The sequence below is a fragment of the Mytilus californianus genome, unplaced genomic scaffold (assembly GCF_021869535.1).
Source record: "Mytilus californianus isolate M0D057914Y unplaced genomic scaffold, xbMytCali1.0.p SCAF_10, whole genome shotgun sequence".
Classification (NCBI taxonomy): Eukaryota; Metazoa; Mollusca; class Bivalvia; order Mytilida; family Mytilidae; genus Mytilus; species Mytilus californianus.
Window position 1 is genome coordinate 68,023,824 of NW_026262582.1, and position 288,358 is coordinate 68,312,181.

At 32.8% G+C, this 288,358-nt stretch overlaps 4 protein-coding genes and 2 long non-coding RNA genes across 20 annotated transcripts; 4 read left to right on the plus strand and 2 right to left on the minus strand.

Annotated features, from left to right (window-relative positions):
* Positions 1-2,960: 2,960 nt before the first annotated feature.
* On the minus strand, positions 2,961-6,446 carry LOC127718974 (uncharacterized). The gene is made up of 2 exons (XM_052225048.1): positions 6,378-6,446; positions 2,961-5,058 (listed from the first exon to the last, which is right to left on the minus strand). The coding sequence occupies exon 2, from the start codon at positions 5,048-5,050 to the stop codon at positions 3,362-3,364; it is 1,689 nt and encodes a 562-aa protein (XP_052081008.1). The 5' UTR covers positions 5,051-5,058; positions 6,378-6,446; the 3' UTR covers positions 2,961-3,361.
* Positions 6,447-15,670: 9,224 nt separating this feature from the next.
* LOC127718404 (anion exchange protein 2-like) lies at positions 15,671-152,480 on the plus strand. Of its 8 annotated transcripts, none has more exons than XM_052224410.1 (27): positions 15,671-15,689; positions 53,823-53,942; positions 65,239-65,358; positions 96,279-96,337; positions 97,710-98,067; positions 98,737-98,942; positions 101,957-102,818; positions 106,500-106,547; positions 110,402-110,495; positions 111,134-111,321; positions 112,248-112,405; positions 113,723-113,903; positions 114,204-114,339; positions 122,142-122,216; positions 129,735-129,933; positions 130,412-130,711; positions 131,411-131,603; positions 133,088-133,300; positions 135,108-135,256; positions 136,012-136,206; positions 138,612-138,923; positions 140,471-140,563; positions 141,451-141,611; positions 143,738-143,991; positions 144,582-144,751; positions 146,245-146,418; positions 146,876-152,480. In XM_052224410.1, the coding sequence occupies exons 4-27, from the start codon at positions 96,302-96,304 to the stop codon at positions 146,954-146,956; spliced, it is 4,836 nt and encodes a 1,611-aa protein (XP_052080370.1). In that variant the 5' UTR covers positions 15,671-15,689; positions 53,823-53,942; positions 65,239-65,358; positions 96,279-96,301; the 3' UTR covers positions 146,957-152,480. The 8 variants fall into 8 exon arrangements, with proteins under 8 accessions (XP_052080370.1, XP_052080369.1, XP_052080368.1 ...); XM_052224409.1 differs by lacking the exon at positions 15,671-15,689 and adding an exon at positions 42,656-42,766; XM_052224408.1 differs by lacking the exon at positions 15,671-15,689 and adding an exon at positions 50,228-50,278.
* Positions 26,044-29,494, minus strand: LOC127718408 (uncharacterized). 2 transcript variants are annotated; one of them, XM_052224421.1, is made up of 2 exons: positions 29,433-29,494; positions 26,044-28,218 (listed from the first exon to the last, which is right to left on the minus strand). In XM_052224421.1, the coding sequence occupies exon 2, from the start codon at positions 28,208-28,210 to the stop codon at positions 26,528-26,530; it is 1,683 nt and encodes a 560-aa protein (XP_052080381.1). In that variant the 5' UTR covers positions 28,211-28,218; positions 29,433-29,494; the 3' UTR covers positions 26,044-26,527. The 2 variants fall into 2 exon arrangements, with proteins under 2 accessions (XP_052080381.1, XP_052080382.1); XM_052224422.1 differs by having other exon boundaries at positions 29,419-29,494.
* Positions 152,481-164,530: 12,050 nt separating the features above from the next.
* Positions 164,531-207,160, plus strand: LOC127718407 (spermatogenesis-associated serine-rich protein 2-like). Of its 7 annotated transcripts, none has more exons than XR_007989811.1 (16): positions 170,833-170,963; positions 181,563-181,648; positions 185,002-185,110; positions 188,027-188,185; positions 188,515-189,141; positions 191,254-191,334; positions 193,051-193,180; positions 193,664-193,722; positions 194,550-194,659; positions 196,508-196,588; positions 198,183-198,204; positions 199,327-199,443; positions 200,628-200,719; positions 201,688-201,736; positions 204,387-205,484; positions 205,535-207,160. XR_007989811.1 is itself a non-coding variant. In XM_052224420.1 (15 exons), exons 2-15 carry the CDS (start codon positions 181,607-181,609, stop codon positions 204,587-204,589), a joined length of 1,881 nt encoding a protein of 626 aa, XP_052080380.1. In that variant the 5' UTR covers positions 164,531-164,593; positions 181,563-181,606; the 3' UTR covers positions 204,590-207,160. The 7 variants fall into 7 exon arrangements, 5 of the variants coding, with proteins under 5 accessions (XP_052080380.1, XP_052080379.1, XP_052080378.1 ...); XR_007989812.1 differs by having other exon boundaries at positions 204,387-205,358; positions 205,459-207,160; XM_052224420.1 differs by lacking the exon at positions 170,833-170,963 and adding an exon at positions 164,531-164,593 and having other exon boundaries at positions 204,387-207,160.
* Positions 207,161-224,547: 17,387 nt separating this feature from the next.
* Positions 224,548-227,835, plus strand: LOC127718410 (uncharacterized). The gene is made up of 2 exons (XR_007989814.1): positions 224,548-224,962; positions 225,928-227,835. It is a non-coding gene; the product is annotated as an uncharacterized LOC127718410 (long non-coding RNA).
* A 2,808-nt stretch (positions 227,836-230,643) lies between these two features.
* Positions 230,644-240,346, plus strand: LOC127718409 (uncharacterized). The gene is made up of 3 exons (XR_007989813.1): positions 230,644-230,838; positions 237,366-237,573; positions 238,541-240,346. It is a non-coding gene; the product is annotated as an uncharacterized LOC127718409 (long non-coding RNA).
* Positions 240,347-288,358: the final 48,012 nt, after the last annotated feature.

A 288,358-nucleotide genomic window follows, 5' to 3' on the forward strand; every position in this document is an offset into this window, starting at 1 on the left:
GCATGTCGTAATTCAAAACAAAAAGTCATAAAAACCAAAAACCATTGATCCATTACGATCATATCAAAGTATTGTCTTGATGTGTATGAAATACTTGCCTCCGGACACAGGTATACATGTACCACAATTAAATACTCGGTGATTTACTGTCATTGTTTTATATGTTGTAAGTGAAAACAGAAACGTAGAACTAACAGATCATACTTTGGTCTACTCTCGGTTTATATAAATGCAAAACTGCTTCTTTTTAAGAGTTTCATAGAGCGTATCGCTGTGTGTTTGTTTATTCCACATAAGCTAGAGGTAATAGGCAGGGTTGAGATCTCACAAAACATGTTTAACCCTGCCGCAGTTTTCCGATTTCCAAAGTAAGAAAACTCTAGATTTCTTAGTCTTTAAATTTTGGTTCATTTATATGTTTCGGAGTTAAGTTTGGCAACTATTGCGCTTAACTAGATATAAGAAGATGTGGTATGAGTGCCAATGAGACAACTCTCCATCCAAGTCAAAATTTATAAAAGTAAACCATTATAGGTCAAAGTACGGTCTTCAACACGGAGCCTTGGCTCACACCGAACAGCAAGCTATAAAGGGCCCCCAAAATTACAAGTGTAAAACAAGAAAACCAACGGTCTAATCTATATAAAAACGAGAAACGAGAAACACTTATGAATCGCATCAACAAACGATAACTACTGAAAATCAGATTCCTGACTTAGGACAGATGCAAAAAATTGCAGCGGGTTTAAACGTTTCAATGGTACCAAACCTTCACCCTTATCTGAAACAATAGTGTAACATCACAACATAGAAAGACACACTATCAAATATCAATTGAAATGGCTTAACTCAATCAAAAGACATATTAACACCAGTGAACATACACTGAACACTTAAATTTGATCTATGATACAATGTAAATACAAAATAAATAAACTAAGGAAAGAATAATTAAAGTAACATGTTATACCGCTGTGAAATGTTAAACAATTTAAGAAAAACAATATGCTTGAACAAAAATATCAGTCATTTGCAATTACTTTAAACACAGGTAAATGAAAATAATTGTGTTATTAGGTATACGTGTACGCTTCAAATGGAGAAAGAAAATATTTTTACAAAATAAATTGTTTTGATGTTCATAGTACGAAGAAGTGAAAATGTATAGTAATACCAAACACTTATCAAAGCTGGTATATAGACCAGATATAACCCTGAATAAGTAAACATTAAATAACAAAAAAGAATTACAATTAGTATCAACAGGTCAAATAAACAAGAAAGTACGATTTGAGATTACTCGCAGTTACTGGCAACTTGTTAAAAGCCAAAAACAATTAATAATAAAAAATCATGCATCGAGACTAAAATCAACTAAAACACATCTCAGGGATTTAGTATTTTAACGTCATGGAAGTCAAAGAAAACTTGACTTGTGCAATGCCAAAAATAAATGTATCGACAGGCAGTAAGATAGGATAGTTAGGAGTTGACCTCTTTATAGATCAAAATGAACGTGGGTATGTCTTCATACATCCTGTTTGAAAGGATTCAAATTTAGTTATGTTTTAATTTGCTGATGACAAAATCGATATTAGTGCAAATGTAAACTATATTCAAAGATCTAATTACATCATTGGTAAGATAACCTTTACTAATTAGTCTGTTTATATGTTCGATGAGTTTACAAAGATCACATAGTGATTTCCGCGCTTTATGTACAATATTACCGTAAAATTTAGGATGTGAAATGGTTTTCTACAGGTGCAGCCAAATTTACTAATCAAATCTTTGTATCTATGAAAGAATTTAGTAAAAGTTTTACGTAATTTATGGTAACGAAATCACTGACCTGATAATTTACCAGTGATGCATTGATTACGTTCGTTAAAATCTATGACATCACTACACACACACACACAGGCATAACGAACGAGTTGAGATATATAAACACCGTATGATGGAGCCAAAGGAACATCGCCGTCTAAAAAAGAAAAATTAACAATAGGGAATGAAAAGTACATATTATTGTTTAGGCATCGTCTGAAGCCCGACTCCATGATCCATTTGTGGGCTCGGGCTGTTTTCTGCTCTTTGGTCGGGTTTTAGTCTCTTTGACACATTGCCCGTTTCCTGTCCATTAGTAACCTATAAGACATGTTACATTTCTTAACAGGAATTCAATGTTTTTGGTTTTGTTTCTTTACAAAAAATCAACATTTTTTTAATTATACTGTAAAGGAATGTCCATAGTTTTGATTTCAATGACTTTTTCGTACAATTGTAGAGAAAAGCAGTTTGAATAAAGTTTGCAGCATTAAGTTTTCTTGTCTGTTAAAAGGGCATTAGCTGTCAAATTCGTGTTCCCCGATTTGACTCACATTCTCATATTTGATTTATAACATACTAAAACGTATATCCAAATCATAAAAATTCTAAAATAAACAATTTACAATGCATTGGTTCGATAATATGTATCAGCATTTCGTGTGTATTTTAGTCTAGACACCATCTCATTAACTATCGAGGTGACCTCCGAAGACTCGAAAAATAGATATAAAATGATAGCGAACCCGTGCAATTGGATTTTTCTAGGTCTGTTTGATTTCATATTATAGGTTAAAAATATATGTTAATCATCGTTTTTACCTGTATAAAATGAGTTTTTATGGATCGAATCAGTCAATCAAATGAATTACCCTTGTTTCACTTTCAATATTGACATTCTTTTCCTTTTAATAACCGAACACACATAATTCATGCGTAACCCATCTCTAGCTAAGGGGTTAAATTGAAGGTCACATGAATACGGATTCAATGAGGTCGATTTATTCACTTGCAAGTGAATAATTCATCAGCGATGTTTCTTAGCTTATTTTGACAAATTGAACCAAATTGGCTGATAAAAGCGAATTATCATTTCACTATTTCACTTTCATTAATGATTGAACAAAAATATATATATTATTTGTTTTATATATCTCAAAGTAAACGCCCCTTTAAACAAGAAAAATAGCAGACTGTTCTCTGGTTGTTATCCATTTGTTTGAACTTTTGATTTTGCCATTTGATTAGGGACTTTCCGTAGTGAATTTTTCTTGGAGTTCGGTATTTTTGTTATTTTACTTTTCACGGGGACCTTCCTCTCTGGTATTGAATTGTGATTCCCTACATTTATAAAAGAGGTTTTCAAGTTAACGTAGTTTATTTACAAACAAATCTAAATAAATTGATCTGTCAGTCATTTTGGTTTCAATTCTTTTTACATAACACTGTAAAGAAAAGCAGTTACCAAGTAAATTGCAACATTCAGTTTATTGTTAATTGTTATTCATGTCCATTGTTTTGATTGCAAAAACTTTTAAGTAACATTGTAGAGAAAAGCAGTTTGCTTCAAATTTGCAACAAGGAGTTTTCTTTTCTCCTTATCAAAGAAAATAGCAGATGGGTCACAGAGACCATCCACCTTGGTCAGAATTTCTTTGTGATGTTTTCCATCTTTTGATATAAAGACTATATTTGACGAGTGTTCTCCTACAACATACACGTTTCCATCATTATCTACAGTGATGCCTCTTGGATGTTTCAAAACTGAATCCTCTTTAAAAGTCCAAACACGTAATCCATTAGGGCCACAGCAAACTACACTGTCAGCATAGAGGTCAGTGTAGTATATCTTATTTGCGAATACAGATACATAGGAAAACCAGGACAAATTACAACTGATCACGCTAGATGTATTATAGTCCAAAGTATTAACTTTGAAGATACCATTTTTTGCAACACAGACAAACAGCGAGTCGTAATCACATGCGATTCCAAATGAAAGTCCAGGAAGTTTGATAAACTTTATTTTACTTCGGTTCTTAATGTCTATTATATCAATACCGTTCCTCTTTGGTGACGTCCCAGTTGTAATAGCGACAGTTTTCTTATCAACAAATGTCATATCAAACCCATCACTAGATTCAAGCGACATGATAAAATTAAATGTGCCATTAGACGAAATTACATTTAAATTTTTCTTTTTGCAGTGATCAGTGAATAGAAATTCCCCTACTTCTGACATACAACAACCTCTTACTGTGTCTCCGTATGTTGCTATCTTATTCTGTAGAATCAAGTTCACTTCATTTATATTCTGTCTTTCCGTTTCTACTTGCAACTGTGCTTGCCTATTTGTAGCTATGATCAACTCAATGTTGCTAGTTCCAGTTTTAATTTCAACTGATCCAAAATTCTTTAAACTGTTCAAAATACTATGCACATCTGTGTCTACATTGCACACAAGGTCAACCTGCTCGAAACCTTTTGCCTCTATCAACGACTGCAAATATTGTTCATTTTCGTCAATTTTTATCTCAATTTCTCTCATTCCAATAAATGTTTGAAGATCGGATGCATATTCTTTGAAGGTTTTGAAATTCAACTGAAATTGCGTTATTATAGTTTCTTTTTCTTTGACCGACGATAAAACTTTCTGAATACTCTCTTTACATTGACACTCCTTCTCTTCAAGTTCTTTAATAATTTGTTTTTCAAGATTGTCTAAATGTTCTTTTATTTCAACTCTTATCTGCCGAATTTCTTTAATATGTTTTATTTTCATATCTTCAATTTTAGTCACATTAGCTTTCCGGTCCTCCTTAATTCTATGGATGTTTTGTAATAAGTCGTTCAGTCTTGATTCTATATCTAGAAATTGCCCAGAGGTCTTGACGTTATTGGTGACCTTTTCAAGAGAAGTGACGTTGCAGTTGCTATGATCATTGATGCATTGGAGACAAAGAGGTAACGCATGTGCATTGCAGTATATTTTATATTGTTCGTTGTGATAGTCGCATGATTGTTGTATGTCAGTTATGAATGACGGAAGAGATTTGTAACTGGAAATTGGAATGGGTTCGTGTCCTCGTGTGGCTTTCAGTAATTTATGATGCTCTTTGCACTCATCACAAACAGCTTCTTCACATTCCGGGCACCAGTGTTTGGATGGTCTCGTTAATTGTCGAAGGAAGCATATACCACATATACTTGTATTAGAGGCCATTGTGATCTCTGAAAAAAAATCAATTCAGAGATGTTAATCAATATCAATCTGGTTTTTTTTACAATTCCTGTGAATTTTAAAGCTCAACTTTATTGTTTTCTGCTTTTTTGAGGCTATCTTATTTGCTTTTGAATTATATTTATAATTTTTTATATGATATCTGTTTTAGAAAAATGTGGACGGCCTTGAAAATAGATATACCCTTTACGAGTAGTATTGACAATTTACTTCACATGTCATAAACAAAACAACATGTAACAAGAAAACATTGACGGTCTTAATTAATTATGAAATAGTCGAAATCTACTTAGGGATAAATAAACTGTTCAGCTGACTTCAAGATTTTTTCAAGATTTAATATAAAGCAACGGTCAGACACATATATGTGTAAAAAGAGGTAAATATACAATAATAAACATGAATTATAATACAATAAACAGCTAATAAAAAATATACAAAACATGTACATATCACAAAAAATTATTTAAAACACGTTTTAGAATACATCCAGATGTCACAATACAACTTACAACAACGAACCATTGACCGAACTGTTTAAGATGTTTTATAGAACCCGAACGGATTATATAATTTCGACTGATAGAATAAAAGTACACAGCCCTAACGGATGATTTCTTCATATTCAAATAAAACAACTCTAATTCAAATTTCAAGTTATGGAATCCTTCGAAGATAAATGACAACTCTTACTCATTGCTTACTTGACCTTGATTGCTTATTTCATTTCAGTTCGACATTAACACATTAGTAATCAACAACATTTATGTCCGATGAATATTAGCAGTGACCGATAGCAGTGTATTTCGATCACATAACTGACAATCATCTTTGTCTTGCAAAAATAATTGTTGTTAGTCTTTTAATCTACAAGCTTAAATTCAAACAATTACTGTAAAACTCAGACTTTCGTAATTAAATGTTGTATTACTGGAGATGTTCAGTATACTTTAACAATGTTTTCTACGATTGACCCACATAATGATAGTCTATGTACATGATGTATGAGAGATTTCATGATTATCAACTGTCGATATTTAAATTGAGGTGACAGTAGTTGTATGATGTTAAAACAAACATGAAAGAACGAGAATTTATAAGTATTGAAAACCAACATTAATCTTTTTGTCACAATATCAGTTCTTTTTTTTACTTCGTTCCATTTTAAATGCATGTTATGACCCGTTTTGAAATTAATTTTAGCTAGTAGCTAGTATTTTAGAATGATATTGCATATATATTGTAACAGATTTATCAACTAAAATAGCCACACCTAAATGAAATGTGATAGTAACAATTATAAGCTTGCCTTAATTTAGGAATTAAACAAAATCAATCAAATGTAATCACCCATTTTTCTAAACCAGGAAGAAAAAAGGTCACATGACAGCGAGATATATCTATCTTGTACGGACACCTGGCTTGTCAACTTACTGATATTTTAATTTGCTGTGTTAAAATAGTGTAATTTATGATTTACGTAAAGTTCGTTTGAGTTCTAGAAAAAAAATAATTATTAAAAATCTGTTGGTTTTTGTCAGTGGGATTTTCTTTGCAGCGTATATTTTTAAATTATACGAACTCACAATTACAATCACTGAATGTTGGCTCAAGTAAAAGTAGTCCGTTACGCGTATGGTCTGATGTGAAAATATCAACAATAAAATCATCATAGATACCAGGATTGAACTTTTGTACGTCAGAAACAAGTATATGAAAGATAATGGAGGTAATGAAATGACCGTATCAGCAACTGGTCAGGAGCACCTGAGATCACTCCTGGTTTTTGGTGGTGTTCGTAATGCTCAGTCTTTAGTTTCCTAAGTTGTGTTTTGTGTACTGTTATTTGTCTTTTTAGTCTTTTTCTTTTGTTGCCATGGCTTTGTCAATTGATCTTCGTCTTATGAGTTTGAATGTCCCTTTGGAATCTTTCACCTCTCTTGTTTAACTTACCATTCTATACAGTTAAATAATTCAATTATAAAAAGAGTTCATCCGGGGCAACCGTATATCATTTTAATTCCACGAAATGAAAGAATTTGCAAAAAATGCTCCTCTGGCTGTATTGAAGATGAAATACATTTTTCAACTTCATGTGAAAAATTAAACTCTGATAGATATGCTCTCTTTGACTCTGTTTGCCATAAAATGCCAAACTTTACTTTACTGGACAATCAGCAAAAATTCATATATTTATTGAGCTGTGAAGACAATCATGTACTTAATGCTGTTGGAAAATTTATTCAAGTCAATATGAGTTAGAAGTATTTATTTCTCATATAAATATATTATATACTTTGAAACAAGGGCTTTTTACAGTCTAATTGTATTGTAATTGTGTATTTAAATTCTATGTTTCTATGCTAATCAATGTTCTTTTTCCGTATACATGTATTCTCTATATGCCCCTTGTGGGCCCTTAATTGGTAATAAAATATATCTTATCTTATCTTATCTCTTTTAATTTCTATGGCATTCTAAAAATGAAGTGATTTTGTATGATTGCCAATGAGAAAACTATCCACCAGAATGATCAGAAAATATTTCTCCCTCTTTATAATATCACTTGTGAAATACAAATTTCCTAAAAAAAGTCATCTGACAGCGAGATTTATAGATTATAACATGCCCTTTTCCATATTGGCCCTGGTATCATCCCGAGACTCCCATATCAGCCCGAGGCTTTAGCCGAGGGCCGATATGGGTCGAGGGATGATACCAGGGCCAATATGGAAAAGACATGTTATAATCTATTTATCACATATTTAAGTTCTACGGAAAAGAGAAAAACGTTCAATTATAACTATTTGATAAACCACAACAGGTAAAATCTAAAAAGATTTTATCACATTTTCCATTAATTTTTAATATGAACTGCATACAAAATTATTGTAACATTCCCCTTATTTTTGAATATGGTAATACACAAAAGCGAGAATTTGGCATAACTTGGCCTAAATCGATAATAGTTGGTTGGACATTGTTACTAGTGGCCATTGTAGCATAATTCTCATAATTTTCAATACTAACACCGTCATTGTTCGCTATTGTCGTGAAGGACGCAATGACGTCACTTCATTTGGAACCGGGACACAATAACCAATAACCACTTGTTTGCACCGGGCAGCAATATGAGTAGGACAATTGTGCGGTTATTACATATGCACAACCAATGTTTTCGTAACAAATATGTGATAAATATTTATATTGTACGGAAACCTGGTGTGTCCACTAACTGATATTTTAGTTTTGTATGTAGACATTTTCAAAATATTCCACTGGATTTAAACCGGCATCTTTAGGGTCTTTTATGTTGTTTTTTTTTTTTAGTTTTTAGTTTTTATATTTAATTTGGGGGGTCTGTGACATGAGTGAATTAAATCTTTTGTTGGTAGATGCCCATTATATAAAGTTTTATTAAAGTAACCATTCATATAATTGTATAGACTTGGTCATTCTTATATATCCGATATATTGGTTTCGTTGGTTGATAAAAGTCTAACGTTTGATATTGTCAGTTTTTATTGACTTCCCTTTTTTGTATTTACCTTGGAGCTCGGTATTTTTGTTACACTTTTTTCTGAACTAGTGCGCAGAGCGTATAACGACATAAATCTAACAATAACAAGTGAAATCATTCATGCTAGTACTCAAATATGCTTTTTACAATGAAAAACTGGATAGTTGACTATACATTTACACCATAACGAGTAAGTATAAATTTGGAATGTACTCAAAATTTGTCACCAGGAGAACCTTCAGATGATATTGCTCGGAAATAGAAGTAAAAAAATATATATATCTTTACTTGACTGGTTGAGTTGCTGCGCATTCTTCAAATAATGCAACAAAATATTATCCGATCTTTGAGCCTCCCCATGGGGTTTTTGATTATGTGATTATTCGGCTGTTTTTATAGTGATTATTTGATTACCAGACCAAATATTTCATGATTATTTGATTATCTTGTTTAAAAAAATAATTAATGATTATGTGATTATATTGGCAAACAAATTGTGATTATGTGATTACTTGAACACCCCCATGAGGGGCCTCATCTTTATCTTTACTGTCCTGTTTATTTATTTACTAAGATAAGAATTCTGAAAAAAAAAAAATTTATTAATTAGGAGTTATATCAAATCCGAGAAACATCCAATTAGAAAATATGTTTATTTAGACCAGGACAAATGAAATTTTTTATGCTAAAACATTATTATATAGTCTGTATATAAGTACAATTTTCTATTTGAGACATGGACAAAAGATACAGATTAAGATATAATACGTTATATAGACTGTCTAAAAATATAGTCCAGATGACATATAAATATGACTTATCATATAGAGTTGTCCCTCTTTGTCTTATTCTATGTGTCCCTATATATTTGTTGTAACATGTAATGTTAATTGATTGATTTATTGTTAGCTGCTTAACGTCCAGTGGCAAATATTTCATGCATGTTCAGGACGATTGTAATATGTAATGTATGCTTTGATATTGAATAATTTAGCTTTTCAAGAATATTTTGTTAAGATTTGTATACTCTAAATTAAGGCCTTTTAATAAGAAATAGAGAATTTTGATTGAGTCTGATGAGGTCATCTGTGGGTGTTATTCGTCAGTTTCTCTTGAGAAGGCATTATCACCCAAGTGATCATTTAAAATATATTTCTGGGAGAGGAATTTGTAAAAGTGAAATTCACTTGTTTTCCAATCCTAATAAACTGTCATATTGTAATGTTTACGTTAATATTTTCAAAATAAAATATTGTTTACACTAAAATATATTTCCTCCATAAGGCATGTTTTATTTTGGGTTTTCTTTGGGAGGTTCTTTTTGCAATTTGTTTTTGCTTTTTTTGTCTAAGGATGTTGTCCCGCCACATCTGCACTTCATCTCTATTAGTTCACACAATATTTTTCGCACAACAGTCAGTACGTCACCCCTATATGTCTACAGGTTATTTGTAACCCACGTGTATATTGGAAATTTTTCCATATTAGTCCCTGCAGAGAACTACAGATCTGCACTTCATCCCTTTCAGTTCACGTGATATTTTTCGCAAAGTAGTCAGTACGTCACCCCTACAAGTCTACAGGTTATTTGTCACCCAGGAGTAAGACTGGCCTCAAAGTCATTTGATCACCGGTGGAGGGTTTTCTTTTTAATATCAATAACGTGGCCATTCGATATACATGTAACATATTACATCTATTAAAGCCATAGACATTGTGTTAATTTTGTTTTTTTTTTGCTGTGTGGCGCCGCTTTTGTATATCTTGGCTTTATCATTGGGTCGTATTTATGAGTGGACGAAGCCAGAGTACCCGGAGAGAACCACCGACATTGGACATCATAATTAACAAACCTTATCTGTTAAGATTAAATTGTATACACCTCACCTCACAACTTCAGAGTTGACAGGCTTGTTTCATTTTCGGTGCTTTGTGTCTATTGTTTTTATGTTTGTTGTTTTTGTGTCTCGTACCGATCTTTTGAGTTAAACCAATTTCTACTGTTTATTACAGTTTGTTCTTATGTTGTGCTGTTACACCACTGTCTCCGGTTATGGGAGTATTGAGCGCTCACAAACATGTTTAAGCCCGCCACATTCTCTGGTGCAGTGGTTCATAGAAATAAGAAGATGTGGAATGAGTGCCAACCAGACAACTCTCCATCCATGTCACAATGTGTAAAAAGAAAACAATTATAGATCATTCAAAGTACGGCCTTTCAACACGGAGCCTTGGCTCACACCGAACAGCAAGCTATAAAGGGCCACAACATGACTATAAAAACAATTCAAACAGGAAAACCATCGGTCTGATCTACATAAAAAACGAGAACCGAGAAACACTTAAGAACCACATCAACAAACGACAACCACTGAAACAGGTTCCCGACTTAGGACAGGTGCAAACAAATGCAGCGGGTTTAAACGTTTTAACAGGCGCCAACCTTCACCCTAATCTGAAATATATATATATATATATATATATTTGTTATAAATAAGGCCGTTAGGTTTTCACATTTTTTATGTCAAGGCCTTTTATAGCCGACTATACTGTATGGGGTTTTCTCATTGTCGAAGGTGGCATATAATTACTTAACACCACTTCATTTTATTTCTTGTGGATAGTTTTCTCATTGGCAATCATACCACATCTCCTTATTTGTATATCACTAATGTTAACATTCGATATAACAGACTGTGTCTATTAAAGCTGTACTGATTAATGTTGTTAATAAAAAGAATAATATGTGGTATGATAGCCAATAAGACAACTATCTCCAGAGACCACATGACATAGAAGTTTTCAACTATAGGTTACCGTACAGTCTTCAAGAATGAGAAAACCCATACCGCATAGTCATTTATAAAAGGCCCGAAATGACAAATGTTAAAAATTATTCAAATGGGAAAACTAACGGCTTGATTTATGTACAGAAATGAACGCAAATCACATATGATATACAACAGCAAACGACAACCAATGAAATACAGGCTCTTGACTTGGGACAGACACATACAGAATGTGGGGGTTAAACTAGTTTGTTTAGTACAACAATAATCAAACTATAAAGATCAGTTGAAAAGGTCTTAACTTATTAGATCGATACAAAGCAGAAAAACATCTAACAAAAACACAGATCGGACGTTACAAGGTATGTATACATCCCCACAACAAAAAAGACACTAAGTATAGATCTGAGAGTACTCGCAGTTACTGACAGCTAGTTCAAAGTCATTAACAACTAATAAAAAAAACATGCATCTAAGACTAAAATATCAATCAGTACACATCCAAAAATCAATGGATTTAGTGTAAAGACGACATTAACAGCCAGAGAAAAACATGACCTTGTGCAATGCAAAGATACAGTTATCGACATATTGTAGAGCCATGAAAAAGCATTTGGATATACAAATAATATTTAGTTTGATTTTAATTTACTGATAATAAAATAAATATTTATACCAATATATAAAAACAATTTTAAAAGATCTAATAACAGTGTTGAATCGGTTATTTTTTTAGAATAAGTTTATGTATGAATATCGACAAGTTTACCCGGATTGATTCTAAATTTCCAGGCTCGGAAAACAACATATCCGTAAAAATTAGGATGTGCTATCACGTTTGAAATATGTTTTGTTTCTTTATTTTTTGCTGTCAGTCTGTAGCGCCACTTTCCGATACCATGGTTATATTACGGAGGTCATGTAATGTTTTACAGGTTGAGGAAGACAGAGTAACCGGAGAGAACCACCGAACTTCGACAACATAACTGACAATCCGTGTCTATTACAATTAGGCACACCTTGCCTCACATCCCCGAAACTGACAGGCAAGTGTTAATCACAGTATATACACTGTTTAGACCACTCGGCCACCAAGGCCTCATACTTACGTGTAAATCACTGCCCAGACCACTCGGCCACTGAAGCCTCGATCATACTTACATGTAATTGTGTGTCAATGACTTCATTTAACTGCATGATTGGGATATTGATGAATTGGTGTTCAACGTCCAGTGGCAAATATAACAGTCATATCAGAAAATAACATGTTTATATGTGATATGAATATATGTACCCTACTTTGTACTAGACCGACACGCTAAGTCGAAATTTTCAACTTGTAATTTCACATTGTAACATTCTGCGGAAAGACATGTCATCGTGCTCATGTAACATAAATTATTGTCCCCCATGAAATATTGTCCGTCGGACAAAATTTCACATAAAATATTGTCCGCAGACACTATTTCATAACGAAATAGTGTCCTTGTCAATGAAATTTTTTCATCTCCTTCAGGACAATATTTCACTATAAAACTCTGACCATGACAATATTTCACTATGAAATTCTGTCCATGACAATATTTTGACAATGTTACCTATTATGTCTGTTTTGTTCGCGCATCGTTGTAAATATAATGGAATTTGATGCGACTGTCATACAAGTGAGAGGTTTAGCGCTATAAAACCAGGTTCAATCCAACATTTTCTACATTTGAAAATGCCTGTACCAAGTCAGGAATATGACAGTTGTTGTCCATTCGTTTGATGTGTTTCATCATTTGATTTTGCCATTTGATTAGGGACTTTCAGTTTTGAATTTTCCTCAGAGTTCAATATTTTTGTGATTTTACTTTTCACTATGAAATTCTGTCCATGACAATATTTCACTATGAAATTCTGTCCATGACAATATTTCACTGTGATATACTGTCCATGAAAATATTTCTTAATCCAATTATAACAAAGTTAAAAGCATTACAAACAACAGTGAATCAACGCCTGGTAAATCTAAGAATCCCTAAAGTGGATACCTCTAGTTAAAAAGTGTACACAATCATGAAGCATGCACATTTTTAGATTTATAACTGAAATTATTTTGTAAAGCAAGTATATTTTATATTTCAAACAAATATTTATATTAACATAATCTAGTTAAACATTTGCATAGTTATGGTTGTCTTTCTGATAATGTTTTACATCTAACCCCCTTGTTTTATTAATTTTGTATTTACATTGTGATATAGATCAAATTTATTCGTTCAGTGTATGTTCACTTGTTTTTGTTAATATGTCTTTTGATTGAGTTAAGCCATTTCAATTGATATTTTAGTGTGTGTCTTTTTTTTGTTGTGATGTTACACTGTTGTTACAGGTAGGGTAAAGGTTGGCGCCTATTAGAACGTTTAAACCCGCTGCATTTGTTTGCACCTGTCCTAAGTCAGAAACCTTATGTTCAGTGGTTGTCGTTTGTTGATGTGGTTCATACGTGTTTCTCGTTTCTCGTTTTTTATATAGATTAGACCTTGGGTTTTCCTGTTTGAATGGTTTTACACTAGTCATTTTGGGGCCCTTTATAGCTTGCTGTCCGGTGTGAGCCAATGCTGTGTGTTGAAGGCCGTACTTTGACCTCTTCGACCTATAATGGTTTACTTTTACAAATATTGACTTGAATGGAGAATTATCTCATTGGCACTCATACCACATCTTCCTATATCTATACAGATACTTTATAAATGGTTAAGAGATTAAAGAATTGTCTAACGTATGTTCCATTGTACTACATTTTGCTATATAAAAATAAGTAGTTTGCTGACAATCACTTATATATATATTCAAAATTGAATTTACAAATAATATTCGTAAATACTAGATTGATGAATCTTTTTTGGACGGCATTTTGGAGGTACAAGAGTAACTGGAATGTCCTTTTCTAATACCTCCCGTTCATGAGACAAAATTACATGACAATCTGTCTATTGAATATTGTCTCAATATGCACAGAATATAACCTCCTTTTAACAGAACAAACTTTCGTGGTATTCAACTATAAAATATTGTCTATATGAAGACAAAATCTGATAATGAAAATTTGTCCTTCTCTGGAAATTTTTTCAGAGATGAGGACAATATTTCATGATACATAGTCATGAAATATTCTCTTAGGGGATAATATTTCATAGGACAATATTTTGCTTTACACTCAACCGTCCCCTAACCTGGGATAGTACATGGTTTAACAGCAATAAAACAAAACTGAAAAAATCAGTTGGAATTGACTTGACTAATTAGAACGACACGTAAGAGATTGACACGAAGCAAAAAAAGGCAACTAGTATTAAGACAAAAGACACAATGTATCAATGTGAGAGTAGTCGCAGCTACTGAAAGCCAGTGCTGGCATGCAAATATGGAAATTCCGGCATTATTGAAAGATGTGAGCTTATAGAAACTATTTTACCATGGGCTCAAAGGTCACTATTTAATTTGAATTTTGATTTCAAATATTTCCTGAAAGAGGCGTTGAAAAATTACAGGTTACATAGACCGTTAATGAGGGTCTTGATAGGGGTACTTTATTTCTTTGTATACCTGAAACCCCAGTAAGTCAACTGCATGACATTTTTTTATTTAGTCTAAAATCAGAATAATCCATAATTACAACTCTTTGGTAAATAATTTACAAAATAATTTTATTTTAAGTAAATCAAAAGTTATACATGTTAAATAGATCTAAGTAATTAGCGCAAAGACACTAAAAAATATGTTAAACTCAGCTTGAAGCATGAAGTCTAAAATTCTGTATATCTTACTCCAACCTTCGACTTTGTATGACCTCTTTTATCATGCGTGTCAACCATTTTTTTTCCCTAAACATATTGTTGCCCACATTAACGAGGGTGTGGATTTAGATTTACAGAATAGGGACCAATGGGCAAAAATATAAAGAATAGAGAAAAAAGAACCAAAAAATAAAGAATAGAGATTAATGAGGTGATTAGATATAACGAATAGAAAATAATAAGCAAAAAGTATAAAGAATAGAGAGAAATGGCCTAAAAATTAAAAAAAATACAGAAATAAAGTACCCCCAATCTGAGACTACTATTACACATAGTAGTCTTATCCCCAATCCAGGCCCTGATTAACGGTCTATGTAACAAACAGTGCGAAACGCAACTACGAATAATTCCGCAATATTGTATGTACTTCCGGTTTCAGAATTTATGCACTTGTACAGATCTGTGTGGGATTAAATCGATACTTTTCACATTTTAACAACAAAATTTGCCAGATTAACCTTGTCAACCAGGTAAGCAGAGGTAAGCACAGTCTTTTGATGGCGAGGCCTCTCCTCGATTCAGGTTTATAAATAACAAGATGCAATGACCAATCGGTTTTGTCAAGGATTTGTATAGTAAGATCCTTGGTTTTGTATATATTTGTTGGCGCTTGTGTATGTGTGTGCGTAAATTCCTCCGAGAGCTGCGAGGGTGTACAATCCCTATAAGGATTAATGGAGATGTGTCACTAACTTATATATACAACCCTACACCACGAATGGCGAACGTAGATACAAGTGTCTTGTCTTGGGGAGGGATAAATCCTACTTCGTAAAGAATCACTCGGATTCAAACAAAAAATTCTCTGAAACTGACATTATCAAGATGCTTGATTTTTTGATTGACAACATATTTGTTACGTTTGGAGGACGTGTTTTTCAACAGACTGTCGGAATTCCAATGGGAACCAATTGTGCCCCTCTTCTTGCCGACTTGTTTCTTTATTATTATGAGGCTGACTTCATACAGGAACTTCTTAAGAAGAAAGATAAGAAGTTAGCAATATCCTTTTACTTTACGTTCCGCTATATAGATGATGTTCTCTCACTAAATAATACAAAATTTGGTGACTATGTTGAACGAATCTATCCCATCGAACAAGAGATAAAGGATACTACAGATACAGTTAAGTCTACCTCATATCTTGACTTACATCTAGAAACTGACAATGAGGGTCGGTTGAAGACAAAACTTTACGACAAAAGAGATGATTTCAGCTTCCCAATTGTGAACTTTCCATTTCTATGTAGCAACATTCCAGCAGCGCCTGCATACGGAGTATATATCTCCCAATTGATACGATATTCCCGGGTTTGTATTTCCTATCATGATTTCCTTGATAGAGGAATGTTGCTCACAAGGAAGCTATTAAACCAAGAGTACCAAATGGTGAAGTTGAAATCATTCCTTCGTAAATTTTACGGACACCATCACGAGTTGGTTGACCGTTATGGAATAACCGTTTCACAGATGATATCAGATATGTTCCTTATGTCGTAACTACATTACCCTTCCCTTTTCACGAATGTGACCTACCGAATTAGACTATTTACCGGATTTGTAATAACATAAGCAACACGACGGGTGCCACATGTGGAGCAGGATCTGCTTACCCTTCCGGAGCACCTGAGATCATCCCCAGTTTTTGGTGGGGTTCGTGTTGCTTAGTCTTTAGTTTTCTATGTTGTGTCATCTGTACTATTATTTGTCTGTTTGTCTTTTTATTTTTGGCCATGGCGTTGTCAGTTTGTTTTTTTTTTTATCTATGAGTTTGACTGTCCCTCTGGTATCTTTCGTCCCTCTTTTAAACCAACAAAGCAAGCAGCTATAATGTTTTATATTCCTAGTAAGGCAGTAAGTAATAGTGACATGATGAATCATAACAAAATACTTCCCTGTGTGAATTTTATATTATATACATATATATACATTTAAAAAATGTATGAAATTTTATTGGCCCTACCTATGAAAATAAAAGAAGTACTGCCAAGTTTTTTCTGAAACAAATGCGGAAGATTTGGCCAAAACTGTAAAGATCAAAGAGAAAAACAATAGATCAAAGGATAATTCTGCCAAATAAGCATGAAAATGTGTGAGTATAACGCTAATTGCGAGAGACTTGGCAGCCCTGTAACAGTGATACAACAAATATGTACAAATGTATATACATGTACATGTATAAGGGTCTGGATGGGGTTTACAGAAGGAAAGAGAAAAATAGGCAAAATGTGCAGAATAGAGGCCCCATAAAATAAAAAAAAAGAAAATTAGGCCATAAAAGTTATAAACAGAGAATAAAAAAAATGTGGTACTGATAACACTGGAAAATTTTCAAGGCCTTGCAAGCAGGATATTTTTTTGTTTTTTTTTGTTTTGTTTTGTGTGTATCAAATAGTGTTGCTATAGACTAAATATAGAACAAATATTTATTTACTTGACAACTGGTATTAAACTTAGGTGACTTTTGAATAACATAAAAAACTGGTGTTAATGTATTCTATCTTGATAGAAAATACTGGCGCTTGGTGCCGAGTTGTCCATTTAGGCAATCTAAACAACGGGGGAGTAAAATCCCTTTAAATCACTGTTATCTTTCTGATCAGTTAAGCACTTTGGCGATCTAGAAACCAAAGCGGGAAAAAAATTACCATAACATTGTATGCTTCTAAACAACAAAACTGAAATGTATATGAAAAAATATTTGTCAACAATGCTGGATCGGAACTAGACACGGCGGTTTTTTTTTTTTTTTTTTTTTTTTTTTTTCATTTAGTCCGGAAAAAACCGACCGGTGGTTTAAATTAAAGCCTGTCGGTTATGGGGAAACCAACAATAACTTTCCATAGCCTACAGAAATGGATGACCCCCATCAAGACCTTCATATATAGTGACACATTTTATTTATAATTGTCTAGCAAACTGCAAATTTAAAAGGGCAGATAAATTATGAAAAATTGCATTGTGAACGCTTTCATGTGTTCACTTCTTACCAGATTTTTATGAAACTCATATCATAGCTTTATATCAGCAATGTCTCGAATGTCTGACTCAGTGCGAAAATGAGTGCCAAGGAATTATTTTTTAAAGAGTTATGCCCCTTCAAAATATGGATTGTATTGGAAAATTGCATATTGTTAGCGCTGTCATGTGTACAATTCAAGGAAGATATAATTTTATTTGAATAACATTTTATAACATCATGCCGATCCTGGCAAATCATAGTAATAACAACATGTACATGTAGGAGAAAATAATTCTGGACGTCAATCAAAAGAGGAAACATTTTTTCGTGTTTGATATGATTATGCAAATACACCTGGAATAATAAAGTACTTTTGTACTTAAGTAAGTACATTTAGTACAGTTGTGAATGTAAAAGTGCATGTCTTTTTTTTTAGTAAGTTCAAATTTTATAATTTACTGATGAGTGATACAAAATGAGTCAACGTTGATCAGGTAGATTTCTTTTGATTGAGATGATAAGTTTGATTGAGCCCCATATAAGTAAGTTACATGTATATGTACATTTGTAAATTGGTGACAGATAATTAAAAAGATGGAAAAAAATATGCTAAGTCAGAAATGTTGAAAAGAACTGTGAAATGTTTTATAACCATAATGAATTCATGGAATTTGTAAAAAAAAGAACTGAAAAAGAATGTGAGGCTTCTGGAATTATAGCTATGTCATGCCCTCTAAAAGGGGAGATAATTCTCTCAAGATTGGTTCATAAACAGTGAAAGCAGTCATTCCCAGGGTTGCCAGACATTGGGCAAAGACAAGTAAAAATTGTTTTAATCCAGTTAATATGGTTAAGTGGTATGCATAACTGGACCAAATGACCAGTAAAATTTTTAGTTTTGTCCAAATCATATGTGTCTGGTCCAGTAAAGAAGAATGTTTTACTTGACCAAATGTCCAGTTGATTTCTCTTAGCCTCGGGAACCACTGTGAAAGAGTATTTAACTTCATATTTTATGTCTCACTTAGTTCAAAACTGAAAATTACTTGTATTTAGGGTTTCCTTCCATACCCTTTTTCCCTTTTTAAATATTTTTTTCATACCTCAAAATGCCTACCCATACGTTTTCTTCTGACAGCCCTTTTGGTAATGAAACATCATGAAATTTTTGGACTGTCCTTCAAAAAGAAAATGAGCACTAAGAACAGAATCATATTACCTACCCTATTATTCTAAATGACGAAACCCTAAAAACACATATTATTGTTTGGTACACAGCTGAATGTCTGTGCTTGGATGATAATTAAAGAGCCAGAGCTAAGTCGGACTTTGTAGAAATGTTGTCGAACTGTGATTTAATATCAGGTCCATGCTCTATTATTTTCATCAACTGTAACAAAGGAGGTGGTATGCTGTCATCGATATATTCAGAGACCGAGAATCCAGAAAATGTTGTCCTTTTAGCAGCGAATCATTTCGGCCGTCTTTGCCATATGCGTGGTGTCATTGTAATCACATACAATCGCGATAGATGGTCCTATTTCTTTTTCAAACATCAAAAGGACATCTCTGCCTTTTGTGTGTGCTTCAAGTTCTGGCATCTTCTACAAATGCTTGTCCTTCAGGCGCATAGAATGTACCTGTGCAGAAGAAGAACCAAGTTGTTTCAATCTTTCTTCGGATATGTTTATCAGGTTTGCTTATCGAAACACCACTGACACTTCAGAATTTCTTTGAGTTTCAAAGATGTATGTTGCCGGCTCAGCTAATGTAGGTTCTTTCATTATATTGTCCTCCTGAGTACTACTGCTTTCGGCATCTGTTTATCTCTTCTTTGCTCTCTATCTGTTGTATACAGCTGCTAGACCACAAGGATGATACTTTAATTCTAGTGCTATGACATCACCAATTCTTAATTTTGCCAACAGTTGTTTATCCGGTAGCACTGTTGCACAATCCAATAATCGTGGGTTCATTTTCATTGTCATTGGCTCTCTTAAAGCAGATTAAGGCGACTCCTTATCCCAAATGAAACATTTATGCACATTTTCAACGAGATCTGGTTGTTGGTCTTTCGAACGAGGAGTACTTTTAAAACGTTTAGGGGACTTACATTCACTGGAACTTCCAGATGGCATTGTTGACATATGGCGTTTCTGGGCTCTCTCAAGTTTAATATTGTTCATTGTGCTTTCAGTTCCCTCTCCGTCGTTTAATCGCCGAACATCTAGAGGGATAGGGAGTGCATTGACTTCATAAAAAGGAATCTTTTTTTCCAACATTTTATATTCTTCATCTGACGATTTCAGTAGGTCCGTTGTGTCTTCCTAACAGAAACTATATTTTGTCCAATCAGTTTCCCAACTATCTGTTAAGGAAGTTAACAAGCAAATTATTTTCGCCATTTCAAAAATCAACTACTATATAAAGTGATCAACAATGCTACGATAGAACAATAACGTTAATATAGTCTGAGTAAAATATCTGAACACTTCTGATATTCAGGCTGAGGGATTCTCCTTTTACTACCCGTATAACAAGCTAACTGCTCCCATCTATGACTAGATCTGTTGCTTACATCTTATTATAATTATATGCTTAGACCTTAGCAGGGGGTCACCACATTTCGAAATTTTACGACATATAATAAATATGTTTGGTTATCTCGTCTCAAGCGGATACCATACTAACTTGATTTATTTTCTTTCTTTCTTTGCTTTACTTAATTTTATTTCTTTTGTTTTTTTTTTTTTTTTATATGTTTACTAATTTGTACTTTTTAAGTATATGGTATAAACCTCCCTCTGTCTCATTAAAAGAAACTTAAAGATTATTTAAATCCTAGATGTTAACCTTGGTAGAACTATAAATGTGTAAATAGCACATAATTATAAATACTTGTCTTTAAATCCACAGCTCTCATCTGTATAAAAGACTATTAAATTTAGCACCCCATCATACTATGTACATATCTTTGTAAATATTTAAGTGTTAAACCTATATCCCAAGTGGGAGTGCTCCGATACATAACGGAGGATAATACCTGTACAGAACAGATGAGGTTTTTTACCCACCACATTTACATGTGCCTTTGCTTATTCAATATTGTCCATTCGTCATAACTATATCATTATGTTTGTTGTTTACATAATTAGGTATCAGTAACAGAACTTTGGTTTTCTATGTGCATGTTTGTAAAATTTTGTATAGATTCGCTACAGTTTAAAAATGTATTGAATTGAGACTTGCTTAATGTTGAAGAATTTATATTGCCCACTTAATGTCTGTTTGGTAATTTTTGTTCACAGGTTGCTGACGCAATTATCGAACCAGTACTTTGAAACGGCCGGGGATTGAACTGTTAACCTCCCTCACTCGATAACTAATCATCTTAACCATCAAAGCAACACAAACTTTCGAATTCTAAATCTAGTTGAAATGCATAACAGTAATGGACACGTTAAATTTTTTAGGCCGGGGCGTCATTGGTTTATTTTTTTTTTTTTTTTTGGTTTTTTTTTGGGGTTTTTTTTTTTTTTTTACCATTTTTTTGATGTGGTTATTATACTTTCATATATGGAGTGTCTCAACAATTCATTACCTTTGGGTTACTAATTGAAAATCAATTGTTGTAGAAATATAAATGTAGGGCAAATATGATTTAAAGGTCAGGTATATATTTTAATATATATCAGCAAAGTGCGAATTCGTGTTCATTGGTCGTCCTGGAATATTTGAGATCCGACGGTTACATTTTCTTGTAATTTCCCTCTATTTTTGACATAATTTCATCTAAAGGACAACAATGGAGCATATAGTATCCATTAAAACGTATTACACCACCTCATTCTTAATGTGCTTGTTCAAAGTCAGCAGAGTGTAAATTAGTGTGTTCTTCCTTTTTTGTTTGTCATATTATTTTCGTAAATTGTGCTAGCATATAACAAATAGTTCGTTTTTCCTCGTTTGAATTGTGTTACACTTTGTGACACTTTGCTTAGTCTTTAGTTTTCTATGTTTAGTCATCTGTATTATTGTTTGTCCGTTTGTCTTTTTTATTTTTGGCCATGGCGTTGTCAGTTTGTTTTCGATCTATGAGTTTGACTGTCCCTCTGGTATCTTTCGTCCCTCTTTTGTCTGGATTGGTTTTTTTTTTATAGCTTACTTTATCGTAAGCGGTTCACTTATTGTTGAAGGCTGTACGGTGACATATAGCTGCTCTCATCCACGCCATGTGTTATCTGGTGGGTAGTTGTCTAGTTTGCAAACATAACATATATGTAATATACACCAGTTTTTCAAGGATATTCACGTGCTCAAAAACTAATTCCTAATATAAATTCAACCGCCGTCAATCGAAATTCCCCTTCTAAATTTAGCACTTTTTACAATTGTGTCAAAGGTGGCAATGCTGCTGCAACCAGATTATTAAATTAAAATGCACGTGCATATCAACAAATATTCCCGTGCAATGCCAGAAAATGACTAACCTGATCTAGATTATCTTCTGATAATACTGTTTGGTCAACAGTGAACGGGTTAGCTTTTTCGCTTTCCTGTTCCTGTGACATTACATGAAAAACTCAAAGCCTCATTTATCTGGTTACTTGAACAAAGCAAAAGTGTGGTATACAATATACAAACAGGACGGGAATTATTTTAGACGAACACATCTATACCGCTTCCGAAAACCTAAGGAATTCAAAAGTATAATTTACCAACATTTAGGTAAACACAACTACACTGTTAATTATCGAACTGTCTTGGATTAAACGACTGCAGAAGGCATATCCCCTGGTCTAAATGACAATATATACTTGGACAAGGGAACATATCTAAAACTTCTTCAATTGACATCATGAATATTGATGATAAAAGGCAACGTAATAATAGGTCTCATGACAAATGTATCAATCGAAATCAACGAATTAAACATCGTATAAATTATACACTTGATGACTATCTATCTTTAAAAACAATGGTAGGCATCAATTATTACGTAAACTGGGTCAAATACCAATAAGTAAATTACATGATAATTTCAAGGAGTGTGACACAATCTCTTTCTTCAGCCCGTTCTATGAATATTCGCGTATAATTACAGCTTTTTGGCTGTTCCCGCGTATTGATAAACCTGAAGATCATAAACGGCACTTTCTGAAAATTAAATATATAAACAGAGGTATTGATTTTATCAACTTATCGAGTATATTTAATGACTCTACCATTCAAAACTTTATACCTCCCTATTTTGATAACACAGAACCACCTATTATTTCGTACACATACAAAAATCCAGCAGCAGTTCAATTTTTAATTTTACGTCAGTAACATCAGACGTCAATGTAGAAAATAAAAACTCTTCTAACTTGAAACTGTGAATCGTCGAATTCTAGATATGATCCCTATGGCCATGCTATTAAGGGGGGCCTCAATATCGTTCAAGACAGAGAGGTTAAAAACTTTTTGAAAAAAGGACCAAAAATTCGGATATCACATTTTGAAAATAATTCAGAAATAAATAAAAGAGTACATAATACGCCTATTTTTAAAATAAGAAATAAACTTCAAGAACTTTCAAAGCGGTTTGTGTTTTTACCGGCCGACAAGCCAACAAACAATGAACACGGACGCAATTCCGTGCGCTCCACAGAGAGTCATCTAGTAAACAAACATATCATAACCACTTCACAGCTAAAGGCCTCTTTTGAACATTTGAAGGTTCCTACTATGTATTGGTTACATAAACCACACAATAAACCAGTAAAATATCGTTTTATCTCGGCCTCTAGTAAGTGTTCTACAACTTATCTTTCAGTGCTTCTAACTAGTTCCTTAACTACTACCAAAGAACTTATCATTAAATTTTGTAATAAAATATATGAAAATAGTGGAATTAACTATTTTTGGAGTGTAAAAAATTCTTTGGATGTTTTAGATAAATTACGTGCTTTTTGGTGGTCCTTTTGATTCTGTTGACAGTTTTGACTTTTCAACTATTTACACTGCACTTCCACATAATCTTATCAAACAAAAGTTTTCCTATTTAATTAAATGGTCGTTTGGTAAATCTGAATGCAAATATATTTGCTGCAACTCATTTAAAGCCATCTTTTCTGATGAGAAAGGTAAATATGCTAGATAAACTTACTGGAGGTGTGATGAGATGATTGAAGCTGTTAATTTTCTCCTTGATAATATTTAAGTACGTTTCGGCAACAAAGTTTATCGACAGATTGTAGGTATTCTGATTAGTCTTGTGTGGTCGAAACGCGCGTCTTGCGTATTAAATTTTTAACCTGGTACCTTTTGTTAGCTATTATTCGTATGTTTCTCTGTCCTATATGTTGTCCCATTTATTTGTATTGTAGTCCTGTCATGTAATGTTGTCATTTTAATGTTATATTCAACATTGCCATAGAAGCGGGAGGTTTGGCTAGCCACAAAACCAGGTTCAACCCACCATTTTTTCTTAAAATGTACTGTATCAAGTCAGGAAAATGGCCATTGTTATATTATAGTTCGTTTCTGTGTGTGTTACATTTTAATGTTGTGTTTCTGTTGTGTCGTAGTTCTCCTCTTATATTTGATGTGTTTCCCTCAGTTTTAGTTTGTAACCCGGATTTGTTTTTTTCTCAATAGATTTATGAATTTCGAACAGCGGTATACTACTGTTGCCTTTATTTCCTATGGGCACTAATTGCGCCCCTTTAATAGAAGACTTGTTCTTGTACTGTTATGAATCACAATTTATGACCAAACTCAGTAAAGACCCGTCTAAATTGCATTTAATTGATAGATTCAATAACATTTACCGTTATCTTGATGATATTTTTCGTTAAATAATCAAGAACTGTCTAAATACACTGCCGAAATTTACCCAAAGGAACTTACTTTAAATAAATCAATTGTAAACGGTAATAATTGTCCTTTCCTAGATTTAAATATTTCAGTTTTACACGGGAAACTCCAGAATACAATTTACGACAAAAGGGACGATTTTTCGTTCCCTATTGTTAATTTTCCTTTTTTGGCTGGTGATGTTCCTTTGGCACCATCTTACGGTGTTTATATATCACAACTCGTTCGCTTTGCCCGTGTCTGTTGTTACGTTTTGGATTTTTATGAACGTAATCTATGTATTACTGGTAAATTATTAAGTCAGGGATTTCGTTACCACAAATTATTGAAAAACCTTTACTAAATTCCTCCATAGATATAAAGATTTGATTTTGAAGTTTGGTTGTACCTGTAGAAAACTTATTTCAAACAGGATAGCACATCCTCATTTTTACGGAGATGTTGTTTACCGTGCCCGGAAATTCATAAACGATCCTGGTAAACTTATCGATTCTTTAAATAGACTTATTCCAAAAGGTTACCAATTCAACGCTGTAATTAGATCTTTGAATATTGTTTTTATTGGTATTAATATTGATTTTGTTATCAGTAAATTAAAAGCAAACTAAATATTATTGTTATATACATATGCACATTCATGGCTCTACAATCTGTCGATACCTACATCTTGGCATTGCACAAAGTCGTGTTTTTCTTTGACTGTGTATGACGTCTTTACACTAAATCCATTGGATGTTGGATACGTACTGATTGATAATTTAGTCTTAGATGCATGATTTTTTCTTATTAGTTGTTATTGGTTTTGAACTAGCTGTCAGTAACTGCGAGTACTCTCAGATCTGTACTTAGAGTCTTTTTGATGTTGGGATGTACAAGTAACCGGCCACGTCTACTCTGTGTTTTTTTAGATGTATTTCTATTTGTATCCATCTGATGAGTTAAACTTTTTTCAACTGATTTTTTTTAAACTTTTATAACTTGAAAAATAATAATAATAGAAGTAGAAATTGTATGCATTTATTTTTTGTTATAACGAACCAAAGTATTGAGAAATGAGGGGGTGTCATTGTGTCTCTTATGAAGAGTTGTCTCATTGGCAATCATACCATATCTTCTTTTTTATATTGTTTAATTATATATATATATATATACATAAAATGGATTGTTTACTTTATTATACGATGTGTGTTTTGTTCATCGTTAAAGACGCCATACTGAACTATAGGTGCTTACACCCACGTAATTTAATATCTAAAGATATTGGTCCCATTACAATCATAACATGTCTCCTTAATTTGTAAACTATAATTTTGCAAACCTCATATAGAGAAATGTTAAACTTAGTCACTAGGTTTTTGATTTCTTGTGTTACTTGCATTCAATGAAAAGCAAATGAGTGACATCAATTGTTTAAAAGGCTATAAATACGTTTTTTAAACTTTGAATTTTACATATTTCCAAGACACCCCTGATTTTCAATAACTTTTACGCTATTTTGTAGAGAAAAGCAGTCTGGCTTCGGTTCGCAACAAGAAGTGTCCCGTTCTGTTTATCTAAGGAAATGGCAGATGGATGCAAAAGTTCATTCTTTCCGGTCAGAATTTCCTTGTGATATTTTCCATCGTTTGATAAGATGACTACATTCGACGAATTTTCTCCTACAACATACACGTTATCATCATTATCTACAGTGATGCCTCTCGGTAACTTCAATACTGAAGCATCTTTAAAATACCAAACACGTGATCCTTGAAAGTCACAACAAACTACACTTTGATCAAAGTTGTCAGTGTAGTATATTTTGTCGGCGAATACATAAACATATGAATACTTTGGCAACTTACAACTGATCACGTGAGAGGTAGTATATTCAAAAGTGTTTACTTTGTATATACCAAGTTCTGTTACACAGACAAACAGCGAGTCGCGATCACGTGTGATTCCATATGGAGGACCAGGAACATTGATGAACTTTATTTTACTTCGGTTCTCAATGTTAATAATATCAATTCCGTTCTTTGATGAATCTCCAGATGTAATAGCAACAGTTTTATCATCGACAAATGTTAAGTCATACCCATGACTAGGATCAAGTGACATGCTATATTTGAGGGTTTCATCTGACGCAATTACACCAAGCGAATGTTTAGTATGATAAGTGAACAGAAATTCCCCTTCCTTTGACATACAACAACCTCTAACAAAAATTCCGTTTGTTACTATCTTCTTCTGCAGAATTAACTTCACATCGTTTACAGTCTTTTTCGCTGCTGCTACTTGCAGTTGTGCTTGCTTATATTTCGCTCTGGTCAACTGAATATTATTAATGCGATTTTTTATTTCTATTGATCCGAAATTCTTTACATTTTTCATAATATTTTGTACACCTGTGTCTACCTTACAAACCAGGTCAAGCTGGTCGAAACTATGTGTTTCTATCAGCGTCCGCAGATATTGTTCATTTTCATTAACTTTCGACTCAATTTCTCTCATCCCAAGAAATGTTTGAAGATCGGATGCATATTGTTTGATGCTTTGGAAGTTGGCCATACATTGATTTATCATGGTTTCTTGTTCTTTCACTGACGATAAGACTCCCCGAATCATCTCTTTACATTGATACTCCTTCTTGTCAAGATCTTTTATAATTTGTCTCTCAAGATTGTCTAAATGTTTGTTTATTTCAACTCGTATCTTCTTAACTTCACTAACATGCTGCGTTTTCATGTCTTCAATGTCAGTCAGATTAGTCTTTCGGTCCTTCTTCATTCGATCGATGTTTTGTACCAGGTCGTCCAGCCTGGATTCCAGATCTAGAAAATGCCCAGACGTCTTAATATTACCGGAGGTATTCTCAAGAGTAGTGACGTTGCATTTACGGTGGTCATTTATGCATTTAAAACAAATAGGTAAAGCATGGTCAACGCAGTATTGTAGATATTGCTCATTGTGATAGATACATGATTGCTGTATGTTAGTTACAAATGAAGGAAGTGACTTGTAATTGAAAATTGGTATGGCTTCGTGACTTCGTGTGGCTTTCAGTACTTTATGATGGTCTGTACACTCATTACAAAGAGCTTCTTCGCATTCCGGGCACCAGTTGTCAGATGTTTTCGTTATCTGTCGAAGTGAACATATACCACATATACTTGTATTAGAGGCCATTGTGATCTCTGAAAAATATATAATATCAAAGATGTTAATCAATATCAATGTTTTTTACAATTCTTGTGAATTTTAAAGCTCCACTTTTCTGTTCATTTGAGGCTTATCTGATTTGCTTTTGAATTACATATATAATTTTTGGTATGATATTGTTTTAGCAAATTGTGGACGGCATTGAAAATAAATATATGAAATATTCGAAATCTACTTCGTAATAAGTTCGGCTACCTTCAAGATTTTTTCAAGATTTAATATAATGCAACGCTCAGACACATATATGTGAAACATGAGGTAAATATACAAAATAATAATAAACATTAATTATAATACAACAAACAGTTAATAAAAAAAATATATAAAACTATATACATATTACAATAAGTTATTTAAAACAAGGTTTGCAAAACATCCAGATGTCACAATACCACATACTGCAACGGATTATTGCCAGAATTGTTTAAGATGGTTAATAGAACACGAACGGATTATATGAATAAAAGTACACAGCACTAAAGGATGATTTCTTTATATTTAAATAAAACAACTCTAATTCAAATTTCAAGTTGTGGAATCCTTGGAAGATAAATGCCAACTCTTATTCATTGCTTATTTAGTCTCGATTGCTTATTTCATTTCAGTTCGACATTAAAACATTAATAATCAACAACATTTATATCCGATGAACAAATACCAGTGTTTTTCTATCACATAACTGACAATCATCTTTGTCTTGCAAAAATAATTGTTGTTAGTCTTTTGATTTACAAGCTTAAATTCAAACAATTACTGAATATAGTATTTTGTAAAAATTAGACTTTCATTATTAGATTTTATATTACTAGAGATGTTCAGTATACTTCAACAATGTTTTTCTACGATTGACCCACATAATGATACTCTATGTATGAGATTTCATGATTATCAACTGTCGATATTTTAACTGTGTTGACAGTAGCTATATTTGAATGATGTTAATAAAACTTGAAAGAAAAAGAATTTATAAGTATTGAAAACCAACATTAATCCTTTTGTCACAATATCAGTTCTTTTTACCATTTTCATTTTTCGTTCCATTTTAATGCATGTTTTGACCCGTTTTGAGTACGCTTGGAAATTAATTTTAGCTAGTATTTTCTAGAATGATAATGAATATACTGTAACAGATTTATCAACAAAAATAGCACACCTAAATCAAATATGATAGTAACAATTGTAAGCTTGCCTTAATTTAGGAATAAAACAAAATCAATCAAATGTAATCATCCATTTTTCTAAACCAGGAAGAAAAAAAGGTCACATGACAGCGAGATATATCTATCTTGTACGGACACCTGGTTTTTTACTGATATTTTAATATGCTGTGTTAAAATAGTGTAATTTATGATGTACGTAAAGTTCGTTTGAGTTCTAGGAATAAAATAATTATTAAAAATCAGTTGGGTTTTTTTCAATGGGATTTTCTTTGCAGCGTATATTTTTAAATTATACGAACTAACAACTATTTACTGAATTTTGGCTCAAGTAAAAGTAGTTCGTAGGGTCTGGTGTGAAATTATCAACAATAAACTCATCATAGATACCAGGATTGAATTTTTGTACGTCAGAAACAAGTAGATGAAAGATAATGGAGTGAATGAAATGACCGTATCAGCAACTGATCAGGAGCACCTGAGATCACTCCCGGTTTTTGTTGGGGTTCGTGTTGCTCAGTCTTTAATTTTCTATGATGTGTTTTGTGTATTGTTGTTTGTCTTTTTTGGTCTCTTTCTTTTTAGCCATGGCTTTGTCAATTCATCTTCGACTTATGAGTTTGAATGTCCCTTTGGTATCTTTCACCTCTCTTGTTCTATACAGTTAAATAATTCAAATATAAAAAGAGTTCATCCGGGTCAACCGTATATCATTTTAATTTCTATGACATTATGAAAAGAATGGAGAGATGTGTTATGATTGTCAATGAGAAAACTATCCACCAGAGTGATCAGAAAATATTTCTCCCTCTTTATAATATTACTTGTGAAATACAAATTTCCTCATTGAAAAATAACTGTCAAATTGTGTATTTGTTTTTTTTTTTTGTCTATCATATGGTTGACTATAATCTATTTCTTGCTGAAATAATGCTTTATATATTGTAATCAACTGTTAATATTCAAAACCCAAAACAAAGATTTTATAAGTGTTGAAATAAAATTAATCCTTATTTCAGAATATCGGCTCTGTTGACTTCATTCCATTTCTTTTTGACCCGTTTCCAGTACGCCTGGAGATTACATTTAGCTAGATGCTATAGAATGATATTTAATATTCTTAAGAAATTTACTCACAAAAGCACCACGTTTAAGAATTATATGTTAGTAAAAATTTGCAGCCTTACCTGAATGTAAAAATCAAATAAACAATCAAGTGTAATCATCCATCTTCTGAACTAGGAACAGAAAAAAAAAGGCATCTGACAGCGAGATATATTTATATTGTACGGAAACCTGGTGTGTCCACTAACTGATATTTTAGATTTATATGTAGACATTTTCAAAATCAAATTCCACTGGATATGAACCGGCATCTTTCGGGTCTTTTATGTTTTTAGTTTTTAGTTTTTTTTATTTAATTTGAGGGGTCTGTGAGTGAATTAAATCTTTAATTGGTAGATGCCCATTATATAAAGTTTTATTAAAGTAACCATTCATATAATTGTATAGACTTGGTCATTCTTATATATCTGATATATTGGTTCCGTTGGTTGATAAAAGTCTAACGTTTGATATTGTCAGTTTTTATGGACTTCCCTTTTTGTATTTACCTTGGAGTTCGGTATTTTTGTTACACTTTTTTCTGAACTAGTGCGCAGAACGTATAACGACATAAATCTAACGATAACTAGTAAAATCATTTATACTAGTACTCAAATATGCTTTTTACAATGAAAATCTAGATAGCTGACTATACATTTACACCATAACGTGTAAGTATAAATTTGGAACGTACTCAAAATTTGTCACCAGGAGAACGTTCAGAAGACATTGTTCGGAAATAGAAGTAAAAAAAATACATCTTTACTTAACTGGTTGCGTTGCTGCGCATTCTTCAAATAATGCAACAAAATATTATCCGATCTTTGAGCCTCCTCATGGGGTTTTTGATTATGTGATTATTTGGCCGTTTTTTATAGTGATTATTTGATTACCAGACCAAATATTTCATGATTATTTGATAGTCTAGGACTGTATTTTTGATTATTTGATTATCTTGTTTAAAAAAATAATTAATGATTATGTGATTATATTGGCAAAACAATTGTGATTATGTGATTACTTGAACACCCCCATGAGGGGCCTCATCTTTATCTTTACTGTCCTGTTTATTTATTTACTAAGATAAGAATTCTAAAAATATATTTATTATTTAAAAGTTATCAAATCCGAGAAACATCCAATTAGAAAATATGTTTATCTAGATCAGGACAAATGAAATTTTCTATGCTAAAACATTATTATATAGTCTGTATCTAAGTACAATTTTCTATTTGAGACAAAGCAAAAAGGTACAGATTAAGATGCAATACGTTATTTAGACTGTCTAAAAATATTGTACAGATGACATATAAATATGACTTATCATATAGAGTTGTCCCTCTTTGTCTTGTTCTATGTGTCCCTATATATTTGTTGTAACATGTAATGTTAATTGATTGATTTATTGTTAGCTGCTTAACGTCCAGTGGCAAATATTTCATGCATGTTCAGGACGATTGTAACATGTAATGTATGCTTTGATATTGAATAATTTAGCTTTTCAAGTATATTTTGTAATGATTCATATACTCTAAATCAAGGCCCTTTAATTAGAAATAAAGAATTTTGATTTAGTTTGATGAGGTCATCAGTTATTCGTCAGTTTCTCTTGAGAAGGTATTATCATCCAAGTGATCATTTAAAATATATTTCTGGGAGAGGAATTTGTAAAAGTGAAAATTCACTTGTTTTCCAATCCAAATAAAACTGTCATATTGTAATGTTTACGTTAATATTTTCAAAATAAAATATTGTTTACACTAAAATATATTTCCTCCATAAGGCATGTTTTATTTTGGGTTTTCTTTGGGAGGTTCTTTTTGCGATTTGTTTTTTGTTTTTGCATTTTTTGTCTCAAGATGTTGTCCCGCCACATCTGTACTTCATCTCTATTAGTTCACACAATATTTTTCGCACAACAGTCAGTACGTCACCCCTACAGGTCTACAGCTTATTTGTAACCCACTAGTATATTAGAAATTTATCCATATTAGTCCTTGCAGAGTACTACAGATCTGCACTTCATCCCTTTCAGTCCACGATATATTTTTCGCAAAGTAGTCAGTACGTCTCCCCTACAAGTCTAGCTACAGGTTATTTATCACCCAGGAGTAAGACTGGCCTCAAAGTCATTTGATCATCGGTGGAGGGTTTTCTTTTTAATATCAATAACGTGGCCATTCGATATACATGTAACATATTACATCTATTCAAACCATAGACATTGTGTTATTTTTTTTTTTTTTTTGCTGTGTGGCGCCGCTTTTGTATATCTTGGCTTTATCATTGGGTCGTATTTATGAGTGGACGAAGCCAGAGTACCCGGAGAGAACCACCGACATTGGGCAGCATAATTAACAAACCTTATCTGTTAAGATTAAAATGTTATACACCTCACCTCACAACTTCAGAGTTGACAGGCTTGTTTCATTTTCTGTGCTTTGTTTCTATTGTTTTTATGTTTTTTGTTTTTGTGTCTCGTACCGATCTTTTGATTTAAGCCAATTGCTACTGTTTATTACAGTTTGTTCTTATGTTGTGCTGTTACACCACTGTCTCCTGTTATGGGAGGATTGAGCGCTCACAAACATGTTTAACCCCTCCACATTCTCTAGTGGTTCATAGAAAAAAGAAGATGTGGTATGAGTGCCAATCAGACAACTCTCCATCCAAGTCACAATGTGTAAAAAGTAAACAATTATAGATCAAAGTACGGCCTTCAACACGGAGCCTTGGCTCACACCGAACAGTAAGTTATAAAGGGCCCCAAAATGACTAGTGTAAAACAATTCAAACAGGAAAACCAACGGTCTAAAATTGAGAATGGAAATGGGGAATGTGTCAAAGAGACAACAACCCCACCACAGAACAGACAACAGCAGAAGGCCACCAACAGGTCTTCAATGCAGCGAGAAATTCCCGCACCCGGAGGCGTCCTTCAGCTGGCCCCTAAACAAATATATATACTAGTTCAGTGATAATGAACGCCATACTAAACTCCAAATTGTACACAAGAAACTAAAATTAAAAATAATACAAGACTAACAAAGGCTAGAGGCTCCTGACTTGGGACAGGCGCAAAAATGCGGCGGGGTTAAACATGTTTATGAGATCTCAACCCTCCCCCTATACCTCTAGCCAATGTAGAAAAGTAAACGCATAACAATACGCACATTAAAATTCAGTTCAAGAGAAGTCCGAGTCTGATGTCAGAAGATGTAACCAAAGAAAATAAACAAAATGACAATAATACATAAATAACAACAGACTACTAGCAGTTAACTGACATGCCAGCTCCAGACTTCAATTAAACTGATTGAAAGATTATGTCTTCATCATATGAATATCAGGCACAATCCTTCCCGTTAGGGGTTTAGTATCATACCATCATAACATATATGAGAAGAACATAACCCGTGTCATGCCAACAACTGGTTTTTAAATAAATGTGTTTAGTGCCGATGCAAAGACCCTATAAGTGAATCAATATTAACGCCAAAATATGCAATCTTTAATGACCTGACAACAGTATCGTAACTATATCCCTTCTTAATAAGTCTATTTAAAGGTTTTGTTAGTTTCAGAGGTGAATACTGACATTTTTGTGCTTTATAAAGAATATTTCCATAAAAAATTGGATGTGAAATACCTGAACGTATAAGAAGTCTGCATGTTGAGCTATATTTACGAATGATGTCCTTATACCGATGATAAAATTTAGTAAATGTTTTGACTAGTTTGTGATATCGAAAACCCTGGTGTAATAATTTTTCAGTAATTCATAAATTTCTCTCGTTAAAATCTAAAACATTGTTACATACACGAGCGAATCGTACAAGTTGAGATATATAAACACCGTAAGATGGTGACAAGGGAACGTCACCATCTAAAAATGGATAATTAACGATAGGAAATGAAAAATCATCTCTTTTATCATATATTTTAGTATTAAGCTTTCCGTTAATGATATAGATATCAAGATCGAGGAAAGGGCAGTGGTCATTGTTAGTATTAGCTTTATTTAAAGTAAGTTCAACAGGATAAATTTCTTTAGTATACATACTGAAGTCGTCATTATTGAGAGCCAAAATATCATCCAAATATCTAAAAGTATTATTAAATTTGTGTATCAGATGTTGTTTCGATGGGTCTTTACTGATTTTTGTCATAAATTGTAACTCATAGCAATACAAAAAAAGGTCCGCAATAAGTGGTGCACAGTTAGTCCCCATTGGAATTCCGATAACCTGACGATATACGGAATCTCCAAAGCGAACAAAAATGTTATCTAGTAAAAATTCAAGGGCATATATAGTATCAAAGCATGTCCAATTGACATAGTTTTTTTGTTTATTGCTACTAAAAAATAACCTAAAAGAGTTTGAACATATATATTCACATTCTGACTTTTTAAATGCCCATTTAATTAGGTGTGTGAATTTTTTCTTAATGAGAATGTGAGGCAATGTGGTATATAGGGTAGAAAAATCAAAACTTTGAACAGATTCAAAATCACCAATATATGCATGCAATTTATCAAGTACTTCCAACGAGTTCTTGACACTCCAAAAGTAATTAATTCCACTATTTTCGAAGGCCTTATTTGAACAATTTATTATCAGGTTTTTGATTGTACCAAGTGTACTGGTAAGAAGAATAGACAATTTAGTAGTGGAACAATGGCTTGAAGACGAAATGAATCTAATCTATATAAAAAACGAGAAACGAGAAACACTTAAGAACCACATCAACAAACGACAACCACTGAAACAGGTTCCTGACTTAGGACAGGTGCAAACAAATGCAGCGGGTTTAAACGTTTTAACAGGCGCCAACCTTCACCCTAATCTGAAATATTAGTGTAACATTACAACATAGAAAGAAACATGTCTGTCATACTAGTATTTGTTTTTCGTAAATTGTTTTTTTATAAATAAGGCCGTTAGGTTTTCACATTTTTTATGTCAAGGCCTTTTATAGCCGACTATACGGTATGGGGTTTTCTCATTGTTGAAGGCCGTACGATGGCATATAATTACTTAACACCACTTCATTTTATCTCTTGTGGATAGTTTTCTCATTGGCAATCATACCACATCTCCTTATTTGTATATCACTTATGTTAACATTCAATATAACAGACTGTATCTATTAAAGCTATACTGTTAAATGTTGTTAATAAAAATAATAAGATGTGGTATGATAGCCAATAAGACAAGTCTCTCCAGAGACCACATGACATAGAAGATTACAACTATAGATCACCGTACAGTCTTCAAGAATGAGAAAAACCCATACCGCATAGTCATTTATAAAAGGCCCCGAAATGATAAATGTTAAATAATTCAAACGAGAAAACTAACGGCCTGATGTATGTATTAAACAATGAACGCAAAATAAATGTGATATACAGAAACAAACGACAACCAGTGAAATACAGGCTCAGGTACATACTGAAATACAGAAACTAGTTTATTCAGTACAACAACAAAAAAACTATAAAGATCAGCTGAAAAGGGCTTAACTTATCAGATCGATACAAAGCAGAAAAACATCTACCAACACAGATCGGACGTGACAAGGTATTTATACATCACCGCAACAAAAAAGAACTCGCCAAGGAATTTGTTTTTGTTCCGGTTGATAATGCTGCTAATAATATCATCATTGTTTGACGTAAATTTTACATTGAGGTTCTGCAAAAGGAAATCACGAATTCACCAACATTCCAACTGACTCCATTTTCGGAAAATGACATCTGTATCAAACATAAACTTTTAGCTACCTCTTTACAAGCAGAACCAAATACATTGAAAGTTCCAACTATGTACTTGCTTCCGAAGCTGCATAAAACACCTTACAAATATAGATTTATTTCGTCTTCAAGCCATTTTTCCACTACTAAACTGTCTATTTTACTAACTAGTACACTTGGTAAAATCAAAAACCTGGTAATAAATTGTTCAAATAAGGCCTTTGAAAATAGTGGAATCAATTACTTTTGGAGTGTCAAAAATTCGTTGGAAGTACTTGATAAATCGCATGCTTATATTGGTGATTTCGAATCTGTTCAAAGTTCTGATTTTTCTACCCTATATACCACTTTGCCTCATAATCTTATTAAGAAAAAATTCACACACCTAATTAAATGGTTATTTAAAAAGTCAGAATGCGAATATATATGTTCTAACTCTTTTAGGTCATTTTTTAGTAACAACAGACAAAAGAACTATGTCAATTGGACCTGATTTGATACGATAACTGTCCTTGAATTCTTACTAGATAACATTTTTATTCGCTATGGAGATTCCGTATATCGTCAAGTTATCGGAATTCCTATGGGGACTAACTGTGCACCACTTATTGCGGACCTGTTTCTGTATTGTTATGAGTTACAATTTATGACTAAAATCAGCAAAGACCCATCGAAACAACATCTGATACAAAAAATTAATAACACTTTTAGATATTTGGATGATATACTGGCTCTCAATAACGACGACTTCAGTATGTACACTAAAGAGATTTATCCTGCTGAACTGACTTTAAATAAAGCTAATACTAACAATGAACACTGCCCTTATCTATATCTTTAAAGGGAAGCTTAATACCAAAAGTTATGATAAAAGAGATGATTTTTCAATTCCTATTGTTAATTATCCATTTTTAGATGGTGACGTTCCCTTGTCACCATTTTATTGTGTTTATATATCTCAACTTGTTCGATTCGCTCGTGTATGTAACAACGTATTTGATTTTAACGAAAGAAACCTCTGTATTACTGAAAAATTATTACACCAGTGTTTTCGATATCACAAACTAGTCAAAACATTTACTAAATTTTATCATCGATACAAGGACATTATTCGTAAATATAAATAAACATACAGACATCTTATACGTTCAGGTATTCCACATCCAATCTTTAATGGTAATATTCTATACAAAGCACAAAAATGTCGACATTCACCTCAAAAGCTAACCATACTTTAAACAGACTTATTCAGAAGGGATATAGTTACGATACTGTTGTCAGGTCATTAAAGATGGCATATGTTGGTATTAATATTGATTCACTCATAGGGTCTTTGCATCGGAAATAAACACATTTATTCTAAAACCAGTTTTAGGCATGATACGGTTTTGTTCTTCTCATATATTTTATGATGGTATGATACTTAACCCCTAACGGGAGGGATAGTGCTTGATTTTCGTATGATTAAGACATAATTTTTCAATCAGCTTAACTGAGGTCTGAAGCTGGCATGCCAGTAACTGCTAGTAATCCTTTGTTAATGTATGTATCATTGTCATTTTGCTTAGTTTCTTTTGTTACCTAATCTGACATTAGACTCAGACTTCTTTTAAACTGATTTTTACTGTGCGTATTGCTGTGTGTTTGTTTATTCTACATTGGCTAGAGGTAAAGGGGGGGTTGAGATCTCACAAAACCCGCCGCATTTTTGCGCCTGTCCCAAGTCAGGAGCCTCTGGCCTTTGTTAGGCTTGTATGCTTTTTTAATTTTAGTTCATTTATATGTTTTGGAGTCTAGTGTGACGTCCATTTTCATTGAACTAGTACACATTTATGTTTAGGGGCCAGCTGAAGCCCGCCTCCGGGTGCGGGATTTTCTCGCTGTGTTGAAGACCCATTGGAGGCCTTCGGCTGTTTTCTGCTCTTTGGTCCGGTTGTTGTCTAGTTGACACATTCCCCATTTCCATTCTCATTTTTACTAAGTATAGATCTGAGAGTACTCGCAGTTACTGACAGCTAGTTCAAAGCCAATAACAACTAATAAAAAAACATGCATCTAAGACTAAAATATTAATCAGTACACATCCAACATTAAATGGATTTAGTGTAAAGACGTCATTAACAGCCAGAGAAAAACATGACCTTGTGCAATGCAAAGATACAGGTATCGACATATTCTAGAGCCATGAATATGCATATGGATATAAAAATAATATTTAGTTGATTTTAATTTACTGATAAAAAAAATCAACATTTATACCAATAAAAATTTAGTTTGATTTTAATTTATTGTTAATAAAATCAATTTTTATACCAACAAAAACAATACCCAAAGATCTAATTACAGTGTTGAATCGGTTACCTTTTAGAATAAGTTTATTTATGAGGATCGACAAGTTTACCAGGATCATTTCTAAATTTCCAGGCTCGGTAAACAACATATCCGTAAAAATTAGGATGTGCTATCCCGTTTGAAATAAGTTTTGTTTCTTTATTTGTTGCTTTCAGTCTGTAGCGCCACTTTCAGATACCATGGTTATATTACGGAGGTCATGTAATGTTTTCCAGGTTGAGGAAGCCAGAGTAACCGGAGAGAACTACCGAAATTCGACAGCATAACTGGCAATCTGTGTCTATTAAGGTTTCTTTCCCCAAAACTGACAGGCATATGTTAATCACTGTATATACACTGCTTAGACCACTAGGTCACCGAGGCCTCGATCATACTTACATGTAATTTTGGGTCAATGACTGCATATAACTGCATGATTGAGATATTGATGAATTGGTGTTTAGCGTCCAGTGGCAAATATAACTGTCATATAAGAAAAATAACATGTTTATGTGATATGAATATATGTAATAGAAAAACAACGGATATGGGGTATCCATCCATGACACAAAATCAGTACATGCACAGCAAAAAAAAAACAAAAAAAGCAAAGGAACAGCGCTTTTATTACTGTTCCCTACTTTGTACTAGACCGACACGCTAAGCCGAAATTTTCAACGTGTTATTTCACATTGTAACATTCGGAGGAAAGACATGTCATCGTACATGGCCACACTATTCTGAGTCTTGGTTGACTAGTCCCTGACTGGAGATTGACTATAAAATAAGAAGATGTGGTATGATTGCCAACTCTCCACAAGAGACCAAATGACACAGAAATTAACAACTATAAGTAATCGTACGGCCTTCAACAATGAACAAAGTCTTTGCTCCTACTACTAAGCGTATACACATGATTAACTGAGATGCAACAAATATCAATTCTCGAGTTTTTTTATTAGCCTGTCCGGTGATTTTCACATATAATGTGGTTGTCTTTCTTCAAAGTATAGTGGTTGCTATAAATTTAAGATTCGATCCATTTAGGTATAAACATTTATATTTTGATAATGCCGATAGGGTATTGGTGCCTGCAGGTGATCTTTTATACCTTTTTGAACATAGCATGTCGTAACTGACATAGCGATTCCGCTTGTGTCCACTTGTGTCCGAATGCATTCCTCTGATTTAAATTTTTATATTTTTTTCATAGAAATAGCACTTTGTCTAGTTGTGTTAGCAATCTTATTTTCATCTGTTTGTTGTTGTTATATATGATCATATATAAAAATAGCAACATTCTAATTTATTATCGCCGGTAGTCCACGTCTTTAATTTGATAAAGAAATAACACTGTTTCAACATTTGATAAATTGTTTTATATGCAACAAATGCATTGCCTCTACTTCTTGTCGCTTTTATTGTCTTGTTTTATTAATTTTATGTTTGGAATTAGTATTGTATAGAATTAAGGAGATGTATGCCAATGAGACAACTATCCACCAGAGACCATGCATATGACGTACATATAATCATTTATAGATCACAGTACGGCCTTCAACTATCAACAAAAAGTCTGGACAAAATGTAAAACAGTATACAAACAAGGTAAAATTCATATTAAATATTGTCCGCAGACACTATTTCATTATGAAATAGTGTGCTTGTCCATGAAATTTTGTCACTTCCTTCATGACAATATTTCACTATGAAATTCTGTCCATGCCAATATTTCACTATGAAATTCTGTCCATAGAAATAAGAAGATATGTCCAATACAATATTTCACTATGAAATTCTGTCCATAGAAATAAGAAGATATGTCCAATACAATATTTCATTATGAAATTCTGTCCATGACAATATTTCACTATGAAATTCTGTCCATAGAAATAAGAAGATATGTCCAATACAATATTTCACTATGAAATTCTGTCCATAGAAATAAGAAGATATGTCCAATACAATATTTCACTATGAAATTCTGTCCATGACAATATTTCACTGTGAAATTTTGTCTATGAAAATGTTCAAATTATTACAAAGTTAAAAACATTACAAACGACAGTGAACCAACACCTGGTAAATCTTAGAATCCCTAAAGTGGATACCTCGAGTTAAAAAGAGTACACAATCATGAAGCATGCACATTTCTAGATTTGTAACTGAAATTATTTTGTAAAGCAAGCATATATTTTATATTTCAAACAAGTAATCATATTAATTAGCATAAGCTAGTTCAAAATTTGCATAGATACTTTATAAATGGTTAATAGATTAAAAAATTGTCTAACGTATGTTCCATTGTACTACATTACACAATATACTGACAATCACTTATATATGTTCAAAATCGAGTTTACTAATAATATTCGTAAATACAAGATTGCAGATGAATCTTTTTGGGACGGTATTTTGGAGGTACAGCAGTAACTAGAATGTCCTTTTCTAATACCACCCGTTCATGAGACAAAATTTCATGACGATCTGTCTGTGAAATATTGTCTCAATACACACAAAATATAACCTCCCTTAAACAGAACAAACTTTCATGGTATTCATAATGGAAATTTGTCCTTCTCTTGACATTTTTTCATAGACGAGGACAATATTTCATGATACATAGTCATGAAATATTGTCTTGGGGGACAATATTTCATAGAACAATATTCTGCTTTACACTCAACCGTCCCCTAACCTGGGACAGTACATGCTTTAACAGCAATAAGACAAAACTGAAAAAATCAGTTAGAATTGACCTGACTCATTAGAACGACACGTATTAGATCGACACGAAGCAACTTGAAAAAAGGCAACTAACAATAAGACAAAAGACACAAGGTATCGATGTGAGAGTAGTCGCAGTTACTGAAAGCCAGTAATGGCATGCACATGTGGATATTCCGGTTTTATTGAAAGCTGTACGCTTATAAAAACGATTTTGCCAGGGGCTCAAAGGTCACTATTTAAATTGAATTTTGATTTCAAAGATTTCCAGAAAGAGGCGTTGAAAATTTTCACACAGGTGAGAGGTTTTATAATAGCTAGCAATAAAAACAGGTTTTATCCACCATTTTCTCAAGTTCGGACAATGGAATTGATGTCACGATATATCCACAGGCACTTGTTTGTGGAGAAATACCTATATATCTATATAGGTAAATCAAAATTAAAAGACAATTGCAGGCTATATATAGATATCTGGTATAGAATTGAGTTGGCATGTATACTTGAAACCTCCGTAAGTCCACTGCATGGCATTTTCTATTTTGATTTTATGAGGGGGGTCGGACCTTTATCGGGACTCCGGGATCGGGTGTTTTTAAGCTCGGAATTTCGGGATTGATCCTTTCGGGATCCGGGAATTCTTTTTTCGAATTTCGGGATGTCGGGATTTAAATTTCTTTAAATTCGGGACCTCAGGATTTCATGTTTTTAAGCCCGGGATTTCGGGATCAGGACCCCTCCGACCCCCCTCTTTTATAAATAGTGATTAAAAAAATCAGAATAATGCAGTATTACCCCTATTTGGTAAATAATTTACAAAATAATTTTATTTTAAGTAAATCAAAAGTTATAGGTAAATAGATCTAGTTGAATAATTAACTCAAAGACACTAAAAAATATGTTTTACTCAGCTTGAAGCATGAAGTCTAAAATTCTGTATATCTTACCCCAACCTTCGACCTTGTATGAACTCTTGTATCATGCGTGTCAACTATTTTGTGTTCCCAAAAACAAACATTATGTCCTGTGTCCTGTTTTCGGTGCAACATATATAATGTGTTGCCCATATTAACGAGGTGTGGATTTAGGTTTACAGAATAGAGAATAATTAATGGGCAAAAAATATAAAGAATAGAGAAAAATAGACCAAAAAAATAGAAAATAGAGAATAATGAGGTGCTTAAAGAATAGAGAATAATGGACAAAAAGTATAAAGAATAGAGAAAAAAGGCCTAAAAATTAAAAAATACAGAAATAAAGTACCCCCTATCCAGACCCTCATTAACGGTCTATGTAACAAACAGTGCGAAACGCAACTACGAATAATTCCGCAATATTGTTTGTACTTCCGGTTTCAGAATTTATGCACTTGTACTGATCTGTGTGGGATTAAATCGATATTTTTCACATTTTAACTACAAAATTTCCAAGATTAACCTTGTCAACCAGGTAAGCAACTACTTCAGACTCAGAAATAAGCAAAATATTTTGATGGCGGGGCCTCTGCTCATTTCAGTTATATAAATAACAAGATGCAATGACCAACGTCCGATCGGGTTTGTGTATTTGTTGGCGCTTGTTCAAATTTAGTTAGACTCAAACACAATAAAAGGAATTCTGCATGTGTCATTCTTGAATTAACAGTAGGAAGGGACGAAAGGAGAGGTACAAAATCTTAAATAATGAAATGGAAAAGAGTTATGCATTGCAGTGAACATGGTGAAATTTTTTTTCATTGCTATTTTTTTTTTGAGTCTTGGATATTGTATTGATGTAGACTAGCAAAAAAAAAGTGTGTTTATCTAAGACGCTATAGAGCATCGACTTGATTTTTTAAGGAAATGACTTAACAGAAATGAATAATCTAAAATTGATGTTTTAATTATTTTTTTCAATTTTTGTCAAACATCAACAGTTCATTTCAGTTTCTTGTCAACAACCTGATCAATTCCAATAATTTGATTCTTCAGGTAAATGTGTGCATTTTTATGAAATAACCTTTAAACCAACAAAGCAAGCAGCTATAATGTTTTATATTCCAGTAAGGCAGTAAGTAGTTAGTGGAGGATTGAACATGATGAATCATATCAAAATACTTCCCTGTGTGAATTTTATATCATCTACATTTAAAAAATGTAGTATGAAATTTTTATTGGCCCTGCTTATGAAAATAACAGTGATACAACAAATATGTACATATGAGGGTCTGGGTGGGGTTTGCAGAATAGAGAATAGAGAAAAAGGACCCAAAAAAAAGATAAACATGATAAACAGAGAATATTATTAATGGGGAACAAAAATACAGAGAATAGGGAATAGGCAAGAAATAAAGAAAAAAGAAAAAGGCAAAAAAAAAATGATAAACAGAGAATAATGGGGCACTGAAATACAGAGAATAGGGAATAACAGGCAAAAAATTAAGAATAGAGAATAATCGGCAAAAATTTGAAAAAAATAAAGAGTAGAGAATAAAAGGCAAAAAAATAAAAGAGTAGAGAATAAAAGACAAAAAAATAAAGAATAGAGAAAAATGTCCAATAAAATTAAAGAAATCAGAAATAGATGACCCCCATCAAGATCTTCATACATTTGTACATGTATATAGTGACAGATTTTATTTATTATTGTTTGGCAAACTGCCAATTTAATAAGCCTGATAAAAGATTCATTCCATTTTGTACATAATGTACAGGATGATGGGGACAAAACTGAACTTTTTTTCTCCAGGGGCCAACTGTGTCACTGCAATTTTTTTTTTCAGGGGCCCAACCAGTTTTTATACTACATGTATTACGTTGTACTTCAAATTTACCAATCAGTTTTGCTAATAAAGGTAATTCTATATGAAGCTTTTTTTTTTGTTCATTCCAAACTTGTACTAAAATTTATGCTTCATTTGTGTTTTAATGTGTTGTTTTTTCACAATACTGTACAGATGGAATATGAGAACAAGTTTCTTCAGACATTTTTCTAGAGGCCTAACACCTTATATTTACTACCTCCACATTTTGTCATTCACACCAAAAATTGCATGATACATGTATGTGTATGAACTATTGATAACACTGAAAAACAACTGAAATCCTAAATGGAATAGCTGTGTGGTTTAGTTGGGCATTGACAAAAGCTATGCATAATCGACAAAATATGTATCTTCAATAACAAAATATTAAATCTTTGAATTTATTTAGATCTAGATCCATTTCAAAAATAAATGACAACCTTTTCTTATTCTTGCATTGACATCAACAGACGTACATGTACATTTACATGTACAAAAATTCATTGTGACTGGGCACCGAAAAACAGCCCTTACAAGTGTAAGTGTTTACTTGGCAAACAGTTCGTACCATTAATATATAGTAATTTAACAAACGTGCTGTACATGTATATACTTAAAATGCAACAATGGGAATTTACAAAAATTGAATAATGGAGTTTTGTATAAATCAAATTTGTTTTTAATAACTTAAAATTTTTATTTTAAGTTTCACTTGGTTTTCAACATTTTCTCCTGCAGCCAAATACATCAAATTAGAATTATCTCCCCTTTTAATCTATAGCTGTTTACATTATTTCCAATTGTGTTACATAAGGGAGCTACCATTTGAATTTTATGGGGGGCTAGGATGAAATTTGAATAAAAGGCAGGACAGGAGTTTTCAGTAAAAAAAAGGCAGGAAGAGACACTTTGCAAAAAAAAAGGCAGGATGACAATTTATGTATAAATTAGTCAGGATAAACTAATAAAAAAAAAGGCAGGACCGAATAGAGTGAAAAATTAAAAAGGCAGGACAGAGATTACAACTTAAAAATAATGCAGGACAAAATTAGTCATCCTAGCCTCCCCATAAAAATCAAATGGTAGCTCCCTAACATAATTATCAATTAAAAACATAATTACCAATTAAAATACATTGGTCTGATAATTGTATTATATAATTTTGAATTGATAAATGTCAGTTTACTGATTAAATCCACAATTTTCTTCATAAGGCAATAAATACCAAGTCAGGAATATGACAGTTGTTTTTCATACGTTTGATGTGTTTAAGCTTTTGATTTAGCTATTTGATAAGGAACTTTCCATTTTGAGTTTTCCTTGGAGTTCGGTATTTTTGTTATTTTACTTTTTACCAAAAAAAGGTTTATAACAAATACACATGTATTGTCTTGTCTTGACGGAGTCAAAAAGGGAGACATAGGTATGCTGTTTCTGGCGGCAGCGGTGTCAACAATGTATTAGTTTGTGATTAGGTCTAGTTTATGGTGAACCACTAGTGGTAGGTCAATGATATTTGGTATGCAGTTGTATTAGAATTGGCACATCTCATTTCCATGGAGATTGTTTGACTTGCCCCCTCAGTCGTGGACTATTGACTTTGAAACTTTTGCTTAGTTTACATGTATTAGTTTGTGATAAGGTCAGTTTAAGTTGAACTGCTAATGTTAAGTCAGCATGGACAGTGATATTTGTTATGCAAATTTATTGGCATTTGCAAGTCTCGTTTCCATGCATATTATATAGCCCTACCCCCTCATCATGGTTCATTGACTTTGAAACTTTTACATAGTTTGCAATTAATGTTTGTGTTTAGGTTTGTTTAAAAGGAACGACTTATGATAAGTCAGTGGTATTTGGTATGCAGTTGTATTAGCATTGGCACATCTCATTTCCATGGAGATTGTTCAGCCATGTACCTTCAGTCATGGTTTATTGACTTTGAATATTTGCATAACTTACATGTTAAAGTATTGCTATTTTAATTTCAACATTTGCATTTATCAAAATTACAAAAAGGTGAGACATACATGTATCTCTGTGTTAACAGTTTATTTTTTAAATGAGGTTCATTCATTTTATTAGATTTGAAACTAGAAATGTATCTTGTGTTCAATTACAAGTATTATATATATATACATACCAATACCTTATGCAGTTGCAATTAAATTTGAATAGAGAATTACCAATATACATGTACGTATAGCTTTATGGCATTTGGCATTTTATTTTCATCATTTCTTAAAATAAAATAGTTTCAACTGACTTTCCATCTTTGAGACATAATTAATAATTTATAGAATAATTTCATGTTATGTAGATTAGATGATTAAGTGGCTCATAAGTAATTGATGAATACTACTGATAAAGTCACTGTGCAGAAGTGGATCCCAGAGGGTTGGAACCACCCTTTTTTTTGACGATCAATGCATTTGAATGGGGACATATAGTTGGGACCCCACCTTTATCCTGGGTTGGGAAACCCCCTTTTTAAAAATAGCTGGATCCGCCCCTGCTGTGTCCAGTACTTGTAGTTTCATCATGTACATGTATACAAGACCCAGTTGTAAGTTGGTAGGAGTTTGTAGTTGTACAAGTTTTCAATTGAAAGAGTTTACAGTGGCTTGTATGGTTCAAGATTGCAATCAAACAACACATGAACAAGATTGCAATCAAACAATACATGCAGAACAAGATCGCAATCAAACAACACATGAACAAGATTAATATTGCAATCAAACAACAAATAAACAAGATTGCAATCAAACAACACATGAACAAGATTGCAATCAAACAACACATGAACAAGATTAATATTGCAATCAAACAATACATGAACAAGATTGCAATCAAACAATACATGAACAAGATTGCAATCAAACAACACATTCAACAACAAGTTTGCAATCAACCGAGTTTACATCTGGTACAAGTTTACAATGTATGACTGTCTGTACATGTCATACCACAAATATTGACGTCTATTGAACAGGTTGGCTGTAATTCCAATATATCTACTGGTATGTCATGTACGTCAAGGAAGATATAATTTTCTTTGAATAACATTTTATAACATTGTGCCGATCCTGATAAATCATAGTCATAAACAACATGTACATGTAGGAGAAATTAATTCTGGACGTCAATCAAAAAAGGAAACAGTTTTTCCTGTTTGATATGATTATGCAAATACACCTGGAATAATAAATTACGTTTGTACTGAAGTAAGTACATTTAGTATACTTGTGAATGTAAAAGTGCATGAGTAAGTTTAAAATTTGTAATTTACTGATGGAGTGGTACAAAATGAGGCAATGTTAATCAGGTGGATTGCTTTTGTTTGATTTAGCCCTATCTAAGTAAGTTACATGTATATGTACATTTGTAAATTGGTGACAGATAATTGAAAAAGATGGAAAAAAAACATGCTAAGTCAGAAATGTTGAAAAGAACTGTGAAATGTTTTGTAACCATAATGATTTCATGGAATTTGTAAAAAATAATTTGAGGCTTCTTGAATTATAGCTATGCCATGCCCTCTTAAAGGGGAGATTATTCTCTCAAGATTGGTTCATAAACAGTGAAAGGTCGCCAGACATTGGGCAAAGACCAGTAAAAATAGGTTTGGTCCAGTTAATATGCTTAAGTGATATGCATAACTGGACCAAATGACCAATGAAATTTTTTATTTTGTCCAAATCATATATGTGTCTGGTCCAGTTAAGAAGAATGTTTTACTTGACCAAATGTCCAGTTTATTTCTCTTAGCCTCAGGAACCACTGAGAAAGAGTATTTAACCATATTTTCTCACTCACTTAGTTCAACACTTAAAATTACTTGTATTTAGGGGTTCCTTCCATACCCTTTTTCCATTTTTAAATATTTTTTCATACCTCAAAATGCCTACCCATACGTTTTCTTCTGACAGCCCTTTTGGTAAGGAAACTTCATGAAATTGCTGGACTGTCCTTCAAAAAGAAAATGAACTCTAAAAATAGAATCCTATTATAATTACTTACATAATATATACATTATATACATATTATTCTAAATGATGAAACACTAAAAACACATATTATTGTTTGGTACACATTTTGTAACAACACTGTACATGCTAAGGTCAGAAATCAAATGTTAGGCATGTTGTATACATGTAGGTCTCATAATATCAGAGGTCAAATGCATATTTTGGTGCAGGAACACATTTCATGTACACAAGTTGCACAATTTTAAGACTTTTCCTTGGGATTTATACGTGTACAGTATAAAGTAAAATAACAAAAATACCGAACTCCAAGTAAAATTCAAATCGGAAAGTCCCTAATCAAATATAGCAAAAATCAAAGCTCAAACACATTAAACGAATGGAAAACAACTGCCATATTCCTGACTTGGTACAGGAATTTCCTTATGTAGAAAATGGTGGATTACTAAACGCCTCACTTGTATGACTGTCACATAAAATTCCTTTATATTGATTTATATGTGTGAACAAAACAAACAGACATACATGTAATAGGTAAAAATGTCAAAAATATTCCATTCATATACACATGTAAGTTCCGTAAGTGTGCAATATTCTCTGGAGGCATTTTTTAACCAGCTTTTGTCAGAAATGAGTTTCAATTTTTTTAATTTTTTTTTACATCTGATGTAAGAGGGTCTTAATGAGGGTTTACAGAATAGAGAAATAGAGAAAAATGGACCCAAAAAATAAAGATCAGAGAATAATGGACAAAAAATATAAAGAATAGAGATAAATGGCCTGAAAAATAAAGAATATAGAAATGAAGGACCCCATCCAGACCCTCATGTAATGTAACTTGCCCTGAAAAGTGATTAAGGCTATATTACATCATTTTATCCATGTCAGAATGTTGGGAAAACTGTTACAGGGTTACGTTTCAAATCTCATTGTCAGAATGTTGGGAAAACTGTTACAGGGTTACCTTTCAAATCTCATTGTCAACTAAGAGAAAAATTATGAGTGGGAAATTCATTGTACAAAAAAGTTTCATGTTGATAATATTATATTTCTTTCCTTTTGGCAGTTTAATTATTCCTGGAAAATAAATGCATGACAATTTCTATCCAATTTTAATAGAGTTTATTTAATCTATCTGAAAAAAAGCCAGGACGAAAAAAATATAACACTATGTACTCTCAAGGTAAATTATAAATCATGAGAGATAATTTTTACAACACTAAATTAAAGTGTTGCAGTATTGGCACGCGATATCCCAATCCAAAATCTGTGGAGGGATGCAAACCCTCAAGGAGCAATTACACAAAAAATACAAACGGTGGGTACAAATGTACATGTAAGGATTTTGCTCTGTTGGAATCTTATCCAGATTTTACTTAAGAAATGTACTTAACAAAGTGTGATTGTTCCTTCAGGGAATCAGAATTTCAGATCCCTCCGAGGGGTATCTGGTGTGGTATTTTTAAATGAGGGGGAAAGCAGGGGTGAATTTTTTTTTTCTTTTTTCTTTAACGATCCCTTAATTGCATCTCAGGAGACTGGTCTTGAGTTGTTCATTTAGCTCTCATCAATAAAAAAGAGATCTATCTATATTGTTCCATACCTAGAGATAGGGTTGCACAATTTTACAGAAATATTTGAATAGATCTGTTGATATGGTCATGAAGTAATCTATGGTCAAGTAATTTATATAGATCTGTGGACAAAGTCAAGTAATTTAAATAGATCTGTGGACATGGTCAAGTAATTAATATAGATCTGTGGACATGGTCAAGTGATTTAAAAAGATCTGTAGGCATGGTCAAGTAATTTGATTAGATCTGTGGACATGGTCAAGTAATCTAAATAAATCTGTGGACAATATGTCACATGGTCCATTATTTTCTCAAAAGCAATATTTTGCATGCACCTACAAATAAATCAACAAAAGGTGTATAATACATAAATATATGCTAAGTACAAATGTTTAGCTACATATATTTTTGTGTTTAGATTTAAAAAATAAAACTTTACTTCTAAACATATCAATAAATAGATTATCATATCAAAGGAATTATTTACCGTAAGGTGCAATGCTTACTCAACCAAAAAATTATGAAAATAGTACTTCCGCATCTTTTGAAAATTTACATTTAAAGTTTTGTAATTGACGTAACACATACATTTACTGATATACTGAGAAAAAGAAGTTCTGTAAGTCTTATGTTTAAAAACAATGTACATGTACATTATGTAGACTATATAAATCTTGATTTTTTCTATCTTCGCTGGTTTAAGATTTCGAAACAAATTATGTTAAAAACATAAAATTCCCTAGTTGTTGAAATCTATTTTTAGTTTGTCAGCCCTTGTGGGTTACATTCATTTTCTGTAGTAAACGTTTGAGCTGCGTCGGATAGAAATTGACCTTATTCAAGTATACAGGAATCTGATGTTCAGTAGTTGTCGTTTGTTGATGTGGTTCATAAGTGTTTCTCTTTTTTTATATATAGATTAGACCGTTGGTTTTCCTGTTTGAATGGTTTTACACTAGTAATTTTTGGGGCCCTTAATAGCTTACTGTTCGGTGTGAGCCAATGCTTCGTCTTGAAGACCGTACTTTGACCTACAATGGTTTACTTTTATAAATTTTGACGTGGATGGAGAGTTGTCTCATTGGCACTCATTATACCACATCTTCTTATATCTATGTACATGTATAAGACTTTGATTGATTTTTGAATATTCAAATACAAATAAAAGTTGAATTATGGTCTGTTTTGTAGGCAAATATATCAACGCAATTTTCAAACAGTTACAGACTTTGTATATAGATTTTTTCAAGCTGAAATAAAAGAGAGACGAAAGATACCAAAGGGACATTCAAACTCATAAGTTAAAAATAAACTGACAACGCCATGGCTAAAAAAAGACCAACAGACAAACAACAGTACACAAAACACAACATAGAAAACTAAAGACTGAGCAACACAAACCCCACCGTAAATAAGTTAACAGATGCATTGATATTCTTTTGAATAAGGTCGATTTCTATCCTACGTCGCTCATTTATTATAAAACACTCCAGATTTACATATGTATGTTGGTCCTTGTTAAAATTTGCCAGTCAGAACTGACATGACTGATTATGATGGTATGAATTGCATCATCTCTGAAATTCAAATATATGTGTGTATGATTGGTTAAAAATGTACAACATTTTAGTTAAATGCGATAGCACTATGTTGAAATAATTATAACATACATTACTGGTGAAATAATAACACACTGGTGAAATTAATAGCACTATGGTGAAATAATAGCACTATGGTGAAATTAATAGCACTATGGTGAAATAATAACACACTGGTGAAATAATAACACACTGGTGAAATAATAACATACTGGTGAAATAATAACATACTGGTGAAATAATAACACACTGGTGAAATTAATGGCACTATAGTGAAAAAATAACACTATGGTGAAATAATAGCACTTTGGTGAAATACATGTAATATCACTATGGTGAAATGATAACCCTGCAACAATGCATTAGTCACATACATGTAAGAAAAAGGGCTGGGAGTTTTTTTTTGTAAAAATCACATGAATTTTCTTTGGATTACTACAGTCATTCCCAAGGTCCATCAGACATGTGGCAATGTCCAGTAATAGATGGTTTGGTCCAGTGAAATGTCATCAATTATTGGACCAAATGACCAGTGTAGATGTAAGAATTTTGTAATAATCATATCGTAAAAGACTGCTAAAAACACTGACTGGACCAGTAATGCATGAACAATTACTGGACCAAAAGACCACTGAGGTCCAAAAAACCTTCGGAACCTCTCTTACTATATTATCAATGATTATATTGTAAATAAATACTGTGCTGATCATATATCATCATTGGCGTGATTGCATGGTGAAAAATTGTAACTGCGACAACACAATGTGACATTGTTAAAAAGGCCTGGGAGACTATAGATGTAAAAATTATGTAAATTTCATTTAATTTACTTCATATATTTTATTGGGATAAAATAACATGTACATGTAAATAAAGGAAACATGATAAACAACATTGGCAGACTTAATAATGACGGGGAGATTTTTTTGTAATTTTCATTTGAATTGCTACCTGTTAGTCTGTATATAATATATTGCAAATAAATAATGTGCAGATGTAAATAAAAGGAAACATTCGAAGAGATAATCCTTTAAAATTGAGGACACCGTTTTATCAGTTGTTTACGAGGAATTTTGAATTAAAATCTTCTGTAAATATTGTCCAACATACAAACAACTTTTCATAAGTGTATTTATCATAAGGTTACTTTTATCATGTTCGACAAGGTCATTTGGGTCAATTTCAATTTCCAAATCAGATGATTTAAAAGGCAATAGGATTGGAAGACAATATTTGTTCTATGAAAGTTTGACGTAACAAGATCTAGAAGACTCGAAATCTTAGTGTCATAATATATTTACAAAGTATAGTAGTGAATTTGTTTTTGTGGTAATTTGTTTTTCTGTTGAACAGTTACGAATAGATCTATAAGTTTGACATAACAAGAAGATTTTATTCTATGTGCCATATCTACGAAATGCAGTAGTGAATTTGTCTATACCGTTATATACATGTTTGATGCTCTGTTTAACAGTAAGGACTAATTCTAGAAGGATTGATTTAACAAGAAGACTCGAAATCTTCGTGTCATATTTACAAAATATAGTAGTGAATTTGTTTATATGGTTATTTGATGTTCTGATTAACAGGTAAGACTGTTCTAAAATTTGGAGGTAACAAGATACAGGTTCTAAATATTATTATTATATGACTAAAAAATTTCTATTTTCTCATTGGTTTAAAGCATATGGTATCTTCTGTGATAAAACCCTATATTCACCACCTGAAAAAAAAGTGGGAGTTTAATATAAGATTTGGAACAGCCAACAGAAGTAATTTCTGATTGGTCTTTAATTAGGTTATTTGATTCTGTGCTTAACAGGTACGACTTTTCTAGTAGTTTGCTGGTAGTTTTACGTAATAAGAAGACTCAATCTTCGTGTAATATTTACAAAGTTTTGAAGTGAATTCTGATTGGTTTAAAATTGGGTTACTTGATTACCTGGTTCGCAGGTAAGACTGTGCTGTAGAAGGTTGAATTACAGTGTACCGGTACATGTATTTAAAAGTAAAAATGACTATAGTTGGTGGGTTTTTTTCGGGTTTAAATGCTGACAGTAAACCTTGTAGTCTTAAAAAAGATGAATAAGTCTGACAACCATGCATGAATATTCAATAAGCATGGATACTGTGCATATGCTGAATATGAAAAAAGGGCGTTCAAGTGATAGTATTGCCTTTATTTGACAGCAATGTTTATTAGAGATCTGTGACAAAAAGCAGTTTCAGAATCTAATGCATTATGGGTAATATTTTCAAAAAGTGTTCACCAAAATGTTATGATTGGCTAACAACATTCTTTACAGCAGAAATTCAACCAATGATATGATGTAATTTTTTATTTTTGGGGTATGCACAATGAATTACAAATTAATTATCCTGTAGTAGATTCTGAAACAGCATATTGTTTCATTCAGGTTGTTTTGAAGATTTCCCCAAAAGTTGCTAGTAAGGACATATGTATGTATATATGGTCATTGATTTTTTTGGATTTTTTAATATATATACAAATACATTGAAGTTTATAACAGTTGTCATTCCAATTCTGATTTTATATATTTTCAGAAGTGTGACTTTTGGATGACAGTTACTGCTCAGCAGATTTAAACAAAGGATATAATCTTAACAAGCAAAATATCTAGAAGATAAATAAAAGAGGCCAACTAAAGCAGAAAAAGTTCAAAGGTATATATATATACAACTTTAAATGTGAATATATATATATTTCACTAGAATTTGAATGTTTTTGTCTGCAAAATTTGCTTTATTAACATGATTAAAATAATTAAAAGCAAATTCAATTTCAGACCTCCACATTTTTTTTGTAGTTCCGTCTCAAGTTTTAGGTAATTAAACAATGGCAAGGCGTCTGAGCTTATTGTAGTGTACATTGTTGGAATGTCAATTTGTTTCTTTTGATGTACATGTACATGTATCGTCAAAATCTCAAAATTTTAAAAATCTTTCACTATTAACATTATATGTCCTCATGGAAATAACTTCAACATGTAAGTGTTATGTTGAAGTTACTGTAACTAGAAACGTTATCAAAATACTTGCATATATATATATATATCCCAAAATCTTTTAAAAAAATTTTTAAGACCTATAAAGATTGAAAAGTTTTAGAAATTTGTATGGCTATATATAGCTAGTTGGATTCACTATTATTTAAAGAAAATGGTATTGACTCTTACGTTTCATTTTGAATACAATTTGTTATGACCTCAAGTTTTGAAGGTCGTAGAAACAATGCATGTGATTTGGGTTTGAATTTTAACGGATATGAAAATTGTTTTAGCCATTATTTAAGCCTAAAAAAATATTTTCAAAATTATACATTGTAGAAGACGTGGAAGTCTTGAGATAAGCCTTCTTTAATTTGATTTTTAATTTTACCACGCCTTTACGGAGATGAATTCTGAACAGAGGCAACTTAATGGGGACTTTTTAACTTGGGAATTTCAATTACATCCAAATTGAATATGATTTCAAACTTGAGATAAAAAGGATCAAAATTACGATTTATCTCTAAGTGAATTTGGAGGTTAGTTGACAGTAGGACATTCATAAATTATGTTTGGAGGTCATTTACTGATATGAATTGCTTTGTAGTCAGTGCTTCAGTACTAAGATGTTTAGTAACATACCTTTCTTAAATTCTCTGTAACTCAGAAATTATTTTGAAACTAAGGTCCCAACTCGTTAGGGCAAAATTGACCTTAGACCGATTTGGCTATTCATTTTAGGTCCCTTTTGGTCATTTAGCTCTTCAAGTACTTAAGGGGGCCCTCAGTGGCCAGGTGGTCTAAGTAGTTACTACTGTAATCACTAGCCAGTCAACACTGAGGTTGTGAGTTAGAACCCCCCTCGTGTGGGTTCACTCGACTCCAATCTTAATTGACTAGGATTGTCAGTTTTCCTATCGAAGGTCAGTGGTTTTCTCCGGGCACTCCAGCTTCCTCCACCAATAAAACCTGGCCGCCACGAAATAGCTCAAAAGTGGTGCTTAAAAGTGGCGTTAAAACACCAAAAATCAAAATCAAATCAAGTACTGAAGTATCTATACATCCTTGCATTTTGGCTTTCAATTTTTTTGGTTTGAGCATTTCTAAATTCTGGATCATCGGCTAGGGACTTACAGAATAGAGAATATTGGGCGAAAAATATCAAGAATAAGAGAAAAACTGACCAAAAAATAAAGAATAGAGAATAATGGGGTGCTAAAATATAAAGAATGTAGAATATTCGGCAAAGAATATTAAAAAATAGAAAAATTGGCTGAAAAATTAAAGAGTACAGAAATGAAAAATCCCCTCCCTCCAGACCTTCCTGAAGGTAAATCTTCCACCAAATTCATAATGTGATATTTTCAGAGTGTAATAACATGTATAAAAAGAAGTGATATTATTGCATCATGTAGATATATATAAAGTGCTTATATATACACTCTGTTAAGCCCCCTTGCAACAACTCTTTGAGGATTGCATAGGTGGCCTGTTGTAAGGCTAAATATCTGTCCCTTCTAATATTTTGTAGTGTCTGTCCAAATTTCCTGCCCTTCATCCCAGTCGCCTCCTATTTCAGGACCTATACCTTTGTATGTATACTTAATTTGTTCTCGCAAATGACGTTTGCATATTTACACCTAACTTTTTAATAGCGCTTAATGAATTCAAAAAAGAATTGCACAACTGCAATATAATACTCAGCAGGGTTTAAAATCAGCTGTGATAATCAGCTGTTAAAAATTAACATTCATCATTTGTATGGAAAGAAACTTGAAGTAATTTGCAGTAATTTGCAGTAATTATTGTATTATTTAAAATAACTTAGAAATGTTTATATTAGATCAAAAGATGGTTCTTAATGGATGAGATTAAAAGTTTTTATTTTGTTTCCTCTACATCTTACATGAATGAAGATTTCCTCATTTCGATACATCTGGTTTATTTTGGCTGAAATGTTGATGTAAGAATTCTGTTCTTCAGAAAAACAAAATAGAATCTTGTAATTAGTAGGTGTACTTCCACATGTTCCAGATACAGTCAAACCGGCTATTAGGGGAAAACCTGTCTTATTCAGGTCAGCCTCTTATTGTCCTGCTATAGTAATACCTCAAATCAAGTGTCATCTCTCATATAAGGTCAAATAAAGGTCAGTTTTGAATTAACGTTTTTACCTCACGTTCTATTTAGTCTGATTAACAGTGGAACTGAACTGGCAATCCTGATGAAATAGTGTTTATATATGCATGTAGTTTCTTTGGCACAATTTTTACAAAATTGTTACGATTGGTTGATTAATTCTTGTTTAAAAAATCTTGCAAGAAATAAATACTTTTAAGTCATAACTTTTTAGTTGTAATTTTTTTTTTCTGAAAAATTTGCTTCACGTTTTTTTTTTCTGGCAGAGATCAAGTTTAAAAAGGTGTTACATGAACATGTATGTATAGTTATGCCTTTATCCAAGTGGCGGCCTCTTCTGGGGAAAATTGCAGACCCAAAGGCAGGGTCCTTAATTGAGATAATGTTGATTATGAATACAGCTGTATACCATTTATGCTGTTAATCTTTAATTTTTTTTTTATATATCACTTAACTTTTATCTAAATGAAAGTCATTAATATCTATTTTCAAAACAATTTTAAGGATGTTCACTGCTCTGTTTCAAAATAACAAGCTTTTTAAAAGACTAAAATAAATTGAAAATATATGAATAAAGGAACTAAAAAAAGCAGAAAAAATGAAGGGTCTGTGTGTTTGTTTCCAAGATAAAAGCCATTGAACATTTGGCTGGAAATGATTCTCTCTAGATTTTTCATGCATTTAACATTGGAACCTTTTTTCTTTCAAAAACTGTGAAAAAAATAACAAGGATTTGATAAGATTTTCAACTATGGCTTTTTAAACTATATGTTATAAAAATATGAAAAGAAAAGTAGGGGTTTGCGGGCAAAATGTTTGAATGGCATTACATGGATAAAACCAGAGGATTCTGAATATCTGGCAAAAATTCAAAAACAAGAGGCGCGAACGTCCTTAAGGAAAAGAAGTATTAATATTCAAGTAATCAATTTAAATGTTTATTGCTATATAACTTCAAACAATTAAGTTTGTGACAAAGTACAAAATAAGTATGCAGTATAACTGAAAATTCACATACATGTACACAATCTCTTAATTACCATGATTACTGTAAATAGTCCCCAGTGTTACTAACTCGAATAATTCAAGCCCTTCGTGTCCGATTTTCTCCCACACGAGGGCTTGAACTCCTTATGATCATTGGCCGCGTCGCCTGCTCTCTGTGAGAGAGAGCCAATCGGTGGCGATCAGGATAATGAGTCTGCGCAACTGTCTTGTAATTGTCTTACCAATCACGTGTGTTCAATTAACACAAATCCGATAATAATTAATTAACATCAATTAACATCAGTTTACATCATTTAACATCAATTAACATCCGGAACTCCTCCTTCTTTAGCTGCCAACTTAAATAAAAATTCCTGTATTGCATAGCGGTGTGAATTTTCCGGTTGACGGTCTTTATCGAGGAAGACGTTCAGGCGTTAATGTAGCCTTCGTAGATCAGCGGAATATAACGACTGAATTATTCGGGTTACAGTGTTACAGTTCAGTTCTAATGACTTTTTTAATGTAGGACTTCAATTTATTTACTTGTAATGGTGTTGATGTATTAAGCCATAAAAATCATCTTTTCTTCATCAGACAAATCTTGAAAAGAAAGCCAGGCTTCTCTCCAAATTATATCATCAATATCCTGGTTTGGTCTTTTACAGAAATGCTGAATGATATTTTAGATGATGAGGAACACTGTTTCCTTCATTGCCTAATCACCAGTAACATTAGAAATCTCCTTATATATGCAATTAAAAATAAATCCATTGTCCTAATTTTAACCATATTGACAAAAACGCTAAACTTAAAACTATTTTAGATCCAAATAAAGATTAATTGGGTTTATGTTGTGGGCTACATGTAGCAATCCATGGAGTTGCGAAAATTAGGTTCGCATTGGGCAATTATCTATATATACTTACATTGTATATATTATTAACTTGACTTGTTTAGACCTTTTTTCATGTGTTGTATGTTTCTTATGTACAGGTCATGTTTGCATTTTAACCATTGTCAGGGTTTTACTTTTTGCAATAAAGTATATATGAGGTTATGGATGGGGGTTTACAGAATAGAGAATAATGGGGAAAAAATATAAAGAATAGAGAAAAAAGGAGCAATAAAATAAAGAATAGAGAATAAATAGATGCTAAAATATAAAGAATAGAGAATAATGGGCAAAAAATATAAAGAATAGAGAAAAATGGGCAAAAAGTATAAAGAATAGAGAAAAATGGCCTAAAACATTAAAGAATACAGAAATAAAGGACACCCCCATCCAGACCATCATATATATGATTGTAAAAAATTTATCATGAATATTCCTGGTTATTGATTTAACAGAAATGCTGAATTTCATAATACAAGTACATGAATTAAACACATATTGATTATTTTTTTGATTTAATGCATTTACAATCAGTGTAAAAAATAGATTTTAGGAAAATAACGAAAATAACTTTGTTTTGTTAACTGGTATCTTGGCAAAGTGTCAGTTTAATGCAATATATCTTTTTACCTGATTTATTTGACTTAAGTTCATACCAATAAATTGTGCTTGGAGGATGTTGCTTAAAGTACACATGACCTTTGCTAATTCATCATTGCTATACATAAAAGCGAAACATTATACAATAAATTTTGTTTGTTTATTTGCGTAAAAATCCAAATCGGAAAGGGAATTTATTGCATAAGTTCTTAGTGACATCGCCAGTAAGGACCAAGGATTTCTTTTTGTCAAAATATCCAGAATTTTTAATTAATTTTCTGCAAAAAGGTTATAATAAGTGTAATAATGTCATTAAATGGAAATGCAGTGATATGTTTGACTAAAACACACAGATTTTGATTGGACTTTCAAAACAACTTTGTGCATATTTTGTGTCAAGAAGTACAAATAAAATTTGCATTTGACAAGGATATGTCGTGTTATTAAACAAAATACAAAAATACAATTAAGTGCAACAATTTATTTGTTTTGAATACCTATGCACACTGCAAGTCTGACCGGTGAGTAATGGTTTGGGGATTTTAGAATATATTTTTTATTGCTCCTAGCATGAATGTTTAAGCTGACATGCAATAAAATAATTCATAAAATTATATTTTATTTACATTTTGTCAACAAATAATATGCTTTCAAAGTTGCATGTATTTTTCGGTAAGGAATTTTTGTGGCATTTCCTATTTTTAAATTCCAGAAATATTTGATGTTAATTTCGGTAAATAAGTTGGACAGATTTTTAAACATTAGAATATCCTGACATTAAAATAGAAACAAGTGAAGTAGTTAAGTAGAAGTAAGTAAATTTTATTTAGTGTTGGCACATGTATGTACAATCAACTTTTTTATTTATTTATTTAATTATTTATACAAAAATGTGCAATGCAAAAATAATAAAATATCTAAACATCATATACCTCTACCAAAAGTAAAAAAAATATTTTTTTTAGTTGTTATTTAAGCTTTAAACTAGCTGTCAGTAACTGTGAGTACTCTCAGATCTGTACTTTGTGTCTTTTTTGTTGTTGGGATGTATAAATACCCTGCCACTTCTGGTCTGTGTTTGTGTTACTTATTTTTCTGCTTTGTATCGATCTGATGAGTTGAGCTCTTTTCAACTCATTTTTATACGCCGGTTTACGTCTGTCCGTCCTTCGTCCACATGTCGGACAATAACTCAAAAACGCTTTACCAATTTGCATGAAACCATGGTGAATTGTTTATATTTATTGATGTGAGCTCCCTTTCGTTTTTTATAAATTTTAGATTTTACGTTTCTGAGTTATGGGGGTTTTATTCATTAAAAAAGGGGGATTTTCCAGTTTTCTGACAATAACTCAAAAACACTTTCACCAATTTGCAAGAAAATTTGGTGAACTGTTTATATCTATTGATGTGAGCTCTCTTTCGTTTTTTACAAATTTTAGATTTTACGTTTCCGAGTTATGGGGGTTTTATTCATTAAAAAAGGGGGATTTCCAGTTTTCTGACAATAACTCAAAAACATTTTCACCAATTTGCAAGAAACTTTGGTGAATTGTTTATATCTATTGATGTGAGCTCCCTTTTGATTTTTTATAAATTTTAGATTTTATGTTTCCGAGTAATGGGGTTTTATTCATTAAAAAAGGGGGATTTTCCAGTTTTCGGACAATAACTCAAAAATGCTTTCAGCGGTTTTCATGAAACTTTGGTGAATTGTTTATATCTATTGACGTAAGCTCCCTTTCGATTTTTATAAATTTTAGATTTTACTTTACCGGGTTATGGGATTCTATTCATAGAAAGGGGTGATTTTCCAGTTTTCAGACAACATCTTTTTGGTGGGGTTGTGTTGCTTAGTCTTTAGTTTTCTATGTTGTGTCATCTGTACTATTATTTGTCTGTTTGTCTTTTTATTTTGGCCATGGCGTTGTCCGTTTGTTTTCGATCTGTGAGTTTGACTGTCCCTCTGGTAGCTTTCGTCCCTCTTTTTTAAGGTGCTTTGAGCAGTTTTCGTGAAACTTTGGTGACTGACCAGTTTATGTCTATTAAAAACCCTCCCTTTATTTTTTTAAAAATTTCTGATATAACATTGAGAAGTTATTGAACTTTATTCTTTGAGAACACAACGGGCATATTATGCGCTCCTGGCGCAACTCTTTATTATAGTTTGTTCATATGTTGTGATGTTACACCACTGTCCCAGGTTAGGGGGAGGGATAGGCACCCACAAATATGTTTAACTGTATGTGCCTGTCCGAAGTCAGATGCCTGTAATTCAGTGGTTGCTCAAGGCACAAGTATTTGAAGGTTCAAAAATCTAATTCAAAGGTTGAGTAGCTGATATTAAGCCAATAAAGACCAAAGGTATAGCTGAATTTGCACAAGGAATCAGAGCTACATTAATTAAATGTATGCATGAGTGAGATACATTCCTAAATTTAAAATCTGAAATTTAAATTAAAGCAATGGTCATCAAATTTGATTTTTTCTTCATTAATAAAATGGTCACATTAAACTTTTAAGATACTGATGTAAATTTAGAGTCTTTCAATCCTGGTATGAATGAAGAGTTTATTAATAATATAATGGTAATCCTGTTCAAAAATAAGGGCTGTCAGAATGAGGAAGATACAGTCCTAATTATATAAATTTTAATTATTGCAATGGTCATCATATTTTTTCATGAATAAAATCATTGCATTATATTCTGAACAAACTGTTGTAAATTTAGAGTCATTTAATTATAGATATGGTATCTTATCCAAAAATAAGGGATGTCACCATGAGGGAGATAGTCTGAAATTGAAAAATTTTAATTATTGCAATGGTCAGCATGTTTTTTCATTTATTTAAAAATCATCACATTCAAATTTGAATATAATGTTGTAAATTGAGAATCATTTAATTATATATATACATGAACTGAATTTTAATGTGTGTATTGTTATGCGTTTACTTTTCTACATTGGCTAGAGGTATAGGGGGAGGGTTGAGATCTCATAAACATGTTTAACCCCGCCGCATTTTTGCGCCTGTCCCAAGTCAGGAGCCGCTAGCCTTTGTTAGTCTTGTATTATTTTTAATTTTAGTTTCTTGTGTACAATTTGGATTTTAGTATGGCGTTCATTATCACTGAACTAGTATATATTATTTGTTTAGGGGCCAGCTGAAGGACGCCTCTGGGTGCGGGAATTTCTCGCTGCATTGAAGACCTGTTGGTGACCTTCTGCTGTTGTCTGTTCTATGGTCGGGTTGTTGTCTCTTTGACACATTCCCCATTTCCATTCTCAATTTTATGATTATCCTGTCCAAAAATAAGGGCTGTCAGAATGATGGATTTAAAATTAAAATTTTTTATTTTTGCAATGGTCATCAAGTTTGATTTTTTTTCTTTAATACAATCATCACATTAAAATCTGACTAAATACTGTTGTAAATTGAGAGTCGTTTAATTATATATATGGTAATACTGTCCAAAAATAAGAGCTGTCATCATTTTTTTATGTCCTTTTGAAGCTATTTAGGACGAATTCGATGCTGTTATAGACCAGGGGTCACGTCAGTGACAATATTGTCATTCATACTCGCTGTTTGAAGTAGAATAATTTTAGATCACATGACAGAAAATTTAGCCTGCATGATGAGTTTTTATATCCGCATGCTCCCATGACCTAATTTTAAATTCCGTGTTAAACAACCTTGTAAAGACCTTGAAAACTTCTTTTTAGGATGCTTCGATCTTATGTAAAAAGTAATAAAGGGTGGATGATTATACAAAACGTATCAAATTTAAAGTTGTAAAAAAACCTTGAAAAGTCCTTCAATTCATCCTGTACTTAAATATAAGAACATGTTAGATATTAGAAAAAGTCGTATACGTTTTGAGATATGAATATTCAAAAGGAAAAACCAAAGACATTCTATTGCTGGTTCTCATCTAGTCAGTCTTGACTTTGAATTTAAGGAGGTATATTTAGATGAAGGGACATACTGTTAACTCATAAAAATCACTGGTATGTTTTGTTTTATACATTTTTTATTATTATAATGTAAGCTTCAAAGTAACAGTCTTGACTATGAATTTAAGGAGGTATATTAAGATGAAGGGACATACTGTTAACTCATAAAAACTCACTGGTATGTTTTGTTTTATACATTTTAATTATTATAATGTAAGCTTCAAAGTAACACTGGTCAATTTGAATCTGCTTCACTTGATTCTTTCAAATGCATTGATGAAACTGACTTTTTCAAACACATTAATGCAGATTAAAAGAATTGTCTGTCTAAACTCAGTCTCAGGTCTATGCCCTTAATAGGAACTCACATCTTACAATCAGACCTTTAGATAGAAATAGATACAGTTTTAAGGGAGCTTTAAAATACTATAAATTTGAAAAATTTTGCTTTTTTATTTTATTATTGTGAAAATTGCCATTAGATATTAAGATTTTCAGTAGATGTAGAAAAGTATTGTAAATTCAGAAATTTTTGCAGGCATTAGATATTGCGAATGTTGAACAGTTGAATAAAATGATATTAATTATTGGGATTTCATGAAATTTTTAATTAATTTTTCCCTAATTTCAATTGAAACAAACTATTTTTTCACTTTCCCTTCAGAAACTATTTTTTTTTTATTTCTTCAAGAATGTAGAATAATTCATTTAAATAAAAATCATCGCCCCTCCCAAAAATAAGTAAAGATGAATAGTTGTTGCCTTATTAGCACTGATGACTTTTATAATAACTATAAAGGAACATTTTGTACAGATCTAAAAAATATTTCATAGATGTTTTTAATACTGGGAATGGAATTTTGTTTGACAGGGGGATTGGTCTATATCTATTTCCTAAAGCTGAATGTAAGGTCTATAAATAGAACGTGGGGAAATTATTTGGCATCAAAAATAGAAATATTTTGTCACATGGGTAATAACATTCTCTCCTCATACATGTAAAATGAGTCAGAATGAATAATGTGATACAATAACATACACACTTTATGCTGTTGATCGTGTACTTGTATTAGCTTATATTTTGTTTGTATTTCGAGGAATTTACCTTCAAAATATATATCAGGTTTGTATTTTATATACTATAAAATTTTGCCATTTTACATGTGAATTTTTATGGTGTAAAAATTTCTCAGAAAAGAATTATTTTGGTGTCCCCCCCCCCCTATCATAAGAAAACACTGATTTTTTGGAAAATTCATTTAATCTTATAAAATAATTTCTTTGCTACTATTTAAAATTTATCTTTACCATGATTGATATTATGGAAAAGGAGGGGTGTGGTGGTTTTAACCATGACTCAATCCCAGACACAGATCCAGAATTTTTGGGCATCTAAGGGGTTCCAAAATAAAAATCAAGGATAAATTCCAGCCTAATTTTCATCATTTTTTTTTATAAAATTTCGAAAGAAAAGGGAATCGAAATCCATACCTCTATTTGAAGTTCTATACACTTTGTTACACCCTCGTCACCAAATCAATGGAACAGCTAGTGCTTGAATCGTTGTTTTTGACCTCAAAGTCAGAATTGTTGTTCTTGATCTCAAAGTCAGAACTGGTATCAAGACAACATTACTGAATTGAAAGATTTTAGAGAATAATACACTAAGTATGACAAAAATTATCCCCCCCCCCCCCCCCCCCCCCAAAAAAAAATAAAAAATTTGACAGTACAACAGACTATAACCAACCATCAACACTGGATTCCGCAAAAAAAAAAAGAGACATGCACGCACACACAACAAGAAACAGCACATAGTCCAGATTGCTGGAATTAGTAATCAGGCTCATAGCTTACTATGCAGTATGGGTTTTGCTCATCGTTGAAGGCTGTATGGTGACTTGTATAGTTGTTTACTTCTATGTCATTTGGTCTCTGGTGAAGAGTTGGTCTCATTGGCAATCATAACATATCTTCATATTTTTTATACAAAATGTTAAACCAGTTTTACATGCTAAAATGTTAAACCAGTTTTACATGCTATCAATGATCCCTTTGTCTATCTTGACCATTATATGATGTCCCGACAGTTAATCACACACATAAAAAAAGAAAACGAAAACCTGCATGCATTCTCAAGATTCTAACAGAATGAACACTAACTTGAAAATCACATTTATCTTAAATAAAATATATATATTGATAAAAATAAGTGGCACAAATATATACCCAGATGTAATTTATCAAATTTTGATCTTAAGATCAAAACTTTTTGATTAAATTGACACTAATGAGTCTTTTGTAGACAAAACAAGTGTCTGGCCTGGTATCCTTGATGAGTTTAATTCCACATAGATTTTACTGACAATGAAAGTGTTCTTTGTTATTTTCAGATTTCTTTGAATTTTTCACTAACCGTCGTGACGGCTCAGCTAGTCATCACGGAGTTGCTGTACAGCCAGATTTGTTTTACCAATAGGATTTACCAACAAGATCTCACATAGCCTGGAAAGGTAGATTTATTAATATTTTAATTTAAAAATAAATGTAGATTCTGATATAGTGTTGAGAGTCCGGAGTCAAATGTTATTTGGGAAATGATATCGATGAAGAAATGATAAACCACAGCTTCTATGGCAGAGTGCATCCTTCCAAAATTATTTAGATTTTTTACAATGTACATGTTTTTTTATTGGACTGCAAATTGGATTTTTCAGACAACGTACTGTGGTTGGTTATTTTCCTACACCTCTACAGGTCAGCCAATCAAATTGTCCGTTATAAAACATCTTTCTTGATATCAGATTGCTGAGTGTCAAACTGTTGAAATGTTTGTCCCTTTAAATTACTTTTAGATTTTTTTCCATGTACATGTTATTTTATTTGGCTTCAGATTAGGATTTGTAGTTCGTACAGTCAAGGTGCTGTGATTGGTTATTTTTTTGCTACACTTCTATCAATCAGCCAATCAAATTGTCTGTTATAAACAACTTTCCTGGTTTCATTTTGCCAAGTGTTGAATTGTTGCTACTGTTTGTCCTCTTAGATTTTTTTGTTTTACAATATTTTGACCAATCAAATGAATCAATGCTTATGTTGACTCACTATAACTCGCATAGATTTTGTCATTTTTGCCAGCAGTCTATTTCTGTCAGCTCAAATTTTACAAAATATTTCTTAAATTCTTAAAATTTACAGCGTTTTGGATTTTCCAATGTAAATTATTTTCATATATTATATTATGAAAGAACAGAAAAGGCATTCAAAAAAGGCTCAGGAGAATTTTTAGAACTTTGGCTTACTTTTGGCCCATTCCAACAATGTACAGGGTCCTCGATCATAAAAATTTACTCAGTACTCAGAGTAAAAAATTGTGCTCGAAACACATAATCTAATATTTTGATTGGTTGATTTCTGAGTCTGAGAACGGTAATCGTGCTCAAACTTTTATGACCATAAGGCCTGGTGAAAAAAAAAAATCCACTTCTTTTTGTGTATTTTAACACTGGTTAGTGCATCAAGGTTATGTTCATACTCTGTTTAAAATTCAAGAAATGTATCAGACAGTTTAAATTTTAAGAAAGATTTCAGATGAAATATGAATCTCACCTTGACCTTTTAATTGTAAAGTTAAATGTCTATTGTTAAGAAGGCATATTTTTTCAGTCCTGATTGAACTGGAGTAAAATGCTGATTCAGCATTTCAGGCGAGAAATAAATGATTTCTTTTTCTCTTTTTCTATCAATTTGAGTGACTTAAAGTGAAAATTTACCAAAGTAAGTCAAGAGATTTTTGCTCAGGTGACAACGATATTGTAAAATATACCAAACTTCATATTGAGCATACAACAACAAAAGTCCACTACAATTTTTCAGGGCCTAAGTGACCGAGTGGACTAAATAGTTTATCTACTGTATCACTAGCCTGTCAACACTGAGGTTGTGAGTTTGAAGCCTGCTCATGGCAGGTGCGTTTGACTCCAATCTTAATTGACTTGAATTGTCAGTTTTCCTGCCACAGGTGGCAGTTCCCACCATGCTCTCCTGCTTCCTCCACCAATAAAAACTGATCACCACCATATAGCCAATAGTTCTGAAAATGGCATTAAACACTTACAATCAATCAATCAATCAAGTTTTTATACGACCGCAAAAATTAAAAATTTTTTGGTCGTATATTGGTATGACGTTGGCGTCGTCGTCGTCGTCGTCGTCGTCGTCGTCGTCGTCGTCTGGCGTCGTCCGGCGTCGTCCGAAGACACATTGGTTTTCGCACTCTAACTTTAGTTTAAGTGAATGGATCTCCATGAAATTTTACCATAAGGTTCAATACCACAAAAGGAAGGTTGGGATTGATTTTGGGGGTTATGGTACCAACAGTTAAGGAATTAGGGGCCAAAAAGGGGCCAAAAATAAGCATTTTGTAACTTTCAGACAATAACTTGTGTGTAAGTGTATGGATCTCTCTGACATTGTACCACAAGGTTCCATATCACAAAGGGAAGGCTGTAATTGATTTTGGGGGTAATTGCCTCAAAATTTTAGGAATAAGGGGCCAAAAAAGGGGCAAAAAACAAGTATTTTTCTAGTTTCATGACAATAACTTGTGTGTAAGTGTTTGGATATTTCTGAAATTGTACTACAAGGTTTCATATCACAAAGGGAAAGCTGGAATTGAGTTCGGGGGTAATTGCCTGAAACATTTAGGAATTGGGGGCCAAAAAGGGGCCAAAAATAAGCATTTTTCTAGTTTCAAGACAATAACTTGTGTTCAAGTGTATGGATCTCTCTGAAATTGTACTGCAAGGTACCATACCACAAAGGGAAGGCTGGGATTGAGTTTGGGGGTGATGAATCATAAGGGGGTTCAAAAAATTTGGGGGGGGGGGGATTTTTTTTTTTTTCTTTTTTTTTCTTTTTTTCCTTTTTTTTTTTCTTTTAAAATTTTCCATTTTAAGTTGGTTATTTCTGATTTATATTTAAAAGCAAATAATAATGATATTGTAGGAGATACACACCAAACAGGATGTGTAAATTTTTATATAATAAGTATTGTGCAATAGCAAGAAATTTTCAATTGAACAGTATTGCACAATAGCAAGAAATCTTCAATTGCACAGTATTGCGCAATAGCAAGAAATCTTCAATTGCACAGTATTGCGCAATAGCAAGAAATATCCAATAGCACAATATTGCGCAATAGCAAGAAATTGTCAATTGTACAGTATTGCGCAATAGCAAGAAATATTCAATTGCACAGTATTGTGCAAAAGAAGATACTTCTTATAAATTGCTTATTTCTTGATCAATTTCAATGGGGTTTTATTCTTGAATTCTTGGGGTTCTTTAATATGCTGAATATAACCGTGTATTAAGTTTTTGGATTTTGGGCCCCGTTTTTAAATTGGTCCACATTGAGGTCCAAAGGGTCCAAAATTTAACTTTGTTTGATTTCATCAAAAATTGAATTATTGGGGTTTTTTGATATGCCGAATCTAACCGTGTATTTAGATTCTTAATTTTTGGTTCCGTTTTCAAATTGGAGTACATTAAGGTCCAAAGGGTCCAAAATTAAACTTAGTTTGATTTTAACAAAAATTGAATGTTTAGTGTTCTTTGATATGCTGAATCTAAACATGTATTTAGATTTTTGATTATGGGCCCAGTTTTCAAGTTGGTCCAAATCGGGGTCCAAAATTAAACTTTGTTTGATTTCAACAAAAATTGAATATATGGGGTTCTTTGATATGCTGAATCTAACCATGTATTTAGATTTTTGGGCCCCGTTATCAACTTTGTCCACATTGAGGTCAAAAGGGTCCAAAATTAAACTTTGTTTGATTTCATCAAAAATTGAATTCTTGGGGTTCTTTGATATGCTGAATCTAACCATGTATTTAGATTTTGGATATTGGACCATAATATGTGAATGTCCAATTTAAAATTTTTAAGTTCTTAGACCACATTCATTCTGTGTCAGAAACCTATGCTGTGTCAAATATTTAATCACAATCCAAATTCAGAGCTGTATCAAGCTTGAATGTTGTGTCCATACTTGCCCCAACTGTTCAGGGTTCGACCTCTGCGGTCGTATCAAGCTGCGCCCTGCGGAGCATTTTATTATTTATTCCTGTAAGACATTTGACAACTCAAATTTAACTTGGGATTTTGTAAAAGTATTGAATGGAAGGGTTGAGATCAATCTGATAAAAAATACAGATCCTGTGTCCAAGCTTTGCTTACAAGGATCTTAAAACACTCTGATTTACTTTCTGTTTTCAAGACCTTTCGGGATCCTCTGATTTTGTCATAATGATACACACCTTCAAAAATTTTGAAGGTCGAAATTTCATTGGCTGATGTAAAAATTACCAGACCAGAAAGTAAAACAGAATGTTTTCAGAATCTTGTAAGGAAGGCTCGAACACTAGATTTGTATTTTAATCAGATTGGATTGAGATCTATAACAAAACAAAAAACAAGCAGTAACCTACTTTTTATTTGTCCTAATTTTTTTCAGTTCATACACACCAATGCTATACCTTCAACTAATGAAAGCTCCTTTGAAGAGTTATTGTGTTTAGAGACCTCTTCATGTTTTGGGGGCCTCGGTGGCCGAGTGGTCTAAGTAGTTACTACTGTAATCACTAGCCAGTCAACACTGAGGTTGTGAGTTCGAACCCCACTCGTGCAGGTGCACTCGACTCCAATCTTAATTGACTAGGATTGTCAGTTTTCCTATTGAAGCTCTGTGGTTTTCTCGGGGCACTCCGGCTTCCTCCACCAATAAAAACTGGCCGCCACGAAATAGCCCAAAAGCGGTGCTTAAAAGTGGCGTTAAAACACCAAAAATCAAAATCAGTCAAGTCAGTTTTCCCTCTATTACTCATTGAAAACAAGCAGTGCCCTAACATAACAAGTTTTCCAGTAATTAATGACAGAGATTAAAACAGCCCTTATCTTTTCAACTTTTGGTTTCTATTTTTGGGAAAATTATTTGAAAACCTCTTAATAAAGAAAAATGACTGTGACTGAGATTTGACAGATAAATTGTTGTTCTATTTGTGTGACATCTGATTACTGATAGATTGGGGTTGAACAAGAGTGGAATTAGATATTGATCTCTATTGCTATGTACCATAAATATTGTAACAATGTGTCTGTTTCTCTCATTCAAATATTATGGCAGGATAAAAAAAGATGGCAACAGTTGAAAAAAATCGATCCCGACTAATTAAATATAACTTTAAAAAGAAACCTTAAAACACGTACTGTCAACATCTAATTCTTGGAAGGGCAAAAAAATACTATGATATGATCGAAGACCACAACTTCAGAGGTTCTGAAAATTGGAAATGTGGTTAGATTGACCCCGTCCCCCTTTTTTCTCTCTTTGTCAGAATGATAACCAAAATAACAGGAAAAGCAGGGTATTTTTTTTTGAAAATTTGAATTCAATTGGACAAATATGATAAAAAATTTCAAGAAAGAGCTTACAATAATAATCAGATCAGGAAAAACATGTTTGTTCATTTTAATTTTTTTAATTCAATTTGACGAATATAGTATATCAGATTGAGAATGATAACAAATTATTCTGTGTCGGAGTACTTGTGATTTGTTGCAATATATATATAACATCCTTTGCTTTTTGGAAGTCAGTTAGTTGGAAAATTTACAGTCAATTTTTCTCCGCATTGTATGTTTATATTTTATGCCTGGTTAAATGGTTTGTATTTAAGGTTCAAGGCTGAAGGGCATGTTTAGCCTGTAATTGATCTGTTAGGAATGTTAGGTTCAAATGTTATTAATGCATTAAATTGTCTATTTCTTTTTGAAAGTTATTTTACAAGAAAATGTACGTTCTATTGTATATTTAACTTGTGTATGCTTATTGTTTGAATAGAAAAGTAACTGCTTTGTTAAAAAAACTAAGAGTTGTCTCATTGGCAATCGTACCACATCTTATTTTTATGCTGTTAAAATAGGTCTAATATATCATATTGCATTTTAAGAAAAAAACCTATTCAAGGGTCTTGTTTTTAAGCATAGGAATTTTAATATCCTTTGAATACTAAGTATTTCCGTCAATAAACTTCTGTGTAACTTAAAGGTATCTTAGTCCATTTTTCACTGAAAGTGAATCTGTAATTTATTCTTTAAAACCCCTACAATGCATGTCATTTTGGTTTCATTGTGCAGATTGGTATAGTTGGGTGGCTATCTATTTTACTTTTACCTGACGTGATATAAAATTATTATATGTTCAGTGATACTGTGGATTCATTTGTTTTTTTCATGGACTGTGGAAAAATTGTATTTTCATGGATATTTCATTTCATGGTTTAGCCAAAGTCTGCATACAATTTATACAGAAAGTTTGTACTTTGCTGGACATCTTAATTCATGGTTTACTTTTTCACACGAAATCCACAAAAATTGGTATCTCACAAATATGAAATAATCTGCTATAGTTGCCAAAAAATTAGGACGAGAATAAGTTAAGAATTTATCAGGTAGGTTCTGCAAAGTTGGTGGACTGGGTCACCTAAACTCGGTCACCTCAACTGGGTCACCTTAACTTGGTCACCTCAACGATTTTGATGACTTTTGTTTGTATTTGTTTGTGTTATGCTTATCTGATAACTTGTCAAATTGCATGAAAATGTTTATCATATACTGGTATTTGAATAAGATGTTTACTGTCAATGGTTATGAAAGATTCATTAATACTTATATGGGATACAAATTTTACATGAATTTCATTGGTTGGGACGAATTTACAAGCTTTAACTACAAATTAAGAAATTTTTACAATGATTATTAAAATCATAAGTTTTGCAACAAAAATAATTGCATTTTAAGTTTGATAGCGTGTTAATAAGTATGCTGCTGTTTTTAATCACATTTGTTAATCGCATTTGTTTATCTCACATTTTTGCCCCATGGTTAAGAATCGCAATAATATAAGCATGCAAAATTTTTTTGAATCAACATGATTTAACGGAATATGAATTTTTTAAGTACCCTCAAAATTGCAAATTTTTCTCCAATTATTAAAATTGATACTAATGAAAATAAAAGAATAAAAAGAACATTATTCTCACCCACATGTACGTGATGCACAGTACAACTTGTGTGTATATGTCATCAATTCCACCTGTCCACAGTGGGCACTCCATGGCCATTAATCTACATCTCAAATTTAATCTTAAATTTCTTTAAAATTTTTGAAATCTAAACCTTAACTAACTTATCCAATGTAAAATAGGTTTAATTCCTTTGATGGAGGGGAAACAATGACATGTTCAATCTGTAAGATAAGAACACAGGACTTTCTACAACTTTTGCCAACTCCCAGTAGTGAATTTAGGGCTTTAAGCTAATGCAACTGCTTTCAAGTTTTTGAATATTTTAAGCTAAATAGAAAAACAAATTTGATCAAAGGCTAATCTATCCTTTGATCGATATTTTTATACGGCCGCAAAAAAAATTTTGCGGTCGTATATTGGTATGACGTTGGCGTCGTCGTCGTCCGAAGACACATTGGTTTTCGCACTCTAACTTTAGTTTAAGTGAATGGATCTCTATGAAATTTTACCATAAGGTTCAATACCACAAAAGGAAGGTTGGGATTGATTTTGGGGGTTATGGTACCAACAGTTAAGGAATAAGGGGCCAAAAATAAGCATTTTTGTTACTTCCAGACATAACTTGTGTGTTAGTGTATGGATCTCTCTGACATTGTACCACAAGGTTCCTTATCATAAAGGGAAAGCTGGGATTGATTTTGGGGGTAATTGCCTCAAAATTGTAGGAATTAGGGGCCAAAAAAGGGGCAAAAAACAGGCATTTTTCTAGTTTCATGACAATAACTTGTGTGTAAGTGTATGGATCTTTCTGAAATTGTACTACAAGGTTCCATATCACAAAGTGAAAGCTGGGTTTGAGTTTGGGGGTAATTGCCTTATACGTTTAGGAATTTGGGGCCAAAAAGGGGCCTAAAAACAAGCATTTTTCTAGTTTCCAGACAATAACTTGTGTTCAAGTGTATGGATCTCTCTGAAATTGTACTGCAAGGTACCATACCACAAAGGGAAGGCTGGGATTGAGTTTGGGGTTAATGATTCATAAGGGGGTTCAAAAAATTTGGGGGAGGGATTTTTTTTTCCTTTTTTTCCTTTTTTTTTTCTTTAAAATTTTCCATTTTAAATTGGTTATTTCTGATTTATATATAAAAGCAAATAATAATGATATGGTTTGTATAGGTAAATTAAAAGTTTTTAAGTTCTTAGACCACATTCATTCTGTGTCAGAAACCTACGCTGTGTCAAATATTTAATCACAATCCAAATTCAGTGCTGTATCAAGCTTGAATGTTGTGTCCATACTTGCCCCAACTGTTCTGGGTTTGACCTCTGCAGTCGTATCAAGCTGCACCCAGCGGAGCATTTTATTTTTTTTTATTTAGCTTAAAATCTTCAAAATAAAATTTCTTCCTCGCTGCAATCAGCCATATTTTTACCATTGTTTACAATTACCACCCCCCTTTTTCCTACTTTTCTGTTTCTCCAGACTTCTTCTATGGACACATGGAAACAACCAAATCCTTATGACTTGTAGCATAGTCACAGTCAGGTACTTTAGCTATTTCTATTCTATTGGAGAAAATTGTGCATTCCACTAGAGGCATTCCATTCATGAATCAATATTGTTGCAGAAGAGTTATTTTAGGGTGAGACTGAACCACAGAGAATCCAGTACAAACTGGTTAAGACAGGATGTATACATGTGTTAATATCTAAAAAATCTATCTCAGTGTTGACAAGTTTTTGGCAGATTTCTCACTTATTTTTTCTAATAACATTTCAAATGTTTCAAGAATGTGTAAAGCTGTTGGAAGGCAATTATATACTTATTACAGACCTGGGGTAGTTCAAAATGAAATGGTGATTACATGTAATTAATTAAAAATGTGTTGTAATTACATGTAATTAATTAAAAATGTATTGTAATTACATGTAATTAAATAAAAATGTATTGTTAATACATGTAATTAATTAAAAATGTATTGTTAATACATGTAATTAATTAAAAATGTATTGTAATTACATGTAATTAATTGAAAATGTATTGTGATTACATGTAATTAATTAAAAATGTATTGTGTATTAATTACAAATTTGAAAGTATTTTAAAGTAATGTAAGTAAGTAAATTATTAATAGTATAAATATTTACAAATCTTAATAGAGCTCTTGCTTGCAAATTAACTAATTAATGACTTCACATTTTGATGTAAATAGATATAAGATGTGGTATGAGTGCCAATGAGACAACCCTCCATCCAAGTCAAAATTTATAAAAGTAAACCATTATAGGTCAAAGTACGGTCTTCAACACAAAGCCTTGGCTCACACTGAACAGCAAGCTATAAGAGGCCCCAAAAATTACTAGTGTAAAACTATTCAAATGGGAAAACCAACGGTCTAATCTATATAAAAAACGAGAAACGAGAAACACTTATGAACCACATCAACAAACGACAACTACTGAACATCAGATTCCTGACTTAGGACAGGTGCAAACAATTGCAGCGGGTTTAAACGTTTTAATGGTACCAAACCTTCACCCTTATCTGAAACAATAGTGTAACATCACAACATAGAAAGACATACTATAAAATATCAATTGAAATGGCTTAACTCAATTCAAAGACATATCAACACCGTTGAACATACACTGAAAAAATAAATTTGATCTATCATGATACAATGCAATTTGACTGGTGCAGATTTTGTTTGAGGTAAACTCAAATTACGGATGCCTTTGAAACATATATCTATTAATAACTACAGAATATAGAATAATGAGCCAAAAATTTGTAAAAATTGGCAAAATCAAATGCTCGACTGTATCAACCAATGGAAGAACTGTTATATTCCTGACTTGATACAGGCATTTTCAAAGAAAATTAAGGGTTAAACCTGGTTTTATAGCTAGCTTAACCTCCTACTTGTATGACAGTTGTTTATAGTTCTTTTATATTGACAAAACTGACTGAGCAACCCAAACAGACATAATACTGGTTAATGTGACAAGATAGATATCTCTGTGTCAACAATTTATTTGATAATTTTTTCCTCAATTGATAATTTTTTTTTATCCATGTAGCGTCATGAAAATTTTTGCCCACAAACACCTACTTTTCTTTTCTTAATTTTATTAACCAGATTTTCAAAGTAAAAATCTATTATTTATATACATTGTACTATCAATTTATAACATTCTTTTAAAAAGCTTGTTATTTCAAAACAGAGGAGCAAACATCCTTAAAATAACTTTTCTGATAAAATTAAAAAAGAATTGAACAATGCAAGCAATTAGGTTAACACATCAATGGTTTATGGTGTAACTGTTGTAATTATTGGTGATTTATTGCATTGTGCTCCCTAAAATGGAAATTTATCTAGATGCAAATAAAGACATTTTACTCCTAAATGCCACTTTAGGAATTATCGATGATAAGGTTTAAGTTGAAGAAATTTAAAGAGAATTTTCTTAAATTCAATTCTCTTTTCATTTAACCTTTAACAAGCGTCAACTCTTAACTCAGATTGTCAGACATGGAATTTCAATGATTTAAGGTCAAGGTCACAAAATTGGAGATTATGTAAAATGTGCTATTGTGTAAAAGGTCAAGGTGACCCATCAATTTGATACAAAGCTAATTATAAATTCAGAATTAGATCAAGTTAACAATTTTATGTGTGTATGTTAATGAAAAGTTTTACAATCAAGATGTTTGAATTTTGAACCTTCACAGAAATAAAGGCTTAAGGAGACAGGGGAAGGGGTATGCTTGTTGTCCTTGCAAAAATGATCTTTATTGAGTTTGAATGATAGATTGTTTATTTTTGAACATGTAAATTTCAATTACAAAAAAGTGCTTATAAAGCTTATTGTAAAGTAAAGTTATTTTACTGTACAATTTACAACTCCCCTTTTCCCCCTAGAAGATAGAAATGGAAGGTTTCAGCAACATAAAGAAAGCATTGCACTCTTCAGAAATGGTCTTTGTATAATAATGTCTGAACACCAAAATAGGGACAATTAAAAAGAGAGGCGTAAGTTACCAAAGAGATATTCAAACTCATAGGTCAAAAACAAACTAATAATGCCATGGGAAAAAATGAAAATGAGGTAAGGGTAATCAAATCCTCCTCCACATCCGTAAAGTTACTCATTTAAAATATGTTGATAAGTTATATCAATTGATTAGGCATCAGGCAATAGCAGTTTGGAAATCTTAAGAAATTATAGTTGAAATGGATTTTTGTGTTGACATTTAACTTCTAGTCCAAACTTTTGACCTACAAAATGATCTGTCAGTCATAAATAAATAAATAAGTAAATCTAAGTATATCTTATCTGTCATTTCAATGATAAAAACTGTAACTTAAAGTAATCCAACTTTTATTCATCTGAAATAAATAATAGGAGCCGATCGATTGTCATTTTTCATTTATTGTAGTAGGGAGATCTCTTTTTTATGTTTACGGATATATTCTGCTCATAAATCAGGATGAGTTTAAAAGTGTTTTGTTGTGGTTAAAGTACAGTGATCTTAATCAGCAACACAAATCTACAAATTGATTTTCTCCATGATTAAATAATATGAAAGTATGGTATTGTTTGTGTACTATAAAGTGAGGGTGTAGAAGAGGGTTCTAGATATCAAATTGCCTTTAAAAAATAATTTTATTTCTGCTTACTTTTTGGATCTCATTTTAGGTTTGCCAGTTAGGGCACTTTCTAATGAGTAGTAGGGATGAGCTGCTGGAATAGGTTTCTATTTCAAGCTTCACTATATATATATATATAAGTATAATATTGTTTGTGTACTATAAAGTGAGGGTGTTGAAGAGGGTTATAGATATCAAATTACTTTTTAACTGTGATTTTATTTCTGCTTAGTTTTTAGATCACAATTAAGGTTTGCCAGTGGGGGGGAAGTGTAATGTTAAGTGAGGGTGTCGAAAAGGGTTCTAGTCATCAAATTGCCTTTAAAATTATTTTATTTCTGCTTACTTTTTGGATCGCATTTTAGGTTTGCCAGTTAGGGCACTTTCTAATGAGTGGTAGGGATGAGCTGCTGGAATAGGTTTCTATTTCAAGCTTCACTATATATAATATGAACGTATAAAATTGTTTGTGTAATATTAAGTGAGGGTGTTGAAGAGGGTTGTAGATATCAAATTGCCTTTTAACTGTAATTTTATTTCTGCTTGGTTTTTAGATCACAATTAAGGTTTGCCAGTGGGGGGCAGTGTAATGTTACGTGAGGGTGTCGAAAAGGGTTCTAGTCATCAAATTGCCTTTTAATGGTAATTTTATTCCTACTTAGTTTTTGGATCACATTTTAGGTTTGCCAGTTAGGGTACTTTCTTAAACGAGTGGTAGAGGGGATGAGCTGCTGGAATAGATTTCTATTTCAGGCCTCACTATATATAATATAAATAAAATTGTTTGTGTAATATTAAGTGAGGGTGGTGATGAGGGTTCAAGTTATCAAATTGCCTTTTAACTGTAATTTTATTTCTACTTAGTTTTTAGATCACAATATAGGTTTTGCTAGTGGGGGCAGTTTAATATTATATAAGGGTGGTGAAGTGGGTTCTAGATATCAAATTGCCTATTAACTAATTTTATTTCTACTTAGTTTTTATATAATGTTTGCCAGTCATGAGTGGGTGCACTAATAACCATGTGATGAGTTGTAGGAATGAGCCACTGTAACAGTGTAATATTATATAAGGGTGGTGAAGTGGGTTCTAGATATCAAATTGCCTATTAACTAATTTTATTTCTACTTAGTTTTTATATAATGTTTGCCAGTCATGAGTGAGGGCACTAACCATGTAATGAGTTGTAGGAATGAGCCACTGTTATAGGTTTCTATTTCAGGCTTCACTTTATATGATATTAGGAGAAATATAGATTGAATATATTGAATGATACTAGATTGAATATATTGAATAATACTAGCTATATTGAATATATTGAATAATACTAACTAAATTGAATATATTGAATAATACTAGCTAGATTGAATTTATTGAATAATACTAGCTAGATTGAATTTTTAGAATTTGAAGTATTATGTGACTTTAAAGTCTCACCTCTTTTAAATGTACAAAATGCAATAAATAGTATAAAAACAGATTTTGAAAATACACATTACTACCTTAAACATGAAAAATTATTAATTTTATTATTATTAGAAGGCAATTTTAAAACATATATATTGTTTTGTACATAAATCAGGTAGCTAGTTTTATTGAATGAATTGTTTTACATTTGTCACTTAGGGGCCTTTTATAGCTGACTATGCATATTGGGTTTTGCTCATTATTGAAGGCCATACATTGACCTATAGTTGTTAATTTCTATGTCATTTGGTCTCTGTTGGAGAGTTGTCTCATTGGCAATCATACCGTAACATCTTATTCTTATATATATCTCTTTGGCCCAATTAAAACTTTTCTTCCTTAGACATATATCGATGTCTAGTCTGATTATTTGGTATGTTATGATAGAGGGAGAAAAAAGTTACATAAATTTTGAAAAACCAACAAGTCATCACTTGATTGCCAATTAATATTATCTAATATATAAAGCTGTTTATTTAATAATTTCAAATAATCCTTAAATCTGATTAAATTGACTGTTAAGTTGTCTGATTTGTTTATTTGTCACTCATTTGACATATATAAACAGTTGATTGGAATTTGTGATTATAATAAAAACTAAAATAGACTGCTCAATTGATTAGTGGAATGTGATATTTGGAATTTGTGATTAAAATACAATTAAAAAAGACTGCTCAATTAAATAAGTGAATTTGTCAATTTGACTTGATACTTCTTATGTACACAAGAAGAATTTTTGTGTTTTTGGGAAATGTTTGAGTAGAATAAGAATAATATAGTGAATTACACAAGCATAAATTGGATATCTTATTATCATGAAGCCAGTAATAGCAGGTAAGTAAATAATTAAAATAATTTAATTAGTAACTGTAAATTGAGAAATTTTTGCATACATTTATTCCATGTATTTTCGAAAAAAATGGGCAAGAAATTTTTGTATCCGTTGTTGTATGGATTTTCGAAAAAAAAAAAAAAGGGCAAGAAATTTTTGCATACATTTGTTGTATGGATTTTTAGAAATAAATGGACACTGGATGCTGTGTTAATTATTGCCATTTCAGTAAATGCTGCATATAACAAAAAGGAGAGCTCTAATTTAAATTAAAATTTTTTTTTGTATGCAGTATTTACTAAAATGGCAATTATAAGTCCTCATTTTTGTCCATTTTGTAAGAATTGCAATTATAAATGAATGCCAAAATTTCTGAATTTATAGTAATTTATATTTGTAAATGCACATGTATACCCACTGGGGTTGATGGCATATTTAAATAAACAAGATTATACCTTTCTTTTGCATAATTACGAATTGAACCTATTATTTATGGAAAAAATCAGTAAAGTTTTAAAAATCAACACTTCTAGATAAAAGATATAGAAAGTCAAATTTTAGTGGTTAGGTGGAAACTCCAGATGAAAAAAAAATGAGGGTCTGGCCCCGTATTCACAAAACTATCGTAACGTTACGACTGTCGTAAGGTAAGGTTTACGATATCGTAAGTTGTAATTTGTATTCACGAAAGAAATTTACGATGCGATGTGTTGTAAATATTGTAATAAACTTACGACTGCTCGAAGCCTGTTGTAACTCGCAATCGTGATCGTAAAAATGGAGGCAGCGCTAATATAAGAGGAAACGAACGATTCATTAAAAGAACAGGGTATTTTTGAATACTAGTAGATCTTACCCCTATGAAAGGCCGATGATTTCCTATTTATAGATGCAGATTTTCGAGGCATAAAATGTAATTATGAGTATGTCTCTATGGTCGAAGTACACCTCAAACAGAGAACAACTTGACATAAGCAAATACTGGTATGAAACATTCTTAAACATTCAAGTAGATTTAATAGGGAGCTGAATATTTCAAAATGAGAAATAATTATACCCTGAAACAATATTTTTATTCACAATCTTGAATCATTCTCGTAAATAAACAAACCTATGATAATGATATGAGTTCCGGATGCAGACAGGTATCCGAAAAAAACAATGACAAGTTCCATGTTTTGGTAAGACAACGTCTAAAAATAAATCGGACTAAAACAATATAGGGGGTGCCATATATACATTATATGTTAAAGATTCTGAGAGTCACAGAACACTATGTACAGCCAGAGACATATCTTTATTATATGTCTCTGGTACAGTGTATAGGTATTCATGCAGTTCCAAAGTTAACACAAAACTTATCATCGGGAGTCTATCAGAATATTATCAAGCGGGTACAAAAGCTGGACAAATTAACGAATAAATAAACAGACGAACTAACAACGAACGACCAGATTCCCGTGTGATTTTTAAAACAGGGGAATAATAATTATTATCCAATAACTTTCTTTTGTCGTAAAAATTAGCTCATACAGTTGTAAAACTAGAAAATACAACAAATAAGTGAAATAAAAGAAAAATAATCACCTGCTATCAAAATAATTTTCAGTGCAACACAAATAAAGGAATAGAGTTCTAGTAACGGGATAAAATCAGAACGGAATCAAAAAAGTAAAAAAATCAAATAAGAGTACGGTGTATGAATAGCATTGAATACCCAATATTCCGAAAGGTTTAGCCAAATACAGTAATCTATCCCTACGGTAGAAAATCCATATAGTATTTCTAAATGTACAAAGTTTTGTAAACATTTAATTTCTTATTAATGATAATCCATGTATCAAAACCCAAATATTATATTTGTTTTTCGTTTTATTTACTTTTAATTGTGTGTAAATATTTTCTATTTTATACATTTTCATCTATTTCTTATCATTTAATTTTTTTATGTTATCACATCTAATATTTTGTATGCATGTTTCGACACCTCTATAACCTTTGTACTTGCATGGCTTTCTGAGAATAAACTATATATCTGTCTAATTTATTGTTAAAACATAAACCAGGTCGTTCGTTTTCTTGTTGAATTGTTTTTCATTTGTCATTTCGGGGACTTTCATAACTTGATTACATATGCGGTATATGTTTTGCTCATTGTTGAAGACCGCTCGGTGACCTATAGTTGCTAACTTCTATCGGTTATTTCTTCTTTGGTGGAGTGTTGTCTCATTTGCAATCATACCACATCTTCTTTTTTTGATATAGACAACAAACTATCGAAAATTATATTGTTTGATAAACGAAAAACATGGATCCCGAAAAATGGGGGCCAACTCAAAGGGTGAACAGAACTTGCTTCTTGCAAGACACTCGCCGTGAAAATAATTTGACAAGGCTTTTGTTTTATGAAAATTCCTACATGAGGTGTTTACCTTATGTAGTAACAGGTAAATGTTCCTGAGACAATATACCTCAAGTTAAATGAAACCCATTTTCAGACATTTCAAGTACATTAATATTTATACATTGTATTATTAAAAGATTTGGGAAGTTTTTCCGGAAATAAATATGTAAAAAGACATTAATTTACAATATTGTGATCAAATTCTTTTTTTTATACGACCGCAAAAATTGAAAATTTTTTGGTCGTATATTGGTATGACGTTGGCGTCGTCGTCTGGCGTCGTCCGGCGTCGTCCGAAGACACATTGGTTTTCGCACTCTAACTTTAGTTTAAGTGAATGGATCTCCATGAAATTTTACCATAAGGTTCAATACCACAAAAGGAAGGTGGGGATTGATTTTGGGGGTTATGGTACCAACAGTTAAGGAATTAGGGGCCAAAAAGGGGCCAAAAATAAGCATTTTTGTAACTTCCAGACAATAACTTGTGTGTAAGTGTATGGATCTCTCTGACATTGTACCACAAGGTTCCATATCACAAAGGGAAGGCTGTAATTGATTTTGGGGGTAATTGCCTCAAAATTTTAGGAATTAGGGGCCAAAAAAGGGGCAAAAAACAAGCATTTTTCTAGTTTCATGACAATAACTTGTGTGTAAGTGTTTGGATATTTCTGAAATTGTACTACAAGGTTCCATATCACAAAGGGAAAGCTGGAATTGAGTTTGGGGGTAATTGCCCGAAACGTTTAGGAATTGGGGGCCAAAAAGGGGCCAAAAATAAGCATTTTTCTAGTTTCAAGACAATAACTTGTGTTCAAGTGTATGGATCTCTCTGAAATTGTACTGCAAGGTACCATACCACAAAGGGAAGGCTGGGATTGAGTTTGGGGGTGATGAATCATAAGGGGGTTCAAAAAATTTGGGGGGGGGGGGGGGGATTTTTTTTTTTCTTTTTTTTTCTTTTTTTCCTTTTTTTTTTCTTTTAAAATTTTCCATTTGAAGTTGGTTATTTCTGATTAATATTTAAAAGCAAATAATAATGATATGGTAGGAGATACACACCAAACAGGATGTGTAAATTATTATATAATAAGTATTGTGCAATAGCAAGAAATTTTCAATTGCACAGTATTGCACAATTGCAAGAAATCTTCAATTGCACAGTATTGCGCAATAGCAAGAAATCTTCAATTGCACAGTATTGCGCAATAGCAAGAAATATCCAATAGCACAATATTGCGCAATAGCAAGAAATTGTCAATTGTACAGTATTGCACAATAGCAAGAAATATTCAATTGCACAGTATTGTGCAAAAGAAGATACTTCGTATAGATTGCTTATTTCTTGATCAATTTCAATGGGGTTTTATTCTTGAATTCTTGGGGTTCTTTAATATGCTGAATCTAACCGTGTATTAAGTTTTTGGATTTTGGGCCCCGTTTTTAAATTGGTCCACATTGAGGTCCAAAGGGTCCAAAATTTAACTTTGTTTGATTTCATCAAAAATTGAATTATTGGGGTTCTTTGATATGCCGAATCTAACCGTGTATTTAGATTCTTAATTTTTGGTTCTGTTTTCAAATTGGTCTACATTAAGGTCAAAAGGGTCCAAAATTAAACTTAGTTTGATTTTAACAAAAATTGAATTTTTAGGGTACTTTGATAAGCTGAATCTAAACATGTATTTAGATTTTTGATTATGGGCCCAGTTTTCAAGTTGGTCCAAATCGGGGTCCAAAATTAAACTTTGTTTGATTTCAACAAAAATTGAATATATGGGGTTCTTTGATATGCTGAATCTAACCATGTATTTAGATTTTTGATTTTTGGGCCCCGTTATCAACTTTGTCCACATTGAGGTCAAAAGGGTCCAAAATTAAACTTTGTTTGATTTCATCAAAAATTGAATTCTTGGGGTTCTTTGATATGCTGAATCTAACCATGTATTTAGATTTTTTATTTGTGGACCCGCTATCAAATTGGTTCATATTGAGGTCAAAAGGGTCCAAAATTAAACTTTGTTTGATTTCATCAAAAATTGAATTATTGGGGTTCTTTGATATGCCAAATCTAACCGTGTATTTAGATTTTTAATTTTGGGTCCCGTTTTTAAATTGGTCTACATTAAGGTCCAAAGGGTCCAAAATTAAACTTAGTTTGATTTTAACAAAAATTGAATTCTTGGGGTTCTTTGATATGCTGAATCTAAACATGTGTTTAGATTTTTGATTATGGGCCCAGTTTTCAAGTTGGTCCAAGTTGGGGTCCAAAATTAAACTTTGTTTGATTTCAACAAAAATTGAATATATGGGGTTCTTTGATATGCTGAATCTAAACATGTATTTAGATTTTAGATTTTTGGCCCAGTTTTCAAGTTGGTCCAAATTGGGGTCCAAAATTAAACTTTGTTTGATTTCAACAAAAATTGAATATATGGGGTTCTTTGATATGCTGAATCTTACCATGTATTTAGATTTTTTATTTGTGGGCCCGCTATCAAATTGGTTCATATTGAGGTCAAAAGGGTCCAAAATTAAACTTTGTTTGATTTCATCAAAAATTGAATTATTGGGGTTCTTTGATATGCCAAATCTAACCGTGTATTTAGATTTTTAATTTTGGGTCCCGTTTTTTAATTGGTCTACATTAAGGTCCAAAGGGTCCAAAATTAAACTTAGTTTGATTTTAACAAAAATTGAATTTTTGGGGTTCTTTGATATGCTGAATCTAAACATGTGTTTAGATTTTTGATTATGGGACCAGTTTTCAAGTTTGTCCAAGTTGGGGTCCAAAATTAAACTTTGTTTGATTTCAACAAAAATTGAATATATGGGGTTCTTTGATATGCTGAATCTAAACATGTATTTAGATTTTAGATTTTTGGTCCAGTTTTCAAGTTGGTCCAAATTGGGGTCCAAAATTAAACTTTGTTTGATTTCAACAAAAATTGAATTCTTGGGGTTCTTTGATATGCTGAATCTTACCATGTATTTAGATTTTTTATTTTGTGGGCCTGCTATCAAATTGGTTCATATTGAGGTCAAAAGGGTCCAAAATTAAACTTTGTTTGATTTCATCAAAAATTGAATTATTGGGGTTCTTTGATATGCCAAATCTAACCGTGTTTTTAGATTTTTAATTTTGGGTCCCGTTTTTTAAATTGGTCTACATTAAGGTCCAAAGGGTCCAAAATTAAACTTAGTTTGATTTTAACAAAAATTGAATTCTTGGGGTATTTTGATATGCTGAATCTAAACATGTGTTTAGATTTTTGATTATGGGACCAGTTTTCAAGTTTGTCCAAGTTGGGGTCCAAAATTAAACTTTGTTTGATTTCAACAAAAATTGAATATATGGGGTTCTTTGATATGCTGAATCTAACCATGTATTTTGATTTTGGACATTGGACCATAATAGGTAAATTAAAAAAATTGAAGTTCTTAGACCACATTCTTTCTGTGTCAGAAACCTATGCTGTGTCAAATATTTAATCACAATCCAAATTCAGAGCTGTATCAAGCTTGAATGTTGTGTCCATACTTGCCCCAACTGTTCAGGGTTCGACCTCTGCGGTCGTATCAAGCTGCGCCCAGCGAAGCATTTTATTAAATAAATAAAATAAAATTATATTGCATTATGGTGTAATGTGTAAGGTGTATATATGGTGCAAAGGTGTAACGTGTATGGTGTAATGGTACAGGGTGTTAGCGGGAAGTTTACACCATCCAAGGACTGTAATTTAACTTTTTGGAATGGTCTCTGTTACCATGGAAACCAGCAAAAATGTCAAAATTTTTTAAAAAGCTCCAAACTTAATGAAACTTATTATGATTGTTAACTGGCAAGTATAGATGAGACTTTTGACTTTGGAATCTTTAAACAGACAAATTTTGGAAGAATCTGGTGCCATCTCATACTTAAGAATAGCCTTTATTATAAAATGGCTTAAAAGACCTGCCGAGTTTATTTTCAATACATCGTAAGTCAGGTTATTTATTTTTCAAACTACCCAAGAAAAAACCATTTATTTACAATGTATCAAGGCTGAGTTATTTATTTTACAAAATCCTCCTGCCACCCCCCACCCATCGAATATCAAATGGTCGGCCCCTAAGTCAGGAATCTGATGTTCAGTGGTTGTCGTTTTTTTATGGTGTTCGTAAGTGTTCCTTGTTTCTCGTTTTTATATATAGATTTTTTGGTTCACGTTTGAATGGTTTTACACTAGTTTCTCCTTTATATATATGCTTTATTTTCTTATCTCTGGTACAGAATAGTTCTTGGTTTGTCGAGGTGAAATTGCCCTTTTAACGAGTATGTATCCGTTTTTGCGGTCGACTGATCCCCTGTTACTTTCTATTCGATACTAGTTTGTTCCTTATTCGAATTTTAAATGTTGCACCTTTGAATTGCTTTATTTTCATGTCTCGGATGTTGGTTCTTGTATTGTATTGGTAGCATATGTGTACCCGTTTCCGCGCTGTACTGGTACCCTGTTTCTTATTAGTTATTTATTTATTCATTATTTGATTTTAAAACGTTGCAACTTTTACTGCTTTATTTTCGTGTCTCAGGTGTTGGTCCTTGATTTGAAGTGTTGAAGTAACCATATTAGCGCGTGTGCACCGTTTCGGCGCTCGACTAATACCTTGTTTCTTATCCGCTTTTTATACGACCGCAAAAAAATTACTGTGGTCGTATATTGGTATGACGTTGGCGTCGTCGTCGTCGTCGTCCCGCGTCGTCGTCGTCAAGGTCGTCCGAAGACACATTAGTTTTCGCACTCTAACTTTAGTTTAAGTGAATGGATCTCAATGAAATTTTACCATAAGGTTCAATACCACAAAAGGAAGGTTGGGATTGATTTTGGGGTTAATGGTACCAACAGTTAAGGATTTAGTGGCCAAAAAGCGGCAAAAAATAAGCATTTTTGTAACTTCCAGACATAACTTGTGTGTTAGTGTATGGATCTCTCTGACATTGTACCACAAGGTTCCATATCACACAGGGAATGCTGGGATTGATTTTGGGGGGTAATTGCCTCAAAATATTAGGAATTAGGGGCCAAAATAGGGGCAAAAAACAAGCATTTTTCTAGTTTCATGACAATAACTTGTGTGTAAGTGTTTTGATCTTTCTGAAATTGTACTACAAGGTTCCATATCACAAAGGGAAGGCTGGGATTGAGTTTGGGGTGATGAATCATAAGGGGGTTCAAAAAATTTGGGGGGGATTTTTTTTCTTTAAAATTTTCCATTTTAAATTGGTTATTTCTGATTTATGTATAAAAGCAAATAATAATGATATGGTTTGAATAGGTAAATTAAATTTTTTTAAGTTCTTAGACCACATTCATTCTGTGTCAGAAACCTGTGCTGTGTCAAATATTTAATCAGAATCCAAATTCAGTGCTGTATCAAGCTTGAATGTTGTGTCCATACTTGCCCCAACTGTTCAGGGTTCGACCTCTGCGGTCGTATCAAGCTGCGCCCAACGGAGCATTTTATTATACGTTGCATCTTTTAAATGCTTTCTTTTTCTTTTCTTTTTATATATACAGAATGCCACAAACTTATCTTACGGGATAAAACAAATTTTCATGTTTTAGCGATAATGTTTGAACTACAATTATTATAAAAGCATTCATATTGTATATTCAGTATAGAATTGAACTCGTATATCCCATACATATAAATTTTTATAATCTGATGTAAAAAAAAACAGAATTCTGAAATTATATATCTCCATAAGCCTTGGGACGTCACTGTAGGTCACATATGATTCCGAATCTGAGTGCATTTAATATGACATTATATATTGGAAACATTTGAATTAACATTGACATGGATGTCAAATCTGGCACTTGCTGCACAAAATCCTCCTCTGTTACGTAAAATGATTGTTCTGTAGATTTACGACATTAGCAACTGCGAGAAATTTACAACAGTACTACGACAACGTTAGAGAATACAAATTACGACATATCTTATGCATGTCGTATATTTACGATAAATAATTACAATACGACATGTTGTATCGTATCTTTAGTGAATACGGGGCCTGGATGGTGAGAAGGGATCTACATTTCTGTATTCTTTAATTTTTTGGCCATTTTTCCTTTATTTATTTATTTCGCCTCTTGTTGATCTTCATTCTTTATATTTTAGCACCCCAATTTTCTCTATTTATTTTTTGGTCTAATTTTTTTTTTTTTTTTTTTATCCGATTCTTCTTCAGATTTGGCCCACTTTTCTTAAGTCTTTATTTTTTAGCAGACTCTTCTTCAGTGTTTGTTGATATTTCTATTCGGTAAACCCCATCCTTCTAGACCCTCGTATGTGGACAGATTTTTATCATATACAAGTTTGTGTTATTCTCTACTTTTAAAATCACATCAGTGGTTGGCTTTTTAGGAAGGGGGAGGGGGGATGTGGTGCACAATGATTTTACAATTATTTTAGACCATTTAAAAAAGTGATTAGATAACTTGTCATTCATATACTTCAATTACAAAGCTCCACTAAAAGAACCTTATAATGATAAAATCAATTTTTAATAATAGTTATTTCTTTAATTATTCTGTCTGTATTGTGAAATATATAATTATATAAACAATTAATGCTTCACCCCAATGACCCCTGTTGGCTTTGTTTGTTTTTATCCCAGTAATCAATTAGGTTAATACAAGTATGTGGTGAGAATTCTAAAATAGAATATTCAGGGTTATCATATTATTTTTGTCAACAAGATGTTTGTTAGTGTTTATGGTGTTTGTTAGATGTAATTGTGTGCGGAAGTAAATGTAGTGGAGTGTGATAATTAGGTGTCATTCGAATGACCTGGTGAGTATTTGGTGACATCATCTACCTGAAAAGTTGTAAATTTCATTTTAGGAAATAGATAATTTGATTGATTTGCTGTCAATTATGAGAAAAAGGTGTCAATTTTGAAATTGATATTTTTTAAGTGTTTTATCAACAATAATAGAAAAGTTTTAATTTCAACACATGTTTGAAAATGTTTGGAAAGAAAGTGTTTTCTAACAGGAATCTTAAATTAGAGAGTGTTAGATAAAAATTTATTCATAGGTATCAAAAAAGTTTCAAAGGGGAAATTGAAAAAAGAAAAGGTATGATATTTAAGTCATTTTTATTGGACCCTTGAATTCGAAATTTATAAAGTATGATAAATCTATAAAAAAAAAAAATGTTTATAGAAAGAAGATTGGTCTCTTGGACATCTGTTTTTATATTTTTGAATTTTGTGTCAAAAAATACAATATCATTTTAGACTTGACTCATATCTTTATTGCCCAAAAACTTCACATGAAATGGCCATATTAGGTCAAATGCATCAATTTAGACTTATTGTTTACGAAAATAACAATAATAGTAAAATCACAATTGACCTTTTTATGCCCCCCGCCATACCGCAAGGGACATTAAGTTTTACCCCATCTGTACGTCCGTCCCAAAATTGGTTGCCGTTCTCTAACTTTATTTTATACACAATGCTTATTACCACAAAACTCAAATCAAGTACAAATTATGGTAGTGTCACTTTTATCTTCTTGAGTTATGTCCCTTTATAACATTATATGCATGTGGGGGCATCACGGTAGGTCTTTTCACCACCGAACACCACCGAACACCCCAAAAATTTTTATATTTTTGAACTTTTATTGTTATAAATGTGACCTAAATATGATATTTAATTTATTAATTCAACAAATAATAAGGTTAAGAGAACAAATATCTACATCGAACAGAAAAGGAGAGTCTATAACACTACAACTCTGCAAACCACCACTGGACACCTCAAGTATTTTTTTTTTCTTCTTTAATAAAATAGTTGTACCAATTACAAGAAAAAAGACATGAACAAATGTTAAATATTTCGGGTAACTAGTATCCTTCATCAGTAATTGATTTCAAATGATTCTTATACACACACAATGTAATCCGGAAAAAATAGTGATAAATCCGGAGACGTTTTTCTTTATATGGATTAAATTGATAATCGACTTTAACAGAAAAATGATGCATATAAACATCTAAAAAATTGTTAAATTAGACGTTTAATTGATTTTACCGTTTTATTGTATAAAATCACTGATTTTCTCAGTCGTTGATGTTTTTTTTGGGTGTTCGGCGGTGTGCGGTGGTGTTCGGTGGTGAAAAGACCCACCCGTGGCATCATCTGTATCCATGGTATCCCATGGACATATTCCCCATTTATTTTAACCATTGTTTAGTGATAATATCAACTGGTTCAATGATTTATCAATTAAATTTACAAAATAGTGTTGAAATGCTGGCATAAATATATATTAAAGTACTAACTTTACAATTTCATGTACCAACTAATGGCTCCTTTATTTGATACAGACTTACTCATTAGTCTAGTCAATTCACAAATATTAAAATTTTTATTTTTTCCATTTTGATTCATTTTTTTTAATTTCAGATTTTTTCCCTTCATCGAAATAAGATAATGACATAGAAAAATTCATAGTTTATAAATAAATGAATCTTTATTGCAAAAGAAGAAACACACACTATGGCAAAATAAACAACATATTTTAGAAGCCAATAATTTTAATTAAAAAATCTTTCCAATTTATAGTTTAATTAATTAAGGACCTCATTTTGATAGTGATCTGTAAACTTAATTTCAAGGTGTAGAAATGAATCTGCTTGGTTGAATATGTAATCGATTCACATTAAATTTTGATTCACATCAGGAAGTTAAATCAACGTTTGTTAAGAAATAGACATTTTTGTGTGTGATTCAAATTTCATTGATGTAATCTGGTTAAAAGGTAATTTGTTTTCCCCTGCATACTCATTAAATAAGTTGGAAAATTGACAATTGTTATTTATGACTTGTAAATGATTGAAGGTATTTTGCTTGTATTTAAAAATGGAAAGAATAGAACATGTAGATTTATTTATGGAACTTCCCCTTTAAACCTTAATTTCATTAAAATGTTTATGTATGACAAACAAACAAAAAAGAGGATATAAAGGGGGAGGGTAGGAGTCAGGGCTGATATGCATAAAACTACTTAAGTTAAGATTTGTTCCGAACGGACAGATTTTTCTACATGTCCTACGATAAATTAGTACTATTATTGGATATCTTAACTTAAGTGGTTTTATGCATATCAGCCCAGCAAACTTTTTTTTTTTATTTGAGCTATAAATAAAAAGCATGTGAAGAGATATCATTTCAGAAAGTTTCAAAATACATGTATATTGTTGTTTTTTCTTAGTTATTATAAATAAAAAATAAAATTATGCAAATTTCATCTGACCATATTCAGACATGATTTAAATTCCTGTGTAATGACAAATATTATAGTATAGATATACTTAGACTATCCACTTGTTGACATTTAATTACTTATATCTGTTGTCCAATGTTATGTAAGGTTAAAATCAATATGTAGACATAAGTTAAATACCAATGAAGACACCTATGGGGTTGTAGGCTACTAATACTAACAAAAGGATCAACATTCTTACGTGGACCTACGAACATTTCCACGCTACATTAAGTTTTCCGTTACATAAATTTTATAAATAATTTATGTAAATTTGTTATGACCAACATTTGATGATGATTTTCCCAAACAGTTTCTGAACAATATGAAGTCAGATTGAAAGAAAATTTTCCTCGCTGGTAAATTTAATGCTGAATATTATGTAACTTTATTCTGTAATTCTTAATACTGCCTCCGAACCCTCAGTGGTTTCGTGGGAGTGTGCTTGTCTCTTTGACATATTCCCCATTTCCATTCTCAATTTTATTGTCTCCAGTAGCCCTGGTCAAACCATAGACTTGAAAATTGGTATTTGTTGATTCTCCAATAATCACACAGAATCTAGAAGTATTAGCAAAGACAGGTCAACTCGGGAGTCAGAATATTGTGTCAAGGTTGGACGGCATGTCTTCCTGCGACTGTTACCTTGTGAGCTACCACTTTAATGAAAATCTGGCTCAGTATGTCAGTCTAGTACATAACATGGTTCACATTCATATCAGGTTGCTATGTTCTCGTCCTGAACATGCATTTAATTTGCCACTGAACATTAATCCAACATCATCCTCATTCAATTTGTTTATCTTTGTTGACATATTTATTTGTTTTTATAGTGATTAAGATTATAACACATTATGTTGACTGCTCTACCCCTATTTTGACATTTTTACCTATTATGTCTGTTTGTTTTGTTCACACTAGTTGTTGTTAATAAAATGGAATTTTATGAGACTTTCATGTAAGTGAGAGGTTTAGCTAGCTTTAAAACCAGGTTTAATCCACCATTTCTACATAAGGAAATGCCTGTACCAAGTCGGGAATATGACAGTTGTTTTCCATTCATTAGATGTGTTTGAGCTTTTGATTTTGCCATTTGATAAGGGACTTTGAACCGATTTGAATTTTCCTTGGAGTTTGGTATTTTTGTTATTTAACCTTTTTAATTCTTAGCTAAGTTAAACCTTCCCTAATTATTTTTTTTATAGTAAACATGTTGTTCGATTGATCTCTGTTTTTCATTGATCAAAATATTGGTTTAGAAATTGACATATATAGGACAACATTCAAGATAACAGCCAGAAAAAAAACTTGAGAATAAGAAACAAAAATGGAATTTTGAAAATGCGTCAAATACCACCCCTTCCCAATTTTTCTAATACAAATCAAATATTTGACTTAATATGCTAAGTACTATAAACATGTACTATAATTACTATCTACAATCTTTGGGAGTCAAATTGATTGACAAACGAATGTTTAAGTCTAAAATCAAATATTAAATGAAGACTTAGAAATATTACAAGTAAACGTTAATGAACATATTAGTGCTATGAACTTTAAACAGTAAGTCAAGTTTTTACGGTGGCAGCTTTCAAGGTTACACAGTCTACAGTATAACATACCACACACAACCGTGACACATAAATATTCGGACTCACAGCAGACTAACGACTCAACTCGACATTTCACAAAAATTTGGCCTTCTTTTACTTTAGGGGTCCCAACATTTTTGGATTTTACTTTCGGGTTCCCGGTCCATAAAAGTACAAATGAGAAGTAATGGGTTGCTGAAGCACTTACATATAGTAAAATGAGTGAACTATATAGTAAAATGAGTTAACTGCACTTTTCTTCATTATTTGTGATAATAAATTTGGGACCCTTAAAGTAAAAGAGTGCTATAATGCCTTATTTTATTTTAGGGGTCCCACAACCTATATATAGGTAATTTTAATGGGACTCCTAAAGTAAAAGAGTGCTATAATGCCTTATTTTACTTTAGGGGTCCCACAACCTTATGAGAAAAAATACTTGTAAGTCATGAATATTTGAATTTCATTTTAACTTACATTCAATTTTTGTGGTAAGATTTTTTTTTGAAAAGAGCCCATTACTTTGTTATTTCTCTAAAAAGCTACTTACAGCAATTAGCATACCACTTTAAAAATCTTTGGTTTTACCTCGCCGAGGTGGAAGACTATTCTTTTGGAATTGGAAACTATTTGATATTTGAATTATTGTAAGAGTCCCTCTAGGAAACATGGGACCTCGGTGGCCGAGTGGTCTAAGTAATCGAACTACTGTATCACTAGCCAGTCAACACTGATGTTGTGAGTTCGAATCCCACACGTGGCAGATGCCCTCAACTCCAATCTTAATTGACTAGGATTGTCAGTTTTCCTACCAAAGGTCGATGGTTCTCTTCGGGCACTCCGGCTTCCTCCACCAATAAAAAATGACTGCCACGAAATAGCACATTAGTGTTGAAAGTGGTGTTAAACACCAATCAATCAATCTAGGAAACATTTCTTAAAATCAAATAAGATACTAGAATATATGATTTTGTGTTTGTTAAAAATTTCAATGCTTGTTTTTCCTGAATATCTTAAGGTCCTGCAGAGCTTATCAAATTTTTATGCCCCCGCCGTAGCGGAGGGGGCATTAAGTTTTACCCTTGTCTGTCCGTATGTCCCAAAGTTGGTTTCCGTTCTCTAACTTTAGTTTGCCTCAACCAAACTTATACACAATGCTTATTACCACAAAACACAGATCAAGTTTGAATTTTGGTGGCGTCACTTAAACCGTTGTAGAGTTATGCCCCTTTACAAATGGTAAAATTGCTGAATTTTTCATTTCCGTTCTCAAACTTAAGTTTGCCTCAACCAAATGTTATGAAACTTATACACAATGCTTATTACCACAAAATACAGATGAAGTTTGAATTTTGGTGGTGTAACTTTAACAGTTCTAGAGTTATGCTTCTTTATAAAAAGGAAAAAATTGCTTAATTTTTTGTTTCCGTTCTCAAACTTTAGTTTGCCTCAACCAAATGTGATGAAACTTATACACAATACTTAATACTACAAAACTCAGATCAATAACAAATTTGGGTAGCGTCAACTTTAATGTTCTTCAGTTATGTCCCTTTATAACTTTATATGATATGCAAGCGGGGGCATCATCTGTGTCCAATGGACACATTCCCCATTTATCTATGTTCTATTTAACCGGATTTTCGAAGTAAAAATCGATTATTGATTTGAGGATGTACAGCGGGCGGCTGCCAAACAGTGTCCGTTCATTTACATAAAAACGCTTCGAAGAATTTTTTTCAAATTTAGATATGTTGTTTCCCGTGACTAAAAGAAGGTCAAGTTCAATTTTCGCGATTTTAGCTTTTCTCGTTGTTCAGTTATAGCCCTTTCACAAGAATTCAATTTTTGATGAATTAATCCATTTTTGTACAAAGGGAAATAACTAATTTTTTAAAAGATTTTTAAAAGACATTGTATTTATGATAAATGACATTTTGATTTTTTTTCCTTTTCTTTGATAAATTGTTTGAAGAATTTTGTGGTAGGTTTGTTTGCTATTCTGTATAAACTAATTTTCTGAATACTATATATATAATTTTTTTTTTGTGATGTGAACTCCTTTGATTAGATAATAATCTATTTTTATTAAAGGATATATTTCATTACATTACATTGTGTAGAAAATTTGTTGACTTTGATAGATAAGCTGCAGATCTATATTAGTTTGTGACAAATGAAGAAAAAAATATTTGGAACTATTGATTATATTTGATTATAATTTGAAAATGGATATACATTGTTTTACATCATATCTAATTTTAGAGAACTATATTAAATCATATCTTATGTTAGAGTACTATGTTAAACCATATTTCTGTTCAAAGGGAAATAACTCAAACTTATTCCATGAACCAGTAATGATAACATCAAAATTTCTTCACAACTATTTTTTTTAAGTCATGTGTGTTATGAAGGTAGATGTCACAGTTGTAATGTGGCATTTCATTTTTGTTGTGTGTGTTAATGTTTATTTTTACATGATCCTGTTTGGGGTTCAGATTTGCAAATATCATTTTCATTATGAATTAGATAATAATCTATTTTAAATATTCACTCACAATCCAAATTCGGAGCTGTTTTAAGCTTATATGTTGTGTCCATACTTGCTCAACTGTTCAGGGTTCCACCTCTGCAGGAAAATCCGGTTTGCTGTCACTGGACAGCATCTTGTTTACAATCTGTACCTAATACATTAACATTTACATAAAGATACAATTTTATGATATATTCTTAATTGCTTCATGTTTCCTAGTGGTGTATGACTGTACTTGCAGAAACTTTAATTTTAACTTAATTTGCACTTTTCTAGATAAATATTAAATCTGGATGATTTCCTGTTTGGTAAGGGCAGGCGGAAAATGACAACATTATGTAATATCAAATTACAATAAAATCACTAAATATGGAAAGCTATATAATTTATATGTATATACAAATTAAATCTTATCTGTTGTAAATCTTGTTAATAAATCTTAAGAATCCAATAAAATATATGAGGTCAAAGGTTTTTAGGTGTGAAGGTTATTGTTACTTTGATATGACTTGAAGGTCACGGAAGGATTCACACAGGATGATGTTTGGGGGAACTGTTTTTATTTATATAACTAAGTGAATTACTGGAATATTAAACTTGTTAGCATGAGCAGGGGTAAGTGTATTTACAAGATGATATGGGTATATACATATAGATGGCAACCCAACAATACTGTAAAATAAACATTTTTTTTATTCAATGAACAAACTGGCAAATATTGTAAAAAATTGTGACTGATAATTGTTTTTAAAAAAATACAAAATTGCATTTAAAATTTTGACATCTTTAATTTTTTAGGCAATTTCATGAGTTATCCTTCTTTTGGTAATGTCATGATGGATAGAACCTAAAAAATGCTTTTGTTACTTTTGCAAGACTTTTAAAAACAGATAGTTCTTTTATAAAGATTCCTGAATTTATTTGTTTTTATAAAAAAAAAAATCAATGGCTCTTTCAGGAAGTTTAGACAAGAAGAATATTTAAAAAAAATGAAGTAATTGCTCTATAGAAATTACAAACAGGTTCAAAGAAAGTAAATAACTTCTTATGAAAGCCAATATTTTATAAGCTATTGCAGCATATTTTGTTTGCAGTAGATTTATCTGATTTGAAGACACTTGTAACATTTTAAGGAAATGTTAGAAATGAAATTTTCTTCTGGTCCTTTAGACCTTTTTCAGCTCTCTTATGGAAATGTCCAATGGCAGAGTTTTCAAAGTTGAAATACTGTTGGTTATTCAGTAAAAAAAATGTAAAAATTTTTCTACATGGGGTTTTATTTGAGAGGATCCCACACAAGGCCAACCAAAAGGTATCCTGTCAACACGTACATTTGAGGGGCTCCCACACAAGGGCAACCAAAGGGTATCCTGTCAACACGTACATTTGAGGGGCTCCCACACAAGGGCAACCAAAGGGTATCCTGTCCACACGTATATTTGAGGGGGCTCCCACACAAGGGCAACCAAAGGGTATCCTGTAAAGTTGCCTTGGGGTTTGACATATAACCTAATTTTTTATAATTTTTTTCAGACTTCCCTCTATGTAAGAAGACAATGGCCTTACTTGGAAGAGACAACAGCGAAGATCTGGTTTGTATTACATAATTTCATGAAGCTGAGTTATTTCCCCTTGTTTAATAGTTTCATTAGGCAGGGTGATTTCATTTGCACCAACCTATAACATTTCAATTTGGAAAAAAAAATCTTGTAAAGAGAATAAATAAAAGATACATATCCAATCGAGACTTTTAATACTAACTATAAAACACAGTTTTTGTTTGCATAGTAAAACATTCCTCATAAAACACAGACAGCATAAAACTACAATGGTTAGTACTTAAAAAGATATATTTTATTATACTTTGGAAAACAGTTTTTATTTGCATAGTAAAAAATAATCCTCATAAAACACAGTCAGCATTAAATCACAATGAAAGGACTATTACACTGATAAATTCAAAAAAGACTTATAGATAATAAATTTTAAACACATTTTTCGTTTATCATCAGTTCAATAAAACATATATTTATAATAGATCAGTGCAATCATATAACCCAAATGATAGCATTTATACACTGAAGTAAAATTAAATCTGTTCTGGCACCATTATTGACCAAACATGTCAGCAAAGGTCACGATGTACTCATGTAGGGAAATTTCGACTCGTAGGTGCATTCTGTACTTCTCCAAAAGATAGTCACTTGATAGACTATTTTTATATTACCTTCTTTTGACTCCCGAAATTATAGAATCTTCTACAGGTTACCTACTCTGTGGTAGGACATTCTGGTACTCGGTCAAGAGCAACTATAAAAAGTAAAATCAAGCCTATACAGTTTGCGGAAAATAATCACTTTCTGTTGATTTTTGACATGTATCGAAAAACATAAAACAGTTAGCTTTTTATCAAAAATTGCACGGATTGTAAGCTTAATTTAACTTTGTATAGTTAAAAAATATATTTGTCCTCAATCCTAGAAAATTGTACCCACAAAAATAATTGAATCTTCATTAGATTGTGTAGAATATACACAGATGTTTTATAAAAATGGATTTTACCGGAACCTAAGTTTACGACAAGAAGATATGGTATGATTTCCAATGAGACAACTCTCCACCAGAGACCAAATGACATAGAAGTTAACAAACTAGATCACTGTACAGCCTTTAACAATGAGCAAAACCCAATTCTGTTTTTCCATCATCTTGCACATACCAATCTGAAAACACTCCAATCAGCATTCTATTCTAATCGTTACTACAAATTCAATGTGTAATGTTTGTATCTTAACGACAAAAGTTAATGTTCTGCAAAAGGTCTTCCTAACTGGAAGTAAAATAAAGCGTTTCAGATCCTTGTAATTCAAGCGTAAATTGTACACTTAAAAAAATCCTTATATTACATTTATATAGAAGATATTGTTTTTTACAGAATATTTAAGTACATTCTTCTCTTTGCAGAATTATATTAAAGAAACTGAACCTTTTCTTTCGACATCATCTAGTCATGGGGGCAGCCTGGAAACTGAAGGAAGACAAGAAATTGCTCCCTTGCCAGGCCCTATTCCTTGCGTTTCAACAGCACCTGTCCCATTTTCCCAGTTAGAGGTAGAGAGTAGACCTCGTCTTTCAAGCTTCAGGAGTTCCTTTAACGAAGATGTTGAAAAATTGTTTTCTATGCCGGAGAAGTTTGACATTACAGCACTATCATCTGGGTCAGAGCTGGTTACTTCTAACCGCAGTGACCCCAATTTTCAGACCGGTGCTCAAGTGATGGAAAAGCAATTCTTAGATGATATTGAAGTTGAGAATTTTTCAAGTAAGATGATATAGATTCATTAATACTCATCACTGACAGATTTTGTTTTATTTCATGGATAGGCAGAAACCATACTGACTTAATTTTAGTCAGCCATTTTTTTTTTTGGTGAATAGAAAAATGATGCAAATTAAATCTTTGCAAAATTAGAAATCATGAAAATATTTGCCTGAAATCAAAAAGCAAATGCTAAACCAAAAAAACTGTAGAAATGTTTATTGCTTAAATAGGAACTTTAATCATTAGCACACTGTGTAACGAATTTATCTTACCGACTATCTTAACATGTGGTATTTAGACTAGTGGCCTATCAAAGCAATCAAGTCTTCAATATTAAGATCCTACTTCCATTGGTCTAAACAAAAACAAATGCTAACAATAACAACTTTAATGTTAGCTATAAATGTGTTTTCTGCATTTATTTCAATCGTTCATCATCAATTTCTTCGTCTGTTGAAACCTTTCAGATTTTTCCTCAACACTGTGTTGTTTTTACAAAGTTTTAACACCTCTACTAACCTTGTATTGAAATAAACCACACCTACTAACCCCATATGAAATATACACGGTCTCCACATGGTTGCTTTTAACCAATCATATTCCTAGAAATGTATAGGAGGTAAGATAAACTTAAATATCCCTTTACCATATTATTTTAATTTTGTACAGATCATAGAACCTCTAGATTTCCCCACCAGCACCATCCACTAAAAGCCATGAGGAGTAAATCATTTAAACACAGCCGTCCATCTCAGGAAAAAGTGAAGAAAAAGAAAAAGAAGAAGAAAAGAAAAATGAAAACCCCTAAAAGTTTTCCCTCTAGATCGGCTCTGTTGTCACCTACCATTCACGAAGTTGAGAATGAAGAAGATCATGTAAGATAATTTGCTAGAATATCTCTTGTTTGTTTTTTTTGTTATTGGGTTGCTGTCTCAGTGACAAACATACTCACATCTCATTTTATTCACACATAAAGATCACTAGCAAAATCTACGACTACAAAAACAGTCACAATAAGTTGATCAGAATATATATCGTCCTGAATGTGCAAGAAATTATTGCCACTGGGATTTATACAACCAATAATCAATCAATCTACAATATCGTTCTGTGAATACACTGTCAGTCTGAGTTGAAAGCTGAATGTATGCAGATTTTGGCAAAATGAAATCAAGTATCAATGAAATTGCAAGGTTTCCTCAATCCACGAAAATTGGTACTTATGAAAATAAACGAATCCACAGTAGAAACACTTAAATCTTTAAATAATAATTAAAATTGACAACAACACTTCAAAAGATCTGCAATTTTATTATCTATGTCTACATGTTTCGCCTGCAAGGCAGGCTTCATCAGGACAATTTTTATACAGAATTTAATCCCTGAAGTACTCAAAGTGGTGCATGAAATTTGACGTCGTCATGGTGAGAGAAACAATGAAAAGTGAAAGTAGCAATACAGAGTTATAAATAGATAAGATAAATATAGAAAATTAAAGTTTGTTTACAATGTAACTTGAGTTTGTTTTACTATTATATGATACATGAAATTGTTCTAATGGCTTGGTATCTAATTGGACGAACTTCCCATGGTTCCTACCACTTCGCAAGGCTTCTCTTCCAACCTGGCCATTGTTGGAGGTTACTACTTCCTGGCGCGTCGGCAACACATAGGAAGATTATGGTCGCCGCTATGTAAAATAAAATTGTCAAAAAATGTTCCCTTGTTAATTATTTGGTGACTCTCTATAATTTTTGGATCGTCTGCAGTAGTTGTTCTGTTTAATAGCATGGTTGTGAATTCCTAGTTCATTTAAGATCGGCGCCCATGGTACGTTTTTTCTGCTAACAGTTATATATATATGTTAAGGTGGTATCGGATTTCTTGGTCATCTTGGTTCAGTTGTTATTTCGTCGCAAGTATGGAATATTCCTTGGTCCATGTATATGCTGGTGGCGCCTTGCTACACGCGCCAATCTACAGGCCACCAGCATATACATGGACCAAGGAATATTCCATACTTGCGACGAAATAACAACTGAACCAAGATGACCAAGAAATCCGATACCACCTTAACATATATATATAACTGTTAGCAGAAAAAACGTACCACGGGCGCCGATCTTAAATGAACTAGGAATTCACAACCATGCTATTAAACAGAACAACTACTGCAGACGATCCAAAAATTATAGAGAGTCACCAAATAATTAACAAGGGAACATTTTTTGACAATTTTATTTTACATAGCGGCGACCATAATCTTCCTATGTGTTGCCGACGCGCCAGGAAGTAGTAACCTCCAACAATGGCCAGGTTGGAAGAGAAGCCTTGCGAAGTGGTAGGAACCATGGGAAGTTCGTCCAATTAGATACCAAGCCATTAGAACAATTTCATGTATCATATAATAGTAAAACAAACTCAAGTTACATTGTAAACAAACTTTAATTTTCTATATTTATCTTATCTATTTATAACTCTGTATTGCTACTTTCACTTTTCATTGTTTCTCTCACCATGACGACGTCAAATTTCATGCACCACTTTGAGTACTTCAGGGATTAAATTCTGTATAAAAATTGTCCTGATGAAGCCTGCCTTGCAGGCGAAACATGTAGACATAGATAATAAAATTGCAGATCTTTTGAAGTGTTGTTGTCAATTTTAATTATTATTTAAGGATTGCATTCATTTGCATGATTTGACAACCCGGCATACCAAGGTATCCACTTCAGGGACTCTACCAAAACGATTTCACAGGCGTTGGTTCACCACACGGAATTTAATTTATTATTTAATCGTGAACCCCTGCATCCGAAAGGAACCGCCTTGCTACACGCGCCAATCTACAGGCCACCAGCATATACATGGACCAAGGAATATTCCATACTTGCGACGAAATAACAACTGAACCAAGATGACCAAGAAATCCGATACCACCTTAACATATATATATAACTGTTAGCAGAAAAAACGTACCACGGGCGCCGATCTTAAATGAACTAGGAATTCACAACCATGCTATTAAACAGAACAACTACTGCAGACGATCCAAAAATTATAGAGAGTCACCAAATAATTAACAAGGGAACATTTTTTGACAATTTTATTTTACATAGCGGCGACCATAATCTTCCTATGTGTTGCCGACGCGCCAGGAAGTAGTAACCTCCAACAATGGCCAGGTTGGAAGAGAAGCCTTGCGAAGTGGTAGGAACCATGGGAAGTTCGTCCAATTAGATACCAAGCCATTAGAACAATTTCATGTATCATATAATAGTAAAACAAACTCAAGTTACATTGTAAACAAACTTTAATTTTCTATATTTATCTTATCTATTTATAACTCTGTATTGCTACTTTCACTTTTCATTGTTTCTCTCACCATGACGACGTCAAATTTCATGCACCACTTTGAGTACTTCAGGGATTAAATTCTGTATAAAAATTGTCCTGATGAAGCCTGCCTTGCAGGCGAAACATGTAGACATAGATAATAAAATTGCAGATCTTTTGAAGTGTTGTTGTCAATTTTAATTATTATTTAAGGATTGCATTCATTTGCATGATTTGACAACCCGGCATACCAAGGTATCCACTTCAGGGACTCTACCAAAACGATTTCACAGGCGTTGGTTCACCACACGGAATTTAACTTAAATCTTTAGGAAAACAAAAAAAGATATAATGAAAAAAGGAACACTGAAATCATTAGCAAAACAAAAAAAGATATAGTGAAAAACAAATCACTGAAATCTTTAGTAAAACAAAAAAAGATATAGTGAAAGAGACACTGAAATCTTTAGCAAAACAAGATAAGATGGACAGGCAATAGTTAAATTTTTGTGTTAATTGTAAATGTAGGTTTAATGTTTTCTTTTATTGACAGTCATTGGACCAGTCCTCCTCGGATTCCTCTGATGAAACAGACGGCATGGAATCGGAGACTGAAAGACAGGAAAATGGGGTAACATACACTCTAATGGATACTGGAGTGCACCAACCAGAATCTGAAAACTTTATAGAAATGGAACGATCGGACTCTGTAGACCTCATTGAAAAGGAACGGTCCACCTTTAGAGATCTCATCAGCAGTGAGACAACAAGAGATGACCCTGTTGAGAGTATTAATGAGCTTAAACGACAAGGATCTGAGCCGAACGACTTCAAGCTGGATCTTTCTGATGATGATAGAATAAATTTGAAAGATTCCCCTGCCATAATTCTGACTTCACCCTCGCCAGTTCATTTTGAATATCCATCGTCACCTGTCACGTCTTCAGCATTGAAGCCTCAATTTCAGGTTGGTCCTGTTTCATCGGGAGCCTCTTCTGTTGAAGACCTTCAGCATTTGGGTAAAGTCTGGCCTACAAACCAGTCCAAGAAGAGTGAAAAAGGGTCAATAGATGACGACAAAGTTGTATTTTATTTTGGAGATACTGAATCGGTCAGTTCCCAAAAAAATACACCAAAGAGAACGTTTTACTTAGCCGATGAGAATTCTCTGTCTTCACGAAAGAAGGAGTCCGATATAGGGTCATTCAATTCAGTGACATCATCAGTGTCCCAACCGGCAGATACGGAATCAATATATTCTGGAACATCTGTATCAAGGGGACCTCCAGAGACTAACTGGACAGATGTACTGTCAGATACCAGTGCAGAACCCGTATTGTCTCAAAGTGCCTCACAAGAGGGAGCTAAAAGTATGAAAGAAGCTGTAGGGTCAAGCAAAGTCAAATTTCATATGGGTATGTTGAAAGTTCAAAGGAATGCTTGTAATATTGACCTATTATAGCTGATTTTTCTTTTTTTTTTGGGAGGGGCAGTGAGGAAGGGGATATTATTCTTCATAGGTTAAAAAATTTCATATCACTTAGCAACTAAAAGGAGAGTGACTTTTACCCAACAAAAATGAGTTTAAATCATTTTTTTTTTTGCAAAATGATGAACAGTAAAAGAAATAAAGTGATATAAAAATCTGCCTTTTAAAAAAATATATTTTCCCGCTGATGCAAATTAATTGTATTTTATTATTTGTGTTTGCAAACAGGCGGTGTGACATGTCTTGTGGCACTTTAATTAGAGTTCCCAAATTTTTATTGATAGGTCACGGGACCAAATTATTATTCAACCAATTTTCTTGCAACTTGGAAGTTCTTATCAGATTCTTATAGAGGCATTCTAAGTGCTGTTGTTTACTATGTTATCTATTAATTTGTAGTCACTGAGACCAAAGGATTCATGAATATATTGAAGCAGTCTTATATTTGTTTTTGAAGTGCATTTGTTTACAAAATTTTCCATTAATATCTAGATAGAGAGACAAAAACAGTCTTTTTTAGTGCGTTTGTTTATACTATCATGTTGTTTATCAATGCAGAACGTGAGACAGGTAGAGAAAGATTTAATCATGTTTTATATATAACTAATTAATTATTCAGAGCCTGATTTGTTATAGATATTAGATATTTGGGAAAGAATGCAGTAGAAAAATATTTAAGGTGGTACATAACACTACAGGGAGATAACTCTGTAAAAATCAACTGAATGTTTTAATCACGTTCTATTGTTAAGGAAATATTTAGCTTCTCAATGATCAAAATGAGTGTTTGTCAAACTGCTATACATCCAATGAAATTTTTCCGATAAACTGTGTGGTTCAACTTTATTGAAATTTTATATTTTTGTCAAAGGTTCAAAGTAAATATTTTGTCAAAATTTTATGAAAATGTGAACGAGCCAAATTAATTTTAGTCAAGGTGTTTGGTACCACCTTAAACATGTTAAAGGCATAATTATTCAGAGTTTGTTCTGCAATAGATATTAGATATTTGGGAAAGAGTCATTTCTTGTTTTTTTTGCTTGAAGTTATACATTGCTTGTGACTTTTTATGCTAGAAACTTAGTTTTTATACGCCCGATTACGGGACGTATAATGGTATACCGTTGTCCGTCTGTCCGTCCGTCCGTCTGTCCGTCCATCATCAACATGTCGGACAATAACTCAAAAACGCTTTAACCAATTTGCATAAAACTTTGGTGAATTGTTTATATCTATTGACGTGAGCTCCCTTTCGTTTTTTATAAATTTTAGATTTTATGTTTCCGAGTTGTGGGGTTTTATTCATTAAAAAAAAGGGGATTTTCCAGTTTTCGGACAATAACTCAAGAATGCTTTCACCAACTTGAAAGAAATTCTGGTGAATTGTTTATATCTATTGACATGAGCTCCTTTTCGATTTTTATATATTTTAGATTTTAGGTTTTCGAGTTACAGGGATTTATTCATAAAAAAAGGGGGATTTTCCAGTATTCGGACAAAAAATCAAAAATGCTTTCAGCAGTTTTTTATGAAACTTTGGTGAATTGTTTATATCTATTGATGTAAGCTCCATTTAGAATTTTATAAATTTTGCATTTTACATTTCTGAGTTATGGGGTTTTATTCATTAAAAAAGGGGGGATTTTCCAGTTTTCGGACAATAACTCAGAAATGCTGTCAGCAATTTGCATGAAACTTTGGTGAATTATTTATATTTATTGATGTAAGCTCCCTTTACATTTTCATAAATTTCTAATATGACATTGAGAATTAATTGAACTTTAATTGTTATAGTCTGACAACAGATTTACTAAGTATTGCGCAACAGAACAGTGTATTGCACAATTAAACAGCAAAAAATCTTTAATTGAATATAATTATATATATATTCATATAACCAATTTCAAGTTCTTTGACTACATTTATTCAGAAACCTATAATATGTCAAATATTTAATACAATCCAAATTCAGACCTGTATCAAGCTTGAATATTGTGTCCATTTTTGCCCCAACTGTTCAGGGTTGGACCTCTGCGGGCGTATCCAGCTGCACTCAGCGAAGCAGTTTTTTATTCGGTTTTGAGTTGGTTTGAAAATGTTGTTCAACCGATAAGTGTTCTAAATTTTCTAAATCTTTTCTTTTGAACTTCTATGTAATTTGGTCTCTGGTAGAGAGTTGTCTCATTGGCAATCATACCACATCTTCTTAGCTTTATTTATACAATAAAAATCAGTACAGATTTAAATCTCTATAATATAGATATAATTTGTTATATTTTCCATTGTTGACATGCTACTCTCATATGATGCTATCCCTAAGGAAGCCCTTTATATAAAATTCTGTTTAGTAAGGACTGTAAACCTGTCATTTGTATTAAGTGTGCTTTAGTCAGCTGTGCTATTCCAGTGATTTTTACAGATTACTTAACTTAAGCTAGTTACGTTAGCTAGAATTTTTTAACTGATAGGTACTTTTAAAGTGATTTTTACAGAATGCTTAACTTAGGCTAGTTAGCTAGAGTTTTATAACTGATAGGTACTGTAGAACCATTTTGTTTAAGTGCATATCAATCTAGTCACCTTCTACTTTTTAGGATGGCTGCTACCTTCAATTCTTTCATGATTTTTAATGCAAAACTATTTTCAAAAGTTAAGATAAATTTTATTTGGGGAGGGGGTTAATCAATGAAAGTGAAATATAGAATATTGATGTCCTGTTTTATGGGGGATCTTTATTTTTTATTTTTTTGAATTATGGCATGTAACATATTTTACTTGTTCACTATGTTTTAGTATTATCAGTCTATTTTTGAAGGTTCCAGACTCCTTAAAAAATTACCGTAAGTGGAATTATAATGTTGCCCTTACCAAGGGAGAAATTTCAAGAATTTCAATGAATTGTTTTAAGACCCATTGTACTAAAATGAATGTTGTCTCTGTACCTATCTGTATTTGTATTTTGCAAAAGCTACTAACTGATCATTCATATCATATCATGTCATTGATTCAGGATGAAAAGAGAAAATGTACATTCATGACATAAAATACCATCAATTCTGGTCATAATAGTATATTTGTAGCCTATTCATGTATATAAATAGTTGATCATAGTATTGTAGAGGTCAGTTCTAAATAGTGATCATAGTACTGTAGAGGTCAGTTCTTATTAGTGATAATAGTATTGTAGAGATCTGTTCTTAATAGTGATCTTAGTATTGTAGAGGCACATTCTAAATAGTGATCATAGTATTGTAAAGGTATGTTCTTAATAGCTATAGTGATCATAGTATTGTAGAGGTCTGTTCTTAATAGTGATCATAGTATTGTAAAGGTATGTTCTTAATAGTGATCATAGTATTGTAAAAGTCTGTTCTTAATAGTGATCATAGTATTGTAGAGGTCTGTTCTTAATAGTGATCATAGTATTGTAGAGATCCGTTCTTAAAAGTGATCGTAGTATTGTAGAGGCACGTTCTAAATAGTGATCATAGTATTGTAGAGGTCTGTTCTTAATAGTGATCATATTATCGAGGAGGTTTGTCTTGAGAAGTGATCAAAATCAGATGGAATTTTTAAATTGAAAAAAAAAGTGATTTTATTTGAATAGGTATGGACGAGGATTTAGAACCACCGAATAAAGTCACATTTAAAATGGGTAGGTATTAAAGGCCACATTGATTGACCTGCTTACACTTATATTTGTTTCCTCAAATTGCTCCATCGAAATTCTTTTCAAGATTTTCATTGATTTTTTTTCGAAAGAACTTTAAGATATAGAATTTATTACTTTTAGCAATGAATATAAACAAAACAACATTACTAGTTTTGTGTTCAAAAACTTAAATTTGTTACATATTTCAAAAGTTGTATTGGAAAAAATTATTTGCTTGCATACTAACATTAAAAGAAATCTTAGAAGAGAGGAACAAACATAATGTTAAGTGCGGTCCTCACAGAACTTTGGATTTCCCATATTCATGGCTAGAAATATTTCATGTGGTCACAATTCACAATAGATGTATTTACACATTTATGCTAATAAGTCTGCAATTACTTAATGTCACACAAATTCCTGGAAAATTTTCCTTCATATTTTGAAGTCAAAATTTAAAAGTGATTGTCACATGATTTGAGAAGTATCAAAAATGTAAATACATCTATTCCTTTGTTACCCTGCTAATTCTTTATATCCCACCACTCCAGAAAAAAAATCAGAAAAGAAAATCAATTCCATTTGCTGTTATAATGAATAGAAGCAAACAAAAAATTTGTTTCAAAAGGTCAAATAAATGTATGCTTTTTCACATTGAAATTGTCAATTAGATAATAAAAACTTGTTCCTTTGTCTGTTTTCTGATTTAAGCAAAATCCAAAGAACTTGAAATCAAATTGATGTGGCCAAATATGTTCCTAGCAAATACATGTCAAAAAACTTATTAGTATCACTTTTATTTTGCACAATTCCGAGTTTTGTTTTCTTTATCATATGCATTTGGATCTTTTAACAACTATCTGTTGAATTGCATTTTAACTATACTATAGAAAAATCTCAGATTGAAATGGATTGAGCTGTTATGTTAGATCTCTGAATAGATATTTAGCATTTAACACATTCTTCTTTCTACTTTTATTTATGCATTTTTATATCTTTAATATGAAGTCAAAATTTGTCAAAGGATATTTACCTATTTTAGAGTGTTAAGATTTGTAATTCATTTAATTTGTATGCCCCCACCGTTAGGTGAAGGGGGCATTAAATGTAACCCTTGACCATTCATCTGTCTGTCCCAAAAATATTTTCACATATTACATGTATTAATTGCAAGTTTGAGCGGGGGCATTTGTGTCCTCAGACCCATTCTTCTTTTATATATCCTAAATTTTGAATTTTGGTGTGTCTTCAATATTTTTAGCACATCTAAAGATTTAGATTAAAAAAAATAATAAAAATGTTCATACATACGACAAAATAAGTAGATGTATGGTTCACTGCTTGAATTTATAGAAAACTACATTTTCATGTAACGTCTTTGATAATGATAAGACGAGTTAAACTTACTTTCAGTTGGCAATTTATGCAATAAAGAGTGATTTTTGTCAAAACAGCATACTGTTGTAATATTCAGATTCACAAGGGGAGATAACTTCATCAATACAAAGCAAATCTATTCTTGCTTTTGAATACAAATTTCTTTTATGAGAGTTGAAACAGGTTTACAAATCAACATTTACCTCCATGCTCTTCTGCATTCCATGGTAACTTGTTGATTGCAAGTTTCGTTACATTCATAATAAGTTCAAATTCGGAGAAGGCAGAGGAGCTTCAGAATTGATTGACGTTTGTTCTTCTCTTCTTGCTATACAATATCACATATGACATTAACGTTCAGATAAAGTGGAAATTCTGTGTTATTTAGTGGCTAGAACCATAAATGACTGTAATTGGTCCTTATACCCATATAATATTATCGCCCCAAAATTGCCACTCTTAAGTTATCAACTTTTCGTTGCTAATAAGAGAATTCAAATTCGTTGCTAATAAGAGAATTCAAATATGTCTAAGTCTACAGTGCATAAGATAAATATCTGTCATTATTAATTTTATATATTCATTTTATAAAGTGTACACCTGCTCACCTAACAATCATCCACCTTTGCCTGTTTTTATTTCACTCCTCATCATATACACTACAGCTTGGGAGGATTTTGTTATTACTACCTGTCCAAGGTGGAAGTGGGTCAGAGTGGGCAAAATTCAAGATGGTGTACACTACAGCTTGGGAGGACTTTGTCAATTCTACCTGTCCACAGTGGAAGTGGGTCAGAGTTGGCAAAAATACAAGATGGTGTACACTACAGCTTGGGAGGACTTTGTCTTTTCTACCTATCCTCAGTGGAAGTGGGTCAGAACTGGCAAAATTCAAGATGGTGATGTACACATGTCAGTTCATTTCTTTCATTATAAGTTTGAACCCAATATAAATATGAAAAAATTATCAAAGCTTTTGAGTTCTATACTTTCGTTTAACCTATGGTAAAATTGATATTTAAAGATATGGGCTGTCCACAGTGGACAAGTGAACATTACAGAATCCACATGGACTGAAGTGTATATTCCATTATTAACACCTGCTTTTAATGCTTTGTCTGCTATTTTGCTTCTATCTTTTAATACAAATGTTTGTACTTTTGCTATAAATGGTCACATAGTTACATACTAGAAGACGCTTGTTTTTCCTATGTTTGTAGAAATTCACCATTTCAGAATCGAGGGATTGTCTGTAATTTTATTGTTTGAACATTGAAATGAAAATAACGTTAGCCCATTGGTTGAATTTCCATTGTTTAGAACCTTGTTAGCCAATCACAATGTTTTTGTGTATGCTTTTGAAAATTTTACCCAGAATGCATTAGATTCTGAAAGGGATGATTGGATAATGTTATATATATATATAATTTGTGTACTATGTAGCATGTATCATATATAATAATAAGATGTAAGCATGATTTGACATTTATTACTTCAGCAGAGGCTTGATTTATGATATATTTTCTTTCTTATACTCTCTGTTGATAGGTTTAGAAATTATTAAGAAACTAAGGTTTCAACTACCTGAGACAGGCAAAGCTGACCTTAGATTTGCGTAATTTATTTTTAGGAACTTTTTGGTCATTGTAGGTCCAGATGTGTTCAAGTCTTTATATGTTCTTTGCTATAAAATTTTTAGGATTTGAGCATTCCTGATGATAATAAATTAAGAAAAGTGATTCGGATGCACCAAATTTAAAATCATTTGAGAAGTGGCTTTTGACTATTGGTCTCTCAACAAGAAATTCAATCATGATCAGTAAAGCCGGTGTGACATCTCAGCGTGGGGCCTCTTGTTTAAATTGTATATAGGGCTTTTGTATCATGAGCTGATGGATCATTTCCCTTCTAATCCCTTATATTTGATTGATTGATTGATTGATTTATGTTTTTTAATGCCACTTTCAGCACTTTGTTTTTTGGGTTTTTTTTTTTACATATCTTTTTAACAGATAACACCAAGGAATCCAATGCAATGCAATATTTCTCTACTCTTGACAGTCAATTTTGAAAGCAAGCCTTGCTTTTTAAATTTTAGATTTAACAGTGTTGACCTAAGAAATGTCCTGTTTCACACGATACAGAATATATTTATCTACACATCACTTTAAATGTAATTAACTGATTTTATACTCCAAATTCAGAAATTATTGGGATTTTTTTTTTAATGTGAATAATGATATTTGGTGAGTATCGCAATAATGAGAACTCTCATTTTGATATCTGATTCATATATATATATATATATATGCAGATTTTCCTGAAATCGCAATAATTAATTTCTCATTTTAGTCCATTCTTCAAAAATCGTAATTATGAATGCACGCAATAATTTCTGAATTAACAGTACATATAATTGAAATTGAATTAAATATTTTATGATATATAATTTAATTTAGAGATGGTGCATATATTTGTAGGGGCAGACAGTAACTCCAATCTAGAGGCCTTGGACAAAGAAAATGATCCATCAGCAGAACAAGTGATTCATAATAATAACAGGAGAGGTTCTAGGTAAGATATGATCCATTTCTACACCAAATATTAGGTGCCTACCAGGAAGAGAACAAATTCATCCCCTATTCAGACACATAGTTCTGAGACTTTGCCAAGATGTCTGCTCCAACTCCTTAATGCTGCATGCTTGGTTGAGATACAGCAAATTTTTTTTTTTTTTTCACAAGTTTTTGGTTTGACTCATTTGGGATTTAACATACATTTGACTATACAGTTTGGGATTTGGTCATTATTGAAGGCTGTACAAGGATCTATAATTGCTAACATCCACACCATTTGAACACTGGTGGGTAGTTGTCCCACTGGCAATCATACCATATCTCTTTATTTTTATACAAGGAAAGTGGTAGGGAGGTCTATACTAGTTGTGTTGAGTACTCCGCCCTTCATACAGTTACTGTAAACCAACTTATTTTCGTGGATACTTTATTTCGTGTTGAGCCCTTTCCAACAAACTTCGCCTAATTTTATTTCTGTGATTTTCTAATTTTCTTGGCTTATTTATGTAAGGAAAGATCAAAGTTTTACAAATTGGTGATGATTTATATTAGCCTTTTTTTTTCAAGTCAGAAACATAAATTGGTTTACAGTATCTTGATCACTGGGATTACAAATTACACATGTTCTATTTATAGATCATCAGACGGGCGGCCACACAAGCACCGTCATCACCACCACCATCATGAGCACTATAAACAAGAAGATCTGTTACTACGGCGACAGAAGGGGAGCGAAGTCCACCTGGACAAAAAACTTCAGCGTGTTCCGACTGAGGCTGACGAGGCTAATTTACTACATACAGCTGATTTGGATGAAATGGCCAGTATGTATTTTTTCTATTAAGGAGGCCCAACATGGGGATATCTAGGAATCATAAAATCATTAGATTTTTATGATGTTGATTACAAAATTGATAATCCATTTCTATAAAAATAGTAATGGAATAATAAAAAATACAAAATACAAAAAGTGTGTACTTGTAATTGCATTGTGATAAAAATTAAGGTTCTTTATTAAATATGTAAATGAAAACCCTATGCAGAACCTAGTAAGTCTACTAATACTTTTTGATGGCTGTCTCTACAGTAATTTTTATCAAGCCTGCTACCAAAGTTATGGAAGCCAGACATAGTGCAAAATTTAAAACAAATCAGTTGCTTATAAATTTTATGTCTATACAGCATGACACCTATACCAATTTTATATAGTTAACCTCTATCCATGAATATTAGTGAACACATGACTAATTTTTGGTAGAGCTGTTTTGAAGTAACAATATATATATATATCAATATATGGAACCATATTTATGTTAAAGATTTTCAATATAAATTTTGTCGGATTCCAGAAAGAAGCCAGTCAATATTCTTCTTTCAAAAAGATGTATCCTGGTATCGACCTGATACAAAGGCTATAATCTATAGTATCAAGATCTTCTTATCAGAAATAGCTGCCCTGTTAATTATGTATTCAGATAAAGATTGACTAGTGCAGTAGGCAAGGTACATTTGGGCTGTTTTGTGACTTGGGTCTGAATCAAATTTTTCTAAGTATGGACCAGCAGAAAAGTCTTCTTTTTTACCAATAGCAATAAGGGCCTTCATTTACTTTCAGGGGACTACGCAATGCCAAGGCAAAAAACGAAGATGACAAAAAAACAAATAAGTTCATAAACAGTACATGAAGAAACTAAAGACTGAGAAGAAAACAAAATCTTATACAATTACAAAATAATATTTCTATTTTTAGGCCATAGATTGGAGAATTTACAAGGAATTAGAAGACATAAAATCAACAGGAAGAAACGTAATGCCATGGCATCCATCGTCCATATTGGAAAGGCTGACAAGGCCAAGAAAAAGTTTTACAAGGAACCAAGAAAAAAATTTGATCACAGTCCTCATGAGGTAAATAATGGTAACCATGGTAGCAATCTGACCTTAAGTCAGAGGTTGCGAGTTCAATCCTAGGCCAATCAAGCGAAAGACTTTCACATTGGTGTTTACTTTTCTGTCCATTAAGCATATGGGCATTTAGGAGTAAGAACAAAGACTGATGGGAGGTCTTGAGTTCAATCCCAGGCCATCAAACAGTCCTCATGAGGTAAACCATGGTTGCAATCTGACCTGAGGTCAGAGGTCTTGAGTTTGATCAGAGGCAAACCAAATGAAAGACTTTTAAATTGGTATTTGTTTTTCCTCCACTAAGCACATTGCATTTAGGAGTAAGAACAAAAACTGGTGGGAGGTCTTGGGTTCAATCCCAGGCCATCAAACAAAATACCTTTAAATTGGTATTTGCTTATCTTCCACCAAGCACATTGCATTTAGGAATAAGAGGAAAGACTGGACGGGAGGTCATGAGTTCAAGCCCAGGCCAATCAAAGGAAGTACTTTTGAATTGGTATTATAGCGCCTTTCCTCCAGTAAGCACATGGAATTTAGGAGTAAGAGCAAAGACTGGTGGGTTCATAATAGAATACTAGAATACTGTAAATTAAGAAAATATATTAATGCTTGTATGCATATGATTGTTGATCAAATGACAATAAGGTGAGAAAAACTAAAATACAAATTTTAATTTTTTGAAAATAAAAAAAAAACGAGAACAAAAAATTGTTTCTTTGGATTCCTATATTTTCGTGGGTACCAATTTTCGTGGATTGATGTCAAATTCAATTTCCTTGGATACTTGATTTCGTGGTTTTTGTCAAATTGTGCTTACAAGCCTATAGGAGAGAGGCGAAAGATACAGAAGGGACATTCTAATGCAACATCATTTGTGACGTTTATTTTGATTGTATAACGTCACTAATTTTCAAGGCATCAATTTACAATTGATGCTATGAAAACGTACTCGAAAGCGCAGACGACGTATGACAGATTTTAAATGTATATTTTAACGGTGTTTTCTATCAGTTTCACTAGAATGATGATAACAATATTGTATTTTAAGCTCCGACGGCATCAATTGGTGATTTGATGCCGTCGGAGCTTAAAATACAATACAGTTATCTCCTAATTCAAACTCATAAGTCGAAAAATAAACTGTAGCTGATTTATAGTAGATTTATATTCGTGGTTTACCTATACTCTGGAATCCATAGAAATTGGTAGCCCACGAATAATAAATCCACAGTGCTCTCACTTACTAAAGTCAGCTCAGATTTAATAATTTAATGAAATACAAATCATACCATCTAACACATGTATCTATAATTGCAGGTGTTTGTAGAACTTGATGAATTGTATGTTGGAGAGTCTAAGGAATTTGAATGGAGAGAGAAAGCTCGTTGGATCAAGTTTGAGGAAGATGTAGAAGAAGGAGCAGAAAGATGGGGGAAACCCCATGTAGCCTCACTTTCATTTCATAGTCTGCTGGAACTTAGAAGGGGATTGGAGAATGGTTTGTAAAATAAATGTTCATAGGTGGCGTCATCTTAAGCGAACCTTCTGACACTACATTTATTTCTTGAGCTAGTAGAAGGGATAATTCTAGGAAGGAAAGTCAGTTCAGAAATGTCATTTATATGAAATGTATAGTCAGATTTTGATTCTCATTTATTTAAATTCTTAATTGGTAAGTATTGTAGAAGATTTTTATTAAATGAAACACAGGATTTCTTTTGTCAAGATGACTAAAATTGAGAAAATATAATACAAGTGTGAGTTACTATTTATATTATGTATTCATTTCTTATTTAAGGTACAATGCTGTTAGACATAGAAGCAACAGATCTACCAACCATTGTTAACAACATAATCGACAGCATGATTATACATGATCAAATTAAGCCTGAAAACAAAGGCAATATACTAAGAACTCTGCTTCTTAAACATAAGTATGTATTATCATAATATAGATTAGTGATAGATATTAGATTCACGTAGTTGTATAAGACTGGAAAAATACTTTCATACTTTGTCTTGGTCACGGCACCAAAAAAGTGAAATAATTTCACTTCTGCCATTTAATATGAAGTTTTGTGTATTCAGCTCAGATTTCTGCCCGATGATTGCCACTTTATGTCTAGATTTTCTTTTTTGTCTTGATACACCCCCACTATGAAATAAATGTAATTTATGATATAACATTTCAGAAACCAAGGAATCTACTTATAAAGTGTCATAGGGCAATATTAATGGAGTACTTCATACTGATTTCACTATGCTATAAATGTGTGCTGTTTTTAAATGTTAGTCAAAATGCAAGTTTTTGTTGTTACTATTTTAAATTTTCTTTCTCTTTGTTGTCTAATTTCATAAGCTTTGGTAAGGGTTTAAGACAGATGCTTTCTTAAGTGTCTGTTTGGTCTTTGTGTTTTAAATTGTAAATTGAATATAATCAAGCTATGATTGAGTTGATTCAAGTGTGAATTGTTTTGAGAACCTACCTCATGGAATTATATCAACAGTTTAATTTATGTGCAACTTCAAATAGTCACACTGGTCCATAGAGTTGAGTTATAAAGCCTTTCTTTTGTTCTGGTCATGTTAAGTTCCTTTGTAGCTTTAATGTCATAATAATCAGTTTAATGACAATGTCTAAATTTTACTGATGTTGTTTAAAGCAATTCTAGGCTATCTTCATGTGCCTTTCCCAAGTCTGGAAACTGGACACTGGTTGTCTTATGTCATATCCTAGTGGTTTTTGTTTGACTGGGAATTTGGTGTTGATAGTTTCTGTTTAATTTATTACCATTTTTAGACTGGATGGATTAGAACTTGACACGTTGTAAAGGTAACTGTTTATTGTTGAACTGGATGGATTAGAACTTGACACATTGCATAAGTAACTGTTTATTGTTGAACTGGATGGATTAGAACTTGACACATTGTATAGGTAACTGTTTATTGTTGAACTGGATGGATTAGAACTTGACACATTGTATAGATAACTGTTTATTGTTGAAGAATGTGTTGCACTCTAGATGATGTCTAGAACTAAGCTTCTTAAACATCATCAGTGTGATTGCAATGGTAATAATTGTAGTTATTTGTGATTTTTATGATGGCTGTCTCATTGATGCTAAGCCCCTCCCCCCCCCCCCCCCTTTCCCCTTTTTAGCTCACCTGACCTGAAAGGTCAAGTGAGCTTTTCTTATCACTTTGCGTCCGTCGTCCGTCGTCCGTCGTCCGTAAACTTTTACAAAAATCTTCTCCTCTGAAACTACTGGGCCAAATTTGACCAAACTTGGCCACAATCATCATTGGGGTATCTAGTTTAAAAAATGTGTGCGGTGACCCGGCCAACCAACCAAGATGGCCACCATGGCTAAAAATAGAACATGGGGGTAAAATGTAGATTTTGGCTTATATCTCTGAAACCAAAGCATTTAGAGCAAATCTGACAAGGGTAAAATTGTTTATTAGGTCAAGATCTATCTGCCCTGAAATTTTCAGATGAATCAGACAACCTGTTGTTGGGTTGCTGCCCCTGAATTGGTAATTTTAAGGAAATTTTGCCGTTTTTGGTTATCATCTTGAATATTATTATAGATAGAGATAAACTGTAAACAGCAATAATGTTCAGCAAAGTAAGATCTACAAATAAGTCAACTTGACCAAATTGGTCAGTTGACCCCTTAAGGATTTATTGCCCTTTATAGTCAATTTTTAACCATTTTTCGTAAATTTTTGTAATCTTTTACAAAAATCTTCTCCTCTGAAACTACTAAGACAAATTTAACCAAACTTGTCCACAATCATCATTAGGGTATCTTGTTTAAAAAATGTGTCCGATGACCCCGCCCGTGAACCAAGATGGCCGACATGGCTAAAAAATAGTACATAGGGTAAAATGCAGTTTTTGGCTCATATCTCTGAAACCAAAGCATTTAGAGCAAATCTGATGAGTATAAAATTGTTCATTAGGTCAAGATCTATCTGCCCTGAAATTTTCAGACCAATCAGGCAACCCGTTGTTGGGTTGCTGCCCCTGAATTGGTAATTTTAAGGAAATTTTGCCGTTTTTGGTTATTATCTTGAATATTATTATAGATAGAGATAAACTGTAACAGCAATAATGTTCAGCAAAGTAAGATCTACAAATAAGTCAACTTGACCAAAATTGTCAGTTAACCCCTTAAGGAGTTATTGCCCTTTATAGTCAATTTTTAACCATTTTTCGTAAATTTTTGTAATTTTTTACAAAAATCTTCTCCTCTGAAACTACTAAGACAAATTTAACCAAACTTGTCCACAATCATCATTAGGGTATTTAGTTTAAAAAATGTGTCCGATGACCCCGCCCGCGAACCAAGATGGCTGACATGGCTAAAAAATAGTACATAGGGTAAAATGCAGTTTTTGGCTCATATCTCTGAAACCAAAGCATTTAGAGCAAATCTGACATGGGGGTAAAATTGTTCATTAGGTCAAGATCTATCTGCCCTGAAATTTTCAGACCAATCAGGCAACACATTGTTGGGTTGCTGCCCCTGAATTGGTAATTTTAAGAAAATTTTGCAGCTTTTGGTTATTATCTTGAATATTATTATAGATAGAGATAAACTGTAAACAGCAATAATGTACAGCAAAGTTAGATCTACAAATAAGGCAACATGACCAAAATTGTCAATTGACCCCTTAAGGAGTTATTGCCCTTTATAGTCAATTTTTTACAATTTTCATAAATTTTGTAAATTTTTGTAAATTTTTACAAAGTATTTTCCACTGTATCTACCGGGCCAAGTTCATTATAGATAGAAGTAAGGAGCAAGAATGTTCAGTAAAGTAAGATCTACAAACACATCACCATCACCAAAACACAATTTTGTCATGAATCCATCTGTGTCCTTTGTTTAATATGCACATAGACCAAGGTGAGCGACACAGGCTCTTTAGAGCCTCTAGTTATTCTTACCTTCAGTTACAAGATTTCTGATTTGCCTAATGTTATGTTCTGATATAAGTAAATTTTGTTCCTCCTTAGTGTAATGAGTAAGCGGTAAGTGATGTGGTCAGCTCTGCTAAATAATCACTGTTTTCATCGGTAACAAAAGTAACCAATCATTTAAAGAGTGATGGTTTCTAAAGGTAACCAGCTATGTGTGATTGTTGCCATTGGTAACCTGTCAAGTTGGTAGTTGCCATGGGTAACAATGTGTAATCTTCTAAAAGGCAGAGTTGAGATTTTTTATGTTTTTTTTATGGAAACTAAACTGCATTGTAAAATATATAAGCTCTTATGTGTTAAGTCTTTTTTGTTGTGATATCATCTTGATAGTAGCTCATTCATTGGTTCATTGTTACAGCCGATTTCAATGAGTGTGTAGCTGAAGGTAATACCTTTGGTTAGCTTGCTTGCTAGCTGAACCGTGAAGTCATTGTTAGGTAAGGTATACTACCCTCCTTTCGAAGTAGCCTAGTCCTACAGACAGATAGATTGGTTATCTGTTGGACTAGTCTACTTTTAAAAGATATTAGTTTACCTAACCTAACAAAGACGTCACGGTTCAGCTAGCAAGCAAGCTAACCAAAAATATTACCTTTAGCTACACACTCATTGAAATCGGCTGTAACCAGTCATGTTTGTTGATTTTGGTAGCCTTGTATGTAGAAAAATAGTTAAAGTTGTGTGTTCAGATAGTATAATGATGAGCTTAGTTGAAGTTTCTACACATAATGTGATTGCAGTGGTTATAATGTGTGAATAACTTTGGTAGACATCTGTCATGAAAAAAAAGATCCAAATGGAAAAAATGTCCTGGAATATTATTCCTAACGGAATTAATTATATAGAATATTTGTTCCAACAGGATCAGATATTATGGCATTGTTTGTAACAAAGTTTTTAGGGGAACTTCTATTAGGTGGAACAAATGTATGTTGACACATCAGTGTCATTTACAGAGGGAACCTATCGTGATGTATGGTTGTTTCCATCGGTTACAGTGTGTCTTGTGCATTTGTAGTGATTTGCTCAGTAAAAGATATGAAGAATGATTGTTACCATAAATGTAGGTTACAATGTGTTCAACATTTGAAGTTGTGAAGTTTTTTATGGTGGATATATCAACTTAGAGCTTATGTAGGGAATGATGGTTGCTGTAGGAAACCAATGTGTTTCACATTTTTATTTAGGTGACGATTGATGGTTGCCATTGGTAACCATGCATTTAAAAAAAATTGGTATGCGCTTAGGGATGATTCAAAATTGATCGTTTAGGGGAGGATGGGAGGTACTCAAATTTATTAAGTTGTGGGTGGTTGCATTTTCCTGGAGGGGGCTGGGTGGGGTTTCTATTTGATAATCATATGCAACATATTTAAGGTTTCAAAGTTTTCAGTAGTTCCATGATTCAAAGTGAAGGGATGATTCATTCAGACTATCTTCTGCATGGAAATGTTCTATGCATTTTCAGCTTTTTAATGTCTTGATCTGCCTTTTGAAACCTGTATACTTTCCCTGAGCATACTAATAGGTGTGAAGAGAGTATTGGTGACTGTTGATTAATGCTTGGGATAATCCACTAGTACTTACTTAATCTGATGTCTAAGAATGAAAACAAAAGCCTGAAGTTCCAAAGGTTTTGACCACCAAATTTGGCAGGACCGATACAATTTTGGTATTTTACAATAAAAATATAGTGAGGAACAGCAGATTTTCTTCAAGGACCACCAGGAGGAAAAAAGATTTCAAGAAATCTGGATAATTTTATTCTAGTTTTTATTTGCTTCAAATATTAATAAGCTCCATCAGATTAGTATCTTGCCAAATTTTGGCCCTTGTACTCTGACTTAGAACTTGTATATCATTTAAAACTTTATTTACTGATTAGAGCTTGTAAATGAAGAAATGTAGTACATGTTTCAAAAATACCGAACTCAAAGGTAAATCAAAAGAGGGGGGAGTCCATATAGAAAAGGCTCAACTGTATCAATCAACAGAGGGGTAGTCCATATATACTGACAAAACCAAAGGCTCAACTATATCAATCAAAAGAATGACGGCAAAACAATAGTAGTATAACTTACTTGGTACAGGCAGTTCTGAAGAAAATGGTGGGTTACACACGGGTTTTACAGCTAGCTAAACCACCCACTTCTATGACAGCTGTATATATAGGTCAGTTATATTGACAATAATAGTGTGAGTAACCAAAACAGGCATAATTAGTTAACAGGACAATAATTAGGATCCGGGAGGCCAAAATTTTGTGAATGATTAGTCTTAGATGTGTTTTTAGATTGAAGTGAAGATTATTTATTTATATCTACCAGTTTTTACATTTTGCTTTTTGCCTTCCCAGAAAATTGCTTTTGGATTTAGCTGCATTCATAAGAACTTTTAATTTAATTTGATCTAGAGCTTTTTTTTAAACATAGAAGCATATGAATATTCAGATATGCAAATGCTTTACATACAGTGCGTAAGTAACTCCGCTTGCAAATTAGCTATAATTACAAAGAATTTTTACCAAGATTTACCACAAACATGCTTTATGGGAGACGTCTGCTTTATTTGACGTAATCATGTTCCAGGTTTCGTTGGAGTTGTTTACCTTTTGAGCAGATTTTTACAATTACATTTCTCAAAACCTCATACAACACCTTGAACCATATAGCCATAGGTGTCAACAAACGAGATTGTAGCTTTCCTCCCCCGTTTTTAATGGAAAATTTCAGTCTTAAGAACTCTCTTGAAGGCATTTAAAATATCACCCGTTAAGCTTGAGTTTAACTTGTAAACAAACATACCTTACTACAAAGGACAATCACAGAATATTGTATATTGTGCTATTATTGTCAATGATAAGAATTAGTTAAATTTTCTTTTATAAAAATCTTTTAAATATCATCAATTTGACGAAAAATATCAACTTGTTTATTAAACTCAAAAACAAACACAGTCATCATAAACAATATTTTGTTAAACAATCTTTCATCTGAAATTGTATGTGCATCTCTGACTCACGTAGACAAATTCCAGCGTTTTGAGAGAAAAAAATTAAAAAAATCAAGTCAAACATTTCATGTGTGTATGTTTCACCATTCTAATGAATAACAACATTGATAAGCTTTTGATCATTAATTTGTTTGCATTATTTACTTAAATTAATTAATTTCACATCCTGTTTGTGGTATAACTGTAACAATCGATTATCTCCCTTTAATAGCTTTAAGTAACTGGCCAGTGATTTATTATAACAAACTTTTCTCATTTGTCTGGACTAAATCCTTTAAATAAACCTGCTATTTCTACATTGTATGCAGTGCTTTTTAACATTTTTAATGTAATTATTCTGAAGAAGAAAATTTGATTTCAAAATCTACCACCCCTACTCCATATAAAATTACAAGAATACAGTTTTGAACTGTTTTTTGAGAAATAAAATGCTTATTTAAGGCAAACCAGGCCTTAAGTCATAAAACTTTACTCAATATAGGTAGTACAAAATTTTTGCTCGAAACACTGAATCCATATTTTGATTGGTTGATTTCTGAGTCTGACGAAGATAATCATACTCTAAAGTTTTATGACTGCTCCCTTGTTGAACAGGTGAACAGGTCATCAAAGGTCAGAATGTCATTTCTTTTATAATAAGTTATGGAAGAAGAATTATGGAGGAAAAAGTTTAGAACTTTTTCAAGATATAGATTTTAGACTATCTTATGTTAATTGAGATTGCTTCCTTGCAGGAATAAAGGTCATCCGAGATCAAAGTGTCATTTTGTGAACAGGTTATAAATGTTTAATAGATAGTATTGTTATTGTTTTGTTTAAAATTGATGATTATTTTGGTGAAAGGATGTTTGCATGACTTTTGTCATTTTTTATAACGTAACTGAGGGTCTTGATGTGGGGTTTTTCATTTTTGTATTCTTTTTTTGGGGGGTAATTTTTCTCTTGTTCTTTAAAAAATTTGCCCATTGTTCTCTACTCTTTAGTCTTTATATTTTACCACCTCAATATTTTCAATTTTTTTTTCTATTCTTTATTTTTTTTGGCCCATTTTTTCAGTTATCATTATTCTCTATTCTGTAAACCCCACACAGACCCTCATAACTTGGTAAAAACTTGTATTTCCTGTAACTGTTTGCCATTAGTTATCCTACAGTTCAAATAATGAATGTTTCATTGAACATTTTGTCCGCTGGAAAATTATTTCTTACTAGTCTGAATAAAGTTTCATTACACAATCAACAATTGCTTTAAATTAAAAAAAAATTATCAGACATGCAATCCAATGAAATAGTAATGGTCCAATGTATTTCAGTGAATTTTGGGGTCCAGATCTTGTAGGCAGACAAAGGACCCATAAGTTTGGTCTATTATGTTTATGGAATAAATGTTTCTGTCTAGGTTTTCATTGCTTTTGGTTGCCTTTTGTTGCTTTTGTGTTGGCAGCAGGCTAAAAAATACCTGTTTCCTTATGTTATCACTCTTTGGTTGCAAATCGACCATATTTCCAGAGCATGTATAATTGTTTTGGTGGGACACTTAGTCATGCATGAAAGCCTTAAAGGAAAATGGAATTTGGAAGTTGGTTGTCTTTTCTACAAGACTTATATGTTCGGATTTATTTATAAAATCGCATTTTGTTTAATTGTAACTTTATGGAAATGTATGTATGCACCGCATGGCCTTTCAGCCATTTTATTTGATTAGGATATTATAAGAGTTGCCTCCCTTTTTCAGACATGTTGGTCAAAGAGAAAACTTTATCCGAAGGAATTTTTCCTATATGAATCTACGTGGATTAGACAGATACAGGTGGATATACCATGGTTGCCATGGTTACATTCTTCTTGGGAATCCTATATATATAACCATATTTAATTATTTATTCAAATTCAAGAGGTCACAGGGTTATTTTATTCATTGTTTTATCATAGATTATCTGTTTTATTAAATATTTAATATTCATGAAACATTTTTGTTTTCTTCACTAGCTCAAGTTCTGTAAAACTATTGATTATAGAATAACTGATTCTAGAGGGTAGGAATGCCCTTTATCGTCACGCATCAAACGGTCATTTTCGGCTACCATTAGCGTCAAATTGGTTAACATTTTATCGTAAATCGTCAAAATATCCTTATCGTGATTTGTCAGAGGTCTCAAATAATTATCCGTTACCATTATTTTTGGAAAGAATTTAACGTGATAACGTTATCGTCATTAAGAAAATGTACAGTTTATCGTCATGCATCAAAAATTACTGTTAACATCATTTGGCAAGATTTTTATCATTATTCGTCATAAAGGTACCCCCATTACAACCTAGTCTATTATTTATGGCCTTTTTTTTTCAATTAGTTGTAAAACCAACTTGACATATGCATAAAAGCTGTTTTTTTTCTAGATAGTCATTAAAATCAGTTAATTTTTTTTGACAATGAATTTGAGCTATAAAAAAACAAATTTTTTTTTTTAATCCTTTAGTTAGATCTTTAAATTTTCATACCTCAGCACAAGCAGAAAGTCCATGCTTTTTTTTTAATTTCTCATTTCTATAGTATTTTGCTGTATAATCCACCCGTTAGCTTTTGAATGCTTTGGGCATTTGAATATGCAATCAAATTTGTGAAATGCACATATTCTGCTTGCATGCTGAAATTGTAGAAATGATCAAATATTTAAAAGCTTGAAGCTGAGGGCTCATTTATATTTAAACAGCGATGTATGTTGTGCATATGCATTTTTAGGTCAGTTTATTAAGCCGTTTCAGAATCTAATGCATTTTGGGTAATATTTTCAAAAGTGTACTCCAGAACATTGTGATTGGTTGAAATCGCTACAAACAATGGAAATTAGTCCAGTGAGGAGATGTTATTTTCCTTTTGGAGTACTAACAATGAAATTACCCATGGTGAATTTATCCAAATCAGAAATAAAAAATACTCTGAATTTTTTTTGTTCTTTTTATGCTTACACAAAGAATGCAAATGCTCTGTTATTTTCTGATAAGTTTACGGAATTTATTTTCTGATAAATAATGAAGTTTTTGGAATTTATTTTCTGATAAATAAAGAAGTTTTTGGAATTTATTTTCTGATAAATAATGAAGTTTTTATACGACCGCAAAAATTAAAAATTTTTTGGTCGTATATTGGTATGACGTTGGCGTCGTCGTCGTCGTCCGAAGACACATTGGTTTTCGCACTCTAACTTTAGTTTAAGTGAATGGATCTCCATTAAATTTTACCATAAGGTTCAATACCACGAAAGGAAGGTTGGGATTGATTTTGGGGGTTATGGTACCAACAGTTAAGGAATTAGGGGCCAAAAAGGGGCCAAAAATAAGCATTTTTGTAACTTCCAGACAATAACTTGTGTGTAAGTGTATGGATCTCTCTGACATTGTACCACAAGGTTCCATATCACATAGGGAAGGCTGTAATTGATTTTGGGGGTAATTGCCTCAAAATTTTAGGAATTAGGGGCCAAAAAAGGGGCAAAAAACAAGCATTTTTCTAGTTTCATGACAATTACTTGTGTGTAAGTGTTTGGATATTTCTTAAATTGTACTACAAGGTTCCATATCACAAAGGGAAAGCTGGAATTGAGTTTGGGGTAATTGCCCGAAACGTATAGGAATTGGGGGCCAAAAAGGGGCCAAAAATAAGCATTTTTCTAGTTTCCATACAATAACTTGTGTTCAAGTGTATGGATCTCTCTGAAATTGTACTGCAAGGTACCATACCACAAAGGGAAGGCTGGGATTGAGTTTGGGGGTGATGAATCATAAGGGGGTTCAAAAAATTTGGGGGGGGGGGGGATTTTTTTTTTTCTTTTTTTTTTCTTTTTTTCCTTTTTTTTTTCTTTTAAAATTTTCCATTTTAAGTTGTTTATTTCTGATTTATATTTAAAAGCAAATAATAATGATATGGTAGAAGATACACACCAAACAGGATGTGTAAATTATTATACAATAAGTATTGTGCAATAGCAAGAAATTTTCAATTGCACAGTATTGCACAATAGCAAGAAATCTTCAATTGCACAGTATTGCGCAATAGCAAGAAATCATCAATTGCACAGTATTGCGCAATAGCAAGAAATATCCAATAGCACAATATTGCGCAATAGCAAGAAATTGTCAATTGTACAGTATTGCGCAATAGCAAGAAATATTCAATTGCACAGTATTGTGCAAAAGAATATACTTCGTATAAATTGCTTATTTCTTGATCAATTTCAATGGGGTTTTATTCTTGAATTCTTGGGGTTCTTTAATATGCTGAATCTAACCATGTATTAAGTTTTTGGATTTTGGGCCCCGTTTTTTAATTGGTCCACATTGAGGTCCAAAGGGTCCAAAATTTAACTTTGTTTGATTTCAATCAAAAATTGTTGGGGTTCTTTGATATGCCGAATCTAACCGTGTATTTAGATTCTTAATTTTTGGTTCCGTTTTCAAATTGGTCTACATAAAGGTCCAAAGGGTCCAAAATTAAACTTAGTTTGATTTCAACAAAAATTGAATATGTGGGGTTCTTTGATATGCTGAATCTAAACATGTGTTTAGATTTTTGATTATGGGCCCAGTTTTCAAGTTGGTCCAAATCGGGGTCCAAAATTAAACTCTGTTTGATTTCAACAAAAATTGAATATATGGGGTTCTTTGATATGCTGAATCTAACCATGTATTTAGATTTTTGATTATGGGCCCAGTTTTCAAGTTGGTCCAAATCGGGGTCCAAAATTAAACTTTGTTTGATTTCAACAAAAATTGAATATATGGGGTTCTTTCATATGCTGAATCTAACCGTGTATTAAGTTTTTGGATTTTGGGCCCCGTTATCAACTTTTTCCACATTGAGATCAAAAGGGTCCAAAATTAAACTTTGTTTGAATTCATCAAAAATTGAATTCTTGGGATTCTTTGATATGCTGAATCTAACCATGTATTTAGATTTTGGATATTGGACCATAATAGGTGAATGTCCAATTTAAAATTTTTAAGTTTTTAGACCGCATTCATTCTGTGTCTGAAACCTATGCTGTGTCAAATATTTAATCACAATCCAAATTCAGAGCTGTATCAAGCTTGAATGTTGTGTCCATACTTGCCCCAACTGTTCAGGGTTCGACCTCTGCGGTCGTATCAAGCTGCGCCCTGCAGAGCATTTTATTGGAATTTATTTTCTGATAAATAATGAAGTTTTTGGAATTAATTTTCTGATAAATAATGAAATATTTAGAATTTATTTTCTGATAAATAATGAAATATTTGGAATTTATTTTCTGATAAATAGTAAAATTTTTGGAATTTATTTTCTGATAAATAATGAAGTTTTTGGAATTTATTTTCTGATAAATAATGAAGTTTTTGGAATTTATTTTCTGATAAATAATGAAATATTTAGAATTTATTTTCTGATAAATAATGAAATATTTGGAATTTATTTTCTGATAAATAGTGAAATTTTTGGAATTTATTTTCTGATAAATAATGAAGTTTTTGGAATTTATTTTCTGATAAATAATCAAATATTTAGAATTTATTTTCTGATAAATAATCAAATATTTGGAATTTATTTTCTGATAAATAATGAAGTTTTTGGAATTTATTTTCTGATAAATAATGAAGTTTTTGGAATTTATTTTCTGATAAATAAGGACGTTTTTGGGAAGTTTTAGAACCAACAAATATTCTGTCAGATGCAGAACTGTCGCTTCTAAGTGAGCCATTAATTTTTTTGCAAGAAAATAGTCTTTTATACCCAGAAATAAAACAAATAATCTATATACATCTATGTGATAGAATTTGACCTTTGAATTTGAATATGTACTAAGCTAATTACTTGTAACCATGGTAATAGTAGTCTGCATACTAAAATGGCTTTTGTTGTTTATTTCTTTCTATTAGTTTTAGCAGTTTTGCCCATACTCAAAAATATTGTTTTCTCCACATTTTAAAAGTATTTTAATTTGGTTTACATTAAATATTAATTATAACTTGAAACATCAGAATGTTCTAGTTGGTATTCTATGTTTAGATTCAAGTCAATTACATTTTTTCAAAGGAAAAGGGTTTTTGAAAACTGAAAAATACATTACATGTTGACTTTTCTCAATAGTTTGAAAAAGCTTTGTGCTTTAAGTCCAGCTATATAATTTTTGAATAGACTATTTTTATTTTACAGACTTTTGACTTCAGAGTATATACTTTTTTGACAGGTTGCCTGCTCTGTGATAGGACATTCTAGTACTTGGTTTAGTAAGTCTAAGAGTGACGAAAAGAAATAAAATCAAGCTTACACTAGGTGCAATTTGTGGAAAAAAATAACTGTTTCATGTTTTCTATACACAAAAAAATCATCGGAAAACTGTTAATTTTTCCCCAAAATTGTGCAGTTTTTAAGCTTGATTTTACTGCCGTTGTTTGTTCTTACTTTACTGAGTACCAGAATGTCCTACCGAACAGTATGTAGCCTGTCCAAAAATTATATACTCCAAAGTCAAAAGTCAGTAGGACAAGAATAGTCTAGAAAATACTTCAGTAGAAAAGTTCTGAGATAGTTTCTGTTTCTGGGTGGAGGTTGAAAAAGTCATTTCATGTGACATTTTCTATGCGTTTCTATGCAAATTAAGCAAATATAATAATTTTGACAGATTTCTTCTTAAAATATTCAATCAAACTTTTTTGTTATGGCTCCATCACCCTGGCTAAAGACTAGGTTATGGTGACATTACCCATAACTTGATATTTCATGAAAACAATGTAACAACAGAACTTTAGTATGTAAAATGGATAAGCCCCAGAAAAACAGACTATCTCAGGACCTAACTATTGATTCAGAAACAAAAAAGTAGGGAGAGAAAATCGATAAAGATGTTATTGATGAAATAAGAAATGGTTAAGCTTTAATTGTAATAATACAACAATATTTTCAGGTGGACAAAACTGCATTTATATATATTTTCTATCATTTTACTAACCAGTTGTTTAGTTTGTTTTACTCATTTATCATAACTGTTCACAATGCCTGAATGTTCACCTTTATCTGTTTTGGTTTCAATTAATGCTGCACATTTTATTTCATTTTCAGAATTACAGCTGACCTGAAGCAGAGTGTGTACTTTGTGCATTCAATTTGAGTTTGTTTTTTTGTTCGATGAATTATTCCATGATTTAACTCCCTAGAGAATTTTTCTATAGGTTGTAAACAAAGGTAATTGCAATTTCATGGTCCACCGAACAAATAAGGAAACTTAACTTTGTCGTTCATTGTACACACTCAAGTGTATCTGCTGTAATTTGATTAAGAGTAAACTCATAGCAGGGTCTGTAATAAACTTGTTTGAGTCTCTTATCCAGAACTTATCTCCCATTTAATCAGTAGAATTTGAAATAAACCTCAGTTGAATATAAAATCAAAGGGTAGTGATTAATATTTTTCATGTTTGTTTGCAAGAAAAATAACATTTCAAGTAAACTAACTTTTAGACTTTTATTAGAATTCAATCATCGTATTCAATAGCCAATTCAGCAGAGGTCATCTGCTTTGCAAATTGTCATCCATGTTCATAAGATGCTTTAAATTCACAATGCTGTTAAAACATTCTGTTGACTGTTTTATGCTTTTTCCTTTATGCCCCTCCCTTATTTGGAATGCATTATTAATTTTTGTATTTAGAAATAATAACAAACCAGACAAACACAACAAATTATTGTTGACGGTCTTACAGTGACCTTTAATCGCTTATTCGTCCTGAATATGCATGAAATATTTGCCACTGGACGTTAAGCAATCAACAATCAATCAATCAATTTAATCGCTTATATCCATCTCGTTTGGACTCGGGTGGAGACCTTTAATCGCTTATATCCATCTCATTTGGACTCGGGTGGATAGTTGTCTCATTGGCAATCATACCAGATCTCCGTTTTTTATATTGAAAGTTTAAATTTTCCTTAACAGCTATTTATGAAAATTATAAGCCTCTAACTTTATGTGGTGTTGGTTGAGTTTAGAATAGAAAATGCTTACGAGGTGATTTTGTGTAAGTTTTATCCAGAAATGTTGAACCCTGTTCCCCGAGATGGAACAGAATTACAGTGGTTGCTATTGATATCTGAAAATAACTGAAAATTAGTCATCAACCGTGATTAGATTAAACATTTTATAGAAGTAGGAACTGTTTTCAAATTATAATTACTAGATAAGAAGGCAAGTCTGACATTGTACTGTCTTCTAAAATTAAAGTTTGTTTGGTTTTATTGCATTTCAGCCATGTTTTATTTTCATTTCAGCTTTTATGTTTATTTATATAGATAATCATTTATTTTAGTTTTTTTTTTCAGCTTGATATGTTTAGTTTAACAAAATCCTTGTCAATTAGATCAGAAGTGTGTGTGCCCTTGTGAATTTTGTGGTTAGAATATAGAATCCAATTTTTCTTATTCCCCATTCCATGCTAACTTAAAAATCACTTTCGTCTTAGTTTTAGGATTGAGCAAAAAAAAAAAGATAGAAGAAAATAAACAATTTCAAATCATGTTAAATTTTGATATTCAGCGACAAAAATATGTTTAAACAGGTTTTCAAGCTTTGTTATACAATTAAATGATCATTGCAGGAATATTGGGGAATATTATCCCTCGTATAATATTTATTACACTCAAAAGCTTGACTACATTCAATGCAATGGCCCTATAATGATATCACTTGATGTTAAATTCTCGTAGTAGAATACTAGCAAAACAATCGTAAATAAGAAAAAGACAAAGAACACAGATGATTTATCTTGTGTGAAATCAAACTCATTGTAATATGGCCGATAAATATATTCAGTCGTTGAAAAATACGTAAAGAAGATAACAAAAATCACAAAAAATATTGCACAGTAACAGTTCATCAGATCATATCGTCCACTATCATCCTAATTAAAAGAATCACAAACTGTATCCTCTTCTAATGAATATTTAAATGTGAGGATGACTCATGAATATGCATTATAGGTTTCTTATTATTTTAAATATTTATCACTCATGAATATTCATTCAGTTACTTTTTTAATCATTGAAAAATTAGGATATATATTTCTTCTAATGAATCATTAATAAGTTATTATATATTTCTTATATTTATTTAGTGTCATCTTTTATGAATATTAGTATAAGTTCTTTTCAGAAAATCATTATTTGTTTTTATGAATATTCATAATTGAGGTTTATTAATGAATATGCAGTATATGTTTCTTTCAGGCAATTATAATTACTTCCTTATGAATATTCATAAATTAAGTTCATTAATGAATATGCAGTTATATGCTCCTTTCAGACATCAGAGTACTAAGCATTCCTTGATGAAGTCACTGTCGACTGCTAGCTTCCGATCAGTAGGATCTCAAAACAGCCTTGATCACAACGATAAGAACTTTACTCGGCAGGATTCAGTGAAGGAGAAATTATTGGATGATAATCATCAAGACACAAAGGGCAAGCTTGAATTTGTTAAAGTTGATGTTGACAACAATATGGTATGATATAATGCTCATCACCTTAATTCAGACCTATGTATTGGAAACAAAGAATTAAAAAAAAAAAAATAATGCATACAAAAAATTTATTAATTATCCAGATCATTTTTGGAACACCTAAAATGTAAAATATCTATATAGAAACCGCACTAAGGCTAAATTTTGTAATTTAGACAACTTCTAAAGATATGTTTGATCAATGTTCAGAATTTGAGAATTTATTTTCAAGGTTTAAACGAATAGGGGGATGGAAGGCATTTTGTATAGACCACAACCACACGTAATATGAAATTTTCATTTTACTTATAATTCTTATATAAGAAAATGCAACCACCCACAATTAATTAGTTTGATTGCCTGCCATCATCCCCTTACATTTAAATCTGGAACAGCACTAATTTAAATAAGAATTGTTTTATCTATTGCTGTATGTGTTAATTGAAAAAAATATTGCAAAGTATGTTTATTGATTTTACAGCCATCAGATGGTGTACATATTGGAATTACTCCAGCTCAAGACCCTCGTCAAAAGAACATCCAGGATATCATGAGGAGGATCCCAAAGGGAGCAGAAGCTACGACAGTACTCGTAGGATGTGTGGATTACCTGACCAAACCAGCTGTAGCTTTCGTCCGATTGGCTGAGGGACAGTATCTCGATAACCTGACAGAGGTGCCACTTCCTGTTAGATTTTTGTTTCTGCTGCTTGGACCAGAGAATAGCGGAATGGATTATCATGAAGTTGGTAGATCTATATCTACGCTGATGTCAAATCAGGTATGAGGTTTACCAATGTATGTAACGGGAGGGGTGATAGTGTTACTGGGAGGGGGAGGTTTCAGACTGCTCAAAAGAAGAGAGTGAATTATAAAGTAATAAGTTGATTTCACACTTAAATAAAATCCACAATGGAAAATGCTTTGTTGTAAATGAGGACGTTTGCTGTAGGGAGAAAATGAAAAATATAGAGGAATGAAATATCATGAAGTTGGTAGATCCATATCTACTCTGACGTTAAATCAGGTTTGATTGATTGATTGGTGTTTAACGCCACTTTCAACACTATTGTGCTATTTCCTGGTGGTCAGTTTTTATTGATGGAGGAAGCCGAAGAGAACCTTCAACCTTCATTAGGAAAACTAACAATTCTAGTTAATTAGGATTGGAGTCGAATGCACCCGCACTAGCAGGGTTCGAACTCACAACCTCAGTGTTGACTGGCTAGTTGAACTACTTAGACCACCAATCTGAAATGGGGGACTTTTTATTTATGAAGGGACTTTCAAAAATTACATATTAAGTTTTATTGCTAGGATAGCATTAACTTTAAGACATAGGGTATGTGAGCTTGCTCTTACAGTTCTTTCATTTGAATTTGCAAAAAATTGAATTTAACAAATTATAACATAAAAAAATGTCCGCTTTTTGACAAAAAACATTGAAACCATGTAAGATGTTTAACATTGCTTATTTCAGCATTTTCATGATGTGGCTTACAAAGCTGAGAGTCGTCGTGAATTGTTGGGTGCCATTAACGAATTCCTTGATGAATCGATAGTGTTGCCACCTGGTGATTGGGACCAGAAGACACTCTTGCCTATTATGGATATGGCAAGGAAGAAAGCAAGACTGAAAAGGAGAAAACAACAAAAGGAAGAAGAAAAACAAGGTAGCTTATGATTGGTCGAAAGAAAAATGGTGAAGGTCTTCTCTTTGAATTGTTTGATTAAAACGTTCAGCTGATTTTTACAGAGTTATCTCCCTGTAGTGTTATGTACCATCTTAACATTTTAAATGTTAAAATTGCAACAGGATGGGTTTCGCAAAAGTAAAAACTACCTTGTATTTTGATTATTATTTGTATGGAGCAATTCCTGTAATCACAATTATTAGTCTCCTATTTGGGTCTGTTGTTCAACACTTGCATCTACGAAAAGCTAGAAAAAAATAATTATACCGTAATAAGGCTTGTATAGTCTGCAGTTTTTTCTGAAAGAAGATTTGATTGAGCAAATAAACAATTCTTATGAAGACTTTCAAAAAAGATTAAATACATCTCTTTAAAATTCCCTTTCAACAAATAATAATTTTATACTAATTATCAATCTTTTTAACAACAATGCTTACTTTCTTGCAGATCTCTCCAAAAACAATTTAAAATTTTGACTGCAAATTTGGCCGTTTCCGTCATTGTCCGTGGACCCTCAACTTGTCAAAAGTTGTTGCGGACTTTACAAGCGAACTAGACCTTTTTCACGAAAATAGGGGATGGAAAGGGGGTGCGGATTATACACAAATGCGGACAATACATGGCCAATAACGGTAGATGGTTACCCCCATTTTCAAATAAAATTGAGAATGGAAGAACATTTAAGTGCTTTGTCTGGGTACCAAACATGTATTTGTTTATGGAACAGCCCTCACTAAAATGAAGAAAAATGATAAATCCAGGTCGCAACAAGGACTAGTTTTTAATGATCTATACTATTCAAAGGGAAAAATACTATGAAAGTTGAACTATAATCTTTTCAACATGTTCAAAGCTTGTAGTGACTAAAAATTTAAGGTGAGGCCTAGTCAGGATGCTTCAATTTTCAATTGCAGAAAATTCTTTTAATGCATTCTGGGTATTTCTTAAGACATTGTGATTGATTGATATCGTACTGATGAACATCAGGTAACATCATTTTTGGGTAAACAAAATGATGTTATACTTATTAAGAAAATTACTTAACTTTTTGTGAGGTGCAGGAATCTAATATCTGTTCTAAAAATATCAATGATGTCATCTTTAAAAATTGGAGTTATCTTCCTAAGTCCAGAATTGTAGTTGAATCAACTATAACCAATGTTTTATACAATGAAATATTTGATTTTACTTCCCACTGATAAATTAAAGCAATCTTTACCCTTCAGTGCTTATAAGAACTTTGATTATTTGAGGTATAAGCAATAAAATTATCTTCGGAAATGGTGAATAGACCTTATAGCTATTTAGTCTAATCCAGAAAAAAACTGTTACTTACTGTTAGATTAAAAAAATGCTTAGTTTGAAGTGTTTAATAAGGTGTATTGTATAACAACAAATACCATTTCAGATGTACATTAATTCTGATTTAAAGATTTTAACTCTGATCCGATTTTTCTTTTCAGCTCTTCTAGAGAAGGAGAAAAAAGATAAAATTCCGTTGGATCCATTGAGAAGGACAAGAAAAATATTTGGTGGACTTTATTACGACATAAAAAGACGTTATCCTCACTATATTAGTGATTTTAAGGACGGATTTAATCTGAAATGCCTGGCAGCTATTGTATTTATATTTTTCGCCTGTTTCGCTCCTTGTATTGCATTTGGTGGTCTTCTCAGTAAGTAACCATAGGACTATTCCATTGAAATTGGTTAGGGAGGGTAGGAAGGGTCATATGTCAATTATGGTTATGGGGGGAAGGGTATTTTTTGGACATGTGTTGTAGGTCATTTATGGTTGTATGTCCATTTGATATACAAAATTATTTATTTTAAAGCTGACAACATCTCCATGGTTTTGCTTTTGAGTATTTACTGTGGAATCTAGTCGATCAATTTCAATGAAATTTTTAAATTTAAAATGGGGAATGTGTCAAAGAGACAACAACCTGACCAAAGAGCATAAAACAGCCCAAGGCCACCAATGGGTCTTCACCACGACTAGAAAATCCCACATCCGGAGGCAGGCTTCAGCTGGCCCCTAAACAAAAATGTGTACTAGTTCAGTGAAAATGGATGCCACACTAAACTCCAAAACATATAAATGAACTAAAGTTAAAAAAACATATAAGACTAACAAAGACCAGAGGCTCCTGACTTGGGACAGGTGCAAAAATGTGTCGGGGTTAGAATTAATGTACATCTGAAATGGTATTTGTTGTTATACAATACACCTTATTAAACACTTCAAACTAAGCATTTTTTTAATCTAACAGTAAGTAACCATGTTTTCTGAGATCTCAACCCTCCCCCTATACCTCTAGCCAATGTAGAATAAACAAACACACAGCAATACGCACAGTCAAACTCAGTTTAAGGATGTTCGCTACTCTATTTCAAGATAACTAGCTTTTTAAAAGACTGTTATAAATTGATAGTATATAAATAAAGAAACTAAAAAAGCAGAAAAAAATGAAGGGTCCGTGTGCTTGTTTTGGAGATATAAGCCCTTGAAAATTTGGCAGGAAATAATTCTCTCTAGATTTTTCATACACTTAACATTGGCACTTTTTTTCTTTCAAAAACGATGAAAAAATAACAAGGATTTAATAAGATTTTCAAATATGACAATTTAAACTATATGTAATCAAGTTATTAAAAGAAAAGTAGGGGTTAGTGGTCAAAATTTTTTTATTTGCCCTACATCGATAAAACCAGAGGATTCTATATATCTGGCAAAATTTCAAAAAACATGAGCAGCGAACATCCTTAAAAGAAGTCTGAGTCCGATGTCAGAATAGGTAACAGGTTGTTTAGTGGAATAGTTATGTCCACTTCAAATGAAAATCAAGAAAGAACAAGCGTTTGGAATATTATTTAACTGTTTGAATGGTTTTTTTACCATTTTCACCATCTATGATATTTTCTGTAGAATCTAATACTGTAAATTCAAAAATTATGATGTGCATTTATTATTACGATTTTTCAATAATGGACAAAAATGCAAGTTTAATTATTGCGATTTCGAAAAAATCTGCATACAGATCCATGTTTCAGTTATCAGAATGCGAGTTCTTATTATTGCGATACTCAACCAGTTGCATTATTCGCATTAATAAAAACCTCGCAATAATTTCTGAATTTACAATAGATCAATTTCATTGAAAATTTATCAGTGGATTATTAATGTCCACTTCAAATGAAAATCAGGAATATTTATATGTTATTGATGTTTTTTCAAACAAGAGGGTGTTTTTCAGCTACATCTGATCGAAGGGTGACATCCTCGATTTTGAAAGACCATATATAATTTGTTTATCGCTATTTTGCCTATGAAGTTGTTGATGTTTACTTGACAATGGCATAGCCTTTAGTTTCTGATGAGCGAGTAAAAGATCAAAGAAAAAATACACAAAATAGCAATAATTAACATATGGTACACCTTAAAAAGTAATTTTACAATTTTCACTATTGTCTTTTTTGCAGGTGAGAAGACCTATGATTATCTTGGTGTCAAAGAAACTGTGATAAGCACCTCTGTTTGTGGTATTATATTTGCTTTGTTAGCAGGACAACCTTTAATGCTTGTTGGTGCTACTGGACCTGTCCTCGTTTTTGAACAGTCCCTTTATATGGTAAGTTTACACCACTGGATCTGTCCTTGTTTTTGAACAGTCCCTTTATATGGTAAGTTTACACCACTGGATCTGTCTTTGTTTTTTTAACATGTTCTCGTCCTTAACATACATGAGATATTTGCCACTGGACATTTAGAAAATAACAATTAATCTATTGACAATCAATTCATACAAACCAATCTGAAAAATGAATAAAAGGAGACCATTAGATAATACAGCAAATGCCTATTAATAAAACTTGTTTATAAATATTTGAAACATACGCTACTGGACCTGTCCTCGTCTTTTAACAGTTCTTTTATATGTTAAACTTGTCCTGTTTTACTAAGTTTCTACAGTCAGTTTCATTTTTTATCTATCAGTTTAATAATTCAATTCAATTCAAAAGGTGCTTCTCTCAAAATTATATAATTTTATAACAGTTTTCTCTTCTAGTTTTATAAGATTCTACTTTCAGTTTTGTAAAATTTTATTACATTTCTACTTTCAGTTTTGGAATTTTATTACATTTCTACTTTCAGTTTTGGAATTTTATTACATTTCTACTTTTAGTTTTGTAAAATTTGTAAAAATTTATTTGTACTTTAATTTTTGTTAATTTGTATAACATTTGTACTTTCAGTTTTGTAAAATATTATTACGTTTCTACTTTCAGTTTTGTAAAATTTTATTACATTTCTACTTTCAGTTTTAAATTTTTTTTACATTTCTACTTTCAGTTTTAAAAAATGTTCTAACATTTCTACTTTCAGTTTTGTAAGAATAATAATATCGAGTTTTTGACTATGCGGGTATGGATAGGATTCTGGGTAATGTTGATTTCTATAGTAGCTGTTGCAGCAGAGAGCAGTTTCCTCGTCCGTCATATCTCCAGATTTACCGAGGAAATCTTTGCCATTCTCATCTCACTCATTTTCATTTTTGAGGTCATCAAGAAAATTGATGAGGTAAGAAATTTAAAAAAGAAGAGTTTTAAAGTTGTTCATGTTTCTATATTTTTTAACATTACTACAATATTTATGTTGCGGGACTCAACCAACTATTGAAACTCTGTTCTTTTATTCCCATGGCGTTGTCAGTTTATTTTGGGTATATGAGTTTGATTGTCCCTTGGGGCCTTGATGGCTGAGTGGTCTTAAGTATTCAAACTACTGTATAAATACCCTGTCAACACTGAGGTTGTGAGTTTGAATCTTGCACATGGCAGGTGTGCTCGACTCCAATCTTAATTGACTAGGATTGTCAGTTTACCTACCAAAGGTCGGTAGATCTCTCCAGGCACTCAGACTTACTCCACCAATAAAAACTGACTACCATGAAATAGCACAATAGTTTTGAAAGTGGCGTTAAACACCTATTAATCAATTATCATTACCACAGCGTGTATGTTGCAGAAACATGATGGTGTTGTTGATAGTTAAAGTACACAGGCACGACGTATCTCTTTAAGGTGGTATATAACACTACAGGGAGATAACTCTGAAAAATCAGCTGAACGTTTTAATCACGTTCTATTGTTAAGGAAATATTAAGCTTCTCAATGATCAAAATTAGTGTTTGTCAAACTGCTATATATCCAATGAAATTTTTCCAATAAATTTTCTGGTTCAATTTTTTTCTAATTTTTATATTTTTGTCAAAGGGTTAAAGTGAATATTTTAACAAAATTTCATGAAAATTAAACGAGCCAAAATTAATATTAGTCAAGGTGTTTGGTACCATCTTAACAGTTATGGTTAAGCATTCTCCTCAACAATCTGTTTTGTCTAAATCTGTTTTATAACACCTCACATATATTTTTCTAATCTATGGCTGTTATAGGCAGTCCAAAGTCATAGAAAAATAAGAAGATGTGGTATTATTGCAAATGAGACAACTTTCTGCCACAGACCAAATGACTTAGAAGTTAGCAACTATAGGTCAATGTACGGCCTTTCAACAATGAGCAAAACCCATACCACCTATAAGCTATAAAAGGCCTGAAAATGACCTATGTAAAACATTTCAAACAAGAAAAAAACTTACTTCTGATTTATGTACAAAACAATTTTCCTTATCTGTGGCTATCTTTTTGTATTCTCAATAGACGTATTTACCCTTGTATGCAAATGTGTCCGCCATTACTTAAAATCACACACAAGTTCCCGTAAAATTTGAATTACAATTTAAAAAAATTGACGTCATGATTAAAAAGTGATTGTTGCTTGACATCAGAAGGTTATTCGGAAACAGATCTAAGGTCATTCAGAGACAAAATTCAGCTAAATACCAAATGTGTAAATACATTTAAGATTAATATACTTACCAAAGTGCATGGGTCTAATGTACCTGATGAAATTTTTTACTACATGTACTAACATTTGTTGTGCACATCAATATGAATAAAAGAAGATGTAGTGTGTATGTCAATGGGACAGCAACCCTACAACATACACAAAATAGAAGACATCTTGATCAGTTCAGTTTTCAACAAAAAACAAGTGTCTTTAATAACCAATATGAAAATAAGGAGATATGGTATAAATGCAAATGAGACAATAATCTACACGAGTTCAAATGTCATGGATGTAAGCAATTATAGATCACAGTAGGGCTTTCAACAATGAGAAAAACCCATACCATATAGTCACTGCGTCATTTAAAACTGCTAAGAAGAGCCTACTTAAAAAGCTCCAAGCATCCTCGGAGATCACAAAAACACAAGTATTAACAAAACAGTAATAAACTACCTTATCATAAGATGCTCTCTGTTTCTAAAAGCAAGCTTAACCTGCTAATATTAAATGATGTTGTCCTAAACATCTCTATTGGAAAAAGGCAAAAAGAAAATGAATACTGTAAATTCAGAAATTGTTGTGTGCATTTATTATTGCGATTTCGACATGAGAGAATAATTTTTTCAATTACAGGAAAAGCTGCATACAAATATATTTGTCAGATTTCAGAATGAGAGTTCATATTATTGCTATACCTAGATTCATTATTGCGAATAATAAAAACCCTGCAATACTGTAAATTCAGAAATTATTGCGAGGTTTTTATTAATGCGAATAATGCAACTACTTGAGTATCGTAGTAATAAGAACTCGCATTCTGATATCAAATATATATATATGTATGTTGCTTTTCCTAAAATCGTCATAATTAAATTCGTATTTTTGTTAATTCTTCAAAAATCACAATAATAAATGCACGCAATAATTTCTGAATTTACAATAATTTGTTCTGAATTCATAGTATCTACCAGTCCAACTCCTCTATCCATCCACCATTCCCAAAACAGATGGGGATACATTATTTATGCCCTTACCTTGTTTTATTCTGTTTCTAGATATTGATTTCTATTTTTCAGACATTCAAAGATCATCCGTTGTTGTTAGATTACTGTGCCAAAAACAATTTGACTAATAGCAGTCTGTCGTCTAACGGCAATGTTACCCTTTACCCTGTGTTAAACGTGACTTCGTTGCCTGGATACACGTTCGCCAATGATTCTTTTCCAGAGGAGGCTGAGGACGATACACATTACAACAAATACCTCCATTACAAAGAGGTTAAAAATAGACCCAATACGGCTCTCATGTCGACGATATTAACATTAGGGACGTTTCTCATCGCGTATTTCCTAAGGATTTTTAGAAACAGTAAATTTTTAGGAAGAAGGGTATGTATTTTGTTATGGTTGACCAAATGCATGTTTACTACGGATTCATGATTATTCGTGAGATACCAATTTAACTCGTCAACAATGTACAAATTTTCTTTAGGCTTGTATGCAGACTTTTGTAAAATGACGAAATGAAATATCCACGAAAATACAATTTTTACTTACTCCTCAAAAATTGGTATCCACGGAAAATAAATTAATCCATTGTATGTTTATAGATTTAGATATAATAAATAGTACATAGACATTTATATTTGATAAATTTGAATACTGTATGCTAACCTTAATTTTCCAGGCACAATTTTCAACGTTTGGCCTTTTCTAGATGACTCCATTTTCATGATTTTCAAACTTTTCAATGTATTCATTGAAAAGTAAGCTTGAAATTCTGCAAGCATTTATTAAACCCTACGGAACGAAGTAATGTTTTTGACCAGTCAGTCCTGTTCTTGTCATCACAACTCCTCTGAATCCACACAACCGAATGTCATGAAACTTTTTAGATAATTAAGACATACTATGTATATTTGCATATTCACAAGAAGTTTTTATCAGTTGACTTTTGTAGCAGTTATGAGTCTTTGAACTTAGGAATCTGGCGATATTTTGTTTACCCAGTGACAATGTAGGGTATGTGAGCGTGCTCATAAAGGTTCTTCAATATTCAGAATAAAACAAATTAAAGCACTTTATTACTTTCATGCATCTCAGATGCTGTTCTGGATTTACCTTTATCTAAAGGTTTAAAGCCAAAATTTGAAAGCCAAGGATTTATAAGTACCGAAAGACATGAAGAGCTTTATGACCAAATTAAAAGGACCTAAAAAGAACAGCCAATTTAAAAATAAAAAAATGTGGTATGATTGCCAATGAGACAACTCTCCACCAGAGACCAAATGAGGTAAAAGAATATGTAGACAGCTCTCCCACAAACAAAAGACCCAAACAAAGCCATCTTAGATAAACTTTGCCTGAGGGAGTCAGAACCTTAATTACTTAATAATTTTTTTATTTATTTGTAAAGAGACTGTTTCAGAAAGGTATGTTAAAAATGATGTGGTACTGAAGCGCTGACTACTGAGCTGATGATACCCGCTGGGCCTAATAGTCAACCAGCAATAGCAGTGTTACCCACTGGGACTAATAGTCCACCAGCAATAGTAGGGGTACCCACTGGGACTTATAGTCCACCAGCAATAGTAGGGGTACCCACTGGGACTTATAGTCCACCAGCAATAGTAGGGGTACCCACTGGGACTTATAGTCCACCAGCAATAGTAGGGGTACCCACTGGGACTTATAGTCCACCAGCAATAGTAGGGGTACCCACTGGGACTTATAGTCCACCAGCAATAGTAGGGGTACCCACTGGGACTTATAGTCCACCAGCAATAGTAGGGGTACCCACTGGGACTTATAGTCCACCAGCAATAGCAGCCATATCAAAATAGTGCTTTTATAAAATGATTAAGTAATTTATATGTCTAGTATTTTAAGAGAATTTGGGACTGTTATTTATCAGTACTCTATTACTTTATTTTCAGGCGAGAAGAGCTTTGGGAGATTTTGGGATTGTTATTTCTATTATTTTAATGGTGCTGTTAGATTTGTCAATAGGAGAAAGTGTATATACTCAGGTAAGTGTTCTGTAAATCTGTTATTTTTTTATATCCAGTCATCACTAGCCTGTCAACACAGAGGTTACGAGTTGGAATCCCGCAGGTACTGGACGTCCTTCCATACATCCCAAAATAAGTTTTTGTACTCTAATTTTGGTTTGCCTCAACCAAATGTTATGAAACCTAACCACAATGCTTATTTCCATCAAACAATAATCAAGTTTGAATTTGGGTGGCTTCACTTTCACCGTTCTCAAGTTTTATGTCCCTTTATAAAAGGAAAAATTGGCAAATTTACAGTTTCCGCAATCTAACTTATTTTGCCTCAACCAAAGTAATGAAACTTATACAAAATGCTGATTACCACCAAACTCAGATCAAGTTTGAATTTTGTGGCATCACTTTCACTGTTCTAATTATGTCCCTTTATAAATGGAAAAATTTGCCAATTTACAGACTTTATTTTGCCGCAACCAAATGTTATAAAACTTTTACACAATGCTTATTACCACCAAACTCAGATCAAGTTTAAATTTGGGTGGTATCACTTACATTGTTCTCAAGATATGTCCCTTTATAAATTGAAAAATTTCTAAATTTGCTGTTTCCGCACTCTAACTTTAGTTTGCCTGCACTTTCAATAGCGAGACTCATAAAGTATTGTATATTTTAAAATATTGCATGCTCATATTAACATTGTATTGTTATACATTGTAATTCGGAGAGGTATGGTTTACTTGTGTCCAATCCATTTTACTTTAAGTAAAAAAATATGTTTAAAACTTAAATTCTAATTACAAGCAGTGTCTTTAAACTCTGAAGAATTGATACTTTTCTTTTTTTTCAGAGATTTTAAGATTCATTCTTTTTAGCCTATGCTGAAACAAATAGTCTTTTCTTTTCAGAAATTACAAGTTCCGCCCACTTTAGAGCCTACACTTAAACGTGGATGGGTCGTGAACCCTGTAGGTACAAAGAAGAGAATTGAAGTCTATATTATTTTCGCCTCGTTTATTCCAGCTGCTCTCATCTTCATGCTGCTCTATCTTGAAACTCAAATCACAGAGTAAGTTTTTCGTTAATATAAAAATGAGAAGATGTGGTATAATTTCCAATGAGACCACTATCCCCCAAAATACACAGACTTGAAAGTATGGTTACTCCAATCAAAATAAACTTAACACCAATGATCTAAGTTTGAAGTGATCAATTCTTCAAATAAAAAATTCTCATTAGAGGTATTTTCCTAATGCTTGTATTTTAAAGGTTTGGTTAGCTTGCTTGCTTTGTTAGTATAAATGTTTGCTCAACCATTGTAATTAAGATTGACATCTGCAATCAATAGATAGGCGGGGCTTCAGCTTGTATACATTATACTTAAATGTAATCGGATGTTAAATATAACGTATACAAGCTGAAGCCCCGCCTATCTATTGATTGCAGATGTCAATCTTAATTACAATGCTTAAGCAAACATTTATACAAATAAAGCAAGCAAGCCAACCAAACCTTTAAACTACAAGCATAAGGAAAATAGCTCTAATGTTTTCTTATTTTATCCATCTGTGAATTTTTATCTCTTATCCTGGACTTTTTCGAATGTTGGCATTATGCCAGTTTTTATATGACCGCAAAAAAATTTGCGGTCGTATATTGGTATCACGTCATTGTCGTAAGCGTTGTCCGAAGACGTTTGGTATCCGGACAATAACTTTAGTAAATGTAAATAGAAATCTATGAAATTTAAACACAAGGTTTATAACCACAAAAGGAAGGTTGGGATTGATTTTGGGGTTATAGTCTTAACAGTTTAGAAATTAGGGGCAAAAAGGGGCCCAAATAAGCATTTTTCTAGTTTCCAGACAATAACTTGTGGAACGGTGTATGGATCTCTCTGAAATTATACCACAAGTTTCCATACCACAAAGGGATGGTTAGGATTGGCTTTGGGGGGTTAAGGCTCAAACCGTTTAGGAATTAGAGGGCAAAAAAGGGGGAAAAACAAGGGTTTTCTGGTTATATACAATTAAAAAAAAGTACAATGTTAAGTTTGGATTACCTCCCTTACACTGCTTTTGAATTATGTATAAAGAAATGTTGTATTGTCTTGAGGTGATTAGCTGTCAATTTATTTTTAGAAGTTACTATTTAAAAATGCTGATTAAGGAATATTTAATATATTAATTTTAGCCATGATTATGTATGTCATTTTCTATTTTAAGACTTTTATGATGTATTTGAATGGGTAATTATGGTTGCAAACTCCTTTGGAAATTTGAATTGAGATTATGACCATATCTTGAGGGAAAGAATTTTTTTTTGGAAAAGGGGGAGGGGGGATGATTTTTTCTCATTTCAGATTTCAGAAATGAAAAAGATTTCTTCAAAAAAAAAAAAAATTTTGAAAAAAAAGGGGGACGGGGGTTTATTCGCAACAGCATAGTGTATTGCACCAAAGCAAAAAAAAAGGGGGTACATTTTTTTTTGGGGGGGGGGGGGGGGGGGGGGGGGGGTAGGAGGGGGGTCAATTCGCAACAGCATAGTGTATTGCACAAAAGCAACAAATTGAATATAAATTCAAATCATATAACCAATTCTGAGTTCTTTGACTACAGTTATTCCGTGTTTGAAACCTATTATGCGTCAAATATTTAATTACAATCCAAATTCAGACCTGTATCAAGCACGAATATTGTGTCCATTATTGCCCCAACTGTTCAGGGTTGGATACTGCAGTTGTATCCAATTGCGCTCGGCGAAGCAATTTATTGTAAAAGGTTTTTTTTTTTTTTTTCAAGATTTGTTACTAGGTAAAGTTTATAGTAGAAAAAAACTTAAAGTTCAAATTTCCAAATTACCGTAAATTCATAAATTATTGTGAGGTTTTTATTAATGTGATTAATGCGATTGGTTGAGTATCACAATGATAAGAATTTGCATTATGATATCTGATGCATATATCTGTATGCAGCTTTTCCTGAAATCGCTATAGTTAATCTCACATTTTTGTTCATTCTTCAAAAATCGCAATTATAAATGCACGCAATAATTTCTGAATTTACAGTTTTAAGCTCGGAACTCCAAGCTCAAAGCTCTGAAATTTGCCCTTAACTCGAAAGGTCCTGCTAAAATTAGTTAGAAGGATGTTATAACCAATCAAATAATAACGGTTTGGATTAAATTTTCTTGCAGGATGATATTAAACAAGAAAGAGCTTAAGATGAAGAAAGGATCAGGATTCCATTTAGACATGGTTTTAGTAGGGGTTATGACCTTTATGTGTTCATTGTTTGGCTTGCCATGGATGTGTCCAGCTACCGTCAGGACTATTGCTCATGTGTCGGCACTCAGCGTTATGAGCAGACACCATGCTCCAGGAGAAAAACCAAAGTTAATGGAAGTTAAGGAGCAGAGAGTGACTGCACTTGTTATGAATATTATCATAGGTAAAATTTGCTTAATAAACACTTGATTTGTGAACTAATTTTTGTCTTGCATCAAGAAAGTCGAAAAGCGAGACTTACGCTGTGTTGTTTCCAGTATGTCAATGGTATTTGGTATGCAGTTGTATTAGCATTGGCACATAAATTTCCATGGAGATTATTTGGCCATTCCCCCTGACTCATGGTCAATTGAATATTTTGCATAGTTTACATGCTAAAGATTGTGGTTAGATCAATTTAAGATAAACCACTGGTATTAAGTCAATGATAGTTGGTATGCAGTTGTATAAGTAATAAAGGAATTTTGAAAAAAATGACAGCTGCAAATTGGTTAGAAGTTCCCAGACTGAGTCAGCCATAAAAACATCTTGCCAATATCTTTGTTTAACAAATGAAACTATTCAAATATATATCTGTGTCACATAATATGTCACTTTTAGGGATGGTGGATATATTTTTTGTATTTAAAAATGTTATTTGATAATTTAAAAATGTTATTTGATAATTTAAAAATGTTATTTGATAATTTAAAAATGTTATTTGATAATTTAAAAATGTTAAAATGTGTATTATATTTGTTCTATTATATTTAGGTATATCTTTATTCTGGGAGCCTGTTTTAAAGGCTGTGCCCATGGCTGTGCTGTTTGGTGTGTTTCTGTACCTAGGTATATCTTCATTGAGCGGGGTACAGATGTTTAAAAGACTCAAACTTTTACTCATTCCGGTCAAATATCATCCATCAAGAGGATTTGTTCGTAGGGTAAGTGGTAAACAATAAAAAAAAATATGAATCCACATAAATATGAATCCACAAAAATATGAATCCACAGACACAGTTGCAAATTTTTTTGGTAATTTTATTGTTTGTACACAGACATTAAAATAATGTTACACCAATCAAAATAACTTAACTTAACACCAATGATCTAAGTTTTAAGTGTTCAATTCTTCAAATAAAAAATCTCATTAGAGCTATTTTCCTAATGCTTGTAGTATAAAGGTTTGGTAAGCTTGCTTGCTTTGTTAGTATAAATTTTTGCTCAATAGATATAAGAAGATGTGGTATGAGTGCCAATGAGACAACTCTCCATCCAAGTCAAAATTTATAAAAGTAAACCATTATAGGTCAAAGTAAGGTCTTCAACACGAATCCTTGGCTCACACCGAACAGCAAGCTATAAAGGGCCCCCAAAATTACTAGTGTAAAACCATTCAAACAGGAAAACCAACGGTCTAATCTATATAAAAAACGAGAAACGAGAAACACTTATGAACCACATCAACAAACGACAACCACTGAACATCAGATTCCTGACTTAGGGACGGGTGCAAACAAATGCAGCGGGTTTAAACGTTTTAATGGTACCAAACCTTCACCCTTTTTCTGAAACAATAGTGTAACATCACAACATAGAAAGACACACTATAAAATATCAACTGAAATAGCTTAACTCAATCAAATGCATTGTAATTAAGATTGACCATTGGCTTTTTACAAGTAAATCTAAATTCCTTCACATGATGGTTATAGCAGCAGAGCATAATTGATTTAAATTAGAGAACACAGATAAAACTAAAGACTTATTAGATCATAACTGTTACCCTGAATTAGAGAACACAGATAAAACAAAGACTTATTAGATAATAACTGTAACGATAAAAATGCAATGAAGATTTAAACAAGTCTACTACACTAGTGTTTAATTAGTTTGAAATTGATTCTACAAGGCTCAAGATTGAGGACAATTAAAGTCATTTTACATCTCTGCCAAAGGACAACAAAAAATTTAATTTAGATGACAATTCCATGACTATTCCATGACAAATTCCATGAATATTCCATGACAATTACATGAATATTCTATGAAAATTCCATGATAAATTCCATGAATATTCCATGACTATTCCATGACAATTACATGAATATTCTATGTAAATTCCATGATAAATTCCATGAATATTCCATGACAATTACATGAATATTCTATGAAAATTCCATGAATATTCCATGACAATTACATGAATATTCTATGAAAATTACATGATAAATTACATGAATATTCCATGAATATTCCATGACAATTACATGAATATTCTATGAAAATTCCATGATAAATTCCATGAATATTCCATGACAATTACATGAATATTCCATGACAATTCCATGATAAATTCCATGAAAATTCCATGACAAACTCCATGAAAATTTGAATCAATATGATCCCACAGTAAGTCATTTTTACTTTTTTTCAGGTGAAGACTATGAAGATGCATCTTTTCACCATCATACAACTAGTACTCCTCGTTATGCTGCTGATCATTAAATCTACTGCTGCAGCTCTAGCATTCCCATTATTTGTTATACTCCTCGTGCCCCTCAGAATCAGTGGATTACCTAGGATTTTTACTGGTCAAGAGTTACATGAGGTAAGTTACCATGGTAACATTGCTTGGTTTTGGCCTAAATATCCTATTTGAAACAATGATATAAATTACCGTATGTTCTAATTCATAACCTCAACCGATCATTAAACATTTATCAAGACAATACAAAAATCTCACATGGGAGAAGCCACTTGCAAAAGTCGAGTGCAATTTTTTATTCAGATAAGAAATACATGTATTTCATTTTATCTCAATGAAAAATGTCTGTCTCTGAATAGCACTTCAATATTTGTTAGACAAAGGTGTTGCTTTTAGGACAGCAACAGCGTCAACAATTGTTAAGTTTTCTGCTCAAATCAGTTCGATAGAAACTACTTGTGATAGATCAATGATTTTTTGTATAAAGTTGCATTACTATCAGTACATATCACTTTGACAACTATTTCAAGGCCCTGCTCCCTAGGTTTGATAAACACTTGTTCTTTATTTCTATTTTTAGCTTGACCAGGAAGAAGAAGATTCAGATGATGAAGATATAGATGATCCAGATTTCTATCAGCTGGCTCACATGCCTGTATAAGAAAACACTTTAAAGATTATGAATTGAAAACAAACATTTATCTGATGCTGATTATGTCTGCTTTAATTTTGTTTTTGTTTTATTATAACTGTTTTGAGATTTTGGAAATCCAAGCAAGATTAATAAGTGTTCAGAGTTGGGTTTTATTTATTAGTTTATTAAAGATATGGACTAAGCCTGTCAATATTTAAACAAGGAAAGTTGTCATGTAAGATCATGTAAAATACTGTATAATCAAACTATATATTCAGAAATTTTTGCATTTATTTTTGCAATTGTTGAAATTAAGGACAAAAATGTGAGGAAATGCTGCATACATAGAATGCCATCAAAATTTAAAATGTGAATTTTTATTAGTGAATCCTATTGGGGTTGTAATATCCAAAAAGCTGAATATTATGATTTCTAATGGGAGGGGCGGAAGAGGGATTGAAATTCAGGAGATTTTGACTCCCACCGGAAGAATCACATGTATGCTATCCTGTCATAATTTTCAAAACAAAAAAACATCACAAAAATTTCTGAATTAAGTTTATCTGTTTTATTAAATGACTCCTTCTGCAAACAACATTTCCCATTTTTGAAAAAAAAGGGAAGTTTTGATTTTAAGTTCCTGACAACTGAAGTAGCTGCTATAGAGAAAAGGATTATATTAACCCTTATTTAGTTACTATATATATTTGGTCCACAGAATTTTCTGTTATATTTATTCAAGAGGGAACAGGATTCCCCCCTCTTTTTTACGGAGCTTTCAGTTTTGTTTTTATTTTGTTTTCATGATATATTAGATTATTTTTAATTATGAATGTGTAGATATTCATTTTTTTTTTTGTTAAAATAGTGCATAAGAAAATACTGTATTGTTAAAATGTAAGCTGTATACAAAATGCTTACTTTTATAGAATTAAGGTTCAACTGTTTTGAAGAGGGAAGGTCCTGAATGCTTGAATTGTTCACCGCCATCTTACATTTTTCACCTTTTTGCTTGAATTTCTGGTAATCGTCCTTGATTTCTGAGTTTAACGCTTCAGCTAACATGTACACTTTACAGCATTGCAGAAAAACTCTACATTTTACACTTTATGACCTTATTTCCTTTGCATCAAAATCTAACAATATAAAAATAAGGAGATATGATTGTCCATCAGACAACTATAAACCAGAGACCAAAGGATCTCCATGTAAGCAACTGTAGGTCACTGTACAGTATTCAACATGATTTAATGTGCTATTTTTTAGCCAGGCTAACCAAAACAGTTGTTTACATCTGTTTTTCAGTATTTAGTGGACTGTTGTCGCATTTACTATCAAACCTCATCCTATTTTTATATTCTAATTTGTTTTGTACAATCCCTGAATTTCAAACATGAACAATACCTAGCGATAGATATGTTCCCAAATGGAGTCTTAACCTGCATATATTAGCTAAAACAACAATCATTTTTCAAGAATACTTTTTAATCATTTCTTTTCAATTTTAATTGAAATTTTAACCAAATTTCCTAAATTAGTTACTGCTTTTTTTTTCAGAAAATTTTACAATTTACAGAAATTCATCTTTTTAATACAGACCAAAAATCCATTATTTTCTTAAATCATGTAAATCCAAAATGCCAAGATAATATTTTAAAACTTTATTGACCATTTCCTTTTATAAAAGTGATTATTTTCTCAATTATTGCTTTTTAACCTTATGAAGGAAATACTAACATTTTGTTCTTGTATAGGGATTACACTATTTTAAACTTTTTACCTATATTTGCTATTAAAAATAAATATATTTTATTATTTTTATGTAATTTTTTTAGGATTGTAATCAAAATTTCAATCAATGAATGTACATTTGTAACCGGAATATTTATTGATTAATTATAAACTGTTAATATTTTTTTGTGTCTTGCTGATTTTAGTCAGATTATGATGCATCTTAATTCCTAGCGATCTCAGTGGTGTCTTAAAAAGTATTTTCATATGTTAAGTCTTTTTAAATTCATACACAGATGCACAACATTTGTACATTTTTAAAGGAATGTTTGAATTTATTAAGGGCTATTTCATAAAATGAATATTAAAGGGTATACATTAGGTAATGCCCCTTTTTACTCTCCATCATCTATTTCGATGGAAAAGTCCTAATTTGGATCCTCAAAAGACGACTGAAATTCTACAACCAAAAACAATTAAATTTTAATTTTATGAAAAACTAATTTAAGAAAAATCAAAATTTAATCAGTTGTTTAAATATCTCTAAATTAAAATAAAATTCAAATTGAAATCACTTGTAAGTTGAAATTGGTTAACACTTATAAGATATTGGTTGTATTAAAATATTTTTTTTAAACGTGTAATAAAAAAAAATGGTTGTTTAAAAAAATTGAACTATAACCCAGCCAAAGTTTCTGCATTTGTAAGAATGCATTACATTTAATTATTTTCTGAATTGCTTTTTTATTATTGTAGAAATCTGTTGATCTTATGAAATCATTGACCTTTAACCCAAACATGATCTCCGTAAAGTTTATTCACCTAAACTATTTTGTGTAGATTTATAAAGAAAAGTCTACGACTCGAATGATTTTTTATTTGCGGGTTGTTGTCCTACTTATCTTCATAGCTATTGAAAACAGTGGATACCTTATTACTTAACGAGTACAAATTTTCTTTGATTTCATGAATATAGGTAAACCACAAAGTTCAAAAAAGTTCAAATTTGAATAGGCTTGTCTGCAAAACCATTATATCAAATATACAAAAAAATAGACAATTCTTCCTGAACCTACGAACATTGGTATCCACGGAAATAACTGAATCCACAGTGACAGTACTGATTTTATTTAAGCGTATATTTTTTTTTAAACCGCATGAAAGTCTGTAAATAGCAAGCTGGTATTCCTCCTTTATACAGAGGGAATTCATTAAACCTATACAAACCAATTATTCCATGAGGGTCTGGATGTGGGGGGGGGGGGGGGGGGTATGTAATTAATGCACTTTTGTTAAAATATAATTAAATAGAGCGTTTTTGTGCCTACCTTGCAGAATTAATCATTCTGTATTAGTCCTGGGTACTCAGTCATAAAACTTTACTCAGTACTCGGAGTACAAAATTTGTGCTCGAAACACCAAATCAAGGATTTTGATTGGTTGATTTCCGAGTCTGAGTACGAAAATCGTGCTTGAAAGTTTTATGACCGCAAGGCCTGGATTAACCTACTTTTATAATATTTAGCTATCAGCTGATTGGCTTTATCAACCAGAGAGCCCAAATCAATATCCTTGATTTGTGAGACTCATCACTTGTACAAAAAGTTCAGACCCTCTTGAGTGGGAAAGATCCAACACTGGGAGGGCCGGATTAATTAAGGTTACCTGTAGTTAACACAGGAAGATTTAAGGGGGGACTGGGCCACCCTTTTAACTCTATATATGGTTATTGCATAGACTTGCTACATATCCCTCTAAATTTTTCCTAGTTAGGGGCCCTAGGCCCCACTTTTTTCTAAATCCAGGATCCGCATCTGGTTAAACAGGACAATTTTTTTTCCTGGATGACTCCCATATAATTACATATATTTAGAAATATATGTTATATATTTGCTTTTTGCCATATCATACATTTTAATGTTGCTTATTATGTGTTGTTATTACTTAGAATGTTATCAATAATCTCAATAGGCCCTTTCAAGGTAATTGCGGCGGCCATTTTGAATAGGAGCAGATTTTCATAATGGAGGTGAAAATGCTTTGAAAAACATGGGGAAAATATTATTGAAAAAGAACCTTTTCAATATGGGCGCAATAACCATGAAGTGGCCTATTTTGTGGAGATTATATTATTATACAGAATTTGTCTCGACTCCAAAGTCCTAATATATTTTAAGTTATGTCTCTTAGAAATCCAAAAGTACTACTTTTTGATATATATTTAGATAATTTTAGAATTACATCTAAGGTGTCAACTTTTAACCTACAAAATTTTTGAAGAGTGATTTTTTAATTTTTTTTAATATAAGACGAGGTTTCAGACGGGGAGCAACGGACACATACCATCCTAGAAAAGAAATATCAATGTAATAAAGGTAAAATTACGGCCGATTCTAGATAAAAAAAGGTCCCCCCCCCCCCCTTCCCAACATCAAATCCTGGATCTGCGAAAGAGATTGAAATCAGTATTCAAATGAGTCCAATTAATAGTGAATTAGCATCAGTTGGCTTGGGTACTCTATGGTATGTGGTACTCTTCTACTTATAATGTGATAATGGAGAAAGGGGGAGAATTAGTGTGACATTTTTTCAAAGAAGATTTTTCTTACCCTGTCAAAAGACTTGTCTGAAGGGGGAAATTTTCATCTTTTTAAAAAGTATTTGGTCGGTTCCTACAGATATCTGTAAAGTTGACATCTGTTTCAAAAGAGATCCATAGAAACTATTCTGCAATCGCGTGTACGTTTTTTTCATGCAGTCAAAATGTATTTGTAATTATATTTCATTGTCAAATACTGTCAAATAAGTAAAATTCAACTACAGAATTTATCACCATATATTGTGATCTTATCTTAAGTAATTTTATACAAGATCATACTGCTTTAATTTGTTCTGACAGAAGGAGATGAGAAGGTTTTTTAAAGTGCCAGTCTTTGTAAGAATCAGGCAATTTAGAAAATTTCAAAACATGGCTGAAAAAAACCCACTGACCTAACTATCCTATTTTGAAGTTACACTCATCCGGAGTTAGAAATGGTAGGTCTTTTGTTTCTGCATGTCTGGTAATTCGAGAAATCTCTAGATCACTTTTGGTTAGAATGATAGCAAATTACGGAGTTAGCTCCCCTTATTTTTAAATTCTAGTGCATTTCAACCAAATTATATGTTGAATTACCAGAACAGGAAAAGGAAACGATTGTTATATTTGTGCACCATTATACAATTTGAACATAAATTAATGTCAACTTGAGTGGGTTTTTGTTTGTCATGTTTTCACCATTGCCTGATTCTTAGGCAGATTGACACTTAAGGTGTAGAAAATTTTATCTAGTTTAATGTTTATTTTTTATTTAGAATGGTTGTTATTTCAGATTTTTGTTTCAAATACTTGTACAAGTTACATGCTTAATGAAGATGTGAAAAATTTTCAATATATGTAAAAGTAAAAAGTATTATAAAAATCATATTTTTCCCCGGATTTTTTATATTAACATCGACAGTAATATAAACTTTTTTTTAATAGTGAAAAAAGACATTTTCTATACCATTTATAAAATAAACCATTTATTTTGTTGACCTATGACCCAAGTATTGTTATTTTGTTTTAGCTGTGATTGTGTCTGTAAGAGAACTTGTGGTACAAGAGGCCCCTGCTCTTAAGATTATTACTGTATATATATTATATCAAATTGTTTCTTTGTTTGTTTGTTTATGAAGAAAACTATATTTTTACAAATTTCATTAGAAATGGCGATAAATACATCTTGTACAATTCACATGTAGCTATTTTTTAAAAATAAAACATTTTTTAAGTAAATGATGTATTGTTCTATGTGTTGTCTCTTGTTCATCCCTGAATTGGAGCACCACCTTAAGGTGGTACCAAACACCTTGACTAAAGTTAATTTTGCTCGTTTAATTTTCATAAAATTTTGACAAAATATTTACTTTGACCATTTGTCAAAAATATAAAAATTTTAAAAACTTGAACAACACACTTTATCGGAAAAATTTCATTGGATATATAGCAGTTTGACAAACACTAATTTTAATCATTGAGAAGCTTTATATTTCCTTAACAATAGAACGTGATTAAAACGTTCAGCTGATTTTTACAGAGTTATCTCCCTGAAGTGTTATGTACCACCTTAAATGAGAGAAGGGACATTAAGTACTCAAATGTCAACATAGATGTAAAAACAAGAGGAAAGATACCAAGGGGGCATTCATGAGTGGAAGAGTTCATGACAAAACCATGGCAAAAAATTAAAGTTGAGATAAGGACAAGCAGGTCAACAAAACACAACATGGAAAACAAAAGACTGAGCAATAGGAACCCTACCAAAAACAGGGAGTTAATTCAGATGGTGCCGAAGCGTTAGCAGATCCTCCTCCACATTTGACGCCTGTCTCTAAATGGAGAGTAGTAAAATATCAGTTACCAAAGTAATTACATTTTGTACACAAATCTGTACTTGTTTAGTAAAATCTCCTTTTTGAGACGGCTATATTTCAGCAGACTTTTATAATGATCAGTAGCAATTTCACGCTGAGAAAAATATGTCAGAATCAAAAGTAAGATAAGGAAATGTGGTATGATTGCTAATGAGACTACTATTCCACCTGAGACCAATTAACATGAATGTAATGCCTTTTTTATTTTTTGTGTGAGGCCTAAATTCAATTGATGAAGGGTATATTTTGTTGCTCAAATGAATGAGTTATGCTCCGTGTGAATCAGATCCAGATTTTACCTAATAGAAAAACAAAGGATATGGGATATCCATGGATATCCATCCATGACACTAAATCCGTACATGCACAGCAAAAAGCAATGGAAAAGCGCTTCTATTGTTGTTCTTCATTTCAATGTCACAGGGAGAAAAAAAGGACTCATCTCACCTCACTGCATGTTTAAAAATGCCCCTACCTACCCACTGTTAAAAACTTCATCAATTGCTTCTCGGGATTCGGATCCCTCTGCGGATTTCGGATCAAGATACCAAGTGTGATTCTGATTTGAGTTAACTGAGAAAAACGTTGCACTTAGTCAAGTTATTACAGCTATTCAAATGATTATGGATAAACTTGTTTGAGATACGTTTTTCTGTTGTCAATGCAAAGGATTTGCCGGTTGTCACTGCAAACAAATGGGTTTACCTGTCGGCAATGTAAACAAATGGGATTACCTGTCTGCACTGTGAAAAAAATGAGTTTACCTGTTGTCACTGCAAACAAATGGGGTTACCTGTCGACACTGAACAAAAAATTTCATTTACCTGTGTATAATATGACGCAGGTTTCTTCAAAAGTGATGATTTTCTAAAAATTGTTTAAATTTCACAGTGATATCATACGTTAACTTTGTTTAAACCTGTTTATTTACTTTTGACTTTAATTATTTATCCCTTGTAATTTTTTATTAACTGTGTATTTGCATTCAGGTGTCACAGGTCAAATTTATTCGTTCATTGTGTGTTAATTTACGTTTTTTGATTGAGTTAAGCCTTCAAATTGATATTTTATAGTGTGTTTTTCTATGTTGTGATGTTATACTATTGATTCAGAAAAGGGAGAAGGTTTGGTACCATTAAAAGGTTTAATCCCGCTGCAAATGTTTGCACCTGTCCTAAGTCAGGAATCTGATTACAGTAGTTGTCGTCTGTTTATGTAGTGCATACGTGTTTCTCGTTTCTCGTTTTTATATAGATAAGACCGTTGGTTTTTCCGTTTGAATGGTTTTACACTAGTAATTTTTTGGGGCCCTTTATAGCTTTCTGTTCGGTGTGAGCCAATGCTCCGTTTTGAAGGCCGTACCTTCACCTATAATGGTTTACTTTTATAAATTGTAACTTGGATGGAGAGTTGTCTCATTGGCACTCATACCACATCTTCCGATATCTATATAACCTGTTGTAACTTAACAAATTGGTTTTCCTGTTGTCACTGCAAACAAATGGCCATACCTGTCGGCACTGTAAAAAAAATGGGTTTACCTGTTGTGACTAAACAAATTGGTTTTCCTGTTGTCATTCAAAACAAATGGGTCAAACTATTTACTGTAAACAAATGGGTTTACCTGTTGCCACTGTTAATAAATAGGTGTACCTGTTGTCATTGCAAACAAATGGGTTAACCTGTAGTCACTTTAAACAATTGGGTTTAACTGATGTCATTGCGAACAAATGGGTTTACCTGTTGTCACTGTAACAAATGGGTTTACCTGTTGTCATTGTAAATAAGTTGGTTAACCTGTTGTCGCTGTAAACAAATGGGTTTACCTGATGTCACTGTAAACACACAGGTTTACCTGTTGTCATTGTAAATAAGTTGGTTAACCTGTTGTCGCTGTAAACAAATGGGTTTACCTGATGTCACTGTAAACACACAGGTTTACCTGTTGTCATTGTAAATAAGTTGGTTAACCTGTTGTCGCTGTAAACAAATTGGTTTACCTATTGTCACTGTAAACAAATGTGTTTACCTGTTGTCACTGTAACAAATGGGTTTACCTGTTGTCACTGTAACAAATGGGTTTACCTGTTGTCACTGTAACAAATGGGTTTACATGTTGTCCTGTAAACACATGTGTTTACCTGTTGTCACTGTAACAAATGTGTTAACCTGTTGTCACTGTAACAAATGGATTAACCTGTTGTCACTGTACACAAATGGGTTTACCTGTTGTCACTGTAACAAATGGGTTTACCTGTTGTCATTGTAAATAAGTTGGTTAACCTGTTGTCGCTGTAAACAAATGTGTTAACCTGTTGTCACTGTAAACAAATGTGTTTACCTGTTGTCACTGTGACAAATGGGTTTACCTGTTGTCCTGTAAACACATGTGTTAACCTGTTGTCATTGTAACAAATGGGTTTACCTGTTGTCACTGTAACAAATGGGTTTACCTGTTGTCCTGTAAACACATGTGTTTACCTGTTGTCACTGTAACAAATGGGTTTACCTGTTGTCACTGTAACAAATGGGTTTACCTGTTGTCCTGTAAACACATGTGTTTACCTGTTGTCACTGTAACAAATGTGTTAACCTGTTGTCACTGTAACAAATGGGTTAACCTGTTGTCACTGTACACAAATGTGTTTACCTGTTGTCGCTGTAACAAATGGGTTTACCTGTTGTCCTGTAACCACATGTGTTTACCTGTTGTCACTGTAACAAATGTGTTAACCTGTTGTCACTGTAACAAATGGGTTAACCTGTTGTCACTGTACACAAATGGGTTTACCTGTTGTCACTGTAACAAATGGGTTTACCTGTTGTCATTGTAAATAAGTTGGTTAACCTGTTGTCGCTGTAAACAAATTGGTTTACCTGTTGTCACTGTAAACAAATGTGTTTACCTGTTGTCACTGTAACAAATGGGTTTACCTGTTGTCACTGTAACAAATGGGTTTACCTGTTGTCACTGTAACAAATGGGTTTACATGTTGTCGCTGTTAACAAGTTGGTTTACCTGTTGCAATAAAATCACTTTGCACTTGACAACAAAAGTGATTCGGTAGAAAAGATCTACCAATAAATCAACCGTCATTGTCGGCGAAATCATTTGTCGATTTTTTCATCTTTTTTTTTTTTGTTTTGCTTGGTTTTTCTTTGTTTTGTTTGGGGGGGGGGGTATAAAATTATAGTAGATACAAAGATATTGTTAGTAGTATTAATGATCAGCACAAAATCAGATCTACAAATAAGTAAAATCGTGAATATTTTGCATTGATGATTTTATTGTTTTTATCCTACATCTTAAAAAACGGTAATTTATAGACTGGAATTTTTATCAGCAAAAATGATCTGCAACACAAGATCTACAAATAATCAAACTTAATGAAATCGTCAAGTGACTGACATTTCTTACGGAAAATGTTGTCCCTATAACACAATTTGTATCATGGTTGCTATAACTATAGTATATATATACACAAAAAAACATGTTTAACTTCTATGTCATTTGGTCTATTGCTGTGAGTTGTTTCATCGGCAATGATACCACATCTTCTTATTTTCATATTACCCCCACAAACATGTTTAAACATGTTGCTGTTCGGTGTGAGCCAAGGCTGTGTGTTGAAGGCCGTACTTTGACCTATAATGGTTTACTTTTACAAATTGTGACTTGGATGGAGAGTTGTCACATTGGCACTGGTACCACATCTTCTTATATCTATTAATCCCGCCACATTTGTATGTGCCTGTCCCAAGTCAGGAGCCTGTAAAGCCGAGTGGTTATCGTTTGTTGCTGTATATCATATTTGGTTTTGGTTTATTATTTTGTACATAAATCAGCGGCTCTTTTCACAAAAAATCTTAAGAGTAAAAGTACTCGTAAGTCCTACACAAATCAGTATAACTTACGATCAATTTTAATCGTAAGATTTTTTGTGAAAAGAGTCGCAGGCCTTTAGGTTTCTCGTTTGAATTGTTTTACATTTGTCATGTCGGGGCCTTTTAGGGAGCAACCATTTAACTTCAAGGGGGGGGGTATGGTTTTTTGTCTTTGTCAGACAAAATTTTTCGCGCTTTTTTTAGTTTTTCGACGCTATCAATCAAATTATTTTTTTCAAAATTTAAAACTCACTATAAGGTATGGGGAATTAAAATCTGGATTCAGAATATTTTATTTTTTCTCATCTGCTTGACCACAATATTTTTTTTTAATTGGGGATCAGAATATTTTTTTAGGAAAAAAACATAACCCTACGACAAAAAAAAAAGATATCTGAAGGGAGAAATACGATTTTTAACGATAGACTAGATATATATATAAAATAACAGGTCCGGGTCCGTGTAACACTTAACAATTAAAAATTTTGAAAAGTTTTCAAAATATAGCTTTTTGGATTTTTTTTTATCAAAGTCTTAAATTATCAAAATTCCAAATTTTTCAATTTTTTTACCAAAGTAATTAAGATTTTGAAATTCTAAAATTCATTTTAAAATTTGATAGTTTAGATATTTAATCAAACTTTAGAAATACTAAACTTAACGTGAATTTTGATTATTTCGCTTTTTGAAAGTTTGATTTTTTTAATTTTTGATAAAGAAATTAAAAATAGGAAAACGGCCGAAAAGAGAACATATGTATCATAATCGCATTTGGGGTACAGTATGGTGCGGAACGGAATAAAAACGAAATGAAATGAACATTAAATTTTACTCAAAAGTTAATATAAAAGATAACACAAGCGGCAGACGGATCTAAGCGGAGAAAAATAGAATAACAAAATAATTAAAATATTTCTCAAAAACGGAGAATTCATTTTTAAATATTTTGTTTGTTCAACCGTGACCTTTGCAAAAAACGTCACTTGCTTGATAAAGCGCCCATCATTAAGAAGCCTAACAGTAAGCCGAATAATGTGGTACGGTTGAGTATGTAAATATTTTCTACTGTACGTTAAGCAATAAAATGGTTCAATATACGTGTATTCCATCAAATTTGATTTCAGATTTTTTTGTTTTGCTTTATGGCTTCTTACTATCTGCATCCATGTCGGCAGATGAATTCATTGAACGTACATTTTGAACGATCATCTTTTTAACCTTTTATCAACTATTTCGTTTCTTATAAATCCTTGGTTTTCAAATATTCGGCTTTGAGCGTTCCTGGTGAAGGTAAATCAAGAAAAGTGCTTCGGACGCATGTATTTTTTGTTTTCATTTTTTATCGATTGTATGACGATCATATATTGCCTGGTATTATTGTAAGTATTGGTACGGTATGAATACTGAATCAATAGTGTCGCAATGAACGTTGTGCTAGCCTCGAAAGTGGGATGTTGTTGATATATGTTTTACACTGCTTACCAGCTATACAAGCTGAATTTAAGAGTAAGACCAAATATAAGTAGCTTGGAGCCAGGATGATGTGTTAAAAGGTAGAACTTTAACATCCAGCTCAGTGTGTTGGTTTTGTAAAAGCTGAATACATTCATACCATATAAACATATAACATAAACATTATTTTTAGCCTGCATATTTATGTAATAGTTGCCGCTGTACGTTAAGTGTCCATCTATCCATGTGTAGCTGTCGGCATTTTGATTAATGCGTGCCGTCAGTTTTAATTTATGAGCAACACCACGTTAATTATTTCAATGATTCAGTTGTGAGGTAGTTTTGATAATGAAATATGTGTTTGTGTTGTCATTATGGTTGCGTATGCGTTGTATTTTCTCTCTTGTAAAGAGCTTGCAGATGCTTAGCCTGTTGCACCTTTCAGTTTAATAAATTTTGAAGGAAAAAAGACACACTGTTTAAACAAAATCGTAATTTGAAATAATTTTTAAAAGTTCATATCAACGATAAATATATTAGTAAGTTGAAGTGACCAATCTAAATGGTAATCTATTTTGGTTTCTTTTTGTCATATTTACTTTTTGTTTATTGTTTTAGCATACTTTAACTCTAAATTCTCATTTTATCATGTGGTGTAACACGGCTGAGATCTGTTTTTTTCGGGAGAATCGGTCCACCTCTTTCGAGTGTAGATATATTTTAAGCACAAACTATGGCACAATTTCCGGGAATTTCTCTTAAAATTCATGATCAGCGTTTTACATTGTCCGGGTTTTTCGAGAGCTATATTTAAACGTCAAAGTTTTTTAACAAACGGTGCGTGGTTTTTGAAGAAAAAAAATGTAAATAAGAAAGAAGCCATTCTTTGTATTCAAAACTGATTTTTTTCCAGTTTATAATTGTAATTTAGTGAAGAACAATATCATATATTCCCAATAAGTCACAAAACATATTACATTGTTGATAAAATTTAACCATTTTCGACTTAATGCTAATATTCTGATAAGAATTCACTGGGTCCTTTTTAAAACTGTCTTTAGAACCGAGGACAGAGACTCTTAATCTTTTCAATTTCATTTCATGCTACCTTTTTATTTCAGTCAATAATATTTTGTGATTGATATATATCATGTATATTACTATGGCGAACCCCAGAGTTATATAAATAGGGGGAAGAAAACTAAGGAATATCAGTGAAAAATCCGAAAAATCCAATATGAACACAAATATTCTACTAAAAGAGACAACAACAAAAAATAGATTACAATAACAAAAAAGAAACAAAACACACACACTTAATCCATCCAAAGTACTATTTCCCATTGGCAATAATATTTGGATAGAATGGAATATCCAATAGAAAATAAAAACAACATTTTATAAATTTCATGCCTCCGAAGCACTTATCTTGATTTACTTCATCCAGAAGGCTCATAGCTGAATACATTTATTTCAAAGCCAATGATGTATAGAACCGAAACAGTTGAAGAGCTAAAAGAGCAAAACGGACCTATTAATTACCAAAATCCATCTAAGGTCAACCTTGCCTGAGGGAGTTGAACCTTAGTTTCTTTAAAATTTGTAAATTTGTATACACACAATTTTAGATGATTGATTGTTGGTTGCTTAACGTCCAGTGGCAAACATTTCATGCATGTTCAGGACGAGGACAAATTACCCAAAAAATACAATAGGTAGGTCCTGTAATAGCGGCCGTTCGGGATGAAGGTTGGAAAATTTAGACTGCCACTGGAAAATTAGGGTATATTTGATAGGGACAGAAATTTTGCCTTGCAACAGGCCACCAACGGACCCTCAAAGAGTTGTTGCAAGGGTTCGTAACGTGCAGAGAGCGTGGCACTCTCTACAAGCCCCATTCTGACCTGATATGACTGCATACTTGTACAGCCCACACAGCCAAACGGACGCCCCACTTTGGCAAAAGTTTTACAGCTGGTCGGAATAGGACATTAGTGACAACATTTATATTCCCGACCCCCCTAGGAGGTAAACAATTTTAGAAAGGTTTATTATAAATGATGTCATCACTCATGTTAGAACTCCTAAATGATGGGCGCTTTATCAAGCAAGTGAAGTTTGTGCAAAAGCGTAGAACAAACACAATAGTAAACAAGAGGCTCTCAAGAGCCTGAATCGCTCACCTGTATTTCAGAGAAGAAGATTTTTAAATGTTAGCAAACTTGATGAACAAATTGTGTAAAATTGTCTTTAAACGGCAATAACTCCTTAAGGGGTCAATTGACAATTTTGGTCATATTCACTTTTTTGTAGATCTTACTTTGCTGAACATTATTGCTGCTTACAGTTTACATATATCTATAGTAATATTCAAAATAATAACAAAAAACTGCAAAATTTTGTTAAAACTACCAATTCGGTGGCAGCAACCCAAAATGGGTTGTTCGATTCGTCTGAAAATTTCAGAGCTGATAGATCTTGACCAATTGAACAATTTTATTCCATGTCAGATTTGCTCTAAAAGCTTTAGTTTTTGAGATATAAGCCAAAAACTGCATTTAACCCCTATGTTCTATTTTTAGCCATGGCGGCCATGTTTGTCGATGGATCAAAACTTCGGATACAATTTATAACCTAGATACCCTAAGGAACATTGAGTTCAAGTTTGAAGGTATTTGGCCTAGTAGTTTCAGAGGAGAAGATTTTTGAAATAGTTTACGACGACAGACGACAACAGACTACGACGACTGACGACAACAGACGACGACGACGACAGACGACAAACGACAATAGACGACGACGACAGACGACGGACGACGACGGACGCCAAGTGATGGCATAAGCTCACATGGGGCCCTTCGGGCTCCGGTGAGCTAAAAAGGAGTTCACTATCCAACCTAAAATTTCTTTTGTCCATTTCGACCAATAAATTAGAAATTCGCTGTTATCTTTTGATTAATTGTGAAAACCAAATAGTGATGAAAAAATTATCTGGATGTTAGAGATTTTTTAAAAGAAGATTAATTTGTTTAATGCAGCTTTAAATAGGTTTAAAAATAGATGCAAAACCTTAAAAATTTCAGGATACTGTTATCTCATGTGATGTCCGATTTGTTTAAAAAAAAAATACAACCTCTTCTTTAATTTCTATTTTTTTTTTTATTTTTTGCAATTGAAAATGATTTAATATGTTTCGTGCCTTTTATTACTGACTAGGAATTATCATAATCAGAACCGTGTTTGTTTCTTATTTCAAAATTAATTCTCCGCTTTTCATAAATATTTATTTTGTTATTGAATTTTTCACCGCCTATGTTTTATTTTATACATGTAAGAATTGAATGCTTCTTTTTGTATTTTAATTGGGGTGTAAAAATGTTGACCGAAGCACATTTTGTATGAAGCGCGGAAGCTTCATTCTAGAAATGTGTGCACGATCAACACTTTTACAACCCTATAAAATTACTTAAAGAGGCATTCAATTCTTATAATTACATTTTTATGCTAGGGTCATGAAAAATCGATTTCTTTAATTAACCTGTGCACTTTATTGTGATGGCACGTGTCATCATGAATGTTACACTTCATCGGGATATGAAGTTTAATTTTAGTATGACGCGCAAGCGTTGTTATCCAATCAAAATAACGGATTCTTCTGAAACATACATGTAATGGGTGCATTACGTTTGCGCGCATTTGCGGATTAAATTTTTTTTACATTTGCGGGCATTTATTTTATAGGTAACCTCAGGTATATAAAAATAAAGGTGATATGAATAAAAATAATATAAAAATATAAATGACTATAATTTGTTAATTTTCATAATAAATATGACTATAATTTGTTAATTTTCATAATAAATATGACTATAAATTATTAATTTTGAAAAACCTTGTTCATTCAAATTATATATTGTTCAATTTGAACTCTAAAACAAAATATAAAGTGATCATGATAAATCCTGTTATAGCTTAAGGCATACATGTAACTTCATTGCGAATATTTCAGAGTGAAAAGTGTTTCGTTTGTCTGAAACAAATCAGAGAAAAAAAACATTAGTGTACGATGGATTTACTTTCCTTATTGATAGAACACTGAAGTCAGGGGATATATCTTGGCGATGCAATGTTAAGGATTACAAAGGCAGAATAAAACTGAAGAACATTCAACAGCCATTCTAAATGGTAACTGAACATAAAGACGAGTCCGATTCTAGAAAACTTGAGAGGAAGATTATCCGCGTAGTGGTAAAGAAAAAAGTGACATAAGACATAACCTATGAAGTCCGTTAGGAATTAATGAATATAGAAGAAGAAACACTTATAGGGAAAGACCTGAAGAGTTTGACAATGGCTATATACCGATAAAAATTATTATTGTGAATAATTGAATAAATTAATAGATAAATAAGTATTGTTACCTGTATTTTCCTGGGTTTACCTGTCAAAAAAAATGCGCGCAAATGTAATCAAAAGCGGAGCGCAAACGTAATGATTTTTGCGCGCAAATGTAATGGTAATGCGCGCAAACGTAATGCAACGCGTGTAATGTAATTATTACTTAAGTAAAATTTACTGTTCATTTCATTTCGTTTCGTTTCGTTCCGTTTTTATTCCGTTTCGCACTTTACAGGTACCCAAACGCGATAATGATACGTATGTTCTTTTTTCGCCTGTTTTCTATTTTTAATATCTCATAATCAAAAAATTAAAAAATTAAACTTTCGAAAAGCGAAATAATCAAAACTGCACGTTAAGTTTAGTATTTTCAAAGTTTGATTAAAAATCTAAACTCAAAATTTAAAATGAATTTTAGAATTTCAAAATTTTAATTATTTGGTGAAATTTTCAATATTTCATAAAATTTCCAAAATTTGAAATATTGATATTTTAAAACTTTGATCAAAAATCCAAAATTCTAAAATTTGAAAACTTTTTTAAAATTTTGAATTGTTAAGTGTTACACGGACCGTTTGAACTTTAAAGCAATATTGTGAAAGTTACACTGTTTTTACACACTCTTTTTATGTACATTGATTCAATTTCAACAAGGATAAAGGTTAGGATATTGTATTGGGTTTCGATTGCCTCATCCACCCATCCCAATTATTTAGCATCTTCCCATCCCCTTCCCCATGAGAACAGTGAAGCACTGAATACTCAGTGAGCAAGTCATGTACTCGGCGACCCGCTAACATTCACACGGATTTTTATCAACCCAGTAGTAGCGTATTGAGTAATATATTTTGAATTTGATTGCGTCCGAATTAAAGGCGCTAAGAGTTTGGACCAGACCCCCCTTTTTTGTATACGTTTAAGATGATATATGTAAAATGTTACTTATTGTAATATTTAATGGATGAGAGCAGGAGGGTATAGAATAAGTTGAAATATTAAAGAAAAATTCAACAACAAATTTCAACCCCCCCCCCCCCCCCCCCCCCCCCCCCAAAAAAAAAAAGAGGGGGAAGTTGTCAGCTCTAAGGGCATGTTGTTTGAAGTGCTCTCATATAAGTTAATCTTCATTAAGGGAATATATCAATGACCGCTGTAGATAGTAAACTTGAATTGATAGTAAATTGCAGTCAAAGGTTATTTCTAGTATATTTATTTCATATAAGACACAAAAACGCAAAAATAATTGAAATTCATAGAAAATTAAAAAAGTAACGGATTTTTGAAAAAAAAGGGGGAGAGGTTAAAAATTGTCCTGTTCCCAAGTACCTATGAATATTCATATATCCTTGGCTTTTATTTTTTTTGTTTGAGCTTTCCTTCCAGATAATTAAGCGCTTCAGAATTTATGAAGTGTTATTTTCGTCTTCATCAGACAAGTGTCGAGACAAAAGTTTGGAAAGCTATTATATATATGTAATATTCATACTTCTGAGATTTTATTTTTGTCTTATCAAGTTTCAAAATTACGTAATTTTTCGCGCCAAAATAGTTTTTTTGGTAAATACCCCAGACGACAACTAAAATGTATGCAGACGACGTTATAGATATGATTTTATGAAATTATATACAAAAACTCCAACCAAATCGTTAGTAACATCTGGTACGAAGGCGACTATAATAAACTCCGTAATCAATACAAACCACAAGTCAGCATTTTCTTTCATTGATAAAGAAAAAATTAAGGTAAACAAATTTTTTAGCTCTAACTGTCAATATTTTGACGTTTTGGTTATATTTTTTCGTCTGATGACAAGTTTTAGGGTTTTGTGAATACTAACAAATACTTTGAAAATTGCATGCTTGAATTTTGTCATCTAAAATTAGCTTTGACAACTTTTTCAAGGTATATTTTAGAAAGTGCACGACGGACGCCGCCATTTTAACTTTTCTACTATCAAAAGCATAGGTCATTCGTTATCTAACATATCCTGGTGATAAATTATATGCAGAGGACTACTTTAAAGATATAGGTATGTATAAGTATATAAATTCTAGTCCATTATGTATACTTTCACTCGTTCAATTTTCCCGCAAATTATAATTTGTCCGGTTAAAAAATGTGCTCAAGTTGTCTTGATACTTTTAGAGCTGAACATTGCTCTGAGAAGCAACTGCTAACTTTCTCTTATATAGACATGGTTGATGTATATCGTCAAAAATGCTAGTCTGTTATGTATACTTACACTCGTTCAATTTGACCAACAAATTGTAATTGGTCAAGCCAAAAGTTAAACTACGTTTTGTGTCTTGGTACGTTTTGGCCTGAATACTGCAAACTTTCTCTTTTATGCCTACCTGGTTGATGTGTTTATCGTAAAAAAAAATTATGATGAAATGCGATTAAATGTAAAATTTCTACAAACAAACATCTAATCCCTACTTTTTGGAATAGTGAAATGTCAATAATATTTCTAAACCTTTTCAAGCAGTCCCATGTTATCGAAGCAAGACTTAATCCATTTCTCATCGTTGCCTATGCACTAAACTGTATATCTGGGGAATCGTAGATCTCATGGTCCTTGGGATATGTTGTTGATAATTTGCGGATCATACACATGGTACAGCTCCAAAGCTATATGAAAATATGAAGATGTGGTTTGATTGCCAAAGAGACAACTCTCCAACAGAGACAAAATAAAATAGAAGTTATAGACTGCATATCTAGTCTATTTTAAGGAGGTCGTCTTCATCACCATGCCGCGGGAATATCATTAGTTTGATTAACAAGAAATGATACTACGCATGCTTGATAAGACTTGAAAATACAAACCAAAAACTCTTGCAACAGTTTAACGCGTACATGACTTATAACTGGCTAAGTTTATAGCTGACTATGCGGTATGGGCTTTGCTCATTGTTGAAGGCCAAACGGTGACCTATCATCTTCAGGGGCGGATCCAGCCATTTATAAAAGGGGGGTTCCTATAACCCAGTATAAAGGGGGGGGGGGGTCAAACTATATGTCCCCATTCAAATGCATTGATCGTCAAAAAAGGGGGGGTTGGAGGGGGTTCCAACCCCCCCCCCCCCCCTTGGATCCGCCACTGAGTTGTTAATTTCTGTGTTATTTGGTCTATTGTGGAGAGTTGTCTCGTTGGCAATCATACCACATCTTCTTTTTATATAATGAGCACTGGTACATACGACATGGTATACGATCTCTTCTAGAGTAACCAGATAAACTGCTTTGCAACAAGCCTTAAGTCAACTTTGCCTAAGGGAGGCAATCGTAGTTCAGTGTCTTGGTGGAGTTTACAAAAAAGAGAATAAGGGGCAAGAAAATAAAGAAAAGAGAATAAAACGGTGTCAAAGTAATTATATGAAAAAAACTAGAGAATAATTGGCAAAAAAAAAGAATAGAGAAAATGGCCTAAAAAAGGCAATGAAGACCCACTCCGCATCCAGACCCTCTTAGTTCTAGAAAGTTTCAATTGTCATCCTTATCTAAAATAGCTTTTCCGTTCAATTAACACGGGTGTAGGAGCCGGAGGGGGTGTCTTAAATAACTTATAAAGGCTATGTTTTTGCCCCCACTCTTAAAAAAAGATATTGAATATAAAAAATGAAAACAAAAAGAGGACACTGACTAACTTCTAAACTATTAGATCACAGATCTCTGTGGTTCTTTTTTTCTTCTTTGCTTGCCAATTTCATAAGTTTAACCCTTCCCCTCGTTTTTCAGTCTCTACTCCTATTCCACCCTAATCGGTTATTGATTGGTGTAGTACGTGGGTAGCAGAGTAAAAGTAACAGCTATTTCAATCAGATTGTATATATGGAGTCTAGAGATCAGCATAGAGGGCGGAAGGTCCTATTTCGGGATGTATGGATTAGACCTATAGTTTTTCGGAAATTCGGGATTGGGCCTTTATTTTCGCGGGAATTCGGGATTAACCCTTATCGGGATTAACCCTTATCGGAATTCGGGAATCAATGATTATTTTTTCGGGATCCGGGAAAAAATGCTTTATTTTTTTTTTCAGGAATTAGGGATGACTACCCCTCCTATAGCTCCTCAGCATAAGATCTAAAGTAAAAGAGTGTCAAGGTCAAAATTGTCCGACTTTAAACAAACTCCAAAAAAGCTATGGCGGACTTTCAAATATTTACCATCAACACCTATTTCCTTAAAAAATAAAAACAAAAAAAAAAACAAGTGACGGATCAAAGATTTTCCAAAAAGGATGTGGACGGGCGCATCGATATTTTCAAGCAGTCAACAATTATAAAGAGTCCTTCCAAACACAAATTTTTGGCCATTAGGCAGCCCCGAATTCCCTTAACCCCCTTGGGTCACCAATGAACACACAAATTATGGACCAGTTCAAATCAGTTTTTTAAGCCTATAGAAAAAACGTATCTATACATAATAAAGAGATGTTAACCTTTTAAGCATTTCCTTGCCATTGTTTTTGAAAACCAAAGGAGCTATATGGTAGAAGTGTACATTTCAAAAATGACCAGCACGGCATGATACATCCACCCTACAAATTGGAGAAAATCATGCACGTGCATCAAATCAAACCAAAAATATCAACATATAACATGGTAGTGAAATAAGTTTTTGTCATGGATACACAACATCTCCCCAACTCTCCCCAAATTTATTTCAACTCAATCAGCACAAAATCAGTGAAATTTCAGTTCAGAAAAAAAAAAGAAACTTCTAAATAATTTCGACGCAAAATGCTCGCAGTTGCTTGAAGTAAGCTTCAAGTCACCTATCTATATAGACCTTCTCGAACTCTGATGTGTATACATATAAGCTTTACTGCCATCTGTTCATTACTTAAAAATAAATTTTTCGTCCTCTTTCCCATTCTATTTATCTCTTATATGTTACATGGAGGTTTTTTTTTATCATGAGGGGCGGATCCAGGATTTTAAAAGGGGCGTATTCCTAGAAAATAGAATGAGCAGAGCGAGGCGAAAAAAAAATGGACGATTATATGCTAAAAATCATATAAATCGTGAGAATAATGAGATTTTATTTTTTTTTCACAAGGAAGAGGCGTACGCCCTCTATGCCTCCTGGGTCCGTCACTGATTATATGTTTTATCAAGGATCCTTGGTTTTATCGAATATATAAAATTTTTAAAAAAATCAATCAATTGCATAACTTAGGAATACAATTACGGATATTATCTTCTTCGATCGATATCTTTTTATCATATGTTTTATCGAATATAAAAAAACAAAAAAACAAAACAAAACAAAAAAAAAAAAGAAATCAATCAACTGATTTAGGTGCTCAAATGTCAAATAAACATGATGTAAAATCAAACTTGGTAAACTTTCAAAAATAGTAAAAAAAAAAAAAACAAACAAGTAACCAGTACTATTATCACATACCTGAACTAAAATTTAAACTACCGGTTTGTTTGTTTTTAAAGATACCAAAGTTAAAAATAACCGGGACTTTTAGAAAATCACTTTGATCATAACGTGAAAGGGTGTGAGGTAAATATTACACTTTTACTTTCAGACAAGCAAAAATCTCCATTTAAGTAATGGAGGTCAGTCATTAGTTAAGTCTGTTTTGTTTGCTGGACACATCCATGGGTTCCGCTTATTCAAAATAGACCAAAAGTTCATCATTGAAGAGTTACATATTGAATAATGTTGGTCCCATAATTAAGTGAGGGTGGTAAAGGGTTATTTTCGTGTTTTGCAATTTTTGTTTCACGTGCTGCCGTGAAAAAGGTTCGTTATTCACCGTGTTTCGTGAAATCGGTAAAAAAAAATAACGTGCAAGAAATTTTTAGTTGTTCGTTCATCGTGAAATGGCAATTTTATTTCGCGTTCTTCCGTGCAGATACCCCCCTTTACGCCCCTCTTAAGTGATTGATTTCGCTGTATTGGGATAAAATCGAATGACGTAAGCCGAGTCGGTGGACAAGGGGGAAAACCGCCCTCTCTATAGCAACAACAAATTATCAAAAATTAAAATGAAAGAGATATTGAATAACTTCTCGGCCATCAAACAATAGATTGTTTTTCCTTTGCTTGTCACTTTCAGAAGCCCCCCCCCCCCCCCCCCCCCCCCCCCGTTTTCAGTATATTCTTATGTCACTGGAACAAGCTTTTATTAGAATATAAATTACTTCCAATGAAGTCTAAAATGTTTTGGGAATAAGGATCGAGGAGATTTCTAAAACTTGTATTTGATGTATTAGGCACGGAAAGAAATTTCCTTATGCCTCGTTCACGCGTACATTTAATTCGAATCGAATGCGAATGGAATTCGCTAATCGCGTACACACACTCTTCTTTTTTTAATTCGAATAGAATTCGAATTGGTTAATTCGCATTATTCATGCCTCGTTCACACGTACATTTAGTTCGAATTGAATTCGAATCGAATGCGAATCGAATTCGCTAATCGCGTTCACACACTCTTCTTTTTTTAATTCGAATCGAATTCGAATTGGCTGATTCGCATTATCCAATTCGCATTAGGAATGCGTTTTCGTTAATGCGAATTAGTTAATTCGCTTCAATTCGAATTAACTGTGGAGTGGACACTTTCTAAATTGTAATTCGAATTACCCAAACAAGTGCCTGGACGGACAAATTACATTATTTCTTGATTCTTTTAAATAAAAAACGTAACACAAATAATTCGTGTCCGCGAAAATAACAAAGGCGAAAACCATAATGACGTCATGTTTGTCATGACGTCATATTCATATTGACGTCATATTCATATTGACGTCATTAGCGTATATATATGCCGACAAGACCGAAATGTCCGACAATAATTTACAAAGGGTAACACTTGGTTGTTAATGGAGACATTCTGTCTTAGCAAGTGTTGAGCGGATGATGCTATTGAGGCTATTTGGGACTCACAGAAACCGACAGACACGTTTACGAAAAGAAATCGTAAAAAAAATATAAAATGAAGGAGCATGGATTGTGCAAAATAACAGGAAAATAATGTTCTTGGAAAAAAAAGGAAAATCCTAGCCCTGTTATTGAAATGAGATGGAAAAATGATTCCGATTAATGTCATATCAGATCAAGAGAGCAAGTTTGGAGATGTTATTTGCTTTAAAATGGTTGGTTTGTTTTTATTACAGATCATTACAGTAACGTTAGATTCATTTCAGCAAGGAATTGTATTCAAATATACAATTCCTTGATGAGGTCCCTCATGGGGTGTCCAAGTAATCACATAATCACAATTTTTTTGCCAATATAATCACATAATCATTAATTTTTTTTTTAAACAAGATAATCAAATAATAAAAAATACAGTCCTAGATTATCAAAAAATCAAATAATCATGAAATATTTAGTCTGGTAATCAAATAATCACTATAAAAACGGCCAAGTAATCACATAATCAAAAACCCCATGATGACTCCGGGCTCTTTGATTCAAGGTAGACTGCGTGATTTTCAAACAAGGCTAATTATCATGTTTGAGCGTAACAAGCCGACTTAAAATTTTGAACGTCAGACACGCCGTTTCGTCCACACAGAGACATATAATACTGTCTCTGGTCCACATAAGTGTCATCAGTGGGAAGTCGTACTTTAATTATCTTGCCTTTTTAAATTCTTTGTACGAGCGTCACTGATGAGTCTTTTGTAGACGAAATACGCGTCAGGCGTACACATTTTCAAATTCTGGTATCTTTTTGATGAGTTTGGTTTTCTTTTATATCATAAGCTTATAGAAGTCTCGGGCATGGTCCTAGGAAAAAAGTGTGTACCATGGTTCCCCACTGTGTATCGAAATAGGCATGTTTGCTCGTAGTACTAACAATGAGAGCAAACAACCAGTGGTTTTTTTTTCTGGACTACTTTGATGTGAACTTTAACTCATTCAATTCTTTTTTAATCAAATGCATTGGCTTAAAAGAGAAAATTGAACTATATTTACATTCGCCCATCAAGAGCCCCAAAGATTCTATTCGTGTCTTTCCGGAACTTTCCGACATAAACAGCAGAGGCAGCATTTCCGGTGAAAAGTGGCAGCAGCACTTTCAAGTTTTGAAGTTGACATTATAAGTGATGATGGCACGCAAAAACACGCTGAAGACAGGTAAAATTCTTTGAAATAAGAACAAATTTAAGTTACCTGTTTGAAAAAGTTACTGTTGGCAATTTGAATGAATGATCGTTGTTATAAAAATAAAAACACGAAAATCCATTTTCTCCGGCACCATTTGGCACTTTCTAAAAAATGGCTAGTTCACTTATATTTCACTTGAATGCAAATCTGAAAGACAGTTTTGTTTTCCGTCAAATGTCCGAGCAATTATTTTAAATGATTATATACGAAGAAGTTGTGAATGAAGCCGTAACGTTTTTGTTATGCAATTCAAACTTGCTCACTTTCGGGCCAAGATTTATCTCCCTTTGTTTGAAAAACCTCAACGAAAGTTTAGTAGGGTTGTCTTCTTTAGATGTGTGTCGGCGAGAGGCTCGTTGAGATGAAAAACGATTTTTTTTTATATTGTGTCACAAAATTGAAACGAAATAAATTGTCTAGATGGTTTAAAATTTAAAATAAAATTGAGAATGGAAATGGGGAATGTGTCAAAGAGACAACAACCCGACCATAGAGCAGACGGATCTCCTGTAGTTGGTGATCGCAATACTGGTATAAAAATTTTGTACCAGTATTGTATTCCAGTATTGTACCAGTATTGTGTTTTTTTTTTAAAATAAACAATACATATAGGTAATTAATCTTTTATTAAAGGTGTCACATATATATGCATAATGATATTAACATATGACATGACAATTTTATATGGAATGATTGTATGTTTAACTGATGATGCCATTGATGGTACACTGATTGTAATCAAAGAAAGTTTTAAATCTTCTGATGTTTTTTGTCGAGCCTGCGACTTTTGTCGCAAAAGCGAGACATACATTTTGTAGCTATCCTACATTTGTACATTCCATTGGCGTCGTCCTCGTCGGCGGCGTCCACAAATATTCACTCTGTGGTTAAAGTTTTTGAAATTTTAATAACTTTTTTAAACTATCCTGGATTTGTACCACACTTGGACAGAAGCTTGTTTGTGATCATAAGATAGTATTCAAAAGTAAATTTTGTTAAAAAAAAAACCTGTTTATCCGTATTTTACTTATAAATGGACTTAGTTTTTCTGCCAGTTAACATTACATTTACTCTGTGGTTAAAGCTTTCAAAATTGTAATAATTTTCTTATAAACTATCCTGTATTTGTACCACACATGGACAGAAGCTTGTTTATGATCAAAAGCTAGTATCTAGAAGGAATTTTTGTATAAATCTGTTTCCTGTTTTTCTGTATATAACTAATAAATGGACTTAGTTTTATTCCAGTTAAGATTACGTACAGTCTGCAGTTAAAGTTTTTAAAACATTTATTAGATTCATAAACCTTCTTGGATTTTTACGAATATGATAAAATTATTTATATAATTAACAATTATTTGAATAAGTTGATTTAATTACAATAATCTTTTGTTTATTTGTACAAGTATAGTAATTATTTTTAACTGGTTGTTAATTGATTTCACAATTATCCTCTATAATCTTTTTGAGTTTATTTAATCTCCCTTTGATCTTCAATATCTAATTTTGCTTAAAATTCATTTTTCATTATACACCTTAAAGTATAGTGAACAATACAACTACAGTACTGGTATATCAGTAATGTACCAGTATTGCTGTTTTTTAAAAAAAAGTTACTATACTGGTACAAAATTTTTATACCAGTATTGTGGACAATACTGGTATACCAGTATTGTGGACAATACTGGTATACCAGCATTGCGATCACCAACTACAGGAGATCCGAGTTTGACCTTAAATTGACGGGCACCACATTTAATCTTTATTTTTGTACTTGGCAGTGATCTACTGTGTAGTTATAATTTGAGACCAAGGGACACTGTCCAATAAATACAGCTCTCATGCACAATATGAAAATAAAGTGTGGTATGGTTGCCAGTGAGACGACTATTCATCAAAGATAATTGTCTCACTATCAATGAGGTAGAGATGTAAGCAACTGTAGGTAAACATACAACCTTCAACAATAACCAAAACACACAACAATCTCAAGTTGTTTGTTATGAATGAGCTAGCCTACAGTGGTTGACCTGGAATTGTTGTGTAGAGTTTACATGTATGTGTCCAAAGCATAGCTCAGGCAATATTATCCTGAGACTGGGGTCCATTTTTGGTCACAATGGGTGGTTTTAGAATTAGAAGTAAAGTATTTTTCATCAATCACAAAAATAAAATGTTGAGATATATATACAAGTCTTATATCATATTTTAATCTCCTGTCATGTTAAAAATGAAAAATCATGCCAATTTTATTTCGAGTGTAAATTTTAGTAGTCTGTTGTTATTTATGTATTATTGTCATTTTGTTTATTTTCTTTGGTTACATCTTCTGACATCAGACTCGGACTTCTCTTGAACTGAATTTTAATGTGCGTATTGTTATGCGTTTACTTTTCTACATTGGCTAGAGGTATAGGGGGAGGGTTGAGATCTCATAAACATGTTTAACCCCGCCGCATTTTTGCGCCTGTCCCAAGTCAGGAGCCTCTAGCCTTTGTTAGTCTTGTATTATTTTTAATTTTAGTTTCTTGTGTACAATTTGGAGTTTAGTATGGCGTTCATTATCACTGAACTAGTATATATATTTGTTTAGGGGCCAGCTGAAGGACGCCTCCGGGTGCGGGAATTTCTCGCTGCATTGAAGACCTGTTGGTGACCTTCTGCTGTTGTCTGTTCTATGGTCGGGTTGTTGTCTCTTTGACACATTCCCCATTTCCATTCTCAATTTTATTTCACATTTTTATATGTTTGTCACCAAAAATATCACAAGCAGCCATATTTTGTCATCGGATGAAATAACAAATTACATTTTGTGACATTGGCCCAGTTCTATCCCTACAGTGTTCTCCCCAGTGCCTTTAAGCAGCTTGGTAATCTGATGCTATTTTGCTGGCATGTACAGCTATCTGAAATGTTTTTCTTACAACTTGTGTACATTTTTTTGTACAGGTAAAGTTTTATGCAGGATGTTATATATGCACCTTTTTTAATCAATAGATAAAAACAGTGCATCCCTCCAGGTAACCTAATTAGATTGACCACCAGCCCATGGTTTATGACCCCAATAAATGGCCAACATCCTAGGTTTAATGACTGAATAAATGGTCACCATTGGATGTTGAACATAACAGATGGTGAACTGTGTACATTTTTGTTGTAATTGGTATGATGCTATAATTTCTAGAAAGGAATTAGAGAAATTTAGATTTGGAGAATTACATATACAATGTACATGTAATTACAACTTGCATGATTTGTATGTTAAGATTTTGTTGATCAGCAAGGCCAAAAAAAATATATGTCTGTTTACGGTTACATGAGCGACCCTACTTTTAAGCGCCGACCCTAAATCATTTTATTCTTGTAAAGTAAAAAATTAACTGAACTTGTGTCAAAAGCAAATAAGAGTTTCCAATAAAATAAATCAATTGCCGAATACATGTGAATGTTCACAATCGTGAATATGACAGCTGTTTTAAGAAACACGCGACTCTTGTGATGAAATGAACACTTTGCCCCCATTTTTTACCACCAATGACCAGGGAAAATAATCTAATCATTAAAAATACAGGTTAACTTGGCCCATGGACAACTCGGACCCCGACAAGACAGACCACATGACTCAAAATCATGTCGCAAAGAATAAAAATGAAAAATGAATAAAATAAAATGGAAATACCGACCTACCTTCATGTACCCTATTTTTAGGCATGATGTACCCTTAAACAAACATATATTTTTTTGGCCTAAATAATTAGAAAAAATATCCGACTTCTGACCATCTGACCATACTTTGTAATGGGATGAGGCAGGAACAATATTTTTTGGATGTCATATTAACATTTGAGCCATGCAAAGTGAACAGGGGTACGGTTTATTTTATATATTACCCAACACCAAAGGGTGTTGTCAAAAACGGAGGTCAACGGTGGAAGGGCTAGTAAAATTTATATGCAATGTTCCTCTAATTTTTATGGCGTTCACTGCCGTTGCCGACTTAGATCGGGCCATATGGTTTTACCCTTGTCTGTCATTCTGCAACTAACAGTTATACAGACTTTTATTCTAAACATCTTCACATATTGAGCTGATTTTTAGTTTGTGAGTCTACTATGATGAGTTACAGATGGAGTGTATGTTTGGTTCCCTTTGGGTTATTTTTTTGGCTATAGGAATTTTCTGCTGCCGAAATTACAGTTCCCATATAAATCATATTGTAGATCTTCATCCACATTTAAATGATCATACAGAAATGCTGTTACAAAGTTCTAACAATTAATTTCTGAAATTGATTTCAGATAACATGTCATTATTTGTTTAAATCTCTTGGAGAAACAGGTTTTTTTCTGGATCATTTCAATTTAACAAATGATAACAGTTTTCAACATAAACTACAAAAAGACTGATTTATTTCCAGCCATGCAAATAAAATTGGTAAATTGCATTTTTGTTCTATTTTAGTTAAAGTTTGATTATAAATGAGTTTTCCTTTTCAAACATTATGTCATGTAAAAATCAATTTTATAAGTTTAAATACTTTTGCTATATACATAAGTTGTACCTTTGTATAGAGATAAGAGGAGAAAACATTTGCTGACTTTGAAATATTTACTGACTTTTAAAGTCATGAAAGTGTTAGAATCTAAAAGTGATCAGTTTGCTAAATTTTTAAACAAACATTCAAACATTTGACAAGTTTGAGTACAAAACATAAAAGATCAATGAGACAGTTTGCTACACTTAAAAATGTTAAGGACAATAGTTTAACAAGATAAATTTATGATTAGTAATTTACAATTCTCTGAAAAAAAAGATGACATACAAGATAAATTTACGATTGCTAATTCTTTATTCCCTAAAAGAACTATGTCATGTTATTCTATGTTTAGGGCATTTTGGTTGAAACTATTATAATATAATAAATATGTACAGTCTTCTCGATGAACTTTTAAATCTACATGCCCAGAGCTCAATTTTTTGAAAATTTTAGTTTGGAATCTTTTGGCCTGTAGAGATGATTTTTACAGGCCCAAGAGCAATTTTACAAGCCTAGGCTGCTGGGCCTGTGGTTAAGCATGAAGGCTGTGTTTATGATACCGATTTGCAGGTGAAATACATTGTAGGTGCCAGAATGTAAAGGGGGAGAGAAGAAGATAGAATAAAAAAGGAGATGAAACAGGATTATCAGTGAAAAATAAGGAAATTAATGTGGTATGATTGCCAATGAGAACTATTCAGCATGTTTTGAATGGAAATTCACTTTTGCATTTTTAGAAACGAAAGTACATTGAGTAAATAGGGTACTTATAAAAACAAGAAGTTGTGATATGATTGCCAATGTGACAACTCTCTGGTAGAGAACAAATGTATAGAAGCTAACAACTTAAGGTCATTGTACAGCCTTCAACAATGAACAAAACCCATACCGCATAGTAAGCTATAATTGCCTGGTTACATGTATTAATTGCGATATAATTGTAGTAAGGGCCCCTATTTTTTTTTAGTAAATTTGAAACATGGTTAATAATAATTACATGGTTACATGCTGGAAGGAATTTAAGATCTCATTATTTTATTGCATTGAAATAATGTTTCAATAATAATAACGTTTATCACTTTATATTAAAAATAATAAAAAAAAAAAGGTCATTCTCCAGGAATGTATACATCATGTACATCTGTGCTATATTTTTTGTTATTTAATTGATAAAAGTCAAAGTTCAAGTACATTCAATATTAATCATGACTTAATAATCAGCAATTATAAAAGTCAGACTAATCATATACTGATATTCTTCATTTTGTATACATATGTGATAATATACACAGCAAATCATGAATTTTACTTTCAGAAAATTGATTGGCCTACTTTTATTTTCATTTTGTATAGATCTACTTTCACTTTTATTTTGACATGTTTGAAGCCCAATAAATTTTTCATTGTATTTTTTGTTTAAATTGCAATGCATATATACAATGTAAGGCCTTAAATTGAATTGTATGGTTCAGTCTTCACGTTCGGCTGAATGCCCACCAGTCTGTCTTGAAAAATTTCTCAATTCTATTGGGCCTATTAGAATTTCTTTTACAGGCCAATAGATTTTAAACAAAGTTTTCCAAAAAAATAGCACACATGTGCAATAACTTAATTATTACAATAATATCACTTTAGGGGGTTGCCCATTTCTTAATATTAATTGGAACATCTCATGTCAGAGAAATCTTGGTGCAATTTTCTTTACACAGTGGTTCTTTGCACTTGTAGGGTCCAAACCATATAATCATTTCAAGGTACAGTACTTAACCCTGAAAATCATCATTGGCAAGCATTATGAGTACAGGACATGGCCCAGATTTATCCCAACACCTACATGTGAAAAACTGATATGAAATGTACATGAATCAGTAGGTCATTATGTGGGAATATATGTCAGCGTGGTTATTGTGGTATAAACCGGTTTGCATTTTTTTTTTGTAAACAAGATTCATATGTCATGTACATGTTGGTTGTTGTACTATAACTTTATTTTGAAATGTTCATAATGGGCAAACATGGTAAATACTGGTTCAGAAATTGAAAAGATAGGTCTTATTAAGGTCATTAGAGAAGTTAAATAAAACAGGTCCTTTCAGGGAGGACATTTGAAGAAAAAGTACAAAATAGGAAAACTACATGTTGAAAAAAATTTTGGCAAAAATATGCCTTCCTATATCTATACCCTTATCAGACAGAGGTTGAAAACTTGGATTCCATGCTTGCCTAATAATTGATAACTGTATGTTTATGTGCCAGTTGCCCAAATCAGTCTGTCAGTCAGTCATTTAAGATTTTGTAAAATTGATAACTTTGTCAAAACCTCATGCAAGTTTTAGAAACTTGGACAGAAGCTTGTGCATGTTCAAAAGACTTAATCAACAGCAAAATGTTGAAAGTATTTTTTTTTCTGCATTTTTCCATGTATTATACATTGTACGATGTATATATCCTTATAAAAGTATAAAAATGAATACAGTTTAAATTCTTGATATTTTTATTGAAATATGCTGCCTGTACTTAGATAACTTATAAAAATCTATTGAACATGTATTGCTGTATGTAAATATAACTGTATAGGTAGGTATATATACATAGGTAGTTGATAATTATATGTCATACTTAATCTATTGAGTAGTTATCTGTTTCCAAACATCTGTCAATTTTTGAAAATAACTGATACAACCTTGACAGTCCACAGATTTTTTGCAACCTAATTGATAGGTGTGTATTTTATATATGTATTGTACATGTACATGTATTATTTACAATTTTATGCCTCATTTAGAATCTGGTCATGCTGGTTGCCCTATGTGCATTGTAGGTCAAGAAATTTGAAGCTTGGCAGCTATAGCTATGCTTGCAAATTATATTTTTTTTGTACTTTTACAAAGATACTTCAAGAAAATTTTGAATTTTAAAGAATGGTACACAATGTAGGTGAAAAAAAATGTTTTTTTTATTGAAAAAGTCTAGCCAATCTGTTTTGGTTGCTTTATGACAAAATTTGTAAAATAACTTTTAACAATATAAATTCAAAACAAGGATTTATTTGAAACTTAAATAATTTTGATATTTAAACGTGTATATATATAATGAAAAAATTGATAAGAAACATATGATATAAAAACTAACAAAACTGAAGAGGGTTCTAAAGCCATGCATGTATGGGTAAGGTTCATTCAACTTCACTAATATTTCAGTACAAAATAGCTATCAGGGACCCCAGTTAGCTATGCATAGCATGGCTACCCTCCTAAATTAGGGTAGTTTTCATTATACATTTCTTATCAAATTTTTCGAATTCAAAATTAATCCAGATTCAAATTGCGAGTATTCCTTGTTTCAATGGAAAACTATCTATACAGCCTGATGTTATATTTTATTGGTTTAGGCAGGGTTTGGTAAATGGGGCATTAGCTGTTAAATTCATGTTCACCGATTTGACTCAAATTTTCATATTTGATAAATAACATACTAAAACGTATATCCAAATTACAAAAAGTCTAAAATATACAATTAGCAATGCATGAATTGATTAATATTACGTGTGTATTTTTGTCTAGATGTCATCTTATTAACCATCGAGACAGCATCTGAAGACTGCCGATTTTTTGTAGGTCTGTTTGATTTCATATTGTAGGTTAAAAAGTATGTTTATCATCGTTTTTACTAGTATATGAATGATTGTTTTGTGGATCAAATTAGTCAACGAAATGGTTCATCCTTGTTTCACTTTCAATGTTGACATTCTTTTCCTTTTAATAGCTGAATACATGCGTAACCCATCTCCCGCGATAGGGTTAAACTGAAGGTCACAGGAATATGGATTCAATGAGGTCGAAATTATTCACTTGCAAGTGAATCAGCAATATTTCTTAGTTTATTTTGACAAAACTGAACCTTTCACTATTTCACTTTCATTAAAGATTGAACTATTATATCTCATAGCTTATGCCCTTTAATAAGGGTTTCACTGTTATTTTGTGGCAAAGGGAAATAAATCTAAGCAAAATTACATCAATGAAAAACTATCTATACATCCTGATGTCGTATTTTATAGGTTTAGACAGAGTTTGGTTAATAAAGGTTTCACTGTTATTTTGTGCAAAGGGAAATTACTCTAACCCAAATTACATCAATGGAAAACTATCTATCTATATCTATATATATATTATATTTTATTGGATAAGGCAGGGTTTGATTAATAAAGGTTTCACTGTTAATTCCAATCCATATTTAATATCTCCTGAACATTTTTATAACAGTAATTTTGTATTGATAAATTAATAATTCAGTGGTACTGTTTATTAGTTCAGGGCACCCAGGTGAAGACATAATAACTAATTCCTGAAAACTTCCCATCAGAAAGACTGACACAAATTTTCACAGTATAAATAATAAATAAAGCCATGAAAACGACGACATGCTTATAGATCAATTTGAAATGTAAACAATTTGACGTCAGTTAACAATTTGCATGATAATAACTCCTGTTGAATTATTTAAATCTATTGTATTTACCTTACGACAGATGGCTAAAGATCAGAAGTACACCTATGTTTGTAAAAAACTCGTTAAATGATTTTTTATATCAATCTTAGCAGTTCAGAAACTAGAGGTTTGCTGTGAATGGTTGCTGTTACGTGTTGTTAGCGCCTTATGAATAGAATGAGTTTGACATTGCTCCTTATTTCTGTATTTGATCTTTAGAGGAAAATATGGTTATTTATAATTGTTTTAAAGTACATAGAATCTATCACTGATGCCTCTTTTTATATGAAATGTATTTTTTTTTTATAAAATTATCAGGCTGCTAACAGCTTTGCTATTTTGTTAAAAGTGATGCCCCCCGAAAAGCGGATCATCAAAAATTTGCCACCACATACATTTTCATTCTTCAGTTAGACTACAAATAATTATGTTGTGTGCTGTTTATGTTTTTTTTTCTATATCACTTCAGATCTTTTGAGTAGATAAATAAATCTTTCTTGAGTAGTTGAGGAAGTAGATCATGGGAATTTGAAAGTTTCATATTTATTTTAATTGTGACATGGTATCATTTTGAAAATAAGAAGTGCTTCATACTTAAAATGTGTTTACCATAGCTTTTTTTACAAGCCTATAAAATTACAAAAAAGCATTCAATTCTTATAATTACATTTATATTTTGCAACCATGAAATAATGAGTTATACCAAGCTTTTTGTTGATTTTCCTATGCATGGTTGTGACATTGTCATGGGAAGCACGTGCAGCCATGAATGATGGCATTTTATTGTGAAATAAAATCTTATTTTAGAATGTTTTGTTGTCAGCCAATCAAAAGAACGGTTTCTTATGAAACACATATGTAATGTAATTATAGTTATATAATATAAATGTTGACATGGTATCAGAATGAAAAATAAGAAGCTGTGGTGAGATTGCCAATAAGACAAACTATCCAGCAGAGAAAGACCCATATGACATTTTTATGCCCTCGCCTTAGACAAAGGGGGCATTTATAAGTGTTTCCCTTTCCGTCCGTCCATCCGTCCCATTCATCGTTTCAGCACTCGTAACTTAAGTTTGCCATATCCAAATTTTATGAAACTCATACATAAAGATAAGAACCACAACATGCAGACAGCATTCGTAATTGGGTTGTGAGTCATTTACCGTTCAAGTGTTATGCGCCTTTTTAACTTGGAAAATTGTAAAACTTGAACAGGGGCAGTTTTGTCCTCAGACACATTCTTCTTTTATTTTCTTTTATTGCTAGTCAGAATTTTTTTTTATTCAAAATGTGGTTGCAATAACGTCAAAAGTAATCTTTCTTCTCAAATTTTCTTGCTACATCCTCCTGCCAAAAGTATGTTAATTATACAAATGTATTTTATTCCTTGAAACTTCTTTGTCTATTGTGATGTCATTGTTTGTCATGGTTATTCATGCATTTATCTCCTCAAAATTGTGACATTATCCAATCATTATCAACATTACAAAGAACATTACATTACAACAATGCTGATTGGTTTTTGTTTTCTTTTGCAGATAATCCAGGTTCTATACACTTTGACCCCAGAACAAAGTCTGTGATGGCAGAAACCTCTCATCTGCAAGATAATATTAAAGAGAAGGTATGAATTGAACAAAAATATATTTGTGTCGGGGAAATGGCAGTTGTAGGGATGTTTTCATTATGAATACAACATACATTAATATAAAAATACGAAGAAATTATTGCCAATTAGATAACTCTCCACCACAGATCAAATGACCTAGAAATTAACATTATGTGTGTTCTTTACCATTGGAAACTATTGATTTATCATTTATTAAGTCTCCCAAACGAAGTTTGGGAAGACTTATTGTTTTTGCTCAGTTCTTATTATTATTATTCTTCTTCTTCTTCTTCTTCTTCTTCTTCCGCCACTTTTAAATTTGAACTTGTCCGCACCTGTTCTCCAAAACCGCTTGTCAGATTAACTTAGGGTTTCACAATATGTTAGACTAACATGTCTAGTGGTGCAATCAGGGTTTTGTTTGTGCAATGGGGTTTATAAAGGGGTACTTTGAGGGGCAAAAAGAAAAGAGGGTTTTACTATAGAACCCTATGGGATTTTATTTTTTTAAATTTTCAAATGATTATAAATTGAAAACCGTTTGTGATAGACACAATCTTTTTAATTGAAAATGTTCTAAATGATAAAGCCCATTAAATGAAATACAGGGTTAGTCCCCAGGGGTCACCCCCACCCCCTGCCATTTAAGAAAGTTCTAATATCTTGTAAGTGGTCAAGATCCCCACCCCTAAACCATATATATTTTGGTTTGTTATGCTAAGATGGTTTGAATGATATACAGGGTTAGTCCCCAGGGGTCACCCCGACCCCCTGCCATTTGAGAAAGTTCTAATATCTTGTAAATGGTCGAGATCCCCACCCCTAAACCATATATATTCTGGTTTGTCATGACAAAGCACATCAAATGAAATACAGGGTTAGTCCCCAGGGGTCACCCCCACCCCCTGCCATTTAAGAAAGTTCTAATATCTTCTAAGTGGTCAAGATCCCCACCCCTAAACCATATATATTCTGGTTTGTCATGCTAAGATGGTTTGAATGATATACAGGGTTAGTCCCCAGGGGTTATCCCGACCCCCTGCCATTTGAGAAAGTTCTAATATCTTGTAAATGGTGGAGATCCCCACCCCTAAACCATATATATTCTGGTTTGTCATGATAAAGCACATCATATGAAATACAGGGTTAGTCCCCAGGGGTCACCCCCACCCCCTGCCATTAAGAAAGTTCTAATATCTTGTAAGTGGTCAAGATCCCCAGCCCTAAACCATATATATTCTGGTTTGTCATGCTAAGATGGTTTGAATGATATACAGGGTTAGTCCCCAGGGGTCATCCCGACCCCCTGCCATTTGAGAAAGTTCTAATATCTTGTAAATGGTCGAGATCCCCACCCCTAAACCATATATATTCTGGTTTGTCATGATAAAGCACATCATATGAAATACAGGGTTAGTCCCCAGGGGTCACCCCCACCCCCTGCCATTTAAGAAAGTTCTAATATCTTGTAAGTGGTCAAGATCCCCACCCCTAAACCATATATATTCTGGTTTGTCATGCTAAGATGGTTTGATTGATATACAGGGTTAGTCCCCAGGTGTCATCCCGACCCCCTGCCATTTGAGAAAGTTCTAATATCTTGTAAATGGTCGAGATCCCCACCCCTAAACCATATATATTCTGGTTTGTCATGATAAAGCACTTCAAATGAAATACAGGGTTAGTCCCCAGGGGTCAGCCCCACCCCCTGCCATTTAAGAAAGTTCTAATATCTTCTAAGTGGTCAAGATCCCCACCCCTAAACCATATATATTCTGGTTTGTCATGCTAAGATGGTTTGAATGATATACAGGGTTAGTCCCCAGGGGTCATCCCCACCCCCTGCCATTTGAGAAAGTTCTAATATCTTGTAAATGGTCGAGATCCCCACCCCTAAACCATATATATTCCTATTTGTTATGTCTAGAACATTTGAATGACGTATACGGTCAGTCCCCAGGGGTCCCCCCCCCACCCCCAATGTTCTAATATCTTGTAAATGGTTGAGATCCCCACCCCTAAACCATATATATTCCTGTTCGTCATGTAATGAACATTTGAATGACGTATAGGTCCAGTCCCCAGGGGTTCCTCCCCACCCCCAATGTTCTAGTATCTTGTAAATGGTCGAGATCCCCACCCCTAAACCATATATATTCTGGTTTGTCATGATAAAGCACATCAAATGAAATACAGGCTTAGTCCCCAGGGGTCACCCCCACCCCCTGCCATTTGAGAAAGTTCTAATATCTTGTAAATGGTTATCCCCACCCCTAAACCATATATATTCCTATTTGTCATGTCTCGAACATTTGAATGACGTATACGGTCAGTCCCCTGGGGTCCCCCCCCCACCCCCAATGTTCTAATATTTTGTAAATGGTTGAGATCCCCACCCCTAAACCATATATATTCCTGTTCGTCATGTAATGAACATTTGAATGACGTATAGGGCCAGTCCCCAGGGGTTCCTCCCCACCCCCAATGTTCTAGTATCTTGTAAATGGTCGAGATCCCCACCCCTAAACCATATATATTCTGGTTTGTCATGCCAAGATGATTTGAATGATATACAAGGTTAGTCCCCAGGCATCACTAATGCATATAACTTTACTAAACCAATTTTCACTGGAAGTTGCCCAATGTCTGGCGACCCTGGGAATTATGAATTATGGGAGCTTCGTTTGGGAGACTTCGTAACAGCATCCTGTTACATTCATTTCTTGTTTTTTTCTGTAATTAAAAGAGAGGCGAAAGATACCAAAGGGATATTCAAACTCATATATATATATATATATGTCGAAAACAAACTGCCAATGCCATGGCAAGAAAAAAACCCAAATTAAACAATTTAGATAGGGATGTAACTGGATAAATTCCTTTTTTCTTGTTTTTTTCTTTTTCTTCTTCATTTTCCACTCCTATACTATCTGTTAATTATTATTATTTATTTTAATATTATTTGAGCATCACTGATGAGTCTTTTGTAGACAAAATGTGCGTCTGGCATACAAAATTATAAGCCTGGTATCTTTGATGAGCTTTTATGCCTGGTCATGTCGGAGGGGGCATTAAGTTTTACCCTTGTTCGTCTGTAATTCAGTCTAACCATACATCCCAAAAATTAGTTTCTGTTCTCTAACTTTAGTATCATGAAACTAACACACAATGTTAATTACCACCAAACACAGATCAAGCTCAAATTAAATTTTCGTCACTTTTACTGTTCTTAATTTATTTCCCTTTATAAATTGAAAAACTGCTGAATTTGCAGTATATTTACAAGTAGGGGCATATGTGTGCCATGGACACCTTCTTTTATTTTTTTTTATTCATGTTATAATATGACAACTTTTCTACTTTTCCAGGTGAATGCCGTCCGTGAAGTCGTACCTGGGAAAAGTAATAACGAGATAATCCTAGTTTTACAGTTTTATGATTATAACGTAGAGAAGGCTATACAGGGATATGTTGAAGGTATGATAATACTTACTTATAATCTTATTAATTAATTATTATAATCTTGTTAATTAATTAATTTACAAATTTACAAAGTAGGTAATCTGAGTTTTGCAATGTTGAAAAACCTAGTTTACAGTAGCAAGATTTGAAATAAGCAGTGGCCCAAATTCTTTCAAAAAAAGTGTTCCCTTATTTCAAATTCCGTAAATTTCAGTTGATTTTGACTTGGTGGTCCAAGGACACAGTTATCGTCCTTTGGTTTTCGTTGTCTTACTAATATAGTCCCTAGTGTGGACAGTGTATAACTTGCATTTTTTTTTTGATACACTTTCCCAATTTATTTCTTGATATTTTATGCGTGAAATATTAAGTAAAGGGATGAAATTACATGTTAAAAAAAATTTGGGTGCTGAATCTTTATGTTAAGTAGTGATTTGGTCCAGTTAAAAAAGGTCAAAAATTAGAATGTCTGAAGCTGTCAAACTGAATTTTAGCCCCCATTAACACAGAATTGTCAATATTTTGAGTTAGAGCTGGTAGAAGTTTCTATAATTTTGATATTATTTGTATCAATAGTAGTACACTACACTGTAAAAATCTTTTTAAGATAGAGCAGGTGCGATTTTTTTAATTTGAATTTATTGTCTAAAAGAAATGCACTACGAAATAACTGTGTTCTCGGGCCTAAGATGTCATCAAATGGAAGCGCCACCATGTTTACACTTTCATCCAGGCAACAAACAAAGAAAGATAACTCATATTTGCAATGTTTTTCAACAGGAAATATAATAGAGGTATGCCAATCCCGGTAAAGCTGTCTGAAGCATATATAAACCGGGATTAGTCCACAAAAGGGTTAATTGCCAGCAGAATGAGAGATGAAACTTTTGGAAAAATATGAAGAATATGAAGATATTTTTCTCAATTTTTTTTTCTCAATGAATAGTAGTCTACGAAAAACAACATTGCATAATACGAATAGGGCATTCAAATTATGAAAGAAGTTGTAAACTACCTTAATATAAAAATAAGGAGATGTGGTATAATTGCAAATGAATCAACTCTAAAAAAAAAAAATACCAAATGATTTGGATGTAAACAAATGCTGGTATGGTTTTCAACAATGAGTGAAATGTATTCTGTATAGAAATCCTTTCTCAAGTTTATTTATGGTGCAAAAACGATTAGATATAGATAGTTTATTTCTTAGTATAATTTATAGCATTTAACCTGTCTGATTGTTGTTTTTTTTATCCTTGACCTTTGCCTTATATAAATTTATAAATATTTAAAATCAAATTTCAAGGAAATAAGCAATCTGATTAAAATACCTATCCTGTGTACAAGTTTTGCTTACAAGGATCTGACAAACTCCTACTTTCTGTTCTGGTATTTATAACATCATCCAATGAAATTTCACACTTCACATTTTTGAAAATGTGTATCACTACAAAAAAAACCTAAAGCTTCTGAAAGATATCAGAAACAGAAAGTAGGACAGAGTATTGGAAACAGAACTTAGGACAGAAGATTGGAAACAGAAAGTAGGACAGATGATTGGAAACAGAAAGTTGAACAGCGTAATTGGAAACAGAAAGTAGGACAGAGGATAGGAAACAGAAAGTAGGACAGAGGATTGGAAACAGAAAGAAGAACAGAGGATTGGAAACAGAAAGTAGGACAGAGGATTGGAAGCAGAAAGTAGGACAGAGGATTGGAAGCAGAAAGAAGGACAGAGGATAGGAAACAGAAAGTAGTACAGAGGATTGGAAGCAGAAAGAAGGACAGAGGATAGGAAACAGAAAGTAGTACAGAGGATTGGAAACAGAAAGAAGAACAGAGGATTGGAAACAGAAAGTAGGACAGAGGATTGGAAGCAGAAAGAAGGACACAGGATTGGAAACAGAAAGTAGGACAGAAGATTGGAAACAGAAAGTAGGACAGAGGATTGGAAGCAGAAAGAAGGACAGAGGATTGGAAACAGAAAGTAGGACAGAGGATTGGAAACAGAAAGTAGGACAGAGGATTGGAAACAGAAAGTAGGACAGAGGATTGGAAGCAGAAAGAAGGACAGAGGATTGGAAACAGAAAGAAGGACAGATGATTGGAAACAGAAAGTAGGACAGAGGATTGGAAACAGAAAGTAGGACAGAGGATTGGAAGCAGAAAGAAGGACAGAGGATTGGAAACAGAAAGAAGGACAGATGATTGGAAACAGAAAGTAGGACAGAGGATTGGAAACAGAAAGTAGGACAGAAGATTGGAAACAGAAAGTAGGACAGATGATTGGAAACAGAAAATCGGTCAGAGGATAAGAAACAGAAAGTAGGACAGAAGATTAGAAACAAAGTAGAACAGAGGATTGGAAACAGAAAGTAGGATAGAGCATAGGAAACAGAAACTAGGACATAGGATTAGAAACAGAAAGTAGGACAGAGGATTGGAAACAGAAAGTAGGACAGAGGATAATATTAGAAACAGAAAGTAGGACAGAGGATTGTCAGATCCTTGTAAATGAGCATGGACACAGGATCTATATTTCAATCAGATTGGAAAATAAGTGAACACATGAATGATTTATGATTAAGATTATAACACAATGTTGACGGCTGTGCCCCTATTTTTGACATTTTTACCTATGATGTCTGTATGTTTTGTTCACACATCGTTGTCAATATAATGGAATTTTATGCAAATGTCATACAAGTGAAGTTTAGCTAGCTATAAAACCAGGTTTATTCCAACATTTTCTACATATGGAAATGCCTGTAACAAGTCAGGAATATGACAGTTGTTTTCTATTCATTTGATGTGTTTAAGCTTTTGATTTTGCCATAAAGGACTTTCCATTTTTATATTTCCTTGGAGTTCGGTATTTTTGTTATTTTACTTTTTATATAAAATAATGATGTGTATTGTTGTAAATTTCAGATGGAGCCAAACAAGCATTGCAAGAATGGCATTACCCAGGGAACAAGGCCCCGAAAAAGAAAAGAAATAAAAAGAAAAAACCTGCAAATGACAACTCGTCTCATGTTAATGGAGACGTGTCTTCAGCAGAAACCGTTCCAAACGGCATTGTTGCAAATGGTAAATTTGTTAAGATTTTGTACTTTTGGCTGAATATAACAAAGTGCTACACACATGACAAAGCTCTCAAAATGTCGATAAATGACTATTTCCAATAGGATCCTACCCAATCACTAGGGTATTTCTAAAATAATCTTGTTTTTCTGCTGAAGGGATAGCCCTAACGAGAAGTGGTCCACTGAATTTCCCTCTGCATTTGTTACGTTTAATCACATGTTAACAGTTTGGAATCACATATGTCGTAAATTTCAAAATGCTGGGTTTTTTTTGTGCCTACTGCAGATTCATCCATTTTCATGGGTACAAATATACTTTTTGCTAATTTTCAGGTTCCATTGAATCTGACACAGAGCCAGTAAAGACAAACTCCATCAGTGATATATCCAGCTCAGTCAGCAGTTTGTCTCTCTCGCCAACTACTTGTACAGTCCCCAGTATTACTGAATGTGATAAAGTCAATCACGTAACGCCTACCGACACATCACAGAATTCTGTATCGTCTCAGAAACATGCAAATGTCAACCATGTATGGCCTACTGACACATCGCAGAATTCAGTATCGACTCAGAAACATGCAAAAGTCAATCATGTATCACCAGGGAAAACTCCACAGAATTCAATAACCACTTCACGTCATGCAGATAATTCTGTATCATCCTCGAGGACAGCCGATAAACCAGTAGCAGTATCAATTCGTTCTGATCCGCATCCGTCATCGTCAGGACCCAATCGCAAAAAATCCCAGTCGCCCATAGCAACAGGATCATCAACTCAACGAAATAAATCACAATCACCTCAAACTGGTGGAAAACCAGGGCAACCATCTAATGCAAAATTAACACAATCATCAACGACCAAGAGTCAGCCTCTTGTTAGCACACTGCCAGAAAACATTTCATCACAACCCCCAGCCCCTCAGCGACAAACACATCCACATTCTAGACCACATCATTCAGGTAAAAGATAGAAAAGACTTTTTTTTTGCGGTCGTATATTGGTATGACGTTGGCGTCATCGTCGTCCGAAGACACATTGGTTTTCGCACTCTAACTTTAGTTTAAGTGAATGGATCTCTATGAAATTTTACCATAAGGTTCAATACCACAAAAGGAAGGTGGGGATTGATTTTGGGGGTTATGGTACCAACAGTTAAGCATTTTTGTAACTTCCAGACATAACTTGTGTGTTAGTGTATGGATCTCTCTGACATTGTACCACAAGATTCAATATCACTAAGGGAATGCTGGGATTGATTTTGGGGGTAATTGCTTCCAAATTTTAGGAATTAAGGGCCAAAAAATTGGCAAAAAACAAGCATTTTTCTAGTTTAATGGCAATAACTTGTGTGTAAGTGTATGGATCTCTCTGACATTGTACCACAAGGTTCCATATCACAAAAGGAATGCTGGGATTGATTTTTGGGGTAATTGCCTCCAAATTTTAGGAATTAGGGGCCAAAAGGGGCAAAAAACAAACATTTTTCTAGCTTCATGACAATAACTTGTGTGTACGTGTATGGATCTTTATGAAATTGTACTACAAGGTTTCATATCACAAAGGGAATGCTGGGATTGATTTTGGGGGTAATTGCCTCCAATTTTAGGAATTAGGGGCCAAAAAGGGGCAAAAAACAAGCATTTTTCTAGTTTCATGACAATAACTTGTGTGTACGTGTATGGATCTTTATGAAATTGTACTACAAGGTTCCATATCACAAAGGGAAAGCTGGAATTGAGTTTGGGGGTAATTGCCCAAATGGTTTAGGAATAAGGGGCAAAAAAACAAGCATTCTTCTAGTTTCCAGACAATAACTTGTGTTCAAGTGTATGGATCTCTCTGAAATTGTACTGCAAGGAACCATACCACAAAGGGGAGGCTGGGATTGAGTTTGGGGGTGATGAATCATAAAGGGGTTCAAAAAATTTGGGGGGGGATTTTTTTTTCGTTTTTTTCTTTAAAATTTTCCATTTTAAATTGGTTATTTCTGATTTATATATAAAAGCAAATGATAATGATATGGTTTGAATAGGTAAATTAAAAAAATTTAAGTTCTTAGACCACATTCATTCTGTGTCAGAAACCTATGCGGTGTCAAATATTTAATTACAATCCAAATTCAGTGCTGTATCAAGCTTGAATGTTGTGTCCATACTTGCCCCAACTGTTCAGGGTTCGACCTCTGCGGTCGTATCAAGCTGCGCCCCAGCGGAGCATTTTATTGATTAGGCCACCCTTAAAAAAATTCTTTGTTTGATGTTGCCTACCCATGCCTTGAAGGGTTTGGGTAGGTAGGTAGGGATTTAATTTTTTTTTTGCCAACAACATAAGTTACTTTTTTTAGAAAAGAAAACAACATTAAAAGCAGGAAAATCTAAAAAAAAAAAAATTGAAACGATTTGTGTCATAAAATTTTTCGGGTTAGGCTACTTTTTAGGTGGGTAAGTAGGCAAGATCAAACAATTTAGAGTTTATTTTTGGCCTAAACATGACTTGTCACTTATTCAATGTTTTAAACAAAATTATCGCTGGGAATTTAAATGAGTCTGCTGAAAGATATTCCCACATTTTTCCTCATTAAGTAATTGTTTCTTTAATGTCTTATAAATGTCAAATTTGCACTAGAAAAAAAGAAAGTAAAATCTTTAGATGCAAACTTAAAAAACTTGTGGTTTACTTATACAGAGGGGCTGAAGGACCTTTTTCAGGACATCAGGATTGGGCCCTTATTTTTGCTGGAATTCAAGATAAGGCCTTTGTTTTCGCAGGAATTCAGGATGTTACTTATCGGGACTCAGGAATTAATGATTAATTTTTGGGGATCAGTGAAAGAATGTACTTTTTTGGGGAATTGGGGTGGGATGACACGCCCTCCTACATAAACAGCCATCCATCATCATCATTTAGGATTCCAATGTGAAAACTGCTCCCATTTTACTAAATGAAACAAAGAAACAGAATTTATTTAAAGTTAGAATTGTTTTTTTTTGAAATGCAAAAATATGGCATAATCTATTCAATTTTGTGTAAAATGGCAAATGCAACATGACATTTTTTTTTGAATTTTTCAGCAGCTTCTCATTCTCATAGGCAGAGAACAGCGAGTGAAAGAATTTCAGATGGTCACTCACTGCCCAAACAGATTCACAAAAGTAGGTTTAGTGCAAATAAGAAATATGTCAGGACTGTTCCATAAAAACGTACATGTGCCTGTCCCAAGTCAGGAGCCTGTAGTTCAGTGGTTGTTGTTGGTTCATGTCTGTCATATTTTTTTTTTGTAAAGGGTTATGTTATAAATAAGGTCGTTAGTTTTCTTGTTTGAACTGTTTCACATTTTTCAAATCAGGCCTTTTATAGATGACTAAACAGTATGGGTTTTTTCATAGTTAAAGGCCTCACGGTAGTCTATAATTGCTTACATCCACTTCATCTGAACTCTGGTGGATAGTTGTCTCCTTGGCAATCATACATCTCCTTTGTTTACATGGGACCCAGGGAAGGCAAGTAGAATTTGCCACTACGCAAAGAAGTGATATGTTATATTGTACAGGTTTAAAATTTATGCAGGTCTCCAAAATTGCTACTATGGGTGGTAACCATGGTAACCCTATTTTCAAAGTGCTTTCACTGGATACCATGTAGGTTTCAATGGAACAGCCCTCAAACATTTATCTATTTATTATCAATTTAGCTTAGTTATAAATTTTCATTTAAGAGGGTACAGAACACCTATGGGAATGAAGTCTTTAAAAAATCAGCTGAATGGTTTAATCACATACTATTTGTAAAGACATATCAAGCTTCTCAATGATCAAAATTAGTGTTTGTCAAACTGCTATATATTCAATGAATTTATTCCTGTTACTTGTGTTTTTCAAATTTAAAAAAAAAGTTTTTTTTTTTGTCAGGTCAAAGTAAATATTTTGTCAAAATTTTATGAAAATTAAACATCTATTTTAGTCTAAGTCTTGGATCCATGTAATCAAGAAGGTTTGATTTCAACTAAGATCTTTATTCACATTTGTACAAATTAAAACCCTTTTAAATTGGTGAAATTTACATGTTGTGGAATGGATATTATGAACGTGTATGTCTTAACTTATTGTCATATTTCTTTACCATTATAAAGACAATAAATTTTCACCGACTTCAAAGGTACACTCTTTCTACACAACGTGAAAATACAGACATCAAGGTTGATAGAGAACAGAAAAATAAACAAACTTACAAACAGCCATTTTATTTGACACTCACAACTCCTGTATAGAATTCAGGAGATGTGGTATGATTGCCAATGTGATAACTATCCACCAGAGTTCTAATGGGTGGATGTAAGCAATTATAGGTCACTATAAAGCCTTCAACAATGAGAAAACCCCATACTGTATAGTCAGCAATGATTACGGTATCAGAATAATACCTGTCATGATTATCAAACATAATTTGTAGTGTAACAGAACATACAATGATAAGTTACTGATTTGAATTATCTACATAAAATATTAGAGGGTCTGGATGGGGTCTTTCATTTCTGAATAAGTTAATTCTTTAGGCCTTTTTCCTGTATTCTTTATACTTTTTGCCCATCATTCTCTATTCTTCATATTTTAGCACCTCATTATTCTCCATTTTTTATTTTTTTGGTCCATTTTTCTCTATTCTTTATATTTTTTGCCAAATATTCTCTATTCTGTAAACCCCCTTCCAGACCTTCATATTAAATCAAGGGAAATAAGTATAAATGGAGATATGATTATAAAAAAAAAAATGATTCACTGTTAAAAAAAAAAAAAAAGAAAGAAAGATTGAAAAAAAATATTTGGAAAATAGTGTCCGTAATAGTACAACATAATTTTATTTGTTTTCAGCTTTAGAGAAATCAGTTAAAGACTTACACAGACAAACAGTGTCGTTAGAAAGATTACGTTTGATACTGGATGAAGAGATGGATAAAAACTACAAACGAATAAAATCTGTCTTTGATGAAATGAGGACCTGGTAAGATACAAATTGCTGAAAATTCAAACCATATATAGATAATCTATAAATCAGTTGCTTTTAATTTGTAAGATTCAAAGTTTAAAGCTCAAGAAAGAATTATATTAACTTCAAGACGATAGGATTGAGCATATGAAAATAAGATGTGATATAATTGCCAATGAGACAACATTCCACCAGAGACCAAATGACATAGAAGTAAACAACATTAGGTCACCATATGGCCATTGCAAGTAAAAATCTGGTGATAGGTCACACTTGGTGATGTCTCAGTCAAGAAAATAAGGAAAGGATTGTGGCAACGACACGTGGAACATATCTATGGTCAAGATAAAGAGGACAGTTGTAGTTTATAAAGACTTCACAGATGAAAAAAAAAAAGTTGTGAATCAAAAGTTTTTCAAATCAGTAAGATGCATTATAGAATTTAGAATTTAAAATTTTTTAAAAACTTCTATTTTAAAAAAAGATTTTTATTTTCAGTTTAAATGACCGAGAGGTTGAACTAATCCAACAAATGGACCAAGTCAAAGTTGTGGCAAGTAAGTTTGTAAAAGAGAGACGAAACATACCAAAGGGACATTCATACTCATAAGTCGAAGTTGTACTGACAACGCCGTGGCTTAAAATAGAAAAAGACAAACAGACAAACAACAGTACACAAAACACAACATAGAAAAACCAAATACTAAGCAACACGAACCAAACCAAAACGGGGGGGTGGGTGGGTGGTGATCTCAGGTGCTCCTGAAGGGTAGGCAGATCCTGCTCCACATGTGGCACCTGTTGTGTTGCTCAGAAACTTGTCACTATAGAGTCTTATTTTTGTCAGTCAAATCTTGAAAAAAGAACTTGTGATGTACTAAGAATCTCTTAAATTCGATTTGAAAGATCAAGAGACCAAAACCGTTGGCCATAGTAGGACCAGCAGATGAAATGAACGAGAAAGTGCTGTCATTTTCCTGACATTTTTTTAAGATTATGGCCATATGATCATGATAATGCTCGTTATTGAATACTTGTCTAATATTTGCCACTGGTTGTTAAGAAATCATCCATCTATCATCAATTTTGTGATAGTCACTGAAAAATAGTAGCCAAAATTGAAATTTTGGTATGATTGCCAATGAGACAACTATCAACCATAGATCAAATGAAGTGGATGTAAGCAATTATAGGCAACTGTATAGCCTTCAACAATGAGAAAAAACATACCGTATAGTGGGCTATAAAAGGCCCTGATATGAAAAATGTGAAACAATTCAATTGAGAAAACTATAGACTGATTTTAGTACAAAACAATAAACAAAAAACAAATATGAAATACTGCAACAAACGACAACCTGATATAGTGGTTATTATATTTTAGGTGATACCTTCCATATGAGACAGAATAGTGCTGTTGACCTTAAAAAGAACATAGATAGGGCTGACAGAATGGACGATAAACAGATAGCTCAACTTAGAGCTGATGTTAAGGTATTTTTTATTTAATAATCTATTTGCCATTTCCCATAAGGGCTGTTCCATTAAAACATACATGGTACCCAGGGAAGGCATTTTAAAAATGGGGTAACCACCTATAGAGGTAAATTTCATTTATATTTCCACTATGCAAAAACATAGATGACACCCACCCATAGTTGAGATTTGGAAGTGCCTTCCCTGGGTCCCATGTATGTTTTAATGGAACGGCCATAATTGACCCTGTAATTTATTACCTTTTTTTTTAGTTGTCTCCCTTAAGAGGGACATAAATTTTAAATATCAATGGAGAACCAGCTAAAAGAGCAAATTTATCTGTGCTTATTAAATGTGTATAACCTTTTAAGTTCTTAAATCTTTTAACTACATTTAATTTTTGATTCAGCTAAAAACTTTTGATACAAATAGTTTATTTTTCACTAAAAATTGGTTCTTACGCTGATATATAACACTTTTAACTTATCAAAAGCCGATTTTGTTCGGTATGGTACCAGTCTACCATTGACAAAGGGAAGCAATGGTAATTGGAAAATGGACTATCCATATTTAAAATATGGTGCATTCATAATAATTGTGTGCTCTTAATATTGCAATTGTTGAAAAAGGGATAAAAATGTGAGGTTAATTAGTGGATTTCAGGAAAAGCTGCATACAAAAAATGCTATCAAAATTCAAACAGCAAGTTTTTATATTGTCCCGCTTGCAACGAAAGTCCAAGATTACTATCAGGTTGGGGGCGGTGTAAACTATTTGAATAAAGTTTTATATTTCAGAAGGTAGAAGACCTGGATGCATCATGCCTTGTATACAGATACCTTATGTTACGAAGTTTCAGTCTGTCATATGTCCATTGTCCTTGACCTCTTTTTCATGGTTCAGCGACTGTTTGAAAAAAATTATTGTTTTTGTCTCGCTTGTGACAAAAGTCGCAGAAAACGAGACATAGGTATTTTTTTCCGGTGACGGCATCAACAATTGTTAAGTTTCTTAAGTTAGAAACTACTTGTGATAGATCATTGATATTTTGTATGAAGATGCATTACTATCAGTACATATCAGTTGGTTGAAAATTTTGAGACTCTGTCCCCTAGGTCATAGTCCAGTGACTTTGAATTGATAAGCAGTTTTCAATGTTAAGTTTTCTGCTTGAGTTAGTTTAATAATTATAATAATATGAACTACTTGCGATAAATCAATGATATCTTCTATAAAGTTGCATTACTATCAGTTCATATCAGTTTGACGACTATTTCAAGGCCCTACCCCTAGGTCCAGTGACTTTCAATCAGTCAAAAATTTTCAATGTTAAATTTTCTGATAAAGTAAGTTTGAATTGAACTACTTACAATAGACAATATTTTCTATAAAGTTACATTGCTGTCTGTACATCTCAGTTTGTCAACCATTTTAAGGCCCTTACCAACTAGTTGGTCCAGCGACTTTGAATTAATTAGCACTGTTGCTTTCCATCAGATTGTCTTTTTCCGGATTTTATGCCAACAGGTGAGACATACCTCTGTGCCAACAGTTTATTTATATACTAATAGCAATAGATCATCTTCATTTGGTGTATGGAATAATTGTAAGGTGTACATGTCTGTCTCTCTATTATTGCGAAACCTATAATGTCGCAATTTCCCCGATAAATTAAAATTTGAATAGAAGATGTTGGGTATATATCAACTCATCAACACAGAAAACAAAAAAAAAAACAAAAATAAAATATTTTACATTTCAAATTGGTGTCTAAGGGGTATGATGTTCAGAAAAGCTTAAAATGGAATAAACATCAAATTTCTTATGTTCGAAGCTATGATTATTTAAATTTATCTATTTTTTCAGCATTTTGTCAGTGAAAGAAAAATGGATGAAGATTTAAGTCGGACAACAAGATTTTTGTATGATTCTGATTATCTTAAAAAAGTAAGTTTTTTTATATGAAACTTATGAATGCAAGTCAGCATGAGGTAAAGGTAATTGAGACAGAAAACTGCCAAGAAATAACAGGACTGTTGAACATGGGAAAAATCTTTATTTAGGTGATTTGATATATTTTATTTGAACCTAGGATACCAAGGGCAAATAACTTGACTAATTAAATCTGACCCACTTTGCATTTGAAAATGAGGCTTGAAATATATCTGCCATAGGGATCTTGTGATTGGTTGATCTTGTTTGGCTGAGGTCATAAGTTCAATCAATGGTCTAAAGGCTTTAAAACTGGTATTGGCTTTTTTCCCAAAATCAAGTACTATATAAGGATTAAGAGCAAAAAGTCAGAATCGTGTGTCAGTGTTGTATTAATTTTCTTTCTGTGGAATCCTCGTGAGGTAGCGGGATAAAAATCTGATTGAATGTTTTGGCTTAGTACAAAATAAGGTTGATATATAAGGAATAACAGTACTGTAGTTGAAGAGTTTGACAGTCGCAAATGCAGTTTTACTGGCGACGCGTAGCTGATACAGTAAAACGGATATTTGAGACCGTCAAATCAAAATTGACGGTGGCAACTCTTCAACTACAGTACTGTTATTCTGATTCTAATGCATTACAAAAAGAAATGATACGTTAAAGCTTGAAAAAATGTATAAATTTGACATACAAACAAATTCAGCAAAACTTCATGAATGATTTATGTGCAAAGACGTCATGGCTAAACGTGACGTCATAAATAATGAAAACTTACAAACTGGTTAATACATTACCTCTACGATTCAAATTCGGATAAAATTACATTAAAACGGTGAATTCGAGGTAGGTATTATTTTATTTTCGTTAATATTGTAGTAATCGAACATTTGTTGATCCATCAATTCAAAATGGCGGGTCCCTCCTTAGTTACGCCTGGTCAACTGTGGTTTTGACGGTAACTTTTAGCCAATGAAAAAAATTGTTACATAAAAATTGCATTAGAATTATTATTATATGATATAATATAGAAAAAATGAGATGTTGTATGATTGCCAGTGAGATGGCTATCCACCAGGACCATATGACTGGGATGTTGACAGCTATGGGTCATCTAATGGGCTCAACATTGAGCAAAACCCATTTGGTATAGTAAGTAATAAAAGGCACCTATATGGCAACATGTAAAACAATTATAACAAGAAATCTAAGGGTCTGATTTATGAAGAAATAATAAACAAAAAACATAAACTTGTTATCATCCTGAATACTGAATTTAATTCATTCTGGGTGTTATTTTCAAAAGTGTACACCAAAACGTTGGGATTGGAAATTCAACCAATGTTGTGACGTTATTTTCATTTTTGTGTACGAAAAATAAAATAACCCATAGTTCTTTATATTATGAAATGGCTAATTGTCCAGTGATCTGGGAGTTGACACAATGCATAGACAATATAACAGAACTTCAATCTTCATGCCACTGGATGTTAAGCAACTGACAATCAATCAATCAATCTTCATGATCTTCTACTTAAGGCTAAAAGTTCAAAAAAGTATTTTTTTATGAAAACAAGTTTATAATTTAGATTTGTTTTTGTTTTTGCAGGAAATATCACAGTTTGGAGAAGGTATGTATATTCATTGATTCCTTTTATGACGGAAAATAAAAGTCCCAGGCATAAAAAATGTGAAACAATTCTAACAAAAAAAATAACGGCCTTATTTAAACAACACAATTTACTAAAATCAAAAATGACACATAAACCATCAACAACCACTGAATTACAGGCTCCTATTTTAATTCTGTTTGTTTTGTTCACACATTGTTGTCAATATAATGGAATTCTATGTGACTGTCATACAAGTGAGAGGTTTAGCTAGCTATAAAACCAGGTTTAATGCACCATTTTCTACATAAGGAAATGCCTGTACCAAGTCAGGAATATGACAGAAGTTTTCCTATTGTTAGGTGTGTTTGAGCTTTTGATTTTGCAATTTATAAAGGACTTTCTGTTTTGAATTTCCTTTGGAGTTTGGTATTTTTGTTATTTTACTTTTTGCTACAGAGACATAAAGAATGTGGCGGGGTTATAATCATGTTTGTGATCTCTAAACTGGGACAGTGGTGTTACAACACTAGTTATCAAATACCCCTTACAGCTATTTAGTCCAATCGGGAAAAATGTCACTTAGACAATTTTCTGTTTGGGTAAAAAAAAAAGGTAAAATAAAAGTACCGAACTCCAAGGGAAATTCAAAACGGAAATTCCTTTATAAAATAGCAAAATCAAAACACATCTAACGAAGGGAAAACAACTGTCATATTCCTGACTTGGTACAGGCATTTCCTTATGTAGAAAATGGTTGCAAAAATAAAAGTCTTTGGTAGTGAGCTGAGGGAGGAAAAAGTTTAGAAAGTGAAAATTTCGAAATTTTGATCCATTTTTTTGAAACACAAATTAAAATTATCACAATGCTTTGTTTGAAGGGTTTACATGTCTCTTTGAATAGTTTTATACTAAATACATTGTTTAAACAGGGCCCCAGAAAGCTTCAACTGGATTGTGATATCATGAAAAAGTTGCGTAATATCAGAACTTATCCGGATTGGAATAAACAGTGATAAGGTGTATTTCAAACATGCCATGTTCACAGAAAATATAACAAGACTGAAAAGATATGCTTTAGATCGTATTCTTCGGATCTCTCTCAATTACATTGTCTTAAACTAATCTTATATATCTCTACAGTTGTTCCAGTAAAATGTACATATTCTATTCGCCGTCCATCTGTCTCTTCTGTGGCCAGTACCGAGGAACCAGTAAATATGGAAACCAGTGAAACAACACCTGTCTCTCATTCAGAAAGTAAGTAGTTGATGTTGGAGGGAACCAGTCATTTTATTCTATGGCATTTTCTGTAGAGTCAGTAGAAATGGCAACCAGTAAGTCACCACTTCTCTCTGGTGTAGTTACCCTGACGACAAAGTTTAATTCAGTTAGGGACTTAACCTTTCTTTAAGGTCAAAATTAGCATTTTACACAGTTATGGGTACCAGTGTCTAATTTAGGAAGAACCAATCACTGTATGTTGAGTGAAGATCAAGTCAGGGGTTTTCAGTCCATTTCAAACATGTCAATTATCTGTCCTTCATGCACAACAAAGATTTGTGTCAGGTTTCAGGAGATGTGTGGTTTTATGTCAATGAGAAGTCGGTGATAACACTCTTGACTCATAAGGGTGTGAAATGCAATTTTATGAAAAGCTGAGAATTTTGATACAAGAAGAGGGAAGACAGAATAAATAATTTTAGCGGCTTTCACATATTTTTGTCCAAAAATCAATAGACTACTTAAATTTGTGCATGTTTCCGTAAATTTAGGAAGTCAAAATTCTTATTTTATCAGATCAAAGTAAGAACCGATGGTTCAATAATTTCATTCATGCTGATTGAACTTGGGTCAACAGTTGTAACTCATTCTTAAAAAAAAAACAGCTCAAGATTGATCTGTAGAACAATACACTAATTTGATGCGGGCCTTTATTTTTTTTTAATTACTGAATTAAGGGAGTATTTTTATATACTGGAACATCCTGTTTGGTCTTAATAGCTTTATCCTTGGTTCATGGTATAAGTTTTTACTAATTATGTAGAACATTATTAGATATCAGTATTCTGAATTATAAGTTTTTACTAATTATGTAGAACATTATTAGATATCAGTATTCTGAATTATAAGTTTTTACTAATTATGTAGAACATTATTAGATATCAGTATTCTGAATTATAAGTTTTTACTAATTATGTAGAACATTATTAGATATCAGTATTCTGAATTATAAGTTTTTACTAATTATGTAGAACATTATTAGATATCAGTATTCTGAATTATAAGTTTTTACTAATTATGTAGAACATTATTAGATATCAGTATTCTGAATTATAAGTTTTTACTAATTATGTAGAACATTATTAGATATCAGTATTCTGAATTATAAGTTTTTACTAATTATGTAGAACATTATTAGATATCAGTATTCTGAATTTTAGGTGAGGACGCACATCCACATGGACTGGATCGTAAGGCAACAGAAGAAGTAGCAGAACTACAACAACGACTTAAGAATTCTCTTCATGTTCAGGTACAGATATGTCTGCTTTTTATGTGGAGTTGGTCGTAATGATTAACAACCAGGAACAGTAATTTGAGTGGTTTATTTGGTGTGAATATCTGCTTTTTAGGTGGGGGTTGTGTGTAATGATCGACAACCAGGAACAGTTATTTTGAGTGGTTTATTGGGTGTGAATATCTGCTTTTTAGTAGGGGGTTGTGTGTAATGATTGACAACCAGGAACAGTTATTTGAGTGGTTTATTGTGTATGAATGGTTGGGAATAATATGAATTCTGGAACATGGTGAACTAAGGTTTAAAGTATTTTATGTTGGATTGGCAGAGGTTAAAATTTGTGTTAAACAAAGTAAGGTTGTAGGAATTATGTTTATTTAAGATTTACCAGTTTACAAGGCAGTTATGAAATCACTTATAAAACCAATTGTCATGCTAATTTTCTCTGAATCTGTCTGAAGGCATTGAAATGTTCCCTGAATCTGTCTGAAGGCATTGAAATGTTCTCTGAATCTGTCTGAAGGCATTGAAATTTTCTCTGAATCTGTCTGAAGGCATTGAAATTTTCTCTGAATCTGTCTGAAGGCATTGAAATTTTCTCTGAATCTATCTGAAGGCATTGAAATGTTCTCTGAATCTGTCTGAACGCATTGAAATTTTCTCTGAATCTGTCTGAAGGCATTGAAATTTTCTCTGAATCTATCTGAAGGCATTGAAATTTTCTCTGAATCTGTCCTCATCTTATGGAAAACCATATTAAAATTCTTTTGGCCTGTAGTAAAATTCTTACAGGCCTGTTTGAAACTTTGGGTTGGTGGTTCACTGTGAAGACAGCATTAAAAATTTTCTCAGAATCTGTTTAAATGCTTCAAAATTTTCTATGAATCTGTTTTAATGCATTGAAATTTTCTCTGAATCTGTCTGAATGCATCAAAATTTTCTCTGAATCTCTGAATGCATCAACAAATTTTTATTATTTACAGGGCTATGACAAGTCATCACCAAGACCTAGTAGCAGCCAGGATAGCAGAGGTATGGCCAACATTAATAACAGAAAAAAAGGGTCTAGAATCAAGAGAACAAGTGGGGCGAGGGGCTTTGGGTTGTGTTGATTGTCGTTAGCTTCAGATCTTGAGAAAAAATCATTGAATGCAGTGTGCTGAAAATTTACTAGTTCCGGAAAAGCATTGGAAATATCTGTGTCTTCTTAAGGATGATTGCTGCTCTTGTTTTTGACCTTTTTCAGATATTCGGAATCCTCTTGTTTTATCCATTTAGTGACAATAAAAAAATGGCCTATAAACCTTAATTTCTTTTCATAATTTTATTACATATATAGTTTTTATTAAAAAGGCATTTTTTTAAAAAATTTATAAAATCCTTGTTATTTTTTCATAGTTTCTGAAATTAAAGATGCCAATGCTAAGTGTATGAAAAATCTAGAGAGAATCAATTCCAGACAAATTTTCAATTGATTATATTTCAAAAACAAGGACAAAAAGCTTTCATTTTTTTCTGCTTTTTAGGTTCCGTTATTTATAAACTATCAATTTATATAAGTATTCTAAAAAGCATCTTATTTTGAAACAGACTTGTGAATATCCTTATGGACAATGCCAATACTAGTTCTGGAAAAGCTTTGTAAAGATCTGTGTCTTGACTTCCTCTTTATACAAAAACAGGATAGTGGTAATTATCGCTATTTTCTCAAATTTTCTTTTGATCTTTTTAGTCCTCTACCGACGAAGTCGAGGGGACTTTAGGTTTGCACTCTGTCTGTCCATCCGTCAGTCCGGCAAATCAATTTTCCACTCTTTTTTTCTTTGTGCTTGAAGATATTGATTTGTTATTTGGTATATTGTTTTATCATGACAAGTTACAGATCAAGTTCGAATTTTATTCTGGTCTGATGATTATGTGCAGAGTTATGGTCCTCAGACTAAGAAAATTCACTTAAATAATCAGTTTTCCACACTTTTTTTCGTCATGCTTGAAGATATTGACTTGATATTTGTTATATAGTTTACATCATGACAAGTTATAGATCAAGTTAGCATTTTGTTCCAGTACAATGCATTTTTAACCGGAAGGGGACTATGTATTGCCGTGCAATACTCTCAGAATGCTTGTTTATGATAATTTTTTATATCGTGCTACTCTAATGATATGGGATTTTCTCAGTCCAATAGAAAGAGAATAGTTGCCTAGGAAAATAGGAATAAGCAGATTATCAATGGTCTTTCAAACTCTAGAAAGTTTCTCTGCTCAATCTCATCTCAGGGCTGTCACTCTTCCGTGAGATTTTGGCTGGGAAATTCCCTCTTGTTTGAAGAATAATCTAAAAATATCATAGACTTTTTCATTATCCTCATACCAAACTGAAACAAAGTAGAATTTATTAAGTAATAATATACATGAACAGAGACATCATTTTACAAAAGGTTTCATGATACATAATTAAAGCCATCTTACACACTCATTTCTCTGTCCTTACCTTATATCAAAATAAGGAGACGTGGTATGATTGCCAATGAGACACCTATCCACCAGAGATATGGTATGATTGCCAATGAGACACCTATCCACCAGAGATGTGGTATGATTGCTAATGAGACACTTATCCACCAGAGATGTGGTATGATTGCCAATGAGACACCTATCCACTAGAGATGTGTTATGATTGCCAATGAGACACCTATCCACCAGAGGTGTATGATTGCCAGTGAGACAACTATCCACCAGAGACGTATGATTGCCAATGAGACACCTATCCACCAGAGATGTGGTATGATTGCCAATGAGACACCTATCCACCAGAGACGTGGTATGATTGCCAATGAGACACCTATCCACCAGAGATGTGGTATGATTGCCAATGAGACACCTATCCACCAGAGATGTGGTATGATTGCCAATGAACCACCTATCCACTAGAGACGTGGTATGATTGCCAATGAGACACCTATCCACCAGAGACGTGTGATTGCCAATGAGACACCTATCCACCAGTGACGTGGTATGATTGCCAATGAGACACCTATCCACCAGAGATATGGTATGATTGCCAATGAGACACCTATCCACCAGAGATGTGGTATGATTGCCAATGAGACACCAATCCACCATCCACCAAAGACGCTGTATGATTGCCAATGAGACAACTATCCACCAGAGACGTGGTATGATTGCCAATGAGACACCTATCCACCATCCACCAAAGAAGCTGTATGATTGCCAATGAGACACCTATCCACCAGAGACATGGTCTGATTGCCAATGAGACACCTATCCACCATCCACCAGAGACGTGGTATGACTGCCAATGAGACACCTATCCACCATCCACCAGAGACGTGGTATGATTGCCAATGAGACACCTATTCACCAGAGAGGGGGTGTGATTGCCAATGAGTCACCCATCCACCAGAGATGTGGTATGATTGCCAATGAGACAACTATCCACCAGAGTTAAAAGTTTCAAGTACAGTTATTGTAATGTACTCCATTGCAGATATCAACCAGCAATTCTGGATTTAATGTTTGGTGTTCAAATTTTGTACTCTGATTACTAAGTAAAGTTTTATGATCAAAAGGCCTGGATTATATGAACTGACTTATGGCCTGCATGCTATGAACTATTTGTTAATTCGACCCTGACCATAAATTGATAATTTTTTTTCAGAAAATCCACAGAACCAACGAAGACAAGACCAGAGACAATATGGTGGACCAAGACCACAGTCAGGGCAGAGAGGTCGTGGCTATGGTTACAGAGGTAGAGGTCGAGGAGAAGGCTACAGGGGCAGAGGTCGTCCTAGAAGTCCAAGGAAAGACTACCCACAAGAAGGAAGGGGAACTAACTCTAATGTCAATTCTAGTCTTTAATTTTTTTTCAGCAACAGTATTAAACTGCTGATTACAGAAACATGTTTATTGAAATGAAAAGTTTATAGATTCTTGTTAAAATGTGATAAAAAAAAATTGTAAAAAAATATATATATTGCACACCTTGTAGTCAAAATACTGTAATTTATTCATTCTATTTTTAGAAATTTATTGTAGAAAGTTACAGGGTGAAAATGTTTTTGTTATAATTATTTTTCTGAGTAACAACGAAATTCCTGACATTAACAGGATGATGTTTAATGTATTAAACTGTGGGTTTTTGTTTAGTTGTAGAATCTATTAAGAGATAAAAATCACAGGAAATATTTTTTGTTGCTTAAAATACTGTGATCATCCATATATTTTTTTGTTAAATTTTCATTGTTGGTAACTCACAAGTGATTTGGATGTTAGGGCTATTCCATTTAAATGTATGTGGGAGGGTAGGAAGGGACTTTCAAAATATACCTGCAACCAAGAACCATTTTTTAGATAATATTGCATAATGGTAATAGACGCATACTGAAAAAAGACCCATGACCCACATTCAATAATTAAACTTCCCTTCCTACCCTCCCACATACATTTTAATGGAATAGCCCTTTCTCACTTTTAAATACAATGTTTTCTTTCTTCTGCTTATCATAGATCCATCCATGATCAATTTAGAGGGCCAATTAAATATCTTGAAAATAAGATTTATGTCAGGCTTAACTTTCATTTAAAGTTTGATATTTAGGGTAGGAGGAAAAATTAAGATGTGCTAGAGGTTAAATATGAACTAATGCTAGGAGGTTAAATCTGAACTAGTGCTAGGAGGTTAAATTTAAACTTATGCTAGAAGGTTAAATTAAAACTTGTGCTAGGAGGTTAAATTTGAACTAGTGCTAGGAGGGTAAATTTAAACTAGTGCTAAGAGGTTAAATTTGAACTAGTGCTAAGAAGTTAAATTTGAACTAGTGCTAGGAGGTTAAATGTAAACTAGTGCCTCTGCGAACTTCAAAATATTTACTGTCTCTTGAAGTCTTAAATTTAAGTTAAAAAAAAATGTCCTTTTGAAATTTTAAAAGTTGAGTTACTACGGTTACTCACTACAGGATTTTCAAGTTTATTGATAAAGTGAGACGTGCATTAACTGATTGTTACTGACATCATACATTTACATCTATATTTTATATTCACTTCTCAATGTTGCCATTATCATTATTATTTCAGTCCTGTATATTCTTCTGTCCTCAATACTCTTCTGTCCTCGAGGAGTTAGAGGTAGAATGTTTAATAATTTAATATGCAGGTTTCCTTCTCATCTGTTTTTTTTGTTTGTTTTAGAATCCACAAATTGACTGTTAGATGCACTTCACTCATTTCCTGGAAATAAGAGACAATGAAGCTTATGCAAATTTTATGTTAATCAGAATTGCAAACGAAAAAACTTCCAAACTGACAAAATACCTGTTTATGGCATTTGAATTTAGTGTGTCCGAAACACTTTCTGAATTAATTTTCATCAAGAACTCTCAATTCCAAAAATTTGAAAGCTAAGTTTATACAAATACATGAGAAGCCTAAAGGGAATAGCTAAATCCACCTAAGGTCATCTTTGCCTGAGGGAGATAAAAACCTTAGTTTCTGAATAATTTCGGAATTTATGAACAGAGAAACTAAGAAAAATTTGATCATGTCAGTACAGAAGCACTTACTACTGAGTTGAATAAGGCCAAACTCTTTTTTTTTTAATTTGTATTTATAAAATGGTTGTACATCTAAACTGTTGTTTACTTTCCGAGTCTTGATTTGCTCAAAAAAGGTTCATAATCTCAGTGCTGACTATGGCATATTATTGCATCATTTTAATGTTTTATTAGTGCTATAAATAAATGAAAAGGGAAAAAGAATCCCTATAGAAAATTAAGCAAAGCGCACAAGACATATCCTCAAGATTTTCAATGCTTCAATTTTAAGATCATATTTTCTTTATTTATTTTCTTTTTTTCCCCCTCTCAAAGTCATAACTTTTATTGTTTTTCAAGAAGCATGTTAAATAAAACCCAGGCATATTTAGAATTTCAAACTGATTGTCTCCCCTTTTATTTTTCATGACACCTTATTTTTAGCATGATATTGTATTTATTTAGATGCTTGAATATATGAATGTTAATCTTTTAATCAGGTATTACCTATCTAGTCTATATGTTGAAGCAGTTTTCCTTGATTATTTCATTTGGTACAAAAGGGTCTGGATGGGGTTTACAGAATTAAGAATAATGGGCTAAAAGTGCAGAATAAAAGGGCGCAAAATATAAAGAATAGAGAAAAATAGGCCAAAAAATTATGATAAGAGAATATCAAATAGGATGCTGAAATATAAAGAATAGAGAAATGAAGGACCCCCATCAAGACCCTCGTACAGGCTTGCTTAAATTATACCTGTTGCTTTGTATAAAAGTACTAAGATTTTGTCTGTATTTGATTTGTTATATAGATTTCTATTGGTCCTTTTTAAATGTCAACTGTATTTTCATTGGCTTGTTTAAATTCTACTTGTCTCTTTGTGTAAACAATATTTTCCTATATTAGATTTTTATTTGTTCTTTCAAAATTACTGTATTTTAATGTACTGTTGAAAATTTTCTTGTCTTATATTTTGAAGGTCAGGTTGCGATTTAAAAATCTTGATTTTGACTAATATTCGTAAGGTGCCAGTCTTTGTAAGAATCAGTTCAAGTTCAAAAGCTTTATTTATAGACGAGATCAATATTCAGAAATCATAAGCTCTATTGAGCTTTTATATCGTCTTATTACAAACAAAACATCTAAAACGTGGAAATTTAGAAGAATATCAAAACATGGCAGAAAAAACCCACTGATCTAACCATCCTATTTGGAAGTTACCCTCATCCTGAGTTAGAAATGGTAGGTCTTTTGTTTCTGCATGTCTGGTAATTCGAGAAATTTCTAGATAACTTTTGGTTAGAATGATAGCAAATTAATGAGTTAGCTCCCCTTAATTGGTAATTTCTAGTGCATTTTAACCAAGTCATATCTTGAATTACCAGAACTGGAAAAGGAAACAAATTATATATTCATGCACCATTATACATTTTGAACTTAAATTAATGCAAACTTGAGTGGGTTTTTATTATGCCCCACCTCTGATAGTAGAGGGGTGTATGTTTTTCTGTCTGTGCGTCCGTCCGTCCGTCTGTCCTGCTTCAGGTTAAAGTTTTTGGTCAAGGTAGTTTTTGATGAAGTTGAAGTCCAATCAACTTGAAACTTAGTGCACATGTTCCCTATGATATGGTCTTTCTAATTTTAATGCCAAATTAAAGTTTTGACCCCAATTTCACTGTCCACTGAACATAGAAAATGATATAGCGAGTGGGGCATCCGTGTACTATGGACACATTTTTGTTTGTCATGTTTTCACCACTGCCTGATTCTTAGACAGATTGGCACTTAATATTCATAAGGTATTATTGTTTTTAATGAATTACCATTTTTGCATAAAACAATTCTGTTGAATGTAATAGTGACAAAAAAAATGAAAAGACTAAACAAATCAAAAATTAAACTTATATTTGTACTTTTTCACAATATGGAAAAAAAAATAAAGTACAAATAGGGGGGGGGGGGGGGGGGGGGGTGCGGCTGTGGAAGGGTGATTCTGTTTTGTTATTTATTAAGGTGGAATGCACAAGAATTGTTAAGAAAATGACTTTCTATTTTCGGTTGTAAGATTTATTGCATGTAATTTTTATCTATAAGGCCACAACAATTTTTCGTGTAGTTCTGAAAGTATCTATTTTGCACCAGACTCTTAACAGATAGATATTTTCAATACTATTTTTTATCCCATATGCATCAACAGAAATATCAAAATTCCATCATTTAAGTCATTTTTGAATATTATATGCAAGTTGCTTATTATTGTTATAATAAAACTAAAATAACAAATAAATAATAAAAAAAAAATTATATGACATTAAATATGTTTTAGATTGCAACAGTTTCTATCATGATTTTAATGTAATAATTGTTTTTTGCATCTTCTGTCAAAGGCATATTTCAAATAATGTATATTCAAAGTTTTAATAGATATAATCATAAATCACGAATTGAAATGTATTAATACAAAAAATCTTGACAGATAAATAGAAAAACTGTAATAAATATATGCTAAACAGGAAACCAGATGAGAAATTTAAAGTTCAATAAGAAAAATGGATATGGTTAATTAAAAGTGGTTATCTGCATGAAGTTTTGAAAGTTAACGATCCTACTGGTGCAAGTTTTAAAAACTAAAAATGAAATTGTTGTGGCCTAAAGCATGGTTTTTCCCTGTTCTATTGTTATTGTTGAACTTATTTATATTATAATTAGATGTTTACTTATACACATATATGTATTTCTTAAACAGGGTTGGGAACAGGACTTAGTTGAAAGTACGTGCCAAAGCATAAAAGGGGGTCGTCTAAAAATGTAAGAGTTGATTCTAAAGACTACTCAATGTTTCCAGGTAATCTAAACATGATTAATTACAATAAACTCCTAACTCATCTGAATGGTAAATGATGAGTTTTTTTTTTACTTATCTTCAAATTTATGTTAAAATTTTCCTTAACATTTATATTTTGCTATGAAATTACAGTACCAATTGTGATTTTAGTCCTGTTTCACTAGACCTTGTTTAGGGTCTTGTTTCAGAGCGCCAAAACCTCTAAACAAGGCTCTGTCAAATTATATTCTACGCTTGTTGATCATATAGTCAGTATTCATGTACATAAAGTTGTTATCAATATACACATATTATTTTGTGCAATGTATTTAGGGCTACTACCTTCATGTGTCAAATTCTGTTTACCTCCTTAAAACATTTATTTTTTTTATGGTTAATTAATTTTTTCCCTATGTAGTGAGTGCTTTTTGTAGTAGCATACTTGAGAAGTTTTGTGTTAACTTTTGTCCTTATTTAAAGCCAGAATTTTCTTACATTTCAATACATTTTACAGTACGAAGAAAAAATAATGTTTTCTTCCTTAAAGAAAAGTGGAAGTGATGTTGTATATTTCTATATGAACTGTCTACTTAAGATTTATTGATTAGGAAATTCCATAAGTTCGTAATATTTCTGTCATAAGTGAGATTTGGAATCTGCTAACTTGACTTTTTTGTAGGTTATTTAGATTCAAATCCTAAGTTTTATACAAGCTACAAGTTTGAATGTATAGAAAAAAAAGGGGGAAAGAATTTAACTTAAACATTGATTTACACCTAATTTAGAAACGCCATTGAAAGTTATCTATCTTTAATGGATAAGTACATGTGAATGTTTGTGGCTTTTTGTTACAAGGATAAGATTGAATGAGTAAGTATATTCTCTTCTCATGTTTCCAAATTTTCCATAACATATTAGATTTGCCCATCTTTTCAAAAACAAGTACAGTGATCTATCTTTTTTTTTCTCAAATTTTTGCTCTATTTTCACATATTGATCGGTGTGAGAAAAATATTTGCCCATCTTTTAATTAACAAGCAGAGGGATCTACCTTTTTTATGTCCCGCCGTAGCGGATGGGGCATTAAGTTTTACCTTGTCCGTCTGTACGTCCGTACGTATGTCCCAAAATTGGTTTCCGTTCTCTAACTTTAGTTTGCCTCAACCAAATGTTATGAAACTTGTACACAATGCTTATTACCACAAAATGGACACATTCCTCATTTATTTCCATAACTTTGATTAACTATACATTATACATTTAACAATTATTTGGCTCTAAAGTTGATACTTTGAGTTTCCTCCACAAATATCTTTAGTTGACATATGTTCATTTGTAAAGGATAACAGGGAACTAAATGAATATCTGTCTGTTTGATTCTGTGAGAAAAAATGGTAACGAGTTCTGGCACTGTTGATCTATTGCCAGATTATATATTTTCAATGGTATTTTTACACCTAATGTAAGAGTAAGCAAGTAATTATTCTATGTAAATATAAGGTTAAACAAATAGTTCTTTACAAAATTGTTAACAAAAAAGTTATATTTTTACTTACTTTCAGACAAATTACAGAATATAATCACCTTTCCTCTGATCTAATTTCCTTAAGGAAAAAGACCAGTCCTGACATAAGAGTTGGAATTTTACAAAAATATATCTGACAATGTGGGTTTTTGAACTTTTATTCAATCTTTTTTTTTTTAGAGAAACAACATCTTGAAAATATCTTACCAAATTGTTGAGAGGAAAACAAAATTGATATAATACATTTATTCAGTCAACTTTGATGGTGATAAAAAGTAAAATAACAAAAATACCGAACTCCGAGGAAAATTCAAAAAGGAAAGTCATGGTGATAAATTATTTTTTACTTTATAATAAAAACATTTTAACAGATCGAGAAAGAATTTTTTCCATCTATGAAATGTAGTATTGTATAAAACATGAAAATTTTTATATCAGATAATTGAAAAAAAAGAAACTTCACAAAGGGGGAATAACTTATGTTAAACTTTTGTCATGGAAGGGAAAATTATTATTTTGTGAATTGTCTAAAAGTGTGTCTACTTAATCAGGTCATAACGTGCCAACAAAAACTGTGATTTTATTTAAATTTATTTTTTCTGAAACTACTGTTGTGTCTATGTGTAACTGTAAAATCAGAATTTAATGCATTCTTTGACATCACACCCTAATGTTAGAATAAGCATGTTTGTGTCAACAATTCTAAGCTTCTAATTTTCTACCACTTGATTTTTTACCTTCTTACATGTTTTGCATAAAAAAAAATCATTAACTTCTGAATTTACAGTTTGCCATAAAATGATAATAGAAATATTCTTAGATTCTCACACATCAAGTCCATCATTTACTATCTGCCTTATTTTTATGCCCCTGCTATAGTAGAGGGGCATTAAGGTTTACCCTTGTCTGTCCATCCGTACGTCCCGAAATTGGGTTTCCGTTTTCTAACTTTAGTTTGCCTCAACCAAATGTTGTAAAACTTATACACAATGCTTATCATCACAAAACTCAGATCAAGTTTGAATTTGGGTGGCGTCACTTTTACCGCTGTAGAGTCATGCCCGTTCACAAATGGAAAAAATGTTGAATTTTTTGTTTCTGTTCTCTAACGTTAGTTTGTCGCAACCAAATGTTATGAAACTTATGCACAATGCTTATTACCTCAAAACACAGATCAAGATGGAATTTGGGTTGTGTAACTTTTATTGTACTTAAGTTATGTCCCTTTATAAAGTTATATGCAAGTGGGGGCATCAGGACACATTCTCCATTTATTTAGTTATTTGATTGTTTCCTTCAAAAAATTGAGAATCAAAGAATATTTTTATTAAGGCCTCTTTAAATTTTGTATAATGCTTGATACTTATTGGGAATAGCTGTAATACATTGTGATGTATTTCGTGTTGGCCTCATTAGGCCATATATGTTGAAATGATTTTTAACAGGAACAGAATAATATGACAAGGCTGTTAAAAGTATATTGTATTTTTAAAATTTTCTGACATCTTATGTTACAGGAACATGTCCTACAATCCTATACTGTATTTTTTTATTATTTAATTTTTCTTTTTTAAAATCTATAAATCAAAAAGTTTAAATTAAAAAATTTTGTATTATCAGGCAGTAGTTTAGTTAACATGTATGTTCAAATGAGAACATGATATTTTTTTTATGTATCCAAAATAAATTTTTATCACAAAATTAATTAAATATCTGTTTTTCAGTGATGCATGAAAGAAAAATATCAGTAGAAATAAACTTTTCAACTATTCAACTAAGTTTTTGGGACTGTCTAAAAAAAACAATATAATAGCGCTAAATTTTATATATATATTTTTTTTGCTATTTTACAAAAATTTCCTTTGATCTTACTGACTGATAATTTCCTTTCTCAGCGGAGTAGAGTGATATGAAAATTATCGCTAGAAACTAGGGGGCACATGCCGTTGCTAATGAAATTAACATGAAATTGACAACGTCATCATAGGTAAAATAGCGATAAACAGATTATCATTGGTCATCTCAACTCGATTGCTTTTCTCGCTTTCGCCGTACCGGCTCAAGCGAGAAAATCAATCTCCTTGAGATGATCAACGATAATCTATAAATATTTACTTATTTGTTGTGATAGTTTCCAGTTTATAAGGAGTTGTTAAAGTATTTTATGTTATCATATTTTTTGCATTCTACCAAAAAAGTTTAAGATCTCAAAATTCAATTTTTAAATTTTCTCTTCAAGTAGAGGTACGTTTACACGGTATGATTTTCTTTTATTATTTTGATTCAACTTTTATCTGTGCATCTGCTTTCGACAAAAATCCCACCAGGTGAAATCTAAAATCAACTCACTTGGTTAATCGAATGGAAAATCATATCTTGTGAACATATCACTAAGATTTTCCTGCAGGACCGTATGAAATGGGATGGTGAATCGTATAGTGTAAACACTCCTTTAGACATCACTAAAAAAATCTATTTTTAGATCTCAAAAATAATAATTTACCAATTTCCAAGAAGTAATGATATATAATTTTAGCTGATTATTCACTTTCAGAACCTTATAAATATGTCCTTCATTGGTGTATATTTTGTTCAAAGCATGACACAGATCATTAGAAACATTGGGTTCAGTTCTGTCAAAAAATTTAAATGATTCAGTACAAATTTTCAGATTGTTGAGAAGCATATATCACATTTATTTCCTTTTATATGTTATTCAAGGTTTATTTGTTTATATGTTAAATATACTGGTTCCTTGATTTTTTCAAAGCATTAATGATAATTAGAATTTTTGATGTGTCAACTTAATTCAAACTTAGTTTTGATCAGATTTGAAAAAAGAAGTTAGTGTATTCCTTTAAAACTTGACAAAATGTGAATTTTACCTGTGTGTTGCTAGTTATTAAAAAAAAAAATCTATAAAGAGTTACCTCCCCTGAGTCAATTGAGTTACAGAGAAAACTACGGTTGTGTAATAAATCAGATAAATGAAATAAGGAATTGTAACATTGTTGTGCATCTGAAGAAAAAAATTTAAGGCCACACTAATTATTACTTTTTTGGCTTACTAGTACTAAAATTAGTAACGATTGAACTTATGAGAGAAACTAATTCCACTCAAAGTACTTTTATCCTCAATCTGTTCCACTTTCATCCAATCCACAATTTTCATGAATTGGGTTTACAGAATAGAGAATAATGGGCAACTACTACAGAAAAAAGGGTCAACAAAATAAAAAATAGAGAAAATAGGGGGAAAAAAGAAAAGAGAATAATGGGGTTCTAAATTATAAAGAATACAGAAAATGACCTAAATACAAGAATTCATAAATAAAGGACCTCCAATTTAGACCCTCAAATATTTAGACCCTCATATAATTTAGGCCAAAAATCTATCAAATAAATACACAAGTAATGTGCAATCATGCCATCATCAAAAGTTTTATGCATAAATCATAACATTCATATATTAATATCATTTATTAATGTGTCTTAAACAATGAAGGTTGTCATATAGAAAAAGTTTTATTTGTTATAATTAGATTGTCACAAATTATCTTATTGTCAAGATAAAAAAAAATACTGTATAAAAGTACATCATCTTGGTCTGCTCTCTATAAATCTGTATGTTGACAGTATTTTTTTGTACTATATATATAGTTTGTCCACCATGACCTATATTTCATGCATGAGTGAATTCAAGCTAAAATTTGGTATGACATTGTTACCTACTGTTGATTTTTGTCATGTGCTTAGTTTGATCAGGGAAGCGGAGAACATACACAAACATCCATCATTTCATTGTATTTAAAATTAAAAAAAAAAAAGAGAATACATGCATACATATCAATGTGTTTTGTTGTCTTATATCCCAACTTGTAAGGCCAAGGGAAAAAATATCATGTTTCAGGTTAGAGAATGAGAAGATCAATCAATACGGATCATGTCTACATCCTTTGCTTACTAGGATCTGACAACCCTCTGTTTTCGATGAAAAGACCTTTCGTGATCCTCTTGCTTTGTTATAATGATACATGACTTCACAAATTTGAAGGCTGAAATTTCATTGGCTGATGTAATAATTACCACAACAGAAAGTAGAACAGAGTTGTCAGTTTTTGGTGGGTTTTGTGTTGTTCAGTCTTTATGGTAGTTTTCTATGTTGTGTTTTGTGTACTGTTGTTTGTCTTTTGGTCTTTTTAGTTTACCTGGCCCAATGGGCCAAGTGAGCTTTTCTCATCACTTGGCGTCCGTCATCGTTGTTGTCTGTCATCGTCATCCGTTAACTTTTACAAAAATCTTTTCCTCTGAAACTACTGGGCCAAATTTGACCAAACCTAGCCACAATCATGATTGGGTATCTAGTTTTAAAATGTGTCCGATGACCCGGCTCGCCAACCAAGATGGCCGCCATGGGTAAAAATAGAACATAGGGGTAAAATATAGATTTTAGCTTATATCTCTGAAACCAAAGCATTGTTCATAAGGTCAAGATCTATCTGCTCTGAAATTTTCAGACAAATCAGACAATCCGTTGTTGGGTTGCTGCCCCTGAATTTGTAATTTTAAGAAAATTTTGCAGTTTTTATCCAGCCGCAAAAAAATTTTGCGGTTGTATATTGGTATGACGTTGGCGTCATCGTCGTCGTTGTTGTCTGAAGACACATTGGTTTTCGCACTCTAACTTTAGTTTAAGTGAATGGATCTCTATGAAATTTTACCATAAGGTTCAATACCACAAAAGGAAGGTTGGGATTGATTTTGGGGGTAATTGCCCAAAACGTTTAGGAAAATGTTAATTTGTTATATTGTTGTGTTGATTTTACATTTGTCTAAATTTTGAATGTGCATACCAAAATGGTGCTAAAATAGATAACAATATTAATGGACAGGCAAAATTATTATGGTACCAACAGTTGGGAATTAGGGGCCAAAAATAAGCACTTTTCTAGTTTCCAGACAATAACTTGTGTTCAAGTGTATGGATCTCTCTGAAATTGTACTGCAAGGTACCATACCACAAAGGGAATGTTGGGATTGATTTTTGGGGTAATTGCCTCAAAATTTTAGGAATTAGGGGCAAAAAACAAGCATTTTTCTAGTTTCATGATAATAACTTTCCATTTTAAGTTGGTTATTTCTGATTTATATATAAAAGTCAATATTGTGATTAAATATTTGACACAGCATAGGTTTCTGACACAGAATGAATGTGGTCTAAGAACTTAAAATTTTTTTAATTTACCTATTTAAACCATATCATTATTTGCTTTTATATATAAATCAGAAACCAAAGCATTTAGAGCAAATCTGACCGGGATAAAAATGTTCATCAGGTTAAGATCTATCTGCCCTGAAATTTTCAGACAACTTAGACAATCTGTAGTTCGGTTGCTGCCCCTGAATTGGTAATTTTAAGGAAATTTGGCAGTATTTATACGACCGCAAAAATTTTTGCCGTCGTATATTGGTATGACGTTGGCCTAGTCGTTGTCGTCGTCCGAAGACACATTGGTTTTCGCACAATAACTTTAGTTTAAGTGAATGGATCTCTATGAAGTTTTATCATAAGGTTTAATACCACAAAAGGAAGGTTGGGATTGATTTTGGGGGTTATGGTACCAACAGTTAAGGAATTAGGGGCCAAAAATAAGCATTTTTGTAACTTCCAGACAATAACTTGTGTTTTAGTGTATGGATCTCTCTGACATTGTACCACAAGGTTCCACATCACAAAGGGAATGCTTGGATTGATTTTGGGGATAATTGCCTCAAAATTTTAGGAATTAGGGGCAACAAAACAAGCATTTTTCTAGTTTCATGACAATAACTTGTGTGTAAGTGTATGGATCTTTCTGAAATTGTACTACAAGGTTCCATATCACAAAGGGAAAGCTGGAATTGAGTTTGGGGGTAATTGCCCAAAATGTTTAGGAATAAGGGGCAAAAAAGGGGCAAAAAATAAGCATTTTTCTAGTTTCCAGACAATAACTTGTGTTCAAGTGTATGGATCTCTCTGAAATTGTACTGCAAGGTACCATACCACAAAGAGAAGGCTGGGATTGAGTTTGGGGGTGATGAATCATAAGGGGGTTCAAAAAATTGGGGGGGGGAGTGATCTTTTTTTCCTTTTTAGCTCACCGTTCTGAAGGAACGGTGAGCTTTAGCCATCACTTGGCGTCCGTCATTGTCGTCCGTTGTTGTCGTCCGTCTGGTGTAAACTATTTCAAACATCTTCTCCTCTGAAGCTACTGAACCAATTCCAACCAAACTTAAGCTGAATGATCCTTAGGGTATCTAGAATAAAGTTTGTGTTTTATTTTCTGTTTCATCAAAAAACATGGCCACCATGGCTAAAAATAGAACATAGGGGTAAAATACAGTTTTTGGCTTATATCTCATAAACCAAAGCAGTTTGAGCAAATCCGACATCTCCTTTGAAACTGCTGAATCAATTTCAGCCAAACTTGGGCTGAATGAGTTTCTGAGTATCTGGTATAAATTTTGTATTTTATTTTCTTGTACGTCAAGAAACATAGCCACTACGGCTAAAATGGAACATAGGAGTAAAATGTATTTCTTTGCTTTTGAAGAAAATATAACAGATACAAAGAGCATCTCAATGGAATTTTTAAGCCACTCATTAATATATATTAAAAAGCAAAAAAAATCATTGATGAAAGATTTAAGCAAAAAATTACAGGTGAGCGATTCAGGCTCTTGAGAGCCTCTTGTTTTTTTTCTTCCCTTTTTTTCCTTTTTTTTTTCTTTAAAATTTTCCATTTTAAGTTGGTTATTTCTGATTTATATATAAAAGCAAATAATAATGATATGGTTTGAATAGGTAAATTAAAATTTTTTAAGTTCTTAGACCACATTCATTCTGTGTCAAACCTATGCTGTGTCAAATATTTAATCACAATCCAAATTCAGAGCTGTATCAAGCTTGAATGTTGTGTCCATACTTGCCCCAACTGTTCAGGGTTCGACCTCTGCGGTCGTATTAAGCTGCTCCCAGCGGAGCATTTTACTTGTTATTATCTTGAATATTATTATAGATAGAGATAAACTGTAAACAGCAATAATGATCAGCAAGTCAAGATCTAATGAAAAGTCAAATTTTGCTGATATAGTTAGTAGACTGTCACTCTTCATAGGAGTGATTGCCCTTAATTGAGGATTTTTTTTACCCTCTTGTGTGTTTTGAGCAAAAACTAAAGAAGATAGAGAGAAACTAAACAAACTAAAAGATCGGTAGTACAAGATCAACAAAAAAGAGATTTTTGTCTCGTCTACAATGTTGGAGAGTGTCCTTTGTTTGATATGCACATAGACCAAGGTGAGTGACACAGGCTCTTTAGAGCCTCTATTTTTTTTTGCCGTGGCTTTGTCAGTTTGTTTTCAACTTATGAGTTGAATGTCCCTTTGTTATCTTTAGCCTCTTTTCCTTGTAAGCAAATCTGTATTTTAATCAGGTGATATTAAAGTCAATGATTTTGATTTTTGATTTTTTGGTGTTTTAATGCCACTTTTAAGCACCGCTTTTGGGCTATTTCGTGGCGGTCAGTTTTTATTGGTGGAGGCAGCCGGAATGCCAGGAGAAAACCACCAACCTTCGATAGGAAAACTGACAATCCTAGTACATTAAGATTGGAGTCGAGTGCACCCGCACGAGCAGGGTTCAAACTCACAACCTCAGTGTTGACTGGCTAGTGATTACAGTATTAACTACTTAGACCACTCGGCCACCGAGGCCCCTTAAAGTCAATGAAACAGTTTAATCCAGTGATAGAAGTTAAACAGGTTCGTGTTGCTTAGTCTTTAGTTTTCTATGTTGTGTCATCTGTACTATTATTTGTCTGTTTGTCTTTTTATTTTTGGCCATGACGTTGTCAGTTTGTTTACGATCTATGAGTTTGACTGTCCCTCTGGTATCTTTCGTCCCTCTCTTAAACAATTGCTAGAGTTTAGAAAAGGTGTGAATAATTTAATGGAAACTATTAAAGACCTGCAATAACATTAACAGTGCAATAGCATTAACAGTGCACTAACATTAACAGTGCAGTAACATTAACAGTGCAATAGCATTAACAGTGCAATAGCATTAACAGTACCAATTTTACTGCACCAAATACACATTTCAAGAATTAAGGTTCATCATAACAAATGGACAAATATGGCCGTATTTTCACCTCAAAAACTACTCTGTGTACAGGCTTACCTGTGCAGTTTGGAAAGTTTTAAGGCCTGGCATCCACTAGATGTATAAAAGTTAAATTTATTTTGCATATCAGAAATAAAAAATCTTTTTTGGATTATGATGGGCATTTTTTTCCGTCCCTGCTGAAGGTGTAAAAATAAACTAAGTTGGGATATAACTTTGAGATGCTCCATCTCAGGTAACAACTGATTTGTATTGTATTGATTGTCCTTGATTGGCATGGACAATAGATATCTACACATCTATAGGTGAGTTAAAGGTAGTAACTGAGTGGACAGTATCAAATGCAATTCAGGTGTTTGTTTATTTTTACACCTTCTGCAGGAAGGAAAAAAAATGCCCATCATATTCAAAAAAAGATTTTATCTTTCTGATATGCAAAATAGATTTAAATTTTATATATCTAGTGGATGCCAGGCCTTAAAACTTTCCAAACTTCACAGGTAAGTCTGTACACAGAGTAGTTTTTGAGGTGAAAATACGGCCATATTTGTCCATTTGTTATGATGAACCTTAATGTCTCTTCAGGGATGCTCGAAGCCAAACTTTTCTTAAAAGTAAAAAACGATAGAAATGTTGAAGAGATGATAAAACCAAAATTAACACCAAAAGGATTACCGAGGAGACTCCTTACTTGGAACAAGAATATAAATTAATATAATACAATATTTGTTGGGTTTGAAGTAGTTTTTGGCTCACCTAATCCAACGATACCAATGGCGGCCTTAGATCTTTGTATAAGGCTTTATATTTCAGGAGAAATCTGGAGATATCATATCAGATGAATGATGTTTTGACATTTGTCCTTGGCCTCATTTTTAGCTCACCTTGCCCAAAGTGCCAAGTGAGCTTCTCTCATTACTTGCGTCTGTCGTTGTTAACTTTTATAAAAATCTTCTCTGAAACTATTGGGCCAAATTTAACCAAACTTGTGTTGAGATCTATCTACTGTCCATGTACATAAAAACTGTCTGACGATTTCTTATAGAAGAATTATTGCCCTTAAATTTCGAAATTTACCAATTTTTTTTTTCTCTTTTGCATATCATCTTGAACACAATAATAAGTGGAGAGAAACTTTAAATAGCAAATATGATCAACAAGACAAGATTTTCAAATAGATTAACTAAATCATATTGTATTTAACAAGTTTTTCCACTGCATTTAGGACCTGATTTTCTTCAATGCTTAATATATAGATATATTTTTGCTGATTGTCAAGTATTGAAAAATTTCGAACTTTTTTGCTAACAAAATCAACACATGAAGTAATTATATGTATTTCATATCCAACAGATCCAGAGGAGCATTTTTTTACAAATTATTTCTTTATTATGATTGATTGGTGTTTAACGGCACTTTCAACACTATTGGGCTATTTCGTGGCGGTTTTTATTGGCGGAGGAAGCCGGAGTGCACGGAGAGAACCACGACCTTCGGTTAGACTGACAAACCTAGTCAATTAAGATTGGAGTCGAGTGCACATGGCACCTGTGGTCGAACTCATAACCTCAGTGTTGACTGGCTAGTGATACAGTAGTTCGACTACTTAGACCACTCGGCCACCGAGGCCCCGTTTCTGGTTAAGATGTATATGTATATATATATATAAATTTCAAAAACTGCCAAATTCAATCCGAAGGTTGTGTGCAGATATACGAAATTTACATAATTTTATTTCAAATACCATAGATGAATATAATAGGCCAGACAAGGAACAAACAATGAAATACATATGCAATGTATTTTATGAATGTGACCAAGCGATTATACAGGAAAGGTCTAAGTGATTGTACAGTAAATATGCAAGCGATTGTACAGTCAATAAAATACCCAACAGTAAGATAATGAATCTCTTTGAATTTCTCCTGCATATGGGACCATGGCTTCTCACCTTCAGACGGGTAAGACTATATATCAGAAAGGTACAAATGACAATTCAGGTAGCAACGATTTGTTTTTCTATGTTTATTAGCATTTTTCGCTGCTGTGTGCCAGTCTTGATCGATTTACTCGGAGCTCCACCATTCTAAGGAAAACGTTTCAACGGAATGCATATATCATTTGTATCATTTGATTGGTTGATATTTACGTGCAGAATGTTTTCGTTACCACATTTTGAAGCAGAAACTTTATATAGTAACATCAAACTTTCCATCTAGCAACTTGTTATTTTTTTGAATGTCGGAGCCCTACTTGAGGGGGTGGACAGGGGGATACCCTTCTCCCACCTCCCGCCCTCTATCTCCCACCTCCCACTTTTAGAATCTTTTTGTCGAGCCTTCGACTTTAGTCGAAAAAGCGAGACATAGCGATCCTACATTCCGTCGTCGTCGTCGGCGGCGGCGTCCACAAATATTCACTCTGGATAAAGTTTTTGAAATTTTAATAACTTTCTTAAACTATCCTGGATTTCTACCAAACTTGGACAGAAGCTTGTTTATGATCATAAGATAGTATCCAGAAGTAAATTTGTGAAAAAAAAATCATTTTTTCCGTATTTTACTTATGAATGGACTTAGTTTTTCTGCCAGGAAACAATTCATTCACTCTGTGGTTAAAGTTTTTAAAATTTTAATAACTTTCTTAAACTATCCTGGATTTGTACCAAATTTGGACAGAAGCTTGTTTATGATCAAAAGCTAGAATCTAGAAGGAAATTTTGTTAAAATTTGTACCTGTTTGTCCGTATTTTACTTATAAATGGACTTAGTTTTTCTTCCAGTTAACATTAAATACAGTCTGCAGTTAAAGTTTTTAAAACATTTATTAGATTCATAAACTATCCTGGATTTATACCAAACTTTGACAGAAGCTTCTTACAATCAAAAGATAGTTTCTAAAGGAATATTTTTATTGATTTTTTTCCTCATTTTTATTGAGCCTGCGATTTACAGCAAAAGTAGACGAGACACTGGGTTCCGCGGATCCCTTACGAATTTTTTTCTCTCCCACCTATTTTTTGTCTGCAGGGGTAGCTGTAAAATCTTGTTACTGAATAGTGGTCTCTACCTGAAGATTCTTCAGGGGTAGATGTAAAATCTTTGTTACTGAATAGTGGTCTCTACCTGTAAATTCTCCAGGGGTAGCTCTGAAATCTTTGTTTCTGAATAGTGGTCTCTACCTGTAAATTCTTGAGGGGTAGCTGTGAAATCTTTGTTACTAAATAGTGGTATCTACCTGTAAATTCTCCAGGGGTAGCTGTGAAATATTTGCTACAGAAAAGTGGTCTCTACCATTAAATTCTTGAGGGGTATCTGTGAAATCTTTGTTACTGAATAGTGGTCTCTACCTATAAATTCTTGAGGGGTAGCTGTGAAATCTTTGTTACTGAATAGTGGTCTCTACCTATAAATTCTTGAGGGGTAGCTGTGAAATCTTTGCTACTGAATAGTGGTCTATACCATTAAATTCTTGAGGGGTAGCTGTGAAATCTTTGTTACTGAATAGTGGTCTCTACCTATAAATTCTTGAGGGGTAGCTGTGAAATCTTTGCTACTGAATAGTGGTCTATACCATTAAATTCTTGAGGGGTAGCTGTAAAATCTTTGTTACTGAATAGTGGTCTCTACCTGTAAATTCTTGAGGGGTAGCTGCGTAATCTTTGCTACTGAATAGTGGTCTCTACCTATAAATTCTTGAGGGGTAGCTGTGAAATCTTTGTTACTGAATAGTGGTCTATACCATTAAATTCTTGAGGGGTAGCTGTGAAATCATTGTTACTAAAAAGTGGTCTATACCATTAAATTCTCTACACCACGACTTCTCCGGACAGCACAACAGACCACGTACAACTACCTCCAACACCACGACTTCTCCGGACATCACAGCAGACAACAACTACCTCTAATACTACGACTTCTCCGGACAGCACAACAGAACACAATTACCTCGAACACGTCGACTTGTCCGGACAGCACAACAGACGACGTACAACTACCTCTAACACCACGACTTCTCCGGACAGCAAAACAGACCACAACAACCTCTAACACAACGACTTCTCCGGACAACACAACAGACAACAACCACCTCTAACACCGCGACTTCTCCGGACAGCACAACAGACCAAAACAACCTCTAACACCGCGACTTCTCCAGCCAGCACAACAGACCACAACAACCTCTAACACCCCGACTTCTCCGGACAACACAACAACCCCCAATACCGCGACTTCTCTGGACAGCACAACAGACCACAACAACCTCTAACACCGCGACTTCTCTGGACAGCACAACAGACGACCACAACCTCTAACACCGCGACTTGTCCGGAAAAAATTAGTAGATAACCTATGTTTTGAAATTTCCATCTGCTTCTAGCACTGGGTCGATAACACTGCTGTAGGAGTATTTGTCCCAGAGGGTATCATCAGTTCAGTAGTCTGAGCTTAGGTACAGACATGATTTTAACAATTTTTTTTTAATTCTCCGTTGAGAATTTAAGAATTTTTAAATAAACTTCTTCCAACTCCATCAGGCAAAGTTAACTTCAACTGAATTTTGCAATTGTTTATGCCCCTTTTGTATCCAAAGACAAAGAAGCTGTAAAATGTCTGAAGTCTCTTCACGACAACAGTTATTGTTCCTGTGAACAAAGCTTCAAACAAATTTGTTTTTGTCTGTAAATCCTATTTCTACAAGTGTCTTATCAAACTTTTGAGAATGAGATCTTGGCAAATAATAAGTCCTTCATGGCCTCATTGATATTTCAATGAGCAACAAATCTGAGGACTTACCTTGTTTGTATTGGATACCTAAACTCCACAAAGGTTGTACCAAGGAATTGTCCGTTAGATTAACCAAAACTTTGTTCGCAGTGAAAGAGGGATTACAGTAATACTATGAAACTGTTTACTCGCGTAGTGGCATCAACCATATGTGGATTCGTAAAAACTTCTGGAAAATTTAAAAATAAAATATCGGTCATTCTCTGAAATAAATTCTATCAAAACCTTCGGATTTCCCACCCTTTACACCACAAAACCACATGAAAAATTGAAAACCCGTCTTAAAGAAATAATCACAATGCCTTTCTCCATAAATATGATACCATACGCTACATATTTATTGTGTTGGAATATAATTTGACATATTTTGTTGAAAATGACCAGTATGCTGGAGTTTCTAATTGACAACATATTTGATGAATTAGGAGGTAAAATTTTCAAGCAGGTGGTCGGCATTCCTATGGGAACAATATGTGTAACTCATCTGAACGATCTTTTCTTATTATCCTATGAGTCGGAGTTCCTTCAGACACTTGTAAAAAAACAAGAAGATCAAAGAAGCAAGATCATTTAATTTCACATACAGGTATATTTATTATTCTCTTTCCATTAAAAATCCAAACTTTTCTGATTGGGTCCCATTGATATATCCTCTTAAACTAGAGATAAAAGAAACCTGCACATATACAGCTTCCTCCGCCTCTTTTTTAGACATTTACCTCGAATTTGACTACAGCGGTCATCTCAGTACAAACGAGACGATTTCAATTTTAAAATTATAAATTTTCCTCACCTTAGTAGCAATATACCAACTTCACCCGCGTATGGAGTATACGTTTCTCAACCCATGCGATATTCAAGAGCTTGCAGCTGCTACTCCGACTTTATAGAACTTTATCGGTGTTTGAGCGGTCCTGATGAAGGTATATCCCTAAAAGCGCTTGGGAAGCATAACATTGACATTTCATCTGAATTTTCTGAGAGGTTTAGCTAGCTATGAAACCAGGTTTAATCCACCATTTTCTACATAAGGAAATACCTGTACCAAGTCAGGAATATGACAGTTGTTTTCCATTCGTTTGATGTGTTTGAGCTTTTGATTTTGCCATTTTGAATTTTCCTTGGAGTCGGTATGTTTGCTATTTCACTTTTTACATTATAAATGTAATATTTCATAAAACGTTCTCTTTCCAGGCAATGTCCATGGAAACACTTTATTAGATATAGGTACTGGTCCAACAATTCACACCGTCATTAGTGCATGTCCATACGTACAAAAGATAATACTATCGGATTTTTCACAAGTTAATAGAGACGCATTGGAGCATTGGAAAGATAACAAATTACAGACCGGAAGTGCATTATGTCAATTTGTACTAGGCCTTGAAGGAGGAAAGATTCAGTAAGTTTGAGTTAATAGTTTAGTCATCATTTCAGAATCTACTGCATCCTGGGTAATGTTTTTGCAAAAGCATACGCCAAAACGTTGTGATGGGTTAAAAACGTACTAAATAATGAACATTCAACCAATGAAGTGACGTTATTTTCATTTTGGGGTTAGAACAATTAAATTACCCATAGTCCTTTAGATTCTGAAACGGGAAATTGAGCGTGTCTGTTTCATAAGAATCCGTACTGAAATCAATTGCTAATAAACAACATTCAGACCTCCCATGACAACGTCACTCCGATGCACAGGAAAACAAACGAAAATCTTGATACAACTCGTAATTTCTTAGTTGTAACATATGATTGTAATTATAAGAATTGAATTCTTCTTTTTGTAATTTTAGGGGTGTCATACTGTTGATTATGCGCATATCTTTATTATATATAAGTATGAAACGCGTAACAAAATGTGCTTCGGTCAATGTTTTTATATCCCAATAAAATTACAAAAGGAAGCATTCAATTTTTAATTAGTGTCATGTAAGGGAGCTACCATTTGATTTTTATGGGGGTGGGGATGGAGGGCTAGGATGAAATTTGAAAACAATAGGCAGGACAGGAGTTTTGAGTAAAAAAAGGCAGGATGAGACACTTTGCAAAAAAAAAGGCAGGATGACAATTTATGTAAAAAAAAGTCAGGATAAAAAAAAAAAAAAAAAAGGCAGGACCGAATAGAGTGAAAAATAAAAAGGCAGGACAGAGATTACAACAACAAAAAATGCAGGACAAAATTTTCATCCTAGCCCCCCATAAAAATCAAATGGCAGCTCCTTAACTATGGAACCCGTATTTGACAAAAAAAATATACACGGAACTTCAAATGGATTTGTTTGTAAAATCTTGTTCGATTAAAGCTATATTTTGTTTTTCATATTTCAGATATAAGAATTCGCTCTTAAAATGTTCGTTGTATTTCAGCCAGACAGTCCCTGAACGATTTGAAGAGATTCGCCAGAAAATCAAAGAAATACTTCCGGTTGATGTGAACAAATGGCCTCCAATACAGCTTGGGGAAGATTGCCCTGATATAATTGTCTCAAGTCTTTGTTTTGAAGCAGCATGCCCAGAGGTTCCAGACTACAATAAAATAGTTCAGAATGTTGGTCGTCTTATGACCCCAGGCTGCCATCTCGTTTTAGTCGGAGTATTAGACCAGACATTTTACAGAGTTGGTAATTTCAGGTTTTCTTGTTTGAAAATAACCGAGTCTGATTTAAAAACGGCTTATGCAACAAATGGATTTGAGATAAAATCTTGGAAAGAATATATTCCCCCGCCAAGAAATGCAGAGGAAGCCGAATTTTCGGATTTTCAGAAAGCGTTTGTGATGCATGCTGTCAAATTATAATAATTCGATCAAAAGAGGAACTTGATTGACATGTGTAACACTGCAATCCGAAAATACTACAACAATTTCGTACACACCAAATGAGACAACACTATGCATTCTAGCTTCAATACTTCAACAATTTAGTAAATACTTAATTAGATAATTAACGTTTGCTCAAGCATTGTAATTAAGATTGACATCTGCAAACAATATAAATAGGCGGAGTTGAACCTGTATACATTATACTTAAATTTGATTGGATGCTATCCTGGAGGTAAGGAACAACCAATTGTACATGTAAACATTACAAGACAATATGAGTACAGGTTTTACTCCGTCCAATCTATATTGTTTGCAGATGTCAATCTTAATTACAATGCTTGAGCAAACGTTTATACAAACAAAGCAAGCAAGCCAAACAAAGTCTTAATCTACAAGCATTAGGAAATTAGCTCTAATGTTTTCTAAAAGAAACTTAAGTTTTTGAATTTCACATGGCATAACATAATAAGAATCACTGATATCATGCAGCTTATTTTATTGAGTTTTGAATGCAATATGACGTTTTTTCTAGTCTTAGTTCCAGTTGGTGCATAAGTCTATGGTCTGTAATAAAAGAGGAATAACAAATCAGATATGAATACAAATGAAATATAGTAGAGATAGAAGTGTTGACAATTGACTTATTCAATATTACCGACTTTTGACCCCGGATTATATAATTTTTCGACAGGTTACCGACTCTATGGTAGGACATCATGGTGCATGGTCAAGTAAGAGCAACCAACAGAAATAAAATGAAGCATAACAAATCAGATATGAATACAAATTAAATAAAGTACAGATAGAAGTGTTAATTGACTATTTTCATATTTCCGACTTATGACTTCGATTGGAATTTTATTAAGGTTCTTGATAGATCTTGATACTGTGTGATGTGTTTTGTAAACTGTCAATTGTCTCTTCATCTTCTTTGTTGTAATGGTCATTTGTATGTTTTGTTTTTACTTTTTTCCTTTGTTTTCGATTACCACCATAGTATTTTCTAACTTTTGCTTTTATCATTCAATTAATTCGGTGCCATGAGTAGTCATTTGCACTTACAAAAGTGTTTTATAAATGGCTCTGAACCCATAATTAACAATCGATAAATCAGAATTGAAGTTAACAATCATTCTATTAGTAGTAGTGGTCAACACTTGTCCTTCATAGGGTCCACCAGATAACTCTTTCAGAAATGCGTCTCCATCATATACCTATACACAAATATAGTTTTATTAAAATACTATGTTGTTTTTGTATACTTTTATATCGACACTGCTGGAAATATTATGAAGATAGTGGGCATAAGAATTGATGTCATTGTTAAAGAATATGACGCTTACAATCGACAACGTATGAATACAGAAGCACTACAGACAATTTTTTTCTGTTTAATCTTGTTATATGGTTAAATATATTCTTATCGTATTAATAAAAACTATAGTTGAAATATACTTTTAAATAAGTTTTAATAGAACAAATTTAGTTTAATGTTGATCACAATATATCCCATTGATATTTCCTCACTGCGTTATAAAATTACACGAAGATTAAAAATTAAGTTTGTTCTTGATTTTCAATCATTTGAAAGTTTGACACATTTTATGATAAATATTACAATCTTTAAACTAAAATGAAACACTAACACAATTTATATTGTCGGCTTTCAAAATTTGGAAACTTCGATATAACTATGATTATAACAACGAAAGAAGCAGTTCATGAAAAACGTATATAACTTCGAAACTAGTTTAATGATAAAAAAATAATTGTACCGTAATTACATCAGTTCCGGCTTCTGTTAAAAAGGTTGTGAAGTTCACCATTATTCTAGAACCTTCATTGGCCGTAATGTAGTAAGAACAATTGTTACCTTTGCAAAAACTTGATGGATAATTTAGTGAGGTAAATCTTCCCATCGGTCCGGTACCACCACAGGTATCTATCATTTGTTTTCAACAGTAGATTTCTCGTGGTCGATGTTTGGAAATGAAAATAACACTTTATACATTTTGTTCGTCCGAATCGCTTTTCTAGATTTACATTCATAAGGAACGTACCAATCTAACTATTGTAAAACCAAGGATGTAATCTGCTTTCAAAAGACAGTCCTTTATGCATCTATCATTATAAGAGTCTTATTATCGTAATGTATTTCCCCTTTTTTTCTCAAGTTTATTGCCGTTTATCAACATTCTCTTTTATATATTTTAGCACCCCATTACTCTCCCATTGTTTTTTTGTTTGCCCTATTTTTCTCTATCATATTCTATATTTTTGGTCTATTTTTCATACAAGTGAGAGGTTTAGCTAGCTATACAACCTGGTTTAATCCACCATTTTCTACATAAGGAAATGCCTGTAGCAAGTCATGATCAGGAATATGACAGTTGTTTTCCACTCGTTAAATGTGTTTGAGCTTTTGATTTGCCATTTGATAAGGAACTTTCCATTTTGAATTTTCCTTGGAGTTCGGTATTTTTGTTATTCTACTTTTTACAATCAATGACTATTTTAAAGATAATGACTTCCTTTACCATTTGGGTAGAAGAATTTAATTTGTAAAGTTTTTTTACTGTGGTACATAACACAACAGGGAGATAACTTTTTAAAAATCAGATGAGCGTTTTAATCACGTTCTATTGTTAAGGAAATATTAAGCTTCTCAATGATCAAAATTAGTGTTTGTCAAACTGAATAGTGGTCTCTACCTGTAAATTCTTGAGGGGTAGCTGTAAAATCTTGTAACTGAATAGTGGTCTCTACCTGTAAATTCTTCAGGGGTAGCTGTTAAATCTTTGTTACTGAATAGTGGTCTCTACCTGTAAATTCTTGAGGGGTAGCTGTAAAATCTTTGTTACTGAATAGTGGTCCTACCTGTAAATTCTTAACCTGTAAATTCTTGAGGGGTAGCTATAAAATCTTTGTTACTGAATAGTGGTCTCTACCTGTAAATTCCTGAGGGGTAGCTGTAAAATAGTGGTCTCTACCTGTAAATTCTTCAGGGGTAGCTGTAAAATTTTGACAATGGACATGAATACTTTTGAAAGAACATAGTAACAAGGACATTCGTAATTTGTAACATAAAGGTCAAGAAGAGATGTAATTTAAAAAAAAAACATTTTAAAATTAAATGTGGATGTCGTTCCTCATTTCCGCAAAAGAAAAAAAAACCTATTGCTTTATTGATTGAAGACAATTTATACATATTAAATGCCAGTCTTTGTAAGAATCAGGCAATTTTGAAAAAAATTAAAAAAAAAACATAGCCGAAAAAACCCCACCGACCTAACCATCCTATTTTGAAGTTACCCTCATCCTGAGTTAGAAATGGTAGGTCTTTCATTTCTGGGTGTCTGGTAATTCGAGAAATCTCTAGATAACTTTTGGTTAGAATGATAGCAAATTACGGAGTTAGTTCCCCTTAACTGTTAATTTCTAGTGCATTTCAACCAAGTTATATCTTGAATTACGAATCGAATGTTATTTTCGTGCACCATTATACATTTTGAACATAAATTAATGTCAACTTGACAGGGTTTTTGTTTGTCATGTTTTCACCATTGCCTGATTCATAGGCAGATTGGCACTTAAATGTATCTGTTGATTTTGTTTGGGTTTCTTCCAATAACAAATATATAGCCATAGACAGTTCAAGCTGAGACAGACCGGTGGCATATAGATACATTTCTGGAATATTTATTTTGGACACGGCGAAAGAAAACAGTAATTCTCTGTCAACACAAAAAAAAAAAGCACGATAGAAACGAGTGTCTCCTTCTAGTCGAATAGGAGAAACAGTTTGTGGTTAAATTAAATCAAATTGGGAATCGAACGGGATTTCATTTCTTTTTTCTTTAATTCTTTAAAACATATTTTTCTATTCTTTATCCCCCCTCAACCCCCTATTTATTCTGCACTTTCCAACCATTATTCTCTATTCTGTAAAACCGCATCCCGACCCTCATACACGTAACCGCATAAAACTGGGGTGGGGTATTTGGGATCATCACGCTCTGACTTTAATAGATCTTTAATATGGACCTCGACTTTCTTGAACATATTTTTAAGGCCGAATCCCTAGCTTCGGTAGTGGTAATTGCTTTTTCTTAACGTTTAAGCTTAATTTTGTGGTATTTCAATAACACTCGGCATTGATAAAAGGGAAAACAGTTATAAAGAGTAAATAAACTGTTCGTTACTTATATTTGCTACGTCATTTCTTGTGACAAACAAAAAACAAACTGCTCAAAGGGAGACAATCTCAGCCAATCTAATTAACGTTTTTGCGTGAACCTTCCTTCACGAAATGGCGACTTTGACAAGTACCGATTATTCTAATGATTTCGACGTTAATTGGTATATTGACACATATTATTCTGCAGTTGCTGGGTGTCATGAAGAAGGAGACTTCTTGACCTTTATATTAATGGCACTGCATGATATTTTTAATGCAGGTAAGTTTAAATCTGTATGATCCTGTATTGTGTACTATATTTTTTATAATGTACACAAGACATCAAAATTTCTTTTGGATTTGTGTGTTGCTAACTAGATAATGCAATAGTAAGGGATGTCTCTGAAAAGGGCTGAGGCATATTTGGGGTCATGACGCTCTGACTTGAATAGTCAATCTTCAATCTGAACCTCAACTTCCTTAAACAGTATTTTTGTAAGATTTAAATTTTTTTCATTGAACCCCTCCCTCTTTTTTTTTGGGGGGGGGGGGGGTTCGCCCTAGTCCGAACCCCTGGCTACGGGTGTGGTAAATGACATTTCTTTACGTTAAAGCAACGTATCACACTCGCCATTGATCTTCTTAAGTGACTTATATTTGTGTATAACGTGTATCACTCACTCTTTGTGATAAGTTATATATATCTCTCAAGGTAATACAAACTCTATTTATAGAATTCTTAGTCTTATATAATGTTGTATCAGTTAAGCAACTACTCCACGATTTCCAACGGATAAAAAGGGGAGGGTCAGATATGTAAAAGATAAATATAACTTTATTAATGAAATGCACATTTATACTCCGAGGGGTTGAAGGCATATGTAAACATTACAATACAAATATATACACAATGCGAAAATTATAAGATATTGAACATCATATATAGCAGTAGTAAAAAAAGTAAGAATATTGATGCAGGTGTTGTGTCCACTCTCCTCAGTTCAAATGACCTTTTATACGCCCGTTTACGGGACGTATTATGGTATACCGTTGTCCGTCTGTCCGTCCGTCTGTCAACATGTCGGACATTAACTCAAAAATGCTTTAACCAATTTGCATAAAACTTTGGTGAATTGTTTATATCTATTGACCTGAGCTCCCTGTTGTTTTTTTATAAAATTTAGATTTTACGTTTTCGAGTTATGGGGTTTTATTCATTAAAACAAGGATGATTTTCCAGTTTTCGGACAATAAGTCAAAAATGCTTTCACCAACTTGCAAGAAATTGTGGTGAATTGTTTATATCTATTGACATGAGCTCCCTTTCGATTTTTATAAATTTTAGATTTTACGTTTCCGAGTTACAGGGTTTTATTCATAAAAAAGGGGTGATTTTCAAGTTTTCGGACAAAAACTCAAAAATGCTTTCAGCAATTCTTATGAAACTTTGGTGAATTGTTTGTATGTATTGATGAAAGCTCCCTTTAGAATTTTATAAATTTTACATTTTATATTTCTGAGATATGGGGTTTTATTCATTGAAAAAGGCGTGATTTTCCAGTTTTCGGACAATAACTCAAAAAAGCTGTCACCAATTCTCATGAAACTTTGGTGAATTGTTTATATCTATTGATGTAAGCTCCCTTTCTATTTTCATAAATTTCTAATATGACATTGAGAATTAATTGAACTTTATTTGTTTAAAGTCTGGCAACAGATTTACTAAGTATTGCACAACAGCAAGAAATCTGTAATTGAATATAAATTCAATTCATATAACCAATTTCAAGTTCTTTGACTACATTTATTCAGAAACCTATAATATGTCAAATATTTAATTACAATCCAAATTCAGACCTGAATCAAGCTTGAATATTGTGTCCATTTTTGCCCCAACTGTTCAGGGTTGGACCTCTGCGGGCGTATCTAGCTGCGCTCAGCGAAGCAGTTTATTAATGAACGGAACAGTAAGCTGAATAATATCAAATGAAGATAGAAGTAATTGCTAGCTATCTGTTTCGGACAATTTCAAGAATTCTGGACAAATATTTATGTCTTTTTCAAGCTGATTTCGAAAAGATTTATTAATTTTACCAAGGAATTGTGTATTTATACAATTCCTTGATTTTACATGTTAAGAAAAAATGGGTTTCATCTTCAACCTCATTAATATTACAATGTTTGAATTCTTTTATAACTGTAACTGTAAAAAAAAATTGATGCAATATTATTTAGTTTTTTTTTACTTGTTCACATATTTTCTATCAAAAGCAGAGATCTATGATCTAAATTGTTCGTTTCATTGACTTCAAGTATGTTTTAATTTCGACTTTATCTGTAACCGGAGAGCAAGCTTCTTATTAGAAATTATATCACATTGTCTCCCCATGGACTTGAACCCGGGACCTCTGTATTACAAGTCAGCGCTATAACCGAAGTACTTCTCTAGCTCAACCGCTTACATATGGCTAAGTATCTATTACTCAATGGAAGTAATCCCGTCGCAATTCCAAGATACTTCGTGACTTACAACCATATAAAAAGATTCATCCAATCTGCTAACCTCGGGTGACTCTGCTTCTCTCCATCGGAATCGGCCGAGTTGTGGCGAATGAGGATTCATCACAGGGAATATAGCAGATTCTCACAAGTGGGCATTCCGACCTATTTGTTATGCTTCATTGATTCAGATGACGTTATAGTCTGAATTCAGATATCATCAACTAAGTGATCTTTAATCATTGAACGTGGTATAAGGGTAATATAAAAATAAGAAGGTGTGGTATGATTGCCAATGAGATAACTCTCCACCAGAGACCAACGAAGTTAACAGCTGTAGGTCACCGTACGGCCTTCAACAATGAGCAAACCCATACAGCATAGTCAGCTTTAAGAGGCCCCGAAATGACTAATGTAAAACAATTCAAACGAGAAAACTAACGGCCTAATTTATGTACAAAACAATGAACGAAAAACAAATATGATATACAGCAACAAACAACAACCACTGAATTGAAGGCCTTGTTGTGACCAATATTTTACGCTTCTTTGACGTCGTTGAAGTTTTGCATCCGGGTCAAGGTCTCAAGTACTACATGGCTTACCATCATCTAACTTTGTGTATCTCGAAGATAATAGCAGGTCACTCTGACACACATTGTTCGCTTCATTGATCACATTTTACTTCCTTTCTCTATAAATTAGATTTCAGAATAGTAACTGTTTAATTTGAATTATAATGTCAACAAAACGGACGTTTTATCAGTAGAGATAATGTATGAGGGTTTGGATGGGTGGTCCTTCATTTCTTTATTCTTTAATTTTTCAGATAATTTTTCATCTATTTTTTATATTTTTTGCCCGTTATTCTCTTTTCGTTATGTTTTAGCATTCCATTATTCTCTATTCCTTATAATTTGTTAGCCTATTTTTCTCTATTCTTTATTTTTTTCGCCCATTATTCTCTATTCTGTAAATCCCCATTCAGACCCTCATAAAAAGAATAACAGGAATCACAAAAAATAGTGGACAGCACAACAGACCACAACGTCTATCACCGCGACTTCTTCGGACAGCACAACAGACCACAACAACCTCTAACACCGCTACATCTCCGCACAAAACAACAACCCCCAACACCGCGACTTCTCTGGACAGCACAACAGACCACAACAACCTCTAACACCGCGACTTCTCCGGACAGCACAACAGACCGCAACAACCTCTAACACCGCTACTTCTCCGGAAAACACAACAACCCCCAACACCGCGACTTCTTTGGACATCACAACAGAACACAACAATCTCTAACACCGCGACTTCTCCGGACAGCACAACAGAACACGAACAACTACCTCTAACGCCACGACTTCTCCAGACAACACAACAACCCCCAACACCGCGACTTCTCCGGACAGCACAACAAAACACAACAACCTCTAACACCGCGACTTCTCCGGACAGCACAACAGACCACGTACACCTACCTCTAACACCACGACTTCTCCGGACAGCACAACAGAACACAAAAACCTGCAACACCGCGACTTCCCCGGACAGCACAACAGAACACAACAACCTGTAACACCGCAACTTCTCCGGACAGCACAACAGACCACGTACAACTACCTCTAACACCGCGACTTCTCTGGACAGCACAACAGACCACGTACAACTACGTCTAACACCACGACTTCTCCGGACAACACAACAACCCCCAACACCGCGACTTCTACGGACAGCACAACAGAACACAACAACCTGTAACACCGCGACTTCTGCGGACAGCACAACAGACCACGAACAACTACCTTTAAAACCACGACTTCTCCAGACAGCACAACAGACCAAGTACAACTACCTCTAACACCACGACTTCTCTGGACAGCACAACAGACCAAAACAACCTCTAACACCGCGACTTCATCGGAAAGCACAACAACCTCTAACATCACGACTTATCCGGACAGCACAACCGACCACAACTACCTCTGACACCGCGACTTGTCCGGACAGCACAACAGACCACGTTCAACTACCTCTACACCACGACTTCTCCGGACAGCACAACAGACCACGTACAACTACCTCCAACACCACGACTTCTCCGGACATCACAACAGACAACAACTACCTCTAATACTACGACTTCTCCGGACAGCACAACAGAACACAACTACCTCCAACACAACGACTTCTCCGGATAGCACAACAGACCACGTACAACTACCTCTAACACCACGACTTCTCCGGACAGCACAACAGACCACAACAACCTCTAACACAACGACTTCTCCGGACAACACAACAGACAACAACCACCTCTAACACCGCGACTTCTTTGGACAGCACAACAGACCAAAACAACCTCTAACACCGCGACTTTTCCGGACAGCACAACAGACCAAAACAACCTCTAACACCGCGACTTCTCCAGCCAGCACAACAGACCACAACAACCTCTAACACCCCGACTTCTCCGGACAAGACAACAACCCCCAATACCGCGACTTCTCTGGACAGCACAACAGAATACAACAACCTCTAACACCGCGACTTCTCTAGACAGCACAACAGACGACCACAACCTCTAACACCGAGACTTGTCCGGAAAAAATAAGTAGATAACCTATGTTTTGAAATTTCCATCTGCTTCTAGCACTGGGTCGATAACACTGCTGTAGGAGTATTTGTCCCAGAGGGTATCATCAGTTCAGTAGTCTGAGCTTAGGTACAGACATGATTTTACAATTTTTTTTAAATTCTCCGTTGAAAATTTAAGAATTTTTAAATAAACTTCTTCCAACTCCATCAGGTAAAGTTAACTTCAACTGAATTTTGCAATTGTTTATGCCCCTTTTGTATCCAAAGACAAAGAAGCTGTAAAATGTCTGAAGTCTCTTCACGACAACAGTTATTGTTCATGTGAACAAAGCTTCAAACAAAGTTTTTGTCTGTAAATCCTATTTCTACAAGTGTCTTATCAAAGAATTAGGAATAAATGAACACTCGGGTAATCCCACGTACGAAAACGTAACTTTTGATAAGAATGAGATCTTGGCAAATAATAAGTCCTTCATGGCCTCATTGATATTTCAATGAGCAACAAATCTGAGGACTTACCTTGTTTGTATTGGATACCTAAACTCCACAAAGGTTCTACCAAGGAATTGTCCGTTAGATTAACCAAAACTTTGTTCGCAGTGAAAGGGGGATTACAGTTATACTGTGAAACTGTTTACTCGCGTAGTGGCATCAACCATATGTGGATTCGTAAAAACTTCTGGAAAATTTAAAAATAAAATATCGGTCATTCTCTGAAATAAATTCTATCAAAACCTTCGATTTTCCCACCCTTTACACCACAAAACCACATGAAAAATTGAAAACCCGTCTTAAAGAAATAATCAAAATGCCTTTCTCCATAAATATGATACCATACGCTACATATTTATTGTGTTGGAATATAATTTGACATATTTTGTTGAAAATGACCAGTATGCTGGAGTTTCTAATTGACAACATATTTGAGGAATTAGGAGGTAAAATGTTCCAGCAGGTGCTCGGCATTCCTATGGGAACAATATGTGTAACTCATCTGAACGATCTTTTCTTATTATCCTATGAGTCGGAGTTCCTTCAGACACTTGTAAAAAAACAAGAAGATCAAAGAAGCAAGATCATTTAATTTCACATACAGGTATATTTATTATTCTCTTTCCATTAAAAATCCAAACTTTTCTGATTGGGTCCCATTGATATATCCTCTTAAACTAGAGATAAAAGAAACCTGCACATATACAGCTTCCTCCGCCTCATTTTTAGACATTTACCTCGAATTTGACTACAGCGGTCATCTCAGTACAAACGAGACGATTTCAATTTTAAAATTATAAATTTTCCTCACCTTAGTAGCAATATACCAACTTCACCCGCGTATGGAGTATACGTTTCTCAACCCATGCGATATTCAAGAGCTTGCAGCTGCTACTCCGACTTTATAGAACTTTATCGGTGTTTGAGCGTTCCTGATGAAGGTATATCCCTAAAAGCGCTTGGGAAGCATAACATTGACATTTCATCTGAATTTTCTGAGAGGTTTAGCTAGCTATGAAACCAGGTTTAATCCACCATTTTCTACATAAGGAAATACCTGTACCAAGTCAGGAATATGACAGTTGTTTTCCATTCGTTTGATGTGTTTGAGCTTTTGATTTTGCCATTTTGAATTTTCCTTGGAGTCGGTATGTTTGCTATTTCACTTTTTACATTATAAATGTAATATTTCATAAAACGTTCTCTTTCCAGGCAATGTCCACGGAAACACTTAATTAGATATAGGTACTGGTCCAACAATTCACACCGTCATTAGTGCATGTCCATACGTACACAAGATAATACTATCGGATTTTTCACAAGTTAATAGAGACGCATTGGAGCATTGGAAAGATAACAAATTACAGACCGGAAGTGCATTATGTCAATTTGTACTAGGCCTTGAAGGAGGAAAGATTCAGTAAGTTTGAGTTAATAGTTTAGTCATCGTTTCAGAATATACTGCATCCTGTGTAAAAGCATACGCCAAAACGTTGTGATTGGTTAAAAACGTACTAAATAATGAACATTCAACCAATGAAGTGACGTTATTTTCATTTTGGGGTTAGAACAATTAAATTACCCATTGTCCTTTAGATTCTGAAACGGGAAATTGAGCGTGTCTGTTTCATAAAAATCCGTACTGAAATCAATTGCGGGGCTTTCCAAAATCAAATTGTTTTTCTAACTAATAAACAACATTCAGACCTCCCATGACAACGTCACTCCGATGCACAGGAAAACAAACGAAAATCTTGATACAACTCGTAATTTCTTAGTTGTAACATATGATTGTAATTATAAGAATTGAATTCTTCTTTTTGTAATTTTATAGGGGTGTCATACTGTTGATTATGCGCATATCTTTATTATATATAAGTATGAAACGCGTAACAAAATGTGCTTCGGTCAATGTTTTTATATCCCAATAAAATTACAAAAGGAAGCATTCAATTTTTAATTAGTGTACATGTAAGGGAGCTACCATTTGATTTTTATGGGGGTGGGGGTGGAGGGCTAGGATGAAATTTGAAAACAATAGGCAGGACAGGAGTTTTGAGTGAAAAAAGGCAGGATGAGACACTTTGCAAAAAAAAAAGGCAGGATAATAAAAAAAAAAAAAAAAAAAGGCAGGACCGAATAGAGTGAAAAATAAAAAGGCAGGACAGAGATTACAACAACAAAAAATGCAGGACAAAATTTTCATCCTATTCCCCCATAAAAATCAAATGGCAGCTCCTTAACTATGGAACCCGTTTTTGACCAAAAAAAATATACACGGAACTTCAAATGGATTTGTTTGTAAAATCTTGTTCGATTAAAGCTATATTTTGTTTTTCATATTTCAAATATAAGAATTCGCTCTTAAAATGTTTGTTGTATTTCAGCCAGACAGTCCCTGAACGATTTGAAGAGATTCGCCAGAAAATCAAAGAAATACTTCCGGTTGATGTGAACAAATGGCCTCCAATACAGCTTGGGGAAGATTGCCCTGATATAATTGTCTCAAGTCTTTGTTTTGAAGCAGCATGCCTAGAGGTTCCAGACTACAATAAAATAGTTCAGAATGTTGGTCGTCTTATGACCCCAGGCTGCCATCTCGTTTTAGTCGGAGTATTAGACCAGACATTTTACAGAGTTGGTAATTTCAGGTTTTCTTGTTTGAAAATAACTGAGTCTGATTTAAAAGCGGCTTATGCAACAAATGGATTTGAGATAAAATCTTGGAAAGAATATATTCCCCCGCCAAGAAATGCAGAGGAAGACGAATTTTCGGATTTTCAGAAAGCGTTTGTGATGCATGCTGTCAAATTATAATAATTCGATCAAAAGAGGAACTTGATTGACATGTGTAACACTGCAATCCGAAAATACTACAACAATTTCGTACACACCAAATGAGATAACACTATGCATTCTAGCTTCAATACTTCAACAATTTAGTAAATACTTAATTAGATAATTAACGTTTGCTCAAGCATTGTAATTAAGACTGACATCTGCAAACAATATAAATAGGCGGAGTTGAACCTGTATACATTATACTTAAATTTGATTGGATGCTATCCTGGAGGTAAGGAACAACCAATTGTACATGTAAACATTACAAGACAATATGAGTACAGGTTTAACTCCGTCCAATCTATATTGTTTGCAGATGTCAATCTTAATTACAATGCTTGAGCAAACGTTTATATAAACAAAGCAAGCAAGCCAAACAAAGTCTTAATCTACAAGCATTAGGAAATTAGCTCTAATGTTTTCTAAAAGAAACTTAAGTTTTTGAATTTCACATGGCATAAAATAATAAGAATCACTGATATCATGCAGCTTATTTTGTTGAGTTTTGAATGCAATATGACGTTTTTTTCTAGTCTTAGTTCCAGTTGGTGCATAAGTCTATGGTCTGTAATAAAAGAGGAATAACAAATCAGATATGAATACAAATGAAATATAGTAGAGATAGACGTGTTGACAATTGACTAATTCAATATTACCGACTTTTGACTCCGGATTCTATAATTTTTCCACAGGTTACCTACTCTATGGTAGGACATCCTGGTACTCGGTCAAGTTAGAGCAACCAAAAGAAATAAATTCAAACATATATTAGGTGCAAGTTTGGGAAAACTGTTTTTTGATGATTTTGTGATGTATAGAAAACATAAAAAAAATTACGCCCCCCCCCTCCACCCCAAAAAAAAAATTGTACCGATTGTAAGCCTGATTTTACTTCTTTATTCTTTAAATTTTTGTTACTTGACCGAGTACCAGGATGTCATACGACAGAAGGATATTACCTGTCGAAAAAATATAATCTCCGGACTGAAAAGTTGGTAAAATAAGAATAGTCTTTTGACGCATGTCAATAGTGAACAACAGTCTATTGACACATGTCAATTCTAAGTGATTTGATTCCTTCTATTTGAAAAAAAAACATTTTATATACTGCTACAAGTGTGGACACAGATCAGTGTGGATAGTATGATTGGATGTTTGACAGTGTTTTATATGACAAAAGGAGTTCTATGTTTTGTTTTCTATGTATTAACTGTGTTGCACAATGACAACCAACATGAGCACTAGGGGTGTTGTTTATGTAATATTTAGTTTTTTATGTTCAACACGGCATGGAAGAGATACTAATTGCATTAATTACCAAATGATTATGATAGAATATATATGTTCCACATCTTTGATTTTGGATACATTTTGTAGCTAGGAGAGGAACACATAATAGGTTCATTTTTTTCTTAATGTGATTTTTTTATATGGGAGATGGTATCTGAGAACATGTATTTGCTTACTATTTGTATGGTTCTATTTATATTACTTTGTGGGGGATTGTCAGTATTATAAGTAAAAGATTTCAGTTAAATGTGGAAATTGTTTCTCAGTTTAGAAGACATTTAATGTTTTTTAGTAATGACAATGCCTGACATGATGATTTGGGCTAGATGAGATAGAAAGTGAATTTCTGTGTTATTTTTTATTAATTCTTTGAAAATATCTCCTCCAAAGCTGGTCAAAGCAAAAAAAAAGTTTTGACCAGTATGAAAATGATATCAACAAAAGAACCTTTGTGAGCATGCTTCAAAGACTCATAACTAACTACAGAAGTCATATGATAAAATGTCAAGTGGATATTATGAACATCTACTTAATATGTCTAAATATCTAAAAAGTTTTAGTATTCAATATGAAAAAGCTATTGCAAAAGTATTCTCTTTTCATTTTTTTTTGTTATATGGATACAAATATAAGTGATACAAATACAGTAAGGCGGTTTTGTTATGGTATGAAAGTGTAGTAATTAACATTTACTGTTAATTCACACAAATTAAGAAATAAACAAATGAATGATAAATGTTGAACATGTACAATGAAATATATTTTAGAAATCAATTAGGCCAGATAGGCCTTAGGCCATGCAAAAAAGATAGTTGGTTTCCCCTAACCCTGCCGGGTCTCTTTTTACCCTCCAGGTCAATTTTTTTTTCTCTCTTTTTTAGCAGATGAAAAATAAAGAGTTTCTTGTGTTTCTAATGACTATTATCAATGGTGCTTTTTAAATTGTCTGATAATCTCAAGTGTTTCAACATTGCTCAATTCTCATTCCTTCAGTTTCACATAGATTATACCACAATATAGAATGTGAAACAAACATTAATTACAGGTAAACAACAACATTCTCTTTAGACGAAACTGATTTTTCACAAAAAAATAAAATAAAATAAAAAGTTGTTTCTGCCTGCCGGGCCTTAATTATTTTCACATGTTAGGGGAAACCAACATTCATTTTTCAATGGCCTTATACATTTTGGTCTTTTTCTTAACATACTGAATGAACATTTACACTCAAGACTCAGTCGCCAGTAGGCAGTACAGATGTAAAAAAATAAAGTGTAACAAAAGAACCTAGCATCATATTGCTAGTAGCGCCAGTAGCATTGTTTGGTTCAAATATAAATAAAATGCTTTTATCTCCCTATTACTTACATTGTACATAGAATGGATACTACTAATTTGACAATTCCTTGTACATGAGAGTTGTCTGTCAAATCTTTATTTCACAAAGAATGAATTGCATAACAATGAACTGAGCTCAAAGCAAAGCACTTTAATAATACACTTAGACAATGAGCTCAATCCAGTGATATACTTTGTACTATAGGTCCTTCATGAACATCCTACTGGCCAAAACCATCTCACAAACATGCCATACTACATGGTTGGATCAGAAGTCCTGAAAAAGACATGAACTTTATTAACATATTTTAAGTATATACACCGGTTAAAACTTTCACAAATTTGTGGTAAAATTATTCAGTATCTAGCAACTATCAATCGCTTCATGCACAAATTGATATAGGTTGAGTACCCCTCTGTCAGAAATAAGAACATACCTCCACCTAATTTTAGTTAACTGATGAAGAAACATTCAAAACTATAAAATGTTATCTAATAGACTAGCTGCAATGAAATCCCAGTTTTCTAAAATGGTAGGTGGAACCTAAAACTCAAAAGATTTTAAACTATGCATTTTAAATATTGCAAATATACATGTAATAATAATTCTTCTCAAAAATTCGCTATATTTTTCCTTACTTTTTCTTTTGTTCGAGACTGTATATTGACCTCTAGATGTCTTTCAATTACATCCAGTTTGGCGTGGGTTGATGTTTGATTGTTGTACATGTTATATATCGACGTGGGATTTGTTTATATAAATTAGGCGTGAAATAATTTTGGTTAACTGAAATCCTTTAACTTACTTCCAAATTAATGTTAATACTGAGGGAAAAAATTACATTGCTAAATAACCACTTTAAAACACAATGCAAACTTTTTGAGAGGAAGGCATAATGCATGTAACATCTATTAGATCTTTTTTTAAACCATTCTAAACTACTGATAAGTGATAAAGTTTGTTAACTGTTACTTACCTTCAAAAAGGGGTTGATATACTACATATACATATAAATATAATCAACAATACTGAGTGCAACACCTAGGATAAATAGAGGATTGTTTTGTAAGAATAGTTGCTGAAATAAGCAGGCAATATTCAAAGTAGAATAAAAAAATATTACAGGACTGTGTTTTAAAGTAATAAGCATTGTGCAGGGCTCACGTTACCATGCTACTGGGGCGACAAAGTCGCTTTCCCGGTCGCCACTTCGCTTTGACCGACCTTCAAAAGCAAAATCTAGTTGCCCTGTTGTTTACGATACTCAAATTCAGTTGCTTTCGTCATCGGCAATATTCAACATTTACCAAGTCGATGAAACAGCAATTTTTCATTTGAAAGTAAAGAAATTCAAAGACATAAACGATTTATTTTCTTTAGGAGGTTAAAGCATTGATTTTAAAGATGGTTGCATGTTATTTTCAGAAAGACAACTTTTTTATCACTTCTGGAACTTGTTACTCAAGCGTAGATCAAATCATTCTAACTTTCGGCAAAATAAGCTTGTTACTTCATTAGAACGTGATGAAATTAAAGATTTCTTGCTGTTGTGCAATACACTGTGCTGTTGCGCAATACTTAGTAAATCTGTCGTCAGACTATAAACAAATAAAGTTCAATTAATTCCCAGTCATATTAGAAATTTATGAAAATGTAAAGGGAGATTGCATCAATAGATATAAACAATTCACTTAATTTTCATGAGAATTGCTGACAGCATTTTTGAGCTATTGTCTGAAAACTGGAAAATCACCCATTGTTTAATGAATAAAACTCCATCACTCAGAAATGTAAAATGTAAAATTTATAAAATTCTAAACGGAGCTTACATCAATATAGATATAAACAATTCACCAAAGTTTCATACAAACTGCTGAAAGCATTTTTGATTTTTGTCCGAAACTGGAAAAGCCCCCCTTTTTTCATGAATAAAACCCTGTAACTCAGAAATGTAAAATCTAAAATATATAAAAATCGAAAGGGAACTCATGTCAATAGATATAAACAATTCACCACAATTTCTTGCAAGTTGATGAAAGCTTTTATTGTCCGAAAACTGGAAAATCCCCCTTTTTTTAATGAATAAAACCCCATAACTCAGAAACGTAAAATCTAAAATTTATAAAAAACGAAAGGGAGATCATGTCAATAGATATAAACAATTCACCAAAGTTTTATGCAAATTAGTTAAGGCGGTTTTGAGTTAATGTACGACATGTTGACGACGGACAACGGTATACCATAGTATGTCCCGTAAACGGGCGTATAAAAATGACAGGGTGTCATACCACACCAAAACAAACTTTTGAATTTGATCTGTAAACTGGGAAAGCCATCCTTTTTTATGAATAAAATTACACAATTTATTAAATTGAAAGGGAGCTTGCATCAATAGATATATATAAACAATTAACCAAAGTTTCATGACAAATGACAACTGCTTAAAGCATTTTCGAGTTAATGTCCGAAAACATGGAAATCCCTCTTTTGGAATGAATAAAACCCCTTACATTGTAACTGGATAATGTAAATTCTAAAATTCCAAAACAATCTAAAGGGAGCTCACATCAATACATGAATAAAATCCCATATAACTCAGAAACGGGAAACCTAAAATTTATAAAATAATCTATTCACAACAGTTTCATGCAAATTGGTGAAAGCGTTGAAGAGTTAGTGAACAGAGCATTTTTAGAGTTAATGGGCGTTAACATGAAAATCCCCAATTTTTAATGAATAAAACCTCACATTTTGAAAATGTATATTATAAAATTCCTAAAAATCTAAAAGGGAGCTCACGTCAGTAGATATAATCAATTCACCAGAGTTTCGTGCAAATTGGTGAAAATATTACTGAGTTAGTGAACAACATGCTAGAAACAGACAGATCAGAGCAGACAGACGGACAAAGGCATACCATTATATTTCTCATGAACAAGCGTATGAAAACTGCAGGGTACCATTCCAGGCCAACACCCTCTGAAGGAAACACTATAAGGGAGCTTCCTTTCCATTTTTATGGGGGAAAGGGGGGGGGGGGGCTAGGATGAAAAATTTGGTCCTGCATTTTTTTTTTAGTTCGAGATGTAATCTGTCCTGCTTTTTTATTTTTCACTCTTTTTTGTCCTGCCTTTTTTTCTATTAGTTTATCCCGACTTGTTTTTACATAAATTGTCATTCTGCCTTTTTTTTCATATTGTCTCACCCTGCCTTTTTTTCAAATTTCATCCTAGACTCCCCCCCCCCCCCCCCACCCCCACCCCCCTAAAAATCAAATGGTAGCTCCCTAAGTTAGCAAACAAATTATTTTATTTTTACATTGACAAACCTGTATAACCTTGAAGCAGTATTAAGTTCATGTATTATCCCGCATATTATTACATGTACATTGAACTAAAACAAATTTTGGTCATTGTCAAAATCATAATTTACAGTTTACTTTCCCAATGCTTTCAATTTAAGATTAGAGCATTTTTGTCATTGGAATTGAGTTTTGTAGTCAGAGATTACTCTAACCTCCAACGACTGTTTTGCGACACCAGCTAGGGCAGTGGGACTTCAGCTGGTCCCATATCAGATAGATGATATTTGCCCGTCCAAAGTGGATGTGCTGCTTCGTTGCTTCTGGAGGCGACTGGATCCATATAAATCAAGCCTCAATTTATTCATTTTTCTCTTCATTTAATTAAGTTTGATCAACCTGCCACCCGTTATCTTCTCATATTTGGACAGTTTTCACACTGACCCATCCAGTGGCGGATCCAGAAATTTTCATAAGAGGGGGCCCACTGACTGCCTAAGAGGGTGCCCGCTCCAGTCATGCTTCAGTGATTCCCTATATAATCAACCAAATTTTTCCCACAAAAGGGGGGGGGGGGCCTGCCCCCCCCCCCCCTAAATCCGCCTCTGCCATCAATACTGACATTTTAGAGGGTATGAATGCCCTTTACCATCAGGCGTCAAACGGTTATTTTCGGCTACCGTTAGCGTCAAATATGTTAACATTTTACCGTGATTCGTCAACATATCCTTATCGTGATTCGTCAGAGGTCTCAAATAATTATCGTTACCGTTATTTTTGGCAAAAAATTAACGTGATTCGTCAAAATCTGTCGATTTTTTTTATCGTCGTGAAGAAAGTCTTCATTTTATCGTCATGCACCAAAAATTACCGTTAACATCATTTGGCAAGATTTTTTACCGTTATTCGTCATGAAGGTACCCCCATTACCACCCTCATTTTAACTTTCACTTTATAAGAATGTCACATGACCAACATTATGGGAATTGATTTATGCAAATGACCCTTTTTCAATAGGAAAACATAATCTATATAAATCGAGCCTCAATCAGAGTTCGCGAAAACTTATTTTGACCCGTCGGTCATGGGACCGACAAAGCATGATTATTTGTCAGTCCTACAAAATTTTAGCCAGTCCTACAAAATCTGTCAATTTTATCCTGAAATAAAATTAATAACATATTTTATCGAAAAATAACTTTATTAATATTAGTTTTATTCTTCGCACCCACAGGCAAATTAACAATGAAGGACCAGTTCAGGTCTTCTGATTGTTCTTATTTAAAGTCATCTTCACTATCCATTTCATCATCTGAATCACTTTCTCGGCTGTTACAGTATTTGTTTGCTCCATTGTAGGGTTCAATCGCCGATTGTTTGCCAGGGATGGCTCTATGAACAAATTTAGTAGGCCACGTGTAGATCGCCGCTTTGGTTTGTTTTATAATAAATCCGTAAACCAGTACCGGAAATTGGCAGCGGGTACATCTGATAACCGATGTAAACACTTTTTGGAAACAGTTACGGTATATCTAATAACCGATGTAAAAAAGTGCCGAAATATGCACTACAACGGCCGTTTTTACATCGGTCATCGGGACCGGCACTAGCCTTCAAAATACTGGTCCGAGCCTCATTTTGACCGACAGGACCGACCATTTACGCGAACTCTGCTCAATTAGTTCATTTTTCTCTTCATTTAAGTAAGTTTAATCGACCTGCCACCCGCTATTTTCTCATATTTGGACAGTTTTCACATTGACACATCAATACTGGCATTTTTACTTTAACTTTAAAAGATTGTGACATGACCAACAGAAAAAGTAATTTACAATGCATTATGAGAGCTGATTTATGAAAATGACCCTTATTCAATAGGAAAACATAATCTTACACCTTGTTCATTGGTGATGCAAATAAGCTGAATGGCCGAGTGTGTTCAATTTGAAAATAAAGAGTTAAAATGCCGGAATCGCAATAACAGATGTTGGACATCAGAGTAATCTCGGACTATGAGTATGAGTTTTAGGCAATTTGTAGGGTGGGGGGGGGGGGGGGGGGGGGGCAGGGGAGAGGGTTCAAGGGAAGCAAATGCTCTTTAAATTATGCATGTTTCTAAAATTGGGGAAAAATTACACAGTGAGTTGAGTCATTTTTTTCAGACTTAATTTAAATAATGACTAATGTAGACTTACCTTCTGATTCTATAAAAAAATTCACAACTACTGAACAGGAAAAATCATGGTCATTTTTTGTTTTTGAAACTACACTATGACATCTGATCTGCAAAACCTACAAACAGACACAGAAATATCATCAAATAGTGAAATATAAGATTGATTGCACCTTGTATGGATAGTTCCGACACATGTTACATGGGGAGCCCGTTTGTTTACAAATAATAATGTCACGTGATCACGCACTGACCGTCACAAATTTTTATCCTCCGCCATTCTTATTACACAATATTACTGTACTTGCACAATTCACAAATGCATAACCCATTTATCTTGCGGACATGCAATGGGAATGTGCACGGTTATCAAAATCTACAAAAATATTGCTTGTACAGTTAATGAAGAAGTTATTTCATCAAATACATCGATGTAGATAAGATTTTCACTCATGACACAAATCGACTGGGTGTCATCGCCATCGGGGATAATTGATAAATGGGATTAAATTGACCGCCAAGAAGGTGTAGAGAACCACCTCTGGAGAACCTTAACATTAATAAGTAATACTCACCAACATTTCTTTATAATTAACGCTATTTTCTGTTGGAAAATTTCAGAAAGATGCTGATAAACTTATTTGGTGACACAGATTATTTTCTTGTTTAGGCGCGAAATATATTCTTACTCTTAATGCTTGACGTAACAAAATTTGAATAGAATTATATTTTACTAAAGCTCAGCGTAAATATGCAGAAGCATGACAATACATTAATGATAAAATGTGTAAATATTTCTGTAAAAGAATATAATTTTACTTTACCAGTATACTTCACTTAGAATTACATTTGAGCGCAAGAAAATCTCTATGTGAATCGGCTGAATCCCGGGGTCGAAGTTCAACATATCAACTGAAATTTTTGCGTGTGCTTGCGTTGCTTTAGATCGAGGCCACAGCTTTTCAACCAATCGGCGAATGTTTACTTGGGGCATACATCTATTTTTACTGCAGGTTTCGACATATTTAAATCGGGATTATAGAAAAATGGAATGTTGTTGGTAGATACAAAACATAAAATGATGAACACTTTTAGCAACAGATAAATTGGATCGGGGGTCTGTGAATTCACATTATTTGTACAACTCTCCTTACTCTTGGGAAGCGTGTGCTTTACATCGAGGCTTGCGTTGCTTTACATTGACGACATAGTAGTTCAACCAATCGGGGAATGTTTATTTGGGGCATACATCTATTTTTACTGCAGGTTTTGGCATATTTTAATCGAAATTAGAGAAAAATGGAATGATGTTAGGAGATATAAAACAGAAAATGATAAATATTTTTAGCAAAAGATGAATTGGATCGGGGTTCTGTGTATTCACATTATTTGTACAACTCTCCTTACTGATGGCAAAAAATGGAATTTCCGTGACCTAAATGGTTCGCGAAAATTAATATTTTTCTATATATATAGTAATAAGACCAAACAATGAATATCCGTAAACAACCAGTATAATAATATTAAGCAGTGCATTACAGTTTCATAATGGGGATATCTAAGGGTGTACTGAATAGAGAACTTTTTACGAAAGGAACATAGAGTTGAACTGAGTTCGAATGAGATTTCTTGATACTCTATGAGGTGTTTTGTCAACTGTCGTTTGTCTTTTCATCTTGTTTTGTAATTGTCATTGTGTATGTTTTGTTTTTACTTTTTACTTTTGTTTTCGATTGCCACCTTAGTATTTCTAACTTGTACTTTTATCATTCACTTAATTAGGTGTCACGGGCAGTCATATCCACTTACGAAAGTGTTTTATAAATGGCTCTGAACCCATATTCACTAAATCCTGAATCAGAAAAGAAGTAAACAATCATTTTATTAGTAGTAGTGGTCAGTACTTCTCCTTTATATGGTCCACCAATTAAGAATTTCAGATACCCGGATGCGTCTTCATCAAATACCTATACAAAAATATGTTTTTATTAATATACTTATTGGAAATATTATGAAGATGGTGGGCATAAGAATCGAGGCCATTGTCAAAGAATATGACACTTATCAAATAAAGCCAGACAAACGACAATGTATGAAATCAATACAGAAGCACTACAGACCTTTTTTTTCTGTTAAATTTTGTTCTGCGTTTAATTTATTCATATCGTTTTAATAAAATTTATTGTTGAAATATACGTCTTAATAAGTTTTAATAGAATAAATTTAGTTTAATGTTGATAACAATGTATCTCATTGATTTTTCCTCACTGCGTTCTTAAATTACACGAAGATTAAAAATTAGGGTTTTCTTAATTTTGAATCATTTGAACGTTACACACATTTTATGACAAAAATTACAATTTTTAAACCTAAAGGAAACACTTTTTATTGTCCGCTTTCAAAATTTCGAAACTTCAATACACCTATGATTATAACAACGAAAGAAGCAATTCATGAAAAAAGTATATCATTCCAATACTAGTTTAATGATATAAAATAATTATACCTCAACATAATCAAATCCATCTTCTGTGAAGAAGGTTGTGAAGTTCACCATCATTCTAGAACCTTCCTTGGCCGTAATGTAGTAATAACATTTGTGACCATGGCAATAATTTGATGGATAATTCGGTGAGGTAAAACTTCCCATCGGTCCGGTAAAATTTCCATCACAAGTATCTATCATATAAAATGATTCAATTTGTTTTCAAAAGTAGATTTCTCATGTTCATTACAAGTGGTCGATGCAAATGTTTGGAAATGAAAATAACATTACAAGTCCATCATTTATAGTGCATATATTTACTAGTTTGTTCTTTCCGAATTCGGCTATGTTTTCCTCATTCACACTTCTTTTTCAATATAATGAAATTTTATTCGACTGTCATACAAGTGAGGGGTTCAGCTAGCTATAAAATCAAACTAAATGCCTGTAACAAGTGGGCAATGTAACAGTTCATTCGTTTAATGTGTTCAAGCTTTTGATTTTGCCATTTGATAAGGAACTTTCCCTTTTGAATTTTCCTTGGAGTTCGGTTTTTTTGTTATTTTACTTTTTACAATCAATGACTATTTTAAAGATATCAGAAATGACTTCCTGGATACAGAGTACCGTTTGGAATAATTTAATTTTGGATGTAACACGTCTTCTGATTGGCTGAAAGTGTTTTGTCTATCAGCTCATAGACATAATTTTGTCATGTGACCGTGACGTCATCAACGTTTTTATCATGATTTACTCCTTTTTTTAGAATTAAATTATAAGGTATGACTGTAATATTTGTTCTGTCTATTCGAAATAACATAAAAAATGTGGTGCACACTTTTAAATAACCCGGGTTATAATACGCGGGTTATTCAGTGTGCACCACATTGTTGATGTTATTTCTTCATAGACAGAAAAAACATAACAGTCATTCCTTAATAGAAGGATTAAATTTGTAAAAGTTTTGTTGAATAAAATAAAATGATCAAAGGTATAGTATGATATTTCAAGATTTATTTTTTTGATTTTGTTTTTAGAGGTGCTATTTTCATAGTAAATACTTACTAACACAGGGCTTACAACATAAGTTACTTCCACAACAACTCAAGTTTATGTCGATATATTCCTGTCCATCACCAATCGGTGAGTCGCCATCACAAGACTCCTTACAGTTGCAATTTACGTTATCTACAAAACAACATAGAAATTCTTTGTAAAATCCGGTCTAATTAATAAAGTTTCAAAGAAAAATTAAAATGAAAATGACCTTTAGAAGCTTGTTACGCTGCAAGATAAGTTTTCAGCGTACTTTTGTCATCTGAGCAAATCAGGATAGGAAAAAGCATGAACAAGTCAAGGTAAGTTATACTACAAATTTTGAAATATTTTATCTAGCCAAACCAACTCACGAGGGTTTTTTGAAACCTTGGTAGGGATGTCTTCAGCGTTACTACTTTGTATACTCCCATACATATACCATTGACATACAATTTAAAGTCATATCGGAATACTCCATCATATTAGTCATAAAGTAAACGTTCCATTACAAGGCTTACAACACTTTAAAAAGTCTTTACAACACACTCCATTTTGATCAGCTCTTTCCGTTTCGCCATTACAGTCCTTTTATATGTGCAATCATGACATGATTGTAGAGAGAGAGAGAAAAAACAACAATAAATCATGTTCTTTACAGTCCAATTGATCACAAAAAGTAAAATAACAAAAATACCGAACTCCGAGGAAAATTCAAAACGGAAACGTAAGTAAACCTTGATTCAACATTTCTGTGTTTTACAAAGACAAGTTGAAATGAAACACACTTTTGGAAGGTATGTTAGCTAAGTTTCAATGTACCTTTTGTCCTTTGAACAAGTGATGGTGGAAAAAATCTTCGATAATTCAATGCAATAACATTCTAAAAAATATCTCTTAAGTTATGATAGTCTGGATGTGGCGTTCTTCATTGTCATTATTCTTTAACTTTTAAGACCATTTTGTTTATTCCTTTATTATTTACCCTTATTCTCTATTCGTTATTTTTCAGCACCTCATTCTCTACTATTAATCCCCCCCCCCCCCCACACACACACATTTCTCTTTTCCTTACATCTTGCCCTTTATTATGCACTTTAACCCCATTATTCTCTTGTCTGTAGACCCCATTCAGACTCTCATTTATTGCAGCAAATAAAATATGTTTTTTAATAGAAAAACAGCAGAAGCTTAATCTTTAATTATACGTCAGAAACATCAGACGTTAGAGAAGAATCCTTTGCAATCCTGTGATATTTCGCAGAAATAAAACTAGAGGCTCTAAAGATCCCGTGTTGCTCACCTAGATCTGTGTGCGTCTTCAACCATGGACACTTTCCAACATTGTAGACCAGAATATAATTCATGAAAACAATCTTGTTGGTCTATATATATATAGATTACACATGCTTTTCATAATACCGAGGAATAGATATTCATGAAAAAAAAACATATTCTATGCCATATAAAAGCTATTAACTTACCAATACACGTAGGCGGATGACAACATTGGAAATTATTACAACACGTCGAACCTAAACTTTGTTCATTTCCCTCGCATGATGCTCTGCATGTACCGTTCCTTGTGTGCACTTAAGGGTATCTGCATTATCAATTATTGAAATCAATGTTAGAATTATAATGCAAATTAGGTGAAATGTATTTCACAATATTTTCTTGCACTAATTTTACAGAATAATGCTCATCAATAAAATCTTAAATAAACTTATTTGGTTTTAATCTTAACCATCGAAATTCATTATATTTTTTTGGTAAAGAACATGCAGTCTTTGACATTGGTTAAAACATTTAGACTTCTTTATCCATCTGATAGTTAACGGTCTTGACAAACTGACAGTCGATACTTTGTAAACAGAATGCCTTCTGATACATGTCTTACATAGTAGTCCTACTCTGTGATGAGATATCACTCAATTATGACGTTTATGCTATGAAAATGCGTATACTCCCATAGACACAACCTCGGCATACAACAATTTAAAATCATATCGGAATGCTCCATCATATCAGTCATAAAAACAAACGTACCATTACAAGGCTTGCAACACTTTACGTTATTACAACAGAATCCATCTTGATCAGCATTTTCGGTTTCTCCATTACATTCTGACTTACATGTGCACTCATTATCGTCTACAAATTAATATGTTCTAACTATGACATGATTGTGGAGAGAGAGAGAGAGAGAGAGAGAGAGAGAGAACGAGAGAGGTCTGAATGGGTGGTCTTCATTTTCCTTATTCTTTTTCTTTTAGGATAATTTTTTTTCATATTCTTTCACTATTGGCCCTTATTCTCTATTCGTTATACTTCAGCACCCCATTATTATCTTTTCTTTATTTTTTCTCTATTTTTCTCTTTTCCTTAAGTTTTTTGCCTTTTATTAATCACTTTTTACTCATCATTCTCTTTTCTGTAAACCCCATCCAGACCCTCAAGTATTACATCATATAAAATATATATTTTATAAAAACCCAGCAGAAGTTTAATTTTTGATTATACGTCAATAATATCAGATGCTAGTGAAGAATCCTTTGCAATCTTGTGATATTTCTCAGAAATAAAACTAGAGGGTCTAGAGATCATGTGTCGCTCACCTAGGTCAGTGTGCATCTTCATCCATGGACACTTTCCAACATTGTAAACTAGAATATAATTCATGAATACGATAATCTCATTTTTGTTGATCTAGTATTGCTGATAATTTTTTTCTGTTTTCAGATTTTCTCCATCTCCCATTGTTTTTGCCCCCCCCCCCCCCACCCCCCCCCCCCCCCACACACACACAAAAAGGTGCTCATTCTCATCTTCAAGGAAATTTTTATTTACAATAAAGTTGGTTGTCGTTCATCTTGTTGGTCAATGTCATCTGGCTAAAAAATGCTTCTCAAAAATACTGAGGAAAAAATATTCACGAAAAAACATATTCTATGCCATATAAAAGCTGTTAACATACCAACACACGTAGGCGGCTGACAACATTGGAAATTATTACAACACGTCGAACCTAAACTTTGTTCATTCTCCTCGCATGATGCTCTGCATGTACCGTTTCCTTGTGTGCACTGGAGGGTATCTGCATTATCAATTATTGAAATCAATGTTAGAATTATAATGTAAATTAGGTGAAATGTATTTCACAATATTTTCTTAGACTAATTTTACACAACAATGCTCATCAATATAAACTTAATCAAACTTATTTGGTTTTAAACTTTACCAGCGAAATTCATTATACGTTTTTTGTAAAGAACATGCAGTCTTTGACATCGGACATAACAAATTTAGACTTGTTCATCCATCTGACAAAGTTACCGGTCTTGACAAATCATGGTTATGACAGTCGCTACTTTGAAAACAGCATGTCTTTTGATACATACCTAACAAAATAATCCTACCCTGTTATGAGATATCACTCAGTTATGAATAAAATTGAGAATGGAAACGGGGAATGTGTCAAAGAGACAACAACCCGAACAAAGAGGAGAAAACAACCCCAAGGCCACCAATGGGTCTTCAACACAATGAAGTTTATGCTATGAATATAACCTTGACATACAATTTAAAATTATATCAGAGTACTCCATCATATTAGTCATAAAACAAAACGTACCATTACAAGGCTTACAACACTTTGAGTCGTGACAGCAGAATCCATCTTGATCAGCCCTTTCCGTTTCGTCATTACATTCTGTCTTACATGTACACTCATTATCATCTATAAAGGAAGATTTTCTATCTATGAAATGATTGTGGAGAGAGAGAGAGAGAGAGAGAGAGAGAGAGAGAGAGAGAGAGAGAGAGATAACATGATGAACGCAAAAAAGAGGATATATTGTACCTCAATAACTACGCAAACTCTCAAAATGTACTGGTTCTAAAACAACATTAAATCATGTTCTTTAAAGCCCTATTACTCACAAAACGTAGGTAAATATAGATTCCACCACTGCAACAAGGGTATAACGATATTTCTCCACTCGAGAGACAGTTAAATATTAATATTTAAAGCACGAGGCTTGCCGAGCTTTTTAAATAATTAAAATTTAACTGTAGAAAGTGGAGAAATATCGTAATACACGAGTTATTGTGGTGGAATCTGTTTCTCTTATGATTTTTATCCTTCCTTTTCAAAGTATTGCAGACAGTTGTGTTCTCTATATGTGACGTCATCAGGCATGGTCGCCTTTTTTCATGACGTCACAATAGGAAAACTCAAGAAAGAAAGAAAATTTGACGTCATAATTAAATTTCGACCAATCATTTGCCGAGAACAGATATTTCACTAGTGAGAAGAAGTTTTTCTCACACCGATCAATAAATGTGAAAATAGCACAAAAATTAGAGAAACCTTGATTCAACATTTCTGTGTTTTACAAATACATATTAAAATTAAACACAATATTGGAAGCTAAGTTAGATAAGTTTTAACGTACCTTTTGTCATTTGAACAAGTCATGATAGGAAAAATCTTCAATAAATCAATGCAATAAGATTCCAAAAACTATCTAAGTTATGAGGGTTTGGGGCATTCATCATGTCTTTATTTTTCGGCCTAATTTCCTTTTTTCCCAACAGTTTTTGCCCTTTAATATGCACTTTTTACCCATTATTTTCTATTCTGTAAACCCCATCAAGACAATCAATTATTACAAATAAAATATGTACTGTATAAATGCCCAGCAGAAGTTAAATTTCTAATTATATGTCAGTAATATCAGACATCAGTATAGAATCCTTTGCAATCCTGTGACATTTCTCGTAAATAAAACTAGAGGCTTTGGAGATCCTTGTCGCTCAACTAGGTCACCTAAGTCTCGCTCCTTACATCCCTATTAATAAAAAAAACTTGGGTTGACATTGATTCACCATTCGTGTGTACTGCAGATCTAATAATATGTCGACAGAAAATGTTAACACATGAAGTTTTTCACTCCGAACATATTTGCACCTATTTTATACTAATATTCTACGAGGTCCTCAACCTCATTGTCAAGGAAATTGTCATTACAATAAAACTGATTGTCGTTCATCTTGTCCGTCGATATATCTGGCTTTCCATTAATACCAAGAACCATATATTAATGAAAAAAATTAATAAATGTTACTTCATTTATAAAACCAATGATTTGTGTTATTGTTTTACTGCGAAAGTTATCATAAGAAACGACAAGGCAAATAACGAAAAACCAGAAAAAACTTAAAAGTTAACGTCACATTATAAAGATAAGAAGATATGGTATGATTGCCAATGAGACAACTATACACCGGAGTTCAAATGACAAAGATAAAAGCATTTATAGGTCACCATACGGCCTTCAACAATGATAAAAACCCATACCGTATAGTCAGCTATAAAAGGCCCCGACATCAAAAATATGAAACAATTCAACGGGAAAACTAACAACCTAATTTACGAGTGTCACATGTGGAACTGGATCTGCTCACCCTTCCGGAGCACGTGAGATCACCCCCGGTTTATGGTGGGGTTCGTGTTGCGCAGTCTTTAGTTTTTTAAGTTGTGTTTTGTATACTGTTGTTTTTCTTTTTTTGCCATGGCTTTGTCCGTTTATTTTTCGACTTATGAGTTTGAATTTCCCTTCGGTATCTTTTGCCTCTCTTTTATACAATTAAATAGAAAATTTAAGACTTAGCAAAGACTTAACTCCAAGGTTCCTCTGTTTAAGGTAAGCAAATCATGCTCAGCATTTGGCACCCTCATGCAAATAGCAAATAAAGAAACAAAGGGGAAGTCTTACCTTCTACTGGATGACATATCATCACTACAGAACAAACTATGAAAAATACTGCTACAAGTTTCATCTTTGCGTAACTAAGTTCGTCTCTGGCTATGTTAATGATCAGTGTTGTATCAACGACTTAATACAGGCAATATATATTACTGGTTTCTACGTCAATGTAAACCAACGTGGCATGCTGTATTATTTCAAGTAAGTTTTTTTTTATCTATTGTTTAATTGCATCATGATATATCTCAATCGATTCATAAGATGTTGCTTACAATCGTGAATTTTTTAATTTTTAAAAAATTTTCCATGATAAATGTATTTAAAGGTACATATAATACATGTAACAGATGACATGTTAGAATGCAATAAAGATAAATGTATTGTCAGTTTCTTAAACAATGTTACAAAACTGATAGTTTCAGATGAAAATAAAATCAAAATTGAATAGTTCAACGAAGTACAGGCAGAGTAATAACTAAATGTTGGACGAAAGAATTCAAATCATAATATAAAAAAAAAACAAAAATAAGCAATATGAAAAAAAAATTCCTGCTGCAGTAGTCAATCTCATCAATGAGAAGTCACAACCGGTGAATAGCACACTTAAATAGTGTATACACATACATGTGTATTTATACTCTGCCGGTGGACTATCAGTCCCCGAGGGTTTCATCAGCTCAGTAGTCAGTACTTCGGTACTGACATGATTTAACAAACTTTTCTAAAATTGTCCGTTTTTAAATTTTGAAATTATTAAGAAACTAAGGTTTCAACTCCCTCAGGCAAAGTTGGCTTTAGATGAATTTGGATATTTATTTTAGGTATTTTTGTCATATAGCTCTTCAACGGTTTCGGTCATATACATCCTCGGATTTCAAATGTATGGCTTTGAGCGTTCCTGATGAAGGTAAATCCAGAAAAGCGCTTCGAACGCATGAAATTATTAAACGTGTTGTTTTCAATATTTTATAACCACTTTACTAGAGACATTTTCAAATGTATAAGTCTCTGCTACAAGAAAGCTCTCTTGAATTGATACATGACCGAATTTAAAAGTTCAAACAAAACACAATTGAAATATTAAACACAGTTAAACACCAAAACATCATAGATAGCAATGTATTGATGCACACAAACCACTGTCCAATTATGATGTGCATCAACATCTTATAACTTCTACATAAATGATTATAATGACTTAAATGGGCACAGAAGGATAGATCTCCCCTCACATGTAAACTAAGTTTTTAATCAATTCCCATTTACTCACAAATTTCTCTGTTGTTTTAAGTGATCTGTAAAAGGAGGTAGATATATTTTCTAATTGGTAGGTATTTTTAATCATATTTAAGCACCTGTACTCTGGCAATGAAGCATTAAAGCGTCATGTATAAATGCAATACTTAACCGGAACAGTGAATAAATTAAGAGAAACATCCCACGACTCTAACCCAAGAACAATATTTATTGCATTTAATATTAAAGTCAAATTACATTTTTATGTTGAAAAAAATGCTGCAATTTCTATTCATAAATTTCTAACTCGAGTACTTTCCCAGAAAAGATGACTTACAGTTTCCTTAGTTTCATTACAGAAACTACATAAATTGGTTTCTTTTAACCCACATGTCTGCAATAATACATTTGTAGCAAGAATTGTATGCTAAATTTTAAACTGGAACATACTAAATTTGTTGTTTTTAGTACAACAAAAGGGTAAACTAAAATCTCAATTTTCTATATGAGTGCTTAGTTCTTTACACATTTTTTCTTCTCGTTTTGTAGGACGTTCTGTATACCTTGACAAGAATTTTTTATAAAAGAATTGACATGATTTTTTTTATTGTTTTTGATAAATTCAAATTTTTCATTAGATATACACGTTATTTTCTCTGAAGCAGTGATTAGATCTTTCCAAGCTTTTGGTATCCTATGAAGTATAGAATGATATTCCAGGAAATTAATATTAAGGTTATATTTTTTTGCGGAATTCCTGCAGAGACAAAAATTCACTGTTCTCATACAGATAAAGAAAACTCCTGATTCACACCAACTCTGGTAAAAGACAGTTTTATTATTTATTGTCAAGTTATTGTTTAGCCATATGGATTGTTTCGTGATCCCTTCAACAGTGTCATTTGTGACAGTGTTAAGGATATTCCAGTTTATTAGTAATATGTCTTTCCAAAAGCTATTAAAATTTGTAGAAATTTTTTGAATACCATCAGGGGTCATCAACCATATTTTGTCTGTTTAAAATCTGTTGCGCTGATCTATTAGCAGTGTTTTCCATGGGGATATATTCAAGGGGTCTAAAAGTTTATTCATCCATATCATCTTTAGTGAGAAACAAAAAGACTCTATATCTGGCATTTTCAACCCTCCTTTTTTATACAACCCTCTCATTACTTTTCTTGAAAACTTATCTGGTTTTCCTGACCACAGAACCATAAAGAACATATTTTGAATTTGTTTTATCTTATCCACAGGTGGGTTTGGCAAAACTGTCAATGACTGAAGTGGAATATAGATTTAATAACAGTAATCATTCCCATATAAGTTAAATCTCTATATACCCAGGAATTAAGTAGGCTCTGCACTTTTTAAATTTCTTCATCAAAATTACCAATCGTTTTATTTTAACTGAACAAATCAAATTTTATTCCAAAAAGTTTAAATTTTCCTAAATAATTCCAATTCAAGTTTCTTGAAGTTGTTAGTTTATCCCTCGAGTGAATCTTTGAACCAATCCATATGGCTTCAGTTTTATCAAAGTAAGCCCTTAGTCCAGCACACTCAGAGAATTTTTCTAAAGTATATAAGCATGTTTCTACAGATTGCTCATTCTCATCTAATAAAAGACATGAGTCATCTGCATACTAGCTTAGTAGATATTCAGAGTCGTTTTTTTTAATACCATTTATCTCTGGGTTGTTTTTAAGTGCAGCACTCATAAGTTCTAAAGATAGCATAAAGAGATAAGGAATTAAAATATCTCCTTGTCTAACACCACAACCAATATAAAAAAAATTGAGAGCAGTGTCCACTGTTTATAAAACAGCTCTGGGATTCTGAATACTAGGTCTTGACCCATTTACAAAAAATAATCAAAAAACCCCAAAAAAGAAAAGGTAAAGTCAATAAATGACCATTCAAAAGTATCAAATGCTTTCTCAAAGTCTTAAAAGACCGGAAGATTATCTCCTTCTGCTCGTTCAATAATATAAAAAAAAAGTTTAGTACATTTTCCAATATACCTTCATCAAAAAGTAGATTTTTATGTTCTTGATATGAAATAGGATTCATTGAACAGTACAATTTTTCATAAAATGATTTTTGTTCTTCTAAAATTTCATCTTGATTAAGAATTTCCTCTCCATTATCCTTAATTAATTTTGGAACTATTTTCTCATTATAATTTCTTTTTTCTAGATTACAAAAATAGTTTGTACATTTTACGCCTTCTGCTACCCAGCTTGCCTTTGCTCTTGCCATTATACCAGTTACCTTTTTTTTCTCTGTGTTGAACAAGTTCAACTTCTAAAATATTAATTTCTATATTTATTAATTCTGAGGGATCTGTTTCATACTTTTCACGTAATTTAGTTAACTTACGTTTTAAATCATTTTCAGTTTTTGTATTTTTCTTTTTATAATAGGTATATGATAGTGTTTTTTTTTATCTTATCATACATTTTAAGAGTTCCAACATATGTGTGGGTTTACTGATAATTCATTTTTTAGTTCATTTCCAGGCAGAGTGTATTGATTTATAGTTTCCCTTATGTAATTTTTTACTTCAGTTTATAGACTATATCAGGTAATAAGCTATTATTAAATTTCCAAGTGCTTCTTGTATTTGATTGTAAAACGGTAACTAGGGTCGGGTACACTGGAGAATGATCAGACATATAACTTATATCCATGTCTACATTTTTTACAAATGGTTCAAAGTCAGAAGAAATCAAAAAGTAATCCAAACGACTTTTCTTAAGCCCTGGTCCACGCCATGTTAATTTTTTAGTATCATATATCCATATATCTACAAGGTCCAGGGACTTTTATATTGTTTTTAGCACTATGATTAGAGGTGTCTTTATCAAAGTCTTGCACCACTATTTTTTTATACCAGATAATAGTTTTTTTTTATTTTCAAAAATACATTATTGTATTGATATTAAGAATCAGCATGTGGCTGTGTCAAAATTGTCATTGTAACCGACACATTTAAGTGATATTGTTAAGTTGTTGAATATTTATGATCGTGCCTGTGTCTGTGCCTGTGTCTGTTTTTGTTTTATTTTTGTTTTTGTTTTTCCCCGGTTTGGCGACTTCGATTTGGGTTCAGGTGCTTCATATTCACACTTTGTTTGTTGTTGCTTATTGATACCATGTTTGGTATAACTATATATCATTGCATTATTATAACAAAACACCTGTCGCCAAACACTATTAATTGTCAATTCCCCTGAATCCCAAATATTGTGGGGTATAACATGGTACAAAATTCTCTTTAGAGTAAATTTGCAAAGTTTACGAAAACATAAGCTCTGAGGAGCTTTTGAAATACGTATAACTATACAGTGCATTTAAGACAAAACAATACATGCAAAACAGGGACAATACACACATACAAATTTTTAATACTACACATGCATGAGTAACTAAAAAAAATAAAAAAATAAATTTTAAGCATAATATTGCAGCAAGCGAAAAAACATATCAAGCAACATGCTATCACAAAATAAAAGCTTGAAATACAGCATTAATACCATAATGCAGTATGCAGATCAGCATTTCAGTCAACATGATAACACAAAATAAAGCTTGAAATAAAGCAGTAATACCATAATGCAGTAAGCAGATCAGCATTTCAGTCAACATGACAGCACAAAATAAATAATGCAATTCAGCTCTAAAACTATCAGCATGCACAGCGTTGGCAGAAGCTGACATTCCATGTAGAAATTAATTTTGAAAAAGTTTTGAATTTTTCTAGTTACTTATCTTTAATGGTTTGGCAGATCATTCTAAAATTTGAAGCATAATGTGTAAATAAATGAAGACCATTCCTTGTAGTTCTAAATAAAGGTATATCCACAGTTTGATTGTATCTAGAAGAATAGATATTTTTCTATAATATTTATCAAACCGTGAAAACACACACTTTTATGATATTTCTTTCTTTTTCTTGTAATGTACTAGTTAGAGAAATAAAATTTGATAATAATAAACAGATGCATGTGTAGAACCAAGGTTGCTAGGTAAACCCCTGTTCTTACTTTATTAACTGCAAACAGCACATCAAATAAAAGAAATAGCTTTGCACAAGTCAGAAAACTCTTGGGTCACATAATCCCAAAGGAATTTCACGTTCTCATGAAATGTAACCGACAACAAACATTTGATTCTATGAGTACTCCTCTCATGGTAAGTCTTTACATGCGTACCATCCGTTGTCCAATTCATCCTGGGACTCAGGGTCTGGGTGGGGCCTTTGACCTTGCCGCCAAATCAGAAAACCGATCCGGACGGAAAACCACAAAAGGGATCGATCAGCCTCGACTATGGTAACAAGACTACGGCACCAAGACATTTTGGCACCCTGTTCCAAAGACAATTCGACACCGTTTCAGACATTTCCGTTTAATTAATTGTAAAGTTATGTATTAATGAATATTTGAAGTAGCCATAATAGGTTTTATTTCCATTAAGATTAAAAGTGCACTGCTTGTGTTTGTAGATGGTGATAGTTTGATCTCTAAAATTTTAAAGAAAACAAGTTACCTGTAACCAGATTTTATTGTTTTAATATTCCAATTGTACGCAATAACGTGCAAGCCATATTGAGTAACATCAAGTATCAAGAAACTTTGATGGAAGGCCACTAAAACCGTTGAGATTAGCAATAATTTATAAGGTCTGAAAGCTAATTGTGGAAAATAAACAAAGTAAGTGTTTGTCATTATAAGGTGCCGATTTGTCTAGATACTGAAATGTCCTCCTCGGGTGCCAAACTGTATTTTACAGGTGTCGAAATGTCTTCGTTCCGATTTGTCTTGGTGCCGAAGTGTCTGGAATTCCTCGACTATTGTTCTGTTGATCATGCGATGCTTTGTGTAAGGGCCGAAAATGTAGAGTGAAGCACACGTTTGCAATATAGAGATTTATTTTGATTCTTATTAACTCAAATCTACCTACTACTATATTCTATTTTACCAAACATTTGAAAAATAAATCAATATATATATACTGCGAAAAGCCTTATGGTTAACTACATGAGTTTTTACACAGAGGCTTCAATTTTCTTATGTTTTTAGAAGAACAAAACCCTAGAGAGAATTCGAGCATCTTAATGTTTACAGGAATGTGAAATGTATATGCCATGCCCACTATTTGTAACATAAAATTATGTGCACCATGAAAAATTGTTCATCAGACGAAATTTCATATAAAATAATGTCCTCAGACAATATTTTATAAATACTGTCAAGGACAATATTTCATTATGAAAAAGTGTCCTTGATCATGAAATTTTGTCACCTCCTTCTGGACAATATAATATCACTATGAAATAGTGTCCATGACAATATTTCCCTGTAAAATTCTGTCCATGAAAATATTTTATAATCTAGTTATGTCTTCCCTCGGCCTGAGATATCCTTTGCCTTGAAATTGGCAGCATTTCTGGATTTTGAAAAAAAAAATATTTGTCATGAAAAGTATGTGTATAACTATAAATTACTGCATAAATTAATTTTGCAGGTTTGTTTGTTATTATCAATCAAATAAAGCACTTGAATGATATCATTATCCAAAATATCAAATGTTTATAACCTCCTTTGCATGAGACAAAATTGCTTAATAATCCCTCTATGAAATATTGTCTCAATATACACAATGTTATAACCTTGGATAACCTCCCTTTAACAAGACAAAATTTCATACTACTCATCTATACAATATTGTCTGTATATGGACAAAATTCCATATGGAAATTTGTTACTCTAGACATGAGTCTTTTACTGGGCGGGGGGTGGGGGTACAATATTTCATAGAACAATATTTTGCTTTACTTTACATATCTCATACTAGTGAGAGGTTTAGCTAGATATAAAACCAGGATTACTCCACCATTTTCTACATAAGGAAATGCCTGTACCAGGTCAGAAATATGACAGTTGCTTTCTAATCGTTTGATGTGTTTGAGCTTTTAATTTTGTCATTTGATGAGGGACTTTCCGTTTTGAATTTTCCTTGGAGTTCGGTATTTTTGTTGTTTTACTTAAGAAAAGCTAATGAACGATAGGAGAATTCACGAACAACACAAATATTGTTATATAAAACTTTATCAGACGAAATACGAAATAGAGTTACGAGACAAATATGCATTTAAATAAATATACAAACAAACAAACACAAAAGTAAATGAAGGAGGAAAAATGTAAAATGTTTTAATTTCAATGTTCGTGTAAATCAAGCGAAATTTACAGCGATCGCTGTAATGCAAGTTAGAATGTCAACATATTGTACATGCATAATTATATACATTAAAATTAATTTTTGTTGTTGTTTCAGATTGGTCCATTGCACAACTCAACTGGGAGAACATACCAGACTCTGCCAGACCTATATCTTCTCCACTTACACAAGAGAACTACCGGATCCACATCAAGAAGAATGAAATTTAAAAAAAACAGACGCCTAGCCTATGTGATGGACACAGCAGCTACAGAAGATGCACCAACTTGGGCTTCAGACTTTGTAGAAAGCTTGCAGACTGGCGAAATCAAGTATCTCACCAAAGCCAAGGACATAGCTTCTATTCTATGGCGAGACCACTCAGACCTATATGACAAATTCAGAGTTGTAAGGAATCAACGGAAAACCCAGGAGATGGCCACACCGTATAGAGACAAAGACATATACATGAAAACCTGTATAAAAGAGAAAATGGCATATATATAATACTTTATTATTTATTTTATATTTGATATGTTAATGTTATCATGGATATATAATACATTTATAATTTAGCTTTTCCACACATTTTAATTTATTCTAAAAATATTTGCAATTGGTTCTAAATCATCATTTCGTTAAATTTAATAATATTTTTGGAAAATGACGCAGTCAATTTTCTTTTACCATTGACCAGACTTCCAAGCCGCTTTCCTAACTCGGTTCCGTATTTAACATACTTATGTACTATACAGAATTTCAGTCTTAACCTGTCCATATGTTTATTGGTATTAAATGGTATTTTGAGCTATTCCTTTGGTATATATTTCATATTTATACGAGCTTTCGCTTTTATGTGCATGTCTTCACAATCCGTTAAAAATTTCAGAATATAAATAGATCCGTTTTGTTATGGTTTTGGACTTTTTACATACCAATAGTAACCAATCGCTAGACAAAATAGTTCTTGAAAGAATGTCAACCTTTCTTGCTAGCTGAACTTTTAAATCATTAAAAAAATAATACTCGGAGTCATCTTGATATCCATACGAAAGACAATGCTCCATTATATGATTTACGAAGTTTTTAAGAATCGAAAAATTTGTAATACGGTTATATCCACGCGGTGCGTATGTATTTTGTTTACAAAGCTATAGCTGAAGACATAGGTCAGATCAGTGAACAATATATCTATATATGTTCCTGGTCAAATATCGCAGTGACCAGTTCGGCTTTTGCAGAAGTGTTTCTGTCAAAAAGACTTTTTTTTATTTCTTTTTGGATTTTTTCACTTTAAAAAGAATTAAAAGATGCAGAAACTTTGTGAATGGAGTAGACAGTTCTCAATAAATAAAACCAAAAGTATTTAAGGAAAGTTTTATCCTTTCTCTGACAACATGGACAACGTGGTCTCGTCCATTTTTTTTAAACATCTACGATTATTTCATTACTTTTTCGAGTTTACAACTAAACTGTTGAACCTGTATTGTTTTGAGAAAAGCATTCCCGTTGTCCATTACAAGCCGTATTTTACCATTACTTGTCCTTGCATCGCTATTTTCAAAATCGAATATTGGATAACTAAACATAAAATTCTTGTAAATAAATATAAATTTCGAGATTTGCCATCCATTTTTCAATAACTACTAATTAAACATTATTTTAAAATCTATGTTAACAGTGGATGGCTTGGATTAGGAATGGCATTTTTTTGTTACTTAAAGACATGTCATTGGTGTAAACAGGAAATGCGGAAGGGAGACAATTTTGGTGGACAAAAGTGCTAAAAACAGTATTGTCAAATCTTGTAAAATATTTATGGTGGCAATATTTCAAATATTCATAAAATTACCAAACACAAATTTTAAAGGTGGTTGTAATGTTTCAATTGGCAAAAATTTCTATATTGATAATCCACCTTTTATAATAAAAAAAAAAGACTTCTTAAAAAAAAGATTTCTATCATATTCATCTTGGAATATATCATGATGAAATATGTTAGCCTTTTTTAAACATATCTTTAATAACAGTTCAGTACTTATGGAAAGAGTTATTCCATTTCTTCTTTTGATATTAAAGGATATACCAATTTTAATTGCAAAATTGTAATTTGATAGATGTAAATAAAAGTTGATAAATAAAATGCCAATTTTGTCATTGAAAACCTTCTTTGAATATGTCAGTAAATTATGAAGCTGTGAAGGATATATAACTAGTTTATAAGTCAAACAACTAAAAGTGAGAAAAAAATAAACCCACTGTGCTACATTTGGGGACGGGTGGTAATGAAATCAAATTATTTAAGTTATCTGAGCATTTAAATTTTTAAAGTTTAATGATAAAAATATCACTTTTTTGCATTTCTGTTAATGCACATGGCACATGTATACAAAATGCAGGTCTTTGTCTCTTTAATATAATATAACCAACATGGTAGTTGTAAATAAATGTAACATCAAATCGTAAACACAATACTTAAGGTGATATCGAATCAATCTAATATCGCACCACAGCGCTATAAAGAATCCTGGGGAGAACACTGGATTGTATTGCTTTCAGAGTTATGTAATACACCTTGCCTAAGAAATAGGTCTAGCTAGGTCCTTATAAAACATGAGGCTATAATGATGTAAAATTACCATATTTACATTACAGCTGCATTTTTTGCATTTGATATATATCATATATGTACATGTACATAGAGAACAACAGATTAAATGCACATGGGTTTAATTACCACCCTAGGTATTAATTTTAATAGGTGGCAGCAACTAGGACTGATGGGCCTATAAATGTGGTGTCCCCACATCTACTCTGTTGTTCTTAAGTCTCAAAATTCTGCTCGCTCTGACTAAGTCCTCAACATCTTTCTTTTCTAAGTATAGATCAGCAGCTCCTCTAAGGATTAGTAATAGAGCGCTTTATATACAGTCCAGTGGCTCAGTCCTGTCTTTTTTGTCTCTCTTATTTTCTTATTTATATTATTATTTTTATATTTCTTATATTTTTCTTGCAAGCCACCCAGCCACAACTCCTCTTTTTCCTATGGTACCTGAAAACAATGAACCGGTTTTGTACATTGTTGAGGTCTGTAAAGTGACTTATAACTGCCAACAGCCACATTATTTGGACTCTGGTGGATAGTAATCAGACTGTTATCTCATTGGCAATCATACCACATCTCCTTATTTTAGTAGGGGTTAATTATTTGAAATAAATGACTACCAAACATTAAATCATTTGAAAAAAAAATAATTTTGTAATAATTTATGTTGTCATTTTAAGATTTCAGTTTATATATGTATATCAACAATAAAATTAAGTTGTATAAATGGTGTCACTATTTTTGTAATTGCCAAACTAGTTTAACAATACTATTGTCTAAATCTAAAGAAATTGATCATGTTTTAGGTAACAGAAATAACAATGTCACTAGGTCACCTGTAACTTATTTAATAAGGACTATGTCGGGTATAAGAGCTTGCTTACTACAGGCTCTTCATAATCATTTTGTTAAATAATTCTACAAAGAAGGGAAAAAAATTCACATATTACTTTGAATATTGTAGATTGTTCAGGTAGTCTTGAGCTATTTCTTTGTACAGCAAAACAACTAGTAGTTATTTTCACTTCACATATATATATATATATATATATATATATATATATATATATATATATATATTGGCAAACAAATAAAAATGCTATAGACATTGAAAACAATTCATATCTATTCTATTGTCAGTCACCCTAACTACCATGAACTGAAACGTCTCCTAAGATTCAGTAGGTAAATTATGTGAAAATCAAGACTTGCATCAAAAATATCCCAATATGAGAGACACTGGCGTCATTTTTCCTTAGAGCTTTCAGCTCTTTGATTTGTTTTTTTATTTCAGATACTCAGGACACCAGCAACAACACCAGAATAAGCAATGCTCTCAGACAGAAAGACAGATGCAGGGAAGTATTGAAAATGACCAAAGAGCAACCCAAGACAGAAATACAAAACCAATCAGAAGTAAGCAACATAATACGTCAGCATACAGACATGGACACAAAGACTATTGACCAAATGAGAATTACTCTTCTTACAGCATATGAACGTTTCTGATTTATTTTTGTGATTTATTTGTACTATGTTCTTGTTTGATTTATTGTGTATTAATTTAAATATGTTTTTGTTATTATGAACGTTTTGATTTCTTTGTATATTTTCTTGTGTAATTTCTTGTGTATTGCTTTCATGAATAAATAAAAGTATAGAGTAACACAGTTTCAATTCTTATATAAATAAAATAAATATCTAAATGCATTAGAGCCAAAAAACACCAACAAGTTGTTAAAAAACACATCAATGAATAATTACAATCTCTATTGATTTTTAATATGTTTTTTACAATACTTGTACATTGATTATATACGAGTACTAGTATACGCGTATTGTGGTCGCCAAGTTCTGCTAGTAGTTCACCGTGCCGAACTGCAAGTGATGGTTGAAGGTCCGATACTACGCTATATCCGCTACCCCTAGTCAGCTATGTGGCAGCAGTAATGATTTCATACCGATCCATTAACTTTGATAGCCTTAGGATAATATTGCGTTTCATTTCAGGAGCATTTGCCAGTCTATGAACTCCTGTAAATAGCATATCTTTCACCAGCGCATCATCCATCCCAAGCCCCTTTTTATCATTATTGAGCCAGATTCGGATTATTGTTTGGGTGACCTTTGGGGATTCACCAACTTTTCCCTCAAGCCCACGGATAATGAGTTTCTATTTTCTTCCCCACACCTCCAATGTAAGGCGCTCAGTTGCCCCCTCGGCTATTTTTGCCTACAGGTTTGAGATTTGGGAGTTATGAATGGGCTGAAGCTCTTCGTTAACAAAATCACCCTGGTTTTCCAGTATTTTTACTCCATCGTCAATTTGGCCTTGTTTTACCTTTTTGCATTTCAAATTCAGTGTTTATATATACACGTAGTTTCTGAAAACATTTTCCAATGTCAACCATTGTTATTGTGACTAACAACAAATAGACCTAGGCGGGAATTGACGATTTAAGACTGGTTAAAACAAAAGAAAATTAAATGAAAGTCACCTCATTCAGTGTATAAATGTAATACTTGACGATCCTTACGCTTGTTGTACTACTATGTTTAAGTTAAATGTATTAAGCAGATTGAATTAATTTACCAGGACCAATTTTCCTCACGTTTACCACAACATGGCTGTCAACTGGAAGTCCTCATATTTGTCGCTTTTATTACAAAATTAATTACCATTCTTCTTTCTGCCAGTGAGAAAAATCATTGATTCAGTACAGAAGTCTAAATATCTCCAATGAATGACTCTTAAGTAAATATAAAATATGCATTTGTTTAATGACTAAGCCCATAACACTACTAAATATAAAAACCAAAGCAAGGACTAGTCAAATTCTTTGTTAAAGCAGAGACCACAGGAAACCACTCGTTTTTTTACAAAGTTGCCCGACGATCTTTGAGATGCCCCTGTGCCTTATTATTGATAGAAATTCCGATTCCTGTGCAGAGACATATAATACAATTGTATTATATGTCTCTGGTTTAAGTCATTAACCTCTTCCATCTTAAGGTCGTATGGCCATCAAATATAAAAGTTCGTGTCATAAACAATATATATATATTTGAAGATTTTCGAAACGAGAATGATATTTTAAAAGCACCAAATAAGCCTGCTACTAACATGGCTTGAGCATTGAACCTTCCACCCTTTTCTTACATATAAGTATTGTTTTAAGGAACATTTATGATTTTTATATGATTTCCACACACATATATGTCATTTTGTTTACCTAATAAAACAACTTTACCACTATGCACAGGCGAACCCTGTCATATGTGAATTAGTATATTTAAATTTTAAATAATTGAGATTCATTTCTACATGTAATTAATGTTTGTCAATAGATATGGATTAATGATAAGTATGTCATCGTTATATTGAGTCAATATTTATATCTCCATATATTGATAAAAAAATAGTTTCTAACTTTTTTTTTCAAGAAACTGAATGTTTATAATCTCGAACATAAGGGCAATTATGAAAATCGTGAAACATTTCCCTGTGTGGACAATTTAGAATTGTTAACATTCAATCAATGCTCTCATAAATATGCATAAAATTAAAATTATCCTATCAATGGAAAACTTTGACAAGATAAAACATAGAATTTATATTGCTCTTAACGGAAGTTTCATGTGTATCCTTCATTTACTTAGACATATAAGCTTTCCCCAGGTGTTTCACCAGCACAAATGTCAGCATTGTTGTGTTCACATACAATATTCATTGATACGTTAATTTTCTGTAAAGTTACTGTTTATGATGTCACCGTTGAACATGATTCTCATTACAAAATCAAATTGTCTCCTCCGGATCTCAAACCTGGGACCACTGTCTTACGAGGTAAAGCTTCAACTGACTTAGCTAAAGAAATACTTCTCTATCTGAACCGCTTACGGGTCTCGAACCCGTGACATATGTGTTACAAAGCAACGTTTTAACTGACTGAGCTAAAGAAGTACGTTCCTTGCTAACCTGGCTAAGTATCTATTACATTTACTAACGGAAGCACTCCGTCACAATAAAACATAGAATTATTCGAGAAACTTAGGTTTTTCTACCCTTAGGCATAGATATCCTCAGCCATATAAATCACATAATGTTCGAAATTTTTAATGTTCTTTTACTTTGTATCACAGTGGCCTTCCACTGTTTTGATTGGAGTGCTATTGCTGATACGTATGTGGACGAAATGCGCGTATGGTGTACCAAGATATAAGCCTGATATCTCTAATGAGTTACTTCTTTTAATTTTTGTACTCATTCAATACATATATTGCTAAATATGATATACCAAATACTGAAAGCTACCAATGTTCTTCTGAAACATGCGCCTAATGCTCTATTTTTTTTATAAAAGAATATAACGTTGATGTCATTGAAATACTGATCTTTATTTTTGTGTATACATTGATATATAAAATTTACATTTGGAAGTGGATAAAACCCAATGAGACATTTAAGAGATAACTTAGGTAGTAAAAAATCAATACTTTCACATTACAACCATGAAATATGAAAATTAATACGATAGTCTGAAAAATAGATGAATTCTCTAACAAGTAAAAAGATTATATTTATGAATATATTTTTAACAGCACAAAAACCGAAACTTAGTATATTTTAAGCATAACCTTGAAATTAATGCAGATTCAACAGAGAAAATTTTATTTTAGTGTCGACAAATGTTATTCCATACGATTTCATACACAAAAATCAAAAACCAAAAGTCAGAATTCAGTCAAATTCAAATTGGTCTGGAGAAAAGATATCGAGTCAAAACCTGAAAATCAAAGTCATAATAGTTGTTTGCTGGTGAAAAGATACCCGCGACTTAAGTTTTCAAACAGTTTGCAACATTCATTTGTTTTTTTGTTGGGAGTGTGTTTATTAAGATGTCAAAAAATTAAAACTAAGAAAAATTCTCATTTTCAGGGAATTGGGTGTTTTTGAATTCAGAAACATTGGTTCAATTTCTTTTTTATTTCAATCACTTTTAAAACAGTTATATGCCGTAAAAATTTTCACTTCAAAGAAATGAATGGAGGTGGTGCGTTTCTTCTATTGTTGAGAATACAGAGTAAAACAATTGAAGTAATGGTATAAGCTCCAAAGAAATGAGACCGCAAACGTCTCCTACTCCGTATGCATTTTCCATTAAAATATCCAGGTAGGATATAGGACATAAAAGAATGAATTTACTGATCAGACGACGATTCTTGTACTTTTATATCCAAGACACGCGAAATATTTTTCCGTTTTGGTTCAGACACAAACACATTAAAATTTCATACTTTTTTGTTACTTTGATCTTAGGAAAAAATAAATATTTTGAGACATCTAAGAGATACCTTAGGTAGTAAAAATCAATACTTTCACATTACAACCATGAAATTTGAAAAGTAATACGATAGTCTAAAAAATAGATGAATTCTCTAACAAGTAAACAGTAATCAAAAAGAGAACTTTAGTAGTTTAATGATCTTCAATGTCAAAAGTTCTCGAAAAAGTACCTTCTGGGAATGATTTAAATTATCTTTATGGAAAATTTCTGGCAATCTTTCCTAATTCACAAATTCAACACAAGGTGCATAGGATTGAATGAATTTGAAGAAAATATATTGTCAACTAATTTAAATAAAGATATTTTACAGCTGATATGTGCCGGTCCGAAAGAAAATATGTAGCTATCTAACTAAAATCCATGAATCATATGGAGGGTTTGCTGAACACAGAGTCTGATTCTGGCGAATACAATTCAACAAATGTATACTGTTCCCTTGAGGGGTTAAAATATCATGGTTCAATGAAGACCAAAGGGAAGTATAACGATTTTTTATTGTTGAATTTTATGTTAATGCAAAAGGAAATTAAAGCTGATATGAACAGTGAACCTACATATTCATAAAGACTATGGAAATTAAGTTATGTGAGTGCATCGTATGTCCCAAATGTTGCAATTATTATGTATACACCTTCAACGGTTTTGATACCGTTGATTCTCCTAGACAAGATATATTACGTGATTTTGTTTTCATATCCAGTATTGAAAATTAAAACAGACGCAATATTTACATAAATCTATATTCTCGCTGTTTGAGGTCTTGTACGGATGTTACCAAAAAGGAAGTTTTGTGAATTCATATAGCATGTATAGTACGGGGATTTCTATTGTTTTAAAATCTTTCAGACCTACGCCTTGGAGAGAAAAGTTAATAATTGTCTGGTCTTTGCCACGAGTTTGCTACATGATAATATTGGATAATAAATAAATAATGTTTTACATTTTTGTCAATAAAATTAGTCTTCATTGGTTTTTTAATATAAAATCATTTAAAGATAACGGACATTTCATGGACTTTTCTCAAACACATACATATATCTATATGTATTATTTAGTCAACACTTTACATTGGTGGCAACAATTGCATTTTTAGCCAATTTATGACAGCATAGATTTATTATCAACATATATCATTGGTCAAAACTTGACACTTATGTAGGGTTTGCATATTGGTATGTACAAATGGACAGATGATCACGTGACGCCATTTTGACTGACATTATTGTGTAAAGCTTTACTAACTAACTGTGTCCATGCTAAAATGTTTAAACAACAAATTTCCGGATGTGAACAAATTTGACATATAAAAAAGGAGAAACAGTCAAAATTAGAAAAATATATTAACAACACATTTAAGCAATACATGATCTCCTTCTTCCGACCCTTAATTCTAAGTGTCCATTCAAATGTGTTGAACTTAGATATACATATTTGATTCATTATGGTTTGTTCTGATAAATATATGTGTCAAAACTTCCAAATCTGGTGATAAATTTTAATATTGTTTTTCGGCATATTAGACTTAATGAATAACGAATATTAAACATAACTAACCTTAGTTGTAGCTTGATATACATTGTGGAAAGTTATATATCCCAAAATAACAGAGATAGAAAAATCAAATAAGCAATATAATGAATTCACAAAATAAAAACAAATGCATCTTTTAGATTTTGTATTGATTTTGTAACATGTTACTAACTCATAAGTAATTAATATCATGTAAATATTAATAAATCATAGCTGTAAATTTTAATCTGAATTGTTAAATCATTTTAATGGTCGTTCGATATTTTAATCTACCAATTGTGCAGGATTCCTAACTTGGTAATTGGCATGACGGTTGATGATTGCATACGTGTACCCTGTCGACACACACGGTAACGGCATAAGCTTACCCTGTCGACACACACGGTATCGGCATACGCTTACCCGTCGATACATACAGTATCGGCATACGCTTACCCGTCGAAACATACGGTATGGGCATACGCTTACGCTGTCGACACATACGGTATGGGTATACGCTTACCCGTCGACACATACGGTATCGGCATACGCTTACGCTGTCGACACATACGGTATCGGCATATATTTACCCTGTCGACACACACGGTTTCGGCATACGCTTACACTGTCGATCCACAATGTATCGGCATACGCTTACCCTGTCGACACACACGGTATCGGCATACGCTTACACTGTCGATCCACAATGTATCGGCATACCGTTACCCTGTCGACACACACGGTATCGCCATACGCTTACCCTGTCGACACACACACGGTATCGGCATACGCTTACGCTGTCGACACATGCGGTATCGGCATACGCTTACCCTGTCGACACACACGGTATCGGTATACGCTTACCCTGTCGACACATACGGTATCGGCATACGCTTACGCTGTCGACACATATGGTATCGGCATACGCTTACCCTGTCGACACACACGGTATCGGCATACGCTTACCCTGTCGATCCACAATGTATCGGGATACGCTAACCCTATCAACACACACGAGAATTATTCGAGAAACGTAGGTTTTTTTTACCCCTAGGCATAGATATCCTCAGCCATATAAATCACAAAATGTTCGAAATTTTTAATGTTCTTTTACTTCGTATCACAGTGGCCTTCCACTGTTTTGATTGGAGTGCCATTGCTGATACGTATGTGGACGAAATGCGCGTATGGTGTACCAAAATATAAGCCTGATATTTCTAATGAGTTACTTCTTTTAATTTTTGTACACACTCAATACATATATTGCTCAATATGATATATCAAATACTGAAAGCTACCCATGTTTTTCTAAAACATGCGACTAATGCTCTTTTTCTTTATAAAAGAATATAACGGGGATGTCATTGAAATTCTGATCTTTATTTTTGTGTATAACAGTGATATATATAAATTACATTTGGAAGTGGATAAAACCCAATGAGACATCTAAGAGATAACTTAGGTAGTAAAAATCAATATATTTACATTACAACCATGAAATATGAAAATTAATACGATAGTCTAAAAAAATAGATGAATTTCTAACAAGTAAAAAGTAATCAAAAAGAAAACTTTAGTAGTTTAATGATCTTCAAATCTCGTCAATCAATTTTGAATATATTGTAAACAGCACAAAAACCGAAACTTAGTATATTTTAAGCATAACCTTGAAATTAATGCAGATTCAACAGAGAAAACTTTATTCTAGTGGCGACAAAGGATATTTCAACCACAAAAATCAAAAACCAAAAGTCAGAATTCAGTCAAATTCAAGTTAGTCTGAAGAAAAGATATCGAGTCAAAACCTGAAAATCAAAGTCGTAATAGTTGTCGTTAATACCCGCGACTTAAGTTTTCAAATAGTTTGCAACATTCATTTTTTTTTTGTTGGGAGTGTTTATTAAGATGTCAAAAATTAAAACTAAGAAAATTCTCATTTTCAGAGAATTGAGTGTTTTTGACTTCAGAAACGTTGGTTCAATTTCTTTTTTATTTCAATCACTTTTAAAACAGTTATATGCCGTAAAAATTTTCACTTCAAAGAAATGAATGGAGGTGGTGCGTTTCTACTATTGTTGAGAATACAGAGTAAAACAATTGAAGTAGTGGTATAAGCTCCAAAGAAATGAGACCGCAAACGTCTCCTACTCCGTATGCATTTTCCATTAAAATATCCAGGTAGGATATGGGACATAAAAGAATGAATTTACTGATCAGACGACGATTCTTGTACTTTTATATCCAAGACACGCGAAATATCTTTCCGTTTTGGTTCAGACACAAACACATTAAAATTTCATACTTTTTTGTTACTTTGATCTTAAGAAAAAATAAATATTTTGAGACATCTAAGAGATACGTTAGGTAGAAAAAATCAATACTTTCACATTACAACCATGAAATATGAAAATTAATACGAAAGTCTAAAAAATAGATGAATTCTCTAACAAGTAAACAGTAATCAAAAAGAGAACTTTAGTAGTTTAATGATCTTCAAAGTCAAAAGTTCTAGAAAAAGTACCTTCTGGGAATGATTTAAATTATCTTTATGGAAAATTTCTGGCAATCTTTCCTAATTCACAAATTCAACACAAGGTGCATAGTATTGAATGAATTTGAAGAAAATATATTGTCAACTAATTTAAATAAAATATCTTTTACAGCTGATATGTGCCGGTCCGAAAGAAAATATGTAGCTGTCTAACTAAAATAGATGAATCATATAGAGGGTTTGCTGAACACAGAGTCTGATTGTGGCGATTACAATTTAACGAATGTATACTGTTCCCTTGAAGGGTTAAAATATCATAGTTCAATGAAGACCAAAGGGAAGTATAACGATTTTTTATTGTTGAATTTTATGTTAATGCAAAAGGAAATTAAAGCTGATATGAACAGTGAACCTACATATTCATAAAGACTATGGAAATTAAGTTATGTGAGTGCATCGTATTTCCTAAATGTTGCAATTATTATGTATACACCTTCAACGGTTTTGATACCGTTGATTTCTCCTAGACAAGATATATTTCTTGAGTTTGTTTTCATATCCAGTATTGAAAATTAAAACATACGCAATATTTACATTAATGTATATTCTCGCTGTTTGAGGTCTTGTACGGATGTTACCAACAAGGAAGTTTTGTGAATTCATATAGCATGTATAGTACGGGGATTTCTATTGTTTTGAAATCTTTCAGACCTTCGCCTTGGAAAGAAATGTTAATAACTGTCTGGTCTTTGCCACGAGTTTGCTACATGATAATATTGGATAATAAATAAATAATGTTTTACATTTTTGTCAATAAAATTAGTCATCATTGTTTTTTTTTATATATAAATTCATTTAAAGATAACGGACATTGCATGGACTTTTCTCAAACACATAAATATATCTATATGTATTATTTCGTCAACACTTTACATTGGTGGCAAAAATTGCATTTTAGCCAATTTATGACAGCATATATTTATTATCAACATATATCATTGATCAGAACTTTACACTTATGTAGGGTTTGCAGATTGGTATGTACAAATGGACAGATGATCACGCGACGCCATTTTGACTGACATTATTGCCTAAAGCTTTACTAACTAACTGTGTCCTGCTAAAATGTTTAAACAACAACAAAATATTTCCGAGCATCCTCATGGGGTTTTTGATTATGTGATTACTTGGACACCCTCATGAGGGGCCTCATTTCCGGATGTAAACACATTTGACATATAAAACAGGAGAAACAGTCAAAATTAGAAAAATGTATTAACAACACGTTAAGTGAGCCTCCTCATGAGTTTTTTGGATTATGTGATTACTTGGCCGTTTTTATAGTGATTATTTGATTACAAGATCAAATATTTAATGATTATTTGATTATTTGATAATCTAGGACTGTATTTTTGATTATTTGATTATCTTGTTTAAAAAAATAATTAATGATTATGTGAGTATATTGGCAAAAAAAATTGTGATTATGTGATTACTTGGACACCCCCATAAAGGGCCTCTTAAGTAAAGTCATATAGGGTCTCCTTGTTTCGATCCTTAATTCTAAGTGTTCATCCAAATGTGTTGAATTGAAGAAATATCTATCTGATCCATCCGGTGTTGGTCTGATAAATATATGTGACAAAACATATTAGCCTTGATGAATAACGAATTAACCAAAAGTAACCTTAGTTGTAGACTGATATACATTTTGGAAGGGTTAGTTAGATCTCCCAGGATAACAAAGATAGAAAAATTAAGTAATTAACAAAATGAATGCACAAAATAAACAAATATGCATCTTTTAATATAAATTCATTCAAAAATAACGAACATTTCATGGACTTTTCTCAAAAACATAAATAAATCTATTTTTATTATTTGGTAAATACTTAACATTGATGGCAAAAAATGCATTTTTAGCCAATTTATGACAGCATAGATTCATTCCCAACATATATCATTTGTCAAAACTTGACACTTATGAAGGTTTGCAGATTGGTGAGAACAACCTGTAAAAATGGACAGATGATAGCACGTGATGAGATTCTGACCGAAATTTTTCCTTAAAGCTTTGCTAACTTTCTGTGTCCACGTTAAAATGTTCAAACAACAAAAAAAAATTTCCGGATGTAATCAAATTTGACAAAAAAAGGGAGAAACAGTCAAAATCAGAAAAAATTATTAACAACACATTTAAGCCATACAGGGTCTCCTTCTTCCGGCCCTTAATTCTAAGTGTCCATTCAAATGTGTTGAACTTAAATATACATATTTGATCCATTATGGTTTGGTCAAAACTTTACCAATCTGATGATTAATCATAATATTGTTTTTGGTATATTAGATTTAATGTATAACGAATATTAAACATAACTAACCTTAGTTGTAGCTTGGTAAAATCAAGTAATTAATAAGTTAATTTGCAAAATAAAAACAAATGCATCTATTAATATCTCGTATTGATTTTGTAACAGGCTACTTACTAATTAACTAATCAATATTATGCATATAATAACATATCATAGCTGTAAGTTTAAGTCTGAATTGTTAAATCATTTTAATAGTCGTTCAATCTTCTAATTTACCAATTATACCAGATTCCTAATCTGGTAATTGGTATGACGGTTGATGAATATATACGTGTACCCTGTCGACACACACGGTATCGGCAAGCACTTACCCTATCGACACATACGGTATCGGCATACGCTTACCCTGTCGACACACACGGTATCGGCATACGCGTATCCTATCGACACACACGGTATCGGCATACGCTTAACCTGTGGACACACACGGTATCGGCATTCGCTTATCCTGTCGACTCACACGGTATCGGCATACGCTTCTCTTGTCGACACACACGGTATCGGCAACACACACGGTATGGTCAAACGCTTACACTGTCGACACACACGCTATCGGCATACGCTTACTCTGTCGACACAAACAGTATGGTCATACGCTTACACTGTCGACACACACGGTATGGTCATACGCTTACACTGTCGACACACTCGGTATCGGCATACGCTTACCCTGTCGATACACAATGTATCGGCATACGCTTACCCTATCGACACACACGGTATCGGCATACGATTACACTGTCGACACACGGTATCGGCATACGCTTACACTGTCAACACATACGGTATGGTCATACGCTTACACTGTCGACACACATAGTATGGTCATACGCTTACACTGTCGACACACACGGGATCGGCATACGCTTACCCTGTCGACACACACGGTATCAGTATACGCTTTCCCGTCGACACACACGATATCGGTATACGCTTACCCTGTCGACACACACGGTATCGGCATACGCTTGTCCTGTCAACACATACGGTATCGGTATACGCTTACCCGTCGACAAATACGGTGTCGGCATACGCTTTCACTGTCGACACACATGGTATGGTCATACGCTTGTCCTGTCGACACACACGAGAATTATTCGAGAAACTTAGGTTTTTCTACCCCTAGGCATAGATATCCTCAGCCATATAAATCACAAAATGTTCGAAACTTTTAATGTTCTTTTACTTCGTATCACAGTGGCCTTCCACTGTTTTGATTGGAGTGCCATTGCTGATACGTATGTGGACGAAATGCGCGTAAGGTGTACCAAAATATAAGCCTGATACCTCTAATGAGTTACTTCTTTTAATTTGTGTACTCACTCAATACATATATTGCTAAATATGATATATCAAATACTGAAAGCTACCCATGTTCTTCTAACACATACGCCTAATGCTCTTTTTCTTTATAAAAGAATATAACGTTGATGTCATTGAAATACTGATCTTTATTTTTGTGTATAACATTGATATATATAAATTACATTTGGAAGTGGATAAAACCCAATGAGACATTTAAGAGATAACTTAGGTAGTAAAAATGTATACTTTCACATTACAACCATGAAATATGAAAATTAATACGATAGTCTAAAAAATAGATGAATTTCTAACAAGTAAAAAGTAATCAAAAAGAAAACTTTAGTAGTTTAATGATCTTCAAATCTCGTCAATCAATTTTGAATATATTGTAAACAGCACAAAAACCGAAACTTAGTATATTTTAAGCATAACCTTGAAATTAATGCAGATTCAACAGAGAAAACTTTATTCAAGTGGCGACAAAGGATATTTCAACCACAAAAATCAAAAACCAAAAGTCAGATTTCAGTCAGATTCAAGTTAGTCTGAAGAAAAGATATCGAGTCAAAACCTGAAAATCAAAGTCATTATAGTTGTTTGCTGGTGAAAAGATACCCGCGACTTTAGTTTTCAAATAGTTTGCAACATTCATTTGTTTTTTTGTTGGGAGTGTTTATTAAGATGTCAAAAATTAAAACTAAGAAAATTCTCATTTTCAGAGAATTGGGTGTTTTTGACTTCAGAAACGTTGGTTCAATTTCTTTTTTATTTCAATCACTTTTAAAACACTTATATGCCGTAAAAATTTTCACTTCAAAGAAATGAATGGAGGTGGTCCGTTTCTTCTATTGTTGAGAATACAGAGTAAAACAATTGAAGTAATGGTATAAGCTCCAAAGAAATGAGACCGCAAACGTCTCCTACTCCGTATGCATTTTCCATTAAAATATCCAGGTAGAATATGGGACATAAAAGAATGAATTTACTGATCAGACGACGATTCTTGTACTTTTATATCCAAGACACGCGAAATATCTTTCCGTTTTGGTTCAGACACAAACACATTAAAATTTCATACTTTTTTGTTACTTTGATCTTAAGAAAAAATAAATATTTTGAGACATCTAAGAGATACGTTAGGTAGAAAAAATCAATACTTTCACATTACAACCATGAAATATGAAAATTAATACGATAGTCTAAAAAATAGATGAATTCTCTAACAAGTAAACAGTAATCAAAAAGAGAACTTTAGTAGTTTAATGATCTTCAAAGTCAAAAGTTCTCGAAAAAGTACCTTCTGGGAATGATTTAAATTATCTTTATGGAAAATTTCTGGCAATCTTTCCTAATTCACAAATTCAACACAAGGTGCATAGTATTGAATGAATTTGAAGAAAATATAATGTCAACTAATTTAAATAAAATATCTTTTACAGCTGATATGTGCCGGTCCGAAAGAAAATATGTAGCTGTCTAACTAAAATAGATGAATCATATAGAGGGTTTGCTGAACACAGAGTCTGATTGTGGCGATTACAATTTAACGAATGTATACTGTTCCCTTGAGGGGTTAAAATATCATAGTTCAATGAAGACCAAAGGGAAGTATAACGATTTTTTATTGTTGAATTTTATGTTAATGCAAAAGGAAATTAAAGCTGATATGAACAGTGAACCTACATATTCATAAAGACTATGGAAATTAAGTTATGTGAGTGCATCGTATTTCCTAAATGTTGCAATTATTATGTATACACCTTCAACGGTTTTGATACCGTTGATTTCTCCTTGACAAGATATATTTTGTGAGTTTGTTTTCATATCCAGTATTGAAAATTAAAACAGACGCAATATTTACATAAATCTATATTCTCGCTGTTTGAGATCTTGTACGGATGTTACCAACAAGGAAGTTTTGTGAATTCATATAGCATGTATAGTACGGGGATTTCTATTGTTTTAAAATCTTTCAGAACTACGCCTTGGAGAGAAAAGTTAATAACTGTCTGGTCTTTGCCACGAGTATGCTACATGATAATATTGGATAATAAATAAATAATGTTTTACATTTTTGTCAATAAAATTAGTCATCATTGTTTTTTTTTTATATAAATTCATTTAAAGATAACGGACATTTCATGGACTTTTCTCAAACACATAAATATATCTATATGTATTTTTTGTTCAACACTTTACATTGGTGGTAAAAATTGCATTTTTAGCCGATTTATGACAGCATAGATTTATCATCAACATATATCATTGGTCAAAACTTGACACTTATGTAGGTTTGCAGATTGGTGTGTACTGCATGTACAAATGGACAGATGATAGCACGTGATGAGATTCTGACCGAGATTTTCCCTTAAAGCTTTACTAACTATCTGTGTCCATGTTAAAATGTTTAAACAACAAAAACAAAATTCCGGATGTAACCAAATTTGACAATAAAAAAAAAGGGAGAAATAGTCAAAATCAGAAAAAAATGTATTATAACACGTTAATTAAGGCCATACAGGGTCTCCTTGTTTCGACTAATTCTAAGTGTTCATTCAAATGTGCTGAATTAAAAAAAAAACCTTTTTGATCCATTAGGGTTTAGTCTGATAAATATATGTGTCAAAACTTCACCATTCTGGTGATAAATTATAATATTGTTTTGGGCATTTAAGACTTTTTAACTAACGACTATTAAATATAACTAACCTTATTTGTAGCTTGATATACATTTTGGAAGGTTAACTATCTCAGGATAACAGAGATAGAAAAATCAAGTAATTAATAAAATGAATTCACAAAATAAAACAAATGCATCTTTTAAGATCTCGTATTGATTTTACAACAGGTTACTAACTTATAAATTATCAATATCATGTATATATTAATATATCAAGGCTGTAAATTTTAGTCTGAATTGTTAAATCATTTTTATAGTCGTTCGATCTTTTATTTACCACATGAGATAAATAAAGGAATAACACTCATTTTTTAAATAATGGTAAATTTAGAAATAATCTGACCATATAATTATATAAAACTGCCGCATTAAAGGCATGCATAAAACCTGAATAACAGTGATGAAATTCAAATGACCAAGCTCAGTAATATGACATTTTAATAAACATTGATGAAAGGTGCCATGAAAAAACTTTGGGACTGATAAAGTCTGAATATTAAATGAAAATAACACTTAATAGATTTATAAATATTCGAAAATAAATGGTGTCAATTTGTTTTCTTGAATGGAAAATCCCGCATAGAGGTCCACAAGGGGAAAATCCCGAATAGAGGTCCACGAGGGAAAAATCCCGCATGTGTGGTGTTCATTCCTGTATTCCTTAATTTTGAAGCCTATTTTTTATTTTTATTTTGAACACATTATTTTTAATAACTAAACACCCTATTATTCTCTATTATTTATATTTAACATCCCGTTTTTCTCAATTTTAAATTGTTTTGCCCATTTATTTTTACCATGTACACTGAAGACAAATAGTTCTGTAAGCCAAAATTATATAACTTTCAACAGCCTGATAACAAAACTTATATAAACATAACCTAATCCCATATGGTCTCCAAGGTTAAACACAACCTAATCTCATATGGTCTCAAATGTTAAATTTAACTTTATCTCATAAGGCCTCCGACGGTAAACATAACCTAATCTCATATGGCAATCAAGGTTAAACATAACCTAATCTCATACAGCCTCCAAAGTTAAACATAACCAAATCGCATATGGCCACCAAGGTTAAAAATATCCTAATCTCATATCGGCAACAAGGTTAAACACATCCTAATCTAAAATGGCCTCCAAGGTTAAACACAACCTAATCTCATATGGCCACCAAGCTTAAATATAACGTAATCTCATACAGCCTGCAAGGTTAAATAAAGGCAATGGATGTATACCGCTGTTCAATAGTCATAAATGGATTAAGCAAAAACAATTCCAGGTTACAAACTAAAACCGAGGGAAACACAACAACTATAAGAGGAAAACAACGGAACAACAGACATTGAACTGCAACAAAAACAAACGCCAACATACATAGAAACGGTCTATTTGATAACACTTTGTACAGGACATTTTAAGAAAAAATGGTGGGTCGAACCTGGTTTTATGGCTAGCCAAACCTCCAGCTTATATGGCAACGTGTGGGTCGAACCTGGTTTTATGGCTAGCCAAACCTCCCGCTTATATGGCAACGTTAAAACTACCGCTAAAATGACATCGCTACGTGACAAGAATACAGTACAAACAAACGCAAGAACACTCAGCAAAGAGAAATACACAAATAATTAATATAATAGTACATTACAACATGTAAACCGCAGAATAACAACTGACACCTCCCAAGAATTTACGACAGCACAACAGGACACCACAAACGAGGTATAAACTGCACGTCACATGAATGGATCAACGCCACAAAAAGTGAAGTATTTTTGTGACGTAATTATCACAGGTAAATTTATAAAAATAAAATATTATAGACACGTACAAGAATATTAAATTGGGATTAAACATAACGTCTTTATACTTAATCCATTGGATGTTGGATGTGTACTGATTGATACTTTAGTCATAGATACATAATTTTTTTATTAGTTGTTACTGGCTTTGAACTAGTGTGAGTAACTGAGAGTACTCTCAGATCTGTATTTGGTGTCTTTTTTGTTGTAGGGATGTATAAATACTCTGCCACGTCCGGTCTGTGTTTTTGTTACTTGTTTTTCTGCTTTGTATCGATCTGATGAATTAAGCCCTATTCAACTGATTTTTATAGTTTGTTAATATGTTGTATTGTAACACCACTGTCCCAGGTTAGGCGAGGGTTGCCCCCCCCCCCCCCCCCCCCCCGCTAACATGTTTAACCCCACCACATTCTATATGTGCCTGTACCAAGTCAGGAAACATAACCTTATCTCATGTGGCCTCCAAGGGGTGATAGAGCAGATTGTTACCCCGAGAAAACATTGTCAACTGAGGCAAAGCCAAGGTTGACAATATTTTTTCGAGGGGTACCAATCTAAATTTAAAGTATTTTACTATGACGTCAAGTACATAACAACATTACATGTATTAGAAAGATCAACAGAAGTGAAGCAAGATTGTTTCTTTTTTATTTTGACAGTCTATAAAGTTCTGAGCCAAAACGTAGAACTTGAGCATTGTCTTTAATTATTTGATGTAAATTCAAATCATTGTCCTTCAAATTATCCCAGGTAAGGTTAAACCTACTATTTGTAATTTGACATAAAAACAGGGGTTCCAACCGTTCCGGCAAATAATATTTTAGTAGTGGCAAACAGTCATACACCAAAATATTAAAGCAAAGCAGCACTAAGGATTGATTGTTTGATTAATCATTTGTTGGTGTTAAACACAACTTTCAGCGCTCCTGGCTATATCTTGGCTGCCAGTTTTTATTGGTGGAGGAAGCCGCAGTAATCATAGAGAACCAAATACCTTTGGTGGAAAAACTAGCAATCCTAGTCAATTAGGATTAGAGCATACCTACCACATGCGGAGATGAACTTCTTAGACCACTTAGCCACCAAAGAATCCAGCTCTCCAGAAAGATGAATGATGAAATATAGGAAGATATAGAGTAAATAAATATACAATATTTATTATTTATAGTATAACAAGATAAAAGACATCATTAATACATAGAAAAAAAAACAACATAAATAATTAAATTTTGACTTATATTTCATACTATGGAAATCATGAAAACAAAATAAAGAAACCTGCTAACATAACTTACTCCTAATCCCTTCATTTTGATAAAGCCTATACTTTGCCAAACTCTAAATTAATTTGGTTTAAAATATTGAAATAACTAGAGGCTCTAAAGAGCCTGTGTCGCTCACCTTGGTCTATGTGAATATTAAACAAAGGACGCAGATGGATTCATGACAAAATTGTGTTTTGGTGATGGTGATGTGTTTGTACATCTTAGTTTACTGAACATTTTTCCTGCTTACAATTATCTCTATCTATAATTAACTTGGCCCAGTAGTTTCAGAGGAGAAGATTTTTGTAAAAGATTACTAAGATTTACGAAAAAATGGTTAAAATTGACTATAAAGGGCAATAACTCCTAAAGGGGTCAACTGACAATTTCGGTCATGTTGACTTATTTGTAGATCTTACTTTGCCGACATTTATCGTTTTTTACAGTTTATCTCTATCTATAATAATATTCAAGATAATAACCAAAAACAGCAAAATTACCTTAAAATTACCAATTCAGGGGCAGCAACCCAACAACAGGTTGTCCGATTCATCTGAAAATTTCAGGGCAGATAGATCTTGACCTGATAAACAATTTTACTTCATGTCAGATTTGCTTTAAATGCTTTGGTTTTTGAGTTAAAAGCCAAAAACTGAATTTTACCCCTATGTTCTATTTTTAGCCGTGGCGGCCATCTTGGTTGGTTGACCAGGTCACGCCACACATTTTTAAAACTAAATAACCAAATGATGATTGTGGCCAAGTTTGGTTTAATTTGGCCCAGTTGTTTCAGAGGAGAAGATTTTTGTAAAAGATTACTAAGATTTACGAAAAAATGGTTAAAAATTGACTATAAAGGGCAATTACTCCTAAAGGGGTCAACTGACCATTTCGGTTATATTGACTTATTTGTAAATCTTACTTTGCTGAACATTATTGCTGTTTACAGTTTATCTCTATCTATGATAATATTCAAGATAATAACCAAAAACAGCAAAATTTCCTTAAAATTACCAATTCAGGGGCAGCAACCCAATAACGGGTTGTCTGATTCATCTGAAAATTTCATGGCAGATAAATCTTGACCTGATGAACAATTTTACCCCATGTCAGATTTGCTTTAAATGCTTTGGTTTTTGAGTTAAAAGCCAAAAACTGAATTTTACCCCTATGTTCTATTTTTAGCCGTGGCGGCCATCTTGGTTGGTTGACCAGGTCACGCCACACATTTTTAAAACTAGATAACCAAATGATGATTGTTGCCAAGTTTGGTTTAATTTGGCCACGTAGTTTCAGAGGAGAAGATTTTTGTAAAAGATTACTAAGATTTACGAAAAATTGTTAAAAATTGACTATAAAGGGCAATAACTCCTAAAGGGGTCAACTGACCATTTCAGTCATGTTGACTTATTTGTTAATCTTACTTTGCTGAACATTATTGCTGTTTACAGTTTATCTCTATCTATAATAATATTCAAGATAATAACCAAAAACAGCAAAATTTCCTTAAAATTACCAATTCAGGGGCAGCAACCCAACAACAGGTTGTTCGATTCATCTGAAAATTTCAGGGCAGATAGATCTTGACCTGATAAACAATTTTACTTCATGTCAGATTTGCTCTAAATGCTTTGGTTTTTGAGTTATAAGCCAAAAACTGCATTTTACCCCTATGTTTTATTTTTAGCTGTGGCGGCCATCTTGGTTGGTTGGCCTGGTCACGCCACACATTTTTTAAACTAGATACCCCAATGATGATTGTGGCCAAGTTTGGTTTAATTTGGCCCAGTTGTTTCAGAGGAGAAGATTTTTGTAAAAGATTACTAAGATTTACGAAAAATGGTTAAAAATTGACTATAAAGGGCAATTTCTCCGAAAGGGGTCAACTGACCATTTCGGTTATATTGACTTATTTGTAAATCTTACTTTGCTGAACATTATTGCTGTTTACAGTTTATCTCTATCTATAATAATATTCAAGATAATAACCAAAAACAGCAAAATTTCCTTAAAATTACCAATTCAGGGGCAGCAACCCAATAACGGGTTGTCCGATTCATCTGAAAATTTCAGGGCAGATAGATCTTGACCTGATGAACAATTTTACCCCTGTCAGATTTGCTCTTAATGCTTTGGTTTTTGAGTTATAAGCTAAAAACTGCATTTTACCCCTATGTTCTATTTTTAGCCGTGGCGGCCATCTTGGTTGGTTGACAGGGTCACGCCACACATTTTTAAAACTAGATACCCCAATGATGATTGTGGCCAAGTTTGGTTAAATTTGGCCCAGTAGTTTCAGAGGAGAAGATTTTTGTAAAAGTTTACGGACGACGGACGACGGACGCAGGACGACGGACGACGGACGCAAAGTGATGAGAAAAGCTCACTTGACCTTTCAGGTCAGGTGAGCTAAAAATGGTTAAAAATTGACTATAAAGGAAAATTACTCCTAAAGGGATCAACTGACCATTTCGGTTATATTGACTTATTTGTAAATCTTACTTTGCTGAACATTATTGCTGTTTACAGTTTATCTCTATCTATAATAATATTCAAGATAATAACCAAAAACAGCAAAATTTCCTTAAAATTACCAATTCAGGGGCAGCAACCCAATAACGGGTTGTCCGATTCATCTGAAAATTTCAGGGCAGATAGATCTTGACCTGATAAACAATTTTACCCCATGTCAGATTTGCTTTAAATGCTTTGGTTTTTGAGTTAAAAGCCAAAAACTGAATTTTACCCCTATGTTCTATTTTTAGCCGTGGCGGCCATCTTGGTTGGTTGACCAGGTCACGCCACATATTTTTAAAACTAGATAACCAAATGATGATTGTGGCCAAGTTTGGTTCAATTTGGCCACAGAGTTTCAGAGGAGAAGATTTTTGTAAAAGATTACTAAGATTTACGAAAAATTGTTAAAAATTGACTATAAAGGGCAATAACTCCTAAAGGGGTCAACTGACCATTTCAGTCATGTTGACTTATTTGTTAATCTTACTTTGCTGAACATTATTGCTGTTTACAGTTTATCTCTATCTATAATAATATTCAAGATAATAACCAAAAACAGCAAAATTTCCTTAAAATTACCAATTCAGGGGCAGCAACCCAACAACAGGTTGTTCG

Coding starts and splice junctions, on each gene's coding strand:
- LOC127718974 (XM_052225048.1), bottom strand. CDS start 5,050: ATGGCCTCTAATACAAGTATATGTGGTATATGCTTCCTTCGACAATTA.
- LOC127718408 (XM_052224421.1), bottom strand. CDS start 28,210: ATGGCCTCTAATACAAGTATATGTGGTATATGTTCACTTCGACAGATA.
- LOC127718404 (XM_052224407.1), top strand. Junction 111,322..112,247: donor TGATTTGGATGAAATGGCCA/GTATGTATTTTT, acceptor TTCTATTTTTAG/GCCATAGATTGGAGAATTTA. Junction 133,301..135,107: donor TGCATTTGGTGGTCTTCTCA/GTAAGTAACCAT, acceptor TCTTTTTTGCAG/GTGAGAAGACCTATGATTAT.
- LOC127718407 (XM_052224416.1), top strand. CDS start 170,933: ATGATGGCACGCAAAAACACGCTGAAGACAG. Junction 189,142..191,253: donor TTCTAGACCACATCATTCAG/GTAAAAGATAGA, acceptor TGAATTTTTCAG/CAGCTTCTCATTCTCATAGG. Junction 193,723..194,549: donor CCAAGTCAAAGTTGTGGCAA/GTAAGTTTGTAA, acceptor ATTATATTTTAG/GTGATACCTTCCATATGAGA.